Here is a 288358-nt window from a genome sequence, read left to right as displayed (position 1 = left end):
TCCCCAAAATGACTCTAAACATTGCTACAGGGGCCAAAAGCATTCCAATTGAGAACCACTGGTATAAATTACTTCAATAATTTTGTGCTTTTTTCATTTGCATCCTGTCTCAGCACTGCCTACTATGTAGTTCAACTTCCTGCTGAATTGTAAATTACTATCTTTGTCAAACATAAAGTCCTCATATTTGTGTCAGAGTTGTTCTGTCTATTACATTTCAAAGATCAATTTCTCTATCTCTGAGTAAATATTCTAGTTACTATAACTTTGTAAGTCCAATAGGGAAAATTCCTCCTCCTCATTCTTTGAAATTAACCATTCTTGGCTATGCACTTGTCCATATGTGTTTTCAAACTAGCTTGTCACAGTCTATAAAAAACTGTGATGGGATTATGATAGAAATTCATTAAATTTATAGATTAATTTACAGTGAATTGACACCTTTATGAAATTGATTCTTCCCATCCATGACCAAAAGTATCTCTCTTCATTTACTTATGGGATTTTTATGCCTTCAATAAAGATATTATTCATTTTCTCCATATAGATCTTGGACCTTTTTTGATAGATTTATTTCCAGCTATATGATAGGTTCTGCTGCTAATGTGAATGATGTTTTTAAAAACAATTATATTTTCTTAACAGCTGTTTCTAGTGCATAGGAATGTAACTAATTTTTGTATCTTCAATGCAACTGCCTTGCTTATTATTTCTAGCATTTTTCATGTAAATTGCATTTAATAGTCAAGGAAGACAATTATATAATCGGTGGAATATAAATTATTTTTTCTTCCCAATACTTTTACTTCTAATTGCTTTTGATTGTCTTGTTGCTTTAGTTTGCAGTAATAGTAGAGATTTTGCATTCTGTTCCTGATCTTAAAGTGATTTATTCTATAATTTTACCTTAAATTCAGTAATTACTATAGCCTTTTAATAGGCAACCATTATCAGGTTAAGGATGATTCCTTCCATATTTAGTTTGCTATGAATTTAATATCTCCTAGGTTTTTAATTTATTTTTACATTTATTGAAATGATCTCAAAATTTTTATCCTTTAATCAATACATGGGGATAAATTACATAACAAATTTTTCTAAAGTTAACCTTTCTGACATTACTTGAACAAACACTACTTGTTAATACTCTCAGGAAGGATAACGACTCCACTCTGCAAGTAAGGAACCATCTTCTCCATTTCTGCAGACCTCATTCCTAGAAGAATCTGCCTATAGGGGAAAATTCAGGTTTATAGGAACCTAAACTTACTCAGTTTGGAGTCTGTCTATAAAAATAAACTCATAGAATTATGAATGCAAACTATATAAAATGAATATATATTTAAAATGGAAAAGAAACCATAATTATAAACTTTTATAATGGTGACGAGTATCACAAATACCACAAAATCTAGAAAAAATATCTTTTTTATTCGTGAACTCCTTGATCATATGCCATCATAATAATTTTATTTTTGACAACTTTTGACCACATACTCTTTAATAAATCACCTCTTTGTGGGACAACAATTTAAAAAGATTTTCTATATAGAGTCTGGATAAATTATCCAGTCCTTTCTTTAGTGTAAGCAACCAAAAGCAGTTTTTAAAAAATTACTCATATTGGATATTCATAACACTTGAAAATTCTCAGACATGTATTGTCTCTGTTTCATATTTCTACTGTAGGTCAGCAGGTCTGCCCCACCAGAATTCTGATAATTTTATTTTGCATGATTTCCATAAAGGTGCCTGGTACACTTATAAGTATATAATCTGCATTATCTCACATATTGATGACAAGGAAACTTCTGTTTTGAAGAGGCATCATTAAGAAACAAATTCTCTACTTATAATTTTACACATGTGATATTGGAAGAAATTTCCGGAGATTAGCTTATGGCCCCATATAATTCAAAGCTTATTTCTCTTCAGTTTTTCACACATTGCCATTAGTGAGATTTGAGGCATACCTGCAGACTATGATACCACTTTGGGCCTTGTTTTTCAACATGTCCTAGTGTATTAGTGTGTTCTCACACTGCTATAAAGAAATACCTGAGACTGGGAATTTATAAATGAAAAAGTTTTAATTGGCTCACTCTTCCACAGGTTATACAGGAACATGATGCTGGCGTCTGCTTGGCTTCTGGGGAGGCCTCAGGAAATGCATAATCATAAAAGGAAGGTGAAGAGGGAGCACATACATTGCATAGCTGGAGTAGCAGTGAGAGAGGGCAGAGGAGATACTGTACACTTAAATAACCAGCTCTCACAAGAACTCACTCACTATCATGAGAACAGCACCAAGAGGGAAATCCATCCCCATGATCCAATCACCTCCCACAGGTCCCACCTCCAACATAGGGGATGATAATTTGATAAGAGATTTGGGTAGGGACACACAGCGAAACCTTATCACATAGTAAATCGTCACAGTTGGCAGGAAGATATTTCTGGAAGCCATTTCTACACTGAGATGTTTGGCAGTAATGTAACTATACACAGAAGTGACTCTGAAGCTCATAACTATATTTCACTAAATGCAAAATACATGTATCTCCCAACTCCTCTTCCCCTTAAGAAAATTTCAGAAATGGCCATGACTATATCACTATCAAACAGCAGTAAGGTAAGCGTGAAGGAATACCAGTTGGGGTGGAGAAAACCTGATCTTAAAGCTTGCAGCAAATATATCTTTCTTAACCAATTTTACAAAAATATACGACCAGATGCCATTGCTAAGGCCCCTCTTGGGGCCTTGGGAAGAACCTGTGCAAGGTAAGGGCCATGAAACTTGCATTTTATTAACTTTATGGTTCACGCATGCCTGGTCACATTTATGCAATTAAAAACAAAGCAAAATGAAACTGAATATATAACATATGGCATTAGTAAGCTTGTGTGACATATTTCACAATGTGTTCCCCTTGCAGCATTGCAAAGTGAGGACACACACTCAACTTTTCACAGAACATTTACCTCCAGACTGCTAATTAAAATAAGATGCCCATAAATCATGTCTCTGATAGAGAGCTTCTGTATGAGACAAAGGCAAGGAAAATTAACTTTAAGAAAATGTCTGATAATTAAACTTAATTTTCCTTCCCATCCCAAAAATTTGCTTGCTTTTCCTACAGATTGAAGTCAGTTCTTTTTTCTCCACACTTACATAACTCCCACTAATATTTGATATTAATGAAATGCATACTACTAAATATTCTTGTATGTGATGATTCTCCACTTACTCATAGAGGGATGATTAATGACATTTTCTAAGTGCTTTGATCTCTAAACTATTAATTTACTTTTGTTTTTATGTGGAGATCTTCAGAAATACTGAGTAGATGTTCCTGAACTTATGCTGTGTCAGAAAAGAGTTCCACATAAAAAAATCAATATACTAGCTTCACGTTCTCTCCAGAAAATATTCAGATTTCTGAGAATTATTAAGAAACTCAATTAAGGAAACATTCTAAGAAACTATGGAACAGATAATTTTTTTTTCTTTTCTCAAATCTTTCATTTCTGTGCACTTTCCCTCCTTCCTTTTGTGTTCATTCTGTTAAGATACCCACAGTATTTATATTCTTTCTAGTTCATCTTAATCTGATTTTAGGGAAGCTTCTGATAGACTGCTATGCATCAGTATCAATTTCTAACGAATTCATTACTGATGGTTTGTTTTTCACTGACATTTCTGCTGGGTCTGTGAAGCTCAAAACACACAACAAAATAAACTAAGAATAATTATCTGAAAAAGTGCTAAGAACAAGGAAATACATATTGGTTCCAAATATAACCATAAAGCATTTGAAATTAAATAGTTCTGATTCATTAAAGAAAGATAAACAGTGAAGAGACATCTTTAAAGATGAGTAGATGGAAAAATAAAAACTTAAGAGGATAGTGAAGTAATCACAGCTTTTCAAGAGTCAAAAAAAATTCAAAGTGAAAATAGATGAATCCACTCCAATTCCCAAATTTTCAGAATAGCTAGGATAAATAAACCTTTTGAAATAAACTTTGAAATAAGGAAATTATAGCAATACTTAAGGATGGGAATTAGCTTTGCTCATTTTGAACCAAGAGACTATAAATTCTAGTGAATGAGAGGGCAGCTACCCTCTGTCCTAAGCATAAGGTTCCATAAAATACAAGGCATTTTTATTAGGCACTTCAGCCTTTTGTCTTGGGGATAAAAATCACTGTACCTTGGCTGGGGGAAGGGAGTGCATTAAAATGGGAATATTGTTGGTACTATGGGCCCCTCCTGTGCCTGAGCATCAACATCACCTGTGAAGCTTGTTAAAACCCAAATGCTAGATGCACAACCTGACTGAGAACTACTGGCCTATTAAATGTAGATCAGAAGCAAGAGGCTGCTATTAAGGAATATTTTTTAAATTAAGTTGTGGTTAATTGATAAATCATACTTCATCACTAAATATAATCCAGCCAAGTCATCCAGATAATCATATAGCAGACCCCTGGATCATTGCTAAAGAGTTTTCAACTCTTCTTTTTCTCAGTAAAGACTGTTCCCCTTTTTTGCACCTGACATTTTAAACCCCTCTTCCTCATGGTGGCAGACTCAACTAAACTACTACATATATGTGATAGATGCAAGAGGCAGATAAGGGGGAGAGTCACAGGAGAATCTCCAACTGGCCTGCACACTGAATAGATGGGGTGGAGCCATTGGAAGTTCCTACCATTTGCAAAGGGGAGGAGCCTGGCCTCTTCAGTTCCTGTGTGGTGGCCTGGTATTCAGTCTGTGAGACGGGAGCTGGCTGGCAGGACTCCCTCTCGCTTTGCTGAGAGCTTTCTTCTTCTCCTCCTTCTCCTTATTCTTCTTTTTACCCAGTAAATTCCTCTCCCCTCACTCTTCAATATGTCTGCATGCCTCTTTTCCTGGTTGTGACACAATAACCTGGATCTAGCTGAAATAAGGAGCAGAAATTCTGCAACATATGTGTGTGCATAGGGACTAAAACTATGGGCCTTAAACTTGCATCAGAACCTGAATACTGATTCTGATACTCACCACTCCTGTGACGTGCGCATACCACTTAATCTGTGAGCTTCTCTTCTCCATATTTTAAATGAAAAGGATATTATTTAATTTATAGGAATTTTTAAGCATTTAAGGTAATAATTGTACTAGAAAGTTATTTACAAGGTACTAGGCACATTTTAAATTACAGATCACAACTGCTTCCTGTTGACATTTAGAATAAAGACTAATGTCTTCAGTGAACTATTTACAGATCATGTTGTCAGGTATACTAATATTCTGAAATCGTCACTAGAACAACCTGACTTTATTGACCAACATGACATTATTTTCTGAGCTGTATTCACTTGTCACACCTGTAAGTTCCAAAATACAATGTGTATTTAGGCTTTTGTAGCATACTGGTCACGTACATCTTTCCAGCTTTCCTTTCTATAGGAAATACCCTACTCTAATGTCATAATCCTCTTCAGTTTCCATCACCTTACTGACCAGTTAAGAGCATTTCAACACAAGAAATATCAGAATAATTTCAGGTATAGGGATGCTGTATAAGCAAAACCTAGTGTTTTTTCCTGTACTTTTGTAGAAGTTTGTTGAGAAAGATGTTCCTTGATATTCTCTAGTATCATAGGCTGCAAAGGGACATGCAAGCTCAAAATTGTTCACTGTCTTTCTCATCACATGGAAACAGTCTCTGTGAAAATGAAGGCAATATAAACGGAAGTACAGGAAACAAGAAACCAGTGGTGCCTGCAGTGTGAGTGCCTGGTTTCAGTCATGCCTGAAGTGAGTTGTGAGCACTGTATACCCTCACAGATATTCTAGTTTTATCAGCCAGTATGCATTTGTTCCAAGCTAGTTTGTACTGGATATCTACTTTCATTCAGAAGCGTTCTGTCCAGTAAACATATCATGGTTTCCTTTGCTTGGAATGCCCATATGTTTCTAGGCATCTAGGAGGTGCCATTTTATTTTTGATTTCCTCAGTAAAACCTTCCTGAACCATTTCGTTTTTTGCATCGCGGCTAAATTAGTGAGTGACTGCACCCTTTGTTCATGCCCCTGCCCAATGCCAATTATGTTAGCTGTTTTAAGTATGTGATTTCCTCACAGATTGTTAACTCCCCCAGGACCTATCCTGTGTCTTATTCAACTTTATAATTTCAGAATCTTACACACTGTGTCTTATTCAACTTTATGATTCCAGAATCTTTCAGAGCACCCAATGTCTAGTAGGAGATTAATGATATCTATTGTACAATTTAACTAAAGGAAATGTAAGAAGTCACTTGCAGTTTTCAAATGTAGAGTCACAATTTTATCTCCTCCTTGGCACACCTTAGACACAAGGACTAGTTGATCATAGCATTCATTCACTGAATGTGAATACTGGAATCTGAGAGATAGCAGACCACATCTTCCATGATCGGGAATGTTAAGCTAATATAATTCAAGCACTTTGCTTTCTGATAATTTGGAAACTTGGAAAATCTAGAAGAACAGATTCTTTACATAGTCCACTGGATTCATTCTCTTCCAGTATCAGCTGTCTTAAATAATCTTTTAGCGGACACTGGCTTCCCATCAATTTATGATTAAATACTCTAGCAAATGCCTGTAGTGCAGATGGTCTCTCAAGCAGGTTTCCCTGCTGGGAAGAAAAGTACACTGATTGGCTACTGTGGATAGCTGGAATCCTGGCAGTCAAGATTTCTTGTAACTTATTAAAGTAGCTTTCTAATACCAATCCTGTGAGTTGGATTGGTGTGAGCATGGTTTCCTGGGGCTAAATTACTACAAGTAGGCTGTTCAGGCTGGGTACCTGGGAGATCAGTGTATGGACTCATGTCCACAGGAGACCTGCCCTGTGATAGCTGTCAGTCTGCCATTGTGGCTCCACTCCTTTAAGTCCAGGTCTGTCCTGCTGAAGATGCAAATTGAGCACATCAATATTTCATCAGGACATGCATGGCATTTTCCTTTAAATGTGGCATTTGCTAAATCCTCAGATACAGTTTCGATTGTGTCTTATAGCCACTTTTGTTTTGGAGTCTCATTTCCAAAATTCAAATATAAGGCAATGAAGAAACAATTTGATTTTTAAATGTATTTAATTTATATCAATTTTAAGAATAAACATCATTAAAGGTTGGAGAAACAGTAGACTGTATAGTGACCAGTGGACATGGAAGTCTTTTAAATTCTAAAGACTTTCCCTGCCTTTCTTAGCTGGATTCTAGGGTTCAGCTATTGTATCATGTACAAAAACATTCCTCAGAAAATTTTTCAATATCCCACTTAACACTGTGCATCACAGGCTTTGAGAGAAGGAGTGCCATTCTTCAGTCTCAGAACTTCTTTAAGATAAAACAATGCAAATCCTTTGGCATAATTAGTGAGCAAGTGCTCCCTATGGGTATGTACCATAGTTTGTTTTGCAAACATTGGATTAAGTTCTTTCAGAGGTACTTTTAGGACACTATGAACTCAAATGGGAATTTACAGGAAAGGGGACGATTTAGTTCCCAAAGAGAGGCAAAATGAGAAACAAACATTTATTGAACACCTGCTATGAGGTTGGTATACCAGATATGCTTTGTTAGCAAAATTCACTTAAAATTATGAGATGACCAGATATCCTTTGTTAGCAAAATTCACTTAAAAGTATCAGATGCCAGAAACTATAGTAAATAAGAATTCAAAAGTTTGGGCTCAAATTACAATTCTGTCCTTTACTAACTGAATAACCATGGCAAGTTATGTAACCATTCTGAACCTCAATTTCTTCTTTTGTAAAACAGTACTAATGAGAGAGGAAGGCAGCAGAGAAACTTTAGGTAGACAGGAGTGGGACCCTGGTGTAAAACCTGCCTTGAAGCCAAAGGTAGCCTGAAACACATAGCCCAAAGCGGGAGGGTGACCTGCCCTTCCTGTCGCCTTTCCAGCTCCCTTCTCTGAGAGTCGCTTTCATTACTCGATACAATTCTCCATATTCACCATCCTTCAATTTGTCTGCATGACCTCACTCTTCTTGGGCACCAGACAAGAACTTCTATTCCTGTTTGTACACTTTCTACAGATAGGTTCTTTCTGAATAATGTCTTTTTACCAATCAAATGTTGCCTTTTCCAAAACTACCTATGGCCCAGCCTGCCTCCCATCCTCTGCCTATGAAGACCCCAGACTCGGCTGGCAGAGAGAAGTGGCTGGACATAATGGAGAGGCAAATTGACTTTGAAGAAGTAACTGGATGTTGGGGAGGACATTGGGGAGAGGTGACTTGACTTCAGAGACAATGGCTGGATGTCAGAGAGAGGAAACTTGACTTTGGTGGAGACAGGCAGAGAGGGGACTTGACCTAAGAGGAGAGCAACCTGCCCTTCCTGTCCCCTTTCCAGTTCCCTTCTCCACTAAGAGTTGCTTTCATCACTCAATAAATTCTCCACATTCACTATTCTTAAATTTTTCTGCATGACCTCATTCTTCTTGGGCAGCAGAAAAGAATTCAGGGCTTACCAAATGGGGGTACCCAAAAAAGCTGTCACACTGCCCCTCTGCCCTCACTAGTGCCCCACATGATGAGGCAAAGGGCCCATTGAGCTGATAACACACTACTGTCCACAGATGGTGAAGCTAAGAGAGCTTTGTAACATGCATGGCCTGCATAGAGTTTGCTCCTGCTGGGGCCAAAGCAGCCAGCCAGTTCACACTCACTTGCCTGTGTTCTCCCTCCCACAAGGGGTGGACTGTGGCATGCACAAGTAAATGGAGTTTGGTCCTGCCAGTGCCAAAGCAGCCAGCTGGTTCCCACACTTGTATGCTCACATGCTCCCTCCCAAGAGGGTTTGAGCATGGTGGGCTGAGTAACAGGGCACCACTGTCATCAGTCCTGTGATCAGGTCAAGAAAATATTCTGCATCACTACTAAGAGTCCATATATTAATAGTTTTTAAAAGTAAAAATTAAATGAGATGTCACCTTCAAAACCTGTTAGTGTATAATGGCTTTTATTGTACATTCATCTTTATTCATTATTTAATTAAATCAGATTTTATTTAAATCACATTAGCAAACTGAGAATCCAACAAGTTGGCCATTTATGAATGCAGGTTGACCCTTATAACTCTATATTTTTGGTTTGGGAGGTATAGATGATGGGAAGAGGAGAAAGAGGTATGCATTTAAGAGGTAGAAAAGTAGAGTTAAGATTTTTGCAGAGCCTTGCAAAGCTGGATGATGATAGCAGACTCACTATTCTTTAAGTATTAGATTATGATTCAGCTGCTCAGTTTCTCATTATGTTTTTAGAGTCTATTTTAAAGTCTTTGCCATTTTTAGGTTTGCTTACCACATGTCTCAATTTTTCTGATGTCAGAAATGGCTTTGAAAAGTTATACAATACTGCAGCAACCTTGGTCATTCATCAGCTCTCAAGCCTCAAAAGTGCTGCTGCTATTGTTCAGCAACATTGAAGGAAGGGAATTTGCCCTCGGGACTCACTTTTGATTGCTATTAGAATTTTAGTCGTAGCTATTGCCCTCATAAGAAACATCCGTACCACCTGGGTTGCCCTGCAGTTTTCCATTATAGTGCCCAAGCTGTTCACTGAGATTCAGTGAGGGTTTAAGCAATGTCATCCATCCCAGCCTTATTTGACTTGAGAGTAAAACCCAGTGTCTGAAATCTCTGTCTCTTGCCATCCTAAAACTGTGATCATCAATCTTTCTTCTCATCAGTTCTAGGAAAAATGACAGAAACAGACATTTTCCTCCTCACTTTCCAGTTAAGGAAACCGAACTTGCTTTTAAGCATGTCACCTATACTGCATTACACAGCTACAACAGAGCGTCAGCTGCTCCATGATGAATGATGGTGCCACTCTTAAGCTTGTTGAGGAAGGGCAGTTTTTTGTTTTAACACAGTCCTTAGAAAATGAAAAAAAACCCTGAAACATCAACCACTCAAATATTGTTTCTTAGAGCCCACTTTACTCGTTTTACACTAGAGAAATCTCAGAATTCTGTAAAAAGCCAAGTATGAGTGTTTGATATTTTGGCTTCAGATCCTAACTGCAGCTATATCCATAGTAGAAAAGAACTATTATCCAGTTTTTGAACTTTCAATAAATATTTTCTTACCAAGTATATTCATTTGTTTCATATAAGCATCAAAGCTTTTAGAATAAATGTTTCTGAGGAAATTATAACTGAGAGTTGGTTCTATGGTGTCTTTTGAATGTACCACATTTTATATTCCCACCACAGCCAGAACATTTTAGCATCACTGGCCAGGTAGTCAGTACTGTTAGGGGACTCAATTATTAAGAATTAAGGTAGGTATTCTCTCTCAAGGAAACTGGGATCTTGCTTTGATACAAAGAAGTTATAATGCTGGGTAAGAGGCCTGCTTGAAGATGTGAGGTAGGGCTTTATGAGGATGTGCTGATACATGGCTGAAAACAGAACTAGGTTCTTAACCATCTTAGTGCTATAAAAGCTTTTAGGGATTATACAAAACTCTCCATGACTTAGGGTCAATTCTGTTAGGTTTTAGGGCTGTTGGGGGTTAAAATGTGAAAATAAATAATATAAATTCTGGTATGTATTAATAAAAATGTGGGAAATTCTAGACTTACTGCATCAGGATTTTTCAACATAACACACAACCCTGAACTGCACAGGACATGGGATGTACTGCCTGTCAAGTACTGTAGGGTAACAGGGCTATTGCAGAGGCTAAATGACATCACCACTTTTCACAACAGTGAGGCTGGAAAGCTCTTATATCTTTATTATCTTACTATAAAAGGACAAAATTAAGATTTTCAATTTTCTGAAATTCTAGTTTTTAAACGTATCAGAATCAGCCTGAAAGTCACAGGTGGTGGCTGTATTGAAGCCTCATATCATAAATATGTTTATTCCCAAAGAGCATGAGAGGATGAATGAATAAATGAAATGTGGTATATCCGGCAGGGCGCAGTGACTCACACCTGTAATCTCAACATTTTTGGAGGCTGAGGTGGGTGGATCACTTGAGGCCAAGAATGTGGGACCAGCCTGGCCAACACAGTGAAAGCCTATCTCTAGTAAAAATGCAAAAATTGACCGGGAGTGATGGCGCACACCTGTAATCCCAGCTATGTGGGAGGTTGAGACAGGAGAATTGCTTGCACCCAGAAGGAGGATGCAGCAGTAAGACAAGATTGCACCATTGCACTCCAGCCTGGATGACAGAGTAAGATTTGATCTCAAAAGTAAAATGTAGTATATCCATACAATGGAACACTGAACACTGTTCAGCCACAAAAAGGAACTAAGTACTGATGCAGGCTACAGTATGTGTGAACTTCAAAAACATTCTGCTAAGTGAAAGCAGCCAGACATGAAAGACCACAGCTTGTGTGATTCCATTTATATGAAATGTCTAGAACAGGCAAATATTCAGAGACAGAAAGTAGATAGCAGTTGCTGAGGGCTGGGGATAGGAATGAAGAGGGACTACACGTGGGCACGGGGTTTCTTTTTTGGGGTGATGGAACTGTTCTAAAATGAGACTGTGATAATGGTTGCAGAACCCTGTAAATATCCTGAAAAAACTTGTTCATGTAAAATGGGTGAATTTTTATAGTATATAAATTGTATCTCAAGAGAGCTGTTTAAAAATAAATAAAAGGGCAGTAGAGGCCTTTGCAGAGGAAGAAGAGACCTCATGCGCTCGGAAGGACACCAGCATTAGTCTCATTAAGGGGAGCACATGTTCTTGACAAGTACCTATGACTCAGGCATCATATTACTTACACCAACTCATTTTCAGAGGAGAAAGGGATTCACCAGGCTGAGTTCACATCACAACCTATGGGACACAGTTCAGTTGCCACTAGAGGGCACTATTATGCCATTGCCTTTGACAGCAATGCTAGAGCAAGTCTTTGGCACCACTCGCTGCTGCTGCTGTGTGCAGGAACTTGGAGAACACGCTTATGGTCTTCCACGTAAATGACTTACCCTGGACTTGGGCCTCACTGTACTGGCTATTGGTCCTTTAGATTGTGCTAGAAGGTGTTAGAAGGCAGAATGATCACTGAAAGCCTCAGACATCTCCACTCACAGGGCTAAGTACATTCTAGATTACAACGCAGCAGCGTATTCACCCAGGGCTGTAATATCCCAATGAGCCTGGAACTGAAATAAATAGGAGCTCAAGGAATCTTCAGGCTTCAGGTTAGTATTCTTTAAAGAATATTCAAAGAATACTAACCACACTATTGGCCTAGAATGGATCTTGGTGGGCCTCAGGGATAGTGGCAATTGTGAGAGTGGACCTCAGTGTCCAACACTGAGCAACGAAGGCTCTAACCTACTTTGCAGAGTGGAGAGGTTCAAGTTCTGCAGCTGTAGAGCTTGGGACAAAAGGGAACTAGTGTCAATGACCTGGGTGAAGGTAGATGGGAATGGAATTACATCATGATGGCAGATAGGCAGGGCTGAGCACATTGCCTGGTGTTGGTTGACAATTAATGTGCTAAATGAAGAAAAATGCAAATACTGTCAGAAAGATCAGCAACAGACTTTCAGATTGACCAGAAGGCTCATTTAGGGAGCAGAAGTAGAAAGCACCCTAGTTAAGTCTGAAAAAATGGGGTGGGGGAGGAGTTTGCTAAGGATCTGAGTTTAAGCCAAAGGCTTGGGACAGCTTTCAGCTTGGAGTCTGTATTAGGCTAACATCAAGCTTTAAACTGGCAGTAACATTCCCTTTGAATGCAGTAGACTCTAAAAAAATGGTGCCCATTTATAATTTCTTTCAGATAACCCAGGAAGAGAAATTAAAAGAAATTCTTACTATGACTGAATAACTAATTATTTCATGGTATCGTAAAGATTTATATCTTACGGGTTATAGAGTTTTTTGAAGATTCCAAATTTATGGAAAAGTAAGTATGTGCCATTAACTTCTACCTTAATTTTTTTCATAAACAATTGGAATTGGAATAAAATATGTAGAAACAACAGCACCAACTCTAAAATAAAACAGGTATTGGCATGATTGATCAAACTCACAGAGCCTAACCACAGGGATGTCTTCATAATGTCCTTACAGCAAGCTAGCAGGGAGGCCTGTGTTTTCACAATGTTGACTTCGGGTAGGAAGGTACAAAAGGTTATTCACATATTCTATTGCTGTCATAAATTGATAACTAACAGGCATTATCAGTTTTGTCATCATTGCTGTTTCTCCTGACTTCTTTGTTGATAACTGAATTCATTTTGTTGGAAATTCACACATGAATCCGTGTCAGAGAGTCTTTCTGAGCTGTGTCTGAGCATTTGTAGGGAAAAATAGGAAAGGTCATATGCACTTGAATCACAAGATTTTTTCTTTTTTGTCTCATAAATGTTTTTGATTTGGGAATCAGAGCAATGTTGTCCTTATAACATGAGTTGAGAAGTATTTTCTATTTTCTGGAAGGATCTGCATGAAATTAGTTTATTGCTCCTTGGAATTTAATTCACGAATGCTGACAAAATGTTCACATCACTGTAACTGCAGAGGGAATTTGTTTTATGAAAGCAACTTTAAGATTAAGAGGGAACGACTCACTTTTTTCACAAACCCTTATGTAAAGGAAGCTTACTCCCATCTTGCTAAAGTTTGAGTGCTCTTTTGGCACCTTCCTAGAGCAGTCTCTCATGTCAGATAGACCTGGGATCAAATTCTAACTTTGCCTCCAATTTTTCTGTAATAGACTTTATTTTTTAAAAATTGCATTTACAGAGAAAATTGTGCAGAGAGTACAGAGAATTCCCATACATTACTTTTCCACCTCCTACAGTTTCTATTATTAACATTTTTGGATTAATATGGTCTACTTGTCCATAGTTGATATCAGGGTTTACTCTTCGTGCTGTACACAGTTCAATGAGTTTCAACAAATGTATAATGCCATGTATTGGACCATTACAGTATGCATCATTAAGAGTTTTACTGCCTTAAGCTTATCCTAGGGTCTATCTACATATCCTGCCCTTTCTCCCCCACCCCGGAACCCTGGGAACCACTGATCTTTTTACTGTCTCTATAGTTTTGCTTTTTGTAGAATGTCGTATAGTTGGAATCAGTATGTGGCTCTTTCAGACTGGCTTCTTTCATATAGCAATGGATGTTTAAGTTTCTTTCATGTCTTTCCATGGCTTGATAGCTCATTTATTTTTGTTGCTGAATAATATTCCATTGCCTAGGTGTATCAAAGTTCACTTATTCACTTACTGTAGAATATCTTGGTTGCTTCTAAGTTTCAGGAATTATAAATAAAGCTTTTATAAGCATCTGTATGACATAAGTTTTTTTTGTGCACATAAATATTCAACTCATTGGGGTAAATACCTAGGAGCACGGTTGCTAGATTATATGATAGAACTATGTTTACTTTTTTAGAGACTGTGTTTCCTAATATGGCTATACCATTAGTCATAATTCATTCTCATCAGCAGTAAATGAGAGTTTCTTCTGCTACACATCCTCTTCAGTACTTGGCGTTGTTTTATTCTGGGATTTAGCCATTCGAATAGGTGTGTAATGCTGGCTGATTTTTAATTGGCAATTCCTTAATTAGAGATAATGCTGAGCATCCTTTAATGTGGTATTTGTTGTGTTTATCTTGTTTGTTGATCTTTGGCTCATTTTTCTTTTCTTTTTTTTTTTGAGACAAGAATCTTGCTTTGTCACTCTAGGGCAGTGGTACAGTATCTCAGGGCTCACTGCAACCTCCGCCTCCCAGGTTTGAGCAGTTCTCCTGCCACAACTTCCTAAGTAGCTGGGATTACAGAAATGTGCCACCATGCCCAACTAATTTTTGTATTTTTAGTAAAGATGGGGTTTCACTATGTTGGCCATGTTTAGCTAGACTGGTCTCGAACTTCTGACCTCAAGTGATCCACCCACCTCCCTGAGTGCTGGGATTACAGGCATGAGCCACCGCGCCTGGCTCCATTTTTTGATTAAGTGATTTATTTTCTTGTTGTTGAGTTTTAAGTTTCTTTGTATATTTTAGATATACATTCTTCATTGGATATGTGTTTTACAAATGTTTCCCTAGTCTGTGGCTCTCCTTTTTATTAATTGTGTAAACTGGGCAAAAACTCTGAATCTTTTCTAGCCTCAGTCTTCTCAGCTCAAAAATAAGAATAATGATATTTCTTTAATAACATACTCACTTGTGGGGCTAACAGACAGATGTGTGAGCTATGTGAAAGATTCTAGTATAACTGCCTGGCTCAGTCAAAGTTAGCCTTATGGCTTTGTCTCTTTTTCTTCCATTTCCCCAAACATATGTCCACTTAATACTTATCATGTTTTGCATATGGTTCTTTTCACACTTTAATGAGCACATGAAATACCAGATAACTTGGTAAATTGCAAACTCTGATTTAGTAAGTCTGGAGTGGAACCTGAGATTCTGCATTTCTAACAAGCTCCCAAATTAGTTAGTGCTTCTGATTCACAGACACATGCTGAGTAGCAGAATGAATTTCTAAGCAGCAAAGCATTTGAGAAGTGGTATGGCTACTTCTAACAACCTATAATCAGAAGTAGACCCAGATGTCTCGGCAGAAAGAATGGTTTAGGGGGCCAGGTCCAGGACCCCACTTCCCTGTGCAGCCTCAGGACACTGTTCCCTGCAGCCTGGATGCTCTGGCTCCAGCCTTGGCTCAAAATGGAGCCGGAACAGCTCAGGCCGCAGCTTTGGAGGACAGAAGTCAAAAACGTTGGTAACTTCCATGTGGTGTTAAGTCGGCAGACACTCAGAATGCAAACGTGAAGGAGGCTTGGCTGCTTCTGCCTAAATTTCAGAGGATGTGTGGAAAAGCCTGGGTGCCCAGGCAGAAGGCTGCCACAGGGACAGAGCCTCCACAGAGATATTCTACTAGGGCAGTGCTGAAAAGAAATGTGGGGCTGGAGCCCCGACACAGAGTCTCCACCAGGACACTTCCTCGTGGATCTCTGGGAAGGAGCAACAGCCCTCCAGACCCCAGAATAGTAACTCCACTAGCAGCTTGTACCCTGCACCTGGAAAAACTGTAGGCACTCAACTCCAATCTCCAACCAGTGAGAGCAGCCGTGTGAGCTGCACCCAGGGAAACATGGAAGAGGAGCTGCCCAAGGCTTTGGACGCCTACCCTTAGTGTCAGCATGAGACATGGAGTCAAACAAGATTATGTTTAAGCATTAAGATTTAATGACTTCCTTGCTGGGTTTCAGACTTGCATGGTGCCTGTAGCCTGGTTTTGGCCAATTTTCCCTTCTGGATAGTAATGTTTACCCAATATATGTACAACCATTGTATCTTGGATGTAAATAACTTGTATTTGATTTCATGGGCTCATAGGTGGAAAGAATTCATCTGCAGATGAGTCCTTGTACTTGAGACTTAGGACTTTTGATTGAGATGATGCTGGAATGAATTAAGACTTTGGAGAACTATTGAGAAGGGGTAATTGCATTTTGCAATATGAGAAGGACATGAGATTTAGGGGGCTGGGGTGGAATGATAAGGTTTGGATGTTTGTCCCCTGCAAATCTCATGTTGATATGTGATTCCCAGTGTTGGAAGTGGGGCCTGGTGGAAGGTGATTGGAACATAGGGGTGGATCCCTCAATAATGGGTTAGCATAATTCCCTCAGTGATGAGTGAGTTCTCGCTCTGAGTTCATGTGAGATCTGGTTCTTTAAATGACCACGGCATCCTCCTCCCCTTTGCTCCCACTTCACTTTCTGCCATGATTATAAGCTTCTTGAGGCCTTCACCAGAAGCTGAGGACATGTTAGTACCATACTTGTACAGCCTGCAGAACTGGAAACCAATTAAACCTCTTTACTTTATAAATTACCAGTCTCAGATATTCCTCTATAGTAATGCAAGAATGGCCTAAAACAGTTGACAATCCTCAGTTTTCCATACATAGGACACAATAGGAAGAATATAATAGAAAATACCATAGAGAGTTAAGCATTACCAATGCTGTTTAATGAAAATAATTCTAAGTTACACACATATATCATGTACATATTGAGGTCAAGGGGAAGGAATTTAAAGTTTAATGTATCTCACTGAAGGAAGGCTAAGAACCTTGCTTCTTCACACACATATTGCCAGTTTCTTTAATACACATGATGAGCAAATTAATATTTATTAATTTCAATTGGTTGTAGGAGAAAGTAAGATGAATAAAATAGTCTGAGTAATCCCCAATGATGAAGCAGAGACATAGGCTGGATTTTGAAGAACAGATAGGATGATATTTGGCAGAAAAGCAGAAGGAGGTGGAAATGACCCTTAAGCTTTAAACAGAAGGTGCACAGTGAAGGGAGTGTCCAGTGGGGAGCTAAAGGAGAATGGCTGGGCCAGGTGTGAGAGGAAACTGGGAGCCAGTGAAAGGCTTTAGCTGTGTAGTCGGAATTAGAAGACAAAAGCAGAAACACACTGAGGATTAGGAGTAGAACAGTAGAATGAACTTAAACTGGAAGACTAGTTAAGTTTCTTCGCTGTTGCAGTAATCAAGAAATGCATTGACAAGAGCTTGTGCCAAGTTAGTAATAGAAAGATGAAGAGAAAAGGAAGGATTTATTGCAAAGGATAATTCAATAGCCTGAGCTCTCCTGTTGTGCATACTGCTGTGGAGTTTCCCCGTTAAGAAAAGGAAGGGGATCCTCAAGCCTCCTTGCCTATATTGTGACGATAGTCATTTCTCCTATCCCTAGGGATATAACAAATGCATCAGTGATGGAGGACTCTGAAAATAAAGTAGGAGAAGGGAGGGATAGGGCATGAGTGCAAAACTAAATTTGTCTGCCTCTTTATGGAATTCTTTCAAAACTTTCCTCCCTTGCTTCTTATACCTACGAAATAAAGGTTGGAGCTTTACCTACTAAACCTCCAACTCCACATCAATTTTTACCATTTTGAAGAGCTTCCAAGCCAGGAATGCTAGAGCTGGAAGGAACATGACAGAAAGAAGAAAAGTGAAAGTGAACAGTTCACACAGCCAGCAGCACAGTAACTGGCAAGGGGCAAACAAATCCATAGATGCTTCCTGAATGAAACAAATGAGATATTTACAGGGAAAAGATTAAAACCCAGAACCTCTGACTTCCAGACCACTTGACTCTGCTGCATGACCCTCAGCTGGCTCTTCTTAAACCTGTGCTGCCTGAGTAAAAGTCCAGGCTCCACAGATTTAGACCACACAGGGAAACTAGAGTTCATACTGAGACTTATTGTGAGAGCTGCCTTTTAGTAAAGGGGAGGGAATAGGAGAAAAGTATCTGGCGAAGCCATATAATTAGATTCATTAAGTTATCGGAGCCCTAAAAAAATCTGGTCCCACTGGTGACACATTGAAAAAAAATAAATGGTTGGGCTGGCCATAGGGGACTAAAGGTTCACCGGGAGGAATCAGTGCTAAAGGTGGTAAGAAAAAGAGCTCAAGGACTCCCTCTAAGCTAGCTGTCCTTTCTTTCCTACAACTTCATTTTAACTTGGCTTTGTTTTTTACATTGTTTGGGGATGTTTTATAAGCCCATGGATCCCTCAGACAGGTATATAGCAATAGGGTGAAATAAAAGGAGAAGAAATATTTGCTACAGAATGGAGCGAGTAAAGAAAAAGATTGTCTTTTGTGGGGAGACTCTGAAATCTTTGGGTCTCTAGATCATTCAATGCCTACTCCTCAATTTTCCTTTCAGTTCCCACCTAGTTGGATTGTGGGCAATCAGAAACTCAAAGGGGACGCTCTGAAGAGGGGATCCTTTCTGGTGTGTTGAAAAATCCCTGGGCTTGTGGATCAGCAAGAACAGTGTGGTGTCTCTCAGCTATGGGAATGCAAGGTTTACATTTTGGGGCCATGGAATTAAACAGGTGAGGGTGGACTCTTAGCTCTCACTCGGTCAAGTTCTTAACCTCTTAGTTCAGTTTTCATTTCTAAAATGAAGATAATAATCATATCTATTTCATTCACTGTTATTAAGGATTAAATGGATAATTTATGTAAAGTGCTGAGCACTTGGCCTGGTACCATAGGAAACACATAGTAAATAATAAAGATTATCATTATTAGTAGAAATTATTATTATTATTATTATTATTGTTACTAGGGAGCTTCCTGGAGTGCCCACTGGGAAACAACATGGTTGTGTGCCTACAACCTTGGCAGCAGAAGTAGGTGACGGAAGGGAATAAACCAAGAGTTTGGTCTTCAGAGCTTTGGATTTCTGTCTTTGCCCTAATACTTTCCAGTTGAATTTAACTCAGAATAATCTCCTAACCTCTCTAGATTTTTGGTTTCTTTGTGTCTGAAGTGTTCAAAAAAAGTATAACAAAAGCCCCAGGGAGATGATGGACCAGAGAGAAAATTTTATACACTGAACTGTTATGTTATACATGTGAACTATTTTTTGTTATTTGTAGCAAATCTGGACAGCCCCTTTCTTTGTGTCTCCAGCTCCTTTTTAACCTCTGAAACCAATCTGCCCAGTACTGCTAGGGCAATCCCAAAGGTGGAAGTTGACTACAACTTTCTATTTGTTTGCTATGGTGATCTGCATGGAGACTTTTTGTCAAGCTTATCACATCACAACACATTCCCCAGATCGGCTGTGGGTCACTCCCCTTCCTGACCCTACCTTTTTCAATCCTTCTACAGTATCTGAATGGCATGAAAACATGGCCTTAGTGCCTATGACACAGGCTTATGTCACACAGTAGAGGTCTCAGTCAATCAGAAAACCAGGAACATGGGAGGGTCTGCTGCGATTGCAGAGGTGTGGTCTTAGTTCTTTTTGGCAGGTTTATGTCATCTCCTCGAAAAGACAGAAATAGGTCTGAGTCCCGGGGAAGGAGAATAATAACAAAGAGATCCTTTAGCATGGAGGAAGAACCAGGCTTGCAAACAGAGAGTCCTGTGCTCAGGCAACATTCTACCAGCCAAGTTGTAGCTATCTGCAAAGATCCTCAGAGGCAGGTCTGCCTGGAATTCATCTGTCATGGAGCCTACATACGGGAGCTTGGCGTGACTATGAAACACAGAGATGGCTCTTTAAACAAATATTCCTGCACCTTGGCATCCAAAATAATGGTGTCCTTTAAAACAGATGCTACCGGAGGCTAGTACTTATTTCCTTGTAAATGTACCCTACTGTATTAATTCTCACTATGCAACATATTGGGAATTTTTCCCTTCACATGGTTTCAGAGGCAGTTACAAACTGCAAATAAAAAAGGCATCTAACATTTGGTTGCCAAATTACATTGTCCAACTTTATCAACAATGTAATTTATTTTTTTAATTTTATCATGAAAGCAATAAGAATTTATTTAATATGTTAAGTCCCTGAGCTCTGCAGTTTTCAACTACATTCAAGGTGGGAACAGTCATCCTGGGGATAATCCCTAGATTTTAGTTGTCATTCCAGTGAGCTTCTCAGTGTAAATTCACACTCAGAATTGTTTAATTCCAAAGTCAATAAAATTTCCATTAGGGTAAAGTGATTGTTTTCCAAGTTTCAATCCATCTTTAAATGACCAAAAATTGCGAGAGAATGTGCTATGAGGAATTCTAAAAGTGGTTTTGTAAACATAGAAGCAAATTTTATATTTAAAACTTGAGCTGGCTCTGTTGAAGTGAATTTATGTATTCATGTAATATATAACCATTTTAAAGGGGAGGTGTGCTCATTTCCTATCACACATTACATATGTTTATTTGGAAAAAATATTTGCTTCCTCAACTGTAATCCATGAGTTTTTTCTCTGATGCTCTTCACCTTTTTAATTTTTAGCTTGAAAGATATTTCTAGATTTGTTTATTCAAAGTTAATTCATTAATTCAGCACAACAGCATGCCCAGGTGCATAGTGTGGTCCACAGTCTGATCCAAGTCAGCTGTTCATATCTCCAAGCATTCTTCCTGTCACTCTTTATTTGATGCTCGGGTAGCCTTCTACCTCAGCCTGCTCACCATTTACAATAAAAGCCAAACTTAATAAAATTCTCAAAGGTGGTATAAATTGCACTAAAGAGCGGGGCTTCAAGCTCTCACCAGGAAGCATGACCCAAACTTAAACGAAGAAGTGGGTGTGAAAGAATCTGTACAGTGCTCGGCACAGAGAAGATACTCTAAGATATAACTTCTTTTTTTTTTTCCTTCCATAAATCATCTGCTTTACATCTCATGGGTGTACATGGGGTAAAATAAGTCTTATTTGAGGAAAAATTCTTTAAAAGGACATGTTGTGAGTCTGTTTCTCTAGATATTCCAAGCTCTTCTTCAGAATCACTCAGTTGGATTATAAAGTCAATATGCAGAACCTCTTGACCAGTGATTATCCACTGTCCTCCATGAAACTTAGGGCTTCATGAGTTATCTTTCATAGTTTCTCAAAGGACTTAGTGGTTTTAAAAGCCATAGTTCCTTAATCTAGTTGAAGACATTGTGGAAAAAAGCATAGATGTTCTTAATCAATGTGTTACACTGGAAAGACAGTGAGCTAGGAGCCTCTAGCTGATCTTGGTTCAAATTTCAATTTGACTGTCTACCAGCTGTATGATCTTAGGAAAGGCAATGTACTTTGTTATACATAGTTAAACAATATGCATGTATATATACATCAAATATATACATTTCTATATATGATATACAGTATATGTACAATGCTTATGTATAAAGAGATGTGGTATATTTCCAATAAAGTATATATATATGCTTATGTATACAGATATGTGGTACATTTCTTAAGATCTTGTGTGTGTGTGTGTGTGTGTGTGTGTGTAGAGAGAGAGAGAGAGAGAGACAGAGAGAGAGAGAGAGAGAGAGAGAGAGAGAGAGAGAGAGAGAGACAGATTAGATACAGTGGTTATATGGAGATAACTGAGGTTATGACACAGAAGAGATTACCTAAAAATATGTTTCCCTGTTTTTCCTATTTGCTCTGCAACTAGGTAGGTCTCTAGAGAGTGGGAGGGAAATTCCCTGAACATGTCCCATTGAGACAGATTATGAGAAGAGACAGTTCAACTGTGGTTCCAAAGCCCTCCCCCCAAAAAAATACATTCAGTCTTAGGCTACCTCCCATCCTCCAAAACCAAACCACCACTCCAGAGCCCAGAGTCCAAACCCTACTCCCTCTGTGGAATTCTTCCTCCTGTTCATCTTCCACGTGGCAAAAGAAAATGAAACTCCAGATTTCCTGATTATCTGTTGAACATTCAAGGAAGACAATCAGCATAAATCACAGTTTTTCTTAGAAACCCCTATTTCCATCCAACAGCAACAATGTAATTATAATTTCCATTTTAGAATTCTGGTTTATGTGTTTCCCTCTTTTATGAGTATGTACAGTAGAATTATGAAAATAAGACCAACTCTAAAATAATACTTAAGGTTTAGAATTAGTCAGTGGAATGGCCAGATTCTATTGTGGTGAGCTCCCTTAGAAGAATTCCATCCATCCTATGGGGCTCAATTTTATCTCCTGCTTCACCTCCTTTTTTATTAGACACGCTGCTCTGACAGTCAAGTTCATGAATCCTGCATTGTAATACCTGTCTGTATATTCCTCTTGAGGGCAAACTCTTCAGAAATTCAAGGACAAAATTATCAGATGATTAAGATGACAAATACAAGAAGCCCTTTGCTGCCAATAGTGTGAAGCAAAAAAGATAACCAGGCTGAGAACGTTGGCTATTAAGGAAGAAAATCAAAAGATCAGAAAGGAAGCTCAAAAAAGATACTGCAGGGGAACACGATAATAAAAATGGACTCCATGGTGCTGAAGGAATTCTGGGATACAAGAATTTAACAAACAACCAAGACCATCAGGTTGTAGAGTTCAGTACCATAAACTCGTGCTACATACATTCTTGCTTGCTGTTTTATTTTTCTTTATTATTTTTAATATCCCACAATGTGCTGGCCTGAGGAATTAACATTGCTTTAATAGATGTAATTTTGTTACCCACTGGCTTAAAAATGTTCAGGCCATGTGGGTCAGGTCATGATTTATGATGGCTTCCAATTCTTTTGGAACATCGTTTTTGGTGATAACCAGCTTTAAAAGTCTAAATGGTCTTTTTCAGGGGATAACACAGAATACATAAAAGGTATCTTTTCTATCTAAACCTGGACATGATAACAGTAGTATTTAACAGAGGCTTTAATACATACATGTAGAACACATTTATAGCCCCAGCTCGTCACTTGTCCACATAACTACTTCTTTTGCTATGTGACATTTTAGTTCTGCCCATCAAAGAGATACAGTATGGGCTGTAGGTGCCTGGCTAACTTTGGCTACAGCTCTGTGACTTGCTGTGGTCAGCTGGATGTTAATGTGAGTGATGTGACCAATACATTGAAGAGCACTTGTACAGTTGGTCTTGGTCTTTTTTTTTTTTTTTTGCCAGTTATTACTGTGAGAAGGACATCAGTGGGCTTGTCTGACATCCCAGAGAAGGATGAAGGATACAAGAAAAAGAACTGCTTTGATTAAGCCCAGCCTCAGGCGCTGACTCCCAGGCAGTTCACAGGCATGTGAGCAAAATAAATTCTTACTGTCATGTTACTGTTGTACACTACTGAGCTTCTGTGGTCATTTGTTTCACAGCATTGCTGTCACAGATATTATATATAACCTATGACCTACCTGACCTGTGAAAGATAGACACATTTGTCATATTTTTAAAGTAACATTGACACTTGAGTTGCTTTCCTGTTGTGCTTCTACATGTGTTTTTTTGTTGCTTATAATCTAGTTGCCTCCCCCAGTCTTACCAGCACTCCCTGGTCTTATTTGCTCTGCTTTTATTCCCGTGGGACTGACATCTCTAAATTGTATTACCTGTATTCTCTTGTACTCTGGCTTATGTTTGCATTTGGCCAATGGTGGATATTAATGGGTAGTGGAAGAGAGAGATCAGTCTTTAACTTCATTTTCTTCCTTTCTTGCTGCAGTTTTAACACTGATTGTATTGCTTTATAGCTACAGTTCCTGTTGGACAGCACTGTGTCCATGGTCTAAGCTTTCACTGGGCTCCAATAACTTTGTTCCCTCCTCTTATCCCCAGGCTGGGGTGAAGACAGGGTAGGAGGTGTGTGTGTGTGTGTGTGTGTGTGTGTGTGTGTGTGTGTGTGACAATTTTTCCTTGAAGTTTATTTCTAAGTATCTCAAAATCCCTTGGTGAATTCTCTTGTTTCTGTGTATACCTCAATGCCCGGTTTCTTTATTACAAATTACTTTGGGAGTAATTTTGGTTTTTATGGTACTATCTATTTCCTGTTGAGACCCTACATACTTTAAATTGTACCTATTCAAAACTTCCGTGAAGTATTCCATAGAGAGTCCTTCAAACAATTACAAAAAACTCTGTAATTACCAATCACTAGTTCCTGTGCTTTGAAAATAAAATGAATATTGTGTATTGTTATTTATTTTCAAATTATACTGAAACAAATCAGTTTGAGACTAACAATATAACCTGACTGACCTCGATCAGATGAGTTGGGCAAGGCAAGAACTTTTCTCTTTGGAGATGTGGAACTGAGGCACAGAATTTATTTCTAATTACTATTAGTTTTATTATTTGATATAAAAATAAGATCACGGCCGGGCACGGTGGCTCAAGCCTGTAATCCCAGCACTTTGGGAGGCCGCGGCAGGTGAATCACGAGGTCAAGAGATCGAGACCATCCTGGTCAACATGGTGAAACCCCGTCTCTACTAAAAATACAAAAAATTAGCTGGGCATGGTGGCGTGTGCCTGTAATCCCAGCTACTCAGGAGGCTGAGGCAGGAGAATTGCCTAAACCCAGGAGGCGGAGGTTGCGGTGAGCTGAGATCGCGCCATTGCACTCGAGCCTGGGTAACAAGAGTGAAACTCCGTCTCAAAAAAAAAAAAAAAAAAAAAAGATCACAAAGCCTGGCTTATGAGACTTTATGAGACTTGTTTAAAAACTGTGGTAAGAAACAAATATTATAAAACTTACCATCTTAATTATTTGTAAGTGTACAGCCAGATGTTGAGCATATTTACATTGTTGTGAAGCCAATCTCCAGAGCCTTTATTCTTGGAGAAATGAAGATCTGTATCTATTAAACAACTCCCCCCTTCCCTCCCTTTTTCCATCCATGAGTAACAACCATTTTACTTTATGTTTCTATGAATTTGACTATATTAGGTACCTCATATAAGTGAAATCATATAGTATTTGGGTTTTTGTGACTGGCTTATTTAATGTAATATAATTATCCTCAAGATTCACCTCATGTTGTTGTTTATGACAAGATCTTCTTCTGTTTCTAATGCTTATTTTATACGGAGCATTTTCTTTGTCCATTTATCCACTGATGACCATTTAGGTTGTTTTCAAATCTTGGCTATTTTGAATAATAGTCCAATGATCCTGGGAGTGCCAATATCTCTTTGAAATCCTAATTTTAATTATCTTGGCTAATACCCAGAAGTAAAATTTCTGGGGCATACGATAGTTTTAATTTTAGATTTTTTTGAATCTACACTGAATCTAGAGATCACTTTGGGTGGTAGGAACATCTTAACAATATTGTCTTCCAACTTTTAAAGCTGGGATATCTTTTCATCTGTTTGTATACTTTTAAAAGATTTGTTTCAACAATGTTATATGATTTTCAATGTATAAATCTTTAATCTCCTTGCTTGTTTATTCGTAAGTATTTTATTATTTTTGGTGTTACTATAAATGGGATTGGTTTCTTAATTTAATTTTTAGAGTTTTGTTGTTAGTGTATAGAAACACAATTGATTTTTGCATATTAATTTTGCAGTCTGAAACTTTAATTTCTTAGTTCTAAGTGTGTGTGTGTGTGTGTGTCTGTGTGTGTGTGTGGTTTTTACAATTTTCCATGTATAAGATCATGCAATCTGCTAACAGAGTTAATTTTTCTTCTTCCATTCTGTTTTGGATACCTTTCATTTCTTATTATTGCCTGATTATTCTTGCTAGCAATTACAGTACTATGTTGAATAGAAGTGGTAAGAATGGGTATCCTTGCCTTGTTCCTTATCACAGAGGCAAAGCTTTCAGTTTTTGAACACCATGATGGTAGCTGCAAGATTTTCATTTATGATCTTTATTATGTTGAAGTAAATTTTTTGATAAGAAGTTTGTTGAGAGTTTTTATCATCAAAGGATATTGAATTTTGTCAAATGTGTTTTCTGCTTCTATTCAGATAACCATGTGATTTTATTCTTTGCTTTGTTAACATGGTGTATTACATTGATTTTAGTATGTTGAACCATCCTTGCATCCCAGGGATAAATCCCACTTGCCCATTTTTTAATTGGCTTAAATTTCCCAGTTAGACATTTTTGTTGTTATTATTGTTCTTTATTTATCCCAGATGTTAATTTCTTATAGATACGTGGTTTCCAAATATTTTTCCCATTCCATAGGTTGCTTTTTCACTCTGTTGATTGTGCCCTATTCACAAAAGTTTTGAAGTTTTATGATGTCCCATTTGTTTGCTTCTTATTTTCTGTGTTCTTCATGTCATAGCTACAATATCATTACCACATCTAATGCCATAAAGCTTTCCCCCTATGTTTTCTTTTAGAAGTTTTAAAGTTTAAGATCATACATTTAGTTCCTTCATCAATTTTGAGTTAATTTTTGTGTATGGTGTAAGGTAAGGGTCTAACTTTTTTCTTTGCATATAAATATTCAGTTTTCTCAACATTGAGGCATATATACATATTTGAGTTAGCAACAGAACTAATAATCTAATATCTAATATTAATCTAATAATATCAATCTCATACATGTATATTTGATATTTTTGATAAACAATGTTAAAATTAGGTGGATTTGTGATAACAACTGCTGTTTCTATTTGGAGAGCATGGAATGAACTCTTCCTCCAGTTTCCTCTAGGCAGATGAATTTAGATAAGCTGTAGAACAGTGTACCTCTAACCATATAGCATAGTCTTAACCCTATTATTTTCCTTGTTTGAGCCTTAATATTGTATTTCTACCCAGGTTTTACTTTTTACTGATTCCTTCTTAAATGGATTTTTATTTGTAGATGACTCAAAGAAAATAGAGATTGAATATTAATATAGTTAGAAATAATTAGAAAAACCAAGCAGTTTGGGGAAAAAAATGAAAAAGGAAAAAAAAACTAGCTCTTACCGTATAAAAATCCTAGAAGAAGATCTACGAAAAACCCTTTCAGACATTACCTTAAGCCAAGAATTTATGACAAAGACTCCAAAACCAAATTTAACAAAAATAGACAAATGGGACTTAATCAAATGAAAAAGCTTCTGCACATCAAAAAAATAATCAACAGACTAAACGGATAACCTACTGAATGGGAGAAAATACGTGCAAATTATGCTTCCAACAAAGGATTAGTATCCAGAATCTACAAGGAACCCAAATAACTCAACAAGATAAAACCCAACCAACCCCATTAAACACTGGGCAAAGGACATGAATAGGCATTTCTCAAAAGAAGAAATACAAGAGACCAAAAAACACATGAAAAAGTGCTCAACATCATGAATCAGAAAAATGTGAATTAAAACTACACTGAGATATCATGTTTAACCAATCAGAATGGCTATTATTAAAAGTAAAAAACAACAAACATTGGCATGGATGCAGAAAAGGTAACACATGCTATTGGTGGGTATGCAAATCAGTTTAACCTCTGCGGAAAACAGAATGGATCTATCTTACATAACTAAAAATAGAATTACCATTCAACTCAGTATTCCCACTACTAGGTATCTATCCAAAGGAAAGGAAATTGTTACATAAAACGACACCTGCACTCATATGTTTATTGCAGCACTATTTACAAAAGTAAAGCCATTGGGTGTCCACCAATGGTTGACTGGATAAAGAAAATGTGGCATAATATATATACATATACTATGTAGCCATAAAAAATAGTGAAATCATGTCTTTTGCAGCAAAATGAATAGAGCTGGAAGCCATAGTCCTCAACGAACTAACTCAGAAGCAGAAAAATACTGAAAGTTGTCACTTATGAGTGGGAGCTAAACAATAGAAACACAAGGACCTAAGGATGGAAATAATAGATACTGGAGAATCCAAAAAGTAAGGAAGATGAGAAGGAGGTAAGGGTTGAAAAATTTACTTATTGGGTACAATATTTGGGCAATAGGTACACTAGAGGCCCAAGTCCCACTAAAATGCAATATATCCATGTAACAAACAATACACGTACCCCCAAATCTAAAATAAAAATTATTTTAAAAGATAAATTAGAAAAGTATAATACAGTCATTCTACAAGCTGATGTGATATCACCACTTTAGATCATTGGTAATTTTAGTTTCTACTCAACTTGAGCACTCATCCAAAGTAGTACTTACTTTACCAGTTGTACAACACTTTATAAAACTGATATTATTTGATCTTATCATTCTGCTTTCTTTTGTATACTAACCCTGGCTTGTCATATCTCTTGAACCAGTATTTCTCTAAACAGAATCCATGGACCCACCAAACGTGAATCATCTGGATTACGTACAAAATAATTATCCTGGGTCTGTCTCATTGCAGACTTCTTGGCTTAAAATAAGCAAATTTCAAGAAAGTTTGAGAATAATTTTCTGAATCTTTGTTTTACTAGTAGTATTACTCTCACCCCTGTGCTCAATTTTCTCTTTTCTGAGTTGGAGGTCTCACTTTATCTCCCAGGCTAGAATAGAGTACAATGTCACAATCATAGCTTACTGCAGCCTCCAATTCCTCCATGCCTGGCCAAGTTAAAAAAAAAAATTAGAGAAGGGGTTTCCCTGTGTTGCCTACATTGGTCTCACACTCCTGGCCTCAAGCAATCTTTGTGCTGCAGCCTTCCAAACTACTGGGATTATGGGTATGGGCTCATAATTATGAGTATGGGCTCATAATTATGGGTATGGGCTCATAAGCCACTGTGTCTGGCCATTTTTTAAAAATGTGTTTCCTAACTTTACTTAGAGGTTCATCTGAAATTCTAACTGTTACTCTATAGGCTGATCTCGTGGTCTAATTCCTGGTAACTTTATTCTCTTTTCCTGCAATAGCAAAATTCCCGACATCTGAGGGCAAATTTCTGCTTGTATTTACTTGTTCCACACAGTGCATGCATTCAGCAGGTCTAGTGTCATTTCATTCTAGCAACCATCCTCTTTACTGGACTTGCATTAATTGTCAATGTGGCATAAACGTTTATTGCTTATTGAATAGCCATGCATTCCTGCATATTTCTCAGCAACCTTGTAGTAAGGCATGCCACAAAACTGCTTTGGCCAGTGGAATATAGAGGGAAAAATGTATCATTTTCAGAATAAAGTATTTAAAAGTTGGTGTTCAACCCATCATATCTCCTTTCACCGTAAAGAACCGCCTAACAAGCTCCAAACAGCCTGAATTATAGTCACTTAGAGCAGCACAGGTACTATAGAGATCTTTTTCCAACTCACATAAGAATTTGCATGAACATGCAATACATCTTTATTGTGTTAAACCACAGAGATTACATGACCAATGTTATCATAGCTCAGCTTAGTCTATACCCATTGACATAGTTAATGTAATACATTAACCTCTTGTTTTGATATATTAGGCTTTGCAGTTCTATTGAGTTTGTTATGCAAATGAGTCTTTCCCTATCTTTCTTGACTGTTTAACAGATTAATATGAGTCATATCCAATCTGCAAGGCATTTCCAGTGACTTAGGTTTGTAGTCATTGATGATTAGAATAGACCTTACTCAGTCTCATGCAGAGCACTGATTACAACATTTACTTCTTTTTGTTTACCTAAGTCCCTGTATGTCTTTAATGAGTTCTGGCTTCTATGACTCTACCTTCCAATTCTAAGTAAAATTCTTCTCCTATGTACCTTATATAAGACCGTTGTAGATTAAGGAGTCAATGTTACCCCAGGGAACATATAGTACATTTTATAACTTAGGTGCTCTTCCAATCAGAGCAATATATTCAGCAACCTGACCATTTTTACCTCTCTGATGTGGATACTAGACCAATGCCTTGGAAACAATAGGTGCTGAATACATAATAGTTAGAACATATTTGTAAATGTACTCATCTCTTTATTCTGTGGGGATCGTTTGCCACTTAAGGGAAGGGAATATATCTTATCTTTAAGTTCCTCACAATTAAATGCTTACCTTAGGCACTTGGTAAACATTTAATTTCAATTTAACAAGTAAGTCTATGTTGAAATCAAAGAGGTTTAGCACTTAGGGATGAGATGTGACTACTGAACCTCCATCTCTTTTTGATTCTGATGAATTAATGCCAATGAAATATTCAGAAACAACATCTCAGTGAGCCACTTATTTATTGTATTTCATGCTCCTCCCAGAGTCAACATTTAGCCACAACATTTATTGAACAATAAGAATGACAAACAATTAAATAAAGCTTCTAATTTCAGTTTGGCTTGCTTTTGAAAATTAACACTATGGCTTTTAAATGTCAGTCAGATCAATACAGACTCAAGACTCATAACTACATTTCATAAAATAAATTTAATTCTTGAGTAAACACATATATACACATATGTGTGTGTGTGTATATATTTGAATATATATTCATTTTTGGAAAGAAGCTAATTCTGTTTTAATGTTTACCTTTATTACAGGAAACTTTTCATATGAAAATGTTGTTATTCTTGGGGAAAAAACCACTGCACTTTTGGTATTTAAAATGTTTGCAAATTATTGTGATTTATTGCTGGTGTAGCTGGAATTTCTCTGGCCATATTTTTCTCATTTAACTAAATATTTTCCCATTCATTTATCTGCTGAATGGCCATTGCTCTGTTGACATGAACATCATAATTAGCAATTCATTATTTTTTCTTATCTAGAATCAATTAATTAATGTATTTAGTAATGTGCTTTACTTCACTACAGGGGATTCTTTCTGCTTCATGAACAGTGGCGTAAACATTATAAAACAATTTGTAGGTTTTCCCATAATTTCTACTTATACAGGGAGTTACAATTTTAATATGAATATTAAAAATATGAATATATGTCATTATTTTTAAAAATACAAGTTTAAAAGTATTTTTTATTGATTTTTTTATATTTTTTGAGTTCAAACATTACATTTTTGACTGTTTAAATGTATCTGGTATGTAGTAAGTGCCCACTGGGTACAGAATAGAGTGATAGACCTAGGAAATGCAGAAAAGGATCCAGAGAGAAATCCTTGCTTTTATGGAACTCATGATATAGCCAATGTGATCTAAATACTTTCATAAGGTTACTTAGGAGGAGAGCAGAGGGGTTGAACCTAACATCACTTGAGGGTGGGCTGAGGTAGAAAGGAGTGAACAAGGAGAAAGTATGGGGTCAGGAGCAAGCTGAAAACTATTTCTTCTTTCTTTCTTTCTTTTTTTTTTTTTTTTGAGACGGAGTTTCGCTCTTGTTACCCAGGCTGGAGTGCAATGGCGTGATCTCAGCTCACCGCAACCTCCGCCTCCTGGGTTAAGGCAATTCTCCTGCCTCAGCCTCCTGAGTAGCTGGGATTACAGGCACGTGCCACCACGCCCAGCTAATTTTTTGTATTTTTAGTAGAGATGGTGTTTCACCATGTTGACCAGGACGGTCTCGATCTCTTGACCTTGTGATCCACCCGCCTCGGCCTCCCAAAGTGCTGGGATTACAGGCTTGAGCCACCGCGCCCGGCATATTTCTTATTTCTAAAAGAATGAGAAAGATGTTACCAAATGGAAAGGATACAGTCATGTGAAGCATTCCAGGCAGAAAGAACAGCATATTTAAAAGCATCAGAACATACATACCATATGTTCCTTGACATAGATTCAGACCGACATGACTGTATTTCAGGATATATAGGAGAAAGAAAGAAGAGAGAAGACTAGAGAAAGTTGCAGGAGTCATACCACAAGGGTATCATAGCAGGAGAAAGTCATGCCAAGACAGGCTAGACAGAGCTTTTGCCTAATAGGAAATAAGCAACAAATGAAGAGTTTTTAATAAGGAATTGCATAATCAGGAGAATTTGTGTCATCAGATTTCATGACTGGAAAACAGAATCATATGGGAAATCACTCTATTATTTTCACCATCTTTACACCTTGTTAATAATAGTTTATTTTAACTTAAAATCACAGGCTTCACTAGCTGGCAATTAAAATTGTGGTCACATTTTACAGTAAGGCATCACATTTACGTGTACTGAGTCCTTCCACACTGACTGTCAGGATTCTTTGCTTTCTAGGAAGTTTCCTGTGTTAATATTCAAGAAAACCCCAAAGGTTTTTTGGATATTCCCTGCATATTTGGTGACTAGTTAAGGCTGCTTTCTTCTTTTGAGTCTTCTGGTGTTTGGTGGGGCATAGGGTATCTTACTACTTGGTGTTTTGTGATTCCTCTGCTTATGTGCCCAGTGTTGCTCTGCTGGTCTCAGGCCACTTTCCTCATTACTGCTATTACCCTGGACTTCTGATTCCCCAAGCAGTCCCTAGGAAGCCTATGTTACTGCAGGTCTCCTTTATATCACCAAACTCTGCCATTTCTGTTTAATTTTTAACTGAGTGAGTTCAACAGAAAAGCTGTTTGGAGTCTTAGAAGCAATTATGTTTTTATGTAAAAGGTGTTTTCTTCTGAGAGAAAACAATCACTTAGGACGATAGGGCTGGTTAGAGAGTAAGCATATGTTTACATAGTAACACAAAGGTCAGGTAGGGGAATCTGCACTACACAAATAGTCTTTTCAGTTCATAATGGTGAGTGTGTTTTCTGAGTCATCTGTGTCTCCAGTTGTGCAGGGTAAAGGAAACACAGTTTGGCAGAGGTATTTATAATTACAGAAAAATTTTGCCTTTTTTGTTCATCTGGTTCTTAGTTTCCAGGCAAAGCAATGGATATTTCTGGGTACCCACTTCACTCTGTCCCTCCCTTCTTGAGAGTTAAGATATTCTAAGATATCTTAGGAGGAGGTGTCACCATACTCTACACAGTAGCTAATTTAGCTCTGGTTCAGCTAATCAAGTATATAAATATTAGTATAAGACATCTGATAAAACTGAGATGGCACTGCTTATGGTATTTTAAGAAATATTTATTGAACTTCCACAATGTGTTGGGTGATGCTTCTATTGGGTAAGATCCTTGTTATGAATCTTCACATTCTCCAGTAGATCACTTCTCGGTGGAGAGAGCTCTAAAGGCAAGAAGATTAAGTCTTGTTCTCTCCATCCTTCCCCTGTTTTCTAAAGATAGTAACTACAAGCAGGTCCCTGGGGAATGACATGACATGGAAATGACATGGAAAACTATACTTTCATCCTTCCAAAGGGGCAGGTTTTACTTTTTGTGACCAAGAGCCAAATACGTTTTAAATGTGATAGATGCCAGCTGCTTTTTGATCTGTTTTTTATGCTTTCCTTTTTTGGAACTTCCCTTACTCCAGATCATCCTATTGGAGATGTCATTCATGAAACACATTAGTTTGTAAGACGAGGAAGAGAAACATATGACACTAACAGGCAGAGGCATGCTCATAATCTGCCTCTCCAAACAAGGAGGTCCTGATTTGTAGCATTAGCATTTGTAGTGTCTCTATGGTATACACACCCCCACTCTCCTACCATGACTGACTTCAAGCTAATAACATGACATCACTAAATGTGGACATGGGAGAGGCATGAAATTGGATGTGCCACGTTTATACAAGCCTGCTTCCTTAAGCCACCACCAACACACCAATTATGACACAGGCTTCTGGACATAGTGAATGGTTCAGAATCAGGTACATAAATCCAAACTAGACTGATTAAAAACTTTCTGAGGAATTTGTATGGATGTTTGTGAGCAAAGGGCCATTTGCTTTCTTCTGGAATTAAGGTTGTGCAGACAGTGTAAATGAACAGCAGCTGATCACTGTCTCTGCTACCCTAGAAAGGGAGTGTATATAAAAACAAAGCAGAGAGGAGAGTAAAGCCAGGAAGTGAAGAGAGTCCTGTTGACAATTTGAAACGCTGTGTCTAGTTTTACCTGACCAGAATCAGCCCTCTGAGACTTTCTGATTACATAAGCAAATGAATTCACTTTTTTACATAAGCTAATTTAAGTTGGGTTTCTGTCACTTGGAAGCAAAATAATCTTCATTCTAACGAATGAAGAATGTCTCAGAATAGGGAATTTATATTTTTGCATTCTGAAAATAGAAAGTTTAGAAATCTTTGGGGACCCAGCTATAGATGATTAGGCTTTCCATAAATAGAGGGTATGTATAAGAAGCAACTGAAATTTCCTTGGGAAGCAAAACAAGTCAGGAGACCACAAAGCAAAGAGGAGAGTGTCTTGAACCAAGATACTCCAGAAACAACATCAGCCAGAGGACTGGGCCAGGGACTTTGAGCTTCTTGACCCAGGGGGCTGTTCTATGGCTTTTAAAATCACATGCATTTGAAAAGTTGGAAGAGATGATAATAGCCTCTTGGATAATAAATGAAATCTTCTCCAAAAATTCTACCCTTTACATTATCGCCAGAGTTATCTTTATAACTGAACATCTGATCATTCCATGTTAGATGTAAACTACTTTCATAACCTCCTTTTACTTAGGTAGAAAAAAAATCAAAACTCTATTTCATGGCATGTCAGACCCTTTGTAATTTGGCTTTTTATAATGTTTTATTTCTATTTCCTTTCATTTTCCTCTAAACACGTACACACTTATCCTTTTGCACTTCCTGGACCCCTGAATAGACCACATTCACATGGACTGCACATTTGTGTACCTAAAGGATACTTACCCTGCTGTTGACCTAGTAAAGACCTATTCACTATCTATGTCCTAACACAATTATTGTTTCCTAAAAGAAGCATTTCCAGACTCCTTCAAGTGGCCTGCATAACTTTCTCCTCTATTCTCTGTTGCTACTGTACCTGCCTCATTATTGTCACAATTATAAATGTTTTTGTTAGTTCTGGCTGCTATAACCAAATAGCTTAGACTGAGTGGCTTTAACAACAAACATGAGCACTTTTTCTTATATTTGTTGGCTTCATATATGTCTTCTTTTGAAAAGCATCTGTTCATATCCTTCACCCACTTTGGGGTGGATTTTTTTTTTTCTTGTAAATCTGCTTTAGTTCCTTGGAGATTCTGGATATTAGCCCTTTGTCAGATGGATAGACTGCCAAAATTTTTTCCCATTCTGTTGGTTGCTGGTTCGCTCTAATGATTGTTTCTTTTGCTGTACAGAAGCTCTGAAGTTTAATTAGATCCCATTTGTCTATTTTGGCTTTTGTTGCCATTGCTTTTGGTATTTTAGTCATGAAGTCCTTGCCTATGCCTATGTCCTGAATGGTTTTGCCTAGGTTTTTTCTTCTACGGTTTTTATGGTGTTAGATCTTAAGTCCTTAATCCATCTGGAGTTAATTTTAGTGTAAGGTGTCAGGAAGCGGTCCAGTTTCTGCTTTCTGCACATTGCTAGCCAGTTTTCCCAACACCATTTATTAAACAGGGGATCCTTTCCCCATTGCTTGTTTTTGTCAGGTTTGTCAAAGATCAGATGGCTGTAGATGTGTGGTGTTGCTCCAGAGGCCTCTGTTCTGTTTCATTGGTCTATGTCTCCATTTTGATTCCAGTACCATGTTTTGATTACTGTTGCCTTGTAGCATAGCTTGAAGTCTGGCAGCGTGATGCTGCTAGCTTTTTTTGTTTTGCTTAGGATTGTCTTGGCTATGCAGGCTCTTTTTTAGTTCCACATGAAGTTTAAAGTGTTTTTTTTTCCAGTTCTGTGAAGAAAGTCATTGGTAGTTTGATGGGGATAGTGTTAAATCTATAAATTACATTGGGCCATATGGCCATTTTCACAATATTGATTCTTCCTAATCATGAGCATGGAATGTTTTTCTATCTGTTTGTGACTTCTCTTATTTCCTTGAGCAGTGGTTTGTAATTATTCCTGAAGAGGTCCTTTATCTCCTTTATTAGTTGTATTCCTAGGTATTTTATTATTTTTGTAGCAGTTGTGAATGGGTGTTTGCTCTGTATTTGGCTCTCTGTTTGTCTGCTATTAATGTATAGGAATGCTTGTGAATTCTGCACATTGATTTTGTATCCTGAGACTTTGCTGAAGTTGCTTATCAGCTTAAGGAGAGTTTAGGCTGAGGCGATGGGGTCTTCTAAATATACAATCATGTCATCAGCAAATAGAGACAATTTGACTTCCTCCTTTCCTAACTGAATACCCTTTATTTCTTTTTCTTTCCTGATTGATCTGGCTGAAACTTCCAATACCATATTGAATAAGAGTGGAGAGAGAGGGCATCCTTGTCTAGTGCCGGATTCAAAAAGAATGCTTTCAGTTTTTGCCCATTCAGTATGATATTGGCAGTGGGTTTGTTATAAATAGCTTTTATTATTTTGTGATAGGTTCCATTGGTACCTAGTTTATTGAGAGGTTTTAGCATAAAGGGCTGTTGAATTTTGTCAGGCCTTCTCTGCATCTATTGAGATAATCATGTGGTTTTTGTCTTTGGTTCTACTTATGTGGTGGATTATTTTTATGGACTTGCGTATGTGGAACCAGCCTTGCATCCCTGGGATGAAGCCTACTTGATCACGATGTATAAGCTTTTTGATGTACTGTTGGAACCGGCTTGCCAGTATTTTATTGAAGATATTTGCATCTATGTTCGTCATGGAGATTGGCCTGAAGTTTTCTTTTTTTATTGAGTCTCTGCCAGGTTTTGGTATCAGGATGATGCTGGTCTCATAAAATGAGTTGGGGAGGATTCCCTCTTTTTGTATTGTTTGAAATAGTTTCAGAATGATTGGTGTCAGCTCCTCTTTGTACATCTGGTAGAATTCGGCTGTGAACCTGTCTGGACCTGGACTGTTTTTGGTTGGTAGTCTGCTAACTGCTGCCTCAACTTCAGCCCTTGTTATTGGTCTATTCAGGGTTTCAACTTCTTCCTGGTTTAGTTTTGAGAGGATGCAAGTGTCAATGAATTTATCAATTTCTTCCAGGTTTATTGGTTTCTGAGCACAGAGTTGTTTGAAGTAATCTCTGATGGTAGTTTGTATTTCTGTGTGATCGGTGGTGATATCCCCTTTATCATTTTTTTATTGTACCTATTTGAGTCTTCCCTCTTTTCTTTTTTATTAATCTGGCTTGTGGTCTGTCTGTTTTGTTGATCTTTTTGAAGAACCACCTCCTGGATTTGCTGATTTTTTGAAGGTTTTTTTTTGTGTCTCTATCTCCTTCAGTTCTGCTCTGATCTTAGTTAATTCTTGTCTTCTGCTAGCTTTTGAGTTTTTTTGATCTTGCTCCTCTAGCTCTTTCAATTTTGGTGATAGGGTATCGATTTTAGATCCTTCCTCGTTTCATGTGGGCATTTATTGCTATAAATTTCCCTCTAGACACTGCTTTAAATGTGTCCCAGAGATTCCAGTATGTTTTGTCTTTGTTCTTGTTGGTTTCAAAGAACATTTTTATTTCTGCCTTCATTTCATTGTTTATCCAGTCAACATTCAGAAGCCAATTGTTCAGTTTTCATGAAATTGTGCTGTTTTGAGTTAGTTTCTTAATCCTGAGATCTAATTTGATTGCACTGTGGTCTGAGAGACTGTTTGTTATGATTTCCATTTTCTTGCATTTGATGAGGAGTGATTTACTTCCAATTAGGTGGTCAGTTTTAGAGTAAGTGCGATGTGGTGCTGAGAAGAATGTATATTCTGTGGCTGTGAGATGGAGAATTCTGTAGATGTGTATTAGGTCCACTTGTTCCAGTTCTGCATTCAAGTCCTGTACATCCTAGTTGATTTTCTGTCTCGTTGATCTGTCTAATGTTGACAGTGGAGTGTTAAAGTCTCCCACTGTCATTGTGCGGGAGTCTGAGTCTCTTTGTAGGTCATTAAGAACTTGCTTTATGTATCTGGGCACTCCTGTATTGGGTACATATATATTTAGGATAGTTAGCTCTTCTTGTTGTATTGATCCTTTCACCATTATGTAGTGTACTTCTTTGTTTCTTCTGATCTTTGTTGGTTTAAAGTTGATTTTATCAGAGACTAAAATTGCAACCCTTGCTTTTTTTTTGCTCTCTATTTGCTTGGTAGATCATCCATCCCTTCATTTTGAGTCTATGTGTGTCCTTGCATGTGAGATGGGTTTCCTGAACACAGCACACCAATGGGTTTTGACTTTTTACCCAGTTTGCCAATCTGTGTCTTTTGATGGGGGCATTTAGGCCATTTACATTTAACATTAATATTGTTATATGTGAATTTGATCATGCCATTTTGTTACTGGTTGTTTGTTTTGCCCATTGGTCGATGTAGTTTCCTTATTGCATCGTTGGTCTTTACCATTTGCTTCATTTTTGCAGTGGCTGGTACTGGATGTTTTTTTCTGTGTTTAGTGCTTCCTTCAGGAGCTTTTGTAGGGCAAGTCTAGTGGCGATAAAATCTCTCAAGAGTTGCTTGTCTGTAAAGGATTTTATTTCTCTTTCACTTATAAAGCTTAGTTTGGCTGGATATGAGATTCTGGGTTGAAAGTTCTTTTCTTTAAGGATATTGAATATTAGTCCCCACTCTCTTCTGGCTTGTATGGTTTCTGCCAAGAGATCCGCTGTGAGTCTGATGGGCTTTCCTTTTTGGGTGACCTGAGCTTTCTCTCTGGCTGCCCTTAGCATTTTTCACTTCATTTCAACCCTACTGAATCTGACAATTATGTGCCTTGGGTTTTTTCTTCTTGAGGATATCTCTGTGGTGTTCTTTGTATTTCCTGTATTTGGATATTGGCCTGCTTTGCTAGGTTGGGGAAGTTCTCCTGGATAATATTTTGAAGATTGTTTTCCAGCTTGGATTCATTTTCCCCGTCCTCTTCAGGTATACCGATCAAGCATAGATTAGGTATTTTCACATAATCCCATATATCTTGGAGGCTTTGTTTACTTTTTCTCACTTTTTTCTCTTTCCTTGCCTTCTCTTTTTATTTCATTGAGTTGATCTTCGATCTCTGATACTCTTTCTTCTGCTTGATCGATTCGGCTATTGAAACTTGTGTATGCTTCATGAAGTTCTCATGCTGTGTTTCTCAGCTCCATCAAGTCATTTATGTTCTTCTCTAGGCTGGTTATTCTAGTTAGCATTTCATCTAATCTTTTTTCAAGGTTCTTAGTTTATTTGCATTGGGTTAAAACATGTTCTTTTAGCTCAGAGAAGTTTATTACCTATCTTCTGAAGCCTACTTCTGTCAGCTCCTCAAAATTGTTTCCTGATCTGTTTTGCTGCCATGCTGATAAGTCATTGTGATCTGTCTGGGGAGGAGAGGAGTTCTGGACTTTGATATTTTCTTCGTTTTTGTCCTGGTTTCTTCCCATCTTCTCTGAGTGGACATCCTTTTTGTTAAAGTTGGGGATACTTCTCCTGTGTGAGGCTTTTTTTTAAAAAACACATGTGTCAGTGTGCCCCTTGAGACAGTCTGTCCGTTGTCTGCCTGTGGGGGCGCTGCTGGGCTGCCTCTGTCTCAGCCAGGCTGCCTGTGTCTCAGCCAGGCTGCTGTTTATTCTTTACCTGGTTTCTGTTCTGGTGGGGTTAGCCCCGCCTTCCCAATGTGGGGCTCTTTCCCTCTGCTGAGCCTGCTGTTCCCTGGTGGAGGATGTGTTAACTGTGAAACTCAAGGGAGAGGGACTCTGGTTGCTGCATCTTGTGGGGGAAGGGGCCTGTCTGGTCATATCACCCTCCCTGCTTTCAGCTCTCCCTTCTGTGGGATGGGCAGTTCCTTTTGGCAAGCTTTCTCAGTATTAGTCCAAATCTCTGCCCTGATCTGTGCTAACAAGGCACTGGTCTAATCAATTCTTTTTTAGGAATCCTAGTCTAAATTCTATTTTTCAGATTCAATGCTGTCCACAAGGCAAAATTAAGAGCTATTTCTTTCAAATGTGTAGAAATCCTAGAATCAGAGACATTAGAATAGAAGGAAATCTTAGTTATCACAATATTCAGTCCCTTCATTAGATATCATGTTCAATTCCTTAATTTTATACCAGAGATTCACTAAATATGTAGGTCTAAACATGACTGGCAGGTAGAGCTGCCTAAGTTATACATTGCATAACTGCAATGTGCCTTTCACTAGACCATAATGTGAACTGCACCTCTTAAAGTAATCTGTGTAACCATAGGTAGTGGCCTTGGCTTAGACATACAGCTTTGTTTTCTCCTAGAAGAGATAGCTATGTATTCTAAAATGTCTGAGAATAGTGATTAAAATGTAATAATCAAAGAATTATAAATCTCAATGCCTGAAAGGTATATCATGCTTTTAAAACACAATGTTCCATTATAAAAGAAATAAATTGGGTGGCTATGTGGCAGTTATTGAGTAAAAAAAATTGTATAATATTCATAGTTTCAATTTTTTACCTCCTATATTTAGTAAGTGATTGAAAGGTAATGAAGAAGGAGAGCAGGAACAGTGGAGTGGCAGAGAGTGACACTGGGTGTTCAGGAAGAGGATAGAAGCAAAAAAAACAAAAACAAAAAACAAAACAAAACAAAAAACAACTACTCAGTGAACATCTAGTGGAAAAACCAGTTGTCAAAATAATAATGAAATATATAAATCTCAGTTTTATATAATTCTCCTTGGTGAGTCATCTCATGTGGCTTGCAAGTTACAAATAAAGTAACCCAAGTTCCTCTTCTTAAGAAAATTTAGGAAATGAAAGTTTAAATGTTTTCTGACACCACTTGGGAGTTAATTTCTAGAATGCCTAACACAGACAGCATCACCAATAAATCTCAGTCTTATGCCTGCTGCAGCTTTATGATATGTCACCACTAGGTTTGTCGAGATGCTCAAAACATAAATAGCCATCAGGAACAGAAGCTGCCTTCTCTACACCACTCTGAGGTTTACCTTGTCAGATAGGACTTAGAGCTCAATCATTGGAGGGAACTGCACAGCATGGGTAGGATTGCTTTACTTCCTTCACTTGCTTTATTTCTCACTGGGCTGTGACAATATTGAGTACAGGGACTATCCCATCCTGGGTCACATAGCAGACACTCAATAAATAATTGTTGTGAGAGAAAGTTGTAGTCCCTTTGACCTACCATTTGAGAATCTCAGCTCCAGTCCCTGTGAGCTGTTTGTTCATACCTATTAAGCCCCAAGCCTATTGGCATTCTACAAGGTCCAAAAGGCTATTTTAGCCAAGACAGACGTTTTCACAGCCTCCTCACTTTCCTGGCAAGAACAGAAGTGGACAACACTAATATTCATTCTGAATCAGAATCAGGAATTCCCGTTTGCTTAGTTTCCAGAGATAAATCTTCCTGTACATAGAAATGTATCATGTTGTTGCTTCTGATGGGCAGGATGCCCAGAGCTTCATTGAGTTATCAATGTTTCTACTTGATCTATTGACAATGGAGGCTTGAAAGTAAACAGCTTTGCCGATTCCAAATAGCTGGTTTGAGGCTGGGCAAACAGGAAAGCTTTGCACAAAGCTAAAAGCTGGCACAGAGCTTGGGGTTTTCAGCAAGTTTCTGTAGCTGGTTTTAGGAAGAGAAAAAGAACTCTGGATTATAAAATCAGGGCAGGAGATCAGACCTTGAATTTAACTAGTGTGTTTAGAGATAACTGACCCATTCAAGAAATGAGGCAGTGCTGTACAATAGTGAGAGAAAAATAGATTTTAAGTCTAAGGCTACCATTTGGGGAAATCATCTGTCTTTTCTGACATCAAATTTCTACATTTCTAAGAAAGATATAGTAACAACAAAGATGACTTGATAGAAAGGATGGTGATGAGTACTGCCATGAGAATGCAGTAACCTCGATTGTGATTGTGGATATATAAAACTTGATATGATTTGGCTTTGCATCCCCACTCAAATCTCATCTCAAATTGTAATCCCCACATGTCTAGGGAGGGAGGGGAATGAATCATGGGGCCACTTTCTCCTGTGCTGTTCTCCTTTTATAGAGTGAGTTCTCAGGAGATCTAGTAAGTGTTTGACAGTTCCTCCATACTCAGTCACACTCACTGTCTCTACTGCCTTGTGAAGAAGGTGCCTGCTTCTCCTGCCACGATTGTTTTAAGTTTCCTGTGGTCTCCCCAGCCACTGTGAGTCAATTAAAGCTCTTTCCTTTTGTAAATTACCTAGTCTGAGGCATTTCTTTATAGCAGTGTGAAAATGGACTAATACAAAACTCAACTTAAGACACTACTCAGCTTCATGGCGCTTTGTTTTTTTTTTTAATATGTAAAGTGGTGATAATAACCCCAGCAGATTACCCAGAAATAATGAACTTGGTATTCACACAGCAACATAGATAGATGTTAGACATTTTATACTGCATAAGGAAAGCAAGAATCAGAATACACACAAAACATTGTATGTGTGTGTAAAGTTGACATACGTAATGAAAAATGGAGAGACAATCTATAAACTGATTAGAATTAGGAACTAATGTGAAGAGGAGAAATTAGTGCTAAAAATAATGGAAGAGAAAAGTAAAACATAAAAATTATCTGACATGGACCATAGATAATTGTACTCCTGAACTGACTGATAGGACTAACTCAATTCTGTGGTCCACAAAGGAGAAAAATAATTATGCAAATAAATCTATAACTAGAAACTATAATAGCTGTTATGAATCAAATAAAAAAGATGCTATGAGTATGAATAGGCAGGGGTAGGGGAAGCTCTAACAGGTGTTAAAGTGAGTTAGAGGAAGAGTATAGAAAAGGACATTCCAGGCAGCATGAATAGTCTTTCAAAGTTCATGAAGCTGCAAATAGATTGCATTCAAGAAACCAAGAGAACTGTGAGCTGGTGAGTGGAGATCAGAATGGTTAGAGATGAGCCTGAAGTGGCCTGAAGAGGCCAAGTTATGCAAGACTTTATAGACCACATAAAGAAGTTTCATTTTAACCTGAGTGCAAGGAAAAGCCATTAAGGGATTTTAAATGCAAGGGCTGGTAGATAATAATAAAGACAGTGGGTAGAGAATGTATGTGGCATGATCAGATTTTTGTTGAATAACTGCTGTCAGGGAGCCAAAGTGGATGCAGACAGATCTATTAAGAGCTTTTTTGGAGCAACCCAGATGGACCTTAAGTAATTTGGTCAACAGTGTGGGCAATGGGGGTGCAGACAAATGACTGATTAGAGAGACACTTGGAGGTAATATCAACATGTCATATAAGTCTAATATGTCCTTGTCATAGACTATGCATGCATTCAAATTATTTGCTCCTCATTTTTACTGGATTATGTATCCATTTCTGATTGACATCATAAACAGTCATTTTACTTTTTTGCTGGAGAAATGTGGATGAAAGAACTATATGTCACATCTAGTTAGAATTTGTAATAGCCAGTGAATGCTTTCTTCTGCTTTGCTTTTCCTCTCAGATGACAAGAACAATGCATCAGAAAGGGACTGCCTTACCAAACTGGGTCTCAGAATGATCAAGATGTGTGACAGAAACTTAACTGATCGGTGAAAAAATGAGGGAGAACTTAACTTCCCTGCTCAAATGCACATCAAATATTTGTTAAGATTATAATATATGCTGGTCTATAAAAGAAATCCTAATTTTTTTAAGAGTAAAATCAAATAGAGATTGTTTTCTTATCAAAGTTGTATTAAAATTAGAGAATCAATAACTGCACAATATCTGAAAAATCCTCACATATTTCAAAATTAAACAACTCATCAGGAAGTAACTCATGGATTAAATAAGAAACAAGGAAAATTATGAAATATTTTGAGGAAATAAAAATGAAAACAATATGGCAAAATGTGTAGGAAGCAGCTGGGAAAAATATAAAATTTAAATGATTATATTGGAATTAAAAAATCAATGATATGTGATTTCACCTTAAAAAGGTAGAGGAAATGCTAAATTAAACCCAAAAGAAATAGAAAAAAATCTTTAATAAAATGTGTGGAAATTTAAAAAATAGAAAATGGGAACAAATATAAAAAATTGAAAAATCAAATTTTTTTTATTTTTTCAAAAACCAAAGGTCCTTTACATCCTTTGAAGTATTTAATAGATTCATAAAACCTAATAAGATTAAGAAAAAAACATAAACTACCAATATCAGAAATGAAAGATAGGACATCATCACAGATTCCACAAACATTAAAGGAATAATAAGGGGAAAGGTTATTATAAGAAAAACTTTGTGCTAGTAAGTTTAGCAACTTGGATGAAATGCATTAAAAAATCCTAAGTAGTACAACTTTGCTAAAACTAACATTAGAAGAAAAATTTAAAAATCTAAATAACTTAAATCTATTTTAAAAACTGAATTAAAACTTTAACATTTTTCATAAAGAAAATGTTAAAGATTTGTTCTTTTTGCTTAGGATTGTCTTGGCTATACAGGTTCTTTTTTGATTCCATATGAAATTTAAAGGATTTTTAAAAAATTCTGTGAAGAAAGTCAATGGTAGCTTGATGAGGATAGCATGAACCTATAAATTACTTTGGGCAGCATGATCATTTTCATGATATTGATTCTTCCTATTAATGAGCATGGAATGTTTTTCCATTTGTTTCTGTCCTCTCTTATTTTCTTGAGCAGTGGTTTGCAGTTCTCCTTGAAGAGGTCCTTTACATTCCTTCTAAGTTATATTCCTAGGCATTTTTTTCTCTTTGTAGCAATTGTGAATAGTAGTTCACTCACGATTTGGTTTTCTGTCTGTTATTGGTGTATAGGAATGCTTGTGATTTTTGTAGATTGATTTTGTATCATGAGACTTTCCTTGAAGTTGCTTATTAGCTTAAGGAGATTTTGGGCTGAGATGATGGGGTTTTCTAAATAGACAATCATGTCATCTGCAAATAGAGACAATTTGACTTCCTTTCTTCCTATTTGATTACGCTTTATTTCTTTCTCTTGCCTGATTGCCCTGGCCAGAACTTTCAATACTAAGTTGAAGAGGAGTGGTGAGAGAGGGTATCCTTGTCTTGTGCCAGTTTTCAAAGGAAATGCTTCCAGCTTTTGCCTATTCAGTATTATGTTGACTGTGGGTTTGTCATAAATGGCTCTTATTATTTTGGGATACATTCCATCAGTACCTAGTTTATTGAGAGTTTTTAGAATGAAGGGGTGTTGAATTTTATCAAAGGCCTTTTCTGTACCTATTGAGATAGTCATGTGGTTTTTGTCATTTATTCTGTTATATGATGGATTAGGTTTATTGATTTGTGTATGTTGAGCCAGCCTTGCATCCCAGGGATGAACCTGGCTTGATCGTGGTGGATAAGCTTTTTGATGTGCTGTTGGATTTGGTTTCCCAGAACTTAATTGAGGATTTTCATATAAATGTTCCTCTGGGATATTGGCCTAAAATTCTCCATATATATACAGTTGTTGTTGTTATGTCTCTGCTAGGTTTTGGTATCAGGATGATGCTGGCCTCCTAAAATGAGTTGGGGAGGAGTGCCTTACTTTCTACTGTTTGGAATAGGTTCATAAGGAACGGTACCAGCTCCTCTTTGTACCTCTGGTGGAATTCGGCTGTGAATCCCTCTGTTCCTGGGCTTTTTCTGGTTGGTAGGCTATTAATTACTGCCTCAATTTCAGAGCTTGTTATTGGTCTATTCAGGGATTTGACTTCTTTGTGGTTTAGTCATGGGAGCATACATGTGTCCAAGAATTTATCCATTTCTTACAGATTTTCTATATTATTTGCATAGAGGTGCTTATAGTATTCTCTGATGGTAGTGTATATTTCTTTTGGATCAGTGGTGATCCCTTGTTATTTTTGTTGTTTCTATTTAATTCTTCTCTATTTTCTTCTTTATTAGTCTGGCTATAGTTCTATTTATTTTGTTAATCTTAAAAAACAACAACAACAACAACAACAAAAAACAGCTCCTAGAGTCATTGATTTTTGTGAAGAGCTTTTCATGTCTCTATCTCTTCAGTTCTGCTCTGATGTCATGCTACCTGACTTCAAACAATACTACAAGGCTACAGTATATAAAACAGCATGGTACTGGTACCAAAACACATATATAGACCAATGGAACAAAACAGAGGCCTCAGATATAACACCAGACATCTAAAATAATCTGATCTTTGACAAACCTGACAAAACAGAAATAGATAAAGGATTCCCTATTTAATAAATGATGTTGGGAAGACTGGCTAGCTATATGCAAAACACTGAAACTAGACTCCTTCCTTACACCTTATACAAAAATTAACTCAAGATGAATTAAATATTTAAATGTAAGACCTAAAATTATCAATTAAAAAAAACCTAGAAGAAAACATAGGCAACACCATTCAGGACATAGGCATGGGCAAAGACTTCATGACTAAAATGCCAAACGCATTTGCAACAAAAGCCAAAATTAACAAATGGGATCTAATTAAATAAAGAGCTTCTGTACAGCAAAAGAAGCTATCATCAGAGTGAACAAGCAACCTATAAAATGGGAGAAAATGTTTGCAATCTATCCATCTGACTAAGAGCTAATATCCAGAATCTACAAGAAACATAAACATTTTTACAAGAGGAAAACAAATTACCTCGTCAAAAAGTGGGTGAAGGATATAAACAGACACTTCTCAAAAGAAGACATTTATGTGGCCAAGAAACATGAAAAATACTCATCAACACTGTCATTAGAGAAATGCAAATCAAAATTGCAATGAGATAACATCTCACAACAGTTAGAAAGAGGATAATTAAAAAGTCAGGAAACAAGGATCATATGGTTGTAGATGTGTGGTGTTACTTCCAAGGCCTCTGTTCTGTTCCATTGGTCTATATCTCTGTTTTGGTACCAGTACCATGCTGTTTTGATTACTGTAGCCTTGTAGTATAGTTTGAAGTCAGGTAACGTGATGCCTCCAGCTTTGTTCTATTTGCTTAGGATTGTGTTGGCTTTGCGGGCTCTTTTTTTGGTTCCATATGAAGTTCAAGGTGTTTTTTTCCAGTTCTGTGGAGGTCACTGGTAGTTGTATAGGGATAGCATTGAATCTATAAATTACTTTGAGTATCATGGCAATTTTCACAATATTGATTCTTCCTAACCATAAGCAAGGAATGTTTTTCCATCTGTTTGTGTTCTTTCTTATTTTCTTAAGCAGTGGGAAAGGATTTCCTATTTAATAAATGGTGTTGGGAAAACTGGCTAGCCATATGCAGAAAGCTGAAACTGGACCCCTTCCTTATACCTTATACAAAAATTAACTCCAGATAGATTAAAGATTTAAACATAAGACCTAACACCCTAAAAACCCTAGAAGAAAATCTAGGCAATACCATTCAGGACATATGCATAAGCAAGGACTTCATGACTAAAACACCAAAAACAATGGCAACAAAAGCCAAAATAGACAAATGGGATCTAATTAAACTTCAGAGCTTCTGCATAGCAAAAGAAACAATCACTAGAGTGAACAGGTAACCTATAGAATGGAAAAAAATTTTCTAATCTACCCATCTGACAAAGGGCTAATATCCAGAATCTACAGAGAACTAAAACAAATATACAAGAAAAAAACAAACAACGCCATCAATAAGTGAGTGAAAGATATGAACAGACACTTTTCAAAAGAAGACATTTATGCAGCCAACAAAGATATAAAAAATGCTCATCATCACTGGTTATTAGAAGAATGCAAATCAAAACCACTTTGAGATACCGTCTCACGTCAGCCAGAATGGCGATCATTAAAAAATCTGGAGATAACAGATGCTGGAGAGGATGTGGAGAAATAAGAACAATTTTACACTGTTGGTGGAAGTGTAAATTAGTTCAACCATTGTGGAAGACAGTGTGGTGATTCCACAAGAAATAGAAATACCATTTGACCCAGCAATCTTATTACTGGGTATATACCCAAAGGATTATAAATCAACCTATTATAAAGACACATGTACATGTATGTTTATTGCAGTACTGTTTACAAGAGCAAAGACTTTGAACCCATCCAAATGCCCATCAAAGATAGACTTGATAAAGAAAATATGGCACATATACACCATAGAATACTGTGCAGCCATAAAAAAAGGATGAGTTCATGTCCTTTGCAGGGACATGGATGAATCTGGAATCCATCATTCTCAGAAAACCAACACAAGAACAGAAAATCAAACACCACATGTTCTCACTCATAAGTGGGGGTTGAACAATGAGAACATATGGGCACAAAGAGGGAAACACACACTGGGGCCTATTGGGGGATGTGGAGCAAGTGGAGGGACAGCACTAAGAAAAATACCTAATGTAAATTATGGGTTGGTGGGTGCAGCTAACCACCATGACGTATGTATACCTATGTAACAAATCTGCACATTCTGCACATGTAACCCAGAACTTAAAGTCTAATAAAAAAGTATTAAAGATTTGTTTTCTAAAGTTTATATGGTAATGCAAGACCCTAAAATAGACCTCTCTTCCATCACCACCAACAAAAAACTTGAAAAGAAAAAAAAATGTAGCTTTATACTATCTGATTTCAAGATTCATTGTAATGGTAATGTAATCAAAGCCATTTGGATTGTCAGAACTGTACAAATTTAAATCAAAAGAATAGAATGGAAAGTATAAAAATGAAATCACACATATATATATAAATATAGAAAGGTGCCATAGCAATTCAATGAGTAATGCAAAGAGTTCTTAATAAATGGTTGAGATGGACATGGAGTAACTGGATATGAAAGAACAGATGGATATCTGCAAAGATAAAATGAAACTGAAAATCTACTTTATGCCACATAATAAAATTTATTTTAGTTGTAATGCATATATACACATGAAAGATTAATCTGTAAAACTTTTCAAATAACACATCAAAAACATCTTCATAGCCTTGAAAGTTATTCTTTTGGAAAAGATACAGAAAAGACAGAACATAAAAAGAAAATATTGATACACTGAACTTCAAAATTAAAACCCTCTGCACATCAAGAAAACCAATAGATAAGGCAACAACTGGATTAAAATATTCACAACCTATATATTTGACTAAGGACTTGAAGCTATGATATGTAAAGAAGTATTATAACTCTTTTACAAAAAACAACTCAATTAAACATAGTAAGATTTGAAGCAACATTTCATGAAGAAAGATGTTCCAATGGTTAATGGGCACCTGAAAAAGTGCTCAACACCGGTAGTCATTAGGAAAATGTAAATTGAAACCAGTAAGATTCCATTATATACCCACTAGCTACATTGTTGGTTCAACTGTAAAATGGCACAACTGCCTCAGAAAACTGCTAAACTGTTTAGCTGTTTTTAAAACATTTATTGTGTGACTCAGCAATTCCATTCAAAGGAGGATAAAATCATGTGTCCACTAAAGACTTGTACACTTATATTCATATCATCTTTATTCACAATCATCAAAGACTGCAAGCAATCCAAATGTCCAACAGTAACAGACATAAACAGGAATATGTTGTTCCCTGCCTCAACAATGCCTTTACTCAAAATGGGCTTCTAAAATAGGGCATTTCTGATAATTTTCCAGGTGATAATGATGCTGTTGGTGCATGGACCACGGCAGAGAACCACTGATGTAGATTGTAAGCACCAAGCTGCAGGGATCACTTCTGTCTTATCTACTGCTGATTCCCATCAGCTATTATAGACACAGAGTGGCCCCTCAGGATAAACAAAAAAGGAAGCTGGCATATTTATGTATCTCCATATTATTTAGCAATAAAAATAAAGGAACTACTAATATATTATGCAAGCAAACCTTTAATATGGCCTTTAAAAACCCAATTCTACATTGTTTAACTTTTCCTCTGGTTTTGGCCTTCTTAGGCCTGTCTCCTCTTTAGTCACTAAGGCCCCGCACCAACGTCTTCCTTTTGGTTACTCGTAAGACTCATGCTATTCAGAGAAATGTAAATTAAAATCACAAGGAGATATCTTACACCAGTCAAAATGACTATTGTTAAAAAGTCAAAAAATAATAGATGTTGGCTAGGATGCAGAGAAAAGGGGAAGCTTATATATTATTAAAACGATTATAAATTAGTACAACCTCTATGGAATACAGTATTGAAATTTCTCAAAGAACCAAATTTCTCAAAGTATTACCATTTGATCTTTTTCTTTTTTAAAAATTATTTATTTATTATACTGTAAGTTCTGGTGTACATGTGCAGATCTTGCAGAATTATTACATAGGTATACACATGCCATGGTGGTTTTTTTGCCTCCATTCCCCTGTCATCTACATTAGGTATTTCTCTTAATGTTATCCCTACCCAATCCCCCAACCCCTGCTATCCCTCCCCTAGCACCTAAAACAGGCCTCAGTGTCTGATGCCCCCATCCCTGTGTCCATGTGTTCTCATTGTTCAACACCCACTTATGAGTGAGAACATGCAGTGTTTGGTTTTCTGTTCTTGTGGCAATCTGCTGACAATGATGATTTCCAGCTTCATCCATGTCCCTGCAAAGGATATTAACTCATTTTTTATGGCTACATAGTATTCCACTGTGTATATATGTGACATTTTCTTTATTAAGTCTATCATTGAAGGGCATTTGGGTTGCTTCCAAGTATTTGTTGTTGTAAGCAGTGCCAAAATGAACATACACGTGCATGTGTCTTTACAATAGAATGATTTATATTCCTTTGGGCATATACCCAGTAATGAGATTGCTGGGTCAAATGGTAGTGCTATTTCTAAATCTTTGAGGAATCGCGAGTCTTCTACAATTGTCAAACCAATTTACACTACCACCAACAGTGTAAAAGTGTTCCTATTTCTCCACATCCTCTCCGTCGTGTTGTCTCCAGATCTTTTAATGATTGCCATTCTAACTGGTGTGAGATGGTATCTCAATGTAGTTTTGATTTGCATTTCTGTAATGGTCAGTGATGATGAGCTTTTGTTCATATGTTTGTTTGTTGGCTGCATTAATGTCTTCTTTTGAAGGGTCTGTTCATAACCTTTGCCCACTTTTGGATGGTTTGTTTGTTTTTTTCTTGTAAATCTGTTTTAGTTCTTTGTAATATCTGGATATTAGCCCTTTGTCAGATGGGTAGATTGAAAAAAATTTTCCCATTCTGTTGGCTGCTAGTTCACTCAAATGATAGTTGCTTTTGCTGTGCAGAAGCTCTGAAGTTTAATTAGATCCCATTTGTCTATTTTGGCTTTTGTTGCCATTGCTTTTAGTGTTTTAGTCATGAAGTCCTTGCCTATGCCTATGTCCTGAATGGTATTGTCTAGGTTTTCTTCCAGGGTTTTTAGGGTGTTAGGTCTTATGTTTAAATCTTTAATCCATCTGGAGTTTTTTTTTTGTGTGTGTGTGTTTTTGTAAAATGTAAGGAAGGGGTCCAGTCTCAGCTTTCTGCATATGGCTAGCCAGTTTTCCCAACACCATTTATTAAATAGGGAATCCTTTCCCCATTGCTTGTTTTTTTCAGGTTTGTCAAAGATCATATGGTTGTAGATGGGGGTGTTACTTCTGAGGCCTCTGCTCTGTTCCATTGGTCTATATCTGCTTTTTGGTACCAGTACCATGCTGTTTTGATTACTGTAGAGCCTTTTCATTACTATACCGTAGCATAGTTTGAAGTCAGGTAGCGTGATACCTCCAGCTTTTTTTTTTTTTTTTTTTTCCTTAGGATTGTCTTGCCTATGCAGGCTCTTTTTTGGTTCTATATGAAGTTTAAGGTGTTTTTTCCTAATTCTGTGAAGAAGATCAATAGTAGCTTGATGGGGATAGCACTGACTCTATAAATTACTTTGGGCAATAGGGCCATCTTCACAATATTGATTCTTCCTAACCAAGCATGTAATATTTTTTCCAACTGTTTGTGTCTTCTCTTATTTCTTTGAGCAGTGGTTTGCAGTTCTCCTTGAAGAGGTCCTTTACATCCCTTGTTAGTTGTATTCCTAGTATCTATTTTCTTTGTATCAATTGCGAATGGGAGTTCACTCATCATTTGGCTCTCTGTTTGTCTGTTATTGGTGTATGAGAATGCTTGTGTATTTGCACACTGGTTTTGTATCCTGAGACTTTGCTGAAGTTGCTTATCAGCTTAATGAGATTTTGGGCCGAGACAATGTGGTCTTCTAAATATACAATCATGTCGTCTGCAAATAGTGACAATTTGACTTCCTCTTTTCCTAATTGAATACCTTTTATTTCTTTTTCTTGCCTGATTTCTCTGGCCAGAACTTCCAATACTATGTTGAATAGGAGCGGTGAAAGAGTACACCCTTGTCTTGTGCCAGTTTTCAAAGGGAACACTTCCAGGTTTTGCCCATTCAGTATATTGGCTGTGGGTTTGTCGTAACTAGCTTTTATTATTTTGAGATACATTCCATCGCATCTACTTTATTGAGAGTTTTTAGCATAAAGGTCTGTTGAATTTTGTTGAAGGCCTTATTGCATCTATTCAGATAATCATAAGGTTTTTGTCTTTGGTTCTGTTTATGTGTTGGTTTACATTTATAGATTTGCATATGTTGAACTAGCCTTGCATCCCAGGGATGAAGCTGATTTGATCATGATGGATAAGCTTTTTGATGTGCTGTTGGATTCAATTTGCCAATATATTGTTGATGATTTTTGAATAAATGTTGATCATGGGCATTGGCCTCAAGTTTTCTTTTTCAGTTGTGTCTTTGCCAGGTTTTGGTATCAGGATGATGTTGGTCTCATAAAATGAGTTGGGGAGGATTTCCTCTTTTTGTATTATTTGGAATAGTTTCAGAAGGAATGGTACCAGCTCCTCTTTGTACCTCTGGTAGAATTCAGCTGTGAACGCCTCTGGTCCTGGACTTTTTTTGGTTGGTAGGCTATTAATTATTGCCTTAACTTCAGACCTTGTTTTCAGTCTATTCAGGGATTCAACTTCTTCCCGGTTTAGTCTTGCGAGGTTGTAAGTGTCCAGGAATTTATCCATTTCTTTTAGATTTACTGGTTTATGTGCATAGAAGTGTTTGTAGTAATCTCCGATGGTAGTTTTTATTTCTGTGGAATCAGTCGTGATAGCCCCTTTATCATTTTTTATTGCATGTATTGGATTCTTTTATTAGTCTGGCTAATAGTCTATCTATTTTGTTGATCTTTTCAAAAAACCAGCTCCTGGATTTATTGATTTTTTGAAGGGATTGTTGTGTCTCTATCTTCTTCAGATCCAACAATCCTGCTACTGGATATCTATCTGAAGAAAAATAAATCATTATTAAAAAAAGACTCCTGTGGCCCAGTTCAGTGGCTCACGCCTGTAATCTCAGCACTTTGGAAGTCCAAGGTGAGTGGATCACCTGAGGTTGGGAGTTCGAGGCCAGGAGTTCAAGGCCAGCTTTGCTAACATGGTGAAACCTCATCTCTATTAAAATACACAATTAGCTGGGTGTGGTGGTGCAAGCCTGTAATTCCAGCTCCTCGGGAGTCTGAGGCAGGAGAATTGCTTGAAATTGAGAGGCAGAGATTTCAGTGAGCCGAGATCATGCCATTTCACTCCAGCCTGGGTAACAGAGTGAAACACTGTCTCCAAACAAACAAACAAACAAACAAAACCCCAAAAAACGGAAACATCTGCATTCCTATGATTATTGCAGCAGTATTCATAATAAGAAAGTCATGGAACCAACCTAAGTGTTCACTAACCAACTACTGGATAAAGAATATGTGATGTACACACACACACACACACTAAAATACTACTCAGCCATAAAAAATGTAATCATTTGTTTTGCAACAACATGGATGGAACTGGAGACCACTATTTTATGTGAAATAATTTAGAAACAAAGTAAAATACTGCATGTCCTCACTTATAAGTCGGAGCTAAATAATGTGTACACATGGTGGTCATACAGAGGAATAACAGACATTGGTGCCTTGGAAGGGTGGGAGGGTGGGAAGGGGATGAGTGATGAGAAATTACTCAATGGGTACAATGCACACTATTCAGGTGATGGCTACAATAAATGTCCAGACTTCACCACTGCTCAATATATTCATGGAAAAAAGTACACTGGTACCCACTAAATCTGTATAAATAAAAAAAAAACTTGAATGAAAGATGAATGAGAATTTCAGTAGCTTGGAACATGTTCTTCCCTATATCAAAAATGTAGTGGCTCAAGCCTGTAATCCAAGCACTTTAGGAGGCTGAGATGGGAGTATGCTCACACTCAGGAGTTCAAGACCAGTGTCGGTAACAAAACAAGACCCTGACCCCATCTCCACAAAAATAAATAAATAAATAAATAAATAAATAATCAGCCAGGTGTGATGGCACACATCTGTAATCCAGGCTACTCAGGATGCTCAAGTGGAAGGACTGCTTGAGCCTGGGAGGTCAAGGTTACAGTGAGCTATGATTGTGCCACTGCACTCTAGCCTGCACAACAGAATAAAACCTTGTCTCAAAACAACAAACAAACAAACAAAAACAAAAACAAAAAAAACAAGGAATGCCTTCACTCTTTCTCATTATTATTCACTCACTATTCTACCACTTCTAATCTTCCTCAAAGCTCACTCTAATTTCCTTGACATATTATGTCAATTTCCAAAAGATGAAAGATTAAGGTCTTCTAACATGTATACCTGCTACCTAGATCCTACCATTAACACTTTATTATCCTTGCTTTATTACATAAATATTGTTATCCATTCTTCTATTTAATGACCCACTTTTATTCCAGCTGTTTTTCACCAGCACTTTCTCTGAATCCCCAAAGAGGCAAAAACTTACATCCTATCCTCATATTCTCTCTTACAATTTCTCATCCGTCTGTTATGACACTTTATATAATTATAATATACAACTTTGTTTATTATTTGTCTTCTCTGATAGACCACTGCGATTCTCAAAGTTGAGCTTATTTAAAATCATGGGAAGGCTGGCTAAAACACAGGTTACTCAGCCCCATCTCCAAAATTTCTGATATAGCAGGGCTTGGACAAAGTTTTGCACAACTGACAAGGTCTCAGGTGATACTGATGCTGCTAGTCCAAGAGCACCATGCTGCTGGGGTCATGTTTGTCTGTTTTACTCGATTCCTATCAGCTATCATAAGCATAGAGAAGGCACACAGAATATAATACAGATTTATTGAATGAGTGAACCAATGTGTATGTGTGTGTGTGCGTGTTTGTGTGTGCATCCTTTTCATTTAGTATGACATAGGAATTCCTTATAGCCATCGTTGTCAATGAATAGGATCATCAATCTGTGCATCTTGTTTATATGTATCTTCCCCTATTGTTATAACTTAAATTGTTCCCCATTAATCCTGTTATATTGGATACTGTTTCCAAACAGGCCTTGATTTTTCACAAGAATTTCTTCACATCATAATTAACAAAGGATAGGTACACTTTCTTATTTTATTTTTTTATTTTTCTTGTGGTCCCAGGTTATAAATTCAGCATATTATTTCCAGCTGAAGTGCAGAAGTAATTATGATTTCCAGAGGATCTTTTCTTAAGGGAATGGAGAAGAAGAATCAGCATACTTTAATTGTAAGTGAGACAATATTTTTGTGAAGTGTTCTGTGCAGGTGTGAAGGTGGGTGGTAACACAACAGAACTGGCCTGTATCTGTCAATAAGCCATTACTATAACCACGAAGCACCTGGTTCTAAATGACCAATGACCAAAAGGGTTCTACAGTAAACAAGAGTTGCCTGGTCCTGCCCTTGAGTTCTTTAGGTAAAGGATTCCAACGGAGTGCGATGGAATTACAGGATTTTAAAAATCTGCTTATATTACGGTTCCTTAGCTTCAATATGAAAATTTAAAGGCAATCTTTTAATAACTTCTTTGACTTTCTATAGTTATTTACACCATATTCAAATAATGGAAATTTTCCCAAATGATTTTTATTTCCTCTGCATAGGAAGCAGGGAACAAAATTAGCACAGGCACCATTCTGATGTTATATTGGCTATTGGAAGCTGTCTTCCTCATTGTAAAGCACCTATGAACCTATTTACAATGTTCTCTATTCAACACAAAATAAAGTAGATGGCAAAACATTCATATTTTCTTAAATTTATCCAACCTCCTTTTACTGAAAGACTACCTTGTTCCAGGTATTGTGAGAACACAAGTTATAGGAAGCATTCTCTTTCCTCAAGAAACTTAGAGTCTGACAGGGAATGGATTTACTAATCTCAGTGCAATGGGATGTAGTCTTTAGGTAAAATATGCAAAGATCTTGCTGGGGAAAGACATGCATTTAAATGAGACTGAACCATCAGGGGAGGCACTTAACTGAGTTGTAAAGGAAAAGTGGTGTTAGTATAAGAAGGGTAGTGAAAGCTATTGCAAGTGAAGAATAACATCTAGGTCCAAAACGGAATAAAGCATCCCAAAGATTAGGAATGTTTCAATGGAATTAACATGAGATCACTTGTACAAGACAGTTCAGAAATCATTAAATAGATTGGCCAATGTCAGATCAGGAATGGCAGGGAAACATACCAGCCATGTCTGGCCCATGCCTCTTCAGCCTCATTTCATTACTTGCTCTTTGTTTTCTGTGTTACAGCCCCACTGGCCTTCAATTATTCCTCCCAAATCTCAAGTTTTCCTCTCCCTCTCGACCTTTATGCACTGCCTGGGATGTTCTTTCATGCATCCCTCTTCATCTAGGTGATGCCTTCTTCACTATCAGATCTTGGCTTCAGTTCTACTTTCTCAAGAAAGACCTCTCTGATCCTTCAGAAGAAGTCAGTCTCTAGCTTGTTTCTTCTCGGTTCACTGTTTTCTTCTGGCATAGGGTGTATCTTGGTGGATATCTATGAACATAATCATTTTCACACTATTCCATAAGTTCAAGCAGGGAAGAAAACATATCTGTTTTCCTCAATATTGTGTTCCTGTTTTAAGCAGAATTTCTTGCATATAGTGGGGGCTTAGTAAGGATGGGAGAAAATATTTGTTCCATATTGATAAGTCGTGTGTGTGTGTGTGTGTGTGTGTGTGTGTGTGTACAATTCTTTTTATGTAATCCTTCCCCAAATTCTTTGAAGTAGATAGTATATATTTTTTCTAATTTACAGCTAAAATAAATTGGGCTAATGGAAGTTAATTCTTCTAAAGTTGCAGTATGATCTCATGTTTGTATGTTGTATGTTTCTCTTTCTATCAATACCATGACCATTAAATACTACCCAGAAATAAAGCAGCAATTTTTATCATCTGAGTTCTCAATTCCTCTGTGAGTCTTTTTAAAATTCTACCTGCACCACAAGCAATAAAATCTAGGCCATTCTATTGTCGATTTCCATTTAGCTATGTAGATTCTTCTAATGTATCACTAACACTGTTGACTTCTCTATTTCCCCTCTGTGTATATTCTGAGGTTCTGGAAAATAGGACTTTTGTCCTCTTCACCATATTACTACTCTCAAGTACCAATGTGTACTTAAATTAGTGCTGAGGTGGCTTGTATGAGATAGTTTAGAAATTATCAGAGGGTTGTCCAAGATCAAATTGTGAACTGCAGAGAAACTCATCCACTGAGTGTGCCACCTACCCACCTTTAAATTTAAGTTAAATACCTAAGTTCTACTGTTCAGTCCCAGGTGTATGTATTGAGTAACTGCTATGTGGTAGGCACTGTTCTAGACTCCAGGGATATAGCATTGAGTAATATCAGTGAAGTCCAAGATGCTGTTACCATGGAGCCTATGCTCTCCTGGGAGTTCTAGCAGATTCAGCCTTTAGATTTAGCAAATCTTTTACAGATTGTTGCTCTATGCCACCTCCCTAATACAGGCTCTAAAAATAGGTATTTTTTTCTCTAATGATCACGTTTAGCTTTATTCATGCCTTAGGCATTGCTCTTTCCCTGAGATAATTCTTATTATCAGTTTGTAACATGACCCAACCTTTCTTGCCATTTTAAAAAGAAAATATTGCTTTCAATTTCATCCCCTCCATCATTGCTTTACTATTTTAACAGGCTTTGTCTCTTCCAACAGCAATTAGTCTATCCCCCTTGTAGTTCAACCAAACATCAGCTTTGGAAGAATTAATTTTGCTTTTTGCTATAAAAAGTAGTATTTTTAACTTAATTAATATGAAAGAAGCCAATTTGTCTGGTACAGTTCTTCTGTTTGAAATCCATTTTCTTTAATTTTGGCCAGTATCATCCAAGTACACATTTCCTACCACAGAGACTTAGATAATATTCCTCTCACACTGTTCTTCAACCAAATCCAGGGAAGATGCTTTATTTTTTAATTATACTTTAAGTTCTGGGGTACATGTGCAGAATGTGCAGGTTTGTTACATAGGTATACGCGTGCCATGGTGGTTTGTTGCATCCATCACCCTGTCATCTACATTAGGTATTTCTCCTAATACCATCCCTCCCCTATCCCCCAATCCCCTGCTATTTCTCCCCTAGGCCCCACTCCCCAACAGGACTCAATGTATAAGGTTTCCCTCCCTGTAATCATGTATTCTTATTGTTCAACACCAAAGATGCTTTATCTTTAAAGGTAGTTACTCTTTCATATACATTTATAATTCTGGTTTTCATATTACCTACTTTACATCTTCCTACTTGGGACTCACATCTCTTAAACATCTATATTTTGTTTTAAGCAATACATTTACCTATATTGCCCTTTCTTCTCTCACTGACTGTTGCAAGTATCATCAAATTAGTCTCATTGAAGAAAACAAAACAAAATAAAACAAAACATACCCCCACTGATTTTTATGTATGTATTCAGAGCTCTGCAAGTTACAACTGTAAACTTCTATAGCCTTCCATTCTCTCACAAACTACTGTACTACCTTCTATATTGTAGTTTGTGAGAGAATGGGTCACTCCAAACATTTGTATGATTTTAGCTTCCTTTCTACCTTCCGTTTCTTCTAATTTTGGAGGTTTTTTTGTTCCTTTTTTACTTATCAGCTCCTGCAGGTCTATTTAATCCCAGACTCAAGTTCCTAAAGCATAAGCCCACTCTTTAAATTCTCTTTGGTCTTTCCTGTAAGGTTTGCTATTCCACCTCCATTTTATTTTCTCTGTGAACTATAGTCAAGGTTGAATTTTGTAAAGCACATCTTTCCTCCTGTTTCTGCTCCAGAAGAATTTTCATATTGTACTCCTTGTTCAAGACTAGTAACTATATTTTTCTCTTCACTGCCTCTTGAAATTTACCTTGACTTTTTTTTTCTATTTCATTCCCAAGACTTTTTTTACTCTCTTCTCCTTTAGGCCCAGGAATCTTCCCTGTATAACTTTTGGCAGATGCTAAGCTATTTCATCACCTCATGAATCATCACCTCACAGCTTTTCTTATTTCGTTTTGTAAATTCACCTGAGACTTTTAGATATTGATCTCTGTTTTCCACAAATGTGGCACAACCTGTCCCTTTCTGTAAATGTACAGTTATGTTCTTATTTTTTTACACCACCTTTTGAATATCATGCATTACAGTCACATTATATCACATCTATATTCTGCGTTTTCTTAATCTCAAGATTAAACTTGGTCTCTTAGAAAATTTAAAAACAACATTTAATAATTATTTATGTTGTTTTATATGATTTCAAAGTAACCCTATGACATGTTAATCTTATGTTTATTTTGTAAATCCAAAATATATAGAGCTCTTTCTAGTAGAAACATTGCAAAGCAAACACAAACTCTTTATAGCAGAAATATTGCAAAGCAAATACAAACTATTGGATTTCTGGAATTTAAATTTTGAAAATATGACTCTTTGGATATTCTTTCACTTATTTGAGTACCTAAACATACCCGAGTATATGATATACTCAAAATCAAAAATAATGTCCCTCCTTAAAAAGCATTCAAAATTTCATGAGGATACTAAAAGCTAAAAAGTTTTGATTCATGTGACAAAATTATGTAATAAAGAGTTATGGGGACATAAACAAGGGAGAAATTAATCTAGATAATTCAGAATAGTTTCACAGATAAGCATATATTTGAGTTATGCATGCAAAAAATAGATAAGCAAATGCAATAAGAAAAGGAACTGAAAAAGACTTCTATGTAGCAGTAGTATGCCACATGTGGAGGTAAAAGGTATAAAATAACATAATATGACTAGGAAAGGATACAAGTATGGTTTGAATTAAGTATTGATTACATAAGGTAGAGAGACAGACATCACATTGGAAATGTAAATTACAGTAGCTTACATATGTTTGACAAAGTTTGGGTGATTGTCAAAGGTCACTGCAGATAATCCCTGGAAAATTAATAGCTTAACATATACAAGTCTATTCATTGTACTTGTAATATTCATGTAACTGAGTGTTCTTGTTTAGAATCTTCTACTCTACACCATTATTTTGGGGCTCAGACTAAAGCAGACTTTGCCATCTTCAACTCCCTGAACATCAGTATCTACTCAGCATAGGGAGGAAAAAAAAGAGGTAGTAGAAGATAGTGCAGAGGCTTCTAGGGGTCATTTTTAGCTGCTGGACACTTCTTTTTACCCATATTCCATTTTCTAGAACTAAAGTAGAAGGCTCCATCTACCTGAAAGTGACACTGGGAAACAATCCAGCTGAGCACCCAGGAGAATAGTCTACCCAGACCATGTACAAATTTTAAGGTGGTGGGAATTTTCAAGACAGGAATTAACATATCTAGATTTTCCTTTGGGTGAAGAATATCAAAAAAGCAACCTTGGAGGAAATATAGCAATTTAAATTTTGTATACATTGAGTTAGAATTGGTTTTAGCATAGGATTATAAAAGAAAGTAAAACCTGGAGCTTGTAAGCACTTAAAATTATTGCCAAAACTTTAAGCATGGTTCAAATAAAAGGGAGATAGTTTAAAACTAGAATTAATTAAATTGGCCATGGATAGTGAACAGGACAAGGAGAAAAATGGTAGAAGATATACCTTAAAAATTCTTATTTAGATAATTGAACAAGGGAACATGAGTCAAAACAGCATGATTGTTGAAGACAAAGGAATGAAACACAGGAAGAAAGCTGAGAGAGAGTGATGTCACCAAATGCAAGGGAAGACACGGTTTCACAGAAGTATTTACTCAATAGCATAAAATGCAGTAAGTTCAGATAAGAAAAGTGCAAGCTAATGAACTTACTGATTAGAAGCTGTTATAATCTATGAAAAAGCAATTTCAATTAAGTCCTTGAAGCAGAAGCTGGAATGCAGTTGTTTAAGAAATAATGGGAAAAAACTATACAGAAACAAAGTATTGAGTTTTTCAAAAAACCTGGATAAGGAGGGAAGAGTGAGAGACTGTGACTTTGGAGAGAACAGGGGTGAGAAAAGGGTTTACTTTGGATTTTTTAAGGTAGTAGATATTTCAACATGTTTGTAGGATCAAGGGAAGAAGCCAATGGAGGATGGTTGAAATATCCAACAGACAGAATAATCAATGGAGCAATGCTTTAGAGGAGAAAAAGTTGTGAATATAGGTAGGGGTATTAGCTTTAGAAAGAAAATGTCAATATCTTCTTTTGGAGAGGAAAAATAGAAAAACAAAACAAAAGTTAAGAGAATGCAAACATTTCAGACCAGAGGGAATATGATTCAGAAACTATGTTCTATAGTTATTTTCCCAAAGAAATTGTTGGCAAGGTCTTCTGATGAGGTGATGGGGGAAGGGGTGAGAGGAGAATTGATGACTGAATAAAACGAAATATGTTTAGAAGAATCATACTGAAAAACCAAAGGAGGTAACCAAGGTTTTGTAAAAGAGTCTCCAGACATAATTAAAGACCCAACCAGGACAGAAGTTATATCTCCAAAGCCACAGGTATATTTCATTAAACACTTTAACTGGAAGGAGGGCCTAGACACTATCTATAGGTATTCACTCATTGTGTTTTGTTGCTTTCTTTAGTGTATTCACTAGTCTTAGGAAAATGGGGAGGGGGAAGTGGGAAGATTAGGAATTGAGTCAATATGCTTAAAATCGTACACAACCAGCTAATGACAGAATTGAGACTAAGACCAAAGTCTCTAGACTTCCAAGTTTCATAGTTCCTCTGCTCCATTCCATTTTTACTTCAAAAAGGGGTTGCCATTGTCTGAACAAAAATTCTAACTCTGCTTCATGTCTCCAAAATAATTTTGGGGGCTTAGAGTATAAAACAACTTCTGCAATGATAGTAATAGGAGTCCACCATCTTTGAGAACGTATTATGTGTCACACACTTCCAGTGCACGATATCATTTAATTCTCTAAACAACTCTGGGTAGTAGACGTTATTAATATTTTTATTTTCTAGATGAAAACCAAAAAGATTTAGAGGAGAGTTAGATGTCACACCTAAGAAGTGGCAACTCTAAGGTTCAAATCTAGCTTAACTGAGCACGGAGTCAAAAATTATAACTAGAAAACTACAGACTATGTGGCTTTTAGAAACTGCTTGCCCTGATATTGCAGAAATGGTGTTTTATTTAATTTTTTTGGTATTTTCATATTTATTATGTACCAATATGTCATTCGATCTCTAATATCTAAAGGACATGCCTATTTCCCCCAAGTGATAAATAAAACAATAATAAAAGTAGTTTATTCTCCCTCCTCCTCACAGACAGAGTTCCAAAACACATATTTCTCAGAAGCAAAATTAGGCATTATTCCCCAAAAGAATGAACAATTCAGTGTCCTATGTTTGCCAGAAACAATTTCTCAATGAAAAAAAATGTGACTGACAGCTTAAGGAGAAAAAGAGGTTGAGAGACATGTCTCATAATTACTCATTACCCAAGTTTATTAATAGTAAAACATCAAATATACATTTGGTCCCTTTACCTCCTCAGTTGAGAGTTTCAATTATACCCTGGAGCACATGAACCTGCTGTGCTAAGTAATAGTCTCGAAATTCAGAGACTCCCTCTCATGGCCCATCTTCACTACTGACTCACTGCATAATTTGCTAAAAATAAGTTTCACTCACTGAGATGGATTAAGAGAAATAACATTCCTAATTTTTAAAGCTGTGAGAAGACAACCATGCTCTTTGGGCAAAACACAAAAATTGCTTTACAGACATAAGCAGTTTAGTTTTGTCATCAAATAAAACTTCCAACAACAAATCATCTGACACATAGTTAATGGTATGCTTTGTCATTATTTTCCTGCATTGTAATTTGATCTAAATTGTGAGCAGTTTGTGTAAATTGTTGTATGTCTTAGTGATGACTCTTAACATTTGTATAGCACTGTAAAGTTTATAATGCACTTTACCATAGATTATCTTATTATCTCACTTGATAAGGTCTAATGAGCTCAGTAAATGTTAGTGTAATTTAAATCACTCAAAGTCACATTAGAAAGGCTAGGTAGAGATCACCAATTCCTTTTATGAATTAGGAAGCTGGGGCTCAGATATAGACATACAGCTTCTTTGTGATTGGGCCAAACTAAAGCCAAAGTTATTTGACATCCAGTGATGACTGTTTCTTATACTATGTCACCTTTCACATAGTCAAACACAGAAAACAGTGCCTGGTGGAGATGAAAAACGGGTAAAATTAAATTTAAAAAGACAGCATCTGCGATATCTCTCTGTGGTTTAGTTTTCTTTGTATGCTTCAAGTGGTTTATCCTTCAATTCCTTAAAGCAGATCTCTTTTTTAATGTTGTTTGAGATTTCAGAGAAAGAAAGAGAGAGAGAGAGAGAGAGAGAGAGAGAGAGAGAGAGAGACAGAGAGAGAGAGAGAGACAGAGAGACAGACAGAGAGAGAGAGAGAGACAGAGAGCGAGAGATACAAACACACACCTCTCAAAAGATTACTGCTAGCTGTTAATAGTAAAAAGATCATTTCCTTTTTGTATCAGGCTTTGTAGATTTTAGAGCCTTTTTCTTAGGTGAATAGCAAAAGTTCAAATACCTTTGCTGTCACAGGACACTATTCATTATCTGGTCCTTCCCTACCTCCCTGGTTATCAACCCCCTTGCTCCTCCAGACATACTCTGTCGTGCCTACTCAACACAAAACTTACAGTTTGTTCTTGAAAGTATTAAGCTATCTTAAACTTCCATAATCTCACAATGTTTTTCCTTTTGCTTTGGCTGCCTCTCTTCTCCTTTATCCAAAGTTTCCAAGGCTTCCATTCTTATTCTTCATCCTTAATTATTATAGTACCCTGGAGGTGACTTTTAGAAACACTGTCCCTAGATTCCATTCTAGGCAAGTTATATCTGATATCTATATTTATAAAAACTTTCCTATTTGATTCTAGTGCCAGTGAGGATTGAGTATTATTATTCACATCTCTGACTATCCCATTAATCCTTCAACTCTTCAAGGGAGTGGAGTATGTTATTCAATTTTGTATTCCCAAAACCTAGCATGGAGTCAGACTCATTTATTAGTCCTTCTTTGTCTCAGAAACAGGACTATTTGGACATGCCAAGGGATGCTGGAGTTTCATATTCTTTTACTTCAATGCTGTTTGTAGTCATTTATTTAAAAAATGAGGCAGCTTTATATGTACCTATAGACATGAAATAGTCCTTGCCTCTGTTTACTATGTCCACCAGAATTCCATGTTACACATTATCCAAAATGTAGTGGCTTAACACAATAAATATGTGTTTATATTAATCATTAGTAGGTCAATGATTTAGGCTATGCAGTTCTCATTTTTGCTGGGCTTGCTTGCATATCATTGGATCAACTGGATGTTGGCCAAAGTGATCAAAGTTGAATCATTTCCCTTTCCAACACCAAATGTGCCATCATACCTGCATTGGTGCCCACACAATGCAACTTCTCTTGGGTCGTAGCAGGTGTGTTGACCTGGTTCTTGCCTAAAGATCATCCCTCTACGAGTAATTCAATGACTAACTCTGTAATCATCCTTTCTCTTGAATGATCTATTTACCCTTCTACTATATCATTCCTTTCAAAACACACTACATTGCTTCGCATTTAAACAAAATACATTCTGTTAATTCACTGACGCGTATCTCTTTCAGCAAAAACAGTTATCTATACCAACTTTCTTCACTTCCTCACCTTTCATTCTTTCCTGAACCCCTTATGTCAGGAATGGCCATTTGTTGAAGATCAGATCATTGTAGGTGTGTGGAATTATTGAACCAGGAATAAACTGAACCCCTGAGCAGACCATTAAGAGTTGCAAAATTGAATCAGTAATAAAAAGCCTACCTGAAGATCTGGAGCACATGTACTCCAGAACTAAGATAAAATAAAATGCCTACCAAACAGAAAAATACCAGGACCAGATAGATTCACAGCTGAATTCTACCAGATACAAAAAGAAGAGCTGGTATCATTCCTTCCGAAACTGTTCCAAAAAACTAAGGAGGAGGGATTCATTCCTAACTCATTTAATGAGGCCAGCATCATCCTGATATCAAAACCTGACAGAAACAAAACGACAACAACAAAGAATCTTCAGGCCAATTCTTGATAAGCATCCATGCAAAAATCTGAAAAACATTAGCAAAATGAATCCATCAACACATAAAAAAGATAATTCACCACAATCAAGTAGGTTTTATCCCTGGAATGCAAGTTTGTTTCAACATATGCAAATCAATAAATGTGATTCCCCACATAAAAAGAACTAAAAGGAAAACCCAAATAATCATCTTGATAGATGCAGAAAAGGCTTTTGATAAAATTCAACATCCTTCACGCTAAAAACCCTAAACAAACTATGCACTGAAGGAATATTCTTCAAAATAAGAGACATCTTTGACAAACCCACAGACAACATCATACTGAATGGGCAAAAGCTGAAGTATTCTCCTTGAGCACTAGAATAGGACAAGGATTCCCTCTCTCACCACTCCTATTAAACATAGTACTAGAAGTCCTAGCCAGAGCAATCGGGCAGGAGAAATAAATAAAAAGTGTTTAAATAAGAAGAGAGGAAGTCAAACTATCTTTGTAGAAAACACGATTCTACATCTAGAAAACTCTGTAGTCTCTCCCCCTAAGCTCCTAGATCTGATTAACATCTTAAGCACAGTTTCAGGATATAAAAATAAGTGTATAAAAAGCAGGAGCATTTCTATATACCAACGACATCCAAACTGTGGGCCAAATCAAGAATGTAATTGCATTTACAATAGCCACAAAAAGAAAAAAAAAATCTAAGAATATAGCTAATCAGGGAGGTGAAAGATCTCTACAGCTAGAATTACAAAACATTGCTCTCAACAAAATCTGAGATAACACAAACAAATAGAAAGGCATTGTGTGCTCATAGATAGGAAGAATCAATATTGTTAAAATGGCCATACTGCCCAAAGAAACCCACAAATTCAATTCTACGTATTCATTTATGTATTATTCTTTAAGTCCCGGGGTACATGTGTAGATCCTGCAGGTTTGTTACATCGGTACACACATGCCATGGTGGTGGTTTGCTGGATCCATTGCCCCATCATCTACATTAGGTATTTCTCCTAATGCTATCCCTTCCCAATCCCTCTACCCCTGCTATTCCTTTCCTAGACCCCCACAAACTCAATTCTGTGACTATCAAACAATGACATTCTTCATAGAATTAGAAAAAAAAAATAAAATTCATATGGAACTTAAAAAAAAAAAAAGCCCAGATGGCCAAGGCAATCCTAAGCAAAAAGAGAAATACTGGATACATTATGTTACCTGACTTTAAACTATACTGCAAGATTACAGTAACCAGAACAGCAGAGTTCTGGTACAAAATCACACTCTTTTAAACCAAGACTCCTCAGTATTACTGGGTCTTCATGTAGAGTTACAATATGTGTCAGTGCTCCACAGCTTTCAGTGTTGGATGGTATTTCTGTTTCACTTATTCTGATCTGATTCACTGCAGTCTCTTATCCTCGTTTTGTAAAAGGTAGTGTTTCCATTTTAGTCCCTGCCCTCTGTCTAGGCCACAACACTTCTGTACACAATTGCTACCTGAATTCAATGATGGCTCCATTTTTTGCTTAGCCTGAAAATAGCCCCAGAATTCTTCTCAACCCAGAAATCCAAGAAGACACTTCAAGTAAGTTAGAGTAGGTATATGAATCAAAATCTGTTTATGATCCCTGACCTGAACCCTTGAATTGATGACATGAATTTACATTTGGCTCTTTTGACTGGTCAATTTCCTCTGCCATAGAACTTCCAACATTCACTGGTTTTAGCATTAAATGAAATGCACTACCTGGTTCCCCATTTTAAGCGTTGGTTTAGCTCTCCACAGGGAAAAGGAAATGAGTGTTGATTGCATTTCATGAGGACATCCTATACTCCTATGTCAAATTTGAAACACATACAAATAGACTTGAATAGGAAATGTAATCAAATTATATGTATTCTCATTCCACTGATATTCACAGGTACCATTGTCCTGTTCAGATTTAGGCACTATGGTTAGGTCACTATCTCAGGCCTATAACTAGATGTCTTTGGGCTCTGAAAATGGTTGGGCTTGACTATTACAGTTCAGCATTACCATAAGAAAAAGAGACCCTGTATAGATGGCTGACTCAAAGGCATGCAACCCAAGTAAAGCAGAACTATGCTGAAACTGTGGCTTGGAGGTATGTCCCATTACACCTGTTACCTTCTAATTTTTATTATGCTATTGTTGCAATGTGAATTCGGGTAAGTAAATTCAGATCTTTATATTCTGTTTCCAGTTTGTAGAATGAAGCTTTTGAGACAGAGAATTCTGAAGTCCATTCTGGCCCTAAAACTGATTCTGACACATTTATGGAATGAAAAGAAGGCAGAGATTAATGTTTCTATCATATAAGTGAGTGATCTGGGGCTTTTTCATTTCAAAGATATTGACAAGAATTATTCAGCTAGTAAGTAGTGAGGTCAGGATTAAATCAGGAGCTTCTGACCAGAATACCACAAAATGATTTCCCAGACTACATGGATTTTAGCTAAATTTTATTTTACAGGTTAGAAACAAAAGATGAGTAAATTTATCAATCTTAGAAAATTTGGGTTTGAAGAATAATGTAGTAGAATTGATTTAAAGTTATCTTTAAAATACTGAAAAGCTTTAGGGTAACCTGGAAGAGGGCCAAGCTCAGTAGGGACTTCAAATACCATATATTAGTTTTGCCTGCTTTTGACATGTATATAAATAGAATATAACTTACTTAATTAAATGTTATGTTTATGAGTTTCAAGTACTTTTGTGTTGAAAAAGTGCATTCTCCTTTTGTATAGTATAAATTCTATTGTATAAATATAATACAATTTATTATTTTGCTTTGTTGATGACATATATTTATCTTTCAGTTATTTGGCTTTTACTAATGGTGTTGAAAGGAACATTTTTATACATGCTTTTCAGTTTATTAATACATTTCTGTTGAATATATACCTGGAATTTTGTTGAGCTTTTAGTACCTTCTGACATATCCAGTTTTTTAGAGTCATTCTAAATAGTGACATACCTACTCCAGTTTCCGATTAACCATATCCTTGCTGACATGTAGTATTGTTAGACTATTTAATGTTTAATTTTAAAACACTAGAAATAAGCTTTATTTTTGTATTCTGTCTAAGAAATGAAGATTCTCTAGCATATTTTATCTAGAAGCTGTATTATTTTAATTTTCCCATTTTTGTCTCTAATCTATCTGGAGGAGTGAGGGTAAATGTTTACTTATTTGATAGACATCTAATTGACTCATCTCTGTATTGAAGAGACTATCATATTGCCACTGAGCTGCATTGTTATTTTTATCATACATTTGTAGACTTTTATATGCCTATTTCTGGACTCTCTTTTTTGCTACATATGTTTTGGCTATGTCCCCATCCAGATCTCATCTTGGATTGTAACTCCCATAATTCTTGTGTGTCATGGGAGGAATCTGGTGGGAGATAATTGAATCATGAGGTCAGATCTTTCCTATGCTGTTCTTGTGATGGTGAATAAGTCTCATAAGTTCTGATGGTTTTAAAAACGGGAGTCTCCCTGCACAAGCTCTCTTTTTTGCCTGCTGCCATCCATTTAAGACATGACTTGCTCCTCCTTGCCTTCCACCATGATTGTGAGGCTTCCCCAGCCATGTGGAACTGTAAATCTAATTAAATCTCTTCTTTTGGTAAATTGCCCAGTCTCAGGTACGTCTTTATCAAAAGCGTGAAAATGGGCTAATACACTACCTTTGCCTGTTTCTTTGTACTAGCTAAAATACTATAGCATTATGAAAATTCAATATCCAAGAGAGTAAATCCTCCAATTTTAGCCCTTTGTATCTTTACATATATCTTATTATCCATTTATTTATTTCCACCATAAAAACTGACTTTGGGATTGCACTATATATAAATCTATGAAGTAAGAATTAAAATCATTACAAGAGCTATAATTCAAGAGCATGGCAAATCACAATTAACTTAGGTCTTCTTTAATTTCTCTTGATTATGCATGTTTTTAGTGTTCTACCTAAGTCTTGCACATAATTCACAGATTGATCTCTAGATTTTTGATATTATTACATATAATATGTATATTTAAAATACTCATGTTCCATTTTTTTTTTGCTTGTATTTAAAAATGCAGTTAAGTTCTTAAAACATTGTGCTTTTTTCCAAATACCTCATCATATGCACATTTTATTTGTAATAGTTTTATCCTGTACATGCTTTTGAATTTTCTGTGTAAACAATATCATCCATAAGTAGAACAGTTTTATTTCATCAAGTCCTTTTAAAAAATATTTACTAAAAGTGATTGTAAACAAGTATTTTATCTGCTCACAATTTCAGAAGGAAAGTGATCTTTATTTCACCATTCAGAATGAAGTTTGTTGTATATTGTTTTATATTTTGTTAATAACATTGTTCTATTCTCAGTTTTAGAGATTGCATCATGAATGATTGTTGGCTTTTATTAAATGATTTTTTTCTGTGTCTATTGAGATTATTATATGTTTTTCTTCTTTAGTTGTTCATATGGTGAGTTACTGTATTTCGAATCTTAAAAAGCAATAATGTTAACTTAGTCATAGAATATTACTTCTTCTGTTATGATATTACTGTATTTGATTTTTCTCTCCTTCCTCCCTTCTGTCTTCCTTCCTTTTCTCTTCTTTCTTTCAGAAATTTGGCACATAATTTCATTAGAGAAGAAGTCTATACTTTTCATTTAACTTCCTTATCTTTTTTTATCAGGATTAGGCTGACTTCATGAGAAAAGTTGGTGTGTGGAAATATCAATGTATTTTTAAAGATACATTGAATCATAAGGCACATTCAACATGTAAAAAATATTACAATATACTAATAAAAGCAGAGGTGTTTTAAAGAGCATTAAAGGCATATTTTTAAGGGTCATGACATTCGCTCAGGGAGTATACAATGCAGTTAATCTGTAATCTGAAAAGGGCTACCTGGAAGCCAGGTATGTTCAACATGGAGGCTCCATCTTCTTTTTTCTGTGTCACCACGTGTATAGTAAAGAACCAGGCAACATGGCACTGGCCAGGTAGAGAACCCATCTGCATAATAAAATACTAGGGTGGGTTGGCCAACTTTTTTGCATGCTATGCAAATAGTACACCTGGTTAGACCAATCTTTTGTGCCCTAGGTAAATCTGACACTGCCCCCTCAAGCTCATCTATAAAACCTGCATTTCACTGTGGAAACAGCGACCCATTTTCTCTGGACCCTTCTCTGCTCAGAGAGCTCTTTTCGTTCTTTCACCTATTAAACTTCTGCTCTTAAGCTCACTCAGATGTATCTGTGTCCTAGTTTTCCATGGCCATGAGACAGCGAACCTTGGGTATTACCCGAGACCATGATGCCACTTCAATACTGAGTAAGTTCTTGTGAGATATAGTTGTTTATAAGTGTTTAGCATCTCCTCCCTCACTCTCTTGCTCCTGCTCCTGCCAAGGGAGATGCTTGCTCCCCTTTGCTTTCTGCCTGCAGAACCACGAGCCAGTTAAACCTCTTTTCTTTATAAATTACCCAGTCTCAGGTGGTTCTTTATATCAATGTGAGAACAGACTAAGAAAAGCACCAGGCTATTGTTTTCAAGGGATGTTGCCATATCAAGTGCACAGTGTCATTCTGTACTGTAGGCAATTGGGCCTTGAACAGTAGCTGTGACACTGTTGGAAAAGAGCTGATGCTTTTGTTCCTGTGCATCCCATTCATCCGCATATTAAGTCTGCTCATGAGGCCATTATGTCAGCCCTGAGGTGATTAAGATGAAATACTGGCTGATACCCATGGAACATGTTGTCATGTCAACCTAGTTATTGAGAAATTCCTGAGTTTGTTTAAGTGATTAATATGACACACAAAAACTTATATCCTGTGTGCCTACTCCAAAATTCTCACTCACATACTTCTTCTAACAGCTTTCTCATCCTTCATTTTTCAGTGTTATTACTGTTGGATCAGAGTAACCTAGTTGCCTTTTCCCAAGTAATTGCACATTCTAACCTCAGACCAAGCAAGCTCCCTCCAAATGAAGTGGGTAGTCAAATGTGTTGTTCATATCCCTGTTTATAAGAATTTCCCAATGCTACAATGATCACTAAATGGGGCTGTAATGTAGATGTCAATTCCCAGCAATTGATAAGCATTACTTCTATCTATTTTTGAATGATGCCCACATAAGCATCCATCAGTTGGCCATAGGGAATTCCCATTCTATGGTGCAGTAGGTTTGCTCGAAGCAAGAAGTAACCAAGCATCAGAGGTAGATGCCACAGCCTGCCTATTTCTGTAATTTAATTATATCATCAATATATACTCAAGCCTGGTCCTGAATATATGACTTCTATGTAATAAATTTTTGCTGTGCCCACAAATATTATCTGATAAAATCAATCTGATAACATTAAGATCAGAATAGGCTGCTCAGGCCATGTATTCATTTGGCATTCCATGTTCAAATACTCAGTCTCAGTTAGATCCAAGTAGCATGCCAAGGTTATTTTTTCAAACCAAAAGCAATCTTGTGATGTGGAGGGCATAATTTTACTCCAGAAACCAAGAGATCTGTACTCTGTATCTTCTATTGGGGCTTGACAAGATAAGGATGCTTATGTAGGTCTAGCACAGTATTTCTCAAGTGGGGGCTATTTTACCTCCCAGGAGGCAACTATCACTACCTAGTGATGTTTTTGATTGTCACAACTTGAATGGGGATTGCTACTGGCACCCAGTGTGTAGAAACCAGAGATGGTGCTAATCATCCTACAATGCACTGGATACTTCTTTCTCCACAACAACCAAAAATAATCAAGCTCGAAATATGAATAGTACTGAGGTTGAGAAACTAGTCTAGCACTATTGAATCTAATGCATTCTGTGACTTGAAGTTGGACAGATTATACTGTGTCCTAGACATGCTGCAAGTACTTCCTTTGCTCTTGACCATACTTGAAACTTGAAGGATTCCAGGTCATTCAATACATGGTTTGAAGCAGTTTTTTAAGTGTGATGAATGGTGTCTCCAAAATCCCCGGTCCTCCTTCAAAACGCTCATAAAGTGTTGTGAGAGATGTGAAGTGTAACAGTTGCATTTACCTCAGTGGGAGTATCTCTATATCTTCTGGACCATGTATGACCCTTAAAAACTTTACCAATGTGGTAGACTTCTGAATCTTAATGAAATTTATTTCTAACCCTCTGACATGAATGTTCCTTTCTGAGACATATTTGTTACTTTTCATTTTCTACTCATTGGGTCAAATTCTTGTGCTGTGAAGAACTTCAAGATGATGAATGTTCCCATAGAATTAGTTTATGACAAAGAGAAGAAAATTACACTGCCTTGGGTCAAGATAATAAAAGGCAGTAGAAGTGTACTGTTGTCCTTATTATGTAATAGTGAACAATTTTTGAGTCTTCCTAATGATGGAGGACAAGAGAAACAATAATTCACAAAGTCACTATAAATTATGCAACAGAAATTATGTTAATCTATTATAGCAAAGACTAGACCACATTTTGAAAACCATCTGAAATTGGAACCAACACTCGGTTATGTTTATAGTATTTCACTATCATGTGCTGTGATTCATCTGCTTTTTTGCAGAGACTAGAGAGAGATTAATTGAATATGGGTATAGTAAGGTCTCTTGTATTTGTTAAACTTTAGTGAGCCTAATCTTCAGTTTTTCCTGAATTGCTCCATTTCCTTTATTTTCTTGGCACAGGAGAAATAGGGTATATTGAGGGCCTTCCACTTGACTGTTTTATAATGGCCCTTACTGGACAAGTCAGAAAAGCAACATAAATTCCTGCCAGGTGTTACATATATCAATCCTAATTTTACATACAAGAAACCTGAAGCTAACTGCAAGGTGGATTCACACAAATTGGACATAATATGAGAGACTGGGTTAAATTCCATGCTACTTGCAGGGCCAAGAATTAGGTGAGGTAAGCAGAACACTTAGGGAAAAAAATCTGAGGAGAAAATTATTCACAGGGCTGTGTAAGCACAAACCTGCACTTGCATTAACACTGAAAGTGAGTGCTTTCTTAACATTTGTTTCCTAGGCATCTCATTCACTTTACCCTGGTCTCAGTCCTAATCATCTGACCTTTATAAGTTCCACTGTAAACACAAGGGATTATATCTCACAGTATCTCCTGGTTTAAAAAAAATCTTGAATGCACAATCATCCAGGAAATTGAAGAATTTGAGAAAAGGAATATTTATTGCATATACTTGTGATGATCCTTTTCAAAAATGACTGTCCTCCACTTTGATCAGTGGGTTCTGGCTTTGTGAACTTCAACCTAGAAACAAGAAACCCCACATTCTTTTTTCTTTTTTATTATTATTATTACAGCTAACCTGAGTCTTCTGCTTATTCTCTCTCTCTCTCTCTCTCTCTCTCTCTCTCTCTCTCTGTCTCTGTTGTTTATACATAGTGATTAGTACCCTCATTGGCTGCCTAGATCTTGGTTCTATAAGCACCATAAATTAGGTGTTTTCTGAAGTTTCCGGATGTGAATCTTCTTTAAATCTGACATAGAGACTCTAGCTTTGAAAGCATGCCTTTAATTGCAATTGATTGCTAAAATCTATGTTCTCCAGTTCTGTTCTTCTGTTCTCCAGTGCTGTAAAAAGAAAACATGTTCCTCCACAATTCTTATAATTGTCATTGCCCTTATACTGATTAAATATCTTAGCCATTTGATCCCATAATGCCTGCTGTCCCAGACTAATTTAGGATGAAGAAGTAAAATTGTCAACATGGGGATATATATTGATATGTTTATCTGAATTAAAAACTGAGTAATTAAAAAAATTAAAAGTAGATACATAATTCATTTTTTCTGACATAAAATATGTCATATTTGCCTAATTGTTTTTGCTAAATAATTTATATGCAGGCATTTTTCCATGAACCAAATGCTCAACTCCAACATTTTCAAAATATATCTCAAGCACAAGAAGAGTTAAAAGCTCTTAATCCAAAATGTAGCATTTTTAAAAAGCATTAAAATTAACACTATTTTATTTTTTTCCAATAATCTAAGTCTATCAAATTAAGCCAGATGTCTTTAAATTAAAAGTTGTCAGAAAAAGAAAATAGTTATTAATCTTGGTGCATTTTTTTTATATACATCTCAAAAATGAAGGCACTGCAATTTATTTACTAATACACGCTAAAAAATTTTTGTTTGTTAGACTTTGTGGTGTTGTTCTTTGTTTCTTATAAGAAGGTATAAAAAACAAAGGTATAAGAAATAAGTAGGATCCAACTTCATGACCAAGGCAAGGTAAACAAGACACCTTGAGAGAAAATCTTAAGAAGGCATTCACTTTCAGAGCCATGCAAATGCCCACACTGCTCCTGCATGACCCCGACAAAGAGTGCCTCCTTGCTTGTCTTCCCCTAGCCCTGACCACCGTATGACACAATTGAAATTTTAGCTGCTAGATCATTAAAGACACCTTTTGATCTTATATCAGTTTGAAATTTTTGTTGTATAACTCAGAAGTTCAAAGGAATAATTACCATTGCTCTAATGAAATGTCTATCTTTAGAAACAGACTTCTTCAGGCATATATGTACTTTCATTTTATGCCTACTTTTCACTTTATCTATCTATCTATCTATCTACACACACTTTATATAAATTGAGTATATTATATTTTATATGTGTATATATACTTTATGTATATAAATGGAAAAGTAGGCATAAAATGAATGCTCAATCATGTCTTATTCTAGTAAGAAATCATAACCATCCAAAGATAAAGAGACATACTTTTGTGTAATTGTTTGTGTTAGTTTCTTATAGCTGCTGTAACAAATTACTGCTAACTTCTTTACTTAAAACAGCAGAAACTCAACATCTTCAGGTTCTGCAGGTTAGGTGTATAAATGAGTCTTACAAGGCTAAAATCCAGGTATCTGCAAGACTGTGTTCCTTCTGAACACCCCAGAGGTTTATCTGTTTCCTTGCTTTTTCCAGTTCCCAGAGGTCACCTGCATTCCTTGGCTTATCTCAGTCTTCAAAGTGCATCATTCCAATACCTGCTTCTGTCATTACAGCTTCTTTTTCTTATTCTGACCCTTTTGTCTCCTCTTACAAGGGCTCTTGTGATTATGTTGGATCCTCCCAGATAATCCAGGATCATTCCTCCATCTCAAGATCTTTAATTTAATTGCATCTGAAAAGTCTTTTTTACCATGTAAAGTAACATAATTACAGATTATGGGGATTAGAATGTGAACATCGGTGAATGGGTCATTATGCTGTCTAGCAAAACCTCCTTCCACTTCATTGGAATAAATTTTAAATAAAATTTTAATATTTATATTAACAATTCTTTAGTAACGTTAACAATATTTTTGTTTATAAAATCAACTTTTTACATAAAAATCTAAATAATTTTAGATTTTTAATCCAATGGCATGAATTTAACAGAATCTTATGATTATAGAAAATTCAAAAAATATAATGTACAGCTATGTTTTCATTACAAAATATATGATCAAATAACAATATAAGAATATTTTATTTGGAAAAATATACCATAAAAGGGCAACATTCATTTAGAAAGTGAAAGAAGTACATGTATTCAAGAGGAAATGAAATGATACAATTTTCTAAATGTTATAGAAGACCTATTTCATGTAATATATAAATGGATAAAGACATGTCTGGGAATAAGTTATTTAAATTTCTTTGGCTACATTAAAAACACAAAGAAACCATTATTTTAAAATGTAAATATTTACAATATTCCAGAAATTTTGTAATTTACAGTTATTTGATCTTATTATAGAAAATTTTGTTCATAATATAAAACTGTATGATAGGCTACATAGTTTTCAAAATTATTTTGTAAGATAAATGAGCAAAAATTAGTAACCTCCAGCTGTACGCTGTAATTATCATACTGAATATCATTCCAGGTTTGGAGAATGCCCATCAGTATCAGAAATTGCTGCAAACAGAATTTGATGAATAATCAGAATGTAATCTATTTTCAGTCCCATTCTCTCTGCCTGAGTCTTCATTTATAAATGGTAACACCAGCTTTGTTCTCAGGGTTGTTGTCAATAACAAATGAGACACTTTGTCTAATTTTTTTCATATAGTATAAGTTTCAGTTATTAATGCTGCTTAATTTTATGACAGCAATAACCAGTAACAGGGCTTTTCCTTCACCCTGTGTTTCGGAGACAAATCTGCTATGAACCTGCTTATGGGGAGATCAAAAGATCAAGTAGGAAATCCTGACAAATGCTCTTCTTCTCACTCATTAAATTGCCCCTAAGGGGAGACTTCAAAGGGAATGACTTGTGACTGTTTACTGAGTTGCAATAGTTCAGGTCTTTGGAGATTTTTCTTTTACACAAAATCCTTCAAAGGGGACTTTTAAAGGTTACATTGAAATATGTCATTCCTACTCCTCAATCTTCATGCCTCTGACCTCAGAAGGACACTAATAATAGCTTTGTGAAGAGGAATTTGCTACTCACTAGAGATATTGGCAATAATTACTTGGTGGGAAAAGCTAATGATTTTCTCACTTAGAGGCAGACTGGAGCTTCCACTGGTTGTCATTCCTTTGGTAAATTGAATGGCTTTTCTTATGGTAATGTAGAGAATGAATGAACAGCACATTAAGGAGCTGTCTGAATAGGGAAATGTACTGACATTTCAACATTATCTGAATTATGAACTAAGAGTGGCTTAGTGAAATTAAAATGAATGACAGGTCAAAGTAAAAATTACAAGCTCTTTCTCATTACTCAGAATACATATTACGTGTTCTCTAATTCTAAGAGTCCAAAATATATTAGACAATTTAGTTTACAGGGACAAGTTATCATTATGGGGTCTGGGTAGGAGACATGGAGAAATCTGAAGTTCTAACTCTCCATTCCAACCAAGTTTTGACAAGCCAACTATTGCTCTTCACTTTGCTCCTTTATATCATTCTCATTTCTTCGTTAGTTTTTTTACAGAGTATAGCTTTATAGTGGAAATGATTTTAATTTACATATGGTAAATCACTTTATTTCTCTGGTTCTCATTTATAAATTTCTGATGGTTGTGTCAGATCAGTTCTTTTTTATAACAAGCTACACAAATAATGATCATGGTATTACAGAAACCACTCCCTTGGGCTGGGCTTGAGATTTGTTTTCCTGATTTTATAATAAGGAAACCTCTTTTATGAACAGAACACTACCTTTATCTTTGCTTTTCCATTCCAGAAAGCTATTAATGGGAGACATAGAGATTATTATAAGGCTAACCTTGAATGTGCTTTAATTAATTTTAAAAAATGTTTTGATTATGAAATGGTAGATGAAGGTGACAGATGTCCAATGAGGAGAATAATGACCACAGAGAGAATGTGACCTTCCGAATGACAGTGTCTTTGCAGATCATCTAGTAAAAAAAAAAAAAAAGCTCAAAGTCCAAGGAAGCTAGGAAGTTCTCCTAGATGGCTAAGAGTTTCTTGAGGTGACATTGGTTAAGTTAGAAGATGAAAGAAGCTAAAACTGAAACTTATAAACAAAATAGTAATGTAAAATTATCTGGCCCATCTTCAGAATTGATCTTCAGAAAACTTGCAACATCTTCAACTTCTTTTGAAAACAGAGTCACAGGCCAATAACTATATAAATTCTGCATTAAAAGAAGGCTACACAGATGAAAGTCTGATTGCCAAATGGAAAAGAGAAGGTTATGAGGACTTGTGCTGCCTTTGATATATTCAGGATGCCAACTCTGGAACTCACTTGCTGGGCTCGAAGCTGCATGTGGGGATCAACATCAAGGATTATTGGTGTGGCTGCAGTGGTAGCTCTGCTCAGGCTGCTTTGAGCCCAATTCCCACCCTGCCCTAGACCTTGGACTTTAATGATGGCTGCTTTTTCACTTGCACCTGCTACCGCTTTTCCTGATAGGTTCTTCTCTGTATAGCAGGAACCTAAGTCAGAGTTAAAGCATAGTCTCTATAGTTGACGGCTTTCGTTTTCATCAAGTGCAATTATTTGTAATTTAAAAAAATTAATCCTTTAAACCTAAAAAAGAAGTAATTTGGATACACTTGTACTTTTCCTTTAATATGGCCTTTAGAGTAAGACATGTTTCCAAACTCATTCTAAGAAAAATACTGTTGGCTTCAACTTTTACCAACAGTCTTACCTAAACTTATTTCTTTTCCTGTTATGTCTGAGGAAAAGGTTAACATCCACTTGTCAGACAAGTAGCAGTTTACAACTCCTCTAGACGAGAGAAAAAAAAATTGCCTTAAATTGTCAATTCCAAGAACCTCATTGGAGATACTTTTTCAAAGGAAGAGTCTTAGGAAGAATGTAAATAAGTCTGTATCTTTTTTTTTGCCCAAGAGCTTTCTAAAGAAAACTCAGCTTTAGGTTTTTGTTTCTCTTGTGTCTCTTCCTTTCTTTGGCAGAAATCCTTGGATAAAGATTCTGACATCCTTCTGTCTTTCTCTTGGGCTCTTGTTGGTTCCCTCTGGATTTTCCCCACAAAGCCCTGAAGCTTTAGAAGCTGCCCCTTCTATGACAACGTTGTGTGGCATAAAGCCTAAATCATCTCTGCTCTAGGCATTTGTAAACTCTCTTACATTCTTTTGCTTGTCTCTTCTCCCTGGTTACAAGTTCTGCTTGGACCACTTTTTCCTTTCATCAGAATTTTATGACAGAGCAGCTCAGAATTCAGGCATGAGTTTATAGAGACAGAAACAAAGGGGGTTCTATCTGTTCGGCTTCAAGGTTTCAGGCTCATCTTTAGCCAAGCAAAAAATATTACATAAGGAAAAGTTCAGCCAAACAGGCTACTGTGCTGAGCTTTTGAATCAAAGTCTCATAGTAATCAAATGAGATCATCTTCCTATGTTTTACGCAAGTCACATCTTTGCCTTTGCTGTGATTCTAGTTGTCATGTTAGATAATAAATAACTTGAAAATGATTTTAGATTATCATGAAAGAACTAGTAGAGGAAGAGAGGATACAAAATCAGAAAATAGAGGGAATGATAATGAAGCCAGGTCCCTTTATTTTTCTTGTCCGTTAATTTTCCTCGAGGTATAATTAAGAGAGTTGTTGTTAAGTAAACAGCTAAGAACATAATTGGGAGATTCAGAATTCAATGCTCAAAACAATCTTTCCCTAAGCACATTTTATTCCCAACACTGCCTGATACCAGTTTTACTTTTGCTCCGGGTTTAATTTCATCCCATAAAGAGGAACTCAGTTTCATCAATATTTCCTGTGTTTTCAATTCTTCATTCTCTTGTCCTCCACTAACTTCTTCTCTTTATCCTATAAACGTGTTCAAATTACTTATCTTAAAATGGCAACGACAAGGATAAAGGTGTGAGCTGGTTAATGCTGGAACATGCATTCGGCTAAAGTGACTCATATGGACATGACGTATGAGTTTAGACTGCATGGCAACTTGGGAAATCAACAGAAGGAAGTAAGGAATAAGGCATGGACATTCAGAAAACTAAATGTGTGAATTAATAGCATGTATTCAAATCTTCTTTGTAAGAAGAGACAAGTGGATATTGTTCATAGTGGTTTTGGAATTTTGGTATCTAAAAGTACAGAGTAAGGACAGGGCCAAAACTCCAGAGAGCTATGAGTGCTCTTGATGATGAGGTTTAGTTATGTTGCAGCTTCGTAGGAGCAGAAACCACAATTATTCTGCAGTGGGGAGACATTGAGGAGCTTATGGAATATAAATTGATCATTAGGAGGTGGCAGCACTTGAGATATTCTGCTAATTCTCTGTGTAAACCCTGAAGTAGGAGAGGTAAACCGAAGTTCAAGGGACGTTCAATAGGTTCATCCAAAAACTAGGACCCAGCTGGGAGCCCCAGTCCAAGATCGAAGTGTTAGGGCCGGTGCTGAAAGTAGAATATCTCCCAGAATATGACTATGAATCTTTTTCTGAAAAAGAAATATGGCAAGGTAACTAGATTTACCTTTATTAACACAACTGTACTAAAGCAAGTGTTTGCCTCTCAGAATTTTGAATCAGAATACTAAAGGGTGATACCCGAACAGAGTGTGTACTTTTATTATTTTAATTAAAAAATTAATATTACTTAGCTTCAAATTTTACCACAAGTCTATAGTATCCTAAATAGCATGGTACTGGTATAAAAATAGACACACAAATAAATGGAAGAGAATAGAGAAACTAGTAATAAAGCCACACACCTGAAGTCAAGTAATCTTCAACAAAGTTAACAAAAACATATACTGGGAAAGGACACCCTATAAATAGTGCTGGGGAAATTGGATAGTCATATGCAGTAGAATGAACTGGATCCCTAGCTCTTGCCATATACAAGTATTAACTCATGATGGATTAAAGATTTAAATGTAAGACTGGAAACTATTTAAAAATACTAGAATATGTGCTTTGAAATATGATTCATCACATAAACAAAACTAAAGACACACACAAAAAAACACCTTAGTAGATGCAGAAAAGACTTTTGATACAATTCTACATCCCTTCATCTTAAAGCTCTCATTAAACTAGGTATTGACAGAACATACCTCAAAATAATAAGCACCATCTATGATAAACCTACAGTCAACACCATACTGAATAGACAAAAGCTGGAAGCATTCCCCTTTAAAACTGGCACAAAAGGCCGGGCGCAGTGGCTCAAGCCTGTAATCCCAGCACTTTGGGAGGCCGAGGCAGATGGATCATGAGGTCAAGAGATCGAGACCATCCTGGTCAACATGGTGAAACCCCGTCTCTACTAAAAATACAAAAAATTAGCTGGGCATGGTGGCACGTGCCTGTAATCCCAGCTACTCAGGAGGCTGAGGCAGGAGAATTGCCGGAACCCAGGAGGTGGAGGTTGTGGTGAGCCGAGATCGTGCCATTGCACTCCAGCCTGGGTAACAAGAGTGAAACTCCATCTCAAAAAAAAAAAAAAAAAAAAAAAAAAAAAGGTGTGCCAACCTCAGCCACTGTGGAGAAAAAAAAAAAAAAAAAAACTGGCACAAGACAAGGATTCCCTCTCTCACTACTTCTACTCAACATAGTATTGGAAGTCTTGGCCAGAGCAATCAGGCAAAAGAAAGAAATAAAAGGCATCCAAATAAGAAGAGAGGAAGTCAAACTATCCCTGTCTGTAGACAACATGCTTCTGTATCTAGAAAACCCCATAGTCTTGGCCCAAAAGCTCTTTCAGCTGATAACTTCAGTAAAGTTTCAGGACACAAAGTTAATATACTAAAATTCTTAGCATTACTATACATCAACATCAGCCGAACTGAAAGCCAAATCTGGTACACAATCCCATTAGCAATTGCCATAAAAAAATAAAATACCTAAGAATACAGCTAATTGAGGAGGTGAAAAATCTCTATAATGAGAATCAAAACCACTATGAGACACCATCTCACATCAGTCAGGAAAGTTATTACTGAAAAGTCAATAAATAACCAATGCTGGTAAGGTTGTGGAAAAAAGGGAACACTTATCACTGTTGATGGGAGTATAAATTAGTCCAACCATTGTGGAAAGCAGTGTGGCAATTCCTCAAACATCTAACAGAAAAGAAAAAAAAAAAAAGTCAATCCCATTACTGGGTATATACCCAATGAAATATAAATTGTTCTGCCATAGAGACACACGCATGTGAATGTTCATTGCAGCACTATTCACAATAGCAAAGACATGACGGAATCAATCTATATGCCCATCAATGATAGACTTGATAAAGAAAATGTGGTATGTATATATCATGGAATACTATGTAGCCATGAAAAAGAAAGAGATCATGTCTTTTGCAGGGACATGGGTGGAGCAGGAGGCCATTGTCCTTAAAAAACTTACACAGAAACAGAAAACCAAATATTTTCATGTTCTCACTTGTAAATGGGAGGTAAATGATGGGAACTCATGGGCACCAACAGGAGAACAACACATATGGGGCCTACCTGAAGACAGAAGGTAGAAGGAGAGAAAGGATCAGGAAAAATAACTATTGGGTAGTAGGCTTAGTATCCAGGTGATGAAATAATCTGTACAACAAATCTCCATGACATAGTTTGCCTTAACTATTAGGTACTAAGCTTAGTACCTGGGTGAGGAAATATTCTGTACAACAGATCCCCACCACATGAGTTTGCCTATATGACAAACGTGCACATGTACTCCCTGAACCTAAAGTTACAGTTTAAGTTTAAAAAAAAAAAAAAAAAAAAGATTCATCTGAAGACCATGATTTGTGTCTGGCTTGAATTCTGTTTGGCGATTGTGACTACCCTGCAGTATCTTCAAAGGAAAAAAGGAAGTCTGAGTTCAAAGTTTATAGTTCGCATACCCCCTTGGATGGATGGAATTCAGTCATGTTGCTAGAAAGTCCTCACTTCAATCTAAAATATTTATCTTACATAGCTAGTATGGAGGTAAATCCAGACAGAGGACTATCAAAACAACAACTAGAAATACAAAGACAGTGAAATTGGAGGGTCTTCAATGTTTCTGCTTGAACAATGGCATCGCAGAGAAGATGAAAGATTTGGTTTTGGATCTTGCTTGAGAAAATACAAGATAATAGTAATCCTGCAAATACTCTGCCTCTCAGACTCTTGGGAGTTCAGTTGGAGGGATCTCAAACTTCTTCCAGATGTCCACAAACAAAGGTATGGCCTGCTGCAGACACCAAAGCCTTGTCATTTCTACATGTTGACAGCAGAACTACAAGTTTGGTGGGTGGAGGTGCTTTCAAGAGAGTGGGCTTTCAGAACCTACTGGTGACTGGTCCTTTGACAGTTAGGGTGCTTTTGGCAAAGTAGTTAAAAACAACAACTGAAAGCCCTGGAAAAGACGGGGTTCTTTCCATTTGGCACTAGTTTAGCTTGCCAGTGGATGCCCATCTTCTGTTTTTGTGTGTCTGGAGTACTGAATACTATCAGAGAAAAATCCTTCTGCCACGCTGATTGGTGCCTTTACAAATGCCTGGATTTTAAACTTGGTTAGACACCTCCTTGACAATCTGTTAATTCAGCTCTAATTGTCTTTCATTTCTTTCTCACAACACTCTATCAAAAGAATTTCCCTTATGCAATCCAATGTGTTTTGAAAATACCATTTTATAAAGGACATTTTTATTTTTCTATTCCATCATAGGGTTGTTTTTACATGTATTTAAACATTCTCTTATTGTTATATATGAGGTGTTTCCACTTTTGAGCTATTACGAATAGTGTTTCCATGGATATTTTTGTACTAAATCTTTAACAAATCTCCTATTATTTCCTTACAATAGATTCCTACATGTAGAATTGCTAAGTAAAAGAGTATAATATTTAAATATGTGAATGTATACATGTATAAATATGACATAAATAACAATGCTTATTATAGAAAGTATATTAATATGGACAAGCAAAATCCGTAATTCTCAAACTTAAATATTAATGCAGTTAATGTTTTGCTATATAATCTTTTAGAAATGTTTTATGCATACATTGTCAAAAAGTCTTTGAAAGGCCCATTATACTTCTTGCCCAGAGGAACATGCTAATATATACTCCTACTTGCCGTATATGATCACCTTGATTATTATAATTTTAAAAATCAACATGTTGGGAAATAATATCTTATTGTTATTTAGTTAGAATTTATGTAAGTCTAATTAAGATTGATTAACATTTTGCATGTTGACTTTTTATTTTTGTGTGTGAATTAATTTACTATTTCTTTCTCTTCCATTGTTCCTTTCTTGGGGGTACAGTTATTTAAAAACAAAAAAAAAATACAAGAAGAAAATGACAGTCACTCAAATATTCATCACACAGAATAACTCACTGTTCTTATTTTGGTAAAATCACTCTCAGTCTGTTTAATGTTTGCAAGTTGTTTCATTTATACAAGTAATATAGGAAGATAGTGTCCCGTTTTAATAAAAAAGAACAGTGTACATCAACCTAGTGTGTCCCAACTTTGATCCTTCCATTTTTATTTATTCCTCTTCTGCAAATTAAAAACTAACATGAGTCTGAGAAGCAATCTTCTAAAAATTAAACACACATGCCCACATATGGATACAAATCTATCCACAAAAAGTATATGATGTGGTCTTGTGTCAGCATTGTTCTTCAAATCTTTACTTTTTCAGTCAATATGTTTTTAAAATTCCATATTGATAATATTGAGCCCCTACATTCCTATCTGGATTCATAGTGTCTGTACATACAGATATTTTATTTTTTCTCTTATTTTTGGACACTGAGTACATTGAGTTTTTATAATTATTTTTAAAGGAGTTTCAGTTCTCTAAGGGTATTTGAGAGAATTTTATTTTTCCCAATAATGAACAACAGTGCTCTGTCAAACTCGCTCCCGTGGCCTCCTGCTGAGTAGTGAGATCCCTTAATGATAGCTTATTTGAGTCAGTAAAGTCACTTTCTCTTATTAAACCAGTCCCACTTTAGTTCTTTAGGATTCAGTAATGTACATTTATTTTATCACTGTTATCTCGTATTTGATTCAAAGCAATATTCCCTTTCTTTCCTAATCCCTGTACCCAAATAAACTTCTGTTAGTAAGGATTTAGATGGGAAAGCAGAATAGACTGCTCCTGATGCCTCATCCCCCATTTTGTTTCCACTTTTCCCTTCTCTCTTTTTTTTTTTTTTTTGCCTCCTGGTGTTGGCCAAGAAGAAAGCAAGCACTAAAAACATACCATCTCTTTAACAGTCCAACTTGGAGATCCTCTCCTGGGTTAGTGATGAGCTCTCTCCAAGCTCACTGATTTCACTGCCTAAGAGTGGTGGCCAGCGTCCCACAGACTGACACCTAACAGTTTTCCTCCAGACCAGTCGCCTTATGGTCTCCTACTGCAGCAGTCCCCAGCAGGAGAGCCCAGTTTCCATACCTTCTGCAGCTCCTGACTGGGCCAGGGGAACAAGGCAGGATCTACTTTTTATACCGATGGGAACTTGGAACTGTAGGGCACTGTCAGTGTTCCAACCCTCTAGACCCTCTATGGCTGCCCCTCAAAGCCATGTCTCCCTTATATTTGTTCCCTTACACCTGTAGGATGGTATCTCTGGTTACTCATCAAAAATCTAAGCAGAGATAAAATGTCAGTCTCTTTTTCTTGTTTAGTTATCTCTGAACTGTTCCTAGGGTGCTTTAGTCTGTTCTCATGCTGCTAATAAAGACATACCAAGACTGGGTAATTTATAAAGGGAAATAGGTTTAATTGACTCACATAGTTCCACATGGCTGGGGAGGCCTCACAATCATGTGAGGAAGGTGACTGGAGAGGCCTCACAATCATGGTGGAAGGTGAATGAGGAGCAAAGTGACATCTTACTTAGCAGCAGGCAAGAGAAAACCGCAGCGTGAAAGGGGGTGAAATTCCTCTTATAAAACCATAAGATCTCATGAGAACTCACTCGCTATCACATGAAGAGCATGGAGGTAACAACCCCTATGATTCAATTTCCTCCCAAGGGGTGCCTCCCATGACACATGGGTATTATGGGAACTACAGTTCAAGTTGAGATTTGGGTGGGGAGACAGCCAACCCTATCATAGGGGTTCTTCTGGCCCTTCCTTTCCTGGCTGTGGGAATTGGCAGAATCTCTCTCAGAAACTTTTATCTTCCTCCCATTTCTGCTCCCTGGGGTAGGAAAGGAGGAGGGTGGTGGTCATGTATTAGTTCTATTGACATATTGCCTATGGGTAGGCTCCAGGGAAAAGGGCTGTCCCCTATATGGGACAGTTTTCTGTACTTAAAGAATGTGAGGCCCTTAATGCCTTTGTTCCTAGCTGTATATTATAGTGAGTTCTAGAAAAAAAGGAAAAATCCCATTGTGTACCTTATAGCATTTTTTACAATTGTTTCTAAGTTTTTATTCTTCCACACAATGCTCTTCTGAATATGCTGTGCCAGCCTTCTTATACACAGATATAAGTGCTTGTGATGAAGATATCTAGACAAGGATCTAGAAGAAGATACCTAGAAAATGTGCATAGAGTGTGCACATTTTCAATTTTAATAGATACTGCCAAATTGCCTTCCAAAGTGACTACCAATTTGCACTCTTATAACACTGCAAGAAATTACTTCCCCTAAGCCTCATCACATTTGACATTAAAAGCTTTTTATCTTAAGTGTGAAAAATAGTATCTCATTTTTAATTTTTTTCTGGTTTTTATGTAACAATGGGTACTTTTTCATTGGCTCCTTTTTTTTCTCCTCTTGCAATGTTTATCTTTTTACTTATGTGTATAAGATAATCATTTTTAGAGAATGACAATACTTTGTCATAGTATATTTCACTACCATTTTCCCTGCCAGTTATTAGTAATTATTTAGTCAGAATGATCTTTCTAAAACTTAAATGTTATACAACACATCTCTGCTTAAAATTTGATGTTTCCAATTTTCCTGAAGATAAAATTTAAAGTCTTTAACAGGCATGCAAACTCCCTTAGGATATATCTTCTGTATACTTGTTCAGCTCATCAATTATCATTGCCTGCCTTATACTCTACGTGTTCCATGCACACTGAACTATCTATGGTGATAAGTTTGGCTGTGTCCCCAATCAATGAAATCTCAACTTGAATTGTATCTCCCAGAATTCCCATGTCTTGTGGGAGGAACGCAGGGGGAGGTAGCAGAATCATGGGGCCCAGTTTTTCCCATGCTATTCTCATGACAATGAGTAAGTCTCATGATATCTGATGGGTTTATCAAGGGTTTCTGCTTTTGCTTCTTCCTCATTTTCTCTTGCTGCCACCATGTAAGAAGTGCCTTTCATCTGCAGCCATGATTCTGAGACCTCCCCAGCCATGTGGAACTACAAGTTCAACGAAACCTCTTTTTCTTCCCAGTCTCGGGCATGTCTTTATCAGCAGCATGAAAATGGAATTATACAGTAAATTGGTACCAGGAGTGGAATGTTGCTGAAAAGATATCCAAAAATGTGGAAGTGACTTTGGAACTGGGTAAGAGACAGAGGATGGAACACTTTGAAGGGTTCAGAAGAAGATAGGAAAATGTGGGAAAGTTTGCAACTTCCTAGAGACTCGTTCAATGGCTTTGACAAAAAATACTGATAGTAATGTGAACAATGCCCAAGCTGAGGTGGTCTCAGATGGAGATGAGGAACTTATTGGAAACTGGAGCAAAGGTGACTCTTGCTATGTTTTAGCAAAGAGACTGGCGGCATTTTGTCCCTGCCCTAGAGATTTGTGCAACTTTGAACTTCAGACAGATGATTTAGGGTATTTGACAGAAAAAAACCTTTTAATCTGCAAAGCATTCAAGAGGTGATTTGGGTGCTGTTAGAGCATTCCATTTTAAAAGGGAAACAGGATAAAAGTTTGGAAAATTTTCAGCCTGACAATGTGATAGAAAAGAAAAACCCATTTTCTGGGAAGCAACTCAAGCCAGCTGCAGGAATTTGCATAAGTAACAAGGAGTCTAATGTTAATCCCCAAGAACATGGGGAAAATGTCCCTAGACCATATCAGATACCTTCATGGTAACCCCTCCCATCACAGGCCTGGAGACCCAGGAGGAAAAAGTGGTTTTGTGAGCCAGGCCCAGGGTCCCCGTGCTGTGTGGAGCCTAGGGACTTGCTGCCCTGAGCATGGCTCCAGATTCTGTGGGAGTGTCATGGAAGCATCACTCTAAATATTTGCCGTGTCCAGAGAAAAGCCATTATTGATGTAAAGACTTTCCTTAACTCTTTCTCTTTATTTCTAAAGTTTCAATCCAAAGTGGCCAGAAACTGTTAACAAAATGCAGGTAAAAGGTAGTAATTAGTAAGTAAGGAGAAAAGAAGCCACCTATACCCCTTTCCTTCACTACAGGCTTCTAACAATAGTTCAGGGATGGCAGGGAGGTGTGGGGGAGGGGAGAGGCAGCAGAAGCCTTAATTTTGAGGCTGTTTGGAATATTGAACATATGTGAAATGGGACATACCAATTCTTAAATTGAAAGTAAATTAATAATTATCATGCATATAAAAGAGTGTTCCTGAAATTTCTATAGGAACAGTAGAAGACAGAGCCTCACTAAACAAATGGGCAGGGATAGTGATAGATAAAATAAAATGGCTTTCTGATTTTATTCCATGAATCATTATTGTTCAGTGTGCTGATTACATTTCACTCAGAGCCTGGTGAATACTTGCAGTGCGGTGGCAGCTACTTCAAGGCTCTATGCCAGGGTAAACTATTTTAATAATTTATGTGTTAAATCAGTTCTATTATATTTTATAGACACGTAGATTCCACTTGAGCTTTTCCCTAGATATCAATGCCTGGATTCCTCGTTTTTCGCCTCTGTCTTCTGGACCTCTTTGGCCCAGTTTAATAAGCGAGAAGTTGCACATATAATGAGGCCCACTCAGATAAGCTGAGATAGATTTTAACACTCTTCATTCTGGCCTCCTGGATAGAATCAATACTATTGATCAGAGTGGCTGAGTTGGCCAGACAGCTGCTACCCCAAGAAAAGGATCTCATCAGTCTGCTGCTGAAAACTCCCAGGAAGAAATGGAAACTTTTGCAGAGGATTTTAGAGAATTCTCTGTGTAGTCAGGTAAGCAAATTTATAGAAGGTGTGGATGTTACAGTTTGCTTTGTTTTTAGCATTGACTCTGATATTAGGGATATTCTGTGTTCCATTAATTATGAGAATAATGCTTATTTCCAAAAGAAAGGAAGGTTGTTCTTTACTTATAGGCCAGTGTATCAGTCAGAGTTTAAGCAGAAGCAGAATCATTATGAGAGTTACAGTATAAGACATTTATTATTGGAGTTGGACCTTATATACTTGAGAGAGAAACTGGAGAATTAAAAGTCTGAAAAAAAGAGTTAAGATCAGAAAGATGCATCAGTGACCAGCCCAGGGGCAAGTAAATGAGTTGGAGCATGCAGGGAAATCTGGATGTTAGCCATGTCTGGAAAGGGAATGCCAATGGAAGCCTGGTGGTCCCTCAAGGCTATTCATTCTGTGAGTTTGAAGCAAGGCATCTCATAACAGGCCTGGGGTTCTGTTAGTCAACAGGACCAGCGATTGGGAAGAAAAACTGGATACAGAGTGAGAAAGAGCCAGGACTAACTAGAATTTTCTGGAACCTTTGTATCTCTCACCACGTCTGACTTCACAGAATGGTAGCTGCTGCTTCTGTCTCATAAAACTTGATTTTTAGCAAGCTCATGTCCAGAATTATATAGAAAAAAAATTTTTGGGAAATGTAGTTCTCAGCAGAATCATGCTGAAAATAGAGCAATCCAGTACAGTGCATAGGCATACATACATAACTCATCAAATAGGGAAATATACACACCTCTTTACCTATATTTAACTTTCATGTAAAGACTAATAAAATGAGGCTGCTGTTTAACATGATATAGCTATTTTTTGTATAATTTCAAATACACTTACATTCTCCCCCAAAGAAGATACATAGAGCTCAATCTAACCATATTTGGAGTGATATTTATTTCCCCTTTAACTGAGGTACATTCTCCCTTGATATCTGTTATTTAAATAATGAGTTATAAAGTTGACTTATGGAATGTAAAAAAAAAGAAAAAATGAAAAATGAGGGAAAACAAAAAGAATCAGTTAATATCCATATACAAATACTCACATCACAATGAGAGAAGTACTCTTCATAGCATTGTTCATTTTTCTGCAGCTGTTCACATGATCATAGGTGGCAGTTATAACTTCTTTCTTCCGACACCTGTACCATATTACCTTTACCTTCAGCAAGCAATTCAGCTAGCCATGGTTTTTTGTTTGTTTGTTTGTTTGTTTGTTTGTTTTGCTACAAGGATGACCAAAACCTTTATTTTTACATGGAGTTCTTGTACTTTCCCATTAACTTTGACCACAGCAGATGGGACAATTAAGAGGTGCACAAGAGGATTTCCTGCATTTTAGACCATGATTTTCTCCACTTCCATTGTGTAGAAGCAATGTTGTTTCTTTTTGATAGTCGGGATCAATCACCTTAACACTACAATAGCCCTATCTTTGCTTATTGTTTTGCTGGCTCAGGCAGACCAAAATGACCAGGCAGGCGTTTCAACTAGATTAATGACATAATTACTATGCTACCTGGTGGAAGGAAGTCTTCTACTTGAAAACCTGCAGAATCCATGAAGTCATGAATTTGGAGAAAAAAATTTGCTAGATGATCATTAGGAGCACTATTGAGTTTAGCTACTCTTGTTTCCACCTACCAAAACCCTCATATGTAAATATTAGCTAAGGAAAATAGGACCATATGGTTGCAAAGGAAAATAGCATCATGGTCACAGATAAAGACTATTTACAACATCTTGAAGGTTATCAACCTTCAACCCAGCTCTGCAAGGTGCTGCCACTTAACTAGCACACCAAAGTGTCTAAGTCTTCAAAACCCCATTCTAAAATTTAACTGTTTCAGGGCTAGAAAACATAGTAACATCAGTAAATTTCGTAAGTACAAGGCCATCACTGTACTTTGTTCCTGAAAATGAGTTTCTTGGTCACAAGCAATGTTATATGATATGTGATATGATAAAACGGACCAGTGTAAGGAAAGGAGAGGCAATGACTAATGCTGTAGACAAATTATGCTATAGAGATTAAGATTTGACATAACCCTTAGCTAGTGCAGTGAACAAGGCTGACCTTGCCAACTGAAAGGAAATTAATTTTAGGGGTCCATACTATTAAGTATCATTCACCAGGAAAATAGCTGAGTACCAGGTACTGGGTATATGTTTACCTACTCTAATAGTGGCAATTGTGTCTATCACCAAGTTAAGTTTACAGTAATTCTCTGTTAATATTTTAAAATCCATCTGTCTTCTGCACAGGTCAGATAGGCAAGTGGAATTGACATGTAGTCTGGACTACCACTTCTTCATTTTAGATCACTTTTATGGTGGTGATAGTATTTGTAATTTCTCCAAGAATATCATTGCTTTGGTTTACTATTTTGGTAAACAGAGTCCACTCTAATGGCTTCTATGTGACTTTTCCTATAATAATAGACTTCACCTTATGTGTCTGGGAATCAGTATAGAGACTGCCAGTTCCTGAGCTACCAACTTTGTATATGGAGTAGAGAAGATAAACATAGGTTGGGTGTGAAGACCCACAGTACTCATTGTGAGATACATACAGGTCAAAACTTTATAATCACATGACTTGTATAAGCCCATACTCTGACTGGTAGAGCACACACAGTGACATTTTTAGTCTTCAGAAATAAGTGTCATTTCAGAGCTAACGTCTAATAATTCCTGAAAGGTCGATATATTCCCTCTTCTATTCAAATCACTCTGATAAATGGTTAATCATCACATTAAGGAAGACCAGGAGAAAGAGTTGAAGTATGTAAATTTTGGCAGTGTAATAGGATTCTTCCTTAAGGGGACCTGGTTTCATCTTCATTCAACTAAGTCTGGGTTAGCAAACTGGCTCAAGTTTGGGAACCAGTTGAGGCTGCAAATCTGTTTTGACAATGAAAGACAGATTTCTCTTTGACCTAGAGCTTTTTTTCACTGATAAAAAGCTAGATGCTGATTTGCTGCCATTCTATTTTAGTCCCAAGGATAACATAATCAATTAGCTGGACTGAAGATCTCAATGGGTTCAATTATTGTGAAAAACACTGCTTTGGCTCCTGTCATTATAGAAGGAACTATTCAACAGAATTCCATTTCTTAAGTAGTTTTGTGTTTGTGTTCTCTAGGAATATTTTGCATGAGATTTGGAAGGCAGACTAGAGGGAGCAGCCATAGTAGTGTATGTTTAGAAGGCCTGTCTTGGGGCATCATGTGCTGCAGTATCTCATACATACTGTTGCTGACCTGTCAATTTATGTTCAGCTCCAGCTCAGGCTTGAATTCCTCTTTTTAATTTCTGATTTGTGGTCTTGGATGTACATCTTCTGGGGCAGCAGCCAGAAGTGATATTCCCTCAGCTTCTACTTGATCTTTTCCTTTAGCTTCTCTGACTCTTGATTCAGGCCCTACAAGAGATACAGAAGCAACAGCTAAACCTAAACTAGTTGAGTTGCTTTTCTAAGCACATAGGTAAAGTTCCTATAAGAAATACAGATTCTATATCATACCAAGTGGTTCTGTTTTTGTAACAGAACTTTAACTGATATATTCACATTATTTCCAGTATATATAAGTGCTTATACTTTACTTCTGCCATTGTATAATCACATCATTCCTTCTGAATATGAAGAGTCCAGATCAGTTTCAGTAGCCCCTAGTATCATTCCTGCCCTGCAGAGAACAGCCACCAAAGAGCTGTTCAAATGTGTGTGTGGGCTCCCTTTTTAATGTGTTTCTCAAAGCCTTGGTGAAGGGAGAGTTGCAAGATTCTCCTGGCAGCAGAGTTAGGAGAGTTGGGGCATAGTTCAGTGAGACTTACATAATAAATTTATGTGCATAATTCTGACATTTCTAAGACTTGGATACCTTTCTTTACATATAAAAAATCAGTCCCAGCATTTCAATTATATTCATTATAGGCTATGTCTAGACCTAAGTTTTAGTTCACCATTCAGGTATACTATTACTGCTACTCTAGGCCATTCAAGTGAGCACACTAAATCTAAAGTTTTTGCGACATGCACTTGTATCAATGTGTTTAGCTTGATGCAAACTATTATTCATTCTACCCTGATCCAACATCCTTAGGATTCATTTACATAGTATTTGATAGTTTTTACTTCAGTGTAAATTGGGAAAATCTTGCATTTATTAGGTGTGTATGAAACATTCTCAAGGGTCATGTTTTGCATTTCACCCCATGCTTCCTGCCAGGACTTTAATCCAGTTATAAATTTGGAAGTAATGAATGGTGGGAGTGGGTCCTACAGGGGATCAGCAGTCTCTTGTAGGCAACATCTCAGGGAAATCTAATGCATATTACTTAGGTATTAGGAGACTAATCTACTCAGACAAGGGGACAAAGTGTGCTTCTACTGGAAAAGAAGGCTCTACAGAATTTTCATGGTGTGATGTTCTCAGCTTCATTAGAATCTACCCATTTAATGTCTTCATCCAAAGTTTCAAGATCTTGTTCCTTCCCAATCAATGCCTCATGCCCTATCATAAAAGGCCCTATGAGTTTACAGATTCAATCTGCATTGTACTTTAGCCATACACAGGATTAGACTTTTGGTTTGATTTTCAAAAATCTTGTCCCAGTGGTTACAGGAGATAAGATTTCTTTTTAGGATAGGCATATAAGCTTTATGATTTTGTTTGTACTGGATCTTCTAGTGAGAATTTAAAGCAAAAAGATCACCAGTTTCTTTCTCCACGTTTTCTAATAAACTTATAATTGACCAACTAACTTCAAAATGCCTTTTTTTTAAAAAACTAAAAATTTTTATGGCAATAACCACTAGGTCACCCAGAACACTGCCTTCTATGGATGCTTGAATACAGATTGTCCATAGATATATAGCTTTGTCACTGAATACCTTGGACCAGCAATATGCTCTTTAACACTAGTAACAATGTGACTAATTAGGCCTTAAGTCTAATCAGATCATAAAACCAATTCTAGATTCCTATTCTAAAGATTCTCTTCCCTCTATGCTTCCATATGTTATCATCATTTAGCTCCCACTTTTAACTGGGAACATGCAGACAATTATTTTTTGTTCTACTGTTAGTAGGCTAAGGATGATGCCTCCAGTTCCATTTGTGTCCCTGCAAATGACATGATTTTATTATTTTTTATAGCTAGATAGTATTCCATGATGAAGATATACCACATTTTCTTTATCTAATCTGTCATTAATGAGTACTTAAGTTGATTCCATGTCTTTGCTGTTGTGAGTAGTGTTACAGTGAACGTATGCATGCATGTGTCTTTATAACAGAATGATTTATATTTATTTGAGTATACACCCATCAGTGGGATTGCTGGTGGAATGTGGGAGAAGGGAGAAGAAGAGCAGGAAAAATAACTCATGGGTACTAGGCTCAATATCTCAGTAATGAAATAATCTGTACAACAAACCCCCTTGACACAAGTTTACCTCTGTAACAAACTTGAACATGTACTCTTGAAGTTAAAATAAAGGTTTAAAAAATAAAATCAAAGATTCTGTTGTCCTAGTACCGCTGCTGGTACCCATAACTGTATCAGTCAATGTCTGTTCAGGGAAGAAGGAGCATGATGACTACTATAAAATGATAAAGCTATTCAAGTAATTAGGCATTAAACAATTATGGAAGGAGCTGGATAGCTGGAAGTTTCAGGGGGAATATTGAAGCTGACATATCTGATTGTTAGAGTAAGATCTTTAAGAGAGACTGGTAAAGAAGTCTAAATGGGGGAGGGGTGGGGGGGTGGGGAGGTGGGAAGAGATAGCATGGGGAGAAATGACAGATACAGGTGAGGGGATGGAAGGCAGCAAACCACACTGCCATGTGTGTACCTATGCAACAATCTTGCATGTTCATCACATGTACCCCAAAACCTAAAATGCAATTAAAAAAAAAAAAAGAACTCTATAAATGTTATTTGTTCTTCCTGGCTACTGCCTCTGTGAATTTGCAACAAGGCATCTGATAGTGGGCCTGAGATTTCTTTTGGTGAGCAGATACATTAGTTATCTGTTTTGACACTACAATTTACTATACATTTAGCAGTTTAAAACAGCACATATTATTTCAGAGTTTCCATGGATCAGGGGTCTGGGCACATGTTATCCCATTCTTTTCCATAGGGTATCAAAAGGCTATAATCAAGGTGTCAGTCAAGCCCAGGGGTCTCTTCTGAGGCTTGTGGTCTTTTCTAAACACATGTAATTCTTGGTAGTATTGACTTCATTGTCCCTGTAGAACTAGTGGAGAATGTGTCTTCAGGGCCAGTAAAAAGTGAACCTCTTGACACTGCCTTTTAAAGGCTCCTATGATTATGTCAGACTCACTTCAGTTAAGCTTCCTTTTGATTATCTAAAAGTCAACTCATTAGGAAACTAAATGTGGGAGTGACATGCTATCATATTCACAGCTTCCACCCACACTCAAAAGGAGCGCGTTTTTCAGGAAGAATACACCATCGAGCAAGAACCCTGGATCTGTCTTAGAATTATGCCCGCCACTGTACGAACAGCAGTTAAGAAAAGAGTTGGATGTGTAGTAGAGAAAAGCCTAGCCAAACTGAAATCTGCCAGTATGCTGTGTCTTTCTCCCATTACCTTTAAACAATGATACACTTCAGAGTGTAATAATGACTGTCACTTTACTTCTTCCTCCCAGAAATCATTCAACTCTGGTCCCTAACCCAGAACTTTACAGGGAAGAGTTCTGGGAAATGCAGTTTGCAGTGTAACGAAGTTGACAATAGATCAATGCAGCATTGTCAGGGTGGAGAAAATTTATCAAATTGTACTGAGCAGGCACACCTTCCCAAAGAATCTATTGTATGTAATAAAATATCATTACTGTTTTCATAGGAGAAAGTTTCCTTCCTGTACTGTTCATAGAGTCAACCCACATGAGTTGGCTCTCAGTGAAATGAAACCAGCCATTCTCTATTTGTTGCAGGTATAAAGAATGATGTTCTCCAGTCTCACTTTTATGACACAGCTAGATAGAAATGAATATCTTTCTAAAATAGAACTTCAAAAAATCAGGTTTCTATTTTATGCTATTTAAATGAACATTTGATAGCAGAAGATGATTTTATTTGTAATGCTGAGTATCTGCCTTTGTCTTCATAGCACTTTTTTTTAAAACAAATCCTCAGATGACTTTATTTCTGTCATGCTTATTATCATGTATAAGCAATAGCAAGTTGCATTTATGTTATTATATTAAAGTTAAAGAAAAAGGGCTTTGAGTAAATGAAGCAAGCTATAAAATCAGCACAAATTAGAACATGCCACAATATCCAATGACTTCCAAAAAAATTAGTCTGTATTTGGGAACAAAGTAAACTAGCACTTAGTTAGAAATGTGAGAAATTGGACAAAGGGGTGGAAAAATAGGTACAAGACTCGAGAGATTTTGTCACAAATTTCCTGTGAAACTTCCCTTAACTTGCTTTACCTCTCTGAGCCTTACATTTCCTCATCTGCATTGCCAGGGCTGAAGACAGTGCCTGCTACATTGTCTGTGCTCAAGACATGTTGAATCATTCAATCACCCAATCCACAGCTTAATAAATCTATAGAAGGATTAGAGTTATCTTTCTGCCAGCTTTGATACTCTGTGATTCTGTTACTTCCTCACTCTGAGTTTATGGTTAGATTTTATGGACCTTGGTGATTATTTCAGGACTTGAACAAAAGGCAGGACTTCTCAATGAAGCTGTCAGCTCAATTCCACTTCATCCCCTAGAATTCCTTACATCTTAACAGCTCATGTAGACTATGTCAATCCGCAGATACCAGATCCATTCTTAGCCTGTGGGGTATATGACAATTTGAGTAAGCTCCCACTGCTTGCTTTTTCTACTATCTGAGGTAGTTACACAAAGTATAATCATAAAACCATGTCATCTCAGCCCCTTAGACATTGATCTCACTTGGGTCCTCTTAGTGGATTATCATGCTATTGTTTTGTGATTCTACTCATTTACCTTGCAGAAGCTCTTCCAGAGATTCTACTCCAATGTCTATGCCTATCCACCACTCACATGCTATTAAAACGACCTGCTCTTTTCTCTTGTACACTAAAGTAAAATCCTAAGTCCCCCACTGACTTGGCCAAAGGGACCCGAGAAAAATCTTAAAACTGAGTTCCTGGCCATGATGGGAAGGGAGATCAGATATGCCTCATTAAACCCCCTTCGTTTTGTGGTTCAGATGCAACTGACCAACATTAATGTTAAATAAAGATCATAAGGCTAATAGAAAATAATATTTTCAGCAATAAGATTCAAAATTATGAACACAGGCTGGGTGCAGTGGCTCACACCCATAATCCCAACATTTTGGGAGGCCAAGGCGGGTGGATCACCTGAGGTCAGGAGTTTGAGACCAGCCTGACCAACATAGCGAAACCTCATTACTACTAAAAATACAAACTTAGCTAAGTGTGGTGGTGGCAGCTACTTGGCAGGCAGGAGAATCACTTGAATCGATGAGGAGATTGCAGTGAGTGGAGATAGCACCACTGCACTCCAACCTAGGTGACAGAGTGAGACTCTATCTCAAAAAAAAAAAAAAAAAAAAAAAAAGAATTATGAACAGGATATAAGGCCATGCCAGACAAGGGTTAAGTCATGCACCACTCCAGTTAAATAACATGTTCTAAATTCCATAAGGTTTTTCTTTTTCTCCAGCAACTAAACAAGCGCTGGCCTGAAAAGAAGCAATATTAACACAATTACAAAAAATCCAGCTCTTCGATGCCAACTGAACCACTGTTGGACCAGCCATAACTATATCTTTTATTGGGCAAGAGACTGATTTCAGTGACTTTCTTCCAGATAAGAAAACCAGAAACCAAGGTCTGGTTGTAGCGGGTTCACAGAGGTCATGCACTTGTGTGCCTCTGTGTCCTGAAAAGACTTTTGGATATATAAGGCCTAATTGTGATACATCTAAATGTTAAGTCTCCACCCAAAGTGAAAATGGGTCATATGTTACATGCATGTTTTTTTATATGCATGTGTTAGGACCACCTTAATGGACATTTATAGCTTCTTCTGTAACCTGTTGAATATGTACATTTAGCCAACCCATTTAGCCTAAAGTTCCTACCCCATCCCCTCCTCCTTCAAAGTACTTGTCTCTGGTCTTGGCCAGAGGCACACTTCCAAGTCTGCAGGATAGTCACCTTGCAGGCAGTAATGCCTTATAAGAAATGAAGTCTCCTTTAAAAATATATAGATTTTTTTTAAGTTAGTATGCTTCATCTCTTAGTTGTTTTCCTCATCATCCTGATTAAATTCACTCTAATATCTCACAAAAAATGGCTTGCTCCTTCCTACTTTTCTTTTCTGCTACCTCACTTGCTTTTTCAGCTTCAAATATCACGTGGATACAAATGATCTCCAAACCTGAGTCCCAGATACAGACTTACTTCTAATTTTGAACTCCACATTTCTAGGTATCTTCTAAGTATTTAACCTGAAGTTTCTGCCATGTCCTCAAAATCCTTATGCTTTTATCTGAAATAATCAGTTTTTTTTTCTGGTTCTCCCACCCATGCAAATGAATGATTATGCTTCCTTACTCAGGATTGAAAACTTGGTATTCTCACGATTCCCCCTTTTTCCTGTTCTTTTATTTCAATGTGTTGTCAAGCTCTGCTACTTCCGGTGGTTTAATTCAAGCTGGTTCAGCGGCAAGGCACTCTGGGACCGCCATATTGTTGAATACGGAAGAGGGGATGAAGGTGTAACAGTGGAAACTGTATTGGAGGATCTGACCCAGCTGTCGAGGGCTGGCTTTGTTGGAAGGGGTTCTATGGATCCTACGGCCCTTTATTAGTTACTACTATTGAATGTGGTGGACTCAGGCATATCGAAACCAATATTAATATCCAGATTCTCTAACCAGAAGGCAGGAGAACTGAAAGGGCATAAACCATATTTGAAATTAAGTGTGCGGCAATGAGAATACAATTCCAGAACTCCATTTTGCGGGGACAGGTCTAGGTGCTCAGAGCCCAGGGCTCCACTGACACAGGTTAACCTTGTTAATTTTCCTAAAGCACACTTCAATCATTTCAGTCACCTGATCAAAAATAGTCAGAGGTACCACCACAGTTTTTACTAAACTGTACGCAAACCATTTTGACATTTTCAAAGTTCTCATTATACCAGTACCAACATGCCCTTTATGGCTAACTATTCACACTTTGTAAATCAAACCTTGTATTATGACCTCATCCAGCTTCAGCAAATAGATGCAATAAGGAAAATGAAGAAAGTTTAGGTGATAGAGAATGAGATGGGTTGGAGGTGTAGTCAGGGAAGGCAACTGTATTAAGGTATCATTTAATAGGAGACCTGAAAGAAGCAAAGAGCAAGCCACCAAGATATCTAACAGAAATGCTATTAAGGGCAGAGATGATACCAGTGCAAATGCTCCCAGGCAGAGGCATGCTTAGTGTGCTCCAGGGTTAGCAAGGAGGCCAAACACGCTGAAGCACAGTGCATATGGAAAAGCAGGGCAAGGTTATGTGGGGCCATTCAGGTGTGGTAGCCAAAAGTTCCAGTTATTTCTAACAGTCCTGGTTTATGTCTATTTTCTGAGTGAATTATTAATAGCCTCTGTTTAGCTTGGTGTAGTGGTACATGCCTATAGTCCCAGCTACACTGGAGGCTGAGGTCAAAGGATCCCTTGAGCCCAGAGACACTGGTGACTACTAAATCTTCTTTCTATACCTATGGGTTTATGAATTCTGGATATTTTATATAAATAAAATAATATGTAGCCTTTTATTGCTGGCATTTTTGCTTCACATAACATTAGCAGGATTCACCTATAATGTGGCATGTGTCAGTACTCCATTCCTTTTTAATGTCTTAATAATATTCCATTGTATAGATATACCATATTTATTCATTAACTGATAGACATTTATATTGTTTTGGATATTGTGAATTGGGTTGCCTTTTGGCCATTCTGAGTAGTGCTGGTATGAACACTGATGTACAAGTATTTGTTTGAATACCTGTTTTCAATTATTTGGTGTGTATACCTAGGAGTGAACTTGCTAGATGATGGTAATTCTATTTAACTTTTTGAGGAATGGCCAAACTGTTTTTCTACAACAGCTGTACCACTTTACATTCCCATAAGCAGTATATGAGTATTCCAGCTTTTTTTTCACATTCTCACCAGCCCTTATTATTTTCCACTTTTTAAAATCATTGACACTTTGTGAGACATTTACTTTCAACATAAGTGCTAATATATTTGGCTTTATATTTACTATTTACTATTTAAAAATTTTTTTCTTACATGTATAATGTTTCATTTTATCTCACTTCCTGCCCTTTCTTGGATTAAATATTTTATCACTTTATTTCTCCTTGTTGTTTAAACATCTCTTTGTTATTTATACTAAATAATTTACCACTAATTTGTGCTTTCTCTGAGACATGACAGGAATCACCTTTGGCTTATTATCATAATTTAATACAAATGAATACATTTTCTAGGACCCTAGAGTGCTTTAACTCTTTCTACCTTCCTTTTACTTTTCTGTTATTGTCTTCATGCATTTTAATTCTACAAATATTTGCAGTATTATTAAGACAGAAATATCTATTTTGATTTACTTACATATTAACTATTTCTGTCATTCTATAATCCTTCATTCATGTTTATATTTCCATCTGGATTTAATTTTCTTACTGTTTTAGTATTTCTTCTTATGCTTTAATATACTCCCCTTAGTATTTCCTTTAGAGTGAGTATAGGGGCTACAAATTCTCTCAGTTTTTTTTCTGGAAATGTCCTTATATCACTGTTACTTTTTAAGTATTTCACTATTATATTTTTACTGAATATTGAATAAGTTGACAGTCATATTTTAATATTTAAAGTCTGTCACTTTGTTGTCTCCTGGCTTACATGTTTCTGTGAGAAATCAGTGGTAAATCTTCTTACTCTACATTGATCCTTTAAAGTATTATATCTTTTATTTTACATAGTTTGCTTTTATTAAATTTGGTCTTTATATCTTAGCATTTTTATTCTGTTATAACTAGGAATTACTTATTTGTATTTATCTTGCTTGTATTTAAAGCTGCCTTTGTATTAATGATTTCTTACAAGTTTTTGAAGATTTTTGGTCGTTACATATTTAGATTTTATGTCTCCTGCATTTGCTATCTGATCCCATTCTAGAACTGCTCTGTTTCATAAATTTATTATATTCTCTTTTTGGTATTTTCTTTTCTGTTAAGTCTCTGTATTTCAGCTTGGATATTTCCTACTGATCTATCTCTTCACTAATTGTCTCTTTCACTACATTCAGTATGTAGTAAAATCCATCCATTCCATTCTTAATTCTAGTTACTTTATTTATTTTTAGTTTCAATTTGATTATATTTATAGATTCCAGTTCTCTGTGAATTACTATTTCTTGTCATCAACTTTATTATTGATATTAATCACAATTTTAAAACCTTTGATAACTCCATCCATAGGTCTGTTTCTAATGTGTTTTTTTTTCTTTTTTTCCTCTTCCTTGGTGCACTATTCATTTTTGACTGAAAAAAAAGCCCTACCTATCTCTAGTTTGCTCCTGCCTAAGATCTGTCTCTCTAGGACCCTAAACTAATGGTCTCTGGTATTTTTAAGGACTCTTATTTCTTTGACGGTCTAGTACCTCATTTGTCTCTGCTAAGTTCTCTGAGATTGCTTAAAATTTTGCTTTACATTTAAGCAGCCTTCTGCTTAGCTTCTTAGCTTTTATCCCTAAACAGCTTAAAAAATAGGCAAATAGCGTAAGTGGAAAATAACTGAGTGTTAGTCTTTCTTCCTTATTTCTTTGTTTTCTGTCTAGGATACTAGCCCATCAAGTCCCGGCTGTCTTTGAAAATCCAGACTCCAATTCCCATCTTCCCATCTCTATCATATGGCTAAAATTTCCCCTGACTTCTATATTTATGAAGGACATTGATATGGCCACAAATAGGCAAATATCCCAAGAAGAAAATTAGTATGCAGATTGTTAGCCCACCTCTGTGTGACTTTCCTCCTTCAACAACTCTGTGTGTGTGTGTGTGTGTGTGTGTGTGTGTGTGTTGATTTGCTTGTAATTCTTTTTTAGAGGTAGAACAATTATTCATTTTATTTCATAAATAATATATGATTATTAATATGTGCACATATAGAACTGAGAACCTAATATAGGGGAAAGAAATTTTGGGAGCCAAACCCAAGTATCCAGAATGGGAATCAAGGTCTGATATGTAATCTGAATACACTAATCATACAATTACCAAAAATTAAAAAATAATAAAATAAAGCTATGCAATGAATTGTAAGACAGTCAGGGGAAATAAATGATGGTAGAGTCCCTATTTGATAAGCTGTTCAGGAAGGACCTGTCTAAAGAAGTGACATTTAGAGTGGTTAAAGGAGCACAACTTGTGAAGATAAAGAAAAAGGTCATCTCAGGAAGGCAAAAGGGCCATCAAAGATAAAGGATTATCAACAGCCATGATCCTGAGATGAACTATTTTGTATAGTTGAGGATCAGCAAGACAGCCAATGTGGGTGGTGCTGCATCAGTAAGATGGCGCCCAAGAAAGAAGGAGAACACAAGAAAGAGTTTGTATTTTAAGAATTTCTCCCTTTCCCTGACTGAATGGATGAAGAGTGATGCTATTACTGAAAAAGCTTGAGTGAAGCTTCAGGGTAAAATCAAGACATGAGAAAGTTGTAATACCTATTGGAAACCTAAGCAGAGATTCTGAGCCACTTGAATATGTTAGTGGCAACTCAGGGAATAGGGCAGTAATAGCAATAGAAATGCAGAAGGAATCAGCAAACAAAATGTATTTAAAGCTATGGAATCAGGTGAACTTATTTTGTGAATAAGTATATGTAGCTACAAGAGGGAAATGCCTGGGGTCTGATAAAGTTTACATCTAGGGAAGAGGAGGCATTCCTAGCAAGTAAAACTGAGAAGCAGCCAATGAGAAAGGAGAAACACAAGAAAGGAATTACCTTGAAACCAAGTGACCAAAGGGTTTAAGAAAGAATAAATAACCAACTGTGTCACATGTTTCCAAGAGATCAAATAAGATAAGGACTGAGTATTGACCAATGGATTTGAAAAGATGAGGACTATATTAGTAACCCTGACAGGTGGCTTTTGCAGAGTGATGGGGATGAAGGCCAAATGGAAGTCGGTTAATAGGAAAAGGGAACTACAGCCAGGTGTGTGGCTCACACCTGTAATCCCAACACTTTGGGAGGCAGAGATGGGCAGATCACCTGAGGTCAGGAGTTCGAGATCAGCCTGACCAACATGGAGAAACCTACTAAAAATAAAAACTTAGCCAGGCATGGTGGCAGATGCCTGTAATCCCAGCTACAGGGAGGCTGAGACAGGAGAATAGCTTGAATGCAGGAGGGGGAGGTTGTGGTGAGCTGAGATTGTGTCACTGTACTCCAGCCTGGGCAACAAGAGCAAAATTCTCTCTCAAAAAGAAAAGAAAAGAAAAGAAAGGAAGAAGAAAGAAAGAAAGAAAGAAAGAAGAAAGAAAGAAGTAAGTACAGAAGTGAACAGTGTGATAGCTCACAGGAGTTCACTATACAGGGCATCTGCAAAGTAGAATTATAGCTAGAGGGGGTCATAGGGTACTAGAGGAAAGATTTAGAAATGTGAGCTATTATAAACTACTTGTGTGATCATGAGAACGACGCAGCAGAGCAATAAAATGATGTGCCAAAGAGTGTGGGCAAGGAATATCCTGCAAGATAAACTCATGGTGACCCAAGAAGTGACTTAAGCCTGTGAGCAAACTCAGTGAGAAGAAAACCAGCACCACTAATATTTATTGCTTACATACCATGTGCAAGCATTTCACTAAGCTCTTCCCTTTGTAACACTTACACCACAACTCTATAGTCTAGGTATTATTATTTCTTCCAATTTATAGGTGAGGGAAGTATATCATGTAGGGTTTCAATGCCTTGTCCACAGCAACAACAGTAATAAATGGTAGAACTTAATTTCAAACCCGAGTCTGTCAGCCTGTGCCTTTAGTTACTCTCCTGTGTATGAGCCAGAATTTCTGTCCAGCTCAGTGTGGAATACTTCTATGCAATCAGAAATTATATTTCCTACTCCTTGCTGCTGCCTAAAATTTTTATTAAAAAGATCAATGCCTTAGTAACTTTGCTATCTCATGGTTTCAGTTAATACTAATTTCAGAGTTTCAAGATGCCCAGAAATGCAACCTAAAAATGACCATTTCACATAAATTTTCCTGAGGACAGGTTATTTGAGCATGCACCATGCAGCAGACATTTTACCATTTTGCCTGCAATTCCTCAATTTAACAAAAAAAAATTTAATGAGATATATTGAACTAAACACTGAGCTAGTTGGTAGGCATATGTAAATATAGAAGATGAAATTTCTGTCCCCAGATGTTTCAAGCGAGAGGAATAATCTGGGTGGACAGTGTTTTCTCCAGGGTAATTCTCTCAAAAGAATTGAATTGGGGTCTTTTAGTTTCCCATATCATTTATTCCCAGCACAAATATATAACAAACTCTTAGATTTGGAGAACAGAGAGCATTAGAGAGATCATTTTTCTGACAGACAGCCAGTCTGTCAGAAAACATTTTTTTTTCTCCAAAAAGAAAGATGATGGTTTGATTTTGTATTCATCCCAAAAAGAATGTGAGGAAGTTTGTAAAGATAAAGAATATGAGTTAACATCATGAAGGACAGAAACTAAAGAAAATAAAAATAAGATAACATTAGGTCAAGGGTAGAGACTGAATATCTCCCATAAGTTGAGAAGATTGGCCAGAGGTGGAGAAAGAATCCACATATGAATACAGTGCAGATGCTCTCTAAATGGATGGAAATGGAGTAATTATGTTAATTTCTCTTTTTATACTCAGAGACAGTTTTCAATTCTTTTTATGGATTCAAAATTAAAATATGATCACATTATTTGGCCCTTGCCTCAATCTCTCCTTTCAGGACAAAACAACACTCTCGTGTGACCTTCATGCAGTATAGATTTCTCTCTTGAAAATGAGTTTAGCAGGCAGTCTTCCTCTTACACCATTCACGTGTGCCCACCTGGTTGTTGGGCAGATGTTCTCCCGTAGGGTAAAAAAATCTCCCAACATTAAGTTTTAATTGCATCTCTGTAATTGTTGTTTAAATGTTGGCATTCATTTTATGAGCTGATTTTTCTATGCTAATCAGTGCTCAATGCAAATCAGAACAAACAAACAAACAATCACAACAACAAGAAAAACAGACCTCTTCTATATTTATAGCTGGTGACTAAAATAGTACCATAAATCCTGACTGTGATGGACTAATTGCTTGGAATCCAACGCAGGACAAACAGAGACTCTCTCTCTTTGCACAGCATTCATTGCTGTAAACAAAAGCTACTCTGATTTGTTTGGGAATCAATTTGACTTGAGAAGGCACTCGGGTTCTGTTAATAAGCAATAAACAAAATAGGATTTCCTTTGAATGGAATTGGGATTATGCTTTGAGGACACTGCTTTTTTCCTTCTTAAGGGAATTGAGAGAATGAAGTTGGGAACTCTTTGCCAGTTGCAAGATATAGAAGCCAGTTAATCAGAAACTCTGGTGCTTTTCTTCAAACTGTTTGGGCAACAGAAATAAAAGAAAGGTTCCCAATTCTCAAGAATATGATTAATCAAAGCTTTAGAGAAATCATTTAATGGCATGGAGTGGGTTTGAATTTTGGTGTCAAATGGTTCGGTTCTGGTATAGATATAGCAAGGACATGGATCTAACCAAAATTGTTATGTGATTTTGTTTAACCCCAGATGTGTTCTGAATCTCAGATTTTTTTTGCAGCAAAAACTTGATTGTAAGTAATTCATATTCTATAAGGACATTATAGGAATTAAGTGGGAAAATATGTTTAAAAGTTTTGCAGATGATTAAGAACCAAATAACAAGAAAATATTGTGTCTTAAAGTATCACTTTTAGTTGATACATTTGAGAATCTTCTCAACTCCCTACTCCAATTTTTGACATAAAAATAGGTGGATATTTGAATTCTATGGTTCAGAACAGAGACATTTCTGCTAATTTTGGCTTCAGGTTTATTACTCAATAAATAATGGATTTTCTGTGGTCTAAAGTCAGAAGAATTTAATCAGTGTACAACACCAATTCCAAAGACAGTTATTTCCAAGCGCTTTTCCCATTTGGCTGACAGGAACCCAATTCTTGAAGAGGTCTTTCATTTTAGCATAAGGTCCTCCAATAATTAAAGCAATGCTTCTGCAGCAGATCTTCCTTCACACTCAAGTACATTACTGGATTTTAGCACCAATCCAAGAATGAGTCAAAAGAATATTAGATGTATTTCTGATTGTCCCAGTATGGGTTGCAATTTATCATCTTGATCAGGAGGCAGAAGGGGAGAATAGAACTTTAGTTACAAGTGTGCTATTGCCAACATTGCTGCCCTGATTTTAAAACTGATGTAAGTCCTGGTCTTAGGCTGCTGAAATATGGTAATCTTTTTAGGTAGGTTCAGCATTTACATGGCAGTTTTTCTACCCATGATTTCTGGTTCAACATTGTCTGCTTTCTGATATCTGTTCTCAGTAGCATGTAGTTTTGTTCTTTTAATGGCAATCTAGAGAATTCTTTTTATAGCAATTCAGGTAAGCTCAGATATTATAGATACTTAGTCCTCAACAATATAAGCTCAGCAATATATACTCCAGAGAGTGAGGGTAGAAGCAGGGAGAACAGATAGGAGGTGATTGTAATTATCAAAAATCTATGGCAGACCTTCTCAAATTTTAATGTGCAAAGGAATTATAGAGAAACTTGTGAAACTGTAGAATGGAGTGGGGTGAGCCTTGAGATTATGCATTTCTATGAGCTCCAAGATGATGCTGACACTGTTGGTTTATGGTACACACTTTGGGTAGCTAGCGTCTATGGTGTGCGCATGCTTCTTTTCTGCCTCTGTGACTTTCTCCTTTGACTTGACACTTTAGACCAGTGGTTTTCTACTCGAGCTGCCCATCAATTCCAACTGTATTAAAAACTAATGATGACTGACCTCGCATCCCTGGAATTCTGGTTTTAATTATTCTGGTGGAAGACCTAAATATGAATACTTTTAAAAAGCTCTCCAGAGGACTGCTGGGAAGATGGCCGACTAAGAACAGCTCAGGACTTCAGCTCCCAGTGAAACTGCAGAGGGTGAGTGGACGCCGCATTTCCAGACGAATTTTTATTGCCCACAGGCCAGGAGATTCCCAGGCAGAGGGGTCACCAGCACCGCTGTTCTGGCCAGTGCGCTGTTTTGGCCCCCACGGGGCTGATTTGGCCCATGTGGCTGCTTTGACTGTGCCCTGTTGCGGCGGTTCTCCATACAAAAGCCACTGATCTGGGAGCCCTCTTAGCTGGCGATTGGAGACCTGAGACAGCAGAGTTGCCCATTCATCTGAAATAGCGAGCCAGACCAAGAGATTCCTAGGCAAAAAAACTGCCAGGAGCCTTGGCGCCACTGTTTGAGCCGACTCAGTGAGTCGCAGCATGGGAGATCCCGGCGCCTTTTCAACAAGCGACTGGAACGCTGGGTCGTTCAACTTAAAAAAAAAAGACTCTGAGTCAGGGAGCCAGGTAATCAGGCTCAGGTGGTCCCAACCCTCACCCCCAACTACGACAACAAAAACAGTAATTGAAAACGCTTTGGGTTGAGCATTTCACAGCAAGCAGAGCTGAACCCAGAATGGTCCAGCTCTGTGGGGGAGGGGCGTCCGCCATTACTGAGACTCTTCACCACTACAGAGGCAGGCTGCCGTTGCTAAGGCAACCTGCCACAACAGAGAGAGTCTGCCATAACAGAGGCGGGGCCACCATTGCCAAGGAAGTTCTAATAATGCCTATATAAACAGGACTGCAGGGAAGATCACACAGCAGCTGGGCGGAGCCCACAGCAGCTCAGCAAAGCCTCTGCAGGCAGACAGTGACTAGGTGGGCTGTTAGCTGGGCAGGGCAGACCTGAAAGAAAAAACAAAAAGGGCAGCAGCACAACGGAAACTCATAAAGCCCCAACTCCCCGGGACAGAGCCCCTGGGAACAAAAAGTGGTTTATGAGTTCAGCTGCAGCAGACATAAACATACCTGCCCAGCAGCTCTGAATGAACAATGGAGCTCACAGCTCAGGACTTGAGCCCCAATAAAAGACAGACAGTCTCCTCAAGTAGCTTCCTGACCCCCATAGATACAAAGAGTCACCTCATAAAGGAGAGAATGGACTGACATTTGGCGAGCATCCTTCTGGGACAAAGACAGCAGAAGAAGAAACTGGTAGCAACCCTTACTGTTCTGCAGCTGCTGCAGGTGATCCCCAGGCAAGCAGGGCCTGGAGAGGACCTCAGCAGTCCTACAGCAGACGGGCCAGACTGTTAGAAGGAAAGCTTTAAAAAAAAAAAAAAAGTAACTTCAGCATCCACGAACTAGAAGCTCACTCAGAGACCCAATCTGAAAGACAGTAACTACAAAGACAACAAGTGGATAAACCCACAAAAATAGGAAGAAACCAGCGCAAAAAGGATGAAAACTCCCGAAACCAGAGCACCTCTCCTCCTAAAAGGGATCACAGCTCCTCACCAGCAAGGGCACAAGACCAGATGGAGAAGGAGTGTGATAAAATGGCAGAATCAGACTTCAGAAGGTGGGTAGTAAGAAACTACAGTGCGCTAAAAGAACATGTTCTAACCCAATGCGAAGAAACTAAGAACTTTGAAAAAAGATTGGACAAAATGCTAACGAGAATGGACAACATAGAGAGGAATATAAGTGAATTGATGGAGCTGAAAAACACAACACGAAAACGTCACAAAGCATGCACAAGTTTCAACAGCAGAACTGACGAAGCAGAAGAAAGGATATCAGGGTCGAAGATCAACTCAATGAAATAAAAAGAGAAGGCAAAAACAGAGAAAAAAGCGCAAAAAGGAATGAACAAAATCTTCAAGAAATGTGGGACTATGTGAAAAGACCTAATCTACGTTTGATAGGTGTACCTGAATGTGACAAAGAGAATGAATCCAAGCTTGAAAATACTCTTCAGGATATTATCCAGGAAAACTTCCCCAACCTAGCAAGGCAGGCCAATATTCAAATCCAGGAAATACAGAGAACACCACAAAGATATTCCTCAAGAAGAGCAACCCCAAGGCACATAATTGTCAGATTCACCAGGGTTGAAATGAAAGAGAAAATGCTAAGAGCAGCCAGAGAAAAAAGTCGGGTTACCCACAAAGGGAAGACCATTAGACTCACAGCAGATCTCTCAGCAGAAACCCCACAAGCCAGAAGAGATTGGGGGCCAATATTCATCATCCTTAACGAAAAGAACTTTCAACCTAGAATCTCCTATCCAGCCAAACTAAGCTTCATAAGTGAAGGAAAAATAAAATCCTTTGTGAACAAGCAAGTATTCAGAGATTTCATCACCACCAAACCTGCTCTACAAGAACTCCTGAAAGAGGCTCTACACATATAAAGGAACAACCAGTACCAGCCACTCCAAAAACATACCAAATAGTAAAAGAGCATGAACACAATCAAGAAGCTGCATCAACTAACCAACAAAACAGCCAGATAGCATCAAAATGACAGTATCAAATTCACACATAACAATACTATCCCTAAATGTCAATGGACTAAATGCCCCAATCAAAAGACACAGACTGCCAAATTGGATAAAAAGCCAAAACCCATCAGTGTGCTGTATCCAGGAAACCCATCTTACATGCAAGGATACAGAAAGGCTGAAAACAAAGGGATGGAGGAAGATCTGCCAAGCAAATGGAGAGCAAAAAAAAGCAGGAGTTGCAATTCTCATCTCTGATAAAATAGACTTTAAAGCAACAAAGATCAAAAGAGATAAAGAAGGACATTACATGATGGTAAAAGGATCACTGCAACAAGAAGAGCTAATGAACCTAAATATATACACACCCAATGCAAGAGCACCCAGATATATAAGGCAAGTTCTTAATGACTTACAAAGAGATTTAGACTCTCAAACAATAATAGGGGGAGACTTTAACACTCCGCTGTCAACATTAGACAGATCAACCAGACAGAAAATCAACAAGGATATCCAGGACCTGAACTCAGACCTGGAACAAGCAAACCTAATAGACATTTACAGAACTCTCCACCCCAAATCCACAGAATATACATTCTTCTCAGCACCACATCACACCTACTCTTAAGTTGACCACATAATTGGCAATAAATTACTTCTCAGCAAATGCAAAAGAACGGAAATCATAACAAACAGTCTCTCAGACCACAGTGCAATCGAGTTAGAACTCAGAATGCAGAAACTAACTCAGAACCGCACAGCTTCATGGAAACTGAACAACTTGCTCTTGAATGTTGACTGGATAAACAATGAAATGAAGGCAGAAATAAAGATGTTCTTCAAAACCAATGAGTAGGAAGACACAACATACCAGAATCTCTGGGACACATTTTAAGCAGTGTCTAGAGGAAAATATATAGCAATGAGTGCCCACATGAAGAGAAAGAAGAGATCTAAAATTGACACCCTATCATCAAAATTGAAAGAGCTAGAGGAGCAAGATCCAAAAAACTCAAAACCTAGCAGAAGATAGGAAATAAGTAAGATCAGAGCAGAACTGAAGGAAATAGAGACACAAAAAAACTTAAAAAAATCAATAAATCCAGGAGCTGGTTTTTTGAAAAGATAAACAAAATAGACCACTAGCCAGATTAATAAAAAAGAAAAGAGAGAATAACCAAATTGATGCAATAAAAAACGATAAAGGGGATATCACCACAGATTTCACAAAGATCCAAACCATCATCAGGGATTATTACAAACAACTCTATGCACATAAACTAGTAAACCTGGAAGAAATGGATAAATTCCTGGACACCTGCATCCTCCCAAGCCTAAGCCAGGAAGAAGTCGATACCCTGAATAGACCAATAATAAGGTCTGAAGTTGAGGCAGCAATTAAGAGCCTACCACCCAAAAAAAAGCCCAGGTCCAGATGGGTTCGTGCCGAATTCTACCAGACATACAAAGAGGAGCTGGTACCATTCCTTCTGAAACTATTCCAGACAATCCAAAAAGCGGGAATCCTTCCCAAATCATTTTATGAGACAAACATCATCCTGATACCAAAACCCGGCAGAGACTCAACAAGAAAAGAAAATTTCAGGCCAATATCCATGATGAACATAGATGCAAAAATCTTCAATAAAATACTGGCAAGCTTCTTGCAATATCAAAAAGCTTATCCACCATCATCAAGTAGGATTCATCCCAGAGATGCAAGGCTGGTTCAACACACGCAAGTCCATAAATGTAATTTACCACATAAACAGAACCAAAGACAAAAACCACATGATTATCTCAATTGATGCAGAGAAGGCCTTTGGCAAAATTCAACAAAATTAGCCCTTTATGCTAAAAACCCTTAATAAACTAGGTATTGATGGAATGTATCTCAAAATAATAAAAGCTATTTACGACAAACCAACAGCCAATATCATACTGAATGGGCAAAAACTGGAAGCATTCCCTTTGAAATATGGCACTAGACAAGGATGCCCTTTCCTACCACTCCTATTCAATATAGTACTGGAAGTTCTAGCCAGAGCAATCAGGTAAGAAAAAGAAATAAAGGGTATTCAAATAGGAAAGGAGGAAGTCAAATTGTCTCTATTTGCAGATGACATGATTGTATATCTAGAAGACCCCATCGTCTCAGCCCAAAATCTCCTGAAACTGATAAACAACTTCAGCAAAGTCTCAGGATACAAAATCAACGCGCAAAAATCACAAGCATTCCTATACACCAGTAACAGACTTAAAGACAGCCAAATCAAGAATGAACTGCCACTCACAATTGCTACAAAGAGAATAAAATACCTAGGAATACAACCAACAAGGAACATAAAGGACCTCTTCAAGGAGAACTACAAGCCACTGCTCAACGAAATAAGAGAGGACACAAACAGATGGAGAAACATTCCATGTTCATGGTTAGAAAGAATCAACATCATGAAAATGGCCATACTGCCCAAAGTAATTTACAACTTCAACGCTATTGCCATCAAGCTACCAATGACCTTCTTCTCAGAACTGGAAAAAAAACACCTTAAACTTCATATGGAACCAAAAGAGAGCCCGCATAGCCAAGTCAATTCTAAGCAAAAAGAACAAAGCAGGAGGCATCACACTACCGGACTTCAAACTATACTACAAGGCTACAGTAATCAAAACAGCATGGTACTGGTACCAAAACAGAGATATAGACCAATGGAACAGAACATAGGCCTTAGAGGAAATACAACATATCAACAACCATCCGATCTTCGACAAACCTGACAAAAACAAGCAATGGGGAAAGGAATCCCTGTTTAATAAATGGTGTTGGGAAAACTGGCTAGCCATGTGGAGAAAGCAGAAACAGGACCCCTTCCTGACATCTTACACCAAAATTAACTCCAGATGGATTAAAGACTTAAACATCAGACCTAACACCATAAAAACCGTAGAAGAAAATCTAGGCAAAACCATTCAGGACATAGGTATAGGCAAGGACTTCATGACCAAAACACCAAAAGCATTGGCAACAAAAGCCAAAATAGACAAATGGGACCTAATCAAACTCCACAGCTTCTGCACGGCAAAAGAAACAGTCAGTAGAATGAACTGGCAACCAACAGAATGGGAAAAAATTTTTGCAGTCTACCCATCTGACAAGGGGCTGATATCCAGAATTTACAAAGAACTGAAACAGATCTACAAGAAAAAAACAAACAAGTCCATTCAAAAGTGGGAAAAGGATATGAACAGACACTTTACAAAAGAAGACATACAGGAGGCCAACAAACATGAAAAAATGCTCATCATCACTGGTCATTAGAGAAATGCAAATCAAAACCACATTGATACCATCTCACACCAGATAGAATGGTGATCATTAAAAAATCTGGAGCCAACAGATGCTGGAGAGGGTGTGGAGAAATAGGAACACTTTTACACTGTTGGTGGGAGTGTCAATTAGTTCAACCATTGTGGAAGACAGTGTCGCGATTTCTCAATGACCTAAAAATAGAAATCTCATTTGACCCAGCAATCCCATTACTGGGTATATATCCAAAGGATTAAAAATCATTCTACTATAAGGACACATGCACACAAATGTTCATTGCAGCACTGTTTACAGTAGCACAGACCTGGAACCAACCCAAATGCCCACTGATGATAGACTGGATAGGGAAAATGTGGTACATATACACCATGGAATATTACGCAGCCATCAAAAATGATGAATTCGTGTCCTTTGTAGGGACATGGATGAACCTGGAAACCATCATTCTTAGCAAACTGACACAAGAGCAGAAAATCAAACACTGCATGTTCTCACTCATAGTCAGGTGTTGAACAATGAGAACACATGGACACAGGGAGGGGAGCACTACACACTGGGGTTCATTGGGGGGAAATGGGGGAGGGATGGGGGTGGGGAGGTGGGAAGAGATAGCATGGGGAGAAATGACAGATACAGGTGAGGGGAAGGAAGGCAGCAAACCACACTGCCATGAGTGTACGTATGCAACAATCTTGCATGTTCTTCACATGTACCCCAAAACCTAAAATGCAATTAAAAAAAATACAACCAAAAAAAAAAAAAAAAAAAGCTCTCCAGATAATTCTAATGCACAGACAGGACTGAGAGATCTGGTTTTAGTTTATCTGGCTTCACAATTTGATGCTACCTTCAGGTCTCTGTTAGATCCATGCTTCACAGAATGCAGACGAGTTGTTACCCATCCAGCTAAGCCAAAATCAGTAGTAACTATGCAGCAGACCTGACTTGTCCAGCAAAGAAACTACAGTAGATGGTCACTATCTCTCCTTTGGTGCCCTCAATTCTTCGTGTACCCCCATACTCATTTTTCTTTTGTAAAATTTTGCCATTTTTTTCCACTATGCCTATGTCTCCCTCATTCTGCAACTCAAGGAAGGGGCTGTGTCATATCCACCTTTATTTTATCACTGTAATACTTGGCATAAACTAGCAATCTAGCAATCTGTACAGATGCACAGAGTAAATGAAATGGATTGTTGCAGTGTGGTTGGTGGGCTTGAAGAAGATCTTAAAATTTTTAAGTGAGGCATTCATGTATGGAATGTGGATGATATACATAGCTGCCCCATTTCTCAAATGTGGGCAAGAAAAACCTAATTGGAAAAAAAAGACCAAAACAAACATTAGCTTATGTCACATAGAATTGTTCTACCAAAAATTTCAGGATAATGTTACTCATATAGTAATTTCTAATACTTACTTATAGAGCTTACTATCATATTACTGGATATGTCTAAAAAGTATATATATATATGTATATGTGTATATATATTATATATATATATGTAATATAAATATATAAAATAATTAAGCCTCAAAATGACCATATGCAGTACATGCTATTATAACTCCTTTTTTACTGGAAAGATAATTCGGGTATGAAGAAGTTATGTTTGACTTGAATCAAACAGCAAGTAAGTGGCAGAACTGGGATTTTAAACTAAGCAGTTTGTGTCCAGAGATTGTAGATTGTATCCTAACCACTACACTACACTACACTACACTACACTTCCTGTGTAGCTCACAGGCCACTGATGACCTGGGCAGTTCTAAAGCAAGTGAGGCTATTGAAGCAGGTATTTCCCTGATCCCATCACAGGACTCATAAAGGGGGTGCCCTGTTTACTCAGCCCACAGCTCTCAACTCCTTGCAGAAGGTAGCATGCCAGCAAACAAGGTGAGTACTGGAGCACACAAGTGCTGAAGTGAGCTGGCCGAGCTGGCACTGGCAGAACTCCTCTCACTGGACCTAATACATTCACCCCTCATGGGAGGGGGCGCACAGGTGAGCAGGTGCAGGAGCTGGGGTGAATGCTTTGGGGCACTAGCAGGAGTTAATTCTGTGCTGTCTCTGCAGCAGCATCTTGCGGTGGGGGGATGCCTCTGACACCTGAAGCCCCAGAGGGAGTGTTACAGTGCTCTTTGTAGCTCTTTCCGTCTGTAGTTGGCTTAAGTGTCGACAGCTCAGTGGACCCTCTGCCTTTTTGCGTGAGATGGCTGCCTTCTGCCCACGAGGGCAAAGGGTCAGTGTGACAGCCTTTTACATCCACACTTGTGGTTCTCGAGTTCTTGTCTGGCATCCATGAGGAATAAGGTCACATGAACAATTTGAAAGATGGTAAATGTGGGGGATTTTATTGCTGAAGGAGGTGGCTTTCAGTGGGAAGGGGAGCTGAAAAGCAGACAGGAGGGAAGGTTATCTTCCCCTAAAGTCCAGATTCTTTTTCGAAGTTATGCCATCAAGCTGTCCCTCTGAAGTCAAGCTGCTTTTCTCTGACATCCAACCGTCTTTGACATGCAGCTGCTTCTCCTCTCTGCCAGATGAGTCTTGGGTTTTTATAGGCACAGGATGGGGTCGGGAGGGAGGCATGGGTGGTTTTGGAAAAAGGAACATTTGAGTGGGAAAGCAGGGATGTCAGTTCTCACTTTGGGCCATGGTCTCAGGCTTGTCGGCTTGAGAATACAGCCCTCGCTGGGCCCACCCTCTTCTGCCCAGAATTTTCCTGTCTCCTGTCCCTACCACTATCACCCTTATATTAAAACACCTGTTCCTGTTTTGTTTTTGTTTGCTTTGTTTTTGATAGTTATTGGTTATATCTCATGTTATGCCCATAATCAACTTTCATCTGAATTTTTTAAATGTCATGAAATCCCTTGAATTATGTTCTTGTATATTTAATTACTCTCTATAATCTAAATTTTTTACATCAGCTTATAAACTTGAAGCTCTAAAATGAAAAATCAAGAAATAAAAATATACCCTCTCTGAAATTCATATTTGTCTTCAATTGCCACCCCATCTCTCTCCTTTCCCTTATTCTTATTACAGTATATTATTATGATTATATTTACACCCATTCTTCACCTATGATTTTATCCTTAATTCAATGTAGTTTGACACTTACCCCCATCATTCCATTAAAAACCAGTCTCATGCTGCCACTTGTGACTTCCATACTATTAATTTCCTTTAGCCCCATTAATTTTCAGGACTTACATTATTTGATCTTTCAGAAGCTCTGGCAGTTATTAAAACACTCTTTCCTTTGATTTCTATGATGCTTCATGCTTATGATTTTTATTCTGCTTCTCTGGCTAATTACTGTTCTTCTTTGCAGACTCATCTTCATCTATGCAGTAATTAATGGAATTCCTCAAGCTTTGCTCCTGTGACCTCTTTCCCCTTACTCAATGTCTCTTCGTAGGTGATATTCTCCACTTGTACTAGTTTATTTTTGCAATGCTATAAAGAAATCCCTGAGGCTGGGCAATTTATAAGAAGAGAGATATAACTGACCCATGGTTCTGTAGGCTGTAGATGAAGCAAGGTGCTGACATCTGCTTCTGCTGAGGCCTCAGGAAGCATCCAAACATGGCAGAAGGTGAAGGGGGGTCAGGTGACTCATGTGGTAAGAGCATGAGCCACAGAAAGAGAGGAGTGGTGCTAGGCTGCTCAAAAAAAAAAAAAAAAAACAGCTTTCCTGTGAACTCATAGAAGGAAAACTCACTCATTACCATGAAAATAGCACCAAGTCATCCATAAAGGATTTGTTGCCGTGATCCAAACACCTCCCACCAGGTCCTACTTCCAGAACTGGGGATTATATTTCAACACGGGATTTGGAGGGAACAAACATCCAAACCATATTACCACCCTAAGATTTTTTACCACAATATTTGGGGTAGATATTTCCTCTGAGCTCCCAATAGCCTATTTGGAAAAACTTTTTAATGTTTCAGGAGTTCATCAAGATTAACATGCCCCATGCTGAACCAATTGTTCTCCCCATGTATATCCGTCTTAAAAAAAAAAAATCACAGTGAGTTGCACCTTATTTCATCTAGTTATGCCGTTCTCCTATAAGTTGTCTTGACCATTCTTCCAGCATTTCTTATTTCTACCACTTCCACTCCCCTAATTGCTATGTCTACAGTAATTCTCAATTATCCCTTTTGTTCGCCACACAGGAGATTTTTAAATATATATATATATATATATATATATATATATATATATATATATACACACACACATATATATATAAAATTTCATGTTATGAATAAAATATTTTATCTTAAAAGTAAACCTGATCGTGTTACCAAAACAGAAACCAAAACAAACAAAAGTTCCCTATTCCTTCCACTTTCAGTTAAAAGCACTTCTTACAAGTCTTAGGACAAGGATCAGGTTCCTCGCCATGGCCCATGAGTCTGTTGTGCTTTGCCCTCACTTCCTTCTGTAATTTAATTGTGTAATAGTTCTCTCCTCCTCGTAGCCTACCATAGGCTGATACTTCAGCTGCATTATATTTCAGGTATATTAGTCTTCAACTTCAACAAGCCCCCTAATTTAACCTCCACAGGGCTTTAACCTACGGTGTTTTTCTGAATGGAGCATTGATTGCTCCGCTTCTACTCATTAGTTACTATTTGCTCTTCAGGTCTTAATTCATCATTTTTTAAAGAAATTAATCCTTAATATTGCTTACTAGGTTACATTTCTCTATAATATTATCTCATAGTACTCTGACTTTTCTGTTCTTAGCACCGATCCAAGTTTAATGTAAAATTAAATTTTTGTCAATATCCGTCTTCCTCATCAAACTGTAAGGGTCATGAGAAGAGAGACCACATCTATTTATGTTGATTTTTTATTCCCAGCACCAAGCAATGGCTGGTACAAGGAGTCATGAAACAGATATTTTTAGTGATTGAAAAAGTGTCATTCATACTGACTATTGTTAAGATGATTTAAGGCTTTCTGTACTTATGAAGGTTTTCTGCTATTTGATTTTTTTAATTTGTAGAAGTCAAATGTTATTCCAGCTTTGAGAGTTTTTCTGAGGCCCCATAACAATGCTTACTTCAAACTTAACTCTTGATTTTCTCAAGTACTTTCTAAGTTACACACAGCTGTATTAGTCATCTAAATGTTAGTACTGACCCTTGAAAATCACTTTGCTTCCCCCACTACAGAATCTAGCACCCTTTTCACCCTCTCAGCCAGAAATCTGTGCAAACTTCCCCTTGATTCTCTTCTCCAGCGGAGAAGATGGTTCTGGAGGAGACAAAGAACATGGAGACGAGGACTTTTTTCTCCTTTTTCATATTTTGCTTGGTTGACAAGTATTTGAGTCTGTGTCTTCTGCTTTTCTATTTATGGATGCTTCCTGGAGATATTTAATAATTTTTCAACCATTTCAATCTTCTTTTCCTCTTGCATTAAAATTTTTCTTATTTTTATTTTAAGTTCTGGGGTACATGTACAGGAGGTGCAGGTTTGTTACATATGTAAATATGTGCCATGGTGGTTTGCTGCACCTATCAACCCATCACCTAGGTATTAAGCTCAGCACGCATTAGCCATTTTTCCTAAGGGAATTTCAGTTTTTGCAGGCGATTCTCCCCTTCTCCCCACTGCCTGGTGCACACAGACTCATACATGTTTGAGAGGCAGAGATTCACCACAGCCTCTTACCTGTAGCAACAGATGCTCACTGCAGAAATCACCTTCAGATTGATGCACATAGGACAGTCAGCCTTCCAAAAACACACTTCCCATAGTGAAAGAGTAGAGCACATTCAGATTAGAGTTGAATAAACAAAAATGAAGAGTGCAACAGAGAAAGGACCACACATGTAAGAAACACTCATTGAGTGTCAGAGTGTTACTGTGGCAAATAACATTAGATTACCTAGTTCACCCTTCTTCTTTTATAGATTAGGAAACAAGGCCAAGAGAGTTTGGAAAATTTCATACTGTAGCAAAAACTGCTATTGTAGGAGCAAGAATTTTCTGTTTCTCAGGCTTATTCAGAGACAAGTCATTATATGCCTATAGGTGCCTATGACATCACCAGTCTCTCTGTTTGGATATTGTCTTGGGTGTTGCCTATCTCATCTAAAATTTCACTCTTTCTCATCTTTGAGCTAAAGTTTTTTTTTTTTTTTTTTAAGTCTGAATGGCAAACAAATCTAAATAGTAACTTTCCTTTACATGTTTCTTAGAAGACCTTAGAAGTTAATTTTGGTCCCATTCTTGCTCCATACACACACAAGGGATCATTGTATGTATCTCTACTGGGTAATTTTTTTCCAGTCCTTGAACCAATTTTCACCTGACATTTGGCATTTACTTCTATGAAGTGGGGCAAGGCAGTATAGAACTAGTTACAATAAGAAAAGTTGGAAAAACGATGTTTTAAGTGGCCACAGGTGAGTAAAGACATGTCTGTGTCTACCTGACATTAAGTATTTGTTATTACAGGTAGGAAATGACCACAATCTAGAAGATAGGCTATTGGTCTGTAATGATTGAATTTCAGTTTCTAACTCTGTGAGATTAGATGCTATTTTTCTCACCTTCGTCCTAAGATCTATTTTTATTTTAACATTAGAAATCACTAAAGAAAATTTCTGGGTACATTTCAGAGGATGCTATTTTCAACAAGTATTCTTAAAGGCATATAATATATGAGGCACTTTTATAGATGTCTGATATCTCCCTTTCCCTCTCCCTCTAAAAAAGTAACCAAGATAGATACAGGCTTAGTTCACATTTTACTCGCAGTTGAGCACATGGATGCAGCTTTAAGCCTCTCTCTCTGGCCTGAGGGGATTATCCTGGCTTCTGCATCATCCTTCTAAGAAGTATAGTAAGCACTCAATAAATTACAGAATTATTTTGAACAGTTAAGTTGAATTCCTAACTCACTGAATTATTTCCTGAAAACTATATTCTTACCACACATCTCCATCCTCCATTTTTCTTGGTGTATTCGGTTGGTACAAAAATGCCCATATCTATGTCCCGCCGCTGTAACCTTAGTATCCCCCATTACGCTATCCAGAGCCATCCATGGGCCAAACTGCCTCTTGTTGCCCATCTCTAGGGTCTCCAAATAGATAATCATTTTTCTTAGACAAGATATCCTCCCCTTACCAACAGTAGTAAACTTTGCTCTTTTTCATCTTTGATACCTGGTCTGTTCTATGGACATGTCAAATTAATAATCTCATGTTCTTTCCAGTGTGGTGGGCCTACAATGGGAAGTCATACCATGAGCTAAGCCACTTGCAGATTGCCAAGGCATGCAATTCCCTTTTATCCTGATTAATTGCTTTTGACTATTCATGTTCAATCAAGGGTCTGCCTGCCTTGTTACTATCACCAATCCTGGCTTTTCCCAGGGCAAACTGTGGCCTAGCTCCTGTGACTGCTCAGGATATTATGGAAAACCTATAACTACAGAGATAAGCTAATTGACAACTTATGATTTTTCAAAGTAAACCATATTATTAAATTTTGGCCCAATTCCCTCAATGACACTAAGTGCTTGATCATTCAAAATATTTTTTCATTTATTTGTTTTAATGCATCAATATGATACTAATGAAAGCCTTTCAAACTAATTAGATCAAGTGTCATCTATCCGGATAAAACAAGTTACAATTATGAGGTTTATGCTGATCAACACTAAAACCAAAAGAAGATACTATAAGTGGAAAGATTGTTTCACTGGCAATATGTAAGAGATATTGAAGAGGTCAGATCACTTGCCTTGGGCAATCAGAATAATTTAGAATCTGAGAGTTGGAATAAACCTTGAGCATATTGTAATGAGAACACCCCACATCTAAAGCATCCTTTTGGTGGCCTGAGAATGCAAAGCCAACAAGTGCAAATGACAGGTGGCCATTCTCTCTGGTACATGTCTCTCAAAATTGTCAAAACTATAAGAATGGCAAGAAGGAATGGTAGTTTTACAAAGTACTTCTGTTGATGTTTGAGAGCAACTTAAAATTCAGATTTTCAGGTAAGAAAGCCAGTTTCCATAGCAGTTGCTATACAGAGCTTTGCTAAAAGAATTATTTAGGATAATTATAGCTATACATACCTGCTATATGCTAGACACTGTATTTTTATAACCCTCACAGAACACAAGAAAATAGGTATTAACAGATCCATTTTATAAATGAAAAATCAGGTAGGCCAGCAAGTTGGAGAACTCTGTCTAGAAATATGCAGCTAATATGTAGAAAAAATTGAATTTGGACCCAGAAATGCCTAACACCAGTTCTATGGTCTTTTCAAAACACTTTGCTTCTCTTTATTTAATTCAGAAAGCCATGCTTTCTATAAGTTGCTTCTGATTTCAACTTAGGTGATAACTTTTATCAGCCAGGCATTATATGATATATTATACACATTTTGTTTCAAAATAGATAGCTATTTACGTGGTGATCTGGAGAAAAATTATTTCACCTGAATTAGGATGCAAGCATATCACTGTCACTAATACAATGATGAGAATATACAACTGATGCAAATTTGTAAACAAAGAAGCCAGGGAGGGTATATCACTCTGAAAGGTGTGTTATTTTGTATCGGATGTTAGAGAAAAGAAGGGACAAATAGGTGGCAAAGACTGCTTATAAGCTGGTATGAGATTTTTGCTATATTTGAAGGGAGTGAAGGAAGAGATTTCTGGCTGAACAACTATCCATGTGGGTGGAGTCAGGAGTGGTTAGTTTTAAAGCATCCTAGTTCTGAGGCACCTACACATAAATAAATCTGTCTCATTCTTCTTATCAGTGACTGAATTCACTTCTGTTGTATTTCAGCCAAAGAAAATTTTAATATCTATAGTGGATTGAGTAGTGGCTCAATCGAGTTCTGTCCAAATCCTAGTCCTCAGTACTGTGAATGCGACCTTATTTGGAAATGGGGGGTATGGTTTGGCTGTGTTCCCACACACAATTTTGTCTTGATCTGTAATCCCCATAATCTTCATAATCCTCATGTGTCAAGGGAAAGACCAGGTAGAGGTAATTGAATTATGGGGGTGGTTTCCCCATGCTGTTCCTGTGATAGTGAGTTCTCATGAAATTTGATTGTTTTGTAAGTGTTTGGTACTTCTTCCTGGATTCATTCATCCCCTGTGCTGCCTTGTGAAGAAGGTGCCTTGCTTCCCCTTCACCTTCTACCATGATTGTAAGTTTTCTGAGGCCTCCTCAGCCATGCAGAACTGTGAATCAATTAAACTTCTTCCTTTCTAAATTCCCAGTGTTGGGTAGTTCGTTATAGCAGCGTTAAAGAACAGACTAATACATGGTGTCTTGCAGATGTAATTATGTTAAAGATCTAGAGATGAGGTCTTCATAGAATTAGTAGATGGGCCCTAAATCCAATGAAACGTGTCCTTATAAAAGACAGAAGCAGAAAAGACAGAGGAGAGGAGAGATAAACGAAGAAGCAAGTAAAGAGAGAGGCAGAAATGAATTGTACTGACACAGGCCACACAACAGCTACAGTTACCAGAAGCTGAAAGGGTAAAGGGAAAATTCTCGCCTGGTGCACACAAGGAGTCTCACCAGCATCTTGACTTCAGATTTCTAACCTCTACGACTATGAGAAAATTAATTTGTGTTGTTTTAAGTCACTCAGTTTGTGGTAATTTGCACAGAAGCCTTAGGAAATGAATACAAAGTCCAAGCACAAATCTGTCTCCCTTCAAATCTTTCTACTCTTTGCTCTGGCCAGGAGGGAGTACATCTCTCATCCTTCTTGTAAACTGTATGCAAGGTCATTATGCATGAACTGAAATGTATTCACACTTTACCACGTCAGGTTGAAGTTCTCAATCCTTACAATAAATTTGACCAGTGAGAGCTTGAACACATAGTTGGGAAAAGCCAGACAAAGCCCTGGGATTATTTTCCAAAATGCTCTCCACTTGGATTTAACAGTTGGGTGGATCTATAATCATTTGGGAGTAACAATATTCTCAATATGTTCCCCTATCTCTTCTCTGAGTTTTATTTTAGATAATATAGTCAGAGTTGTTAGTTGATCAGATATGGTACAATTTTGTATATTGTGGCTGTATGAGTTCTGCTGTCCTTCCTTCATTTATAGCCTGGCTGCTTCTTGTAGGTTTGGTCCAATTCATGGTATATCTTGTGATGTATATGTATATTGGTTCTTCAGAGATTAAGGCTCTACCCCCATTTCCACCTTGCAAATTACTGTTGAGGGAAAGACCTGAGAGCTTAGTATCTCATCCTCCAGAGTTTCCAGATTCTGTTTCTGGATTCTTGAAATATACAAAAAGATAAACTGAACTACGTCTACTGCAATAGCCAATTCCATTTTTTTTAGTAAGCATTTCGGCTACCCAGGAAAAGTGTTTTCCTGCTCATAAATTCAAGCATGGAACCATAAAACACTGGCTGTTCTTTCTCTCCTACATGCCTTCTTCATTTGCATTCCTAAACAAACCGCACTCCATATCCCATGTATGTTTAAGCATCCACAACTCTTAATGGTGACTTTTTAATAACTGGAGGTTTGGGATAAGGGGAGTTTTGGCAGAGAATTCAGACGGTTGGGTTTAACCCAATCTTGAGAAACTGTCAGGTTCTGGAGTGGATACAACTGTCCCGAAGCTCAAACACTTAAATGCATAAAATTAGAGAATTTTTTTCTTTCTCTTTTGTCAATGTCTTACACGATAATACTTTAAGCTTTTTCACTGAAGTACTTCTATGCTTCCATTCTCAGATTCAGGTTCAACTAACATCTGTTAAATATCTATAACCTTCCAGACAAGGTTGGATGATTTACATACTTTAACTCATTAAATACTGAAAAATAACAATGTAAAGGCAGGAATTATTATCCCTTTTTATCTTTACAGCAGATAAAGAAGCTAAGAGACAGAAAAATTTAATTACTCATCCCAAATTTACCCTGAATAAATCTCAGAGCTACGACTCCAACTCTGCTCTGTAGGTCGAAATTTATTATTAATTTCCCATTTCTTTTTGTTTAAAAAATTGAAGTGATCAAGCATTTCTTAATATGCCATGTATATAAATTCAGGTATTCTGAATGGGCATTATTTTACAGTAGAATTTACCATGGCAATAACTGCAGAAAATGAGTTATTCAGAGTAAGTTATAGAAGAAGATCATTATACACAGGGAGATTTAATTTTATAAAAAACCAAATTGCCCTTCAAACTGCAAGAATTTAAATTTTAATGTGCTAATTTTAATTAAGTTTAATTAATGCTGCTGAGCTTGGTAAACTTAAAGAACTTCAAATGATACCCCCAGAAGCTCTGAAATATCTTTCTTATTTGTCAAAACCTGCCTCTGGCAGAATCCCAACTCATGCATCCACAGAAATTGCTTACTCCTTGCTGTTTCTGAATTCATACTATCATTTATCCATTTGTTATGAAATCTGATTTGTAATTGAATATTTGTCCAGTAGTTTATCAGAGAGAGCTATGAACTCTGAGATTATTCATTATCTTAAATAGTGCAACTGAGTTCTGCTGCCTTCCCTTTGTTTATAGCTTGGCTGTGTCATCTTGTAGGTTTGCTCCAGTTCATGGTGCATCTTGTTACATATATCGTAACTGGTTCTTCAGGGATGAAGGCTCTACCCTCATTTCTACCTTGCAAATTACTGTTGAGGGAAAGACCTGAGAGCCTAGTATCTCATTCTCCAGAGTTTCCAGATTCTGTTTCTGGATTCTTGAAAAATACAGAGTAGATGTCCTTTAAAACCCCAATTTGAGGGAGGCCATGGAGCCTGATCATTCAGATTTTAAGGTAGCAGAAACTTTCTGGAAGCTGTCAGATTGAACAGCTTTAGAGTTTTTTTAGATTGAAGACTCTAGAGAACTCTGACATTTAAACTCCTAATGTCAGTTCATGTAACAACAGCTCTGAATTTTTTCTTAAAAATGCCTCAGGCTCTTCAGCCAAGTTCCTTACTATTTCCAGATCTCCACATGACTCTATCACTCTCTGCCATTCTATCTCACCTGTTCTCCAGGGGTCACATAACTCCATCTTCCTGACTGTCATTCAAGATGAGTAATGTTTGTCCTTACATAACTTCGATCTCACCACCTGTGCACCGGCACACAGCCCACCACACCTCAAAAAGTTGACTTTAGGAATCCTTCACTTAGCTCATTTTATCTCCCTCTGCTAGAAAAAGACATTTCTCTTATAAACGTGCTGCTAATTCTCCCACCTGAAAACACATCTTCAAATAAAACTAAAACAAAATTTCTCTTGATTTCACTTCTCTGCCAGCTACCATCTCATTTCTTTGCTCTTCTGTATAGAAAAAAAAATACTTAAAGTGTTCCTACTCACTATCTCTAATTCTTCAGCTTCTATTTTATTTTAAAGCTACTCCAAGTGGGCTTATATTTATAGTATCAGTTTGCATCAACTTTCCTAAGATATTATTTTCTAACTACTGATTAGTTCTAGCACTCATTTTGCATATCCTAAGAGCAGAAGTTATCATGGTGGACCACTTCTTTTACGTCGGCTTCCAGGTGCCATTCTCTTGCAGATCGCATCCTACATTGATCATAATTGTTTTTTCTTAGTTTCACTTGCTAGTTTTCCCTCTTTATCCCATGACTCCCAAATTTATCTCCAGGGAAGACTTCTCTCAAACTCTAGGCCCATATGTTCAACTGCCCTCTCAAATATAGGACTTACCATATCAAAACTAAACTCTGGAAAATATGCTCTCTCAGATGCAAACACGAACCACCTGCAGCAGTCTTTCCCACCTCAGTTGGTGGCAAGGGCATCTCTCAATTGCCCAGTTCAAAAAAATGTTAAGTTGACTCCTCTCTTTATCACATACACAATATCCAATCCATTAGGAAATCCTGTTGGTTCTAGTTTCAGAATATATTCAAAACCTATACACTTCTTACATTATTCACTACAACACTCCTAGTCCAAGTCACCATCATCTTAAGCCTGGACTATTCCATTAGCTACCTAACTGACATCCTAACTGGAATCCTTCCATCAACCCTTCAGCCTGTCCTCAACAGAACAGCCAGTTTATCCTCCTAAAATGCATTACAAATCACGGCATTCTTCTATCCCAAAGCCTTCAATGACACCTCATTTAATTCTGGGTAAAAGCCAAGGTCTTGGTATTTTATAGCAGATGTAATGGCTATGTCACTATAACTGCTTTTATGACACAAATTAGTCATTTACCTATTATAAATACTAAAAGAAATTATGTGCCTTAAGAAATTCTCTTAATTTTTGTAGTGAAATAGAAAGCTTGGTAGAATGATATATGAAAGGTGAAAAAAATCAGATTTTAATACAGTCAACTCATGAAGCAAATATTGAACATCTGAGATAATTAAAACAGCATGTTAGCTAAGCTGGAGATTAAAATACATAGACTAGAATTTTAGGGACTCATATGCAGTTGACCCTTGAAAAACGTGGTGTTGGTGCATTGGTCCCCCTCATGGTAAAAAATCTGCATATAACTTTTGATTACCCCACAACTTAAGCACTAATGGTCTACTGTTGACCTTATGGATAACATAAGTAGTCAATTAACATCTATTTTCTATATGTATTATATACTGTAATTTTATAATAAAGTAAGCTAGGGAAAATAAAACAATTTAAAAAATAAGGCAGAGAAAACACATTTACTATTCATTAAGTAGAAGTGGATCATCATGAAAGTCTTCAACCTTGTCATCTTCAGGTTGACGAGGCTGAGGAGGAGGAGGAAGAGGAGAAGTTGGTCTTACTGTTTCGGGAGTGGTAGAGGTGAAGAAGATCTGCGTATAAGTAGACATGCACAGTTCAAACCTGTGTTGTTCAAGGGACAACTGTAGATACATATTCATACAGACACATGACATATGAGTGATTCTTACATGTCAAACTGTGATCATGCTTTAGTAAAAGTACAAAGTCTAAGAGATAATAGAGTAGGATTTGAGAAGAAATTGATATTTAGAGTTCCGACCTTTGGATGAGATTTGGAAAGACTCCATGGTGAAGGATGGGCATTAATGCTAAAGAACAACATTGCATAGAGAAGGAAAATATAGGAAGAAATAAAAGGGAAACATGTTTCAAACATACTGTGTAAATAGTCAGGATATTAAGGGTTAAAATGCTTAGTTGGAAGTGAAGGACAGGGAAGTTGTATTTAGCACACAGGCAGAGACAAATGACAGAAGTTCTGAAAGAGCTGAGGACTCTTGAGGCAGTATTTTTTTTTTTTTTTTTGAGACAGAGTCTTGCTCTGTCATCCAGACTGGAGTACAGTGGTGTGATCTCCACTCACCACAATCTCTGCTTCACCGGTTCAAGCCATTGTCCTGCCTCAACCTCCCAAGTAGCTGGGATTATGGTTAGGGGCCATCACACCTGGAAAATGTTTGTATTTTTAGTAGAGACAGGATTTCAACATGTTGGCCAGGTGGTCTTGAACTCCTGACCTCAAGTGATCTCCTCGCCTGAGATTCCTAAAGTGCTGGGATTACGGGTGTGAGCCACTGCACCTAGCCTGATGCAATACCTTGTATGTCAAGGTAAGAAATATATAAGCTTTTTTTTATTCCAAGAGAAGCCATTAAAAATGTTGAAGAGAGTGCTTTATTTGATTCACAGTTTTATTTCAGTTAACAATTATAATTATTAAATAGCCTGTCCTCATTACTATTCTAGATAGTTTGATATTCATAAAAATCACTTAATCTATTGGACAAAAACACAAATTTCAGACTTATGTCCAAATAAGAGCTGGTAGTTCTGGCATGGGTTCCAGATATCCGTATTTAATATGGATAAAATTTAATATGAATAAGCCCATGAATGACTCTGTGGGCAATTGGTGTGAAGAACCAATTTGGTAAAATATTAATGTACAACATACAAAGTGGTGAAAACCTCGTTAACTTGTGCTCTCCAATATCCTATATTTTAACTTGGGAATCAAGATTTCTATTCCAAATCTGTGAAGATAAAATAAACCTCAAAGGTATGTGATAGAGACATAAAATGCTTGTTGACACTTGTGATTTCTAATTCTTATGAAGTTAAATGTATCAATTTATGTTTCTAAGTATACATTTATATATTTATACTTAGAAAAATCTCCGTGGCATTTATCTTTACAAGAAGTATTGTAATGTATGAATAGTTTCACATTAAAGTTTTCTAGGATTTGTTTTTCTGAAAAGTGGAAAACAGTGCTCTAATTTAATTTTTGTTTCTGAAAACCACTAATTTCCCCAATTATTTGTTAAATATACCATCCTTTCTAAGTTTATTTGTGATTTTTCTTTTTAATCATATGTCCTTTAAGAAATTAGACTGAAATTAGGTGAAAACTATAAAATATATAGTTACAACTGAGTCTTTTTTCCATTTTAAAGCCTCAAAAAATCAAAAATAGTAAAGTGAACATCAATATGCTTCTCTCTTAGATTCAACAACTCCTTTCTCTGCTTGATCCTAATCCCCATTTTATTTCAAGGAGAAGAAAAAGACCCTGTATCCTGAGAAGAGAATAGAACCACAAAACTGTATTTTTCCAGATCATTTTTCAAAGAAAGACGCATTACAAACTATCTGTGTAGTTTGGGCAATTCATATGGCCTGGTGTCATGTGAATAGCACTGAAATCTGACTTGAAGCCTTATATTTTAGATCTGGTTTTGTCCCTTACTCTCACTATGACCAATAATAAAGTCATTGATCATGGACTTCTGCTTTTCATTATGTCTAATGTGGAGAAAATAATAAGTTACATGGGAAAATGTATTAGCACAGAGAGAAAAATACAATTAGGTAAACAAATTTCAAACATTTTGTATGCTGACCAGATGAGAGAAAGGGAGAGGGAAGAATCAGGTGGTGTGGAGATAAAATAAGATATACAGCTAATGCTTAGGAGATATTAATAGAAAGGATGATTACATATTTAAAAATGCAAAATGTTGAACAAAGATAAAATGTGGTGAATTGCATGGTGATCCAAACATAGAAATGGGTCTAGGTATGTGATTAATGACAAAGAACTGATAGACAAATTACTAGTTCTTTAAAGTCACATTTTACTTATAATCTATGTTAAAATGCAAAGTATTGTATTATCTTCAGCAGTAATTTGTTATATTGATAATGCAGGCTATGGAACAAGCTGGGTAACTCTTGGTAATACAAAGTTTTCAAATTACAAAAGGGTAAATAGTAGATTCAGTTAATTAGTAATGGATAACCCATCTACAATTCCTGCATTCCAGAAGGCAACAGTTGGAGATAACAATGACAATACTAAAAGTATTAAATAAATATAAAGAGATGACCACATCTAAAAAATGGACAGACAGAATATCCATGTGGTGATTAAGTCCTGCATGGTGAGGTAGGAATGAGTGATGGGGAGAAGGCCCTAATTAGCTTCCTATAGTCATGGACACCAGCAAAAAGTACCCATTAGCTGAATTTTTTTTTTTTTTAAGACGGAGTTTCGTTCTTGTTACCCAGGCTGCAGTGCAATGGCGCGATCTCAGCTCACCGCAACCTCCACCTCCTGGGTTCAGGCAATTCTCCTGCCTCAGCCTCCTTAGTAGCTGGGATTACAGGCATGTGCCACCATGCTCAGCTAATTTTTTGTGTTTTTAGTAGAGACAGGGTTTCACCATGTTGACCAGGATGGTCTCGATCTCTTAACCTCGTGATCCACCTGCCTCGGCCTCCCAAAGTGCTGGGTTTACAGGCGTGAGCCACCACGCCGAGCCTACTGAATTTCTATAATCTGGTCTATTCCTCTCCTGTTATGTGTGATTAGTTATGGGACAGCAAATACTCAAAAAAGTTTCATGGTTAATGGGTGATTTAATAAACCCACAGAAAGCACTTTAATTAATTCCCCTGTGACAAGAACCAGAGAGACAGAACTGAACCTGAGCACTTGCGTTGGGGATGTGCAGATGTCTAACACTAGTACATAGATAACATTTCAGAAGAAGAACTACAGTCTGTACTCTACTTTAGAATGTTCTTAGGATAATTGAAAATTAAATAGTTTTCACAATGTGAATTGATAAGAGTAAAATTGAATTCTCTTTTTCACTCCACAAATTGACTTCTTTTCGTGGGTGCTCTGTTGCAATCAACAGCCTCATCAATTTCCCAATCACCTAGACCTGAAGAACTGCATGCCATTTTTTAATGTCCCTTGTTTCACAAGTCAGTAACTTAAAAAAAATTAAAAATTGCTTATTGAGAACTGAGTGTTATACATCATACTACATTATTTACTTAATTACCGAATTTTATTCTGGCAAAACTCTTCTGAGGTAAGTATTATTAGCTGATTATACAGATGAGGAAAGCAAGATTGATAAAGATAAAGTAATTTTGTCAGTTTTCATGCTGTATCAACCAGAATTTAACATAAATGAATGCCTATTACACACACACACACACACACACGAGTTCAAATGGATCCGCCTTCTCAAATAAGAAATTTTAAGGACAAGAAAAGGAGGTAGAGGGTAGAGGAAACCTGTAATTGAAAGACACTTACTTAGTAGATATACATATTTTGATAATGGAGGAAAAGCTGTAGGGTTTGAAGATGCACATCTGGATGAAAAAATTATAAAATAAATACAAGAAATAAAAAAGTGAGGTAGTGATTGCCACTTGAGAGAAAGTAATAGATTTAGAACCAGGGAGTAAAGTAGGTTTTCGAAAGAGTTCCTCAAGAAAAGATCATGGGAATAAATGTCGCTGAGTCCTTGCATGTTACTAGCAGTATATTTCTTCACACCTGAAAGTCGGTTGAGCTGGATATAAAATGTGTGGTTCATATTTTTCTCCTTACTATTTCCTAATACTTGTAACATCTGAAATATGCTATTCCATTTTCTTCTGGCATACAATGTTTTGATACAATTTTGTTTCTCTTACAAGTCTCCTTTTTCTTAGCTATGGAGGTTTTATATATCATTCTTTTTCTTTAAAGTTACATTATTTGGCTATACTATATTTTGATGTTGGTCATTCTGGGTAACATAGTGTCCTGAGTCAGACCAACTGCTTAGAGCAGGGAATGGATTGAGGGTCCCTGTCAACCACTGCTTGTGGATGCAGCTTATATGAAGATCTCTGCCAATAAAGCATAGGAAAAAGAGCCTCTGAACAGATCCTGAAACAAGTTGCTTTCTACTTATATTTTCCCCACAGAGTCACATATAAAATATACATGTGAATAGTAGTGACAGGGTCTTTTGAGTTTGTGGACATTACGACAAAATCACTAAACCTGGAAAAGTAAGCTGAGAGAGAGAGAGAGAGAGAGAGAGAGAGAGAGAGAGAGAGAGAGAGAGAGAGAATACATGAATGAGAGAACCTCAAAGTCATGAAGAATATGGAGATTGCTCTCAAGCCACCAAAAGCATTTTTCTTCTCGTATACAACGTCAGAAAGCACATCCAAGCTTCTTTTGATGTTAGATAAAACACATAACTCTATCTTTCCCTGTAAAATGTGAACAGACATGCAATACGCTATTTTCCATTTTGGCCTACCAAACAAATCTTATGAATTATCTTCTATACCTCTATACTTTTTTCCCTGATTAGGATAGCTAATACCCAGGACAATTCTGGAAGCCATATACTGAAAATATTACATGCATAATTCAATGATGCCCCACATGATTTCCTGCCCCCTTGTGTAGACCCAGTTATTCAATCAAATGTCAGGATAGGTGCTGCTGTGAAGAGCTTTTGCAAATGTAATTATGGCCCTGCATCACTTGATCTTAAAGCAGAAAGATTATATTTGGTCAGTCTGACTTAATCAGAAGAGACCTTAAAAAGAACTGGGTTCTTCATGGAGATTTGAAGTTTGAGAGAAATCTGACCTGAGAGATGTTATCAGTTGCTGACTTCAAAGATGGAGGGAGCAAGAAATGAAGGTGGCCTCTATGAGCTGACAGCCAACTAAATACTGGAATCTCAGTTTCTCAGCATGGAAGGAAATTCTGCCATTTCCCTGAAAGAGCTTGGAAGTAAAATCCCTAGAGCCTACAGAAAGAAACACAGCCAGGCTAACACCTTGATTTTCTCATTGGAAAACAAAGAGAATTTTGTCATGTTGTATCTCCACTCTGACCTCCAGATTTCTGAGTTTAAAAAAAAAAAAAAAGAATGTTATTTTAAGATGCTAAGTGTGTGCTAGTTTCTTATGCAGCAATAGAAAACAAATACAGAAGATGGCAGGACCACTGTCACTCTGGGTGTGAATAATCCCATGGAGGAGAGCCATCCTGAGATGAACAACCTTGCTTGACTACTACACAAGTCTGAAATAAACAAATTGCCATTACTGGGTATATATCCAAAGGATTATAAATCATTCTATTATAAGGACACATGCACACTAATGTTCATTGCAGTACTGTTTACAATAGCAAAGACCTGGAACCAACCCAAATGCCCATCGATGATAGACTGGACAGGGAAAATGTGGCACATATACACCATGGAATATTATGCAGCCATCAAAAACGATGAGTTCATGTCCTTTGTAGGGACATGGATGAACCTAGAAACCATCATTCTCAGCAAACTGACACAAGAGCAGAAAATCAAACACTGCATGTTCTCACTCATAGGTGGGTGTTGAACAATGAGAACACAAGGGCACAGGGAGGGGAGCAATACACACTGGGGTCTGTTGGGGGGAACTGGGGGAGGGACAGCAGGGGGTGGGGAGCTGGGGAGAGATAGCATGGGGAGAAATGCCAGATACAGGTGAGGAGGGGGGAAGGCAGCAAATCACATTGCCACCTATGCAACGATCTTGCATGTTCTTCACGTGTACCCCAAAACCTAAAATACAATAAAAAATAATAAAATAAAATAAAAAACAAATTGCTAAACTACTGAAATACAGAGTCTATTTGTTTTACCAGCCTACTTTACCCTAATGAATACACTGCATGATACAAACAAATTATGTCGTTTATTTAAAGTCTACATATGAGCAAAACAGTAGTATCCATTTTGAACAAACTAATACACTTCCGAATACACATATAAACATGGGCCATAAAGAGATATCTTCACCTCTTTTGAATAGGTCTTAGAGAGAGACACCATTTACCTGGATGACATCCTGGGGCCAAATCTAGGGGAGAGTATTTAGATATAATCTAATGAGAATGAGAGTTATGTAACAAGTCAGTTTGAAAGAAAGGGTGATATAAAATAGATAAAGCATACAAAAGGGGCTATGATATGGTTTTAATTGTTAATAATACCTGTAGTGAAAATGGCAAAATGTTAAAATTCATTAAAGCATGGGACTTTTTCATATATATGAAATTGTTTATAATAAAATGTGATTATAAACTACGTGACAATTTATCCCTTATCACACACATGGACACATGTATGGGAATTTAATTTATGACAAAGGTGGTACTATTAACATCTGTATAACAATGAACACATGGCCACTATTAGCAGTGGGGTATAATTTGTGCCAACAGCATTATTATTCTGAGTAAAATTTTTCATGTTACTTTTCACTTTCTCATTACCCATCCATCATATAGTAATGAAGTGGCCCTCAGGAGAGGAAACTTGATTTCTGAAGGTGAGCTTTAGCCAGGCACAATGGCATATGCATGCAGTCCCAGTTATTTGGGAGGCTGAAGCAGGAGGATCCCTTGAGCCCAAGAGTTTGAGGCTGCAGTGAGCTATGACTGAGCCACCGCACTTCAGCCTGGGTGACAGCAAAAACTGAAGGTAAACTATGTCAAAAAAGGATCTCTTGGCCTTGCTCTGTGCAGAAAATGCATGAGGGGAGAAGAAAAACCACACACACAGTATCTTTAAGAGTAAATTCTGTTCTGTTTACACAGGACTTCAAGGAGTCCTTAAGTTTCTTCAGGGAAATTCAGGGCAGGAAACTCTAAAGCTTACCTTTTCCTAATAGCAATCAAGCCAGAAAGCGACATATTTTGATCCATATTATGTGGTTACATTTATATCCTTATTTATTTTTGTTCTTCTAAACCTTAGTAAGTTTTTAAAGTCTTGTTTAAATGTCTTGTTTCTTGGCTGGGCACAGTGGCTCGTGCCTGTAATCTCAGCACTTCGGAAGGCTAAGGAAGAAAGACTGTTTCTTAATCAAACACCTCAAACTCCTAGGCTCAAGCGATTCTTCTGCCCTCCTATTCATCCTCCTCCTCCTCCTTCTTCCTTTTTGAGACAGGGTCTCTCACTCCCATTGCACAGCTGGAGTGCAATGGCATAATCGTGGCTAACTGAAGTCCTGACATCCTGGGCTCAGGTGATTCTCCAGTCTCAGGCTCCCAAATAGCTGGGACCAGAGGCATGTGCCACCACACCTGACTAATTTTTGTATTTTTTGTAGAAATGGAGTTTCACCATGTTGCCCATGCTGGTCTTGAACTCTCAGGCTAAGAGATCTGCCCACCTTGACCATGCAAAGTCCTGGGACGACAGATGTGAGCCACTGCACCTGGCTTCTTTCTTCTTTCTTCTTCTTTCTTTTCTTTCTTCTTTCTTCTTTCTTCTTTCTTCTTTCTTCTTTCTTCTTTCTTCTTTCTTCTTTCTTCTTTCTTCTTTCTTCTTTCTTTCTTTCTTCTTCTTCTTCTTCTTCTTCTTCTTCTTCTTCTTCCTTCTTCTTCTTCTTCTTTCTTCTTTCTTCTTTCTTCTTCTTCTTCTTCTTCTTCTTCTTCTTCTTCTTCTTCTTCTTCTTCTTCTTCTTCTTCTTCTTCCTTCTTCTTCTTCTTCTTCTTCTTCTTCTTTTCTTCTTCTTCTTCTTCTTCTTCTTCTTTCTTCTTTCTTCTTTCTTCTTTTTTTTTTTTATTTAAATAAGGACATCATTCCCATCATAGGGGCTCCACCCTTAAGATGTCATCTAAACTCAGTTACCTCCCAAAGGCCCCACTTCCAAATACCATCACTGGTATTAGGATTTAGGATTTCAACACATAAGTTTTAGGGGAGCATAAATATTCAGTTCATTGCTGGAAACATTGCAGAGCAGCTGAATGAATGCCAGCAATAGCTGTATTCTGAAATTTTTGTTATATGAGAAAAATAAACCAATAGTTGTTTAACCAACATTTATTGACTGTTAATTTCAGTCAATCTTATTCCAACTGTTAACAATCATCATTATTATCAAAATCCTTAGCATTATTATCTTGCTTGCCATTATTATACACTATGCTGAGTGGAATATACGTTCTTTAGATATAATTTTTTTTTCTAGGGCAATACCAAGAAGAGTTTTTCTTAGGTTTTCTTCTAGAAATTTTATAATTTCAGGTCTTAGAGTTAAGTTTTTAATTCATCTTGAGGTAATTTTTGTACATGGTGAGAGTTGGGATTCAGTTTCATTCTTCTACATGTGACTATCCTGTTTTTCCAGAGACACTGGCAATGCTTATGAACTACTGGTAGGAATATAAATTAGTACTACTTCTGTGGAAAACAGCATGGAGATTTCCCACCTAAAAGTATATCTACAATTCGATCCAGCAATACCACTAGTGGATGTCTACCCAAAAGATATCTATAAAGAAGTCATCATACAAAAAAGATGCCTGTACACACATGTTTATCACAGCACAATTCATGATTGCAAAGACATGAAATCAACCTAAATGTTCATCAACTGATTTGTGGATAAAGAAAATGTGGTGTGTATATATGTATACATATGCATATGTACACAAACACATACACCATGGAATACTACTCAGCCATAAAAAAGAATGAAATCATGTCTTTTGCAGCAACTTGGAACTGGAGGTGACTGTCCTAAAATGAAGTAACTCAGGGATAGAAAGCTAAAAGAGAGGACGTAGAGAGAAGTTGAGGGGTGAAAATTATCACCTATGGGGTATAACATACACTATTTGGGCGAAAGCCCAGACTTCATTATACAATTCGTGTAACCAAAACCTCTTGGGCCACTATAACTATTCAAATTAAAAAAACTAAAAATTATATAATTTTCTGTCTAGGTGCAGTGACTCATGTCTGTAATCCCAGCACTTTGGGAAGCCAAGGCAAAGTGGATTGAAAGAGGCCAGGAGTTTTGAGACCAGCATGGCAAACAGGGCGAAACACCATCTCTATTAAAAACACAAGAACACTAAAAATACAAAAATTAGCTGGGTGTGGTGGTGCGTGCCTGTAGTTCCAGCTATTTAGGAAGCTGAGGGAGGAGAGTCACTTGAACCTGAGAGTTGGAGGTTGCAGTGAGCTGAGATAGTGCCACTTTACTCCAGGAGTCTGGGCAACAAAAAGAGATTCTGTCTCAAAATAATTAATTAAAATTTCTTAAATTAATTTAAATTAATAAAATTATTTTAATTAATTAAAATATTAAAAGAAAAGATATAATTTTTTAAAATCAACCTTTGCAGTAGTTCTGTGAAACGCATATAGTTATCTCTATGATAGAAGAAAATTAGAAGGAATTTAAATAGTTTAGCTCAGGTTATATTTAGAAGGTTGCTCTGCAGGCCAAATTCACTCAAATTCCCTTGTTCTTAACCTCTATTATAAACCACTGCCTACATGGAGCATATAGTTAACCAAATTTGGTAGATGATTTAAATTTTCTGGCATCATTCTAATCAGAGTCTTTTTATCTTATAATCTTACATGACTTACTACTTTCTCTAACATTCTTTATTCATTTCCACATCAACACTTAATGCTGTAAGTTTCCATACTAAAGACTGATAAAGGCCATTCCAGTCATCAAAGAGATCACAAGTTAATGAGAGAATCAGACAAAAAAAAAATCACTTCTTATACTGCAATTTGTAACTAGTACAATGGTATTAGCAGAAAATAAATTCTACAGTTTTGATTAGGTATTCATCCACCAGACACTTTTTCCTACTAGGGTTTAGCTTGGTGAGATTAGAGTCTGCATTTTTGATTTTGGCATTTTTAGTAACTTCACATTATATGCATGAGAAATTTTCTAAAAACTTGAATTAATTTATCCCTCAATTGCAGCATATTTAACACATATGCACACTCACATACACACATTCAGCTTTATACGTAGAGGATATTTGCTTTATATTGCATTGTTTTTTGATAAACTTTTTATTAAAAGGCAAAAATAGAGATTAATTTGCAGCTTAAAAAAGAGAAATAATAAAATAGCACACATTAAAAAAAGCTCACATTATCATGTAGTGAGCACCTAATATTTGTCATACTACATTTATTACATATATATTTAAAATAATTACAACAATCCAGAAATGTAGAATTATTGCTTTTTTAATGACAAAATATTTTAATGACAAAAATATTTTAATGACAAAAACGTCTAAAGCCACAATAAGCAACCCTTGTAAGTCAAGGGTCAGGCTCTTTTGTGAGATAAAATTGTTCTGTTGTTGATGATTGGTTTCACTCTACAATGATAGAACTGAGTGCTTGTGACAAAGCCTGTATAGTCCACAAAGCCTAAACTATGTATCATCTGGCTCTTTCTAGAAAAGAAAGCCCTGAAATTGCTTCCATTTATTCAGTAGCAAGTAATATTGACAAAGTGTAACTAGTTCTGCCTATCTCTAAACACCATTTAGATAGGCTTTGGAAAAACCAAACTCAGATTATCAGTCTCAATTTGACTAGGTGCTAGCTGTGAAACCATGGGAAATTTCTCAAGCCTCTCTTTCATTTGGTGTCCTCATCTGTAAAATGGAGATAATAGTAGTATACATCTGATAGTGTTATTATAAAAATTACATGTGGTGATTTACATAAAACCCTTGTCACAGGACCTGTTACCTTTTAATTGGTTAAGATGTGTAAGAATTTACTACCTCTGCTGTTGCCACCATGACTCTTCCCTTCGTGGTAGCTATTTTTTTTTACTATTATAATTATTACTCTAAAACAAGGCATTCCTATAATCTCATGGTTATTTTTATTGCAAATTACTATTAAAGCCCTATTTCTTATTTCCTATTTTTGTGCTTTTTCTATTTCTTTCCACCATTTTAAAAATGGTTGTGGCATTACCATGATATTCTTTTTTTTTTTTTACTTTTTAAGTTTTATTTTTTAATTGACATATAATAATTGTACTTATTTATGGGGCACATAGTGATATTTCTTTTATATATATTATTGCATTTTAGGTTTTGGGGTACATGTGAAGAACATGCAAGATTGTCACATAGGTACATACATCGCAACGTGGTTTGCTGCCTTCCCCCCATCACCTATATCTGGCATTTCTCCTCATGTTATCCCTCCCCAACTCCTCAACCTCCACTGTCCCTCCCTTAGTTCCCCCGCACAGACTCCAGTGTGTGATGCTCCCCTCCCTGTGTCCATGTGTTCCCACTGTTCAACACCCGCCTATAAGTGAGAACATGCAGTGTTTGATGTTCTGTTCTTGTGTCAGTTTGCTGAGAATGATGGTTTCTAGGTTCATCTACGTCCCTACAAAGGACATGAACTCATCATTTTTTATGGCTGCATAGTATTCCATGGGGTATATGTGCCACATTTTTCCTGTCCAGTCTATCATCGATGGGCATTTGGGTTGGTTCCAGGTCTTTGCTATTGTAAACAGCGCTACAATGAACGTTAGTGTGCATATGCCCTCATTAATAGAATGTTTTGTAATCCTTTGGATATATACCCAGTAATGGAATTGCTGAGTCAAATAGAATTTCGATTTCTAGGTCCTTGAGGAATCACCACACTGTCTTCCACAAAGGTTGAACTAAAAACCCAGCAGAGACTCAACAAGAAAAGAAAACTTCAGGCCAATACACACAATGAATATAGATGCAAAAATCTTCAATAAAATACTGGCAAACTGATTGCAATAGCACATCAAAAGCTTACACATCACAATCAAGCAGGCTTTATTCCAGGGATACAAGGCTGGTTCAACATATGCAAGTCTATTAAAGTAATTCACCACGTAAACAGAACCAACGACAAAAACCACATGACTATCTCAATAGATGCAGAGAAGGCCTTTGAAAAAATTCAATAGCCCTTTATATTATTCTTATTCGTAATGAAGTAGTAATGCTCTTGCTATAGGTCAAAATTGACTTATATCAAGGTCTTGGCAGAAAATTTGATTTTTGTGTATGTGTGTCTATGTGCAGCAGGGTGTCTAGCATAGAACAGGCTGAATAATTATAGAAATAATGTTGACACATTAGAAATAGGTCACAAATGAAAAATAAGGACAGATACAAAATACTAAATTTTCTAGAGCAATAATAGGGAGTAGATATATTGTCTTTGAGAGAAAATCAATAAAAACTAAATCTGATATTTCAAGTTAGTAAATAATCCTTTATTCTCTGCCTATTTACATATTGTAGGTGTTATCTCTTAACCAGTAGCCCACTTTTTTTTTGACATACACTTGGCACTCCCTTACATTAAAATAACTATGGGGATTTTCCATTTAAATTATTTTCCACCCCAGTGTCATCCTGGGGAACTCAAATCTTTCTGTAATGAGATATTTAACTCCAAGTAAGATGGTTGCCCTGCACTGTGCAAAGCAAGTTTACTTATGAGAATCCTGCTGGGACAAAAAGGAGAGTTAGGAATTCTCCTGTGTTTTCCCAGTGCTTTTGAAATTAATAGTTGGCACATTTTGAATCACAGCACAAGAGCAACAAAACAGAAGATCTATTTTAATACACTTGAATCTATACCTAGAGGGACATAGTAAAAGCAAGGAGAAAATGAATTTGACCTTTATTTGTTCCAAAAGGATCTTTATGTAGGTAAAGAAAGCTGTGAAACAAAATAATGAAGTTGTTGCACATGGTACTATAAGTACAAATATCTTTCTCAGGGGAGAAGGATAAATTGCTGGATTTGGAAAACAATAGAAAACAAAGCATTTATTGACAGGCAATGAGCTCTGATTGAAAAATGTAAATATTATTTCATTTGAACACTCAGTTAATTGGAAACTAAAGAGAAATTCAGTGGATATTTGAAAAAGGTAGCAGGTCAATGGTGAAGATAACATGGTATAAAGAGTAAATGAAAGTGAATTTTTTACCTCAGAAAACCAGCATACCCTTGATACACTTATTTGTTAATTCAAACATGCATTATGTGTTAGGTGCTGAGGAATCTGAGAAATAAATAGTGTTTATTTTAAAGTTGATTTTAGTTTAGTAAGTGAGATGTGCAAGTAAACATACAATTACATTTGACAAATGCAGTGGTAGAGTTATACCAGGATACTGTGTGAAACGGTTTGGCTCAGTCCCCACCCAAATCTCATCATGAACTGTAGTTCCTATGATCCCCACATGTTGTGGGAGGGCCCCATTGGGAGGTAATTGAATCACAGAGGTGGTTACCTCCATGCTGTTCTCATGATAGTGAGTTGTCATGAGATCCAATGGTTTTAAAAGGATTTTTGCACCCACATTTTTCTTCACTTCTTGCTGCCAACATGTGAAGAAGAACATGTTTGCTTCCCCTTCTGTCATGATTGTAAGTTTCCTGAGGCCTCCTCAGTTATGCTAAACTGTGAATCAATTAATCCTCTTTCTTTTATAAATTAACCAGTCTTGGTTATGTCTTTATTATCAACATGAGAATGGACTAATACAGCGTGAAGTCACAGTGTAGTGGGATGCAGGATGTGGTTTACGGTGATACATGTGTTACTGTAATATCTTTGCTCATTTTGAAATCAGGATAATCCTGGCTTCATAAAATAAGTTGGGAATTATTAGCTTTTCATTTTTCTGGAAAAGATTGTGAAGAATCAGCATTATTTCTTACTTAAATATTTAGTAGAATTAACCATTGAAAGATTTTTAACTCTAGATTCGAATTCTTTAATAGATGTAAAGTTATAATAGTGCATTTTTTCTAGAGTTAGTATATGCCTTTGAAGGAATGTGTTCTTGTTTTCTATATTCAAATTTCTTGGCATTAAATGTTTATTTAATGTTTTCTTATCATATTTTAATGTTCATTTTAGTAATATCTTTTTTATTCCTGATAATATTGTATCCCATTTCTTAATTTGTCATTCTTGCTAGAAGACAATGAATTTATCGACTTTTATTCAGAGAACCAGCTTAGCTTCACTGATTTTTTCCATTGCTGTTTGATTCTCCATTTCATTAATTTTTGACACTTTATTATTCCTTTCTTTCTTCATGTCTGGGGGATAATTTTATCATCTATCCTTTGATTCTTAAGATAGAATTTGAGGTCTTTTGTTTGAAATCTTACTTATTTTTCTAATATACATTTAATGCTATATATTTTTCTTTAAACACTACTTCAGGTAAATTCCACAGATTTTGATATGTTTCATTTTTATTTTCATTGAGTTCAAAATATCTTCCAGTTTCCATTGAATTTTCTTATGTTATTCTTAAGTTGTTTAAAAATATTTTGTTTAATTTGCAAATATTTGGAGGATTATTTTGCTATTATTCTGTTACTGGATTTCAGTTTGGTTTGATGTAGTCAAAGAATATATTTATATGATTTGAATCCTTTTATATTTACTTACACTTTTTATGACAAAATGGTTATCTTTGTAAGTGTTCTGTGTAAGTTTTAAAAGAAGGCATATTCTGCTACAGCTGAAGGAAGCATTCTAAAATATCAAATAGGTTAAATTTGTTGACAGAGTTGTTCAGTTATTCTGTATCTGAACTGATTTTCTCTGAACTTTCTTTAAGAATGATACTATTTTTCCTACAAAACTTTAATTTTTCAGAGAAGAGTGTTGAAATACCCAACTAAAATATCAACTTTTTAAAATCTACTTTCTTTTTTTAAAACAAATGTGTACCTCTGCCATTGAGTCCATACACATTTGAACTTTTTAATTTTTTTTATTTTTTATTTTTATTTTTTATGAGACACTGTAACGCCCAGGCTGGAGTGCAATGGTGTGATCTTGGCTCAATGCAACCTCCACCTCCCAGGTTCAAGCAATTCTCCTGCCGCAGCCTCCTGAGTAGCAAGATTACAGGCACCTGCCACTATGCCCAGCTAATTTTTGTATTTTTAGTAGAGACGGGGTTTTTCCATATTGGTCAGGCTAGCCTTGAACTCCTGACCTCAAGTGATCTCCTGCCTTAGCCTCACAAAGTGCTGGAATTACAGGTTTGAGCCACTGTGCCCAGCCACATTTGGAGTTGTTTCATCACCTTGATGAATTGATCCCTCTATTATTAGGAAAAGTTCTTCTTTATCCTAGATTATTGTCCTTGTTCTAACATCTGATTTGTCTACTATTAATGTATGCACTCAAGCTTTCTTTTAAATAGTGTTTAAAATGGTAGATGTTTTTCGATCCTTTTACTTTATACACACAAATAGATATGCCTATGTATAAAGTATGTATGCATAAATATATATATGTATATTTTATATATTTTTTCTAACATGAGTTTATATCAATTGAGGTCTTTTTTTTTTAATACAATGTGACAACTCCTGACTTTAAATCTGAGTGCTTAGACTGTTCACATTTAAAGTAATAATTGTTATGGCTGAATTTGAATCTAGCACCATACAGTTTACTTTATATTTTTTCTTTTAATACCTTTTTAAATTTTTCACTTTGTCCCTGCTTTTGATTTCACTTTTTATCCACCATTAGCTTACTACTAAAAACTCTTTGAGTGCTTTATTTTATTTTATTGTTGTTCTATAGTTTACAATTAATATTATACCACTCCATTTACAGTGTAAGACTTAAAACAGTATGTGTTCATTCCTCACCCTTTGATTTCTTTGTGCTACTCTGTCATACATTCCAATGATCAGTTTTACATTTATTAAATAGATATTTATTAATTTCCCCATCAGGTTGCTAGCTGTTCATTTGTTGTTAGTTTATAATTTTTATTTTATTATGAGACGGTGCTCTACTCTTCTATTTTTCAGAATTCTAGAATTATGGTTTGTTTTCTACTTCAATTTTAAATTTATACTAGTTAACTAATATTACATCTCTTTAGAAATGTTTATTTCTCATACTCCTTTGACTGTTTCAGATTTAACACAAAACAGTATCTCTAAGACACTATTAGGGAGGTTGGTGGTAGTTTTAAATATGTTTGTATTTATATATCCCAAACAAAGAGCATTTTGGGAGATATTTAAGTATATGTTCTGCTAATCTTTTTTTTTTCTTTTTTTTTTCATTTATCCCATGGTTTAATCTTCTTTTTTTTTTTTTTTTCCTTTTTGAGACAGAGTTTTGCTCTGTTGCCCAGGCTGGAGTGCAGTTGTACAGGATCAGCTCACTGCAACCTCTGCCTCCTTAGTTCAAGTGATTCTTCTGCCTCAGCCTCCCAAGTAGCTGGGATTACAGGTGTCCACCACCTCGCCTGGCTAATTTTTGTATTATTAATAGAGACATGGTTTCACCAAGTTGGCCAGGCTGGTCTCAAACTCCTGACCTCAAGTAATCCATGGACCTTGGCCTCCCAAAATGCTGGAATTACAGGAGTGAGCTACCACACTTGGCCTATTTTCTGTTAATCTTTATATGAATAGTATTAACATGATGAAATAAGATGTATATTTCAAAGTTATACCTAAGCTATTAACACACTCTTATAGAGTGATAATTATGCAAATAACATAAGTTAGTTGTATTAATGTTGGTATAACAGTAGACTGAGAATAATTACATGGAAGGCTGTTAGGTAATACCCTTTTAAAACATTTTCTATGTGGATGTAACAAACAACGAAAATTCCACCTTCTGATAATTTGGAATATGTTACTAAAGAGAATTCTGCTTAAATTTCTTTTGACTCTTAATTAGCTCAAGATTAATATAACTTAATCAACATTTATGTATCTGCTGTTCTATGAAATGTATGTTGTGTGAAGGGGTTGCAAGGATCTAGAACTCCTATTCTCAGTGGATCTGAATTGAGAGGATGCATATTGCAGCACCAGTATGATCTTTTAGAGATGCTAAGGGAGTTCAAATTAACATAATACCATAGAAGAATTATCAAAGACTTATTTGAATGAAAAAATGCACTATTATTACAGATATACTGTTAACTTTCCAATAACTAAAACTGATTAACACTGGAAAACCCCTCATTTTATAGAATGTAACAAAATGTGAACTGAATTGTGTCTGTTTTGTTTTTTTTTGGTTTTGACAAAATGACCTTATGCCAACTTTTTTTGAGCCCAGTATTTTGTTTTCAATTTCTCCAAAGTGTGCTCAATACATTGTGATGTTATGAGTGGCAAGGTTACCTAAGGGAGATAAATTATCTTACCTCCCTGCTTTCCTTTTTCTGAATGACTAGGATCCAGTGAAAATCCTGATTTTCTTCTTGGATGTTGTTTAGAACGTGAATATATTTGGCATCATGGGTTTTTATTCAAGCTATGTGTTCCATATACAAATTTACTCAAAATAAAAGGTACAGTATAACCTGAAATGGAAATCTATCATAACACTCTTAGAAAATTCTAATGTCAATTTAGGAAACTGCTAAAAACATCAGAAATGTGCTACTTTCAAAGTTTCCCTTAAGTCTGTCCTCCTTAGAAATCGTTAAGTTATTTCCTGTATCCTGGAGGCCAGGGTTGGAATGGTCTAGTCCCTTCCTAGCCCTCAAGATAGCAAGCTCTGTGTCTTTGAGGCAGATGGATATATTTTCTACTCAAAGGCCAGAAATATAGATCTCAGGAAGTTTCCAGTATAAATAATATGTGTAGGAATAGATATTCCTTGGAAAATTAAAGTACTACTCAGAACCAGCTCTTGAAAATGCATTACTTGATCTATTTCTGCAGGATGCAATTTCTTTTGATGAAAGTTTGTCTATTTGACTTGTGAGTTGGCTTCCAGTGAGCTGGCTTCTGGCTGTCAATGCTAATACCTGGTTCTTTTGCAATGGGTGTTTGCAGTCATTATTTCTTTGATATTAAACCAATGGGGCCTTGTGAGATGTTAAATAATTCTTTGTAAGCATCACGGTCCTGGTTTCCAAAGCAGAAGTTATTTAGAATGCATGTCAAATTTATTCATTTGTTCATTTCCTGAATGTTCGCTCAACGAATATTTTTTAATTCCAGTATCATGCTGAGAATTCTTCTTGCTGAAAATCTCTGCCTGAAATTAATTCCCAGATGAATGCAGAGAAACATATGTATTTGGACAAACATAATAAAGAGATCCACAGAGGATTGATAATGAATACCAAGAATAAGGGTCAGGGTGGTAGAAATGAGAAGGAAATTTTGCTTAAAGTGAGACATAAACTTCTAATTGGTTTCAAAGTTTATACTTTCAGTCACATCATTTAACAAAAAGGAATGAGCTCAGCATTTTCTAACATAACATGTAAACAAGGTGAAAAGAATTTCTGCCAAATATGTAGTTTTTCCTTCCTCTTTCCAGGTTTTTTTAAAAAGATAGAAATAAAAAAAAGAATAGCGAATCAGGCCTAGAATTTAGTAAAAGCATGAGGCTCTTTTGTAGATTTGGTAGAAGCTTATTAATTCTTATTCTACTCAAAATGAAATTAAGATAATTTTATAAAGATCTTAGCTGAATTACACATTAACACAGAAAAAAAGATAATTGGTAAGAAAATTGATCTGGAAACTTCTTCAGTATATAATAACCATTTTTTAAAAATATACTTAGAGTATCTCTTTACATATTATAATTTTGAATAGAATAAAGTAATATATGCATGGTTTTGGGAAGATTCCTCTGATCATGGTAAATACGGAAAAAGTGATAGAAGATCAACAGATACCAGTTAAGAAAGAGTTATAATGGCTGGGCTTGAATCAAGGACTACACAAAAATGATGACAGAATCGGGAGGCAAAAGCATATCTTCAAGCTCTTTTATGAAGAATTTGTGTGATTAAGTAGCTTCTAAAACGTTCCCCAGGGTTTCGGCCACATAGTATTCACAAACCTGTGTACTCTTCTACTGTTGAGTTTGTGTTGAACCTAGTGACTAGTTTCAAAAGAGTAAAATAGAATAGAATTGCTCTAAAGATAGCAAATGGGATGTGATGTCACACTGTGATTAGGTAATAAAAGACTGACTTTTGCTTTGTTCTCTCTGTCTGATTTCATTTACTCACTCTGATGAAGCAAGCTGCTGTGATATGAGATGCTGTAAAAAACTGAGGCCTCCAGACCAACAGTCAGGGAAGAACTGCGTTCTGCCAACAACTACATGAATGAGCCTGGAAACAGATCCATCTCCAGTTGAGCCTTGGGAAGACTGCAGTCCTAGCTGGCACCATCATTCAGACTGTGAGGAACCCTGAGGCAATAACATAGCTAAGCTATAACTGGATTCCTGACCAACAGAAACTGTGAGATAATACAGCTTCTGTTTTAAGTTACTAAGTTTTGGAGTAATTCGTTATGTGGTAATTGATAACTAATACAGTCTAATTCCTTCTCCCTCAATGTCTCTAATTCCTAGAGGTGATCTAAGCAGGCTACTTGACTGGGAGAAGTCAAAACAAAGTATCAATAATAAACAGTAAATATCATAAACATTACTTTATCATTTTGTTACTTTCCTATAATCTAGTATGCATTTATTCCATTTGATTATTAAATAATTATCTGGGCCATTATTTCCACTTCTGGGAATGAATCACAGAAGACTAATACAAGAGAAAATTAAAATTATATGCACAAAGTTGCTCATACTATAGTCACCTATAATTGCAGAAAATGGGAAACTATTGGTTATTCATCTGTATAAGAATAGTTAAGTATGTTATGTGATACATCTGCTCAAGGAAACATTACCCAAAATTGACTTTGAAGGCTAAATAGTAATAAATTAAATAATTTATATAGTCTTGAAGTGAGAGGAGCAGAATAGAAAATGATACATCTGCATTAAATTGTGTCTGCTCAAAGTACAAAGATCACATAAGAAATGTTAAAATGATTAATTTTTAGCAGAGAAGAATCCAAGAGAGACAATAGGGAAACCATGACAAAACTTTGAAAGACTTGTGTTTGAATATTGCATCAAAAATTAACTAGCTATGTGATTAGAGCTAGCATTTAATACCTTGTCTTGACAAATATGCTAAAGATATAATTATATTATGGATTATTGTTAGAATGAAATTGCGAGTGTTTATACAGTACCTTATACAATGTCTAGCACAATGTTGATATTTGTTGCCTTTTATTTCTACCATTGTTAATGTATCTAGAAATCTACAAATTATATAAATTGAGGAATATTAAGTTTCTTGCTTTATACCTGGTACTGCTTGAAAGTAATGATTTGAACATTTTGTTGCTACCATAAAAATTGATTATATCCCATGCTTTGTTGTGTTGTACTATTTTCAATTGTGACCATTGTGTACCTATTTTGGGGTGTTACTAGCAGAATATCTTTTAAAGTACTCTAGTTCCTGCAAATCTTCATAGTGTTAAGTTTCAAGTTCGTATTTTTTCCAAGTTTTATAATATAATCATATTGATTAGAGTAAAATCTCATCACATGACTTTAAATACAAATAATAAGTTTTCTTATTTGAGGTTAGTTTTCCTAAGGAAAAAAATTCATAATTTCCTTGGTGTGCTCAGCATTCTTTATTAATATATATATGATAATGTAATTTTTTTTGTTTTATTCCACTCTCTCCACTCGGAAAACCTATTGCTTTTGTGTGATATTTTTCTGTTACTTTCTATAACTCTGTGACCATATCATATGATAATCACTTAAATAATTTATATCCTTAAAAACTCTCCGGGTGATCAATATACTAGACTAATACAGCAAGAACAAGTTGTTTCCCTGTTATTAAAGCCATATATGTTTGCCCATTTTTCAAATATGAAATTAAACATGACAAAAATGCATCAGCATTTTCCTGGGTAATATCCCTCTGGTAATTCAGCATATCCATATGCAGACAGAATAATTTTAACACAGCCTTTCTAGATCAATTTACGCACCATTTTTGTTACATGAAACACTTTATGAAAGTATGTTATCTGCAGAGATTCTAGGAATATTAACTCTTCATCAGATTTTGCTTAAGGTTTCAGTATTCTTAACCCACTTCATTTCTTACTTTTTGTTGCTTGGGTATGACAAAGTGATTTCCCTTTCTAAAATTCTTTCTCATTAGAGATCTAAATATAAGTCCTGAATAAGTGTGCTGGAGTATATAAATTAATGATATCAATTACTTAAAACAGTATAGTTTCTTTCACTCTCAGACAAGGCACTTAATAACAATCGCCTCTGTCTTTGTGTGCAGACAAGAGACTCAGAGTAGTGGCTACTGGGCCAGTGGGAGGAAGATCTTATGGGAAGAAACTTCTTTGGCTCATCTTCTCTTACATCTTAGAGGTAAGTGACTACACTCAGAAATAGGTGAGATTGTCCCTGGCCTGATTTAACACCTTTATATTATGAATGAAAGAATGGAAGTCTGGTGTTTTAAATACCTTTTCTAGGTTCCATGGCCATCTAATGGTAGAAACAAGAATAATTGTGCAAGTAGTAACTTCTTTCAGACTCAGTTCAGAGTACGTGTTCACATAGAATATTATGGGATTTGCCTCAGAGATTGAAGAAATAGTACATTGAATGCCCTTTTGAGAGTTTTGAAGCTTAAAAAAGAGAAATATATCTCTTTGATTTCCTTTCAGTCTAATACACAATAATGTTTTCTTTTTGAATGTCATTTTATGATTTCCAAAGCGCTTTCAAAGCCATTCTATTATTCAATAATAATCCTGTGTGAGTGAGACATTTTTACTTCTATTTCACAGTGAAGAAATTTCGGCTCAGAATACTTAAGAGACCTTTCAATAGTCACACATTGTGAAGGAAAGAAATAGAGAGATTGAAAGGGAAAAGAGAGAGAGAGAGAGTTAGAACAAACTCCCAGCATAAACAGAATCAGTGCATTACCCCCAAAATGAAATTATATGACAATTTAATGCTCTGCAAACCATACACAGCACAGACAATTTCTGTTCACCAACTATTTATGGGCTTCCCTGTATTTTCTAGGAGTCTATTAGTTAAATGGAACTACTTTACTGATAGATAACCATTCTAGCTAATTTGCTATAAACAGAAGTGCTGTGGGCTGAATCCCTCTATGCTGGTGTGTAACACTAATTCCTCTCTTTCCCTGCCCCAGTGACCTCAAAGGCCCCACTCCATAAGGCACAGCCACAAAAAACAAAAAACAAAAACAAAAAAAAACAAATACCAGTATGGATCTCTGAATGCAATGGCCTCAGAGTCGCCTGCTCACACCTGGTAAGTGTATTATCATGAGTAAGAAATCAACCTTTGATGTTAAGCCACAAAGATTTCAGGAGTACTTTTTATTGCAGCATAAAGTGAACTGTCCTTTAAAAATAATCTTTTAAAGATTACTCTTTTAAAGGAGCAGAAAAATAACATGTTTACACATAAGATATATAAAACGTGTTACTTTTCTATAGTAGACTTTCTTAAAGACAATTCATTCAGCAAATCCTTTTGTCTTGAAATCCTGACATGCACAATAACACAAGCTCAGTGTCTGGCCTCCACTCTAGAACTGCTAAATGATGGCAAGAAGACTATTTATGAAGAAGACGGGTCAGGGATAGCTTCATGGGTAGGTGGCTAGTGGGTTGCACACTCAGAAGCTCCTGTGGTTACAATTTAATGCACTATAGTTACTGTCTTCAAAATCTTAATATATTTATCTTTGAATTTTTTGTTTTTTGTAAGCAAAATCTAACAGGTCAATGGCACTTGAGCCTGGAGCTTGCCTTGTCTCACATGGTATTGCCTCCAGCTCTCTCTCAGCTGCATGCTCCTCTTATCCTGTTCTCTGGTCTGCCTGGCCCCCCTTTTCCCAATCTGGTTTTGCCGCTTTCCGTCACAGGTGGGAACCTGACAGTAGATGGGGGATTAGAGTTAGGCACAGGTGCCCTGTGGTATCCAGAGGCAAGAGTAGAGCATAACGGTGACTATCCCTGCCCTGAGCGGTCAACCCAGCAGTGAAAAGGTGGAAACCAGAGGAATCCAAGGATCAGGCTGCAATATCCTTGGTAATTGCCCAGTGCACAGCAGGCTGGGGAAGTAGGCCTGTGGGAAGAGGAGTCATCTGTCTGGACTCCTCCGATGCTACCCTGGCTGATGCATGGTATGTAGTCCAGACAGCTGTTAAGCAGAGCATGTGCACACATGGTCTGTATCTTTCAGCAAAGCCATAAGCACCTGTGAGGGTCTGGCTCACTCCCTGGGTATCCCCATGTTAAAGGGTGCTTTCCTGGCCTGCCGCATTCCTGAAAGTAACTTTTATTCCTCCTTCCAACCTTCCTTAATCTGGCTTGTGTCTTTCTCTTCTGTTAGCTCCAGAGACTCTCTGGGGACAAGCTATGCAATAAGAATTGTGTAGTTTCAGTGCTTCAGCATACAACTTAAATATTCTGATATCTGCACTTAAAAGTGGCCTTGCATAATATAAACATAGATACTAAGATCTACCTAATAATTTAAAATTTTATTTTTTCTTTACTTAGAATTAAATAGCAACTGTAGAACACCATGGAAAAACAAATGAGAGAGACAATAAAGGAAAAGAAAAGGATTTACATTTCAACACATCAAATGACATTTTTTTCTTGATTTTCAAATAAGAGGCTCAGCATTTTTATTTTGCATTGGGACCTGGAAATTATTTAGCACATCTTGAGGAAGACTCAGCATTGAAAAAAATCAAAATCAAAACCCTGTAGAATGTGAATAAATGACCCAACAGTGAGATATCTTCCAATATGAATCTCTAGTGGTAAACTCCTGATGCTTTAAGATGCTGTTTAGTTGTCCAGATCTCTTTAAAAATCACAACAACCTGCGGCTGGCCTCTCCAAGCTGCCTCTGAAGTCTTTCTGACTTTGAACTGGGTCCCGCTATACACAAAAGGCTTACATTTCTTCCTTAACTATAATGCTAAAATAAAACATACGAGGTCTAAAAAAGAATGGCTGAATGGGTTTATCAGATCCCCACAGCAGTAGGAAGTCACAAAGAAAGACAAAACAGTCTTTTGCTTTATACTTGCTTTTGAAATCGCATCCCTCCAGTTCCTCTGCTTCTTTTACAAAGGGCAGACTTTATTTCTGCCAAAATCTTTGCAACAGCTCCAACAGAATTTATCTCAAGCTTGGCAGCCAATATACATTATCCACAGGTTTCTGGCTAAACTATTAAAATTAATCAGGTGGCAAGCTTTCATTTTAGCAGCTCTAATAAACAAGAGAACCAGATTCCCAGGGGGTGGAAATGTCAGTAAATATAGCAGCTTTAAAAGGAAGAAATTCTTCAAAATGTCTAAAGATGTACTCAAGCTTTAGTCAAATGGACCTAAACTACAGTTACAGTATAGGCAAAACCATTCATTTTTATTGAGGCATTTTTCAGTGCAAGAGGAATCAAGTGCATTCTATGTATAGGTTTTCAAACAAACTTTCTTCAGATTGCACGGTACGATGCTCTATTTGAGGGACAGTAGTGTAAAAGAGTCTCTGCAGATACAGTTTTCCTGTGGACACTAAAATTTAGGGGTTTCAAATAATAGGGCTGACTGAATTTTTTAGAAGACATATGTGGCAGGAATAGAAATATTCACCAAATATTTCAAATGATCCCTATGTTTTCTGGTACTCATGCAGTTAGGCAGATTCTCACAATTTATTCCAAGCTTGTGACATGCATTACATTTAGGCTAAAGCATAGAAGTGAGTTCCCAGGCTTCTCTTCCCCTCTATGAGTGATGTGTTGAATTGCAAATGGTGCATCTCTGCTCAGTATCGATTCCTGAGACCCTATGTGTAGTATGTCCCATGCCAAACTGTGTTGGGCCTGCAGCATAATCATTGGGTCATCCCATGTTGATTGGAAAATGAACACTTGTTGCATTAAGGCAATAGCATTTACAGGTTAATTTGTAATGCAGTTATGTCTAGAGTGTCCTAATTAATGATAAGATTAGTACCAATGCTATGATGTGGTCACAGAAAAATTTAAAATGGTGGAGATCAAAGATACTAATTAAAAAAAAAAAAAGCCAATAACAATTCTTGCTATGTAATGGCAAAACATTTGGCAAACTGTCCTCTACAGTAAGTCAGATGGAAAATAACATATCTGATAAACCACAGCTCTGGGGGAAAGGAATGTAAAACAAGATGACAGTATGTGTTTGTTGGTAATCTTACTTTTTTAAAAAATTTAGTTTGGAATTATACAAAGAAGGAGATAAACTCATGAAAGAATTGACCATTTACAAGTAAAAATGGAAGAGAATAGAAAATTCCAAAAATGCATGAACCTGTAATGTTGAAAAATAAAGTTGAATGACTATATCAGCCTTTAGGAAAAATTAGATTAATGGCATGACCTTCAAAACTATTGATAAAACTCTTTCAGTGGATTAAAGTACCACATGACAAACAGCAAATTAAGGATATAAAAGACCAAAAAGCATATCAATTACTTAAATATGTCAGGGCAAAGGTAACATTTAAAATTTCTCTCTATTCAGGAAGACTCAATGTGCCCACCTTTAATTGCAGACAAAAGTTCTGGAGTCAAGAAGGCAAATAGCAAACTTGGACCAATTTTTCAAAAGGACTCTATGTTATGGGTGGAGGTTGGCAGTACTAATTATTACCACTTGGAAATGACAGGCAAATAAATATAAAACCTACTAAACATTTTAGAGAGTGACAAAGAAATAACAATCCAGGACTAGAACATCTTGAGTCACAATCTTCTATGGACAAGTGTGAATTACCCCAGTGATCACTTTTGTAAGGAATTATGAACCTTTCAGACCAGTGAACCAGGTGCCAGGGAGAGCAATGGATAGAGGACTCCTCCCAGAAAGCAGAATCTGGACCAAATATAAAATTCATCTCTACTCTTAGGGTTGCAGTTCTATGTGGTGTTTGCTCAGTGACATTGTAGATTTGGACCTATGACTGATGCATGGCTTGAACTTTAATCCTACACTGATTATTGTACACCCTGTATTGGCTGCAAAACTTGAAGGGTGAAATTGTATGCTGTATTTTATTAATAGACTTTCATACCCAAAATTTCAATCAAATTTGGTATGGAGGCTATTATACATTACCAGAGACCCTTGGTTTTGAAGTGACACAGTGACTGGGTAAAACTTTTGTGTCCTCTCAATGGGAGATTGTGAGTATGTTATAGGTGTGAGAAAAACAAAGTAGAGAGATTTTTGTTTTAAATTTCCACAAGAATGAAGTGTAGTTGAGATCACAATAATCAAAATATTCCAAATGCTCCTCTAAATTCTGAGCCTCTAAGAGATAAGAAGGGGTCATGTGACTAGTTATGTAATACAGAATATGTCAGGTCCAAGTCTCTCAAGTACTCTCTTCCTATGTTATGGTGACCAGTGACATTTTCAGTAGTGGAAATTTCTATCACCTGATGCTCTTGAGAGTCATGCGAAGCAGTTTTCTACCTCCACTCCCATATATAATCATATTCCTCATGAAAAAGAAATAAGCCTTGGTTTAATTAAACAACTGAAAATTCTGAATATCTTACTGTGACATAACCTAATTTAACCTAACACAAGAAGATATATGTAATAAACTTTCAAATGAATGGAAAAATGTGAGAATGAAACCAGTGAGTTTCTATGATTAGAGAGGAAATTCATCTCCAGTGAAAGGGATGTGGGAAAGAATCCGAAATTTGTAATATGGTAGACCTGATTTGAATCTACTCCCTTTTACATTATTAATTCTGTGAGGTTGACCATGTTATTTAAACTTTTTAGCCTTAATTTCTTCACAGATAAAGTGGAGATAAAACCTACTTTATAAACTGTTATAAATATTAATGAGAAAATGTTGTATAAGGGGTCTTTTACTATGCAATGGCAATGCAAAACCAGCTAGTTCTTTTTCCCCAGCCCTACCATTATTGAACATCGTAAAAAATGAAAATAAAAGTCATCATATGAGGTATGGGATTGCTGTAGAACTCAATTGCATTTTGGGGAAATACAACTCATTGCATATACCAAGCTCAATCCAACCTCAGAACACATCAGTAAACGGTTAAAATGAACATTTATTGATGAGTTTCGCTGTTGGGTTGACTTTTTTATATGTAATGTTTTAGATAGGTAACAGAAATTCTTGAAGCTGCCCAAAACTATCAAATGTGGTGCCAGATTCTGGTGAAACTGAAAGTGCATAATTTTACAGAAAATTTTTCAAAAGGAAAAAACATAATAATAATAATGATAGGCAAAAACTCCAAGCAGATCAAACAGAATGAGTCAGTGGCTAGAAGATTAAGATTAAACCATGAATTTGTCAGTGTATGGACTCTGACTCTCTTGTGTCAAACTGCCTGCGTTCAAGTCCCAGTTCATTCACTAATTTTAAGGAAGTCTCTACATCTCTAGTTCTTAGTTTTCTGTGTGTGAAGTAAGAATGATTGTCTCTCCTTCATATATTGGATGCGAAGAATAACTACCTGTAAAGCAGGCAGGTACTCCATAAATGTGAATATGACCACCACCATCAACATCATCATCATTAATGTTGGATAGGACAATTTAAAGAGTAACTTAAAACTGGGGAGGATTGTAAGGATAAAAATGATAAGTACAGAATATGAATCTGGTAGTGTTTAGGAAGATTTGTAAGCCATCTAAGGTAGAGTTCTCTGATCAAACATTGCACACTAAACACACAGCTACACTTCGAATCTTCATTCCCATAAGAGTTAATCATATTATAGTTGACCATTGAACAACTTGGGTTAGGGTCACAGACCTTTCATTCAATTGAAAAAAATGTATAACTTTTGACTTTCCCATAACTTTATTAATAGCCTACTGTTAGTCAGAAGCCCTACTGATAACATAAACAGTTGATTCACACATATTTTTATGATATATTTATAATATATGGTACTCATAATACAGTAAGATGGAGAAGAGAAAATGTTATAAAAATCATAAGGAAGAAAAAATATATTTACATATATTAAGTGAACATGAATAATCATAAAGGTCTTCATCCTCATTATCTTTATATGCAGTTGACTGAGAAGGAAAAAAGAGAGAAGTTGATTTTGTTATCTCAGGGATGGCAGAGGTAGAAGAATTGGAGGGTATGGAAATGGAGTTAGGAGGGGTGGACACATTTGATATAACTTTTGTTGAAAAAAAAATAAAATCTGTGTATAAGTGGACCTGTGAGTTCAAACCTGAGTTGTTCAAAGGTCAACTGTGATAGCATGAGAACTGCAAATTGAATACCTTTCTAAGGTATCAAGAAAACTTTCTATAGTCATTGGGTAAATGCATTCTTCTGAGGCAGCTACTATAATGAGCTAATTATAGGTAAATGTTATTTATTAATTAAAGATGGATTCCATTTTGCTGATTAAGTACTTCACTTGCTTAATTATGTAATCATTTTATGTAAACCTAGTGAGTGAACACTGTGCTAGGTGCTGGGGATACAACTGAAAAAAGGTATGACATTTATCATGGTCTTCATGGAGCTGAAAACCCAAACACCAAAAGAATAAATCACTCTATGATTCTACCATTTCTATAACTGTTCTTCTCACCTTGCTCTGCCCTGATTTTTTTGATTCCCGTAATAGCAACAGTTATCTTTTACCTGAAGGCAGTGACAACATCTTAATCATCTTGATAATAATTGTGCTAAAATAGAGCTGGATTAAAATCTATATTTTGCTAAGCCTTGTTGAATGGATTAATGAATGAAACAAAATTAGTCTCAGAATAACCCTATATATTTACGTCCTTAAATTTATTGGAAGAAAATATACAGAACTTATTTTAACCATTTGCTGATGGGTTCTGAGGTTAGGTTGAGATTTGTGTATAAAACACTTTCAAATTTTAAATAAAATTAAATAATGTTTTATTTCTTTAGACTGGAATAGATCCAATTTTACTTATAGTATGTTTCTTGCCTGTACGCAGGTATAGGATATCCAGATGTCTTTCCAGTCTTACAGAGAGTCAGATGATTTCATAACTTCTGGGTTGTATATATTATAACAAGGAGGTTAGGCAAACCTACACTGAACTCTCATTGTTACTTTTAAATTAAATTTCAAAAAATTGGCCTTGCCAATATACATTAAAAGTTTTTCCTTTGAGTATATGATGAATTCAACATACATGCAAGAATGCCGTACAATCATTCCTTCCCCTGAGATACCCTCACCCACTTTGGGCAGGGGCAGAGCTGTGCTAAGAGTAGAGTTTACGTTCTAGAGAGATGTCTCTGGAACACAAATTCCTGTCCAAGGCAATTGAAGAAAGTAAGTTTGGATACTAAATCCAAAGAGTAGGGGATCCAGGTTGGCTCTCTGAGACCAAGACCTGAGTACAACAAAATATCACAATATAATATGGAGACCCAAGTTCTAATCTTAGCTTGACTATAATCTATGACTTAGCCATATTGAGAATCAGTGTTGCAGCTCGTTGAATTAATCAGGGTAGAGGTTCCCTGGTAGTCAAACTCCTGAACTATTCCCTGGTGGTATACCTACTTGTTATAGTTCTTCTCTTAAAACTACACAGATATTTACATTATAGCTGTGTTTTAATGTTGTATTTCTAAACCAAACATTGAAACCAATACTGATACGTACAAGTAGTAAGTATATGAAATTGTATGTTCTTTCTAGAAAATAGTTTGACAATAGCTATAAAAAATCCTTTAAAGTATGTGTACCTTTGACCCAATAATGTTAGTTTTAGGAATCTTTCCTAACAGTTGCATTCGAGTTTTTTATACCAGTATTTTTACTATAGCATTATTTACACTTTGAAAAAGCATGTACAATTTAAATTTTCAGTAGAGGAAAGGTGTGGATACATGACAGGAAAGTATACAGCAATCAAAATTCATGTTTTCACATAATATTTAAAAATATGTGGAATATTGTCATATAATATTACATGAAAATAGTCTGGTATTAAAGCTACTTTAATCCAAGTTTTGCTTATGTTCCTATACATTTAAAAATCAGTGCCTACACATTTAATGCACATTTGTGCAAATAAACATTTGCACAAATGATTTTTAAATGATATAAAAAATGTTAAGGTATGTACCTGTTACAGGCAGAATTGTGTCCCCCTCAGATACATATGTTCAAGTTCCAACCCCTAGAATCTCAGAATGGAACTATTTTTGAGATAAGGTCTCTAAAGATGTAACTGATTTTAGATGAAGTCATCTGGGTGGGCCCTAAACTAACTGGACTGGAGAAGAGGAGATCAGGACACAAACACTTAAGGAAAAGACCATATCAAGACAAGAGGATAAGATGGCCATCTACATGCCAAGGAGAGAGGCCTCAGATAAACAAATTCTGCTGACACCTTGATCTCAGGCTTATAGCCTCCAGAATTGCCAGAAAAAAAAAATTCTGTTGTTAAGCCACTCTTACAACATTTGTGTTTTTCTAACAAACTGATATAGTACCTCTGGGAGGTGGACTTATGAGTGGTTTTTATTTCCCTTTTTATGTATTTTTACCTTGAGCTTAAACAATGGGTCCAGGTACTGTTTCCTCAGAGCCATGAGGCTTTCTTTTTCTTCTTGTAGAATAATTGGGTCCTGATCTCACTTTTGTAAGTCGTTATCTATGTATGTATCTTCCCTACTTAACTGTGAGCCCCCGGAGGGTATATATTTGGTTCAAGTACACTGTCCAATTCCTTTGCCTAGTATCCAAATTAGCACATACTGGACAGCCCCAGATGTTTGTGGAATGAAATGTAGACAGCACTGATTTTAAATATCTGTAGCCTGCTCTCTCACATTTTAGGAGCAGTTTGCTCTGTAGCTGTGATGAGGTTTTCTGAGTGTTTCCATCACCTCTGAAAGGCATCATTTCTCAATGCTAAACTGAGACTTCCCTTTATAGGGAAAAATACAACATTGTGTTCCTCTGGCTTCATGACAGTGTTGACTAGTTTTTGCTCCAACTTTCCTTTGGCAAGCCCTATGCTTCAGGCCTCTTTCTATTTTCTTTTCCCTCCACCCTCTTTCCTTTCACATGCAGTCTTTGTCCACACATGGGTCAAAGAGTGGATCAAAAATACTTTTGAGCTCAATAAGAAAGTGTTACATATAAAAGATGGTGGATCTAAACTTCAGAGTAAAGAAAGTAGAAGGCCAAATAATGGGTTTCCCTGTTTATTTAGTTAGGGGGAAAAGAAAGGGAGCTGGAGAAGAAGGAGGAGCTAAGAGGACAGGCAGCAATGAATTCCAGCCTCCCTCATTTTAGCCACTTTCCAGAAGTGAAATCGGTCTATTTTTCTGAAAGGGACAGAAAAGCCTCGGTGGTTTGGAGTGAATACTAGCCCTTATTAACTGAATTTGTTCTTAAAATTGTAAGACATCAACATCCTTTTTTAGTTACTTTTGAGTATTTTCAAAGTCCCAGGTACACTGCATATGCTACTCCTAATTCAGAAATCATCCCCTCAAAAGTAGCAGTATTAACCTCAAATAACCTGCTTTCCAAAGGTTAATTGTCTTACCTGGATTACAGGAAAATGTCTCTGGGAAAGGCAATTGTCTTACTGAAAATTCCTCTGATCTTCCCAAGAATGGGTTCCAACAAAATACATCACATTTATTGGAGGTCTAATGTGACGGAAATTTTGTATACACAATATTGTTTAATTTGTTCAACGTTGTTAGCAGGTAGGAGTTAACATCATAATCTTACATGGCAGAAAATTGAGGCTCATGAAGGTAGAGTAACCTGAGAAATGAACATGACATTATATAATGAAGCTAAGATTTAAATCTATTTCCATCTCACTCTGAAAGAAGAAATCTAAATAAAGGAATATAAATTTTTATTAAATAGTAAGAGAGTAGCCTCAAATAGAAAGAAAAAGAAGAGTGCAGCAGGCCCTATCTTATTGCTGTCTCCACTTCAACAAATTTCTCTTGACTCAGGTAGATTAAGGGCAATCCCATATTGTTAGCAAGGGAGTGAAGCTAATACACATTTTACTTTTAAGAAATTGTGCTGTTCCGCTTTTAAATGACAGCAGAAAAGTAGAGGCAAACCCAAGTCATATATTAGGAACATCATTTTCTCAGTTGCTGAACAAATAAGAATCTGACATTCACTGTTTTCTAGGTGATACTTTGTCTATAACTAACTAGTCTAACATGGTAGCCACTGATACCATATTGTTTTCTAGCTGCATTAAAATTAAAATTAATTAGAATTAAATAAAGTTAAGAAATCAGTTTCTTAGATCCACCAGCCACATTTCATACATTGAATAACCACATACACATAATGGCTACCATACTGGATACTGCAGGTAGAAAACATCTTTTTTTTTTCCAGAGAGTCTTGCCCTATCACCAGGCTGGAATGCAATGGCACCATCTAGGCTCACTGCAACCTCCACCTCCCAGGTTCAAGCAATTCTCCTGCCTCAGTCTCCTGAGTAGCTGGGATTACAAGTGTGTGCCACCATGCCCGCTAATTTTTTGTATTTTTAGTAGAGACGGGGTTTCACCATGTTGGCCAGGCTGGTCTCGAACTCCTAACCTCATGATCTGCCCTTCTTGGCCTCCCAAAGTGCTGGAATTACAGGTGTGAGCCACCAAGAGCAGCTGAGAACATTTATATCATTGCTGAAAGTTCTGTTAACAGAAGTGATCTACATAAATAGCTTAGAAAGAGTTACAGCTTCCTCTTTGCCACCGAGTATATAGTACAAACACCTATTGCGTTAAACAAAAGTTGACTTTGGGTTCTTACTAATTAATCTCCTCTATTTGCAAAGGCTAATTTTTCAAGCTTGACAATGAGTCCTATTGTTAGATAAATGAATTGCAGGAAATAGCCCAAGCAAAAATCACGGGTCAAGACACTCATATTCATCTTTATTTTATGAAAATAACAATCAATGAAACAATTTAGAAACTAACAGGTAAATTATGGATATTTTGCATGGCTTTCATTTCTTTTGTTTATTTGTTTATTCCTGCAAGTAACACACTCAGTTTCTGCTATTGATTACAGATACTGCAGAGTGTAGAAAACAATGTTTTTAAAGTTTTCAGGATCTAGGAACAGAAAGAGAGGGAAATATTTGAAACACAGGGACCTAACTGCCAGAACAGCAGGCAGTTTGTTCACAGCACAAGATTTTTCTGGTAGCCTGATCTGTGGCTTGAGTGAGAGAGAGAGAGAGAGAGAGAGAGAGAGAGAGAGAGAAATGCTGAACTCAGTACTGCTGGAGCAAAAGGGTGTCCAACCCAGATCTACATGCCATTCTTTCTGGTTTTACTCTTTGCAAGGAGAGAGGCTGACCCCAGTGGACTGTATCACCTGAACACTCTGGGTTTGATCATTAGAAGTTACCTATAGGAAATCAAAGGTCAGGAGAGGAGGGAGGTTAGGTTTTTATGCTATACCTCTGGCAGGAGCTGGAACTATTACAGGTCTCAGATCTAAATCTCAGATGGAGTTACACAGCCACAATCTCTTATCTTGGTGCTTTCAGCTGCCAGGCTTCTCACTACCTATTAGGTCTGAGTGTTTCATCATTTCTTTTCATTCCCTTAACTCTACCCATCCCTCTGTAAATAGTCCCTTCATGAAAGCCTCTGTATTTGAGACATCTGGGACAAATTCTATGTCCACCTGGGACCCTGGCTTAGAACAGCTAAGGAAGAGAACTTTGAAAGAAAGACCTGTTTTAAAAAGATTTCAAAGAGCTGGTCTTACATCACGTACTGATGCCTTTTGGGTTACAGGATTATATGAAGAACTTCAATGAGGTTACAAGATTTGTGTTCTATTTTCCATTTCCTGATCTTCCATTCCTGCTCTCAAGAGATAACCTTAGTGAAGGGTTTCTATATAGCCTTCAAAATATTCTACATTACAGCCTTCTTCAAACACAATGAAGAAAATGAAGTCTGTCTCCTTGTTAGAGAGAACAGTAGTTGCCATCATAAGATTTCCTCATCTGATGGCACTAGTGGTTCCCAAAGGGTGATCCCATGATGAACAACACCATTATCACCTGGGAACTGGTTAAAGGTGCAAATGTACCAGACTACCGAATCAGAACTCTGGGGGTGAAGTCCAGAGCTGTGAATTTTTATTATGCCTGCAGGTGACTGTGTGTGTTGCACACTCAAGGTTGAGAACCAATAGACAGCACATTGCTTTTATATAGCTCTTGTGCTCACTCATCTAAGGGTCACTGCGGCCCTATACAGAGTTGGATGACCTCAGGACACCTCACCAACTGCTTCGAGCAGCCATTCTGTGACAATAGTGATAGGTGAACAATGCTAAGTCACTGGGATTTAAATATTCACTTCTCTGTTTACACAGGAGATTGAGAAAATATCTACATTTTTATCATCATTTCTGCTGTTTTTATAAATTACATTTTTATATCTGTTGTCTAATTTGTCATTGTTTATATCAGGAGTCTTTTCTATTTATCTAGATATATATAATTTTCATACTCTGTGTTTTTCAGAAAGCATTCTCTCAATCTGTTGTCCTTTAACTTTTAAAATGGTTTAGTTTTATCATTTCTTTTCAATCCCTCAACTCTACCCACCCTTCTGTAATTAGTCCCTTCATGAAAGTCTTTTTATTTGAAACATCCAGGATAAATTAATTTTTAAGTTTTTATTTTGTCAAGCCTGACAATCTAAAAGTTATAGATTCACAGTTTCTTGACGGGCACAGAATTGTTTCCCTTCAAAATAATAAACATGCTCTCTAACACCTTCTCCTTTATATTTAAGTTTCAAATTGAGCTTTTTACTGTTTAGATCTTTAATCTATGTCTGAATTTACTTTTGTGTATGATTTTATTTATGGATATAAAGCTTTTATTTTGTCAAATGTTCAATGACTTATTTTATATCTAGGTATTTCAAATTTTATTTACTGATTTGAAATTTCACTTTTATGACATACTAATTCTTCATATATAAGGAGTTTTCCTGAGATTTCATGTTTTTGTGATTACATCTGATATATAAAAATTCCTTATTGTCTGTCTTGACAAATATTATTTTGACTAATGTTTAAATATGATTTTTTAAATTGCCATATGCTGGTATTATGTTTATTATAATAATTATTTTCTGGGTAATTTAAGTTTTTCCATAGGCATATTTACAGGAAGCAGCAAATGTTCAATTTGCAATAACTCTCTTGTTCTGTCTTGCTATTTTTTTTATTGTGGCTCATTTTTGTGTGCTGAATAAAATAAACACTTTATATTTTTGGGGATAGCATGCAATTATATAATTTTATTCTTTTTTTCCTTATCTGTTTCCTCTATGGTCAGGGATTATTATTTTTTAATGCCTTGAGTTTTATTTGAATACCTGGGAACGCTTGATTCCTTGTATTTATGACCAAAGGCCAAGTTGGATTAGCTAAGTTTCTGCCAATGATATTTCATTAGGTTTTGTTCCTCAATTTGGTGTTTCATTAGGCTTTATTCCTCAATTTGGAGGTTGACTTTGGGTTCTGGGTAGTTAATCAAGGCATGCAGACAAGAATAACTCTTTTCAAGTCAAGAAAGAGTCTGGAAAATCTCTTAGATGCTAATATGGTTTGGCTGTGTCCCCACCCGAATCTCATCCTGAATTGTAATCCGCATAAGCCCTATGTGTTGTGAGGGTGTACCAGTGGGAGGTACCTGGTGGGAGGTAATTGAAACATGATGGCAGTTTCCCCCATGCTGTTCTCAAGATAGTAAGTTCTCAGGAGATCTGATAATGTAATAAGCATCTGGCATTTCCTGTGCTGGCACCCATTCTCTCTCCTGCTGCCCTGTAAATAGGTGCCTTCTGCCATGATTGTAAGTTTCCTGAGGCATCTCCAGTCATGTGGAACTGTGAGTCAGTTTAATCTATTTTCTTTATAAATTACTACATCTTGGGTATTTCTCTACAGCAATGTGAGAATCTTTAATTTGAAGTGAGGGCAGCAGTTGAGCACTTTAGCACATTTAAGTATCGACAGAGATAGCTTGTTAGAATCCTCCCTTTCTAGTCATTATTTTTATTTATGAAATTTTGAATTCACAATGCCTTGCTTTCCTCTTTAAAACTGAAAACCTATGTAATGTCTCCTTCCCACCTTGCCTTTGTTAATCTCACTTGGTTTAGAGCTTCCTTGGAAAATCTATCCTGTTTGCCACAGACACACTCCTGAGGGTATAAAGTGTTTTCAACATTACAAGCTTTTCAGAGGCAGTTAACTGTGCTGACAGAATTCTAGATGTTCTATAAAACATCAGTTTCCATAAAGCAATCTCTTAGGTTTACTAATTGGGATTATTTCAAAGCTATATGTTGAATTGGGTAAGCAATTATCTTCTCTAGAACCTGTACTTGTCCGAGAGCTTGGAATTTCTTTGGTGTTCATTTTGTGTGTGTTTTTCTCCTTTATTTTTTTTTTGTGCTTTTTATTTGCTCTTTATAATTAATCAAATCTTTTTACTTTCTGATTTTTCTCAAAGTTTTTGGTCTAATTATCTCACACACTGTCAGGAACTACATATTGCTCATGTCTTTTGGTATTTTCTGTGAGATTGTGGGATCAGGAGGAAGTAAATGAATATGCTTGGTATTCAATCTTGAAATAGATATAATTGTCTTTAACTTTGTGAAGTTCAACCTTGGCTCCAAGATTCCACAATTCTCCATTTGTGCCCCTTTAGAAAAGGAGTAGAGTAACCAAATTCAGGAACACTAGCCTTAGAATATGATTCCAGCCGCGTGCTGGATATCAAGGTGAATGGGACTGACTCCTTCTGGCTTTTGTCACATGGTTATCTTTGGTAGAATGATGAAGGAAAAGCAGAAGTCAAATATATTAACTAACAATATTTAATATTTTATTTGTATCATGCTATTTGATTCTTACAATAAACCTTCTAGGTAAGTATTACTTGCATTCTCATTTTGCCTAACAATTTGGCCTAAATCAACAACATTTTCTGTGTTCCCCACTGCCTCTCAGAATGAACCTAACAGGTATGCAGATGTCTTCCTAAGTTCCTTTTAGTGGAAGCTAATTTTTGTTTCATATTGTACATGCCTCATGGCCTATAGGTTCTTTTCACTGTTGTTTCGAGGCTACTTACTGTTCTACCCTAATCAAAACCTGCAGGTTCTTAGAGCTCCATGTCATTACAACTTAACATTTGGTAGCCTCCCTTCTTGCTTTGTCTACTAACCTTCATTTCTCCAACCCCACTATACCCAACAACCCCTGTGTTCTAGTCATGCAGAGTAACTGCACCTCCTCCAAAATCACGATGATATGCATGCTCATGTCTAGAAAAAACATCTTATCCTTTCTGGTGGTAATTATGGTAGTTAGTCTAGTCTCCCAGTTCTATACAGTGTAGGCTAATGCAAAATGTGATTCTTGCCAGAGTCTGGATGCATCAAATTTAAAGAAGTGTGCAGAGTTGCAATTAGGGTGAGGCAGAATGCCAGAAAAAGAAATCCACATGGGTCATCAAAACAAATAGGTACTCCAGAATTAGACTTCAGTGTCAGAGACTAGAAAATCTGCAATCTAGGATATAGCAAGCAAAGAGCAATAGATCGGATAGGCAAACAGATAGATGCATATGTAGCGGCAAATAATCATCCAGAGGATGTTACCTTAGCTGGTTTCCATGGATGATTTGATTGATTTCAGGTGTCATAGGTTGAGCAAATACCCATCAAGGTTACCCAAGGATCAAATGCAAGTATGGCATGGATGTAGAGGAGCTTTCCAATGCAAATGCCAGTTGTTCCTGTAACACTTGATTAAAATGACCCATCTTCATCTTATACAAAGTATGAAAACTGTGGGATTTCTACTTTCTCTTGAAATCAAGGCAAATTTTTTTTCCTTGCTTCTTCAGTGGTTAAGAGAATTATGCAGAAACTAGTTGGGGTTGGTTAATTATTCAAACGTGATTATTATACATAAGCAGCATATTTGTTCTGTTTCTATTTGTGCATATATATTTATTTTTTATGAACCTACTTCCCATCAGTGAAGATAAGAGAGTAGAATTAGCACATCTGTCCCATTTGTTGTGACAAAGTATGAACTTAAGATCTGTGTGGTGATTTAGGAAAACATAATCCTGGGAGTCCATGGTGAGCCTGATGGAATAAAATTTCAGTAATAAATACAGTTGTGGGAATCTGCATTAAAAAACAGCACTAAAAATAAGACATGAAAGAGTGTTATGGAAGTTTCTTAAAGAGAATTTGAACAGAAATAGAGCCAACCCTGGAGAGGTGGAAGATTGGGACAAATCATTTGCGGGAAGGAGGTGGGGAGATTCAGAACAAGAGTGAGGGTTTTCCCTGACATTTTCCAAAATATTTTAATGCTTGTACCTTGAAGGAATCATGAAAAGGGTGTTTAAGACAGCAGGAAGAGAGGAGAAAGCAAAAATATGTAAGCATTGTTTTATAGGCAAAATATACATAAAGTGAGAAAGCTTTGTATAGCTTTAGAGAAAGTAAGGAAAGGGACATACATAAATGTGCTGTAACTAATTGTATTGTATTTGCTGATTTTGCTTTCAGAGCAGCCAGGAGGAGTGCCCAGAGTTACTGTTGGGCTCCTTGCCGCCTCAGAAAGAACATATATTCCTTGGAATACAAGAATACATACCATACATCCCAAGTTCTTCTTTTATCAGATATAATTGGGAATGGGATGTCTTTTGATGTATATTTTTAACATATCTATATTGATTGCTTTCCCTGGTGTAACTGTGACACACACTAGTAACACACAATAGGAATTTAGGAAGGAGACAAATAAACAATATCAAACCAAATAAATGTATATTCAGATTTTGCTCTCCTCTAAGGCAACTGATACTGGTCTTCCATTTGCAGTATAAATATAAATATGGTGAGAAATGCTGGGAAGATGGCCGCCTAAGAACAGCTCAGGACTTCAGCTCCCAGTGAAAGTGCAGAAGGTGAGTGGACGCCGCATTTCCAGACGAACTCTTATTGCCCACAGACCAGGAGATACCCAGGCAGAGGGGTTGCCAGCGTCACAATCCCAGCCGGTGCGGCTGTTTTGGCCACCGCTGGGCTGATTCCGCCCAGCGGCTGCTGTGACCACGCCCTGTTGCTGCGGTTCTCCGGACAAAAGCCACTGGTCTGGGAGCCCTCTTAGCTGGCGATCAGAGCCCTGAGACGGCAGAGTTACCCATTCATCTGAAATAGCGAGCCAGGCCAGGAGATTCCTAGGCAAAAAATCCACCAGGAGCCGGCGCCAAAGTTCGAACCGACCCCGTGAGTCGCAGCACGGGAGATCCCGGCGCCTTTTCAACAAGCGACCAGAATGCGAGGTCGTTCAACTTAAAAGACTCTGAGTCAGGGAGCCAGGTGATCAGGCTCGGTTGGTCCCACACCTCCACCCCCAACAACAACAAAAGCAAAAACAATAATTGGAAACCCTCTGGGTTGAGCCCTTCAAACCAAGTACAGCTGAACCGGGAGGGTCCAGCTCGGTGGGGGAGGGGCTACCACCATTACTGAGACTCTGCACCACTACAGAGGCAGGCGGCCGTTGCCGAGGCAACCCGCCGTTGCTGAGGCAACCTGCCACAACAGAGAGAGTCTGCCATAACAGAGGCGGGGCCACCATTGCCCAGAGAGTTCTAACTCTGCCCATATAAACAGGACTGCAGGGAAGAGCTCAGGGCAGCTGGGCGGAGCCCACAGCAGCTCAGCAAAGCCCCTGCGGGCAGGCAGTGGCTAGGGGTGCTGCTAGCTGGGCGGGTCAGACCTGAAAGAAAAATCAAAAAAGGCAGTAGTGCAATGGAAACTCATAAAGCTCCAACTCCCTGGGACAGAGACAGACAACAGGTGGATAAACCCACAAAAATGGGAAGAAACCAGCGAAAAAGGATGAAAACTCCCGAAACCAGAATACCTCTCCTCCTAAAAGGGATCACAACTCCTCACCATTAAGGGAACCAGACCGGATGGAGAAGGAGGGTGATGAAATGACAGAATCGGACTTCAGAAGGTGGGTAGTAAGAAACTACAGTGAGCTAAAAGAACATGTTATAACCGAACGCAAAGAAAATAGGAACCTTGAAAAAAGATTGGACGAACTGCTGACGAGAATGGACAGCATAGAGAGGAGTATAAGTGAATTGATGGAGCTGAAAAACGCAACACGAGAACTTCGTGAAGCACGCACAAGCTTAAACAGCCGAATTGACCAAGCAGAAGAAAGGATATCAGAGGTCGAAGATCAACTCAATGAAATAAAAAGAGAAGGCAAGAACAGAGAAAAAAGCACAAAAAGGAATGAACAAAATCTTCAAGAAATGTGGGACTATGTGAAAAGACCTAATCTACGTCTGATAGGTGTACCTGAATGTGATGAAGAGAATGAATCCAAGCTGGAAAATACTCTTCAGGATATTATCCAGGAAAACTTCCCCAACCTAGCAAGGCAGACCAATATTCAAATCCAGGAAATACAGAGAACACCACAAAGATATTCCTCTAGAAGAGCAACCCCAAGGCACATAATCGTCAGATTCACCAGGGTTGAAATGAAAGAGAAAATGCTAAGGGCAGCCAGAGAGAAAGGTCAGGTTACCCACAAAGGGAAGCCCATTAGACTCACAGCAGATCTCTCAGCAGAAACCCTACAAGCCAGAAGAGATTGGGGGCCAATATTCAACATCCTTAAAGAAAAGAACTTTCAACCCAGAATCTCCTATCCAGCCAAACTAAGCTTCATAAGTGAAGGAAAAATAAAATCCTTTGTGAACAAGCAAGCACTCAGAGATTTCATCACCACCAAACCTGCTCTACAAGAACTCCTGAAAGAGGCTCTACACATATAAAGGAACAACCAGTACCAGCCACTCCAAAAACACACCAAATGGTAAAAGAGCATCAACACAATCAAGAATCTGCATCAACTAACCAACAAAACAGCCAGGTAGCATCAAAATGACACCATCAAATTCACACATAACAATACTATCCCTAAATGTCAATGGACTAAATGCCCCAGTCAAAAGACACAGACTGGCAAATTGGATAAAAAGCCAAAACCCATCAGTGTGCTGTATCCAGGAAACTCATCTTACATGCAAGGATACACAAAGGCTCAAAATAAAGGGATGGAGGAAGATCTACCAAGCAAATGGAGAGCAAAAAAAGGCAGGAGTTGCAGTTCTCATCTCTGATAAAATAGACTTTAAAGCAACAAAGATCAAAAGAGACAAAGAAGGACATTACATAATGGTAAAAGGATCACTGCAACAAGAAGAGCTAACGATCCTAAACATATGCACACCCAATACAGGAGCACCCAGATACATAAGGCAAGTTCTTAATGACTTACAAAGAGACTTAGACTCCCACACAATAATAGTGGGAGACTTTAACACCCCATTGTCAATACTAGACAGATCAACCAGACAGAAAATCAACAAGGATATCCAGGACCTGAATACAGACCTGGAACAAGCAAACCTAATAGAGATTTACAGAACTCTCCACCCCAAATCCACAGAATATACATTCTTCTCAGCACCACATCACACCTACTCTTAAGTTGACCACATAATTGGCAATAAATCACTCCTCAGCAAATGCAAAAGAACAGAAATCATAACAAACAGTCTCTCAGACCACAGTGCAATCGAGTTAGAACTCAGAATGCAGAAACTAACTCAGAACCGCACAGCTTCATGGAAACTGAACAACTTGCTCTTGAATGTTGACTGGATAAACAATGAAATGAAGGCAGAAATAAAGATGTTCTTTGAAACCAATGAGAACGAAGACACAACATACCAGAATCTCTGGGACACATTTAAAGCAGTCTCTAGAGGAAAATATATAGCAATGAGTGCCCACATGAGAAGAAAGGAGAGATTGAAAATTGACATCCTATCATCAAAATTGAAAGAGCTAGAGGAGCAAGATAAAAAAAACTCAAAACCTAGGAGAAGATAGGAAATAACTAAGATCAGAGCAGAACTGAAGGAAATAGAGACACAAAAAACTCTTCAAAAAATCAATAAAACCAGGAGCTGGTTTTTTGAAAAGATCAACAAAATAGACAGACCACTAGCCAAATTAATAAAAAAGAAAAGAGAGAATTACCAAATTGATGCAATAAAAAATGATAAAGGGGATATCACTACAGATTCCACAGAAATCCAAACCATCATCAGAGATGATTACAAACAACTCTATGCACATAAACTAGTAAACCTGGAAGAAATGGATAAATTCCTGGACACCTGCATCCTCCCAAGCCTAAACCTGGAAGAAGCCGAAACCCTGAATAGACCAATAACATGGTCTGAAGTCGAGGCAGCAATAAAGAGCCTACCACCCAAAAAAAGCCCAGGTCCAGATGGGTTCACAGCTGAATTCTACCAAACATACAAAGTGGAGCTGATACCATTCCTTCTGAAACTATTCCAGACAATCCAAAAAGAGGGAATCCTTCCCAAATTATTTTAAGAGACAAACATCATCCTGATACCAAAACCCGGCAGAGACTCAACAAGAAAAGAAAATTTCAGGCCAATATCCATGATGAACATAGATGCAAAAATCTTCAATAAAATACTGGCAAACCGATTGCAACAGCATATCAAAAAGCTCATCCACCATGATCAAGTAGGATTCATCCTGGGGATGCAAGGCTGGTTCAACATATGCAAGTTCATAAACGTAATTCACCACATAAACAGAACCAAAGACAAAAACCACATGATTATCTCAGTTGATGCAGAGAAGGCTTTTGACAAAATTCAACAACCCTTTATGCTAAAAACCCTCAATAAACTAGGTATTGACGGAACATATCTCAAAACAATAAAAGCTATTTACGACAAACCAACAGCCAATATCATACTGAATGGGCAAAAACTGGAAGCATTCCCTTTGAAATCTGGCACTAGACAAGGATGCCCTCTCTCACCACTCCTATTCAATATAGTACTGGAAGTTCTAGCCAGAGCAATCAGGCAAGAAAAAGAAATAAAGGGTATCCAAATTGGAAAGGAGGAAATCAAATTGTCTCTATTTGCAGATGACATGATAGTATATCTGGAAGACCCCATCATCTCAGCCCAAAATCTCCTGAAACTGATAAACAACTTCAGCAAAGTCTCAGGATACAAAATAAACGTGCAAAAATCACAAGCATTCCTATACACCAGTAATAGACTTCAAGAGAGCCAAATCAAGAACGAACTGCCAATCACAATTGCTACAAAGAGAATAAAATACCTAGGAATACAACTAACAAGGAATGTAAAGGACCTCTTCAAGGAGAACTACAAGCCATTGCTCAACGAAATAAGAGAGGATACAAACAGATGGAGAAACATTCCATGTTCATGGTTAGGAAGAATCAACATCGTGAAAATGGCCATACTGCCCAAAGTAATTTACAGATTCAACGCTATTCCCATCAAGCTACCAATGACTTTTTTCACAGAACTGGAAAAAAACACCTTAAACTTCATATGGAACCAAAAGAGAGCCCGCATGGCCAAGTCAATTCTAAGCAAAAAGAACAATGCAGGAGGCATCACACTACCGGACTTCAAACTATACTAAAAGGCTACAGTAATCAAAACAGCATGGTACTGGTACCAAAACAGAGATATAGACCAATGGAACAGAACAGAGGCCTCAGAGTAAATACAACATACCCACAACCATCTGATCTTCGACAAACCTGACAAAAACAAGCAATGGGGAAAGGACTCCCTGTTTAATAAATGGTGTTGGGAAAACTGGCTAGCCATGTGCAGAAAGCAGAAACAGGACCCCTTCCTGACACCTTACACCAAAATTAACTCCAGATGGATTAAAGACTTAAACATTAGACCTAACAACACCATAAAAACCCTAGAAGAAAATGTAGGCAAAACCATTCAGGACATAGGTATAGGCAAGGACTTCATGACCAAAACACCAAAAGCAATGGCAACAAAAGCCAAAATAGACAAATGGGACCTAATCAAACTTCACAGCTTCTGCAAGGCAAAAGAAACAGTCAGTAGAGTGAATTGGCAACCAACAGAATGGGAAAAAATTTTTGCAGTCTACCCATCTGACAAGGGGCTGATATCCAGAATTTACAAAGAACTAAAGCAGATCTACAAGAAAAAAACAAACAAGCCCATTCAAAAATGGGCGAAGGATATGAACAGATACTTTACAAAAGAAGACATACAGGAGGCCAACAAACATATGAAAAAATGCTCATCATCACTGGTCATCAGAGAAATGCAAATCAAAACCACATTCAGATACCATCTCACACCAGTTAGAATGGCGATTATTAAAAAATCAGGAAACAACTAATGCTGGAGAGGATGTGGAGAAATAGGAACACTTTTACACTGTTGGTGGGAATGTAAATTAATTCAACCATTGTGGAAGACAGTGTGGCGATTCCTCAAGGACCTAAAAATAGAAATCCCATTTGACCCAGCAATCCCATTATTGGGTATATATCCAAAGGATTATAAATCATTCTACTACAAGGACACGTGCACACGAATGTTCATTGCAGCACTGTTTACAATAGCAAAGACCTGGAACCAACCCAAATGCCCAATGATGATAGACTGGATAGGGAAAATGTGGTACATATACACCATGGAATATTACGCAGCCATCAAAAACGATGAGTTCACGTCCTTTGTAGGGACATGGATGAACCTGGAAACCATCATTCTCAGCAAACTGACACAAGAGCAGAAAATCAAACACCGTATATTCTCACTCACAGGCGGGTGTTGAACAATGAGAACACATGGACACAGGGAGGGGAGCACTTCACACTGGGGTCCGTTGGGGGGAAATGGGGGAGGGGCAGGGGGGTGGGGAGGTGGGAAGAGATAGCATGGGGAGAAATGACAGATACAGGTGAGGGGACGGAAGGCAGCAAACCACACTGCCATGTGTGTACCTATGCAACAATCTTGCATGTTCATCACATGTACCCCCAAGCCTAAAATGCAATAAAAAAAAATATATATATATAAATATGGTTATGAAAATGAATGTATTTACATAAAGAATGGATTACAATTTTAAACAAAATTACCTATATAATGTTAGGTTAGCCTACATTTTGTTAGGCAAAATTTGTGAAGGAGGTGCTCAAGTGACTGACATTTGGAAATCACTGAAGTATAACATGATAAGGCAGAAAGCTGAAAATAACAAATATATGAATTCTCAGATTTGCTAATATTTCCTGTGCAATTGGACAATGATTTAACCAGTATAGTTAATCTTGATTTTCTTTCTTTCCTCTTTTTCTGAATATGAATAACTAATCACAATGTAGCTAATTAACAGTATTTTTGTGAGAATTCAATGGAAAATGTGTGTGTGTATATATATATATACACACACACATAATTGTTATCTAGTGTTAAAATGTGAAGGTACTGTGGATATATCCTAAAAGGGTCCTAATTCAATCAAGCTTTTGGATAATACTCCTTATGTTGAGGGTGGCCAGGACCCATGACTTGCTTCTAAACAATCAAATATGACAAAGTGATTTTCATATTAGGTTTGGTTATATAAGTTTGAGAGAGACAGAGAGAGAGAAAGAGAGAGGCAGACACAGAGAGAGATATTCTCCTATTGTTCCTGAAAAAGTGAAAAGCCAAAAAGCCATACTGTGAACTGCCTATGGAGAGTAACTTTTAGGACATGAGAGTTACCCCCAACCAACAGCCAATAAGAAGCTAGGGCCCTAGGGATTATAGTCACATGGAAATAAACCCTGCCCACTAACTCAATGAACTTAGAAGTAGATTCTTTCCTAGTTGACAACTGACATGATTTGTCTGTGTTCCCACCCAAATCTCATCTTGAATTGTGGTTCTCATAGGAGATACCTGGTGGGAGGTAATTTAATCATTGCTGTGGTCACCTCCATGCTGTTCTTGTATTAGTGAGTTCTCATGAGATCTGATTGTTTTATAAGGGGCTTCTCCATTCATTAAGCTCTTGTTCTTCTCCCTCCTCCCATCATGTGAAGAACATGTTTGCTTCTCCTTCCACCATGATTGTAAGTTTGCTGAGGCCTCCTCAGCCATGCAGAACTGTGAGTCAATAAAATCTCTTTCCTTTATAAATTATCCATTCTTATTAATAGTGTGAGAATGAACTAATACAGTAAATTGGTACCACAGAGAGTGGGGTGCTTCTGTAAGGATACCTGAAAATGTGGAAGCAACTTTGGAACTGGGTAACATACAGAGGTTGGATCAGTTTGGAGGGCTCAGAAGAAGACAGGAAAATGTGTGAACTTCCCAGAGATTTGGAGGGCTCAGAAGACAGGAAGATGTGGGAAAACTTGGAACTTCTTAGAGACTTGTTGAATGGCTTGGATCAAAATTCTGACAGTGATATGGACAATGAAGTCCAGGCTGAGGTGGTCTCCGATGAAGATAAGGAACTTGTTGGGAACTGGAGCAAAGGTTTTAGCAAAGAGACTGGTGCCATTTTCTCCCATCCTAGACATCTGCAGAACTTTGAACTTGAGAGAGATAATTTAGGGTATCTGGTGAAAAAAATTTCTAAGCAGCAAAGCATTCAAATTGTGACTGGGTGCTGTTAAAATCATTTGGTTTTATGTATTCAGAAAGATACAGTTTGGAATTAGAACTTATGTTTCAAATGGAAGCAGAGCATACATATTCAGAAAATTTGCAGCCTGATAACGTGATAGAAAAGAAAAACACATTCTGAGAAGAAATTCAAGCGTGCTGCATAAATTTGCAAAGTAATGAGGAGCCAAATGTGAATACAAGACAATGGGAAAAATGTCTCCAGGGCATGTCAAAGATCTTCATAGCAGCCTCATTCATGACAGGCCGTGAGACCTATGAGGAAAAATGGGGCAGACTCATGGTTCCCCTTCTCTGTGCAGCCTGGGGATATGATGCCCTTCATCCCAGCTGCTTTAGCTCCAGCTGTGGCTAAAAGGGGCCAATATAGAGCTCGAGCTGTTACTTCACAGGGTGCAAGCCCCAAGCCTAGGCAGCTAACACATGGTCTTGGTCTTCGAGATGTGCAGGAGTTAAGAATTGAGCTTTGGAAACCTCCACCTAGATTTCAGAGAAAGTATTAAAAGGCCTAGATGTCTGGGCAGAAGTTTGCTGCAGGGGCAGAGCCCTCATGGAGACCTTCTGCTACAGCAGTGCAGAAGGGAAATTTGGGGTGGGAGGCCCCACACAGAGTCCCCACTGGAGCACTGACTAGTAAATTTATGAAAAGAGGGTTATTGTTCTCCAGACCCCAGAATGGTAAATCCACCAACAGGTCACACCATGCACCTGAAAAGCTGCAGACACTCAACACCAGCCTGTGAAAGCAGCCAGGAGCAGGGCTATATCCTGCAAAGCCACAGGGGCAGAGCTGCTCATGGCTGTTGGAGCCTACCTCTTTTATCAATATGCCCTGGATGTGAGACATGGAGTGAAATGAGATCATTTTTGAAGTTTACATTTTAATAACTGCCCTATTATATTTCAGACTTACGAAGCCTGTGGCCCCTCTGTTTTGACCAATTCTTCTCATTTGAAATGGCTGTATATAGCCAGTGCCTGTAACCCCATTGTATATAGGAAGTAATTAACTTTTGATTTTACAGGCTAACAGGTGGAAGGGACTTGCCTTGTCTCAGATGAGACTTTGGACTGGGAATTTTTGTTAATGTTGGAATGAATTAAGACTTTGGGGGACTACTGGGAAGATATGATTGTGTTTTGAAATGTGAGAACGTAAGATTTGAGAGGGGCCAGGTGTGGAATGATATAGTTTGCCGTGTCCCCACCCAAATCTCATTTTCAATTATAGTTCCCATAATCCCCACATGAAATGGGAGGGACCAGATGGGAAGTAATTGAATCATGAGGGTGGTGATCTCTGTGTTGTTTCCATGATAGTGAGTGAGTTTATAAGGATCTGATTATTTTATATGGAGCTTCTCCTGTCACTCAACTCTCATTCTTCTCTTTCCTGCCATCATGTGAAGAAGGAAGGGCAAGTTTGCCATGACTGTAAGTTTCCTGAGGCTTCCCAAGCTATGCAGAACTGTAAGTAAATGAAACCTCTTTCCTTTATAAATTACCTAGCAGCATAAGAATGAACAAATACAAGCACCCAGATGAAAACAGGGATTGAATGACTATTTTTCCTCTTATGAGTCCCTAAGCAGAAGAAACATCTAAGCCATGCCTACACTCTTGAATCATGCCAATTGTGAGATACATATATGCTATTTTAAACCATTACATTTGTGATGATTTATAAGGCAGCACTTGAAAACTAGTATGAGTCAGGGAAACTGCTTTGGCTGTCTAGATATGTAGATAATACTTACTGCATTATTGTATTTTCTATACACATCTAGAATTACTATGACTTTTGTTTTTGTTAGATGAACCCTAGAAATCTAAGAAAGTTGTGAGTATTTTGAGAAACTATCCTGAAGACCTACAATTGATCTGTATATATGGACAACTAACAATTATTGTGTTTTTTCCCAATGTTCTAAGCAGAATATCTGGTTCTTCACATTTATGACTTTGTTCATTCTCATAATGTCCTAGAGAGGGATATGATTGCACTCCTTTTTCAAATGAGGGAACTTGCCTAATGTCATAAGTATTCTGCAGTATTAGTCTTTTCTTGCTGGCCTATATGGATTAGTCCTACATCTTTTAGCAATGGAGCCTGTAATTAGGCCCAACCAAAGGAGTGCATTCTGCTCAGAATGGTGATTATTTCAGGTTCAGTCATACGACCTATAGTAGAGCATTCTTGGGATCAGCATAGAAGCTACTAGAATGAGAATCTGTATTTTCTACTAGACATGTATTTATGAAGATTTCAGAACCAGTCCCTTCCATAGAGAGCCCAAGAATAAATCTTAAAACAATGTAAGGTAGGTTCCAGGAGGGGCAAGAAACCAGGTCTTGGTGAGAATATTGAGCCCTCAAATCCAGTTATGTCTGAATTTAGAACTATTTCTAGACTGTATAACTACATGAAACAAAAAATGCCTTTTTTTCATTTGGATTTTTGTCTTGGACAAAAGGTAACTAATTAATATAGTTAATATAAAAAAGAGCTGAGTGGGGAAGCCAGGTGTGCCTAATCTCAAATTCTGAGAAGATGAGAGAGCTGTATACACTCATTTGCCAGAATCTCTCTACCCTCACCCCTTTTTATCCTATGTACAGTGATAAAATGGGAAGAACAGATTGAGAAATAAAATACCTGGGTTCTTACTTAAGGAACACACCTGGTATGGGATGGAGTCAGAACTGTAATTTAGATCTTCTGACTCCCATCCCAGTGTAATTTCTGCTACATTACAGAGCAACGAGGTAAGTTACCAGAAGGAGAAACCACACTCCCATTCTCACTTTTCCAGAGGAAAAAACTGAAGGCCAGATAATTAAAGATCATTATTTTGTAGTCTTTGTTAGGGAGTTTGGTGAGGCTGTGGGAATGATGTCGACACAAAGCCCTTAGAGATTTTGTATTTCTTCTAACTTAGACTTTTCCTTTCATTTCCTCTTCGCTAATGCTACTATTTGAGACAAGATGTGGAGACTATCAGTCAGTAGAATAATTTAGCACAAGCATCTAGAATATTTACTGTTTTTAAAAAATCAACATGTTTACCTATCATCTGTGGGCCTGGTGGGAGGCACATTGGTCATAAGTTATAGATAGCTACATTCATTAACAACAAAATGATGATTACTTTGGAAAAACAATGAACCACATTTCAATTACCTTAATAGTTTAACTTCTAAATGTTTTTAGCCTTATTTTTTTTTTAAAAAAAGCAGACTTCTTGCTTATATCAATCAAAAATAGTATTGTTATCAATTTTGCCAAAAATATAAAAATGTCTCTTTTTTCTTTCTAAAGTTACTGGAAAGAAAAACCATTGCCATTTTGATCCATGTTTTGAGTGTAATGATCAGCCTACTTAGGTTGTGGTTCCAAGAAATAATATTATACAAAGTGGTCCCCAGTGAGGTTTACAAACTCTATATCTACCTCCAAAATACAGTTTAGACTTTGGAATTCATAGTTATGTCACAAATTTCTGGAATTAAAATTATCTGGTCAGTGTTGTAGAACATACCATGACTTTTCAAAGTAAGTCCTATTTAGGCAGGAGACTGACTTTAATCAGCAGAGCAATGGTGTTCTTTGGGACTTTTCTGAGACACTGATCACTTGTCAATGGAATAGTATATAACTGGGCTAAACATTTAATATTCTCCCTCATACACCAATGTATGAGGTACTCAATTTCAAAGAACTTTTTTAGTCTATCTAAGTGGAGACAAATGATGTGTGTGTGTGTGTGTGTGTGTGTGTGTGTGTGTGTGTGTGTGTGTGTTGAGAGAGAGACTATAAAGAAAACCAAACCAGGCAGGGTGGCTCACCTGTAATCCCAGCACTTTGGGAGGCTGAGGCGGGTGGATCACCTGAGGTCGGGAGTTCAAGACCTGCCTGACCAACTTGGTGAAAACCCTTCTCTACTAAACACACAAAAAATTAGCTGGGCATGGTGGCACATGCCTCTAATCCTAGCTACTCAGGAGGCTGAGGCAGGAGAATCGATTGAACCCGGGAAGTGGAGGTTGTAGTAAGCTGAGATTGTACCATTGCACTCAAGCCTGGAGAACAAGAGTGAAACTCCATCTCAAAAAAAAAAAAAAAAAAACAAAAACAGAAAATCAAATACAAGTAACTGAAGAGCAGGGTTTATTACAAAATTAAAATAGCATGAACAGTCTAAGATGTCTTATAATTTGCTATCATGGTGGAGATTATTTACCACCCTTCTCTGCCTTAGTGAGAGCTTCAGGTGATATGAGAAGAACCAGGTCTATCTGGTGGAGCCAGGAGGTCTGCCAAAAAAGCACTGGCCCAAAGCTAAGTCACTTGCGAGAACTATGGCTTCAGCAGTCAACTCCCTGTGATCAAAGATTGGCTGAGAGAAAGAATTTTAGTGATTATGAGGTACAGCAGACTCTGCTGGTATCTCATTCAGACCACACTGCATCTAGTTTCTCAAACTGGTGTGCCCATCCTCCAGTTTCTGCATCTGATCTTTTGTGGCTAATTGCTTCAATCTGAAGAGTTCCCTTGGACACTTAATCCACTTGCCAATAGCTGGAAATGACATGGTGCTTTATGTTAGGTGGAGTAATAGCCAATGACTGACTAGTATGGGAACACAAAAGTCCAGCTTCCTTGCTTGAGGTGAGATAATAAACTGTAAGGTAGGATATATGCTCTAAAGCTGATCAGTCCAGAACTTGTAGCTACTAAAATTTAAATCAATTAAATAAAATTATATGTTGCAATCATCAGTTTCATTAGCCACATATCAAGTGCTCTTTAGCTACATATGGTTAGTACTTAGCATACTCAAAAGTACAGATATAGAACATTTTCATCACTCAAAGTTCCATTGGACAAGGCTTCCCTGGAGCTCCCTGAAAGAATAGACTAAGTTTGAGTCTTCCCCTGTAATTGAAAACTGGTTTAAAACTTTCCCTTTATGTGTCCTACCTCCTCTACCCCCATATTGTTTTCTTGCAGGCATGTTTTGTTTACAAATCTTTTGCACAGAAATCAATGATTCAGGATCAGCTTTTGGGAAAGCTCTACCTGACTAAGAGAAGTCAACTGGAAGAAATTTCAGTTTTTGTAATTTTATTTCTGGGTATTAAATGCCAAAATATACTTCCATTATTCCTGATTTTATTATCTTATTTCCTTCAAGGTAACTCACTTCATTGTATTTCCAACAAAACTGTTTTTAAAACAAGAGACAGAGTTGCAATTCATGGCTGGCCCTTTCCTGAGAACATAGTCCTCTTTGAATAATAATGCAGTGACTTCAGGACTCTAAGAGATTTGCTATACCCAGAACCTTGTGTGTGCATATATAATAGACATCAAACGTGTTTTCTGAGAAGAGAGATTGTTGACTAGTTTCAGAATAACTATAAAGGTCGAGATGTGAGTTAGGCTTTAACGTGCTTTCTGTTAAAAGTATCTGTAATCTCCGTTTTAACCACGTAGCTAGTCTAACTTATTTTTCTATTACATGTGTACAAACTTAACTGATAGGGCAAATACACTCAGCTGTTGACAGCATTGTCATTATAATCATCATCAAACCATTTACTGAGTCAGGGCAATATGCTAAGGTTTTTACAGGCATTATTTTATTCAATACTCATAACAAGCCTAGAAGCTGGTGCGATTGTTATTACTCTCATTCTGTAGATAAGCAGAGTAAGGCAAATATTGAAGACTTGCAGTAATCAGATAGGACACAATTTAATTCCTTTCCACTATGATCCCAATTCATTACAGTTTGCCACCTTGGTGGGTGTGGGGGAGAATAGTGATTTCCAACCAGTACTACTTGGGCATATTTCAGTCTGTCTGCTTTTTGGCCTGCTAGTGCACAGTCAGTACTAGCAAAGGAGATCAAGCACTTTAGTAAGAGTAGGCCGATATCTCTTTTCTCTCAAATTTCTTGTCTTATGCTAACTTGGAAAGTAAACATTAATAGATTTGGCTCCATTACTTAAAAATAGATGTATAGCATTTCCTTTGCCTGAATTACAAAGAGCTGTCATTACTGTTTCAAAATTGAGCTAATTAATACAATACAACTCTGTAATTAGATATCCTTTGCCCTAGATATTGGCCAGGCATTGCAGGCTTATTCTAGAGAATGTTCCTCATAGCATTGGGAGAATAATGAATCTCATTCATGCTTAGCTTGGGCCACATGTGAACTAGTGACCTAGAGGTGGATGGCTCAGAGGTCCATTACCAGCACCCAAAGCCATCTATTGTGACAAAAGTGTTGATGGATCCAGCTTAATGCTGCTCAGATATTATCTTTGAATCCTAAGAAAAAGACAAACTACAGCTACAAGGAAGACATAAAAGTCTCTTGCTGAGATTTGTAGAAAATGCTGTCATTTTAATTAACATTTCCAAACAATAATAATTATTTAGTGCTGCAAAGCCAGTCACACACCAAATGCTAAATTTCTGAGTGCTTTAAAGCAAGAAAATACTCTTCTGTAAATGGAAAGGAAATTTGGTTTATAGTTTCTAGAATGGGAATATCAAATTAAAGTGGAGTTTTTTCTTCTTTTTTAAAAATAAGACCTTTTAACTTATTCTATCATTCTTCCTTTGCTGATTTGCCCCCTGACATGCAGTACCTTTGCAATAATTCTTACAGGGACAAAAACTGTATTTTTAAAATTGATCTCAAGATCTTGGGGTTTCTGGTCTGCAAAAATTAAAGGTAAGTAGAAGTGTTTTGGAACTTGGAACACAAAGGAATACAATCAATTTTTATAAGAGATTTTTTTTTTCATGCTAAAGAATGTAAGCAACTATTTTACCACTTCTATTCATCAGTCTATCTTCCCATTCCTATAGTTTCTAAGGTCTTTGTTTTGAATCTGGGTTTTTTGTTCCTAATTCTTCCTCCCATCTGTCTTGCTTAACCCTCCCAAATCAGCTATGGGTCTTGATGCCATCCAATAAAGTCTCAGCCTCATTGAAGTCTAATGAGCTTTTTCTGATTCAGGCAGAGCAATTTCAGACCCATTAGCCAATGGAGTCAAAATTTTAATAAAAACCAGCATTTACTTATCTCTGCATGTGTGAGACAGTTCTCTAAATCATACATTCATTTGATCCTTCCAGCAACCCTGTGACCACATATTGTTATAATCATCCTGATTTTACAGGGAGGAAGACTGAGACACAGAGAGAAGTTAAGTAACTGGCACAGAGTCAGGATCTGAACCCAGGCAGCCTGGCCACACATCCAAGTCTCTGAGCCTGTACTTTGCAGTCCCTTTTCACTTACTCATAGGTGTGTGCATCTGGCCATGCTTGGGACTTACTTTAATCATTTTCTTGCCCAGCAGGTTTCTGATTTTCTTTGAAAACCCCTAGGTAGAGCCAAATTTTGCATTAGTGTTTGTGTTTTTTTTAGACCTTCATAGGTACTAGTAATCTTGCCCTATGTCCTGAATCTCAGCCACTTGACATTTTTTTTTAAAAGCTGTGATTCTCACTACTCTCTAAAGCAAAAGGATTGTGCAGAATTCCATTTGTCCCTCAATAGCTGACTTGGATCTTGTTCTACATAGATAGATTACCTAGCACTTGGCTATCTGTATTTAATATAACATTATTAATTGAATGGGTTCCACTATCTCTCTTGAGTCAATCTACTTTGCTCCATTTCTTCTTTTACATATTGTGTATCCAACCATCTTCTCTCACTAGGATGAATACCTTAGATTCCCAGTGGGTCTCTGGGATTAACCTCTCACCTCTCCAATCCATTCTCCATGCTGCAACCAGTGAAGACTGTTGAATGAGAAAAGCTGGTCATTTTTATGACTAAAACTTTCACAGCTGCCCATGACTCTCAGATCAAACTCCAAATCTCTGACACGGGTGGTGAGGCCCTGCCTGACAGGAATCCAGCTTTACCTTAACACACTCCATCACTATACCATGCATCTTCCCATTACAGAAACTTTACACAAATTCCTTCCACCTGGAACCATCTTCTGAACTTATAAATGGCTGGCTTATCCTTTAGATCTTTGCTTAATATTTACTTCTCAAGAGAATTCTCCCCTGTACTTGCAGATCAGACCAAACCCTTCTTGCATAAGCTCTGGTAGCCCCTTTCTTTTGGGTGTTTGATTATATATTGAGTATTTACTGTGTGTTAGATATTTATCAGTTGGAAATTTTTAATGCCCTATAAGACTCAAGAGCATTAAGACCTTATTTATTAACCTAGGCAACATACTGAGACCCTGTCTCTATAGACATAGAAACAAAAATTTAGCCTGAATGGTAATGCACTCCTGTAGTCTCAGCTACTAGGGAGGCTGAGGCGGGAAGATCATTTGAGTCTTGAAGGTAGAGGCTGCAGTGAGCCATGATTATGCAAATGGACACCAGCCCAGGTGACACAGTAAGCCCTGTCTTGAAAAACAAACAAACAAAACCTTATTTGCCTTTTTCACAGCTGTCTTCAGTGTATATAAAGTATACTGCCTACCTTATAGCAGATGCCAGATAATGAATGAAGGGGTGAATGAATGAATGCATGGACTGCTGCTACCTAAGACTTGCTGCAGTTAGCAGATCAGAAAGCTCTATAAAATATAGCATTTATTGGGCACTTAGTATACACTATAAATATTATTATGGGATTAAATATTTTTATTTCATTTTATATTCACTACAACCTAGTAAGTTAGGTTCTAATGTTAGCCTCATAATTGCAGATGGGTAAATTGAGGTCCTTGACAAAGCTAGATCTGAATCCAGGTGATGTATAGATGGCCAGCTTTTGACTGATAAACCAAATGTCCTTCTCCCCATCTTTACACACAGACACACACACACACAGACACACACACACACACACGCACACACCACACACAGACACTGTTTTTCTAGCTTAATGGTTTATTCATGATACTCTTGATTCTATGGCTATTGACAGGCTTGGGGTAAAAACAAGGGTCTAAAAAGAAGTTTGTTTGAAGAGAACTTCAAAGTATTGCTCATATTCTTCTTAGTCACCTCAGAAATAAGTGGGTGTGGGGTGGCTGACAGGAGGACCTGAAGAGAGGGAACAAAAATGGGCTTTTGCTTTTCTCTTGAGGTCAAAGTTCTATTTACTTTAAACACTCAAGCTCTGTTTGGATATTTGTCAAGTGACTTCTCATTTCTCCTTTAGTCCTTTTCAGTAAATATTCTCTGATATGTCAGACATTTTATGTGGATTTAGCTCATTAAAGGATCAAATTATATGCAGCATGCTGTGCAGGTAAGGTTGAGATATGAAGAACTGGGCCTATATTTTGGAAACCATTTCTTTATTGATTAATTCCAATTTTATATAAAAGTTGAAAACACTTGGTTCCCATAGTTTCTCAATGAAAATGTAAACAAAAATATTTCTAATACTCAGATTTTATTTGATAAATATGGTGTTTGAATGAAAAGTATTTATTTCTTATAAACATATACTTGCTAATTATAAAATCACCAAACTAGGAAGCTGAAAAACCTGTTTTTCTTGTATTTTTGTTATTGTTGTTGTTGTTGTTATTCCCTGGGTTAATTTTAAAACGCAAAATTTGGAAATTATCAAACCATGGCAAAGATGCTGAACTCCTTTAACATATTTTAAGATTATAAATTTGTTTATTTCAGGAATGTTAAGCTCAGGTCAGGAGATTTTATTATAGATTTGAGGTTCTAGCTTTGTATTTTTAAAATTTAATAAATTGTTAAGATTTTATTGCTCCACACTGTCATATTTTCATTTTATGACACCATCTAACTCAGTCACTATATAAGGCCTTAAAGAATAATCTGACAAGATACACTGAAGTCAGGCTGACAGCCAGGTGAATGTGTTGTGCAATTAAATTATATATAACAAAAGACGAGTGGCTTCGCTACATCTAAGAATAATTGGACAATCATGTTCACATTTGAAGTTTAAGCTACTAACTCAACTTGATCATGTGATATCATGCCGCCACTTTTACCACCCTTTATACTAAATGCTTTCCAAGGTAGATTGTTAGGTTCTTGGCAGATTGTATATTTAGCAATCTACAAAATTCATTCATTAAGATATTGGAAGGAATTCTCTTTTTAGTGAAACAAGATACATTCCTGTTAATGCTAGATCTTCATAAGAAACCTCAGCTCATGCATTACAATTTCTTTAAGCCTCTCAGGGTGATTTGAATATGCAATTTTGTGTTTCCCTCAATATGCTATTAAATTGATGTAGGCAGAAAAGAGCATGCTTTTGTTAATACAATCAATTGAATGATGTATAAAGAAAAGGGATAAAATTAGTTTACACTAATCATGACTCCTTGATAATAGATTTGACACCACATAGTTAGAGAAGGATTCCTTTCTAAAACCAATTCTTCCAGGATAATCAAAACAACACTTTAAAAGCATATAGAGAAGTTCTTACAAGAAGGTAAAGTAATAAATTATTAAAAGTACTGCAGCTTCTTGATAAAAATTTTATGATAACTGTACAAGTGTTCGTCTAACCCTGCCTTTTAGCAATATGGAAACATGAGTTCAGCTTATTTCAAGTTGTAAATTGGTTTCCTCTTATTGTCTCATTTAAACAATCTTTTCCTGAATAGACCCAGAGGTGCCAAATGCCTCCAAATTATAAGCTACACTTTTTTTTTTATCCTGCAGAATTATTGTACCCATAATATTAACACCTTCCACTTTGCAGTAAAGCAACTTGCATTTACAGAGGTTATTATGTTTACTCAAAACAATATGCCAACAGAAGATAAATATTAGTGGAGAGAAAGAGAGTCTGAGCACTGGCCACAATCTTAACCGAAAAACATCTATAAGTGTAGTATTTAGAATGTACCATGTGAGGGTGAGGAAGAAAGCAAAGGGAAAAATTTCCGGTTGGCACTTGTATTCATTATAAATACAACAGAGGTGACTTGTGAAAACAAAGAGTACTAACTCCAGCCTCTTCTGTCTTCAGATGTTATATTTGCTCCCTTCTTTTCTATCACAGATGTATACAGGAGAGTAAAGAGAGAGGCAAATGCCTTTTGGGTACTCTTATATGTAGAAATACCACAAAACAACAGTTCTTATTTCAATTTATTGCTATCTTTAGGCTTGATGATTGTTGATTGCAAGAATTTCTTCTACAGATTTTTTTTATTTGGGAGGACTTGCAGCCTGACATCACAGGAAGCCTACCTTGCTACTGAATACCATTTGCCGTCATTCTACAACTGCTCCAGCATGAGCACTTGGATTAAGGTGTTATTGACTCAAACTTGATCAAAATTGCCCAATAGCCAAGGGACTGTTTTATGGAGATACACAAAGTTGGAAGTATTTGATTGAGGCTCTAGAGCAGTTATCAGAACCCAGGTGTCACAGTCAGGAGACTAGAGTTTCAATTACGCTCTTATCACATATAGGTTGGTACCAAAATAATATTACTGAAGGTAAATAAATTGTTTCACCTCTTTAAAACCCCTCTGTCTTGGACTGCATTTGCAATGATTAGATCTAAAAGTAAGTGGCTTAAAATAAATGAATATCCTAATATAGTACTTATCACAAAGATGATTCTCAATAATGTTATATTCACTTTTGAATTTATCTACCCCTAGGGAGTTGTTCTCTTTTTCCAAATATGTGAGCACATACTAATTTTATTTCTGTAATTACGATGATTTGTCAAAACAGCCCCAATTTTAATTTGGACTTCTTGAAATATTAAGGATTAGCAAAAGCTGAGAATGTTCACCATGCAGAAAACAGATAAATCAGTCATGTTAAAGCAAGCTAGGTGTGGCATATTATTTAATAGAATTGGCTCAATCTAGAAACCCTCAATCTTGTAGGATAACTGTCCACTGAGTTCTAGTTGGCCAAGAAAATGTATGTGTATATGTACATACATACGTATGTATGAATATTTTTCTGAGGAGACAAACAAATGATTTTCTGGGAATTAGTAATTTAGTAATGAGAACTCAAAATACAGGCAGTGTGATCCGAAGGTGATTTTTAAATAATCTTCATGAGAAATTGACAATAATTGTTCCCTACTAGGACTTAAACTAGAGTATATTATGTTCAGTTATAGACACTGTTATCTGCATATAGTAAATGGGCCCTTTTTTTTCTAAGAAGGAAATATCCACCTAAATAAAGGATACTTTCTGTGTGTTTTATATTCACTACTTCATCTAATTCTCACACATGGACACTGTGAAATTTTTTCTCACTTGAAAAAGGCACTGATTACTATTTGCAGATAATACTTCATGTCTTCATTGTTGGGAAGGGTTACTATATTTCCAGGTTTGCCTGGTGTGATACTGTGTTAATGAAGGTTGCCCTGGTGTAATTAATTACGGTTTTCCCTTTTAGTATTGCTCCAGTCTGGAGAATAAATTATATAGTTCTCTGACTATGAGACCTGTATTCATTTCCAGTATGCTGTGGACAATGCTGGCTCCTGCCTTCTTGACAACCTGAGGCCAGCCATGTCCTTGACCCACTCTTTCTGCATACACAGTCCTGGCAGCACGTTCTCTGCTTTGGAGAACAGCTTCAAGAATAAGAAGAAGCAATAAGATAGTCAAATGATATTTTCCCAACCATTTGTGTTACTGGAACATTCACTTTTTCTGTGATTTCATAATGTCACCTGTGTAAAACCAATACACATCTCCCATGTATGGTATCAAGAATATTGATCCTTAATAACTTTGTGTTCAATAGCATGTATATAATTATGTTTCAGTTAGGAGTGACAAGTAATTAGTAGGTTGTAAAATCTATGTAATGATTCCAAAGAATCACTTAAAAGCAAAATAGAAATCTAGTAAAGAATATAAAGATGTGTTTCACAGATAAGAGGATATATTACTTGGAAAAAGTTTTGTTTCATGTGTATATGAATAGAGAAGAGACAGAAATATATTAAGCTCTACAATGTGTTGGGTGTTATGATAGATGTTTTTGTATTCTTTAATCTACAAAATACTTGAAAATAGATTTTATTAACCTTCATTTCTATTGAAAATTAAAGTAAAAGTAACATGTTGCACAAACATATTCTTTGCCAGTAAGCTGTTTTAACTTCTTTAGACAATATTTTAGGTTCCCTAAAATACTGAAGTAGTGAATATAAAACACAAAGAAAGTGTCCTTTATGTAGGAAAGTGCTATGTAAGTTTATGTAAACTGTACTTGGATATTTCCTTCTTAGAAAAAAAGAGCCACTTACTATTTACCAATAACTGTGCTTAGAACCAAAAATAATATACTCTTGTTTAAGTCCTAGTGGAGAACCATTATTGTCAATTTTCATAAATTAGGAGTTCTGACGCAATATATTTTTACCTGTGGGTTCTTATCCTTTCCTTTACTTCTCATTTAGCTAGTTTTAATATCCTGATGCTTCTTTCAATTTTTTAATATTGCCATCATTGTAGACCATTGTTTTAATAATTAGACATTCTTTTTAAAAGTGTTAGGTGAACAAAATATTTCTGCATTTCACAATGTTGAATAAATCAGTGGGTAATGGATATGTTCATATTTCTGCAATTCTAATAATTTTTAATGTTTACTCTTTTTAGAATATAACGTCTACTTTTTAAAAGCAGCGTACTTGTAGTTATCCCAGTGATTTCAGAAAACAATAAGTCAGGAATAGCTTAAACCAAGTTATTTTTATTACAAATTTCAAATTTTTTGGATTGTTGCATCCCATGGTGGGAAGGGTTGTATAGAAATTTATTGAATTAAGTTCGGGGTGAATATTTTTGAGGAAGAAGACAGATAGGATTTGTAGAGTACATTGTATTTGTGGAAAAATAGTCCTATTAGTAGTAATATTTCAGCAGCAGCTGTAGGACAGCAGGTTACAAAATTTTATGAAAAAAGTTCACAGGTAGGTGAGAGAAGAAAGGAGGAAGGGAGGGAGGGAGAGAGAGAGAGAGAATATTAGAGATTCAGACAGAGTACCATGCTCAACACAGATGTTACATCTCCATTTCCAGGTCAGGCAACTCATCGTCTATTATATTCAAGTTGTCTTTATTTTCACCAAACTTTCTATTTTCCCTGAAGCATTCTTCTTTTGGGGATTCCATTTCTACTTCCATAATTTTTTTCCTAATTTAACCACTATTCACATGTTAAATTTAGTTCTTTTGATATTTTAAAATTCAGTTGTAGCTGGCTGGAGATTTACCTATACAAGAAAGCATTGCCAAGACAGTTTCTATTTCTCCCATTGCTTTTATTTCTAGTTAAGACCTCAGTAGGCCAGTTCTGATACTAACAAACTATCACCTGGGCCTCAGTGCATCACATCTCTTCCCTGAAATGGTGTTCTGCTGTTGTTGGCTTAGTATAATGATGCTCAAACCTTGCTACATGTGAGAAACACAAAATATTCATGGCTGGGCTCCATGCCAAGGGATTCTGATTTGATTTGGTGTTATATTTCACACTGGTATTATTAATAAGCTACCCAGGTGATTGTAATGTTTGATTCTGTTTGAGAAACCTGGTGTAAAGTAAGTTATTAGGTAAATTTGAAAATAACTTATATGGTAGTTAGAAGAGCGTTTTCTTTCTAAAACAAAATTGTATATTTACTTGTGTATCTTCACAGCCCTGGCTTATCCAATCCTTAGAAGGTGAAGTTCAAGCTCAAGTTCTTGTTCCACTCCAGACTCACTGCATGGCAGGTTTCTCCTTTTGATATACATTCCAGTAATACCAGAGTGATGGCAGATTCCCAGTTATACTCTTGTTAGTTATATTTCTGTACCCTTGTCCACCTAAAATGCCCTTTGTCATCTTACCTTCATGTTTCTGATGTTGATACTGTCCGATCACATTTTGGAAACTTCCATTCTGAAAAAATTTCCATGATGCTTCATGTAGCACACACTCCTCCTTCAGTAACTTTAAACTTCATGCAGTGATAGAGTTGTATATGTACCTTCATATTGTAATTTATTTATTCTGCAGCTATCCTAGGTTGTGGATCTCTTATTGTTCTTCCTATTTTTCTGTCTTTTCTTCTCTGTATTTTTTCTTTTCTTTCTTCTATTCTCCCTTTGTTCCTTTTCACTTCTTTATTTTCCTCCATCTCTTCTTTTGTAATGTCTCTGTCTCACTTTATCTTATTCTTTCTTCCTCTAAATTTGAAAACATTCAAACCTTTCTTTACTTGTTTATTTCTCATATCTACCATATTTCATTACTGTTCTAAATGCCAGTAAGTCAAAGATAAATAAGCCATAGCACCTATCCTTAGGAAAGTAAGAGTTTCATGAGGCAGAAAGACAAAAACAAACAATTGCGATGAGAGATGTTATAGATGTTAAAACAGATGTATTGCAAGGTGCTAGGAGGACATAGAAGAGCAAACAGAATGCTTATAAAGTATAAAATATTCTTAAAAGGTCAAAGGAGAGAACAAACAGGATAATTTGAGTGGGTATCATGTACAAGCTTCTTACTGAGAATTGGTTTTTTCACATTATTAACACTTATAATCTTTGTAATCAACTATATAAGATGGGAACCATAATTACCACCACTTATTTAGATTTGAAAACTAAATCAGAAAAGTTGTGTGACTTTCCAAGGTCTCACTTCCAAGAAGATGTCTTCTTGCCTTAAATATAATTATTAATATTATTATATGCAGCTGTAAGGAACCACATACTACTAGGGGCTGCTAGTTATTTTTTGTGATAGAAGATGTAGCTGTACTAAATTTGTTAACAGTTAAATCTGTGCCAAGTACTCTTCTAGGTCTTTGTGATATTAACTCATGAACACCAGTTTAAGTAGGCAGTCCTATTATCTATTTTAAAGATGAGTAAACTCAGCATAAAACAAAAGGTTAGGATTATAAAGGTTAAGAAAGGTAGAATTGATTGTTGTATGTAGCCACTCTTGAGCTAGCCATGCATAAGAAACAAGACCGACTTAGGCAAGAAAAAGTCATGATAACAAGAATAACTTTGAGGTGCCAAGTAAGCAGCACAGATGACAAGTACTTTACCTCAAATGCTACCCATAGAAGCAAGCTCCACTTTTCTCACTATCTGGACCAATTAAGTGGCAGTAGCATGATGGGATTGAGGTCACTTGAGTGCCAGAGTCAGCAGAGAATTTCAGTTCTACCTTGGCTCTTGCTTGAGTGGTGTTCAGAAAATTACTAAAATCTTGAGGGCTCAAGTTCCTCATATTTCTAATTCGGAGAGTGATAGATATTTCAAATGACAGGTGGACCAATTGCATGGTTCATTCACATACTAGGTGCTTAGGAAATACATATTTTTTCTACTGACATTTCATTTGATTCCACAATTTTACTGGTATATTAAATAATAAAAATGAGAATAAAGAATCATTTTGACTAGTTTCCAAGCACTTTGAATTCCCCATCATGATTTGATATTTCAATAAAACTCCATTTAAGCTCTTTATTTCTTTAAAAAGTATGTTCTGCATTTGTTTTGCATGTCTTATGTTTTGACTTCCTAATACTAGAGCATTTTAAAGCCAGTCACTTCTCACTGTTGTTATTTAGTCTATGACACTGTATTATACAGCCTTGTACTTTGTATTTATTAGTTTATGAGTACATATTCCTGGAGTAAATGTCTTGGCTCCATCATTTCAAAGTCTCAGAAAGAAGGCTTTTCTCTCTTAACTTCTTTCCTATTTTGAAAAGGAGAAAAAACTGCTCAACAGGAGCTTGGGGTAATGGAGTGGTGCAAGATATTTTGGAGCAAAATTAAATTATTCAGGAATATAAATAAGCTTATAATTTATGTGAGTCTTAAGGGAGTAATTTTTGAGAGGAAGATAACTTCTGTGGATAGATACACACCTGTATCTTACGGTATCACTTGCTTTATCTTTCTTTTCTTCTCTCCACTTCTAGGAGAGGTTTAGTTTATTTTCTGCAGCTTGTCTTATGGAATATCCTTAAATGGCATCAGGGTTCTCTCATAGGTGCATATTGTAGCCCATTATTGCTTTGGGAACCAGCAGGCAGAGGAGCAAAGCAGAGTAATGAGTCCTTATATAACACTGCAGTATTTGCTGTTCCCAACCGCTCTGTTCCTTGCTAAGGCAGTATGGGGAGTAGTTACCTCTGACATACACGGTCTGAATGCCTTAATCATTCTTGGAAAACCAATTTCAGTACACTCATTAGAGCCAAAAGAGTTCCACTTCTCCAAAGGGATTTTTGAAATGGGAACACTGAAGTAGAATCTGAAGGTGGCAGAAAAGCTGGAAGCATTCAGATTGATAAGAATAAAAATAAAGGCAGGGAAGAGCTTGTTTAGATTCTGTCATTGGGAATGAAACAAGCCCTCATTTGATCCAGGTTCTTATGACCATCATAATAGAAATAGCCACTTGAATAAATAAAGATTTCTTCCTATGTGTATAACAAAATGTTAATATTAATAACTCATCTCTGAATAGACATCAAAGTCAGACTAAACCTCTTTTGTGATTATCTTTAGGCAGTCATAAGGGTAAAGATTAGGGGATTTTCTACTGCTGGCCATGCTAAGGTAGACTGTGATCAGGTCTAATGGAGTCTGCTTAAGGATCAGATGAATTTGGGAGGACTTCTTATAGTTCACAGATTAGGAAGAAGAGCAATAAAAAGTTTTCAATTCATCCCTCATCCCTAGATCACCCTATATTACTGCTAGTAGCAGTAGTGGGTATAGAGCTCCAACCTCAGGGGCAATTCATATAGGACTCTGACTCATCAAGTAAGCAATAAAGAAAAAGAAACCAGCAGAGTGACTCCTTGTTATAAAGGAAGGTAAGTTCCTTGAATAGTGTGTTTATACTGCTAGAATTCTCTCAAACTCATCCACTTTGGCACTCTCTGCCATATCTTTGTAAAATGACTATAAATGTGTATGAGTACACACATGAAAATTAGACTCACTAAAGAATCTACTAAAGAAGACTAATTAAGGTATACATATACACACACATACATATAAACAAAGTAGACTCATTAAAGTATATATACACCACATACATATGTTTATATAAATGTATGTATATAAATATGTACATATAAACTATATACACACATTTATACACACATATATATGGATATCTATATCTATATCTATGATGCTAACAACCAAGTTTAAGCATAGAATATACAGTATATAGTAACTACTGTTGAACATAGTACTATAGAGGAAAGATTTTCTTTTACACTTCCGACCCTCTTTCACTATCATACACATACATGCTAACATGTATAATATATATTTTGGCCAATTAACAAGCACTATATGAGTTGCCACACAACAAATAACACAGAATTTGGCGAATTGGGTGCATAAAGTTCCTTTCTTTCTTTATCTTTCTTTCTTTGAGAAACTAGAACCAAGTTAGCTCCTTGAGATTCATGGACTTGGGAGGCCGAGGCAGGTGGATCACGAGGTCAAGAGATCGAGACTATCCTGGTCAACATGGTGAAACCCCGTCTCTACTGAAAATACAAAAAAATTAGCTGGGCATGGCGGTGCGTGCCTGTAGTCCCAGCTACTCGGGAGGCTGAGGCAGGAGAATTGCTTGAACCCGGGAGGTGGAGGTTGCGGTGAGCCGAGATTGCACCATTGCACTTCAGCCTGGGTAACAAGAGCGAAACTCTGTCTCAAAAAAAAAAAAAAAAAAAAAACGAAACGAGATTCATGGACGTATCTTGGTACTGAGGACTTCCACAGGAGGAAAAAAGGACAGTCCCATTCATAGTCTGATAGGGCCAAGGAATAATTTAACTTTACATTAACAAGTGGGATCACATTTTGTATTTAATGCTGGTGAGATACTTGTTTCCTCTATTGTTTATTAATATAAACACGCATTTCAGATCTTCAGACTTTACAGCGAAAAGGAATGCAAAAGAAAAGAGAAAGGAAATAGCATGTATTGGGCACATATAATGTGACGTTTGGGGTACATAATCTTTGTGTTTAAAAGACCTCTTGGATAATACTAATAACTAATCTAAATCCTAACCTTAACCTTAACTGTATTCTTAGTAACAGCATCAACACAAAACCCAGAGAACAAGTATGTTGGGCACATAATTTATGTCCTGAATATTCTGATAAGCTTTCCAGATATGTTAGCTCATTCAATCCTCCCAGAAGTTCTGTAAGATATTTCGAGTTGAATCCCTTTAAAGGGTAGGAAAGGTTGAGTAATTTACCTTAAGTCATATAATTATTGGAAGGTAGATTTGCAGTGTGAACTTAGAAGTCACTGACTTCTTATGTAAAGCTGGGGTGAATGAGATGAAATATGAAGGAGAAAGGCTTAAAGATAGAGCCAAAACTAGAGCTCAGATTCAGTACTTGCTATAAAGTGTTCATTCTATCCTACATTTTTCACTGGGGCCGTTAAGTACCTACACAATTAAGTATGAAAGTATCAACGGAAAATCAGAAGGAAAAAAGGTGGAGAAAATTGCACTTGCCACCAACAGTACTCAGGATTTTAACTCCCATTCTTTCTTGCTATACAGAATTACATCATCTAAACAAAAGAACTTCAAGAATTTTCAGTCACAGTTATAATATACCTGGTAATGTTTTTATGTAGCCTTTATGTTTTTTCCTCTGCATTGCTTTTATTACCTGCTGAGTATTATTAGATTTTACACATTATTTGACATGAAACCTTGCCCTTGATGAAATGATACTTTCTTATAGTCTCTTGAAAGCTTGTAAGACTGGAAGGAGATTTATTATGCCATAGCTTCTACCTTTCTTGAATAAATCTGCATGAATACAAAATAACTTTGGTCTTGGGAATGGAGTTTTTTAAAGAGAAATATAGATAGAAAAATATCATTTTGTCTTTTGACTTTTACATTGGCAAGCATAGATGAGCAAAGAGTAATTCAAGAAGAGAAAGATTTTACATGACTTCATTGATTCATTTAGTAACTGGTAATATATTGAAAATATTATATCTAATTATATTTGCCAAATATATATTATTAACAATTTGAATCTTACGGTATCATGTTTTTCTCTTTTTTTTTTAATTGACTTTATTTTTTAACTAATGAAGTATATATGATATTTTAATATAAGCATACAATGTATAATGACAAATCTGGATAACTGAGATATCCATCACCTTGTTTTTCTATTTACATTTGTAATTTAGGAGGTCTCTGGTCAATTTGCAGCATAACTTGAATAAATACAGAAAATCCAGTGGTATGCATTCTGTACTACTATTTGCTCACTGATTTTGACTTAGATATTTTATCCTTATATTTCCATTCTGTTTTAAAAATATATTCATTTTTGTGTTCTTAATTAATTACATTCATTTTAACTTTTTCAAATTATTTTGGAAAATGAAGGAAGATAGGTAAAGAGCTAGTTAATGAGCAAACAAGAAAACTACATTTACTCAACAACATTGTGTCAATCAGCCCGTTTTGTTTGTTTTCAGTTTAAAGTGAGAAATTTCTTAGAGGGATTTAAACATTTTATCCTGTTTGGCATGGTTCCTAATACCTATAAAGTATTTCCTGCTTTCTGTTTTGAAACAAGAATGATAAATTGGACAAGGTTGGTAGAATTGAGCAGCAATGCATGTGTGACATTTTGTGTCATGTCTTCAAATCTGTTCGGAGAATGTAAATTTTGCATTGTAGTTGAAAGTAATTTATCTATTTTAATGCAGATGCAGATGTATTCAGCTTGACTCATTATTATTTCACTGTATACACTGATGAGTTATTTATGTTTTTAATCTTATTAGTGGCTTTTGATCACTTTTATTTTTTTAATGGTGATTAAAAGATACTTGAAACATGTTGCAGTATCTTTCTTAAGTAGCCTAATGAATGTAATTAATCAAATACTAAAGTTAACTCATACAATTTGTGACTCATACAGAATAATCTTCAAAATAAGACTCCATTAATTTATAAGCTTAGGTGTTAGTATGAACTAAGAATTCTTTTAGTCTTTCATTACCATCTTTTTCAAAATACCTGATCAGGATGAATAATCAGAGAAGCAATATGTGAGTTTGAGGATTTACTCTATGATATATACCATATATCATCTGACTCTAACACAGTAAAATATACCAATTCTAATTCCATCCTCTCTAATACTAAGGAAAACATTTTAAGAAACAACTGTAGCCCAAATTGTAATAATACCATCTAAAAACTAACCCTAATTCTAGGACTAATCTTAGCCAAAATCCTCATGCTAATGCTCAATCTATTTAAAGTCTCTAATGCCAAGAGGTTAACATTTACTTTCATGCTGAAGTTGAATTGTAGCCTTATCCCTAACTGTACCCTTAATAACAGCATCAACACAAAAGCATGGAAAAAGCAAATAAGTTTTAACTCACATATGAACTTTGACTGGTAGTGTGTTCTCAGACAAAGTTCCTAAGGCTCAGTGGAAAAGACTTTGGAGACAATGAACAATGTCTTTCCTGATACATACTGAAGTAAAGGACATCAGCATGGATGCCAAGCATTTGCTGTCTCTATCCTAATAATATCCCTTGCCCTGGTCTGGCTGTGACTCCCTAAAGGTAAACATTGCTGATAAGTCATGTGACAAGAGAAGAAAATCATTCTCTGCTGTCCTCTCTATTATAATAAAGAGGTAGGGCTTGAGTTCCTAAGGACCAAGGTTTCTTCCCAAGAGGAAATATACTTGTTTCAAACATCACAACTTGTCAAAACAATTCATTCATTCCCTATATATTAAATAATATAGACAAAGAATTAGAATTTAGTATCTCAATGCTCAGTTTTAATATTAAAGTGACTGATTACCAAAGAGAACACCTAACAATCATTCTGCTATCAAGAGAATACATTTTCTTATTTTACTTCTCTGAGACATTTATGTAATGTATCAAATGTTATTAATCTCTGCCAATTGTTAATTTGAAATAATCGATGTGGTATTTCACAGGATATAAGCATACATTTTTTAGTGCAATTTATTTTTCTAAGCATATGGGCATGATATTCAAGCCATGGCTAGAAAAATTCTTTTTAAATTTGTTTCATTGAAAATTCGTAGTACAGATATAACTAAAAAACATAGTATGATTAACTCCCGGATATTCTTAACCAGTTTCAACAATTATCAATCCATGGTTAATCTTATTTAATTAAGTACATATTACTTATATTTTAATTCAAATTTTAGACATTATCTGAACATATCTCTATAACTTAATGATTTGATGTTTAAAAATAGCTTAATTGAAGAATATTTGACTATCATAAAATTCACCTATTTAAAATGCACAATTCAGTGGTTTTTCATATATTCAGAGTTCTGTTAGAATTACCACAATCTTATTTAAGAACATTTTCATGACCCCCAAAAGAAACCCCATATACATTAGCAGTCACTCCACATTTTACCCCCACCTGCAACCCTAGGGAATCACTAATCTAGTTTTTTAATGATTTACCTATTCTGGGCATTAAATATAAATTAAGTCACATAATATTTGGTCTATTGTGTTTGCTTTCTTTAACTTGGTATAATGTATTCAAGATTGATCCATGTTACATATGTATCAGTACTTACACCTTTTTATTGTCTAACAATACTGCATTGTATGAATATACCACATTTTGTTTATTCATTCATAGTTGATACACATTTTGATAATTTCCATTTTTGTGGTTATTAGAAATAATGGTGCTCTAAATATTCATGTGCACATTTTTGCATTAACAGATATTCTCATTTCTCTTGGTCACAGAACCAAGAGTGAAATTGATGAGTAATATAGGAATGCTTTGTTTAAAAAAAAGTTAAAAACATTTCAAGGAATGACCAAACTCTGCCAAAGTGGTTCCACTATTTTGCTTCCTCACCAGCAAAATACATGGGTTCCAATTGCTCCACATGTTCATGAGCACTTGTTATTGTCTTTTTTTTTTTTTACCATAGCTACAACAGAATTTGTGAATTTGTATCTTATTGTGACTTTGATTTATATTTCTCTAATGATTAATGGTGTTTAATATTTTTTATGGGCTCATTGGCCATTTGTAAATCTTTTGGAGATGTCTGTTCATATTTTTTCCCATTTTAAAATTGGAATACTCCTCTTTTTATTATTGAGTTGTAAAAATGTTTTATGTATTCCCTTCTCTGATACAATTTGTAAATACTTTGCAATTAGAAAATTGTAAAATATTTACAAATTGTGACTACAACGTAATTTGTGAATTTGTATCTTATTGTGACTTTGATTTGTATTTCTCTAATGATTAATGGTGTTGAATATTTTTTATGGGCTCACTGGCCATTTGTAAATCTTTTGGAGATATCTGTTCACATTTTTTTCCCATTTTAAAATTGGAATACTCCTCTTTTTATTATTGAGTTGTAAAAATGTTTTATGTATTCCCTTCTCTGATACAATTTGTAAATATTTTCTCTTATGCTTTGAGTTGTTATATTAGTCTGTTCTCACACTGCTAAACTACTTGAGACTGGAAAATTTATAAACAAGAAGTTTAACCAACTTATGGTTCTGTTGTCTGTACAGGCTTCTGCTACTGAGGAAGCCTCAGGAAACTTACAATCATGGTAGAATGCAAAAGAGAAACAAGCATTTTATTCACCTGGATCTAGGACAGAAAGAGAGTGAGAGAACACACACAGAGGGAAGTGCTACACATACTTTCGAATAACTGGATGTTGTGAGAACTCTATCTGGAAGTCCACCCCATGATTCAATTACCTCCCACCAGGTCTGTCCCCCAACATGTGGGGATTACAATTGGACATGAGATTTGGGTGGAGAGAAAGAGCCAAACTTTATCATTATGGCCCTGACCCCTCCCAAATTTCATGTCCTTCTCACATTTCAAAACCAATCATACCTTCTCAATTATTCCCCAAAGTCTTAACTAATTACAGCATTAACTCAAAAGTTCAAGTCCAAAGTCTCATCTAAGACAAGTAAGTCCCTTCTGCTTATGAATCTGTAAAATCAAAAACAAGTTAGTTACTTACAAGTTAGTTATAATGAGGGTAGAGGCATTGGATAAATGCTTCTATTTAAAAAGGGAGAAATTGGCCAAAACAAAGGGGCTATAAGCCCCATGCAAGTCTGAAACCCAGTAGGGTAGTCATTAAATCTTAAAACTCCAAAATAATCCCCTTTCACTCCATATCTCATATCTAGGCCATACTGATGCAAGGGGTGAGCTTCCAAGGACTTTGGCAGCTACAACCCTGTGGCTCTGCAGAGTACAGTTTCACCAGCTGATTTCATGGGCTGGCACTGAATACCTGCAGCTTTTCCATGTACACAGGGCAAGCTGTTGGTAGATCTACCATTCTAGGCTCTGGAGAACAGTCCCCTCTTCTCACAACTCCACTAGACAGTGCCCCCTGGGGACTCTGTGTGGGAGCTTCAACTCCACATTTTCTGTCTGCACTGCCCTAGCAGAGGCTCTCCATGAGGGCTCTCCTCCCACAGCCGACTTCTGCCTGAACATCCAGACATTTCCCTGTATCTTCTAAAATCAAGGTAGAGGCTCCCAAGCCTCAACTCTTGCATTCTATGCACCTGCAGGCCCAGCACCACGAGAAAGCCATGAAGGCTTGGGGCTTGCACCTTCTGAAGCCATGGCCCAATGTGGACCTTGGCTTCTTTTAGTCATGGCTAAAGCTGGAGCAGCTGGGATGCAGAGAACCATGTCCTGAGGTTGCAGAGAGCAGCTGGGCCCTGGGTCTGGCCCGTGAAACCATTTTTACCTCCTATTTTTCTGGGCCTGTGATGGAAGAGGCTGCCTTCAAGGTCTCTGAAATACCCTGGAGATACTTTCCCCATTGTCTTGGCTATTAACATTAGGATCCTCATTTCTTAGGCAAATTTCTGCAGCAGCCTTAAATTTCTCCCTGGTAAATGTTTTTTTTTCCTACAACATGGCTGGGTTGTAAAGTTTTCAAACTTTTTTTCCTTTTTTTAAAAATTGCACTTTTGATTCTGGAGTACATGTGCAGATCATGAAAGACTGTTGCACAGATACATTAATGGCAAGGTGGTTTGCTGCTTCCATCCCCTCATCACCTATACCTGAGATTATTCCCCGTGTTATCCCTCCCCACCTTCCCTCTTACTATCCCTCCCCTAGCCCCCAACAACAGACCCCAGTGTGTGATGCTCCCCTCTCTGTGTCCACGTGTTCTCATTGTTCAACACCCAACTATGAGTGATAACATGTGGCGTTTGGTTTTCTGTTTTTGTGTCAGTTTGCTGAGAATGATGGTTTTATGCTCTGCCTCCCTTTTTAATGTAAGTTCCAGTTTCAGATAGTCTCTTTGTTTGTATCTTCCACCAAACCCTTCCCCCCAACACATGAAGATTAAAACTGGACACTAGATTTGGGTGGGTACATGGAACCAAATGATATCAGTCATCTTCACTTTTTTTTATCATTGAGTTGTAAAAATGTTTTACATATCTTCTTGAATATAATTTGCAAATATTTTCTCTTTTTCTGTGGGTGGTCTTTTCACTTTCTTTGAGATAGTGTTTGTGGAAAAATTATTGGTTTTCATAAAATCCAATGTATATATTTATTCTTTCATTGCTTATGCTTTCAGTGATAGCTAAGTAACTGTTGTCAAATATAAGGTAATGAAGCTGTATCCCAAGATTTTCTTCTAAGAGTTTTACAGTTTTAACTGTTCTTTATTGATTTTTTGGCACTTTTGTCAAAATCAATTGACCAGAGATGTCAGGGCTTATTTCTGGACTTTCATTTCTATATCATTGAATTGTATGTCTTTTTGCTAGTGTCATAAAGCAGTTTTGATTATTGCAGTTTTATAGTAACTTATGAAATAAAAACATGTGAGTCCTCCAACTTAAATCCTATTTTTCAAGATTGCTTGGCTATAATTTAACACAATCCTTATCAAAATCTAAGTTCATTTTTAAAATAAATTGGCAAACTGATTTTTGTATAAGAATCAGTTTGCCAATTTATTTTAAAAATGAGCTTAGATTTTGATAAGGATTGTGTTAAATTTGTGGATAAATCTGGAGTATTGCCAGCTTAAAACTATTTAGTCTTCTAATCAATGACAAGGGATGCTATTCCATTTATTTAGTTCTTCCTTAGCTTATTTTAAAGTTTGATAGTTTTCCTTTTACAAATCTTGCACTGCATTTCTTACATTTATTACCAAGTTCTTTATTTTATTGATGCTACAAGGAATATAATTGCTGATATAGAATGTTATTCCATTTATTTAGTTATTCTTTAGTTTTAATGTTTTATAGGTTTTTTTTAAACAAATCTTGCACTGCATTTGCTAAATTGATTACTATAATCTTTATTTTATTGATGTACTAAAAATATAATTGTATTCTGAATTTCATTTCAGGTTGTCCTCACTAGTATATAGAAATATAATTGATTTTTGTTTACTGGTTCAGTATGATTTGCTTTGTTTCCAATATGGATACTTTCCTTGTTTTTAATATGAATACTTTCTATTTAATATTTTTGCCCAATTTTTCTATCTAGAATCAGTATAGTGTTGAGTAAGTGGATAAGAACACTGATCTTTGCCTTATTTCCAGTTTTAGCAGAAAGGCATGCAGCCCTTTGTCATTCATTCAGTAAGATGTTATTTCTGAGTTTCTGCAGATACCCCTAAGTTAAGAAAGTATTTTGTGAAAGTTTTCTATCATGGAAGAGTGTTGAATTTTGTAAAATATTATGACTGAATGAAATGAAATGATGTGATTTCAGATTTCCATTCTATTAATATGTTGTATTATATTGATTTTCAGATGTTAAACTGTGTTTGAAATGATAGGTTAAATCCCACTTGTTCATGGCATATAATCTTTTCAAAACAATTCTTCAATTTAGAATGCTAGAATATTGTTGAGAATGTGTCTACACTCATATGAGGTATAGATCCATTGCCTGTTTTTAAGCAAGATTACCTGGATTTTTTTGATGTTGAATTGTTTGAGTTCCTTATATATTCAGAATATATTCTGAATATTAATCCCTTGTCAGATTACTAGTTTTAAAATATTTTCCTGTTCTTAAAATTGGCTCTTCACTCTGGACATTTTTTCTTTGCTGTGAAGAAGCTTTTTAGTTTGATACAATCCCATTTATCTATTTTTTCATTTTCCTGCCTTTGCTTTTAAAGTCTTATTCATAAACTATTTGCCCAGTCCTGAAGCTTATTCTCTATGTTTTACTATAATTTCATAGTTTCTGGTTTTACATGTATGTCTTTAATCAATTTTGAGTTAAATTTTGTTTGTGGTGAGAGATAGAGATGTAGGGTTATTCTTCTGAATATGGATATTCGATGTTCCCAGCACCATTTACTGAAGATACTGTTCTCTCCACAATGAATGTCCTTGATGCTTTTGTCAAAAATCAATTGACTGTAAATTCCTGTATTAATCCCTGGGTTACCTATTCTGTTCTATTGGTCTGTGTGTTTGTTTATATGCTAGTATCATGCTCCTTTGGTTAGTATAGCAAAGTGATGTTTATATATATATATATTTTTTTTTCCAGTCAAGGTTATGTTGATCTTTATTTTTAGTAGTTAGCATTACAAAAAATAGATTGTTTTCATTTTTAAATGTAAAATTGTAATATCGATTATGCCTTTTCAAAGTATATACATTTCCCTCCCCCTGATCCTTCCATTTCTTTGGTTAGATTCTGGTATGCCACTGTAGGGGTCGTTTACCCTATTCTACATTGACAATTCATCTAAAACAATAAGTGTTTCTTTCTTTCTGTTTTTTTTTTTTTGGTGGGGGGGGGGGCTTGGGTCTACTACTCAGCCATGAATCCAGTAGGCACTTATTATTATTATTATTATTATAAGTTCTGGGGTACATGTGAAGATCATGCAGGATTATTACATAGGCATACACATGTCAAGATGATGTGCTACATCCTTCCCCTACATCGCTTACATTAGGTATTTCTCCTAATGTTATCCCTCCCCAATTCTCTAACCCCCAGCTATACCTCCCCTAGCTCTCCACACCCCACCCCAACAGGACCCAGTATGTGATGTTCCCTTCCCTGTGACCATACGTTCTCATTATTCAACACCCACTTATAAGTGAGATCATGTGGTGTTTGGTTTTCTGTTCCTGTGTTAGTTTGCTGAGAATGATGGTTTCCAGCTTCATTCGTGTCCCTGCAAAGGACATGAACTCATCCTTTTTATGGCTGCACAAATACCATTGGGTGTTTGTGTCACATTTTCTTTATCCATTCTAACATTGATGGGCATTTGGGTTGGTTCCAAGTCTTTGCTATTGGGAACAGTGCTGCAATAAACATGTGTGCATGTGTTTTTACAGCAGAATGATTTATAATCTTTTGGGTATATACCAAGCAATCCCATTAGTGTCTGTCGTCTGTCTGTCAGGTTTAGTTTGGGGAGGAAGCAAAGGGTTGTTTTGTTTTGAAGGTCACTCTTTGGGGCCCCTTTCTGGGGCGGGGGTTCCCCATCTGCCCTCATTTCTTATAAGACTCTGATCCAGTCCTCTCCTGATGTCTCCTCCACTGTCCTATTGGCCCCTCCACTGTCCTATTGTCCCCCTGCCCTAAATGCCTCCCTGCTGTCCTTGTGGATGCAGTATTGTAAAATAGGAGATCCCCTTTTAAAGAAGAATGCTGTCCTAGACGTACCTGAGCATCTCATCCTTCATTGTTCTCTGCAGTCCTTCCCAGGGTGAGCTTGTCCTCAGAGGGGACAACCTGGGACACCCCGAGTCCAAACCCCTGTGCCTCCCAGTTCCTCTGAGTGTCTAATTAGTCTTTGCTGCAGCATCAGCCAAAGTTGGCCCCTGAACCACTGTGTGCCCATTTTTTCAGGAAGGGGAGGAAGAATAAACAGAATATTTATTACAATATATATGTATTGTGTGTGTGTATATATATATATATAGATAGATAGATAGATGTGTATGTGTGTATATATATGTGTATATATATATATATGTGTGTATACTATACACACACACACACACACACACACACACACACCCAGTAATGAGATTGCTGGGTCAAATGGAATTTCTATTTCTAGGTCCTTGAGGAATCACCACTCTGTCTTCCATAATGGTTGAACTAATTTACATTCCCACCAAAAGTGTAAAAGTGTTCCTGTTTCTCTACATCCTCTCCAGCATCTGTTGTATTCTGACTTTTTAATGATTGCCATTCTAACTGGAGTATGATGGTATCTCAATGTGATTTTGATTTGCATTTCTATAATGACCAGTGATGATGAGCTTTTTTTCATATTTGTTGGCTGCATAAATGTTGAAAAGTGTCTGGGCATATCCTTTGCCCACTTTTTAATGGGATTGTTTGTTTTCTTCTTGTAAATTTGTTTAAGTTCTTTGTAGATTCTGGTTATTAGCCCTTTGTCATATGGGAAGACTGCAAATAGTTTTTCCCATTCTTTTGGTTGCTGGTTCACACTAATGATTGTTTCTTTTGCTATGCAGAAGTTCTTAAGCTTAATTAGATCCCACTTGTCTATTTTGGCTTTTGTTGCCATTGCTTTTTGTGTTTTAGTCATGAACTCCTTGCCTATGCCTGTGTCCTGAATGGTACTGCCTAGATTTTCTTCTAGAGTTGTTATGGTATTAGGTCTTATGTTTAAATCTATAATTCATCTGGAGTTAATTTTTGTATAAGGTTTAAGGAAGGAATCCAGTTTCAGCTTTCTGAAAGTCAGTTTCCCAACACCTTTCCCCATTTAAATAGGGAATCCTTTCCCCATTGCTTGTTTTGTTCAGGTGTATCAAAGATCAGATGGTTGCAGATGTGTTGCATTAGGTTTTTATCTCTGTTTTGGTACCAGTGACATGCTGTTTTGATTACTGTAGCCCTGTAGTATAGTTTGAAGTCAGGCAGCATGACACTTCCAACTTTTTTTTTTCCTTACAATTGTCTTGGCTGTGTGGGCTCTTTTTTGGTTCCACATAAGATTTTTTTTTTTCAAATTCTGTGATGAAGGTCAATTGTAGCTTGCTGGTGATAACACTGAATCTATAAAATTACTTTGATCGGTATGGCCAACTTTACAATATTAATTCTTCCTAACCATCAGCATGGAATTTTTTTTCATCTGTATGTGTCCTCTCTTATTTCGTTGAGCAGCAGTTTGTAGTTCTCCTTGAAGAGGACCTTCACATCCTTGTTAGTGGCATTCCTAGGTATTTTATTTTCTTGGTAGTAATTGCGAATGGTAGTTCGCTCATGATTTGGCTCTCTTTTTGTCTGTTATTGGTGTATGGGAATGCTTGTGAGTTTTGCACATTGGTTTTGTATCCTAAGACTCTGCTGAAGTTGCTTATCAGCTTAAGGAGATTTTTGCACTGAGACAATGGGATTTTCTAAATATACAACCATGTCATCTGCAAATAGAGACAATTTGACTTCCTCTTTACCTAATTGAATACGCTTTATTTCTTTTTCTTGCCTAATTGATCTGGCCAGAACTTCCAATACTATGTTGATTAGGAGTGGTGAAGAGACGGCACACTTTTCTTGTGCCAGATTTCAAAGGGAATGCTTCCAGTTTTTGGCCATTCAGTATGATACTGGCTGTGTTTTTTCATAAATAGCTTTTATTATTTTGTGATACATTCCATGGATACCTAGTTTACTGAGTTTTTAGCATAAAGGGCTGTTGAATTTTGTCAAAGGACTTCTCTGCATGTATTGAGATAATCATGTGGTTTTTGTATTTGGTTCTTTTTTTCTTTTTTTCTTGTGAGTTTGTTACCCATGGCTTTAGTGTGTTAAGGTATATTCTTTCTATATCTAAGTTGTTGAGACTTTTTATCATGAACGAATACTGAATTTTATCAAATACATTTTTCTGTGTCTACTGAGATAATCATTTGGTTTTTATCCTTTATTCTGTTAATGTGCTGTATCATATTTATTCATTATGTATGTTGAACCATCCTTGCATCCCCTCTAATGATGTTGTATAATTTTTCAATGTGCTCTTGGATTCAATTTACTAACAGAGGCATTTGCAGCTTAAATTTCCCTCTAACACTAGGTTAGCTATATCCCATATACTTTGTTGTCTTCTCAGTATTCGAACAATGAAAAATAGGAGAAAAAAATAACCACGTGGATAAATTATTGATTCTCCTTCCTGCACTAATCAAGTAATCTGACACTCAGTGATACAATGTAGTACATTCTGAAAATCTTAGTGGATAAACAGCTAAGCTATGGTTGCATTTGTTTTAAAACTTACAGTTAACAATGAAACGGATGTTTTATATTGTTTTTTCCTTCTTCTTTGATATCTCTTTATCTCTATTCTTGTTGCACTTGTCCCTCCAATAAAACGTTATGCTATAATTGCTGTATCAGGATCTGCGTTCTAAAAGACCAGGCTACTATTACCTGGCAATCCTTTACTGCTTCCCTAATTTGTGCTATAATCTCATCTTTCTGAGGTAAATTATTTCTCTAAATGTGCCAGATACATGCTATAAACATTCACAAATTTTATATTTGCATTTACTATTCTTTGCTTAGAACATCCTCCAGGGATTCATTTGGCCATGCTCTGTTTACTTTTTAAGGCTTAGCATAAATATGAAACTCCAAACACAATTTTTCTCTCTTCCTTATCCTAAGATTCTTATTCTTTGAGGTCTCTAGGGCTATGGATATAGCTCTTTTATCACATTGCATATACTCATCTCTCTTTCAACTGTAAGATTCTTGAGGGCAGAAACTGTGTCCCATGTCCCATGTCCCATGTGTCTCTGTGTGCCCTGAGTTAAAAAGTTACTTGGCAAAAGAAATCACTAAAATATTATTGAATTAAATTGACTCCATGCTATAAAACACAATTTATAGGAAATTGGCTGTAGTTATTATTGTAAAATTTCAGGCATAAAGCACATAAAAAGAAGGCATATTTGTCATCATTAGACAAAATAGATAAATCTGTAAATATATACTCAGACGTAGCTATCTTGCCACATTTCTCATAGCTTTAAAGGAAAAGATTGCTTAAACACTATAAGACAACATAATGGAGAAATGTTCCACACTTTGGATTCCATTTGTGCTTGGCAGTTGAAGATAAACCACTGGAAAAAATGGTGATAATGATAATAAAATCATTGAGCCTAAAATGACTTGGGTGTATGAACTCAAAAGCCACAGGGCCTTTTTCTCCAATGATTCAAGTTAACAAAAGATACTCTGATATGCTGCATGGTTTACCTTATAATTTTTTCAACTCTAAGAATGTATAATGGTGGCTGAAGTATAAAGGTTTTAAAAGAAATGATAGGCAGACATTAATGTAATTTTTAGTACTATGTTCTATGTCCTCTGACTTCAAAATTGCAGCACATTTTACACACCATTATCAGAGATACCAGATCACATAATACTTTTGAAATAAACATACCATTTTACTGTTTATATTTTTAATCCCTTTAAGTATTACTATGGGATATAAAAATGCACTGCAATCCCTTTATAGCTATATAAATGCTGTGGGTTAAATTATCCAAATTTGTATATCTCAACTACTTGATGTGAAATGTATGCTGTTTATTTCTGTAGAATAAAAAACAAGGTAAATCTTAACTCATATTGTTGTTGCTGTTACAAGTAACAATAAATTCATTTCTATTCAAACTGAAATAAATAGTTTTAAGAAAACACTTAAGTTTTGGGTTTAAAGAAAAACATATTAATGAAATATTAACAGAATATGATAACTGTCTATATTTTAAAATTTATATGTTACAAGAAGGACATGTTCAAAAGTTAAAGATAGCCTGAGTATAAATTTAAAATGAAGTTTTCTCTTCTTATTTAGTTAGAGAGTAGAGTTAAAAGAGACCAGTACAAGTAAAAATCACTCTTTGCTGCAGTATGCTTCTATATTTAGTTACGTCTATGTATACATACACACATATGTACACATACACATATATGTGTACATATGTGTATCTGTGTGTTTTATAGTTAATAATATATTTTGCAGATCTGAGAAGAATGGGCTGCTAGAGCCAATGGGATAGCAAAAATGTCAGAGAAAGGGTAACAATTTTAGAAACATTATGAGAGAGGCAACTGCAGACAGCAAGAACAGACAATGGGATTTAGGATTGAGTTTGTTTTTAATGAGCATTCTCTACCAACTCCCAGTGGAATCATTTGTAAACTCAAGACCACCAGATACCCTGTGGAAGTAATTGAATTTTTAATGTTATCTGTGAAAAGTGTTTTATTTTAGTGTTAATCTGTGTAAAAACAGAGGTGGCTTGCTGAATCAGCCCTGAGTGTCAAAATTCATTCAAGTCTTCAGCCAATGCCGTTAAAGGCATACCTCACTCCAGCCATTTATTGATTGGCTGTGATAGTATGTTGATGAGCCAGAGAACATTCCAGACTTCAAGTGGCCCTCGACATGCACCTGGCTGTGGAAACACATTCCATGTGTGTACAGACAAATTAATTACAAAGGAGAATAATAAAGGTCAATAAAATCAAAGCCCTAGGTGTCCTGCACACACATAGACCAGGTATGTATCCTAGTCTGGGGACTCATCTCAATTCTTAGAAAAAATATAAAGGCTGGTTTTATTACACAATTTGATTTTGAAATTCTTAATCAAATTACTCACTGAATATAAATATATACCAAATAATGAATTATTTAGTTTTCATGCATGAAAGCACATTGTAGAAAGAACATGGACATTAATGTTAGATGCTTATAATTCTTGATCTCCCTAACTTGTTAACATGTAGGTATTAACATACAGGTAAAATTGGGAAATTAATTCACCAATCTGTTTCCTCTCCTGCAAAGGAAAGATAATGTAAATTTTGTAGGTTGTGATTATCAGCTAATGCAGTGTCTGGTACTGTCTAATAGGCATTTGTTGCAGAACTTTGCAGATCTTTTAATAGGCAAGTGTCACTGTGAATTTCAAAGAGGGGTCTAGAGTTTATGGTACTTCCCCAACTTAATTCATTTAAATAATATGAATTAAAGTATTGCCAAAAATAAAATAAGAGGTTGCTTATTTTCTTTAGGAGTAAAGCATCCTGAAGGAGTTTAACAACATCAAAACTTGTTTAGTACACACTAGGTCTATCAATTTTGAAAAAATCTATATAAAGTGAATGCAGTTTTCATAGATAAACAATTTTGTAATAATTATAAACAAAAACAAGGTGATATCATACTGTGGGATATTTTATGTATAAGTAATTATGCTCAGTAATGTTTTACAGCCCATTTAAACATTTTATATGTTAATACCATTTTTAAATGCTGACTTCTAAAGCACTGGCTGTATAATGTGCTGGTACTTTGCTACCTCTGCATTCATTCTCATTTAATGTACTTCAGAAATTCATTTGGAAGACATAACTGCATCTGTATTTCTAACATATTTTAATTGGTTATAACAATTAAAAGCAACAATACCATCAGAAATAAATAATTTTATCCTGCATTATTATTGTTGTTGCTGTTGCTCTGATTAAATGATCTTCTCACTTTAAGTATACTTTAAGTATTTTATGATGAATTCTAGACAACATTCTTTGGCAGTCCTAACTTTCTGCAGAAGAGAAAGCAAATTCGTAATTATTATCTAACATGAGATACTAGAAAGTGATCTGATAGTTCGGAAACATGTTTTGCTTTTCTTATGTTGTTGTTTCTCCCCTTTGGTATTGGCTTAACCAGTGTGGGCAAATGCTGAGCTTTTCTGAGCCAACAGTCCCAAACTATAACCTGGTAAACAGTTGCCAGTCTGACAGTCTTCCAGTCCAGAACACAATTTAATAACAACAATCCAGTCAAATCATCCCCTTCTCATGCAGGAGACTCTGTGGGTTCCTAATTTCACAATTGCCAATGCCAGTTTGTCCCTCTAATCTCTTCTCTCATATGGCTGTAGCTATTTGCCTATTTCTCCTCTGTCCTAACAACTCTGTTGGAGAGGATTTCTGTAGCCTCCCAAGTGCTCAAATAAGGTTTTTCAGCCACTGTTCATTGAGACATCATTAACCTCCCCAAACCAGTTGGATCTTTATCAAGCAAAACCTGGGGTTAGCTACTTTGCATTAGATTTCCAAGTGCATATCGTATATATTAGAGCATATATTCTAACTCAGATGCAAATTTTAGGGCAAATCTAAGATTCTTTTAGCAATTTATCATAATGCAATAATGCAATAAGCATGCAATAATCCAAATGAAATAATCACAACTGTATGACCCATAATTGCATTATTTATATTTATGAACATTTAAAACTATCCTGGCTGAACGTGGTAGCTCAGACCTATAATCCCAGCACTTTGCAAGGATAAGGCAGGAAGACCACTTTGGCCCAGGATTCAAGACCAGTCTGGAAAACAACAAGAACCTACCTCAAAAAAGAGAGAAAATTTGCCAATTCTTCAGTAGTAGAAGAATGACAAAATAAAATGAGCACTATGTGATACAAAGTGATGCCATTAAGAATAATTAGGTACATTTTTATTGACCTGAAAATACTTTCAATATACATTTTTACTAAAAAAACTTATAAAACAGTATGTATAACATGATGGTTTATTAATAAAAATGAAACACACATATTCATTTGTGTATATGTGTTTATGTACACATATATATATACACACATGATATTAGACACCACAATGGTACTTGTGTTTATATCAAGGTAGTAGGATTATAGGTGAATTTTACAAATAATTACTTTTTCAGATTTGTATTTTTACCATTAATTACTTGTGTAATATTAACTTAAATAATGCTTAAGAACTTTTAATCATGTTCCTGTTCTTTCTCAAAATAATTTATAAAAGATCACAAACTCAAAAAATTCTCCACATCCTACTTTTGTCTGCACCCCATTTCTCTTTCCTTTATTTAGAGCTAAACCTCTTAGCATATCTGTTCTTATTTTTATGTCCATTTCCTCACTTTTAAAGCAGTTTTCAAATTGTTTTAATCATGTTTAAAATCTATATTCCATTGAAGTTCTTGATGAAAGTGATCAAGAAATACTGTGGCTAAACCTATCTAATTAAAAATAATTTCTTGTGTCTCTTGGCCTTAGTGCATTGTTGATCCCTCTTTCCCAAAAAGGTACTTCTATGATATCCTAAACTTTCACATCACAGCATGCATGAAACTTGGATTGATTGTTTAATTTTCTCTCTCCAATTGAACCATAAGATCCATAAAGGCAAGATACAGTCAACTTGATTCTTAATACCAGGCCCTAGCCCAGTGTCTCATGTATAGTAGGTGACCAACACATACATATCAAATAAAAGAATGAATAAATAAATATTGTTTAAGAAGAATACGATTATCCTGAAATGATATCTTGTCAATATTCTATTCTAATTTCAGAAATCTAAATAATTTTAATGTTACCCTCTCAAAAAAGACCCTACAGAAGTTGTCCCAACCCTTTTGGCACCAGGTTCTGATTTCAAGAAAGACAATTTTTTCCCACGAGATGGGGTGGGGCATTGGATGGTTTTGGTATGATTAAAGCACATTACAGCCATTAGATTTATTGTGCACTTTACTTCTATTATTATTATACTATATAATGAAATAATTATACAACTCATCATAATGTAGAATCTATGGGAGCTCTGAGCTTAATTTCTTGCAACTAGACAGTCCCATCTAGGGGTAATGGGTGACAGTGACAGATCATCAGGCATTAGATTCTCATACAGAGCATGCAGCCTAGATCCCTCACATGCACAGTTCACAATAGGGTTCACATTCCTATGAGAATCGAATGCCTCTGTTGATCTGACAGGAGGATGATCTCAGGCTGTAATACCAGCAGTGGGGAGTGCTTATAAATATAGACAAAGCTTTGCTCACTGGCCCACCACTCACCTCCTGCTCTGCATCCTGGTACCAGTCTGTGGTCTGGGGCCTGGGGCTCTTGACCCAGGACATAAGAAAATAGGGTTCAGAGACTTTTACTGGAAAGTAGGTACAGTGTAGTTTTACTACAGCTCAATAGAGAAAGCCTCAGAAGGAATATATCAATTTTCTAAAATCATTGGTAGAAATTGTAAAGAACCTTTGGTTGATTTCCCTCTCCCGTTCCCAATCTGTGCTCCTATCAATCAAATATGTTATATAAGCCTAACCCACGCATCAGTTGATGGAAAAACAACAACAAAAACACAGGGCTGTTGTGACTTATTGAACACAGATCTCATCAAAGACATATAGCTGCAAAGAATCTAATTAAAATTTGTTATTTCAGCTTGTCAGCTGTATTCTTTCTGTACAATTAGGGGTTGTGATTTTATTTAAACCAAATTCCAATATTGTCTCCCACTCTCAGGTCACTGCCAGAGCAGCACTTGGCAGTTGGGAGGAGAATATAGACAACACTTCCCTCAGCATTCTTTCTGGGATGTCTGTTTGGACTAAAACTTAAGCCTCTGCTTCACACATGTTATATCTGACTACATATTTAACTGCTGCAGAGAAAGAATTCCTCTTTATGATTTGAATGTTAGGTGGTTATTTAGTGTGGAAGAAATGATGGTCTCTGGAGTAACTAGACCCATTTTTCTCATGTGACATGTGTGATTGGACTGATGAACTTTCAGTCTTCTTTAATGAGTTTCTCAAACAAGCATTAAAAAGTGAAAAGAAAAATGCATTTTGGCTTTCTTTAAAATTCTAGCAATTTGTTCTATGGCACAGAGTGTATAGGGTGAAATGCTATGAATAATAAGACTCTTCATTCAAGATGAAAACAGGAATAGAATTTTGTTCTCTGACTATACCTCTGTTACTTAAATTGCTAAGAAAAGCTTTATTTATGAAATGTAGTATTCATAAAGATAATGCTCACTAATTTGATTCACAAATAGGAGTGTAATGCATTCTGTCCTCACTGTATGTGAGGGGAAGATTCTCTTCACAGGAAGCTAACACTTACATTAAGACAACTATGGACTTGGCCTTGAAAATCAAATAATAACTTACCTTCTCTAAATCATCATAGTGTTTATGTCATTATTAACTATTTGACCATAAAATTTTATAAAGTCAGAGGGACTTATTTCATTTAATAACAGATTAATTTAGATTATAGATACACAATGCCAACTCCTGTTTTTGTTGTTCTTGTTTATTTTTTTTAAAGAAATCTGAATCAGTTGTTTATTCTTTTTTAATGATAAGGAGCTGGTTGAATGACAGAAATGTTTTCTTCAACAGGTCAAACAACACCCTCTATTGTAATATAGTTGATGCTGAGTCTCTCTTTCAATGGAATATGACACAGAATCTCACATACTCTTAGGAAGAGAGAAAAGACAACTTGCATATTGTTCAACAACTTTATGTTAGGCATTTGCTTAGTCCATTTTCACACTGCTATAAAGATACTACCGGAGGCTGGATAATTCATTAACAAAGGTGGTTTAATTGACTCACAGTTCCCACATGGTGGGGGAGTCCTCAGGAAACTTACCATCAAGGTGGTAAGGGAAGCAGGCACCCTTTTCACAAGGTGGCAGGAGAGAAAGAGGAGCGCAGGGAAAAGCAGAACTTATAAAACCATCGAATCTGATAAGAACTCACTGTCACAAGAACAGCATGGAGAAAACTGCACCCATAATCCAATCATCTCCCATTAGGTGCCTCCCTTGACACATGGAGATTACAATTAGAGATGATTTGGGTTGAGACACAAAGGCAAATCATATCAGCATTGTACTAGACAGGGCTCCTTACTTTAGCTCACATAATTTTCTTAATAATATATGAAATCGGCATTATTAATTCTGCTTTTTAGATGAACAACTTGAAGTTCAATAAATTTAAGTTATTGACCAACACTGCCCACTTAGTAAGTGGTAGGGCAACACACACACACACACACACACACACACACACACACACACACACACATTTTATTCCCACTGAAAAGTCTGCTGTCTTTGGACTACACGTTTTAACTTAGGGCCACACTGAAGATAAAATATATGGAAGGAGATAGAAACACACTTAACATGAAAGGGCAAAACAGAACAATGAAAGCCTTCATATAAATGATTTCACTTTGGTACATGATCTAACTTTCTAATTTGTGTTCCAGTAATTAGGTCAGGACCCTCTGCAGAAGCTCCTGAGCTGGTTGTGTAAGCTTAATGTGAAAAACAGAATGAAGTGACACAGTATTCATCACTAATCAACTTCTTTTGCACCTGCCTTTTCTTCCTGTTTTTCATTATATTGTTTCTGCTATGAATTTTTTATATTCTGTTCTTTTTGATATACTTAATATTTCATCTCTCTGAGGATATTACAGACTGTTTAAAAAAATATTTTATTCTGCTCTCTGCATTGCCTCTCTTTCTCCCAAGGTCATTTGTTTTACACTGGAGAATTTCCCCCATTATATGTTGATCCTTGGCTGACGGTGCATGGTTCAGAGTAAAACATATAAAAGCAGAAATGAAATCTGGCAGGAGGACACACTAATGAGGGCAGTTACCATGTACCTAAGTCAACTAGTGAGTGATTAGATAATAATTGGTATTTTTTTATTGAAAGGTCTTTCCGCAATTGAGTATCTATAAGCATTGTATTTTGGGCCTTATCCTGCAAGTAATCTTCACCTCTGGAGGTAGACATAGTGTAATTCTGGATGCTAGCTTATTAAAAAGAAAGAGGCTATAGTAGTTCTCAGCACTATGCACATAGACTTTCAAACATTTCCTTGTTATCAGCATGGTTTCTCTTTTCTATTCTCAGCTGTCTAAATATCTCTGCTAAGTAAACTCCATCATAGTTTGGAATTGAGAATAAGTAGTCACTTGGCTAGCTGGAATGGAGTGAAATATCGGGAAGTTTAATTCTTATATATCTAAGTTTTCTATGGCCCTCTTTTCAGCCCTGCCTTACCTTTACATTTCAGAGATTCTTAGTGGCCCTAATCACTGAGGCTTTCTGAGTTTAATTCAGTTTAGTTTTCTACTTTGTTGTTTTCTTCCTACCGTCCTGCCAGGGTTGGATATCTGCTTTATTATGTCTTCTGAGTCACTTACTACTTATCCATCTGCTCTTGGCATCTTGTAACAAAGACAAGCTATCGCTAAGCAACTTTGCTTTCTTCATTTCTGGACGCAGAGCTTGTTCATATTTCTGAGCCTGCCTTATGGCCGTGCAAATGAGTTGTGGTAATGAAACACAAGGGAGGTAATGTATGCTGTGCAAAGGTCTTGTTCAGTGTGGCCTTTGACATGTAATTGTATTCTCTTTCACTTTTCCTTCTGAAATAATTTTGGAAGCCATATGAAAGACAGATTTATGCTATGAGTGAATTGTGCAGCTGTGAATCATGCCCCCTCCACTGAAATATGTTGATGCTCTATATTAGTCCATCTGCTGTCAAGAAATACCAGAGACTGGGTAATTTATAAATAAAAGGAGTTTAAATGACTCAGAGTTTTGCATGACTGGGTTGACCTCAGGAAACTTACAATCATGGCAGAAAGCACCTCTGCACAGGGTGACAAGAGAAATGAGTGCTGAGCAAAGGGGAAGCCCCTTATAAAACGATCAGATCTCATAAGAAATCACTCATTATCACAGTAACAGCATAAGGGAAACTGCCCCAATTATTCCATTATTTCCACTTGGTCCCACCCTTGACATGTGGGTTTATCACAATTCAAGGTGAAATTTGGGTGGGGACACAGAGCCAAACCATATCATGCTCTAAAACCTAGTATGGCTGTTTTAAATATAGGAACTGTAGAATGCAATTAAGGTTAAATGAGTTCATAAGGATGGTTTCCTAATCTGGTAATATTAAACTTCTTCTTAAGAAAAATGCTAAAGAGTTCTGTCTCCACTATGTGAGGACACAGTAAGAAGGTAGCTGTTTACAAGTGAGGATCCTTTAACAGAACCATGTCCTGATCTCAAACTCCTGCCTGAGAAAATAAATTTCTGTTGTTGAAAACATGTAGTTTGTGATACGGTTTTATGGCAGTCTGAGATGACCAATACAAGGAGCCACAGATAGAAGGAGTTTGTATCTCTGAATCATTTCTTGTAGAATTGCCAGCCAGGTAGGAATATTCATTAGGACTTTGTATAAGAAAAAGAAACGGCTTCTATTAGGACTTACCTAGTGTAACACCTCGTATTACTTTAACAATTTACATTTCACATTGGCTGTGTTCTTCCACCTATTTCTGTCATCCTTGTGGATTTTATACTTTACTATTTTGTTGTCATTTAGAGGACTGTTGGTGAGTGGCGGTGAGCATGTATGTTTTATTCACTATTTATTCACCTTGTCTTACTAAATCTATTCAGCTTATGAAGTTTTAATTTTAATTCCCTGTTTTGGCAGGGTACTTAGACTTTAGACTTAATGAAATCCTTTGTTTTTTAGTTTGTTGATTTCCGTCAGCATAATCTCTTAGACATTATCATGTATTCATTCATTTTTCTCATTTCTGACTGCTTCATGACCACACAGTATAAGTTCTAGTATACAAGATTCTATCTATGAGACATGCAATATTATCTTTCAGCTTCATTTAGAATATTTACATCTGTTGGATTTGGTGCACTGGAGTGAAGAGAGAGACAATTTATCTCTAAGATCATATTAAGTCCTAGGTAATCCGATTATGGTAAGATGAAAAATAATGATTAAAATAAGGTTTCCTTGGAGGATGTCTCGCTCTCAGATATTAAATATTTTCTCAGTTTTTAACGTCTTCTCACAGCAGAATTTGAAGAATTAACAAAAGATGTATATCCTTTAATTCCTATGGGGTATACCTTCATCCCTTCACACTTGTGGAGAGACCACACAAAAAAGAGACATCTGCTTCCCTCCCTGCAGGGATTTGTACTGGGTACTTTTCTTTGTTTTTTAAAGGCTATATATTTCTTAACAGCTCATGGTTTAATAGCCACACAAACTCATAGCTTACTTACTTATCTTCTCTGCTAAGGGAACTGATCTAATTGGGCCATATTCTTAATACTAAACGGTATCATTTTTCCTCAAAGATAAGTAAGAAAAGCACTAGTTTTTAAGGTTCATGCATCAGGTCCACCTAAACGAAGTCTCTTGAAAATAGTAAAATTGGAATGAGGATAGGATTGTCCGCGCTCATTTCTTCTTGGAATTGACTAAATAAGTGAGTTAGAATAGGCATTTGTTCTGAATCTCTTTTTCTTCAATTTAGCAAAGCAGAAGTCAACCATGAGGCTTTTGGTCTAGGCTACATTCTCCAATCCAGTTTGATTGGTTTGGTTGTGTCCCCAGCCAAATGTCATTTTGAATTGTAATCCCCATAATCCCCAAGTGTTGAAAGAGGGAACCAGTTGAAGATGATTGGATCACGGGAGCGTTTCTCCCCATGCTATTCTCATGATTGTGAGTGTTTTCAGAGCTGATGGTTTTATAGTGTTTAAAGCCAGGTGCATCAGTGTTTAAGGCCTGTAAGCCTGACACTTTGGGAGGTTGAGGCAGTGGATCACCTGAGGTTAGGAGTTCAAGAACAGCCTTGCCAACATGATGAAACCCCGTCTCTACTAATAGCACAAAATTATCCAGGCATGGTGGCCCACACCTGTAATCTCAGCTACTTGGGAGGTTGAGGCAGGAGAACTGCTTCAACCTGGGAGGTGGAGGTTGCAGCAAGCCAAGATTGGACCATTGCACTGCAGCCTAGCCAACAGAGCATGAGTCCATCTCAAATAATAATAATAATAATGTGTTTGAATGTTCCTCCTTCACATGCTCACATTCTGTCCTGCTGCTTTGTGAAGAAGGTGATTACTTTCCATTCTGCCATGACTGTAAGTTTCCTGAGGCTTATCAAGCCATGCAGAACTGTGAGTTAATTAAACCCCTTTCTTTTATAAATTAATCAGTCTCAGGTATTTTTTTTTCAGCAGTGCAGAAATGGACTAATATACAGTGTTACCACCAGTGTTTAGAAAGCTTAATTTAATTATGTTTTTAACTTTGTGAATACTATCATACTTAGCTAGAAGCTAGAATCAAGAATACATAAAGACACTCCAAACTCCCATAAAATTACTGTATTTTTTTCATTAGTCACTATCTCATGCTAAAATCCTGATACAGAATTCCTGAACTTAACACATTCTTGGTTGGGCAAATCTTGTAGGTTTGAAAATAGGAAAGTCTTTCAGTTAGTGAAAACTATATTGAGATTCAAAGTCACTGAAGACATAGAGTTACTTTTGATTATAAAAGAGGACTATATAATAAGTGAGAATGAAGAATTCTGACAGTTTCATGTTTTCATAGTACACATGGGGAGAAGCTTCATATACTTGATGGAAACTTCAGCCATGGGTAATTGCTCTGTGATTATTAGTAGTAGGTTGAACTTTCTTTCTATTGCATTGGCTGGCTAGAAAATAATAAACAAATTATTTAAAACACCTGGAATTCTAACCATGGAAAACCTGATTGTTCTAAAAATATTTTTGTTTCCACTACCAATCTAATGTTAAGGCATGCAAAAAACTGAAACTCAAAATGAACAAAAACTTAGATCTCTCTTAAATCTTAAGTAATGTATCCTATAAATAACTCTATTGTCAAAACCCTTCTTCAGAACAGATATTCTAAGTATCCTGAGAGGATACAGAATAAACTCCGTTTGGGGCTTGGAAAATTGTGGGAGGTATTCATGAAGAAGTAATACAGGGATACTATAGTTGTTATTTATATCTTTTAAAATATGTTAGAGGCAAATGAATCCTCAAGGAAGAAGAAAAAAAGTAGTGATGAAGCTAGGCAGTGAAGATGGGGTGGTAATGTAGATAGTGTTAAGAGTGGCAGTGAATCTGAGCTTGCTGGGGATGAAGATGGCAACTGTACAATGAGGTGATAACAGAATTATTTGAGAGGTGGTAGCAGACATAGTATTGTAGGAGGTAAATTAATGTCAAAATCTGTAACAGAGTATGTATGGCTTAGACCCTCCTTTCACGTTTCCAGGAAATAAGCATTGTATAAGTATTAAATTCAAACACGTTCAAATCGAATAGCCATTGCTTTTGGACTACCACTTAAATGAACTCTTGCTATGGGTGACTGGCACTAAGTGAAGGTGTCGAATTGCTGTATACAGTATGATATAAATTAATGATATAGAAGATGATCTGTAAAAATGTTCAGCCAAACATTTATGGTTTATAGCAAAACACAGTATTGCTACATGTTTGAAATTGATTTTCTTTCAGCAATTCTTGTTTCTCAAATCAGTAATGTTATAATAAGTATGTGGTGCCACTTTGATAATGTTTAAAATGCCTGTCCCTATTCTTCAAATGACACATAAAAAGTAAAAATAAACAAGGGATTATTTCTGACAGGTCTGACTTAATTTCTGACTCTGAGTTCAATTTACCAAAGGGAAAATAATATAAACTGGTACATAGCCTTGTTTTAAGGTGGAGGGGGTAATTTATTTGACTGCCATTTGTGCTATGTATCTTTGGACGATAGTTTACATACACAAAAAATTGAAAAGCATTCTGTTGTCAGTGTAGATGGGTGTGAGCCTCTAAAGACCTTCATTCTCCCAAATGTACTTAAAGTGTGCTGAAAAGAGGATAATAGCATGAACATCTGCTTTAGTCTCTATGAGCTAGACGTTGGTTTATTTCATTCACCCTTTATAAAAAGTTTATGATACAAACAAATAAAATAATAATATTTTAATTTTGAGGAACCAGATTTAAAATTGTTTGTCAAAATCAGAATATGCATTCTGTTCCATCTAAAAGTAAGGTCTATATTCCTTCTTTGTGCTCATAATGGGCTTAAAAAGAATGAAACACAGATTATGTAATTTCAATAAACAGCACTGAAAAGATTTTATAATGTATATCTCAAACTCATTTTGCCCTTGATGTCTATTTCATTTTTGTTTCATTTGTGATGAATCATTAAATGAATATATTATTATCTTATTTACCTCTTTTATATAGTTAGATTAATTTTGGATTCTTATGATTAATTCAGAGTCAAAATAATTAACAATCAATACAGCTCCACTGCACCAACCCACCACCAAGAGTGGAGGCCAGCTGTAAACAATCCTTCAGGAGGGTGTCACAGTGTACAGATAAGTATCAGCTCCAAAGTTATGTTCTCTTTTACTGACACATTAATGCTTTTGTTTTACTATATATATTTTTTTAAATTCTGGACTTTTAAATAAGTCATTTCTTGAGGTGTAATGTGCATACATTATAAAATACACTTTTAGTTATGTTCTCTTTTACTGACACATTAACACTTGTTTTACTATATATTTTCAAATATTCTGGACTTTTAAATAAGTCATTTCTTGAGGTATAATGTGCATATGTTATAAAATCTACTTTTAAATGTATTATTTCAATAATTTTGACAGAGATGCACAATTACCATCACAATAAACATATGGATTATTTCTAACACATATAGACTTCTTTTAAGGAAATAAAACAACTCTAGATACATTCAGAAGATGGTGAGAGAATAATTACTAATTATAAATCATTAAACATTCCATTATTTTTAACACCCACATTTGTTTCTTTGTTGCAAGTACAGAAATGATTAGTTTTGAACTTTCTGGCTCTTTCTTTACATTAGGTTATATAAACACAAGTTAGAAGTTGAGAGAAGGATGAGAGGCATTAATAATGCATAGAAGTCCCAAGTGCTATGTTTTAATGTACTAATGCTTCTACAAATATTAACCTTACTCTAAGAACAGTAAGTTTCAGATAATGAAAGAAACCTGGTCACGGAGAGTAAAATGACTGCTAATTGCATTTCAAGTAGTTTAGCTAAATTTTTTGTAATATTCTACATTATTTCCAAGTTATATTTGTTTTTGCCCCCATTAGGCCAAGCATATATAATTAGTTTCTGCATTACTATACGTTAGTCAGTTTCCCCACTCCTACTCCTTGCATATTTCTTTTTGTCTCACTCTCTTCCATACACTCTTTTTCTTCCCTCTGAATAGGGTCTCTACTATAAGCTATTTTTCAGCCCTAGAAATTTCTTATTGGCATCTCTATGTTCTGCACCCAGGAGGGAGCACGGCTGTGGGTTTGTTAAGGATATTGGAATTCTGTAAAGAATCTGCCATCCTCCCCCAGTTGTCTTCTCCCAAGTTCAATTGGCTGCAAGACTATGGTATGATGATTTTTTTCATTTTTAAGGTAAAAATTCCTGTGCAACATTTATAGACTATTTATACGATACAGCCATCATTCCCTCCTTTTAATTTTTGTGCCAGACAAATGCACTATTTTCTCCTTCCTTTAAGAATCTAGTAGTAAAACAGAAACCTGCCAAGGACAAACCCTAAAGTCTCTAATAACTCAAGGGAAATACTTTGCAAACATCCTTAATGTTTAATAGATTTCAGCCTTTTCATTTCTCCTAAATAATATGCCATACTCCACTGGGCCTCTTGAGTTTTCTTCTGTGTTGACCTTGCTAATTATATTACGGCTTTTGCCATCTACCTGTAAGAATTCATTAAACATTAAACAATGGTATTTGGTGGACATTTAGAAGAGATGGGGAAGCGGGGAGTTGATTCCCCTTCTTATCCTTTCACATGAGATGCATATGTAAATCCTTTCTCAGGCAGAACCTAATGAATTCAAGCCATTGGACCATTACTTTCATTTCCTTTTCAGTGTTGTGGGTAATATCCAACCACGCACTGATTTTAAATTAAATACCTTGTTATCACTGGAGTGTTTTCATAACTCTCAAACTATATATGCAGGCTTTAAACACCCTAGAGGGTAAGCTCTGATATGCCTTCAAATATCAAAATGACGATGAATGATTTAAGGATTTCCAAAATAAACCAAGAATCAAGGAAATGAGTAAACTTTTGAAGAGTCTTAATGCATTCCAGAATGTTAATGTTTGAAAGTGCTGTTTGAGATCACATATTCCTTTCACTTTTATAGATGAGTCGATTGGGGCCCCAAGATACAGAGTTAACTAGGGAGACAGTAGACCCAGTGATAAAACTAAGTCTTCATATTCTCAGTCTAGGTTTCTTTCTACTGCAACATATTCCTAAACACAACTAATAATAGTGATCAAATGAAATATTTCAAATGTGTTGAAAATAATTTTATTTCAAAGAATACTATATAGCTATTTGTATGAACAATTTTTCCTCAAATACTGCTGAGAGTCAGGGGAGAATAGCTTTGTTTCTGATTCCTGCTGAAATAGCAAGCAGACATAATTAAGCTCATGATGATCACCACAGAATAATTTTTCTATGTGGTCTAGGTATGTTCTTTCATTTATATAAATCACTTTTTCATCTGCAGTCCAAGTCATTCCACCTTAGTCATGGGAAATAGCCTTTCCTATTGTTGGTTTTGTCTCTGCAAAAAGACCTTCATGACAAATTACTTAAGACAACTTGTACCACACATCAAAGTAGGGGAAAATTATTTTTTTCAGAGCCCTAACGTTCTTGAGAAGGTCAAAGGTGTTGTTGGGAAAATATAAAGGAGAATGCTCTACTATAAATTATTGTGGTTATTCAAATACAATATTCTGGGAAAGGATAAGGGTGATCAAACCTTTTCACAGCTCTTTACCAATAAATAACATATGATAATATAGATGCTCTGAATACTGAAATACTAAATGAGTAGGGTAGAGTTAGCAATATTTTAATTCTTAAATATCTTTTTTCTCCTCAAACAAGTTTGAAATAATAATCAGTCAAAGAACAATGAAAACAGAATCAGATATTTGGCCTAAAGCTTACAAGGGAATATGACTAGAAATGCCTTTAAAAATGTTGATCCTATGTTCTAAGTTTTGCTCTCACAAATCAACAGAAATAAACCTAAGTACAACAACACTTATAATTTTACATAAATGTATGAAAGAATATTTTCAAGAAAAATGAGGGAAGATAACTCAAATTATTTGAGTGTCTATTATATGCTAGGCATTCTACTAGACAGTTTATGTACATGATTTTATTAAAATCTACAGCAACCTACATAAGAAGTACAGTTTCAGAAAAGTCATTTAACCTACCTCAGGTCAGATGGTAAATCAAGAACATAAATAGCATTTATTTCAAATATTGTTGAATTCATTGCCTCAATTGTTGAGTTACTAATAATGTTTCTTTTCGGGGTGAGGGAGTTGGCAATAGGTAAAGGAACTCTTAGGAACTTGGTTTAGCATAGACTGTAGACAGAATGCCTCAATCAAATTCCTTGTCCTCCTAACCTTCATCCTCCTTTTCCTCCTCATTATTTTCATCACCATTGTTATAATCTATATTTATTTGAGAACATATAATGGAAGTGTTTCAAAGTACTTTATGTTTTTGTATGAAATCCTTTATTCTTCCAATTATCATTATTGCTATCCTGCCGTTAATTTTTGAAAATATTCTATTACTTTTCTTTTACATCCATTATACCTTATATATGATTCTATCCCTATCTTATTATAACTTAAAGTCACAGTTTCAGAATTATTATTTGTGGTGATTTTATGTCCACAGAAAAATTTAATCAATGAAATACTATTAAAACTTATTTAGTTGAACTCTGGAATGCCCAGGCTTTTTCAAGTGCTGGGATACAAAGGTAAATAAACATGTTATCTATCTTCCAGGAATTTACTTCCCAATTAATAATAATAATACCTTACATTAATACAGACTTTTACAGCTAACGAAACAATTTATCACAGAGTATTTCATAATGAGATACCTTGCAACAATATACCAAACGTGTCGGTATATGTTACTTAGGAGAGAAACTTAAAAACAAGATTTAATGAGATAGCCAGTTTTATATCTGAAACAAACCAAAAAAAAAAAAAAAAAAGCCTATGAATGAGATTAGGTATTACAGTAACCAGTAAAAAATAAAATTTTTCCCAACTCTTTTAGGAATATGCCTTTGTAATTTTTTTAATGAATCTGGATGGAGAAATTAGGTTATAATTTAAGGGTTATTGGAAGAAAAATATAAAAGAAGAAGAAAAAAATTCAGGAAGAGTAAGGTTTGAAAAAAGTGATCGAAATAGAGAGAAGTGGAATTAGGAAGGCAATTCTGATGATGCTATGGTGACTATAGCTACATTTAAAGCTGTTAATTTAGATTTTTTCATAGACTGATGCCTAGCTATTTCTCTCTCTCTCTCTCTCTCTCTTTCTCTGTGTGTGTGTGTCTCACATGCACACGCACGCACGCACACACACACACACACACCCTACACACACAATTTGGGATGAAAATGGTGACTTCCCACTTTGGCTACACCTAATCATATTATCTCAGAGCTTTTTAAAATACAAATACAAAGACTCAACCACAGATATTTTGAATTTATTGTTTGGGGTAAGTTCCAGGTATTGGTGTATTTTTAAATGAATAAGACAATGACCATATAATCAAGGAGCACATGGTCTTGACATAAGGTCTAATATCAATTTTATGTCAAAAAGTCACTAATATTTCATTATTAGAGAAAATAAGGGTGGAAGACTTTGATCTCACAATGCCCTTGGGCTCTTTCAGGTCTACACTTACATGATTTTGTTTTCAAGTTAGGCAATAGGATAGGAGATAAGAGCTTGAGCTCTGGAGGGACAGCAAAGGCTTTAGACTGAGAAGTCTACATAGCATAGACTTCCTGGGAGAGAATCTGGACTCTGGTGAATTTTGTCAAAAAAATCAATACATACATCACAACATGTTTGGGTGGATTTTGTTATAAACAACTCACTCATGTCTTCTGAGTTAAGTCCTCATAGTCATGGAGAATTATCCTTATTCCATTAAGAATATTCATCTTTTTATAACCTAAGAGGTCAGTAAGTTCTGACTCATTTGTCATCCCACAAGGTGTTGATATCCTCATGGTTTAGGAGTGAATTTCTTCTATAGCTTCCTGAAGACACTGGTTTAGTAAATTATCTTGTTATTAAGTATTCTGATTCAGCTTTGAAGTGTTAAAATAGATACTATCATACCTAGAAATATCCACAGAGAAGTCTCGCATTCATAGTACCTGATCTACATGTAAAATTTGTTCCTTTTGTTTTCTTCCTAAGTCTGAGAGATTTATTTCTTCATTCTATAGAAGAAAGCTAAAGATGTGAGAGTAGTATATTGTGAAATTCTGGGGTCTGTTCGTTTAATTTTTTTAAAGATAAAGGCACATAAATATATTGATAGATTATAGTAGTCATAATCTATGATAAGAATTACTGATTTCCGAAGATATATGGCTATAATTATCATAATAAAATTAGTAAATTTATATACAGATTACATGCCAACATCTTTTTAAGTCTTATGGACACTACAGGAATATTCATGATGTGAACTTGTTTGTCTTCTTCGGTGGATATTTACTGCCAGAAAACAGCAATCTAGAACACCCTAAAATGGCAATCCCAACCTCCAAAAATATATATATATATTTTTTCAAAAACAGATTACTCCTAAAGAAGTGTATAATTTAGTTACATAATTAAAAAAAAAACAATCAAACAAAATGTTATCCTGAGAAGATAAGAAACTGAAAATGTCCACATATGCAAAGTGAATGAAGAATTTAATCAATCACTTTGTTGTTTTATCCCTCAAGCACTGGTATTAATGAAAACTGTGGAGTCTTCCGAGAATGAAGCTAGCTGATTCTGTTGCTTCATCAATCTGATAAATGATTGGTTTTGTATTTAACTGTCTTCCTTGAATTTAATTCAGAGTGGCAGGTAAATTTCTCCCTTGTAAAGTAGCCAGGTAGGGAAATCATTTTGGAAGGAGAAGGAACTTAAAACATCTTGGGGAAGCAAAGAAAAATGAATCTTGGGATTACATAGGAGGCTTTGAAACATGGGTAAATTCTTGGTTGAAGAACACTTACAACTGCTACTCAAGGACTCTGAAAATGAGATAACTTGGATTTGTACATGAAGATTACTGACTGCCAAGACATTGTCTCCACCTTCCACAAAATAGCATCCTCCACTTAAGAAACAAAAACTTGAGTGTCCTCATTTTACAGTTTGTCCAAGAGGTTATGTGCTTTGTACACGTGTGAAGTAAGTATGTGCAGTTGTTGTTTTCTTTTTATTTTCTCATTTTTTTTAAATCCGAGACTCGTTTGAAAAAATTCAGAATTAATTCTCTAAGGAAATCAGAAAACCTCTCTCTGGAATAACCCTAGTCTCTGAAATATATGGCTGTTCGTTGCCATAATGACTGGACAGACTGTAATATTAAAATATGTGTGTTAGTTCCAAAGAATTGTATAAAGTAAAAGGTACATGTATTATAGATTTACCCTCAAGAAAGGGATCCAGAATTGTATTGGTTCTCATTTCTTTATGATGTGGCACTAGTAATTATACCACACTAGATTATGAAAATCAACTTTAATTTTTTTAATTTTATTTATTTATTTATTTATTTGTGAGATGGAGTCTTTCTCTGTTGGCCAGCTAGAGTGCAGTGGTGGGGTGGGATCTCTTCTCACTGCAACGTCTGCCTCCCAGGTTCAAGCGATTCCACTGCCTCAGCCTCCCAAGTAGCTGGGACTACAGGTGTAGGCCACTATGCCCAGCTAATTTTTTTTTTTTTTTGTATTTTTAGTAGAGACGTGGTTTCACCACGTTGGCCAGGATGGTCTTGATCTCCTAACTTCGTGATCTACTCACCTCGGCCTCCCAAAGTGCTAGAATTACAGGTTTGAGCCACTGCACCTGGCCAAGAATTTCTGTCACCCTCAAGTTAAAGGGCTTAAGTATTGCCAGATTACATCTTTATTGATAAAGAACTTAAGTATAGTCTCAGGTAAGAGGCTAATGTTTCTAAAAGATGCACCTATTTTTCCTAAAGTATAAATTCAGCAATTTTTTGGACATACTCTTTATATTGTATTTTGGTTTCCTTTGCAAAATACTGTTATTCTATGTTTTTTAGGACAGCACATTACTGAGAAAGAGGCAAAATTTAAGCAAGTAGATTAGCACTGACTATTATTAGTACCATATGGAGAAATGTTGTTAGGAACATAATGGGATTGTTTCTAGACTGTATTCATCTCTCTGCTGAGTTTTACTCAGCCTTTGACTCTGTACCATAACCAATGATGGAACAAATGATACAACCTCAAAATGAGCTCCTGGGTAAAGATACTTTCACAGAGAATAAACCCCACTAAAACTCTAAGAGCCAGTCACTATTGATGAGCAGACTGAATAATGACATGGTATGAGACACTGGTTTACAAAATGTTTATTGCTTATCTTGTGCCCTCTTTAACAACATTGATTATGCTAGTGACAGAAAATCATATTTGTCAGATCAAGATTTGGGATGAACTGCTATGCTGATAGAAAGATGTCTTATCCTCTAATCTGATGATAGTTATACTGCCCTAAAAATACTTGTGGTAGATAATTTATCTAATATGACTATCTAAATATGACTTAGAATCTGTGATTCAAACCAACTCTTTGAAAACATAAATCATCCCTCAGGTAGTTGTATTTCACTATTTATATAACTTAGCTTGAAAAATTCTACATAACCTATCAACTAACTCAGTTACATACAACCAGCATTTCCTGGGTAAATCACTAGGCATTTACATTGCAAAACAATTGCATGATTCCTGTATGTAATATTAAGACATTTCTCTAGTCAGACGTTTTTATGCAGATTTCTTGGTATGATTTTCATATACAAATAATTTTATTAATACTAAAACCAAGTCAATTCATTTTTGCTATTGTAAAACAGAAAAAAAAGAACCTAATACTATCTTACCAAAAGTTAAAATCTAAGGTTCCTCAGAAAGACAGTTATGAACTAAGCAGACAGTCTTTTCCTCTATGGAACCTACCTTTTCCTAGGGAAAAAAAACACCTGTACTAAAAAATTACATAATGATTTAATTTTCACTTTCATGCAGGCTATGAAGGGAAAGTACAGGTTTCTAATAGAAATACCTGACTTCTCTTGAGAGTCAAGGAAAGGCTTACTGAAAAAAATGATGTTCATGCTGAACTCAAAATAATGAAATGTAGTTAACTATGTGACGGATTGGTGAGATCATTCCAAATGCAGAACATAAGGTGTGAGGAATCTGAGGCAGGAGGAATAAAGCATCATTCAAGACACTGAAAAAAACTGAGGCAAGGAAGAAACAATAAATACAAATGAGTCTCCCTAGAGAAGCAGAATCCAGATGATGTAGGAATATAGTTTTATACTGAGGATTTTGGTCTGTATTCTAAAAGCAATGGGCAACCGTTGACCAATTTAAGTAAAGTGGTAACATAATTAAAGCTATGCTTTGGGAGAAAGGCAGAACATATGAATTTGTAAAACTAATTGGAAGACAGTCTAAGTACTCAGGGTAAGAACCTAAGAGAGTCTGGATTGAGTACTGACAAATTCTGGGAAAACTAAGTATATTTGAGCAGCAACCATCTACATAAATTGGGTATCAGTGTATATAAGAAAAGAAGGATTCTTGGAGGATTGCTAGGATTCCCTCATGAGCTATTGGATGAAAGACTGGACCGTGTTATTCACTAATATTGTTGCAGAAGCAGAATCTGTGGTGGGGTTGAGAGACTGATGAAGAGATTATGAACTCAGTTTTGTGCATGAGTTTGGAATTACCCTAAAATATCCAACTGAAGTTGTCTAGCAGATATTTGGGTGTGTGAAACGGAAACTAAGGGAGACATTTAGACTGCAGCTGTTTTAATATCTACTACTTAGAGAGTGCTTACCAAGGGCTGGGTATTTTTCTAAAGCTTAACTTATACTAATTATTTCATCCTCATAACAAACCTATTATTATTACCCCTAGTTTGCAGAAGAAGAGACTGAGGTATGGAGAGCTTGAGTAACTTGCTTATCATTACATCATCAGTAAGTGGGTAAGAAGAAAAAGGTTAATAGCAGGCCTACAATCTATTCTTTCCGTTTACTGGGGAACATCCCATGGAAAAAAAAGAAAGGTAACATGATCAAATCTCCTAGTTAATATGGTAACAACAGGCCTCCTGGGATGCACATGAGAAGTATTTTGTAATAAAAGAATCCTTACCTATGTAATTATTTTAGAAGACATACCTAATCCTCCTAGAATGGCTTATAATAAACCTAAAATCTGTTATCTATAAGCACATCTCTCTAGAGAACATCACATAAACTTCATTACGATCATAGTATAAAATTGGAAGTTTGAGATTTCTTTTTTGGTAAGTATGCACAAGAATGTAAGTTAAATTCTGTGTATATTATATATGGGTTTGTGTATGTCCCATGTATCCTAATGTAGGTAGCAAGGATGTGGAAAGCTGCAGTGACAGTTTGAATTTCTCCCTGTTTTTCTTGTGCATTGTGAATACTTGTGTCCTTGAGGCTAGAACACAGGACTAACTTTTTAAAAAAACCTTAATAATTGGAAATTATATCAGGGAGGATGATGTGGCAAAAAAATCTGAAAATCAGAGAAATATAAGAAAAAAACAGGAGAATGTAATGTCACAGACACCAGAAAACATATTAAGTTGATATTTTTAGCAATCACTGAACCTCATTCCATTGCTGAACCTCACTCCTGATCCTGAAGTTGTCCTGAAGGTAAGGTTGGGCTACAGATGGCTACGGAGAAGGAATAGTGTAGGTTAAAGATAAGGATTAGAATGAGTCTCAGACATATTGATAGTGGTTGGGGAGGACATGTGCTCAGAGATGGGGTAAAGGAGGATGTAGTAGTTTGGCACCATCCATGTCAAATAAACTATAAACCAAAGACATGTGCACCACACCAACTTAGTTCAGAAAAGAATTTCAGTCATCTAAAGCACAATGTTTACTCATTTCCTAACAATTATTTGCTATTCTGAGTGATTTTGCCTCTCATACTCACTAATTACTCTATAAAAATTATGATGTTCATACTTACTTACTTTCCAATAATGACTTTAAAATACTAACGGAATTTATTTTGCTTTCCATTAAAAAATCTACAGGACAAAATTAATCTGCTTATGTACACTTCCTAATTGAGATAATTTTGTTTGATTTAATCTATATTAGGCACTGGACTAGAAAGGGGAGGAGAAGATTCATGTGCATAAAAATATTTCTTTTTTATTTTTTTGAGACAAAGTCTCACTCTGTGGCTCAAGCTGGAGTGCAGTGGGGTGATCCCAGCTCACTGCAATCTCCGCCTCCTGGGTTCAAAGAATTCTCCTGCCTCAGCCTCTGAGTAGCTGCAATTATAGGAACAGGCCACCTTTCCCAGCTAATTTTTGTATTTTGAGTAGAAATGGGGTTTTGACATGTTGGCCACACTGGTCTTGAACTCCTGACCTCAGGTGATCTGCCTGTCTCTGCTTTCCAAAGTGCTGGGATTAAAAGCGTAAGGCACCGTGCCCAGCACATAAAAAGATTTCTTTTACTCAGCTGTCAACTGTATAGTTAATCTTCAATTAAATGTTTTCCTTGTTTCAGAAAAATATAATGCCATAAGTGAACCTTTAAATTATGTTTTAGGAGAAAGAACTGAAGTAACCTAAATAAAACTAGGCAACATTTTTTTTCTGGGGTATAAAACTAATATGGACTAAAAAATTTCAAAATTGCATGGGAATAAATAAAGGAGAAGGTGGCTATTATAATGATGAAGGATCAGGAATATGGGCTGTGCATATTACCTTGTAATTAAAAGTCATTTTTATGAAATTATGCCAAGCCTTATATTAACATAACATTTTTATTAAAATGATTATATCAAAATTGCTAAATCAAAATTTGATAAAACTTTATAGCAAACTCCTAGAGAAAGCAATTGCATTTATTAAAGTAGCTTCCATGACACCCTTATTCCTTTGGTGTGTCCTGAGAAATAAGTATTGTGTTCAACTCATTTTGAGAAATGCAGCACACTCCCACCCTCTCATAGATTCATAATGCACATTAACATTGTAAAGGTCCTGAAAAATATTTTTAAAGCCTTTTAAAATTAATCTACTCCAATATTTTCAAAGTTAATTTGATCACAAGACTCAGGATGTGTGTGTATTTATAAAATGTTACTGGTATTTGCTAATATTTATTTAGCATTTTTTTAATCCAGGTGATTATATGAAGGGCTTTATGTGCATATTTCAAATAAGTCTTAACCAACGTTGGCTGATGTTACCATTATTATTGTCACTTTTCACACAGGGAAAATAAAACATAAAATAATTAACTAATTGCCAAGGTAATCTATTAACATGTTAATTTAGCCAACAAACATCTGGGACTGATTCCAACTGAGGTCTGACTGACTCTTCAGCGTGATTTCTTAATCAATACACTGTATGATCCCTAACATTCCACAACACATTTTGCTATTTTTGATATAGCTTTTGAAGGACTCAGCAGTACATTGCTAAAAAATACCATGAAGTTGCATTTTATTTATGTCTTTCTCCACTTGCATATATTAGATCGAGTTGCTAGAGTTTTGTTTTGGTTTATTTCTCAAAGCCCAGTTACTTCTGTAATTGCCTCTATGGTCATTGTACACTCTTGCTCCTTGCCAGAACACATAATTTCAAATTCTCCACTGCTGCAGCCCAACCCTCACTTAAAGTCCAGTTACAAATAGTTCAGGAGAATTACCTAAAGGATTTGAAATCCATTCAGTCTTCTCAATGTTCTACAAGCTGGTATACTGAATTAACTCTTGTGATCTTAGAGAGTGATCTCTTTCAATCGATTGCTCTGCATTGCATTTTAATGTCATGTACATTCTCAGTTTGCATTGAGGTATGTTACTAAAGGAGTTGTACAAAACTTGCCCTTGGAATTAGCTTTCTTCATTTCACACAATGATTTATAGTCATTGTGACTATGATTTGCACAGTGCCTGAGAAGCCTCTTAGGAGGTAAATTTGATCATAACTGGGGTTCAATAATAAGAAATAAAATCTGGTAAAATTGTGGTATGTGTTTAGGTAGGCAACAGAAACCAGCCTGCAGAGGGATGACGGTGTCCCTGAAGAGTCACAAAGATAAAAGGAATGAGTCAGAACCTCAGTGCTCCAGAGCGTTTCTGTGACACCTGTTGACGGACTGTCCCATAATCTTAGCTACTTTGGTAGCAGGACATTGACTGAAATACCACTCAGACAGTTGCCATTAGGCTCATGCATGCAGTTCATCTTGGTATGGCACATGCTCGAGGCCTGGATTTGCTACTGTCAAATATGAGCAACCATTAGAATAGCTTTCCAAATGAAAAGAGGAGTGATTATAAATATTTGAGGAAAAAAAAATCTTTTCAGAACCCAAAATTCCAATAGAAGCAGAAGGAGACCTACAGCTACCAAGATTCATTAATATAAATTGACTGTACTATATGCCTGGGTTGGTGAATGCTGAGTCACATAAATCAAATAGAAATTTATTTGCATGTTGTTTACTTCAGCACAGTGTTTTCTTAAAGAACCTTCATGGGAGAAACTTTCTCCTAAGTGTTTTTTTTTTTGTTTTTTGTTTTTTGTTTTTTGGTTTTTTTTGAGACAGTTTTAATCTTATTGCCCAGGCTGGAGTGCAATGGCACAATCTTGGTTTACCTCAACCTCTGCCTTCCAGGTTCAAGTGATATTCTTACCTCAGCCTCCCTAGTAGCTAGGATTACAAGCATGCACCACCATGTCTGGCTAATTTTGTATTTTTAGTAGAGACGGGATTTCTCCATGTTGGTCAGGCGGGTCTCAAACTCCTGATCTCAGACGGTCCAACCACCTCGGCCTCCCAAAGTGCTGAAATTAAAGGCATGAGCCACAATGTCCAACCTCTCTTATATTTTAACTCCACTAGAAGTCCTACTTCTCCAAAGATGCTCATACTTTTTTAAAAAGTCTTTGCATGTTGTTGCTTTTTCTTTTTTTTTTAAATATCCAAAATTAGTCAACTTGACTTTTTGGTGTGTACAGCTCTGTGAATTTTAGTACATGTATAGATTTGTATATCCACCACCACAATAAAGATACATAATATTTTTATCGCTTCCAAACACTTGCTCATGCTAGCATTTCTTAGTCACACCACTTTTTCACCCCATCCCCTGACAAGTACTAATGCTCTCTATTACTATATTTTGTCTCCTTAACTAAGTCATTTAAAAGGAATCATACAGTATGTGACATTGAGACTGGTTTCTTCCACACAATAAAATGAGATTCATCCCAGTTATTGCATTTTTGTTGCCAAAATAAAATTCCTTTGCATGGGCATAATGCAGTGTGTTTATATAGTCAACCACTGGAGGTCATTTGGGTAGTCTCCAGTTTTTGGCAGTTTTTAATAGAGCTACTATAAATATTCATGTACACGTTTCTGTGTGAGCATAAGGGATTTTTTTTTCTAGAATAAATATCTAGGAATGAGATTGCTAGGTCGCATGTAGATATATTTTAACTTTAAGAAAAAAATGCCAAAATCATTCTCCAAAATGTGTGAATCATTTTACATTCTTGCTAACACTACATGCTTTCTTAGTAGTTCTACATCTTTGCAAATTCTTTGTGTTGTTAGTTTCATTTTATCTTCTCTTGATTTTTGGCCATTCTTATCAGTCTGCCATTGTATCTTACTGTATACCTCATTGTGGTTTTAATCTACTTCTCTCTGACAACTAACGATGTTGAACATTTTTTTCATGTGTTTATTTGCCATTAATATACCTTCTTTAATTAAAATATTTGCTAAAATATTTTACCTACTTTTGAAATTTGGTTTGATTTCTGTTGAATTTTGAGTTATTTATGCATGCTTGATACAGGTCATTTGGCAGATACATGATTTGCAGAAATTTTTTTCCCAGTTCAATTTATCATCTTTTTTTTGTTATTTATTTATTTATTTTTTTACTTTTCTGAGTCATTCTTTTGGTATCATATCTAAGAACTCCTTGTCTAGCCCAAGATCATGAATGTTTTTTAAATAAGTTTGTCTGAAAGTGTAAAGCTAACTCTATGAGGATGAGTTCATTTAGGTGATTACTCTGATTATATATTTGGTAGACACAACTAAATGAAAAATAGCGCCTTTCAATATGGTCAAGTTAATGTATTCTGGTTTGTGTCTTTGGTTTTGAATATGTTTAAACCATTAAGAACACATTTTAAATAGGCTAGTCAATTTTCTTCATGTAGAAGTGACTGCAAATTAATTTATTCAGTTTATTCAGTTTATACTGGGCATAATTTTATACATACTGTAGAGTTGCACCCATGCATTTAATAAAATGTAAATGATAATTATGTAATAGGGAATGTTCTAGCTACTGGAGGACATCAGTGATTAAAATCACAAAATCCTTCCCTTCAGGCAATGTATATTTCTGTTAAATATGTATATCAGGTTGAGCATCTCTAGTCCAAGAATTTGAAATCCAACATGCTTCAAAATCTGAAATATTTTGAGCCCTACCATGATGCCATAAGTGAAAAATTCCACATATAAGTACCTAACACAACTTTTACTCATGTACAAAATAATTACAAATATAGTTTAAAATCACTTTCAGGCTATATACATAAGGTATATATGAAATACAAATCAATTTTGCACTTAGACTTGAATCCTATCCAAGATAGCTTATTATGTATACAAAAACATTCTGGAAAAAAAAATCCAAATTCTGAAATACTGTGGTCCCAAGTATTTTGGATAAGAGATACTCAACTGGTATGTGTGTGTGCATGTGTGTGTGTATAATTTACATTGGTTCAAAGACAGAGAAGAAATTAAAATTTAATTCTACCTGCTATTGTACTTAATTAACCTATTTCCACAAATATTTTTGAGATTGGATCAGTGAATCAGATATTTCTTCCGTAAGTCTCAATTGCCACACAAATATGCTGATGGAAGCAATTTTCTTAGGTAACATGAGCCCAGCATTTATGTTTCTCATGGAATATGGTTTTCTAATGGTAAACAAAGGCTTTCTTTGTTGAACAACATTTTTAGGAATTTTTGATGACAAAAATGAGCACTTCAGATCTCCTAGCACAGCTAGAACTGAACCCCAAAGGTCCAGCAGTAAAAGGCACAGGCTGATCCCAATGCCCCAGGACTACGCAGTGCAAATTGAGAGTGCCAACCAAGATCTGTGGCCAACATTTGAGAAAGGGAACGTGTCTCTACTTTTAGAACACTGAGAGGGGTGAGATGCATGGGTTTGTGGGTTGGCATACAAGCAGCGTGTGGCTTCCTCCACAATGCCGGTCCACAAAGGGTGTGACCTAACTCTCTGCCATGGCCTCTGCCCGAGAAAGCCCCAGAACAGCTAACAAACCAAACATGGGAATAATGCTATTGATTGGAGGGGGCTCCCTCAAGGCCAGGAATGGACCTTGTGCAAGGGTCATCTATCTCCCCTGCCCACCACAGAGCATGGCTGCAAACAGGAGGAAATACAAAAGAGCCATGTGGCTGATTAAAAGACTATCTGCCAGCCATTACTTTTTTTCTTTTTATTATTATTATTATTTTTATTGCATTTTAGGTTTTGGGGTACATGTGAAGAACATGCAAGATTGTTGCATAGGTACACACATGGCAGTGTGATATACTCAACTTACATTACAATAAAAACAACAGCCCTCTTAGATGAAAAAGAATCAGCATACGAACTCTAACAATTAAAAACCCCAGTCTCCCCTTACTTCCAAATGAACCCACTGTCTCCCCAGCAATGATTCTTAAGCAGACTAAAATGACCAAAGTGGCAGACATAGAATTCAGAACCTAGAAGGAAAGAAAGCATATCAAGATCCAAGAGAAAGTTGAAGCCCAATCAAAGAAATACAAAGAATCCAGTAAAAGGATTCAAGATCTGAAAAGTGAAACAACCCTTTTTAAAAAGAACTAAACTGAACTTATAAAACCGAAAAATTTACTATGAGAATGCCATAATACAATCAGAAGTATTAACAGCAGAATAAACTAAGGTGAAGAAAGAATCTCAGAGCTTGATAACCAGTTCTGCAAATCAACTCAAGTCAGATAAAAGTAAAGAAAAAGAATGTAGGAAAATCCTGCTACATGCTATATTAAGATGTCCATCTCCAAGGCACACAGTCATCAGATTCACCAAGGTCAATGTGAAAGAAAACATCTTAAAGGCAGTTAGTGAGAAGAGTCGGGTTGCATACAAAGTGAACCCCATCTGGCTGGCAGTGGACCTTTCAGAAGAAACCTGAGAAGCCAGAAGAGATTGAAAACCTATTTTCAATATCCTTAAAGAAAAGACATGCAAACCAAAAATTTCATATCCTTCAAAACTAAGCATCATATGTAATACAGAAATTAAATCCTTTTTAGACAAGCATACAATAAGGGAATCTGTTACAACTAAGACCCGCCTTACAAGGAAGTACTAAACATATAAATGAAATAGTGACACCTAATTCCATAAAAACTAAAGCACATTGTGCACAGACACTATAAAGCAACTACACAATCAAGTCTACAAAATAACCAGCTAACAAGATGATGACATGATCCAAATCTCACATATTAATACTAACTTTGAACGTAAATGTCACTTAAAAGACACAGAATAGCAAGCTGGAATAAAAAACAATGGCTGGGCACAGTGGCTCAAGTCTGTAATCCCAACACCTTGGGAGGCCGAGGTGGGTAGACTGCCTGAGGTTAGAAGTTCGAGGCCAGCCTGGCCAACATGGTGAAACCCTGTCTCTACTAAAAATACAAAACTTAGCTGGGTGTGCTGGCAGGCACCTGTAATCCCAGCTACTCAGGAGGCTGAGGCAGGAGAATTACTTGAACCTGGGATGTGGAGTGCAGTGAGCCAAGATCATGCCATTGCACTCCAGCCTGGGCAACAAGAGTGAGACTTCGTCCCAAATAAATAAGTAAATAAATAAATAACAGTGTCCAACTGTCTGCTGCCTTCAAGAGACCCATCTCACATTTAATGACCAGGTTCAAAGTAAAGAAATGGAGGAAGATCTACCATGTAAAGAGAAAACAAAAAAGAGTAGGGGTCAGTATTCTTATAATAGATAAAAGGGACTTTGAATCAACAGTAAAGAAGGAGGACAAAGAAAGGCACAACATAATGATAAAGGGAAGATTTCAATGAAAAGATTTTACTATCAAAATATATATGCACCTGATATGGTTTGGTTTTGTGTCCCTACCCAAACCTCATCTTAAATTGTGATCCCATAATCCCCACATGTCATGGGAGGGATCTGGCAGAGATCACTGAATCACGGGGCAGTTCACTCTTGTTGATCTCATGATAGTGAGTTCGCTCTGACAAGGTCTGATGGTTTTATAAGGGATTTTCCCCCTTTGCTCTGCACTCATTCTCTTTCCTGCCACCATGTGAAGAGGTGCCTCCTGCCATGATTATGTTTCCCAAGACCTCTCTATATATGCAGAACTGTGAGTCAATTGAATCTCTTTTCTTTATAGATTACCCAGCCTCTGGTATTTCTTCACAGCAGTGAGAGAACAGACTAATACAGTAAATCAGAACCAGATGTGGGGTGCTGTTATAAAGATACCCAAAAATGTGGAAGTGACTTTGGAACTGGGTAACAGGCAAAGGTTGAAATAGTTTGGAGAACTCAGAAGACAGGAAATGTGGGAAAGTTTTGAACTTCCTAGAGACTTGGAGGGCTCAGAAGACAGAAAGATGTCGGAAAGTTGGGAACTTCTTAGAGACTTGTTGAATGGCTTTGACCAAAATGCTGACAGCGATATAAACAATGAAGTCCAGGCTCTGGTGGTCTCAGGTGGAGATGAGGAACTTGTTGAGAACTCAGAGAAAGGTGGCCCTTTGGCAACATTTTGCCCCTGCCCTAGAGATCTGTGTAATTATAAACTTGAGAGAATCTGAAATTAAAACTTAGGTTTAAAAAGAAAGCAGAGCATAAAAGTTTGGAAAACTTGCAGCCTGGCCATGCAGTAGAAACTAAAAAACCAATTTCCTGGGAAAAAATTCAAGCCAGCTATAGAAATTTGCATAAGTAATGCTGATCCAAATGTTAATCACCAAGACAATGGGGAAAATGTCTTCAGTGCTTGTCAGAAACCTTCATGGTACTCCTTTCCATCACAGATCTGGAGGCCTGGGAGGGAAAAATAATTTCAGGGGCCAGGTCCAGGGACCCTCTGCTGTGTACAGCCTGGGACTTGGTGTCCTGTGTCCCAGTCACTCTAGTTGTGTCTAAAAGAGGCAAAGGTACAGCTCAGGCCATTGCTTTGGAACATGCAAGCATCAAGTCTTGGTATCTTCCATGTGAGGTTTGGCCTACAGGTGCACAGAAGACCAGAAGTGAGGCTTGGGAGCTTCGACCTAGATTTCAGAGGATGTATGGAAATGCCTGGATGTCCAGGCAGAAGACGTCTTAGGGGTAGAGCCCTCATGGAGAATCTCTACTAGAGTATTGTGGAGTGGAAATGTGGGGCTGGATCCCCTACATAGAGTCCCCACTCCGGCACTGCCTAGTGGAGCTCTGAGAAGAGGGCCACCATCCTACAGAGCCTAGAATAGCAGATTTACCAGCAGCTTGTACTGTGAGTCTGAAAGAGCTGCAACTACTTAACACCACCTGTGAAAGCAGCCACAAGGACTGTATCCTGCAAAGTGACAGGGAAAGAGCTTCCTAAGGCCTTTGGGGCCATGCCTTGCATCAGTGTGCCCTGGATGTGAGACATAGAATCAAAAATTATTTGGGAGCTTTAAGATTTAATCACTTTCTGCTTAATTTCAGACTTGAATGGAGCCTGTAGCCTTTTTGTTTTGGCCAATTTCTTCTTTTTAAAAAAAGGTAATTTACCTAATGCCAGTAACCCCATTGTAACTTGGAAGTAACAAACTTGTTTTTTATTTTACAGCCTCATAGGTGGAAGGGACTTGCCTCATCTCAGATGAGACTTTTGACTTGAACTTTTGAATTAATGCTGAAATGAGTTAAGACTTTGGGGGACTGCTGGGAAGGTACAGTTGATTTTGAAATGTGGGAAGAGATTTTTTAGGGGTCAGCGGAAGAATGATAGGGTTCAGCTCTGCATCCCCACCCAAATCTCATGTTAAACTATAATCCCCAATGTTGGGGGAGGGCCCTAATGAGAGGTGATTGGATCATGGGGATGGATTTCCCCATTGCTGTTCTCATTACAGTGAGTGAGTTCTCATAAGATATTGTTTAAAAGTGTGTAGCACTTTCCCCTTGACTCTCTCTTTTGTCATTCATATGACAACCATGCCTGCTTTTTTCCCCTTTTCCTTCCACCATTATTGTAAGTTTCCTGAGGCCTCCAAAGTCATGCCTCCTGTATAGCCTGCAGAACTTTGAGTCGATTAAACCATTTTTTAAAATAAATTACCCCATTTCAGGTATTTCTTTATAGCAGTATGAAAATGGGACTAATATTAAGTTGGTGTAAAAGTAATTAAAAATAATGGCAAAAACTGCAATACTTCACATCAACATAATACAATGGTCAAAATAAGAGTCAAAGAACACAATCCCATTTACAATAGCCAAAAAGAAACCAGAAACCTAGGAACACAGCTAAACAAGAAGGTAAAGGATCTCTACAGGGAGGAACTACAAAAGTCTGCTGAATTAAATCAGAGACAGCACACATAAATGAGAAAGCATTCCATGCTCATGAATTTGAAGAATCAATGTCATTAAAATGGTCATATTTCTTAAGTAATCTACAACACTATGCCTATCAAACTAACCACATCATATTTCACAGAATTAGAAAAACTATTTTAAAATTCATGTGGAACCCCAAAAGATCCTGAATAGCTAAAGCAACCATAAGCAAAAAGAACAAAGCTGGAAGCATCACACTACCCAACCTCAAACTCTACTATAAGGCTACAGTAACCAAAACAGCATTGGGCTGTTACATAAACAGGCCTATATACACCAGTGTAACAGAGAATAGAACCCAGGAATAAAGTCACACAACTACATTCATCAGATATTTGACAGAACAGACAGAAATGAGTAATTGGGAAAGGACTCCCTATTCAATAAATGCTGCTGGGATAACTAGCTAGCCATATGCAGAATAAAACTAGATCTTTACCTTTTACCATTTACAAAACTTAAAATGGATTAAAGATTTAAATATAAGACTTTATAGAAATTATATAAGATGACCTTGGACACACCATAGTGTACACAGTCTTTGGGAGATAATTTATGACTAAGTACTCAAAAGCAATTGCAACTAAAATGAAAATTGACGAATAGGACCTAGCTAAACTAAAGAGTTTCTGCACAGTAAAAGAAACTACTACCAAATTAAATAGACAACTTACTGAATGGGAGAAAATACAAACTATGCATTCAATCAAGGTCTAATATATGAAATCTACAAAAAAATTGAAGAATTCAACAGGCAAAAAAACGAATGACCCCATCAAAATGTGGGCAAAAAATAAAAGATACAAGCAAGCAACAAAAAAATGAAAAAACGCTCAACATCACTAATTATCAGAGAAATGCAAATCAAACTCGTGAGATGAGATAACGTCACAGTAGTCAGAATGATGATTAAAAATTTAAGAAACCATAGAAACTGGTGAGGCTATGAAGAAAGCGGAACAATTACATATTGTTGGTAGGAATGCAAACTAGTTCAGCCACACTGTAAATATATTTGAAAACTTCTTAAATAACTTTAAACAGAGCTACCAGCAAATAGAACTACTAGCAATCCTATTATTGGGTTTATACCTAAAGGAAAATGCATCACTTTACCAAAAATACACATGCACTCATATGTTCACTGTAGCAGTATTCCCAAGAGCAAAGACACTAAATCAACCTAGGTGCTCATCAATGGTGGACTGAATAAAGAAAAGATGCACTAGGGAATATTATGCAGTCATAATAAAAGAATGAAATCATGTCCTTGGCAGCAAAATGGGTGCAACTAGAGGATATTATTAATACTCAACTCTATAGTAGCATTATAGTTTAACAAAACAAAGAATTGAAGGCCAGAGAGTTACATGTTCTGCTCCAGGCCACAAAACTAAATAATTTGAATGTTGGGATCAAAATTCAAATATTTAGGTTTTGAATACTGGCAAAGTCTAGAATTACTCTCCTCTCTTACCTGAAAGCCTCTTCCTCAACACTGATTTTGCTTAGGTCCTTCTATAAATTTTGAATCCTTTGAATTTCCACAGTCCCTCCTTCAATCCAAAGAATATTATCCAGGAAACTCTTTCTTATTATAGTAACTTACCCTGAAGACCTGGACTCAATGTTCTTCCTCTTTGAAACATATTCTAAAGACTAGATTTGAATTTTAACCCTGGCATCAGAAAAGAACTCTTTAGCATATATGGGTATATGCATGTTTATGTATATGCGCAAATTTTTTTTGTATTCCTGAATAACACATCTTGTACTAAATGTGATTTAAAATTGTTAATAGAGATAACATACAATAAAACAACTAACTGAGTTGTTAACTATTTGAAGACGACTTCTCATTCAAGAGGGAGGATTCAGCACACATGTACGCATGCTGTTTCTGTGACTCCAATAAAATAACAGTAATGAACAAAAAATGCATAAATTCATAATGATGATTAGAATGAGAACAGGGACAACATTAGATGATGAATTTTAATATTTACGATGACAAAATTAGATCAGTAAGACTTGACTAAAGAGAAAAAGCCATGAAGACAAAGCCTAGAATATATAAAGAAGAAATTACAAGAGAGGAGGAAGAAAATATAATTTCTCAATACATTTCTCAACTCAGAAACTTCAAGAACATCAGAGACTGAAACATAGAGGATGGGATAAACAGACATTTAGTAATCTATATGTCAATACTCGCTATTTCTTATGGCAAACATCCCATAGCCAAGTATTTATATCCTGACAGAATAAACAGCGTAAGATTTCGTCTGTAAAAAGAAGTTTAAGGGAAATGAGTACAAATACTCTGGGGTACTGACACCTCAGAGTGATGACTGTTGCATTTTAACATTTGGGAGTCTGGCAGTTCAGTGTCAGTTTCTTCTCGACTCCTTCCAAAGTAAGATTGGCTAAGTTAAAACCTCTGCCCTTAAACTTTTAATTCACACTCTCCAATTGTTTAATAAATAGAAAAAAAAGCAAACAAGGATAATTAGTCTTCTGCATTATAAAGAAAAATTCCAAGAAATAAAAACTGCAAACTAGACTTCTCATCTCAGTTGAAAAGAGAAATTTTAAGGAAGATAACTGAACAAAATCCTAGGTAATATTGACAGAGATACATCCATATATCCATAAAATAGAGAGATAATACAATTAAAATGGGCAAGGAGAGAATATAAAGTGCTATTGTGAAAAAAAAGATAGTTGCTGAATTATATATACTATATAAGTACATGTAAGACATAAGTACTTGGTTGTGGGATGTTTTTCCATAAGAAATAGAGAATATTGATATAGAGATTACAAAACATATAGATGATAGATATTCAACTTGTAGAATTAACTTAAAGACAGAAGGCAGACTATATATATATATATTATATAAAGTATCACATATATAACATATATACGAGAGAGGTGGAAGAAGTGAAAAAGAAAGATAGAAAAGGAGAGAGAGAAGATTAGTTGAGGACAGATAACTTAAATGATGAAAAGAATCAGATCAACACCATATATCTTATTAACCATATTGATGCTAGAAAGCATTAGATCAATGCCTTTAAAGCTCTGAGGAAAATTATTTTCAACTTAAAATTCTAAACCCACTCATATTATTGATATAGTGGAAGTGTCAAAGAAACTTATTTTGAGACATATTTGAACTAAAACGTTTCCCTGAGAATGTATTCTAGCAAAATGCATGCAGAAAACAAGGAAGACTGAACTTTGGAGCCAGTTATTCAGGAAAAGAAAAATTAAATGGAGTTTTAATTTAATAGCTATAATGTAGCAAAAATAACAATTAGTAAATGTTGGAAATGGAACAGAGAATTCATGAAATAGGGTATCTGAAGAAATAGAGAGGGAATGGTGGGAAGATGGCCGCCTAAGAACAGCTCAGGACTTCAGCTCCCAGTGAAAGTGCAGAGGGTGAGTGGACGCCGCATTTCCAGACGAACTCTTATTGCCCACAGACCAGGAGATACCCAGGCAGAGGGGTCGCCAGCGTCGCAGTCCCAGCCAGTGCGGCTGTTTTGGCCCCCGCGGGGCTGATTCCGCCCGCGCGGCTGCTGTGACCACTCCCTGTTGCTGCGGTTCTCCGGACAAAAGCAACTGGTCTGGGAGCCCTCTTAGCTGGCGAGCAGAGCCCTGAGACGGCAGAATAGCCCATTCATCTGAAATAGCGAGTCAGGCCAGGAGATTCCTAGGCAAAAAATCCGCTAGGAGCCGGCGCCGCGGTTCGAGCCGAATCCGTGAGTCCCAGCACGGGAGATCCCGGCGCCTTTTCAACAAGCGACCAGAACGCGGGGTCGTTCAACTTAAAAGAAAAGACTCTGAGTCAGGGAGCCAGGTGATCAGGCTCGGTTGGTCCCACCACTCCACCCCCAACAACAACCAAAACAAAAACAGTAATTGGAAAGCCTCTGGGTTGAGCCCTTCAAACCAAGCACAGCTGAACCTGGACGGTCCGGCTCCGTGGGGGAGGGGCTTCCGCCATTACTGAGACTCTCCACCGCCAGGGAGGCAGGCTGCCATTGCCGATGCAACCCGCCGTTGCCGAGGCAACCTGCCACAACAGAGAGAGTCCACCATAACAGAGGCGGGGCCACCATTGCCAAGACAGTTCGAACTACGCCCATATAAAAAGGATTACAGGGAAGAGCTCAGGGCAGCTGGGCGGAGCCCACAGCAGCTCAGCAAAGCCCCTGCGGGCAGGCAGTGGCTAGGCCTGCTGCTAGCTGGGCAGTCCGACCTGAAAGGAAAATCAAAAAAGGCAGTAGTGCAACGGAAACTCATAAAGCTCCAACTCCCTGGGACAGAGACAGACAACAGGTGGATAAACCCACGAAAATGGGAAGAAACCAGCGTAAAAAGGATGAAAACTCCCGAAACGAGAACACCTCTCCTCCTAAAAGGGATCACAACTCCTCACCAGCAAGGGAACCAGACCGGATGGAGAAGGAGGGTGATGAAATGACAGAATCAGACTTCAGAAGGTGGGTAGTAAGAAACTACAATGAGCTAAAAGAACATGTTCTAACCCATCGCAAAGAAAATAGGAACCTTGAAAAAAGATTGGACGAACTGCTGACGAGAATGCACAGCATAGAGAGGAGTATAAGTGAATTGATGGAGCTGAAAAAAGCAACACGAGAACTTCGTGAAGCATGCACAAGCTTCAACAGCCGAATTGACCAAGCAGAAGAAAGGATATCAGAGGTCGAAGATCAACTCAATGAAATAAAAAGAGAAGGCAAGAACAGAGAAAAAAGCACAAAAAGGAATGAACAAAATCTTCAAGAAATGTGGGACTATGTGAAAAGACCTAATCTACGTCTGATAGGTGTACCTGAATGTGATGAAGAGAATGAATCCAAGCTGGAAAATACTCTTCAGGATATTATCCAGGAAAACTTCCCTAACCTAGCAAGGCAGACCAATATTCAAATCCAGGAAATACAGAGAACACCACAAAGATATTCCTCTAGAAGAGCAACCCCAAGGCACATAATCGTCAGATTCACCAGGGTTGAAATGAAAGAGAAAATGCTAAGGGCAGCCAGAGAGAAAGGTCGGGTTACCCACAAAGGGAAGCCCATTAGACTCACAGCAGATCTCTCAGCAGAAACCCTACAAGCCAGAAGAGATTGGGGGCCAATATTCAACATCCTTAAAGAAAAGAACTTTCAACCCAGAATCTCCTATCCAGCGAAACTAAGCTTCATAAGTGAAGGAAAAATAAAATCCTTTGTGAACAAGCAAGCACTCAGAGATTTCATCACCACCAAACCTGCTCTACAAGAACTCCTGAAAGAGGCTCTACACATATAAAGGAACAACCAGTACCAGCCACTCCAAAAACACACCAAATGGTAAAAAAGCATCAACACAATCAAGAATCTGCATCAACTAACCAACAAAACAGCCAGGTAGCATCAAAATGACACCATCAAATTCACATATAACAATACTATCCCTAAATGTCAATGGACTAAATGCCCCAATCAAAAGACACAGACTGGCAAATTGGATAAAAAGCCAAAACCCATCAGTGTGCTGTATCCAGGAAACCCATCTTACATGCAAGGATACACAAAGGCTCAAAATAAAGGGATGGAGGAAGATCTACCAAGCAAATGGAGAGCAAAAAAAGGCAGGAGTTGCAATTCTCATCTCTGATAAAATAGACTTTAAAGCAACAAAGATCAAAAGAGACAAAGAAGGACATTACATAATGGTAAAAGGATCACTGCAACAAGAAGAGCTAACGATCCTAAATATATATGCACCCAATACAGGAGCACCCAGATACATAAGGCAAGTTCTTAATGACTTACAAAGAGACTTAGACTCCCACACAATAATAGTGGGAGACTTTAACACCCCATTGTCAATATTAGACAGATCAACCAGACAGAAAATCAACAAGGATATCCAGGACCTGAATACAGCCCTGGAACAAGCAAACCTAATAGAGATTTACAGAACTCTCCACCCCAAATCCACAGAATATACATTCTTCTCAGCACCACATCACACCTACTCTAAAATTGACCACATAATTGGCAATAAATCACTCCTCAGCAATGCAAAAGAACAGAAATCATAACAAACAGTCTCTCAGACCACAGTGCAATCGAGTTAGAACTCAGAATGCAGAAACTAACTCAGAACCGCACAGCTTCATGGAAACTGAACAACTTGCTCTTGAATGTTGACTGGATAAACAATGAAATGAAGGCAGAAATAAAGATGTTCTTCGAAACCAATGAGAACGAAGACACAACATACCGGAATCTCTGGGACACATTTAAAGCAGTCTCTAGAGGAAACTATATAGCAATGAGTGCCCACATGAGAAGAAAGGAGAGATCTAAAATTGACACCCTATCATCAAAATTGAAAGAGCTAGAGGAGCAAAATCAAAAAAACTCAAAACCTAGCAGAAGACAGGAAATAACTAAGATCAGAGCAGAACTGAAGGAAATAGAGACACAAAAAACTCTTCAAAAAATCAATAAATCCAGGAGCTGGTTCTTTGAAAAGATCAACAAAATAGACAGACCACTAGCCAGATTAATAAAAAAGAAAACAGAGAATAACCAAATTGATGCAATAAAAAACGATAAAGGGGATATCACCACAGATTTCCACAGAAATCCAAACCATCATCAGAGATTATTACAAACAACTCTATGCACATAAACTAGTAAACCTGGAAGAAATGGATAAATTCCTGGACACCTGCAACCTCCCAAGCCTAAACCTGGAAGAAGCCGAAACCCTGAATAGACCAATAACATGGTCTGAAGTCGAGGCAGCAATAAAGAGCCTACCACCCAAAAAAAGCCCAGGTCCAGATGGGTTCACAGCTGAATTCTACCAGACATACAAGGAGGAGATGATACCATTCCTTCTGAAACTATTCCAGACAATCCAAAAAGAGGGAATCCTTCCCAAATCATTTTACGAGACAAACATCATCCTGATACCAAAACCCGGCAGAGACTCAACAAGAAAAGAAAATTTCAGGCCAATATCCATGACAAACATAGATGCAAAAATCTTCAATAAAATACTGGCAAACCGATTGCAACAGCATATCAAAAAGCTCATCCACCATGATCAAGTAGGATTCATCCCGGGGATGCAAGGCTGGTTCAACATACGCAAGTCCATAAACGTAATTCACCACATAAACAGAACCAAAGACAAAAACCACATGATTATCTCGATTGATGTAGAGAAGGCTTTTGACAAAATTCAACAACCCTTTATGCTAAAAACCTTCAATAAACTAGGTATTGACGGAATGTATCTCAAAACAATAAAAGCTATTTACGACAAACCAACAGCCAATATCATACTGAATGGGCAAAAACTGGAAGCATTCCCTTTGAAATCTGGCACTAGACAAGGATGCCCTCTCTCACTACTCCTATTTAATATAGTACTGGAATTTCTAGCTAGAGCAATCAGGCAAGAAAAAGAAATAAAGGGTATCCAAATTGGAAAGGAGGAAATCAAATTGTCTCTATTTGCAGATGACATGATTGTATATCTGGAAGACCCCATCATCTCAGCCCAAAATCTCCTGAAACTGATAAACAACTTCAGCAAAGTCTCAGGATACAAAATCAACGTGCAAAAATCACAAGCATTCCTATACACCAATAATAGACTTCAAGAGAGCCAAATCAAGAACGAACTGCCATTCACAATTGCTACAAAGAGAATAAAGTACCTAGGAATACAACTAACAAGGAACGTAAAGGACCTCTTCAAGGAGAACTACAAGCCATTGCTCAACGAAATAAGAGAGGATACAAACAGATGGAGAAATATTCCATGTTCATGGTCAGGCAGAATCAACATCGTGAAAATGGCCATACTGCCCAAAGTAATTTACAGATTCAACGCTATTCCCATCAAGCTACCAATGACTTTCTTCACAGAACTGGAAAAAAACACCTTAAACTTCATATGGAACCAAAAGAGAGCCCGCATAGCCAAGTCAATTCTAAGCAAAAAGAACAAAGCAGGAGGCATCACACTACCGGACTTCAAACTATACTACAAGGCTACAGTAATCAAAACAGCATGGTACTGGTACCAAAACAGAGATATAGACCAATGGAACAGAACAGAGGCCTTAGAGGAAATACAACATACCCACAACCATCTGATCTTCGACAAACCTGACAAAAACAAGCAATGGGGAAAGGACTCCCTGTTTAATAAATGGTGTTGGGAAAACTGGCTAGCCATGTGCAGAAAGCAGAAACAGGACCCCTTCCTGACACCTTACACCAAAATTAACTCCAGATGGATTAAAGACTTAAACATCAGACCTAATACCATAAAAACCTTAGAAGAAAATCTAGGGAAAACCATTCAGGACATAGGTGTAGGCAAGGACTTCATGACCAAAACGCCAAAAGCAATGGCAACAAAAGCGAATATAGACAAATGGGACCTAATCAAACTCCACAGCTTCTGCACGGCAAAAGAAACAGTCATTAGAGTGAATCGGCAACCAACAGAATGGGAAAAAATTTTTGCAGTCTACCCATCTGACAAGGGGCTGATATCCAGAATTTACAAAGAACTAAAGCAGATCTACAAGAAAAAAACAAACAGGCCCATTCAAAAATGGGTGAAGGATATGAACAGATACTTTACAAAAGAAGACATACAGGAGGCCAACAAACATATGAAAAAATGCTCATCATCACTGGTCATCAGAAAAATGCAAATCAAAACCACATTCAGATACCATCTCACACCAGTTAGAATGGCGATCATTAAAAAATTGGGAAACAACAGATGCTGGAGAGGATGCGGAGAAATAGGAACACTTTTACACTGTTGGTGGGAATGTAAATTAATTCAACCAAAAATTCTTTCAATTTTGATGATAGGGTGTCAATTTTAGATCTCTCCTTTCTTCTCATGTGGGCACTCATTGCTATATATTTTCCTCTAGAGACTGTTTTAAATGTGTCCCAGAGATTCTGGTATGTTGTGTCTTCGTTCTCATTGGTTTCGAAGAACATCTTTATTTCTGCCTTCATTTCATTGTTTATCCAGTCAACATTCAAGAGCAAGTTGTTCAGTTTCCATGAAGCTGTGCGGTTCTGAGTTAGTTTCTGCATTCTGAGTTCTAACTCGATTGCACTGTGGTCTGAGAGACTGTTTGTTATGATTTCCGTTCTTTTGCATTTGCTGAGGAGTGATTTATTGCCAATTATGTGGTCAATTTTAGAGTAGGTGTGATGTGGTGCTGAGAAGAATGTATATTCTGTGGATTTGGGGTGCAGAGTTCTGTAAATGTCTCTTAGGTTTGCTTGTTCCAGGTCTGAGTTCAGGTCCTGGATATCCTTGTTGATTTTTCTGTCTGGTTGATCTGTCTAATATTGACAGTGGGGTGTTAAAGTCTCCCACTATTATTGTGTGGGAGTCTAAGTCTCTTCGTAAGTCGTTAAGAACTTGTGGAAGACAGTGTGGCGATTCCTCAAGGACCTAAAAATAGAAATCCCATTTGACCCAGCAATCCCATTACTGGGTATATATCCAAAGGATTATAAATCATTCTACTACAAGGACACGTGCACACGAATGTTCATTGCAGCACTGTTTACAATAGCAAAGACCTGGAACCAACCCAAATGCCCAACGATGATAGACTGGATAGGGAAAATGTGGTACATATACACCATGGAATATTATGCAGCCATCAAAAACGATGAGTTCACGTCCTTTGTAGGGACATGGATGAACCTGGAAACCATCATTCTCAGCAAACAGACACAAGAGCAGAAAATCAAACACCGTATATTCTCGTTCATAGGCGGGTGTTGAACAATGAGAACACATGGACACAGGGAGGGGAGCACTACACACTGGGGTCCGTTGGGGGGAAATGGGGGAGGGGTGGGGGGGTGGGGAGGTGGGAAGAGATAGCATGGGGAGAAATGACAGATACAGGTGAGGGGACGGAAGGCAGCAAAGCACACTGCCATGTGTGTACCTATGCAACAATCTTGCATGTTCATCACATGTACCCCAAAACCTAAAATGCAATAAAAAAATAAATATTAAAAAAATAAATAAATAAATAAATAAATAAAATACATTTATGGGGTTTTTACAAATTAAAAAAAAAAGAAATAGAAAGAGAAAGACAGAATATATTACATGGTTTAGATAATGTTACAAAGGCATTAAAACAACTAAATAATTTGATAAAGGCAGACAGTGCTAGATTTAAAACAATGGCTAGAAACTTCTCTATAAAAATTAAAAGCCATATAAAAAAGAAAATTTTATTACAAGATACTCTTTAACTCTGTAGCAAAATATAATTGGGAAGTCATAAGAAAATAAAATCTTTAATTGATATTCAACTTGTAGAATTAACAAATGCAGATAACATGTCTTTTTCTATTTTGTGTTGCTGTAACAGAGGTAGTTACCTGAGAGTGGGTCATTTATAAAGAACAGAGATTTAGTTTTTACAGCTCTGGAGGCTGGGAAGTCTAAGATCAAGGGGCCACATCTGGAAGACCTCCTTGCTGCATCTTCCCATGGTGGAAGGCAGAAGGACCAGATGGCACACTTGAGAGGGAGTAGAAGATGAGACTAAATTCTCTTTTATAATGAACTCATTCTTATAACAGCTAACCTACTCGGAAGATAATGATATTAATTTATTCATGAGGCAGAGCCCTCATGACCTGATCACCTCTTATTAAGCCCCACCTTTTAATACTGTCCCATTGGGGGTTGTTTCCATGATATGAACTTTGGGGGACACATTCAAACCACAGCGAAATAATTTCAGAAAAAATACAAAAGTGCAGATGATAAACACTGGGAGAAGAGAAATGCAATCCAGGGGCATTTAGACATGCTACTGTGCTTGTCTTGTATAATGAAGAAGCATGAAACACAAACTGCAGTTAATGAAAACATGATGTTACCAAGAAAATGAATGCAGGGACTCTGCCTTAAGCCAATACTCTTTTTGTTCCTGCTCTGGAATTGTGGAACATCTGTCATCCTTAAACACTTTATAGTCATTAAGACAAGACGAGGCAGGGTTGTTATTCCTCTAGTAATAATTTGGTCAATCTTTAGAATTTCCGGGAGATCTAATAGAGTGAATATTATAGGGTAATCTTCTTATTGTCTCTTTTAGTAGTAATTTTACAAGGTATTATGAATCAATGAATACGAGACCAATTTTTTTTCAGAAACAGTTATTTTGTTAACATATCCTTTAATAATCAGCTTATCTTGGGTTGGAATTAGCAAAGTCTTATAAGAAATTGAAGAAATAAAGACACCTTAGTCTAAATACAAGGTTAGTCAACTTCCTCCTGGAGATGTGATTAGCTTTATGGGAATGAACATCCAGGCAGGAATTTCAGATATTGAGATAGATAGTAACAAGATGTTTTCTATTCATTTTAACATTGTGGTTTGTCTCCCAATATCTGTTTTCTCCCTTCCTTGTTAAGGCTGGCTGTAAACAGTAATGTGGTCTGAAGACTTAACCCTATGCCCAGGAAAGGTCTTTAATTAGTCTAATCCAATTAATTTAATTCCTTTAATTCTCTTCCCCTTGACACTGTTTGTCTTAAAAAATCCAGGTTTAAGTCAATTAGCACAAATCCAGCTCCTGGTGAAAGTTATTGGGACAGAGATAGATACACCACGTAATTTTGTCCAATCAAATAGAAAGGTAAGCACTTTATCACATGCTTTATGAAACATAATAAGGAAGTTATTACTAAATTGCTGTTGGCATTAATCATTAATTTTGTGACCAAGAAAGAAAAAAAGGACAGAACAATAAGAATTTCAGAGAAATGTAGTCTTGGTCAAAGCATGCCTGAAGTTCACTCATCTCTGTGCTTACAGATATGTGAGATAATCCTGCATTGTTTAAGCAGAGTTGGCTTAGATTTCAATTATGTAGAGATGAAAGTATCCTAATAGAGATACCAGTCTAGCTGTAAGCCAATCCTGGCAGCATAATGGAAGTGACCTGAGGTGTCAATGTTCTCTTTTATTAGTTCCATTCCTTAGACACAAGAATGTTATGCAAGGGACAATCACAGATCCTTTTCTTCCTCATTCTTCCTGCAGGCACAACGATGGGAGTAGTGAGGATTATACTTTAAAGAATCGATCAAGACTAACATGTACCATGTAAAATATGATGTTGTGCTCCATAATCCTAAACTGATGATATATTAAATTTTACCAACTCCATAAACATAAACTGGAAACAATTACAGGTATTGTGTTGGTGTAGTATTCAGGAAATAAATACAACCATAATGTAGAAACCATACAGGTTACTATAACAAAATTAAGGGGAGGGGTTCTTCACCTGTCACCTTAAGCAATTACAAAATATTGAGACATTTGAAGCTGGTAATAATGGATGCCAGCAAATCATTCAGCTTTTCCTCAGTTAGTTCATAACTTGCCTAATTATTTATTGAAATAATTTGTTATAAATGAGTCTGCAATGACATGGATATTGTCATAAATGGTCACTTTTAATTACGGTCAAATGGATGGTTTGCCTGATAGATTAATGTCACGTTAATAAATGATGTTGCAGAGAAAACACATTTCTCATACTAAGGAAGGGACAACATTTCATAATTTAATCAACCAATTTCTAGATGACAATGTGGGGAAGGGGAAAGCAGTCATCACCAGTAACCAGTAAATAATTTAGTGTTGTCCCTTAACATGAAGAAACATAACCAGTTTAGTTCCCTTTTCTTTTCTAAGTATATATCTACTCTGTATCAAGTCAACAGGATAATTGTGGACCAGAGGAGCTCAATGAGAAGGGGTTGGTCCAATTTTATGAGGATTCTAGGGAGAGAAGACGTTAATACTACCAACTTGTCTTCCTGATATTTGGAATTGGGGCACTACTAGACATAATGTTACTAACCAAGACCTGGTAGCAGTGAGAAGCACCAGGTATGTTATCCTAGAGGGTAGGTAGAAGTTATCATGGAGGGTACAGAGTTCAAAATATTAACGAGCTACAGCATTAAATCAGAAAGAGAGACAAAGAAGCAGGTTAGTGCTCTTAGTTACAAGCTTTGTTAGGTCTTGAGCTTATATATATTCTCTAAAAGCCCACAGTTAGTAAAATGAACCAAATTCAAATGCAATGATCCTGCAGGTCAGTGAATTGAAATCAGTCATGCTTGTTTCAGATTCTACACAATGTACAGCAGGAACCTTTAATTCAGTATCTAGACACATGCCAACTAAAATTATTGTTTTACTGTTAACTGACAAATTTAGTAGGAATTATCTATTTTCAACTTATAATTTAAAGCCAACTACATGGACTTAGGGGTAAAAGTGGTTTTTCAAAGAAAAAATTGCTAGGCAGACTAGCCCCAAATATACGTGATACTACCAAATATTTTGTGCATTTATAAATTGAATATGTCACAACATATCTAGATGAATACTCACATTATAGGTGTATGTGGGTCAGAGAGCATGGCATAGACATATAGATATGTCTCTCAGAGTCCTCTTTAAGAAAGAATTTGTTGCCCACTCATGGGCAGTACAGTCAGTAGACAACCTCCAGGTGTCAGCTGCTTCAGGGTCTACCTCAACTGCAGACCTCCATAGCACCCAAGGTTATGATCTTCCCAGAGCAGCTCAGATCCAAGGATTGAATAAGGTGTGGATATAAAATTCTGGTCATTTTGGTCAGATGCAAGACATTATTATGTTCCATTGCTCTTTGCCAAACTGGGTGAGGATTCCTTGGGCCTGAATCACAATTTCCCTCTGCTCAATCCTGCTACTCATTCTTTCCCTTCACAGATATTAATTCTTAATAAACCCGAAGACTCCATCACTATTTGCTTCTGGAGAACTTAATCTGCTGTGTGTGTGTGTGTGTGTGTGTGTGTGTGTGTGTGTATGTGACTTTGCATCTTTATGTCTGTGTATATTCTAGAGCAAGTCCATCCGGATAAAACTCTTGGCTCCACTATTTACTAGATGAAGATAATAATTTATCCCAAAGGGCTATACTCAGATTGAAATAACTTACTCCATCAAAACTCGAACAGTGGCTGTTACATAGTACCCAACAAATGTCAGTAATTAGCATACATAGCCATATATATGTATGCATATCTGTTGAACATTTGAGGAACATATACTTCTTCATTTATGGAAACTAATTATAGAATATAGTTATTATGGTTAAAAAGCTGCCTGTTTTCCATGCTTAGTACAAATTACTGACAAAACTGCTTCACTGTCATATACAAGACTCACTGTAATTATTTTTTACTAATATAATCATAACAACTTCAAACAAATATTTAACAAACTACTCTTCATTGATTCAGTGTTTGTTGAAGATGATTTCTGAAAAAGCTCATAGAAAGCTATGTTTATAAAGAAATTTTCACCTGTCACACCAGCTTCACCTGAAACCTGCAAACTGGGTTCATTGTAGCAGATAAGTACTGACTGGGAATTTCCATTGCTTTCTTTTTGGCTTTATTCTCTGCTCTGGAGAGTTTCATATTCTCCGCAAAACACCACAAAAATGAAGGTGTAGCAAAATGGGAGTCTCACTTTCAATGCTCTTTTCTATTTTGCCATGTTCTTTTTTGCCAAGGAGGGGACATTTTCCTGGAATTCTCAATGACCTGTGTGCTGTGAGCCAGTTTGCACCACTCAAATGATTCTCATTCACAGTGGCAAATCCCTGATTCCTATGGCTCTGAAGGAGGGAGCAGGGTATCATTTGTCTCCCATACCTGGGTGATCCCAGGGACAAGTTTGTTAGGTCATGTAAATATTAAATGAAATAAACTTGAGGAAGGGGACAAAAAAAGAGAATTAGACGTCTGGCAATATGTTGTTGTGTACTTGAATTTCAAGGACCAAAAGGGCTTCTGTAAGGCACATGGCTATAGTTACCAAGCATTTTAAGAGCTTTCAGAATGGAAGGAGCACAGATTAGGAAAGGTTTAAAAGTCATTTTAAATGTTTTTATACTTTCTGTTAAACACTCAACATTTGTGCTTGGATGCTATTACCAGTACAAGCTGGGCAAGGTAACTGTAACTATTCATAGAGGACAAAACAGAAAACTAGATTCTCCATTTTCCTCAAGCAGTACATACTCATGAAAGAGCAAATTTCCAGTTCCTCATCATTTTCCCCTCTACTAACAGAGATGCCTGTTAAATTATTTTGACTTTATCAAAGTGCATCTTTATAAAGGAATAATTACCCTTTTAAGAAATTTTATGATTTAAACAACATATTGTTCTAAATCATACTGCAATTATTTAGTAGTTTTATTCATTTCTATAAAATCAATAGTCAAGTTTGCTGGCTGTAATGTGTATTCTACATGTTACCAGTTTTGTGAGATGCTTGAGGGCAGAGTTCATATCTTATTTAATATTCTTGGCATTTAGCATATAATTCAAAATTTACCTCTGCATTTTGTATCATTAAATGCAATGGTATTAAAATACCAGAACTGCCTTGCTGGGGTTATATTATCAAATGTGTATACAGGGATGTTGGCCTTTCTGATAAGCTAATTGAAAGGTAATTTTCAAGGATTAATTTGAAATTAGAGACACCCTTAATATCCCCAGTGTATGTTTCACAAGTGGCAAAAAAAAAAAAAAAAAATGGAATCAACTCCAAAAGGATATGGATTCTTATTTTTTATTCATGGTTATTTGTAACAGAAATATTATTAGCATGCAACAATCTTTTTAGTATATAAGCAAACATGAAGGACACATTTATATTTTAATAGTTTGAGTTTCAGGAGATGTCTTATGGTAGTAAAATTGTTGATATCTCCAATTTGTTTAAAATGCTTATGAGGAAATGTTAAAATATGCATATAACCTCTATTTAATAATTCTCACTCAAAGTAAGTCTTCAGATAATGTAACATTTGAATTGTGTATACTGCAGGTTGACTTGAATGATTGTTTTACCTACATAATTCACCAGCATCCCCTGTGTACATAAAGATTGCATTTCTAGAAACTATGCTGCTCTGAGCTGTTTAGGTATATAGTTTGGGCCAATTACATGATTCATATATCAAATTCATCTTGATATGAGATAGATTATTATAATTCATTCAGAAACCTTTGGAAAAAGTGCTGTCACTTTCTGCTGATTTTTTCCTTTTCATTAAATAATGTAAATAAATCATTACAAAATAGGAAATCTATGGAAAATATTTAATTTAAATTGTAATAGAGTTATGCACTAAGTTCTCTGACATTTGCAATTATTACTTTCATGTAAAGTTTTGACATGCAGTTAAATTACCAAATTTCATGAATGCTAAGCTGTACTTTCAACCTCAGAGAATTTTGAAGATAAGACTGCCCTTAATTTGTTCTTTAATCTTTTTTTGGATTTTTGAAAGTAGCTTGTTCATTTATTTTTGGTCTATAAATATTATTGGGTACTGGACACTTCCAAATCACAGGACTGGGTATTAACAATAACTATCAATCTGGATTATATACAGGTATTTTCTTGCAGGAGGCAAAGGTGAAAGAAAGGGGACAAACGTTTATAAATACTAATTGCAAACCAGACAGATGTATTGTGCTTTCACATATATACTCACTTGATTTGCACAACATGATGATGAAGTATATTTTTAAAATTTGATAAATGAGTGAACTGAATTACTAACTTATACAAGTTTGCACACTTGGTAGACATGGAACCAGCAGCTAACTCCTAAAATCCCCCCTTATTTTGTCTTCTCTACTATATTCTGTTGTCTGTGGCTAAATAGAAGAGATGAGGTACACATAATGTATAAAAAATAGGAAATGTTAACTGTCAGAAGAGGAGTGCTGACAAAGTAATATGAGTTTTATAGTTTTATACTTCACACTACAACATTTGAAGCTCAGGAAAAGAACCTGACTTATAGTTTAGAATTTAGCATTTCTTTTAGCTCCTCATGTCTCAAACCTAAGTGAGCTCCTTGGAATGGTGTGCTGTTTTAGAGTTCAAAGCATTAGAAACCAGCAGATGATTAGGTGTAATGCTTGAGATTACACAGACATCAAAATATGGAAACAATTCTTTATCATTTAAAAAATATTCACTTTTAAAAATTAGTATCACACTTCTTTTCCTTTGAATAGGTCTTCTAAAAGTCATTTCCAAAGTATTACAGCCCATGAAGTATTTACAGTGGCTAGCCTCCTTCTTACAGGATGATGGCAACCGTAATTACAATTGCAGGTTACAACCTCTTGAATATCCCTATGGCTTTAGGGGTTATAAAACCATAAAGAAGCTTTAAATTTCCATTTTTATGGTTCAATCCAATCTTTTTACTGTGGAAGTCTCCAAGAAACCTATAGATAATCAACCTTTTTCCTCACTGTCAGTCAGCAATTGGACTTTTGTAAGAATTTCAAAACAGAAGTTATATCCACAGCTCTAAGTGTTCTAAATATGCCTTTATTTCTTACCTTCTACTTTTTTCCTAAACACAAAACATTTATTCACTGAATATTTACTACAAAGCCTATTCCAGATCAAGCTTAGGCAATATATGAGAACTGGACCTCCCAGTGCCAAGAGCTCTTAAGTGATGGAAAAATAAGGAAAAGAGAGGGAGGATATGACTTGGGTCCCCAGCTCAATTGCAGGGATTATGACTGGTCTCTATGAAGAAATGAGAATATTCATGATATCTGAGGAAAACAGAGATTTACCTCAGGCTCAGTTACGACCACCGTAACACAGTGTCATTTCAGTCATAAAATCGTCTGCAGCTTTGGAAGCCCCTGGAGAGACATCTCATGAGATGGGTGATCTATGAGAATGGTATTATCAGTGGTTTAAATAAATGTCTAGAGAATATGGTAGAGAAATAATAGAAACCTGGTGGGAAAACAGCCACAACAAGCAAATTCATATTGTTCAAACACGTTAGTGACTGTCCCATGAGACTTCTCAGAGATACACAATAGAGAATTTGGCAGGAATTTATAGTTCTATGCAAACAGGAAGAACATAGAATCAATATTAATATAAATTTATTTGCATATTAGAGAAGAAATAAGTCAAAGATGGATCCCAAATATGATTCTTGCACAGTGTTCAGGTGTAGAATGTACAGATTTGTACACGAATCTCGTATAGTTTGTAAACTGCACAAGAGGAGGTATCTTGTTTTAGATTCAAATTTTCTGGCACCCAGTGGGTACTCTTTAAAATGTTTGCTAAGACCAGTGGTTATATATCCTAATACTGGAGGAATTCTTAGTCAAATGTTACAGGTAAAGGTATAGCAATGATAATTACTACAACTTCATCAACTCAGACTATGTGCCAGGTATTGGTTTTAGTTTTAACAAATGTCAACTAATTCAATTTTCATAACCAGCCTGGGAAGGAGATATTTTGATTTTAAATCTTCTTCTTGACACTTACTGGATGGTCACTTTGGGAAAGTTGCCTAGATTGTCTTTACTTCAGTATCAGCAGATACTAAAAAGAAATACAGGGGATTATACAGGTACTCTTGGGTGACTGTTACAAGTAAATGCTAAGTATTTGATGCCCTTTGCATAGTGGCTGCCAATAGCAATGTTCATTTCTTCCCTTCCTGTACTTCTCTTGTGTTACCCTGGACTTTTTCTATAAAGAAGCATGCAAGTAATGTTTACTTAGAATTGGCCTGTGTAACAAACCTGCATGTTCTGCACATGTACCACGGAACTTAAAGTATAATTAAAAAAAAAAAAAAGAAGTGGCCTGTATCATTCACATTTGTTTTTAAAGAACATTTTAATTTACTTGTTTATTATAACAGAAGAATTTTTCAGTTTCTGGTTAGAATGAGTCTGCATCACTCTTGTTCTGACTGCTTTACCTGTGATTCCTCATTCCCTGTCTCTACACAGCCCAGTATGTTGGAGACATCAAAGGTCACTGGGGAGAGTCATACATCATCTTGACACCTTTTATGAGTTTACTGCTCCTGATGGTGATTATAGGAAAGGCTGCTTCAAAGTGATAACTGCCAGAGGCACTTGATGTTCATAGTATTGAATAATAGAACTATGTCCAAGTTTGGGGCAATGGAGAAAAATAAATAAAAACTGAAGGACAAGATGAGGTAGAAAAATGCAAAGGCAACTCTAAAAGCTGGTTCTGATTGAGAAATATTGATTTTAGGTAGAAATGAACCTAATTACAATCTATCCCAAAGGTAAATTCTCATATATTGTGCCACTTCCACAATGCCAAATTAGTCACATGGCAGTAAGCCCTTGAGTTTATTGTCTTATATTTTGTCTGTATGACATCAAGCACCTAGTTTCTGGCTGGTTTCAAACATAGGCTGCCATCACAAATGAAATCAATGACTATTTGAAGGAGTCTTGGTATTGCTAAAGTAAACATAGTGTTTCCATCGGTCTCCATTATCAAGTCTGTGCTGTTAACAAATGTGGAGTGAAAATGACCAATTATATTCAATAATAATGACTAACATTAACTAAGCACTTAGGATATGCTACGCCCTATGTTAGGCACCTTAACTACATTTTCTTACATAATCAGTATTGTAGTCAGCACTACTGAGGGGATTAATTAACAATACCATGTTTCTCTGTCCACATTCAGAATTAATTAAGATACAGTACACAAGACTAGGACAAATGGAAAACAAAATATTGTTTTTATCACTGATAAAGCATATTGTATAATTCAGCTTTAGATTTGTAGTCAGAAGGATAATGTGTTGGTTCAACGAAAACAGACTTACCACTGTTCACTGGTTTACTGTTTAGTAGTCACTGGTTGAATTGGACAGTATGAGGTCTCTCCCAAAAGTGGCAATGCTTTCTCCATTGTGTTTACAACATAACAGAATGTAAGACTTCTGGAGACAAGGTGACTCTAAAGAGAGAAGAAAGGACTGAGCTGGGCAAGCTTATTTACTTCTCCAAATTTGCTAATCAGATTAGACTCTTGAGTTCATGTCCTTTGCAGGGACATGGATGAAGTTGGAAACCATAATACTTAGCAAATTGACACAAGAACAGAAAACGAAACACCACATGTTCTCATTCATAAGTGGGTGTTGAACAATGAAAACACATGGACACAGGGAAAGGAACATCACACACTGGGGCCTCTTTGGGGTGGAGAGGGCTAGGGGAGGGACAGCAGGGTGTGGGGGGATTGGGGAGGGATAATATTAGGAGAAATACCTAATGTAGGTGATGGGGAATGGATGCAGCAAACCACCACAGCATGTGTATACCTATGTAACAATCCTGCATAATCTGCACATGTACCAAGAACTTAAAGTATAATTAAAAAAAGAACAAAGAAAGAAAAAAGAATCAGTGAGGAGGCAGAGAACAGCTGGAAATGTTTTTCCAAAATTTTTCTCTCTTGAAAGTGAAGGTCATATTTCCTTCCCCAATAGAAATATGAGAAGTGAGAAACAGAAACCCCTACCCATAATGGGACCCATGCTACCACACAATTAATAACTGAAAAAACAAGTTGAAGTTGTTAATGATTTCTTAGTTTCAAAAAAGTAGTAAGTGATATAAATTGGTTCCTAGTAAGTCTTCAGCCTCCAAAGCTTTAGCTGTGACTACCCATACATGTAAGAAATTATTTAGTAGCATAATCTATAGAACACAGAGAAACTTTCAGTTTATATAATATGTAACATACAAATAATACTTAGATCAGCATTAGTGCCATTATGGAATCAGTAGTAAATTCTACAAATAAAAATAATAAACATACTTAAGGTTTTGTTTTTTATTTCATTTATTTCATTTTATATTTTTCCAAACACAATGGATTATTAAGGCAGATCATGTAGGGGTGGTTTCCAAACAGAGAGAAAACACCTGATAAGTCACAGAAACACCAATATCATGTTTTTGAAGGGGCTATGCTGTCCAGGATATAAACCCAGGGTTTGTCGTCATGTGCAAAAAAAAGTTTAGGACATGAGCACACAAAAGGAGTCTAGGAGTGGCAGTTTAACAGGCAGAAGAGAAGAGAAAGACAAACAGATTTTTCTATAGAGAAAGGGGTCTCTGTGCAGAAAAGACCGCTGGCGACTAATGCACCAGATTTTATAGTCTAGTTTGGAGAGGTGGTGTCTGGTGAACATAGGGTTCACAGATTGGTTCTACCAGGTATGATATTTACATAGGGCATGGGAAAGGCTAGTTACTCCACCTTAATCTCATGCAAATGAGTTTTCCAGCTGATTCCTTCCATCTTATCTGTTCCTTACTGCGCATGTGGCTGAACAGAGAAGGGAAGATGGAGCCGGCCATCTTGAACATGGCTAGTAGTTAGTTCCTGCCGGCATTCATCCCTGCAAGCTCCCAGCTTGCTTGTCTATGACTGCAGCTTGATTTTACAGACTACTGTTTGTTACAAAATTATTTAGGGCTGCTTTTCATTAAAGAGAAAAGCCTTACTGAGTACTACCATACCCTTACTATCCGCCTAAGTGATTTCTTCCTAACTCCTATATCCTTATTTTCTAGGAATTACAAATACTTTCATGAGAATGGGGACAAGGGATGTTTGCATGTGAGATTATGGCAGGAGCTCATAACTGCAAAAATGTAAACTATTCAACATGTGCTAAGAATTCTGGAATTTCTCCTGAGGTTCTCAAGTGTTCCTCGAAATTTGAAGAGAACTGTAACACTGCAAGGTTTGCAGCTTAGAAATTGCATTCTGACAGAATTGTGAAAAAAGTATGGTGTGACTAGCAACAAGGAGACCATCTTGACAGCTGTTAAAATAGTCCAATAAAAGGAAAATAATGAAGTCCTATTTCAGGGCAGTAGTTATATGAAGGAATGAACAAGTACATAAGCTCTACACAAAGTATATTTGATTAGTTGAAGTAAACAATTCAATTTTGAGACTCAGCAGAAGAAGGAGGGTGTCTGTCCCTACTAAGATGATGATGGTGATTACTCATTGCACAGGCAATTTGGGATAGAGGATACTGATATGTTCTATATAATCATACTGAGTTTCATAGCCCAATGAATTCTCCAAATGGAGATGTCCAATTGATAGCAGATTCTTGAACTCAGAAGAGGACACTGGGCTTGAGTCATACAACTGTGAATGACTGGATTAAAGAGGCAGAAGTTGTATGGGTACCTAGGATCTATCAGAACAAACACACAAAATTAGAAGAGAAATGATCAACAGCATTCCAGAAATTAACATGTAAGAGCCGGGAGCAGAAAGAGAAGTTTATTATTGAGGGGTTAGGCACAGTAGGTACAATTTAAGGACAGCCTCAATGTCACCACGGAAATGAAGAAAAGAAATTTAAAGAAAAACTGAAAGCTTTACAGTGGATCATTAAATATTGTCATTTAATAATGACAATGTAAGTAATGGATATGTGTTTATTTACTTACAGCCCAACACATCCTAAGCAATCAGAAGCTCAATGTGTGTTTCTGGAATGAGTGGCTAAGACATTAAGATAATAAAATATTAAAAAAGATTATATATGCGCCATTCTAGTTATAGAAACAATAAGGTAAAATCCGTATCTTAAGACAATAACTTGATAATATGATGAAGAAAATTTGAAATAAAGAAATTGTAAAAGCAGTTAGGTCACTGAGAACTAAAGTTTAGCATAGTAATGAAAAGCTGGCTTAGACATGTGATATAGGAAAATGAAAGCTTTAAGACCAAGTGTGACACTGAAATACTAATTAGGGCATGCTTACAGGCAGGGTTTTACTGTGTGTGTGTGTGTGTGTGTGTGTGTGTGTATGCGCGTGCACGTGTGTGTGTGTGTGTGTGTGTGTGTAAACAGGGACCTGAGAGCACTTACATGAAAATAAAATTCACTTTTTTCTTTTTGAAAGATGTCTTCAATTTCAAGAAAGTTTAGAAGCAGTAAATCATAACGATGAAACAATATGAGCAAATACTCTGAATCAGATGTTACAGGTTAAAACTTTGCAAACAGATATTAGAGGAGGGGAAAAAAAGAAACATTTAAAAAAGAGCCAAATGGTGTCTTTCTTTACAGAGGTAAAGCTTCCCCAGCATCCTTGAGGGAAAGAATAAGAGTTTTGTAAAGATACATCTGCTTTAATCAAAGTTCAGAAAAACTGACGTGAAAAAATGATGTACAAAGATGTGAAGGAAGGGAGGGAGGGAGGGAAAGAAAGAAAGAAAAGAAAAAAGAAAAGAAAAGCAACAGTATGTGCTTAGAATTTTGTGAAAAATTTTTACCCTGAAGTAGTATTTGATCCACAATTACAAATTATCCAGTGACTAGTTTCAGAAGAAGTTCTATTTTTTCCCTCTATAATGAGGATCAATAAAAATATATTACTCAAGTATTCAACTTCATATTCAGACATTATGTACAAAAACGAATAAAAACATAATACATCATAAAGAAACATTTATCTTATATAAGTACAATGAAAATTAAACGTTGGAAAATGAGCTGTGTAGAATTTATATTCAGCAATTTTTACTGCATAATGAATCCTAGAACACGGTTGCTTAAAATGATGGTCATTTATGTAGCAGGAGGTTCTACATGTTGACAATTAGGTCTGGGCTTGTTTCGTATTTCTTTTGGTCTGACTCAGCTTGGCCGATCTGGTTGAGCTTGTATGTACCTGTTATCATCTGGTGACCACAGAGATGGTTGGTTTATGATGGCATTACCCAGATAGCTAGGGTGGCTGATAGCTTTTTCTGTAGTCTTTCAACTTCCAGCTGGCTGTGACTTTGTTTGATGATTGCTGAATTCCAAGAAGAGCAAGAGTAGAAACTGCAAAGCTCTGGGACATTCAGGCTTTAAGCTGAAACAATAGCACTTTCGCTGCATTCTAGTGGTCAAAATATGTCACAAGGTGAGCTTAGATTTAACAGAATAACTGATTCCACATTTTTCTAAGAGAGGCTGTAAAATATTGTGGTGGCCAAGTTTGTTCCCAAGAAGAAAATCAAATATAAGTTGGAAGATTGCTATTTCTTAGGATTTCAACTACTAAGAGTAATACTTCATAGAATGTTTATTTTAAAAAGTAGTGCCCTGGAGGCTGAGGCAGGAGAATTGCCTGAGCCCAGGAGGCGGAGGTTGCGGTGAGCCGAGATCGCGCCATTGCACTCCAGCCTGGGTAACAAGAGCGAAACTCCGCCTCAAAAAAAAAAAAAAAAAGTAGTGCCTTTACAAAGCCTATAGACTGACCATTAAAGATGGAACCTTTATCACATGTTTATCTACTCCTTTACCTTGTTATGTAAATTTATATATTATCCTCATCATTTAAGTTGTTTAAAATAGGGTTATTTATTATTTGCAGGAAAAAACATCCTAACTAAAACATGAGTACACAACTTGGTATTCAGTGAACTGATTAATTCAAAGCTCAAGTTCAAATTTTTGTTGATCTCTATCACTCAGTAATTTTGTGAAGTGATAGAGATAAAAAGATGCGTAGAGCTAAGGAGACAGGAAAATGTTTCCATTCAGCTTACAGATAAGGAAATGGGGAAAGACAAATAAATGATGATGGCATTCTCTGCCTGTATCAGGCCTCATCGATGGAGGGGACAAAAAATGAAAAGAAAAAAGAAAACCTTTTAGAGGAAATGATGCCAGAGCTGTCTATCACCAAACAGGAAGTTTTCTAGGAAGTCAAGGAATAAGGAAGTGGGAAAGCATGAGGTCAGTGTTTTAGTCTAAGGGAAAGCAAACATAATAATGGAGGTATATACACAGTTTTTTTTTTTTTTTTTTTTTCCCAGAGAACCACTAGTTGTACACTCTTTATGGCTAACCCAGGAAGTGGATAGTGAAGTGGGAAGTGATATGGCAGAGAATGGCTAGTGTTACATGGGATATTGCAGGCAATTGGAACTGATGTTGTAAAAATATCAAGTTCCAAGATGCCACTCAATAATTTCCTATAGTATTGCTCTTCTTTTGCTTTTGATTTTTGACACAGGCCTCAGCTATCACTGCAGATATTTTGCTATTCAATTAATAATCATTCTGGGTGAGATATCAGTCATTTACTAGAAATAATATCACTGTCATCATTTCAGATGTTTCCAATTTATTCTTGTTGATTTAAAATCTTATACCAATTCAAATTTATACCATGTGCATTTGTACATAACAATGGGATTTGGTTTTAACCACACTATGGGGTTATTTTACTATACAGGAATATGTATGATAGGTCAAAAGGAATGGAGTAGCAATGACTAATTATATGCTTATTAAATGATTTAACATGGACTCAGAGTACCTAACAGTCTTTAATTTAATCAGTTTTTTTTCTTTATTTCTAGTTAGTTTTCTGATGAACTGACTGCAATCTATACATTTTGCTTTGATTTTTTTTCCCCACCTTGGTATGTAAGCACAACTGCTCTTCTCTGAAAGCAAATGTTACTAAGGATATTATAAAATTATTATGACCTTTCAGTCCATTCCCTTTAATTAAAATTTTAAGATCTGGGAAATTCACCAGAATGTTTCTTCTACATTATGTTTATTGATAATTTACATTGTTAAAATAGGCCTTCTTTTTTATCAGTTACACTTGAACACATTTTTTTCTGAAATTGCAAAGTAAGTAGAAATGTAAAGGTTATTTTTAGCAAGTGACAAATATGTATTCGTATAATATATTTGAAATGTAGAGCTATGTTAATGATGTAATATCTTAGGTTAAAAAAGAAGATATCTAAGGTATAACCATATGGTTAAGTTACTCATGAGATTCCTTTTAAGGATGTATAACTCAAGAGAATATGAAAAACAGCACTGAGTTTCAAAAGTCAATTAATGTTGGCTCATGGCCCAAATAGTTTTACTTACATGAGCATTGATAATCTATATTTTATCAGTATTTATAGAAAAACTTAGAAGATCTAGAAAACAAAGTATATGCATTAACACAATGTGAATTCCCATAAGAGAAAGGCAAAGCCAGAAAATATATTCCATTGGTAAAATAAACAAAAACATGATGCATTTTCATTTGATTCCAGATTATTGGTATTGAATACTCAAGTCTATAGTATTTTGGTTGCTGTTGACAAAATAGTTAATGTTGATAACTTACAGGTCACATTTGGCAGGCTTCCAAATGAACCCATTTAGGGGAGGTCTTAAAATTTATGACTATATCTTGTCCCTGATTAAAGACTCTTGAGTCTAATCTTATCATAGATTCCTCAAACTGTTGAGCTATTGATTAATACATCATCTACTGACATTGAAAATGATACTGATTTGTTTCTGAATCACCAAGTTTTACCAATAGTCTTGCACCTAGAATATTTCAGTTTGCTATGTTGCAATCTGTAGCCAATGATTACAACTTCTATAGTGAACCCTCTGATGAAAAGGAAACTCCAGTGTGAGGAGTCCTCCTCCCTTATTATAAATTTTCCCTTCCAACTTGTAACAGATTCTGGAGCATGCCCAATTTTGTGCATCATTCCTGATCAATCCACACATTTAGCTTTTAATAATGCTGTATCAAATTATTTCTCCCTCAACAGGCTTAATTGTGGTTGGCAATTTATATCAAATAAGATTATTAATGGTGTGTAGAGATATTTAAATATTATAAGCCAAAGTTTTAAAAGAAAATATAACACGTTAATTTCCACAGACTATCTGATTACAAAGCAGAAGGTATCACTGTACGCAGATTAAAATAAACATAAAACAGAATGTTTCAAGGTGAACTGTATGGTAATTCTCTTCGTGGAAATTCCAGTTTCCCTCCAGAGTTTTTTGCTTGTGCAATGATGGGAGAATGTCTAACTTCTGACTCCCAGAAGAGAAAGACTTAAAATTCATTTATTGACTCTTGCAGCTTTGTAAATTATCTCTTTTGCTCTGAATTGAAACATCTGGCCTATTATTTAAAAATGAAACTTAGGTTTGGCACATAATTTGGGATTTTGAAGCCTAATCTGTGAGTGGGGGATAAATGTCTCTATGCTGCATAGGAGCTGAAGGCAAAGACAGACACACAGCTCCTGCTCTGGCTCAAACAACTGAACATGGGTTCAGTTAAAATCTGAAAGTTGGCTGAAGTAGGGTGATTATTTATTTTTATTTATTTATCTCCAGAAATAGAAATAAATTGCCACTATTATTTTGTCAAGTGATTTCTGACTTCAGCTCCATCAGCTATTAATAAAAAATAAAATAGACTAATCTTTCATAAGAATTCTTAAAGATTAAATTTCTAAGTATACTAGTTAGAAAGAAGGGGGAGAACAGCAGGAGGAGGAAGAGGTCGGTATTAAAGGCGAGAAGGAAAACAGGATAACAATTAGCCATTTTGGAAGCCAGTTTTTGTGCTGCTCTCTACTGTGACACCAATGTTCATTAAGAATAGGTTTTCATCAAATCTCTGATCAAAAGTAATAGCGTTGAGAATCTTGCCCTAATCACCTATCCCAAATCCTCATCTGCTCCAAGAGCACTTTGTACATGCCTTTAACTATGCACAGTGGCATTTAATTTTATTTTGTTGTGATTTCTTTGCATCCATTTGATGAGTTGTTGTAGTCGTGAGCGTAGCACCTGCCATGCAGCAGGTATTGTATAACTGTTTGTGGAATGAACTAAAAGTCTAAGCAATGCTACATGTCACAGTGTTTAGCAGCATCCCTCATTGCAGAGGAGCTCCTTTTCATTCCTGTGGAATCTTGTAGCTCTTCTCTCATTTGGATATTGGAAATGGTTGCAAAGATCTGTACCTGGAAACACTTGTTCCCAAAATAAAAGGAGCTGCAAAACACACTGTAAACTCTGACATTTGTTCTTTCTCTCAAAGAGGTCAGAATAATACTGGAAGTCCTCCATCTGTTTCTCATCGTCTCACTTTTGAGTGTGCACTGCCAACAATGGTCCTCAATGAAAAGCCACTGATTACACCTAAATTTTGGCTTTTGAAAGGAAGTTCTATGACTAAGGAACTGAGAGTCAGGACAGCATCTGGATTGTGCTGTGAGCTATCGCATGTATCACCTCATGTGATCTTCATGATCACTTGCAAAATGTAGATTTTGCAAAATGTGGTCCCAAATAGTCGACTTTCTCCATTTTTCTCATTTCTTTGATTATATTTTGTGAATTTTGGGATTGTTGCTTACAGTATGCTACCTAAAGTTTTTCTCACTTCAGAGAAGAGGAAGCTAGCTAATGCTGTCAACGTCACAGTAAGTGTCATGTTTACAATGATGAGGTTAATATATGGCACACCTCTGACTTGAACAAGGCCTGTTTGTTTATGAAGTCGATGGTTACACTCTTATCCCAGAGTTCTAGTCTCCATTCTGCTGCCAATTACCTGATGACCTATGTGACTTTAGACATGAGAAATAACAGTTTTTCTCACTTTTGAAAAAAAGGAGGGGCATCAGTGAGGTAATTTCCAAGGCATTGCTTCTCAAATTTTACATGAATAAACATAACCATGGGATCTTGTTAAAAAGCAATTTTTTTCAGGGCCGGGCTCGGTGGCTCATGCCTGTAATCCCAGCATTTTGGGAGGCCAAGGCGGGTGGATCACAAGATCAAGAGATCGAGACCATCCTGGTCAACATGGTGAAACCCCATCTCTACCAAAAATACAAAAAAATCACCTGGGCATGGTGGCACGTGCCTGTAATCCCAGCTACTCTGGAGGCTGACGCAGGAGAATTGCCTGAACCCAGGAGGCGGAGGTTGCGGTGAGCCAAGATCGCGCCATTGCACTCCAGCCTGGGTAACAAGAGCGAAACTCCGTCTCAAAAAAAAAAAAAAAAAAAAAAAAAGGCCGGGCGCGGTGACTCACGCCTATAATCCCAGCACTTTGGGAGGCCGACACGGGTGGATCACACGGTGAAGAGATTGAGACCATCCTGGTCAACATGGTGAAACCCCGTCTCTACTAAAAATACAAAAACTAGCTGGGCATGGTGGCGCACGCCTGTAGTCCCAGATACTCAGGAGGCTGAGGCAGGAGAATTGCTTGAACCCAGGAGATGGAGGTTGCAGTGAGCCGAGATCGCGCCATTGCACTCCAGCGTGGGTAATGAGTGAAAACTCCGTCTCAAAAAAAAAAAAAAAAAAAAAAAAAGTAATTTTTTAAATTCAGTAGGTATAGGGTAGGGCTTGAACTTCTGTGGTTCTAGCAAGTTTCTAGATGATGGCAGTGTACCTTGTCCATAGATAATACTTCCAGTAATAAAATGGCCTTTCTTTTTATTTGTTTAAAAGTCTGATTCTAGAAAGAATGGTCACTACAGAGATAGGGATCAAGCTATTTTCTACACAGTGTTCTTCCAGGTAACATTACATAGGCTCTAATCCTAAGGAACTAAAGAAGACCTAAGTCAATCAGAACTATCTTAACATAATTGTTGTGTTGATGAGCAGCTTTGCATCTTTAACAGCAACTGCTACACAGACAACAAGCTCTCATGCATGTTTCACAGCTCCCTGAATTAGATTCCAAAGACCATCTGCCTGTGCCACAACTGGGGATGACCTTCCATCTGTACTTCATATTTGTCTGCCGTGCAATAATTGCCCAGCAGCAAAGAAGCTCCAGAGTCATTAAAGACAGAAACTCATATGACTCATTTTCTAGAGACCTATAATAATAGACAATAGACCTAGCATTATACAATGTAGCATGGTATGAAGACATCTTTCTAATTCAGAGCAGGATTTGTTTAGTTTTAAAGCCAGGTTTATCAGCAGATACATACTTGGCTTTGAAGGGCAGTTATTTTTACATATTTGCTAAAAAGGTTGATATATTTTCCCAATTAAAAAAAATCATAGTATATGCCTATACATCACAGTATTGCAAGGGAGAAAGGAAAACAAAGAAATGCATAGGATAGAATTGACAAGGAAGAACTTGGTGTTACAGACTGCTGGGCCCACGAGTCTCTGTCACAACCAAATTAAATGGGCCATTGAGTCTTGGAGTTGTAATTCATCATAAACCACTTTGAAAATTGCAATTTGAAGTATAATTATTTTATACAAAAAAACATATCTCAGAAGATGTATTTATTTAAATGTGAGAAACAAAAATTAGAAATATATAGAAATATGTTTAGCATATGTTTTATGATATATATTCCCACATATGATAAAATAATTGGCCAAAGAAAACACAAAAATCAGAAAGCATAAAGAAAAACCTGGTAAAATTTGATCACAACAAAAATAAAACTACTATTAAGAATAAGACAATAAACAAAATTAAAAGTCAAAATACAGATTGTTAAGAAATGGTTGCAAAACATAAAACCAAAAAGGTATTGATTATACTTACAAATATTTAAGAAAATAAAAATGATTTTAAAGGAAAATAGAGGAAGATTGTGAGAGGACAACTCCTAGAAAGAAAAATAAAGATAGCCAATAAACTTATAAAAAAATTCTGTGTCATCAATAATTAGGGAAATGCAAACATAAAACATATTTTAAAAATTAAGTAATTAATATTCAGTATCATTAAGGGTATAGAACAGTGACATGTATGCCTTGATTTTTGCACAATAAATGTTTATCAACATTTGGTAAATTGTTTAAATATTTGATAAATATGAAGATGTAAATATACTTTGACTTGACAGTTCCACTTCTGGGAAAATACCTTGGACATATGCACAAGGGGATATGTAAGAAATGTTGATAAAATAATTTGTAATAAAAAAAATTCAAATGTCCATCAGTAAAAGATATACCACATTAATTATGTTACTTTTCTCTGGTGAATGAAATAGAAACTTCAAATGTAATTTTGAAAACAAAAATATTTGAAGCAAATATGTTAAAATATGTGAAGAACCATAGCAAGCTGATGAAGTCCAAAGACTCTAGAATCAGGTTTTTCAGATCCAAATCCTAGACTATAACCTGCAGCACTCAACCTCCCCAAATTTCAGTTTCTGTATCTGGATTAAATGAAATTTTGGTGAGGATTTAATTAATATAAATAAAACACATGAATAGTTTCTGACATATCAGTAAATAACTATAAATGGATAGTTACTACTTTTTAATTTGGCTCCATGAGTGAGTATTCTATTATTAGCTGTTCTATTCTGCATTTTTAAAAGGCGGGTTAGATCTTTAAATGTTACAATATATCTAATTCAACGTTTTTATTTTATATTTAACAGAATAGAGATACAAAATAGCAGATTCAAGTCCTCAGTGGTAGCACTTTCAGGAAGAGTGCTCATTTTCTCTTACAAACTCTGTGCTAGTTCTATTGCATACTCCAATTCACCTTATTTTCTAAGCCCAAAGTTAAATTGTATTTATGGTCTGAAATATGATCTGACATGAGACTTGATATCAGAAACCAATATGATCTTATGGGAACTCACATATGCACTTTGAGATGATTTGTTATGTTAGTTAGCTCATTGACTTCCTAAAAAAATAGAGTTGAAGGGAGAAGTGGGTTGGAAAATGCACATGAAAGAGATGCTTCATTGTGTATTTACTTGTAATTCCTTTTTTTAAAGCTGTTTTTATTCCTTAATTAAATATAAGAAAAAGAAAAAAGTGTTCATGTGTGTGTTTACAGATGCCTAGTTTAGATTTTAGTTAATGGCAAAAATGCGTATGAGGATTAAGTGAATATTGGCTAATGGTCAAGAAACTGTTGAGACCTTCCATTTATAATTCTGGTATTTCTTGTGCCTCTTCTTCCTTGATTTCTCAGTCCCTGCTTTGTCCTAGTACTATTTTATTTTTTTCCACCAGTTCTTCTTTCACCACTGCCTCCTCTCCCCACGAATTGATGTCATATGTCCTCCTAAGCCCTGCATCCTAGGAAATTCCAGATGACTCACTGTATTGAGTCAGATGGTGGGCCTTCAAAAAGTTATGCCCACTTGTAACCTGTGAATGTGATCTTATTTGGGTAAAGGGTCTTTGCATATGTTATTAGGTTAAGAATATCTAGATGAGATCACACTTGATTTGAATCGACCTTTGCTTCAGTGACAAGGGTCTTTATAGGAGAAGAGCAGGAAAAAAAACATACGCTGCGTCAGTTGATGTGACAACTGAGGCAGGGACTATGTCTATAAGCCCAGTGGCACCAGGGATTTTCAATAGTTGCAAGAAACTAACAGAAAAGCATGGAATGGATTCTTCCTTAGAGTGCCCAGAAAACAAAACAAAACAAAAATCAAAACAAAACAAAACCCTGGCTAACACATCCCTTTCAGACTGCTGGTTTCCAGGGCTGTGAGAGAATAAATATCTGTTAAGTGACCAGTTTATGATAATTTATTCATTTCCTAGGGCTCCTAGGAAATGAACACACCCTTGTCATCCTACTAACTTACTGGATTTCTGGGAAGAGGGAAAGTTTTTTCTGAGGAGTTACAAAAATATTTTAGTTAACACAAGAAAATATTGAGAAACTTCATGCCTTACCAATTATCTTTTAGACTCTCAAGGATAAAGGGTAGTCAGGAGCCCGCAATGAAAAGGAGTTCAGTGCAAAAGATGCAAATCCATGTCTTTCATTAAATATGTTATTTTGCAAAGAAAAAGTAAAGATCAGGTGAGCAGCAAAGGAGGAGTAAGGAGGAACTGAAGTGAATTCTTCCTTGCCGTCAATCACTAAGTATGTCAATGTGACATACATTTAATTTCAAGGCTTGGAAAACCTTATTCCGATTTTACACTATTTTTATTGCTTTAAACTCACACTATCAAAGGAGCTATGTAAGTAGAAATTGTCAATCAACTGAAAAAGAGTCATGGTTTCCATAGTAACCTTCAGTGTTTCTCATAAGTCATTATGCATGTAAAAGTGAGGGACTGATTGCAGAAGTAACAAGGATCTGCTGTGTCTTGAGGAATTTCATTTTTCCAGCAAGACCAAAGAGATGAAAGAAAAACTGTTCACAAATTTGGCTTCTAAGACCTCAAGAAACCACAAGGTAAAAATAAGTTTTAACTCCGACTGATTCTCAAAACATAAGTTGCATTATAGGTTCAAAATCTGTTTACAGTGACTTATAAGCCATTAATTGGCATACTTATTTATTATTCCCTAAAGTTTCATCAGTATGAGACATTTTAAAAAGAACTACAAACATCAATAACAAAAAAATCAGTTTTATTATTGAAGAATGTGGTTCTTCTCAAGCTTACTTTACTATAAGAATTGCCTTAGATGCCTATTTAAAATTCATACTATGGAGGCTTACCACTGATTTGCAGTAACAGAATCCTCATGTGGGGTCTGGCATTTGTGTTTTTAATAAAATCTCCACTTTGTTATCTGATGCAATTGGACTTGCATTAGTTTCTACGTAGTTCCTTAAATCATGCATTTAGACAATGGAAGGTCCTTTATAACATCAAGGAAGCTGTTCTCCTGTTTAGTACACAGTTTTCTCTGGTCACCTCAGTGAGGGTCAACAGCTAATGACCCTTATTGTGTAAGAGCACAGGGCAGGGTGTTTTGCCAGGTTATCTCACTATTTCTAACAAAAATTCCATGAAAGAGGAAATAGTGAATGAGATTAACACTTTAGTCTCATTACAGAAACTAGGAGAATAAGACACAGATTACATAAATACTTGCAGCAGAGAAGTACAAGTAACTGATGGAGCTGGCAAATCTAAGTCTACCAAGCATGAAAGCCCCACAGTCTTTTTTGGTCCTTTCATAATGATCTCTAGCTTTATGGTCAAAATGCATTTCTTATGATTGAAAATGAAACAAGAAAAAAGGACACTTCTATTCAATATAATCTGTGAAGGATGGCAGAATGTCCCATCCCAGGGGGAGGAAGGATTAAAATGCAATAACATGTAATTTTAATAATGGCAACAAATTGCATAAGCCTGTATAGTTTTAAAAATAGTTTTTATATACAATATCTTATTCGATTCTTCCAACAAACTTCCGTGATAGGTAGGAAAGAAGTTATCAGCTACATTTACAGATGACAGCAGGATGGCCCAGAAGGGGAAAGAGATTTTCAAGATTGCATTGACAGAGACAAGACTTTTAATTATTTACTTTTTCTAATTCTGTCCACTGTCCTATAATGTGTCCTTATATTTTCTGAGGATGCCAACCTATCTTCACTGTTAACTCCAACCCCAATCAATTAGGGGATCTGATTTTCAGAAGCCAACATTATGGAGGAAACGACTAGAAATGACAGTACAGTAAGAACACTGACTTGGATTTCAGACTGAGATATGAGATTCAGCTGTGCAGTATACTAACTATATAAAAGCGCAAATTGAACTGTAAGGCGCAGATTTACTCCCATGTAAAATAGGCATAAAACTAATATCCTATGTATTTGAGAAGTAAAGCATATAAATCACCTATTTAAGTACTCTGAAATCACAATAGATGCTGGTTGTAGTATATTTGTCACTATCACCATGATTACAAAGGGACCAAGGGACATGTGAAACAGCACAGATAGGGAAGACACCAGGAAGCCAGGGTGTTATTTCACAGAATGTTTGGCAGAGAATGAGGCATGTACTGTCTTCCTCTCTTTAGGAAGACTCAGGTAGTCTCCACTCCAGGAATGGAGTGAGAATGCTTTGTAAGAAACACTGAGGGTTTTAATAAAAGCTTGATGAGGGAACAGTGATGTCAGCAAGATGGCTGACTACAGATCCTTAGCATTCACTGTCCTCCACAAGTAAGAACAAAGGCAACAAATAAACAGCAGCTAAGATTTGACTGAAATGTTGAAAGGAGAGTACAGTGCAGTGGGGAAGGGGAAATACACCTGTGGTGATTAGAAGTCGAGCAGTGCAGTATAGAAGTACTTGACCTCTGCAACTCCATCTTTCCTGCCTAGATCAGATCTCCTGGGAGTCAGGAGAAACTTCCTGTTGTGAAAGGGTAAGCAGAAGCTTCCCACCAGCTCCGATTATCACTGTAAGCATCTAGGTCCTTATAACAGGAGACTCTCACTGTCTCCTAGTTTGGAGAAGAGCTGGGCATTAACACAGCTGCATTTCTCTGGATTAGAAGCACAAAGTGTGCACTCCCCATCTCCATCTCACCACTGCCTGTGAGCCAAACTGCTGCAGGACAGCGCCACCTTGAGAGCAGAGCCACCTTTGGAATGTGTCCTGCTTTGAAGCCAACAGCCCCTGTACCTCTCCAGCCCAGAGACTCCATCTTCATTATGCCAAGGTTATATAGGTGCTTACATGCCACAATCCCAGCTGCACAGAGCTTGTGCACAGGATTAGCTGTGACCCTTATCCTGCACAGCAAGGAAACAAACCCACAGACTGCACTTCCAGCCTGAGGAACAGTCTGCCAGTACTGACCAGGGTTAACCTGTCCTTGAGCTGGCCAAAATACTGCATTCCCTCTCCCAAACATGAAAGCTCCCTTAGCCTCTGAGCAACTGATACACCCGCTAGGTCAGTGGGGAATCTAGTTACCTATTTTCAGAATTTGAGAGAAGCTCTGTAGTATCCACGTCCCCTGCAGACATACCCCAAGCCTATCCAATGACCTTGTGCCCAAATAGGGGCCTGAGAAACAGCCCCACAGGCAGTTACTGATGGTCATACACCTAATCCTGGAACCAGCCAAGAGCCCACATCCAAAACCTAAGAAACAGCCCTATGGGCCTCCACTGGTAGGCACATCCTTGAGTTTATCAAGCAGCCTTGCACTTGTGTTCCAGAAACAGTCATATGGGCCACTCACAGCCGACATGCCATCAGGCTGGTTGAGCAACTGCACTCCCATGTCCCAGGCCTACAATGCAGCCCCATGGGCTATAATCTGCACAAATGACCCCAGGCCAGCCAAGATGTGCAGAAAAACAGCCCTGTGCCTTCCCATACCTGAGAAACAGCCACATGTCTGAAAAACAGTCCTATGCCTTCTTCCAGTAGAAACACCCATGGGTTAGTCAAGCAACCCGGTGCCCATGTAATAAACCTGAGAAATAACTCTATGGGCTACCCCTAGCAGACATGCCCCCCGGCTGGTCAAGTAGCTGTACATGCATGCCCTTGCCTGAAAAACAGTCCCATGGGCTGTCCCTGATGGACATGTACTGAGGACAATTCAGCAGTCCTGTGTCCACATCATGGACCTATGAAATAGCCCTGTGAGTCACCCTCACCAGACAGGCCAGTTGAGCAGCTATGTGCCCACGTATCAGATCTGAGAAACAGCTTCACAAGCTTCCCCTGGTGAGCATGACCCCAGACCAACAAAGGAGTTGTGTGCCTGCTTCCTGGGACTGAGACATAGCCCCAGAAGCTGCTCTTCATAGGCATTCTCCTAGGCCAGCTGAGTAATTGTGTGTGATTTGCGCCCAGTCATAGTCAAAGGCCTGTGGCCACAGCCTTAGCAAGGCTAAGGCATATTCTTACAAATGCTCCAAGATATACTCATACAAATCAGAATTCCCCTATGAAGCCTACTTCATAATATTGGAAGGGGTGTCTTTTTCTTCAGATGCATAAAAGTCAACATAGGGACACATAAACCATGAAAAAGCAAGGAGACGTATCACCTCCAAAGGAAAACAATAATTATCTAATAATAGATTCCAATAATAAGGAAATATATAAAATGACAAGAAAAGAATTCAAAATAATAACCTTAAAAACACAGTAACATATAAGAGAATATAGACAAACTACAAATAAATCAGCAAAACAATTTACTATATAAGTGAGAAATTTAACAGAGATAGATACCATTAATAGAACAAAACAGAAATTCTAGATCTGATTTTAATGAATTAAATTTTAAAAATATATAATTGAAAGCTTCAACAACAAACCAGACCAAGCAGAAAGAAGAATTCTGAACTTCAAGGCAAGTCTTCTGAAATAACACAGGCAGACATATTGAGAGAGGTTTGGGGTGTTGGTGGGGTGAAGAGAGAAAGAGAAAGGGGGATTTAAAAAATGAAGAAAGCCTGCAGGATTTCTATGACACTGTTAAGTGAACAAATATTCATATTATGAGTATTCCAGAAGAAGAGAAGGGAAATGATGAGTAAAACATGTTGAATAAAATAATAGCAGAAGACTTCTCAAGTCTTGAGAAAGAGATAGACATCCAGGTCCAGGAAATTAAAAGTACTAAAAATAAATTCAACTCAAATAGATCCTCTCTGAGGCATATTATAGTCAAACTGTTAAAAGTCAAAGACGAAGAAAATATTTCAAAACCAGAAAGAAAAAAGCATCAAGTCACATATAATGAAACCTTCATTAGACTAACTAGCAGATTTCTCAACACAAACCTTAAAGGCCAGGAGAAAATGGAATTACATATTTAAAGTTCTGATTTTTTTTAAATGCTGTTAACCAAGAATAAACTATCCTTCAGAAAGAAAGGAAAAATAAAATTTGTACAGAGAAGCAGAAATTGAGGGAATTTATCACACTAGGCTAGCCTTACAAAGAAATGCTCAAGAAAGTCTTAAAGGCTGGGCGTGGTGGCCCACCCCTGTAATCCCAACACTTTGGGAGGCTGAGGCAGGTGGATCACCTGAGGTTAGGAGTTCAAGACCAGCCTGGCCACATGGTGAAACCTTGTCTCTACTAAAGATACAAAAAATAGCTGGGTGTTCTGGCACACTTCTGTAGCCCCAGCTACATAAGAGGCTGAGGCAGGAGAATCACTTGAACCTGGGAGGCAGAGGTTGCAGTGAGCCAATATCATACCACTCCAACCTGGGTGATAGGGCAAGACACAATCTCAAAAAAAAAAAAAAAAAAAAAGAAAGTCTTACATCTGAAAGTGAAAAGACAATAATCACCATCATATTAAAACATATGTAAGCATAAAATTTTATTGTAGAGCTGATATACAGGAGAAAGAGAAGGAAATCAAAACTTATTACTATAGAAAACCACCCAACCACAAAAATTAACTAAGCAATAAAAATGGAAGAAAAGAACAAAGAATATAGAAAATAAAAAACAACAATGAAATGTTAGGAGAAAATCTTCGCCTATTAATAATATCCTTGAATGTAAATGCAATAAATTTCTCATTTAAGATACAGACCTATACAAACTAGCTGAATGGATTAAAGGAAACCACACAGCTATATGCTGCCTACAAGAAACTCACCTCACTTTTAAAGACATACACTGACTAAACCTTAAAAGATGGGGAAAATATTCCATGCAAACTAAAACCACAAGCGAGCAGCATAAGCTATAATCACATCAGGCAAAACAGACTTCAAGTTAAAAGCTGTAAAAAGAGACAAAAGAACATTAAATAATAATAATACATGCAGCAAAAGGATATAACAATTGTAAATATATATGCATCTAACACCAGAGCATCCCACTATATAAAGCAAGCATTATTAGATCTAAAGAGAGTGATACACCAAAATACAAAAATACTCGGGGTCTTCACTCCACTCAGTATTAGACAGATCATAGAGACATAAACACAACTAAGAAACATCAGATTAAAGTTACACCTAGACCAAATGGATCTAAATATACTGAAAGACTATTTTATCCAACAGCTGCAGAACGCACATTCCTTTTATCAGTATTTAACACATTATCCAAGATTAATTATATGCTAGAACACAGAATAAGTCTCAAAGTTTTTAAAAAATGAAATATTAAATATCTAATTTGACCGCAGTGAAATAAAATTAGACATCAATAACAAGATGAACATTAAGCACTATACAAATACATTAAACAACATGATCCAAAAGGGTGAATAGTTTAAACAGCATGACCCAACAACCAATGGGTAAAGAAGGAAATTAAAAATAAAATTTAAAAATTCTATGAAACAAATGAAAATAGAAACACAACACACCAGAAACTATAAAGCACAAAGTAGTATTAAGAAGCAAGTTTACAGCAATGAATGGCTACATCAAAAACTAGAAAGATTTCAATTACAACTAACAACATACCTAAAGAAACTAGAAAAGTGAGAACAAACCAAACTCGAAAGTTAGGAGAAGGAAAAAATATAAAAAATCAGAGCAGAAATAAATAAAACTGTGCCTAAAAAATTACAGAAGATCAACAAAACAAAAAGTTGATTTTTGAAACAAGGAACAAAATTGACAAATCATTAGCTGTAACAATTAAGAAAAAAAATGGCCAGATATAGTGGCTAACGTGTAACCCCAACACTTTGGGAGGCTGAGGATTGCTTACTCCTTGAGTCCAAGAGTTTAGAACTAGCCTGGGCATTATCACTAACCTCATCTTTACAAAAAATACAAAAAAAAAAAAAAAAAATGGCCAGGTGTGACATGTTTTTGTAGTCCCAGCTACTTGGGAAGCTGATGTATGAGAATGGCTTGAGCCCAGGAATTTGAGGCTGCAATGAGCCATGATCACACTTCTACACTTTAGTTTGGGCACATAAGCCCTGTCTCAAAAAATAAAATAAAGAAATGAAAAAGAAATAAAGAAAGAAGAATCAGATAAATCAGAAACAAAAAAGGAGGCATCACAATTGGTAACACAGAAATGCAAAGGCTTTTTAGAGACTATCATAAAGAAATATACAGTAATACATTTGAAAACGTAGAGGAAACAAGTACATTTTTGGACATATGCAGCTTACCAAGATTGAACCCAAGAAACAGAAAACCAGAACAGACCAATAACAAGTAACAATATTGAATCAGCAACGAATATTCTTCCAACAAAAGAAAGACTGGGTCTGAATTCTACCAAACCTTTAAAGAAGAATTAATAACAGTTCTTCTCAAACTTTCAAAAAAAATGAAGCAGAGAGGATGCTTTCTAACCTTCTCTTCAAAGTCAGCATAACTATATTAATAAAACCAGACAAGAACACATGCACATAGAAATTACAGGCCAATAGACACAAAAATCCTTAACAAAATACTAGCAACAACATTTGAAAAACGTAATTCACCACCATGATCAAGTGGGACTGATTCCAAGGATGTTAGGATGGGTTCCACATACACAAATTAATAAATAATATACATCACATCAATATAATGAAGAAATAAGACTATATGATCATCTCAACACAGACAAAATATTATTATAAAATTCAATATACCTTGATGATAAAAACTCTTAATAAATTAGGTATAGAAAAAAAGCATCTAAACAAAATAAATGCTACGCACAACAAACCCACAGGTAACATTTTGCAAAGTGGGAAAAAGTTTTAATTCAGCTTTTTCTCTATTAATTGGAACAAGAGAAGGATGCCCACTTTCACTACCCTTATTCAACACAGTATAAAAAGTCTTAGCCTGTACAACTAGGCAAGGGAAAGAAAGAAAAGGCATCCAAATTAGAAAGAGGAAAGCCAAATTGTCCTTGTTTGCAAATCACACACACACGCACACACACACGTATATACCTTAAAGATGCTATCAAAAAACTATTTGAACTGATAAACTCAGTAAAGTTGTAGGATACAAAATTAATATACAACAATCAGAAGCACTTCTATATAACAAGAATTAATCAAGAAAGAAATCAATAAGGCAATCTCTTTTACAATAGCTACAAAAAAAAAAAAAAAAAAAAGCCAAGGAATACATTAAACCAAATAGATGAAAGGCCTCTACCAGGACAACTACAAAACACTGATGAAAGAAGTTCAAGAAGATGTAAACAAATGGACAGGCATCTCATGCTCATGGAGCAGAAGAATTATTAATTCTAATTTTAAATTGGCAATACTATCTAAAGCAATCTATGGTTTCAATGCAATTTCTATCAAAATACCATTAACAATCTTCACAAAAAGTGTTTAATTTTTTTTATATAATCACAAAAGACAGCAAATAGACAAAGCAATGCTGAGCAAAAAAAAGAAACAAAAACAAAAACTAGAGATAGTACACTATCAGATCTCAAAATATGCTAGAAAACTATAGCAAACAAAACAGTATGGACTGGCCTAAAAATGGACACAGAACAATGGAACAGAACAGAGAACCCAGAAATTAGTCCATATATCTATAGCCAAGAACACTGTTTGGGGATATGAAAGTCTCTTCAACAAATGGTACAGGGAAAAGTGGGTATGATATCCATATGCAGAAGTCTGAAACTACACTTCCACTTTTCACTCTATACAAAAATCAAATCAAAATGGATCAAAGTCCTAAATGCAAGACGCATAATGATAAAAAACCATGGAAAAAAACAACATAGAGCAAACACATCAGGCATTAGTCTTGGAAAAAGTTTTATGAATAATACCTGAAAAGCACAGGCAATAAAATTAAAAATATATGGATGGGATTATATCAAACTAAAAAGCTAGGAAGAGAAAGTTTAATGCCTTAAGTTTGCACTCATATGTGAAAAGGAAAAAGCTGATCTTATAGAAATAAAAAGTAGAACAGAGGATACTATAACCTGAGAAGGGTAAAGGAAAGGAGGGATAGGGAAAGACTTGTTAATGGATACCAAATTACAGCTAGATAGAAGGAATAAATTCTAGTGTTCAATTCTACTGTAAGATAACTATTGTTAACAGTAATATTAATATATTAATGTGTAGTTTCAGATAGCTAGGAGGATACTGAATGTTGCCAACACAAAGAAATGATAAATGTTTGAGATAATGGATAATAATTACTCTGATCAGATAGCTATATTATATACATACCCAAATATCACTATATCTATAAAAATGTACAATTATTATCAATTAAAAACTACTTTTTGAAAAGCCTGATGAGTTACTCTTTGAATATCTAGAGTTTGGGAAGATTGGCATAAGTGCTTTCGGTAGCTGTCAGCATGATTTGCTTTGCTTTCAGTCTTGGTTCCACTGAGCTGAAGGGGAAAGCTAGCATGGCTGGCTGCCTAGGACTGGTCCTAGCTTCTTGCTTTAAGAAGAAATTGATAAATGAGACCTTCAGCTTTCCTTTTAGTTGTTGTACCTTGATTCATCACGTTAGGCAAGAAGGCAACACTTTAGGGAAACAGCCCTGACTAGAATAACAAATTATACATTTCTCTCAAATAACTTGAACTCCATAGGTCTAGAGGACAGAGAACAGGGAGCAGGGCCGGGGAGGGGAAGTGGGGGACAGGGGGAGAAAGAAGAAACTAACCTTGGTTTAGTGCCTAGTATGAATCAGCAACGTATTTTTGATATTTTACCTTTTAACACTCAGAATAAGCCTTTAAAAGTGTTGTCTGGCCCTGTTTTACAGCACAATAAACTGAGACTCAAAGAGTTTAAGTAAATTTTTCAAGAATTTCCTATAAATAATTATTGAGCTGGTGGTCAAAACCCATGTATGTCTGACTCTTAAGCAAGTATGTTCACTATACCATGCTACCTGATATTCTGTAAATCATGTGACTATTGTTTTAGATTTTCATTAAATAGAAAATTAAAATATGATATTTAGAAATACATATTTCAAGCAGAATTTCTAGCTCTGCAGTTAAGGGTTGGCTGTCATTAACCTTCAAGCATTATGATATTTTGCTTTCTTTGCATTTTGAATTCTAAGAACTGAGGCCTCTCTCATCAATGACCCTCTGAGGAACCGCACATAGCTGTGAATAATACTCCCCCTACTCACAACCTTTACATGTTCTCACTTTCCCTTGGGATTCAAAAACAATGCAACAAAGTCAATAAGGACAATGACAGGGAAAACAAAGCCACCTGGCTTGACTGATCTTTCCCTTTCTTTATTCCCACTGCTAATCCCTTTTCCATATAAAACTTTACAATGTACCACATCTATAATTCCCTGCCACATAAAAATTACTAAGGACATAATGAATTTCAGGCACAAAAGGACCTAATTCTCACAGCATCCCAGAGCTATTATGGTGGCTATGACAGAATTTATAAAAAGAAAAATTAGCATAGCTCTTCTTTAGTTATCAGAAACAAAGCTAGTGTCCCAGGCATATACCAGAGCCCCAGATTTCAATATTTAAATTACTTGTATCTCTCCACTACAAGATTTCAAAGTAATGTGACCTGAGCTTTAAATTTAAAATGATTCTAACAAATAATATTTATTGAGGAATATTTGAAAATGCTGTGGATGGGGATAAGCAATTGCTCCTTTATGATTTTATGTATGTTTTAGTTTTACTTTGGTTTTGTGTTCATGTAACGTGGTGGTTTGTGATACCTTTGCTACCACATTCTTTTTCACCTCTCCATTCAAAATGTGTTTGAAATCCAAAGGAAGAAAAAAAAAAGTGGATTTATTTTAAATTGGCTTTAGTGCTTGCATGTCTTGTATTTAAGACATCAAAATCAGAAAATTAGATAGATGCCGGCAAACCAAGGCAATTACTCCTACCCATTACACTTTAAGATCAAATTATTTTACTTCTTGAAACAGTTTCTCCTAATTGTTTTATGCTCTGCACAGTGACATTAAACCCAAATAGTCACTTCTTTAGTTTTAATGACAGTGTCTGCTTTGAGTTATGGGTTGTTGAGTCTTTTTGGCAATCTTATTCTCTACTATTTATTGTTTTTTCTGCTTTCATTGGTAATTTAATCTTCTTAGGGACCTACCTAAATTCACTGTTGCTTCAGAAGGTATACAATTTTAAAATTTAGAAGCCACATCTATTGGAACTGAGAATGAGAATTTTCCACTCTTAATCTTTTCAGCTGTATGGGGTCCAATGGGGTAGCCACTACCCACATGTAGTTATTTAAATTACTAACTCTACTTAGAATTAATTAGAATTAAAATGGGAGCACCTCAATAATACTGGGAATGCATCTAGTACTCAATGGTCACATGTGGCTAGTGGCTACTGTTGTGAACTGCAGAGATGCAAAATATTTGCATCTTCATTGCAGAAAGGCCTAGTGAAAAACATTGCCCCAAGGGTCTCTTCCAAATGAGGAAGCAACTGTGTTTTCATAAAGAACTGTAATGGAGTCACCAAAATAAACACCAGGCAAATCCCCTAAACATCCTTGTAATGAGACAGACTTATCAGATGTTTATTTATCAGACTACAAGATATGGGATGTAACAGGGTCCTGGCTTGTGTGTAAGCCATGTGCATCAGTGGAATTCCAAGAGCCCTTCACATATTTATTTGCATAAGGAATCAAGGATTCATTTAAGAAAGGGACAGTAAGAGGGCTTCGTTATTGAGAATATGTTTTGTATTATGTGGAGGTGACAGAAATGGAAGGAGAGGGAACAACTTGGAGCACTGTTGTAGATGAAATTTACGTCTATTTAGTTAAGGCCTGCAAATGAAAGCTCCTTAGGGGAGAAACAGTTGCCCATAAAAAAATGGAAGACACGTTCATCAAATTTATAAAATAATGGGGCATAAGAAACAGACTTCTAGAATCCTTGGGGCAAAATATTAAAGCAGAGATTTTTTCCCAATGTACTTCAAGCACTGGGGAAACTGGATAACTCTGTGATAGACCATGGGGAACCAGAGCGTTTGTTACTGAGGAAATACAGTGTCTCTTGGAACACTCGTGACATAAAGAAATAATAGCTTTGGGACATTAGCAACCACACTAGAGCCTGGCAGGAAACACGAAGACCAGGAGTGGCATCTAGGACAAAGAAAGTTACCTTGCAGCACAGGGTGGAAGTTAAGAGACGCCATACAAAGAAATGCTGACCACTTCTCAGTGCTTATTATTACGAAAAAAATAGAATGATACAATTTACTTTCCATTAGAGAAGGACTATGGCTTAATACATATATTACTATTTGAATATATAGTTTCTGGGATGGTTGAAATGAACACAATAACATATTAAGTCATTATTACACTAAAATGCACTGATATTTATGTATGTCTGCATAATAATTAGCCTTGTTAGGAAATAAACGGCTGTTATACAAGTATTTCCTCCTTTCTCTTTCTTACTTCACACATTTTGCTATTAAGATACTTAGATATTTTAAATGCCGGTAAATAATAAATTATTCTGTATCAATGTTGGATTGAGGTGAGATTTATCAACTAACTCCAAACACCTAAGATAATCTAGGAAACAGCTGGAATTTGGAGATTTGACGTACACCTATGAACCAACCCTGTGACTAACTCAGCAGTCAGCGGCATTACATCTGAATATTAACCCTCCTGCTATACTATTTATTTACAAGAAGTCTGGGTCTCCGCTGAATAAGCACTGAAGGCTAAAAATTGAAACAAAATAATTCAATCAGAATTCTAATCAAATTGGGGAGAACAAAGATCATTCCTTTCCTTTTGTCCTCAAATGGGAGAATCACATAAAAGTTTTATTTTTTTTTTCTCCCTCTCACTGGCATAAGAAGGTCTAAGCACTTCTTAGAAGCAGGAGCTCTTTCATAGGTCTGTCATCAATTTGCCATGTTGCGTAAGTTCTGGGTCAAAAACTCTAAATTTACCTCAATCTTTTTCATAATTAACACACAAATAACAGTCCCATTTTATATGTAAAAATCTGAATGGAATACAAGGAAAAAAGAACCATACAAACTATGTTGATTGAACACATGCTAAGTGTCAGGTACTGTTACCAAAGTATTTCTTTTAATACAACTTCCTTTAATCTGTGATGTGCTGTGAGGGTGATGTATGATAGCAGTCTGTCCAGCATCTGAACATGTCTCTTAGTTTGAGAGACTCTAAAGATAAGAGGGAGCTAAGATTCATCTCTCTGTATAAATTCTAGAGAATGGGGCATCAGATGGACCTGTCTTTTGTACCTTAGCAACTAAGTAAAGGACAGCTAGAGTGCTTAGGCTTGTCCAGTGTTGGGTTCTGACCTGTGGAACCTGACCCAGAGATGGATGAACAAATTCACTCAGACACAAATCTCTAGTGAAAGATTAAGCTAGGGGCGTTTGTGGCCACTCACAGAAAAGTCCTGAGAGAGATAGCAGCTGTGGTCCTGACTTGCTGGCCTCCTCAGCCTGTATTCAGCACATATGACAAAGGCTTTGAGTCAACACTAGAGGGTAAAGATTAAAGGTCAGGTTCCAAAGCCTAAAACAAACACCATTTGTGGGTAATTAACTCTGCCAACCCCCAGTGGAAGGCAGTTATGCATGTGCATATGATCAAAGGTTTGCTAACAGAGGTGGGGGCAAACAGACTTATCTGAGGAAGCCTCTATTCAATTCCTCGCGGCCTCTATACAATTTTTGCCACCACCCTGACTAAACTACCACAGTTCAGTCAGGAATTACTGTTTTAGTGCCATAGGGTGAGAACCAATCACCTTCAGCCCATCCTTTCCTGAAGCTTTGCAAAACACCTGGCCTTCGAAGGGGGTTTTGTAACTATTTCCTCTACTCTCTAAAATTTTTCCCTGAATATTTTTGCCACCACCCTGACTCAGCTACCACAGTCCATCTGCCTACAAAAGTGAATCAGGAGGGAGTTACTCAAATGTGCAGGGACTATTTGCAGTTGCTGTGGCAGAGACTCTGCAATAATAACCCATCCACTACTCCACAACATTTAGTGAGGTAAGATCATGGTTGCACACGGCTTCTTTTGGTTCCCGCCCATTTTACTTTCCACTTTAGGAGTTCCCTGAGATCTTACCAATAAATTATCCTACTCTTCAACTTAGCTAAAGTCATTTCTGCTTCTGACACCAACAACTTTAGTGCAAAAGGAATTATCACCTATGTTTTTGTTATGTTAGACTTTTGCAGATGACATCCTCACCAAAGCTGTTAATGTGTTCATTCAGTGTTATACAAGTGGTAGACAGCTCAACGAGGATTAAAATCCTTATATATGTCTTCCAAAAGTGAATGTTCTTTCCTTTCTACGCTTTTAGATTTTTTTTTTTTTTTTTTTTTTTTGAGACTGAGTCTCACTCTGGTGCCCAGGCTGGAGTGCAGTGGCATGATCTCTGCTCACTGCAACCTTTGCCTCCTGGGTTCAAGTGATTTTCCTGCCTCAGCCTCCTGAGTAGCTGGGATTACAAGCACTTGACACAATGCTTGGCTAATTTTTGTATTTTTTAGTAGAGACGGGGTTTCACCATCTTGGCCAGGCTTGTCTTGAACACCAACCTTGGCCTTCCAAAGTGCTGGGATTTCAAGCGTGAGCCACCGTGCTCAGACTATTATATTTTCTTATTCTTCTCCTTGCCTCTTCTCACGATTTCTCCTTTCCATATAAATAGTTTTTGGTTCAAATAATAATCTCAAATTCTTATTTATAAGCAATGTAGTTTTTATTCTTAATATGTATACACCAAAGTTAATTCTAGATTAATTCCTAGAGGCTGGTAAATCCCTGTTATCCACAGAGTGTCATTTCAGGAATCTTCTAACACTAGGAACAATATATATTGACCTATTCCTTAAATTATTTCAAGTTCTTCATCTACATCTTGGTAGAAAAAAACTCAGCAACAGGAGTCTGGCTATAGACTATATTATAAGCATGTACTTCTCACATAACAAAATGGAATAATGAATAATTGGTTAGCATATATTCCAAAACCAGAAACAGCATGAAATATTTGAGTGGTTCATTCTGATTTTATTGTACAATCCTTTAAACAGTAAATGAGTCTTAGAATGTTTTCAAGTTAATGCTGAATTAGAATAAATGTAGATGCCTTTTTAGTAAACAGATTATCAGCACCTGAAATAAATAGAAAAACTCCAAGTATGGGGATTGCATTACATCCAGAAAGCAAAGACTCTCCTGGGCTTTCTGACAGAATGTGTAAGACAAGCAGAAAATACAAGTTCATCCTGACAGCTGTTAGAGAGATGTCCAAAAAGAATGTGTATGTCAACATGTATTCACCTTTTTGCAAAGTTGGGATGCAAAGGTGAACTCTTATGAAAAGCTTGTCAAAGTAAGAAGGGTTAGGAACTGGAGTGTTTGTCACTCAGCCTGGATACTATTACTAAATGGCAGGTAGAGAAGAATGTCATGCCTGTCTGAGTGAAAACAGAGGAGATTATAAAGATGCTGAACAAGCAGGGCTTTGATTGCTGGGAGTAAGTGTGGATGTACCCCGAGGCCAGCTTTTGAATAGTGTATACCAATGCCTCCTCGGTGTGAATAAATGACGAAGGCCAGGCTAACCTGAGAAAGTTATGATGCTCAGTTTCCATGCAGCAAAAATGGTACAAGGGGAAAATAAAAGGTATTCTGCTGTTGGATCAAAATGAGAAAAAATACAATTTTTTTTAAATTTTATAGAGGAAAGCAAGAAATCAGATATCCTAGTTAGTCTATGCCTGTCCAGAGAACACAGTAGCCACAAAAATGCTTTGGAGATCCAAACTCTGAGTTGGGTTCTAATGAGAATGCCAACTCTGACTTTTTTCAGTAAACTAGAAGAGATTCAATACATATCAGCCCAGTTATCTCTCAGAAAATTTTCATTACCTGCAGCTATAGAGTAAGAGTTCCAGAACTTCAGTGTGCATAAGATTAACCAGCAGAACCTCTTTAAATGTCAATTCATAGGCCTGGATTGGACTCAGTAAGTTATATCTTAGCAGACACCAAAGCAGATCCTGACTCTGCTCCAGGAACCCACTTTACTGCCATGGAAAATCCTAAGCTCTGAGGCCAACGGGACCAGCTTTACTACATTAATTTCCCTAAGCTGAAAGCAGGCACTCAGGGAGCTGTCATCCACAGCCCACCTTCTCAGGCTCTGTCCACCAGGCGCTCCCACTTTCTTTTCTTCATTCTTCCTCTAAGTAGAGCAACAGGAGCACTGACTTTGGTGTGTGTAAATCTTACTGAGTACCTCTGCTTCTAAAGGTTAACTTTGGAATAACAATAATATCCAAGACAGTCTCTCAGAGCCCAACTCTTGGTATTGGTATACTGGCTAGTTTGCCAAACAAGCCTGTTCAGTGACCTTGTATGGAGAATACAGATAAAATTCTGGACTATGTGTGCCAGGTCTCTATCATTAATCATCTCATCACTTCTTCCTAGGCCATTTATCATTCTCTCTCTGCTTTATACTTGACCCAACACACTTTATGGCTGCTTCTGGCAATGGTCTCTTCATCCACATAGATCTATGCTGTACTACAGATATTGCCAAA

This window comes from Saimiri boliviensis, chromosome 17, assembly GCF_048565385.1.
Source record: "Saimiri boliviensis isolate mSaiBol1 chromosome 17, mSaiBol1.pri, whole genome shotgun sequence".
Classification (NCBI taxonomy): Eukaryota; Metazoa; Chordata; class Mammalia; order Primates; family Cebidae; genus Saimiri; species Saimiri boliviensis.
The sequence above is the reverse complement of the archived record's forward strand: the minus strand, read 5'-3'. Positions refer to the sequence as shown.